This window comes from Microcaecilia unicolor, chromosome 1, assembly GCF_901765095.1.
Source record: "Microcaecilia unicolor chromosome 1, aMicUni1.1, whole genome shotgun sequence".
Taxonomy (NCBI): domain Eukaryota; kingdom Metazoa; phylum Chordata; class Amphibia; order Gymnophiona; family Siphonopidae; genus Microcaecilia; species Microcaecilia unicolor.
In genome coordinates, this window is record NC_044031.1 from 186,807,021 (window position 1) to 187,095,378 (window position 288,358).

Here is a 288,358-nt window from a genome sequence, read left to right on the forward strand (position 1 = left end):
TTAAAAGGCAACAAAAGAGGATGTACTTTGTTATTGTTTTGACAAACAGAGATGGATGCTGCAGGGGGAACCGGCTTCAACTTTATAGTCATACTGTCTCCTGTTATCCAATCTCAGTGGACCGGATAAGCTCATGCCATGTACCCTCATTTAACCTCAAGGAGATAGAGATAAGAGTTTTCAAGTTTTGGCATAGTCATAATAATAATAATAATAACATAGTCATAAGTCATACGTCATCATAAGAACAAAATATAAGAAAACCAATGGACTGCATTAGGGTTTTTTTTTTAGCCCATTTAGTTATGTTTAAACAAAAGAGATCTGCATGAACCAAAATATTCATTTTTATTTTGACTTATAAAACCATTTGCCCCTGAAACATGTCTAAAACAGAACAATCTGTGTATCTAAAATGTAAACTTCTACAAAACAGATGAAGATGTGATTACATGTGCCCCAATGAAAGGAGAGTTTAATTCTACTTCCATTTAATTTCAATATATTCCATCATCTTTATAACATCAGGCTTCCCAAGGCAGATTACAACAACAGTTAAGATGAACCCTTCAGGAAACAGGATATCCTCACTGAAATCTGGCCATCTGTATTGCATAGAAGATGAACAGTGAAGAAAAATGAGCACAAACTAAAGTTTATAATTGCTGTTTCTACCAGCTACAATAATTGTTGAAGCTGTTTTGGTGATATTCAATTGTTATTTCTTTTCTCCTCCAGCTTTAAAGGCACTGCCTGTCCAAAAGAAACAGCATTAGACTTGTTACAGATGGACCAACAATAACGAACGACAACGTGCACGCACGCAGCACCTCATAGGTTTGCTTTCTCTGTTTTGAGTGAATGGCAATGACGGCTGCGCGGGGGAGTGGAAACAGAGATTAACCAAATTGGCTTCCCTGCATACAGTGGACTAGATAGGCTCACTTGCACTCCAGTCTATTAAACCTCCTTGTTTATCATCCTTCAAGATTCGCCACGGTGACGTGCTCGGCCGTCTCTGGCTGTTCACGCCCACAGAGGAAGACAACTGGGCAATGGGCATAGTGCACGACAAAAGGGCCCCCGAGAACCCGGAAACCGCAGCGCTGGGTTACGGCTGGTGATCGCTGCGTAGTGCGTACTGTGTGAGCAGCAGCGGCCGTCAAAACAAACAAGTGCCCCAGTCTACTGTGGGCCAGTCTCACAGGATGAGGGTTCTACGTGCTTTCTTCCAAACTTTGCGTTTCAGTGAAATTTTTATCCAAAGATGAGGAGCTTCACATGCAATAACAAGAAGGTAAACAACAACAAAGGAACCAGCATAGGAGAATTAAAGCACAGCTACAGATTGAAGAATCTAGGTAAATCAAGAGAAAATCAAGAGAACAGCAGCAGTGGGCTAAGAAGGATTGATACATTGGCTGACAGACGCTCATATGGAGAGGGGCAGTTCTGTAAAAGCGATAGAATGCACTCCTGGAGAAAAGAGAATCACAATGGGCAGGCCTTCCGGAGGAGAAAAGAGACCAGTTAGCATAAGTAATTGTGTTCTCAGGAACAGAGAGAGAAAGTGGTTGGAAGCTGAGTGATTCTTTCCTTCAAAGTAGAGAACGAGTGAGTTCAGGATTAGGAATTCCTCTCTTGGAAATTTAGGATGACAGAAATAATTAGTGAAATTCCTTCTCTTGCTAAAGAGAGAGGACAGACAGGTAGACTCCCTTCCCAAACTATCCAGTACAGGAGTTGAGATTTCTTCCAAGACCCCTGAAGTCAGCATTCTTTGATTTTTTTTCTCATTTTTATTAATCACAAATTCACCATTTTCAAGTGGCTGTTTAGGTTTCTTCAGGCTGGCCTACACATATGGTGATGGTATGTTTTGAAAGAGTAAAGGAAGTAGTTTTGCTGAAAATTGAAATATTATTATTGATATCGCTTATGCCACATGGTTCTAAGCAGTTTACAATTAGCAAAGAAAACCAAGATAATCACTTGGGAACTACAGTTACAGTACAAAGTATATAAAAAGGGTCATCACAGTACTAAATACAAAAACAATACACTGAATTTAAAATAAACATTGAAAATATCTTTTAAAATTTTAAATAACAAGGTCTTCCACATTTTTCGTGAAATTTAAATACGAATTTGAATGATCAAAGCATAAGGCAATTTCTTTCCAGATTTTTGGAGTTTGGAAAATTACACGTTTTTCATGAAGTTTAAATCTTTCTTTTTTCCCCCTTTACTGATGGAAAGGAGAAAGGGGAGGCGGGGCTGGTGGTTGGGAGGCGGGGATAGTGCTGGGCCCACTTATACGGTCTGTGCCAGAGCCGGTGGTGGGAGGCGGAGCTGGTGGTTGGGAGGCGGGGATAGTGCTGGGCAGACTTATATGGTCTATGCCAGAGCTGGTGGTTGGGAGGCGGGGATAGTGCTGGGCAGACTTTTACGGTCTGTGCCCTGAAGAACACAGGTACTAATCAAAGTAGGGTACACACAAAATTAGCACATATGAGTTATCTTGTTGGGCAGACTGGATGGACCGTGCAGGTCTTTTTCTGCCGTCATCTACTATGTTACTATTATGCAGTCTCCTACTATTTGTATTAGAAAATTGAAAATGCAAAGACATGTATTCTGGACAATCCCCATTTAAAACTCTACATAAAATAAAAGCGGATTTAAACATAATTCTCAACGCTCTAGGCAGCCAATGGAGATTAACATAATATTGTGAAATCCTATCAAAATTATTTAGGGAGAAAATTAATCAAACTGCAGTATTTTGTGTAGGCTTCAATTTTTGTAAAGCTTGTTTACTGTAATCTTGTATTATCTAATCTAGTTTCGAAAGCAATAAAGATTGCACTAGCAGTCTAAATTGTTCTAATTCAAAGTATTTTCTAATACTCCTTAGGTTTCTCATCAGTAAGAAAGAACTTTTAATTAACGCATTAATTTGTTGTTCAAGAGATAATGTTTGGCCAGTATATAACCCCAGTATACCAATGTAGATCCGATTCACAATATATCCGTACAATACCAATGTGTTTAGTGAATCTGTAATAAACACCTGCTGCAACTGCATGCTGAAGTTTATAGTGAAAAAAGAGAGGAAACCTCATACAACTGTGGCTCTGCCTGGTAAATGTGAGCCCTAATTATTTTTTGGTTTACATTTACCAGTCAGAGCCACAGTTGTATGAGGTTTCCTGTCTCCTCAGCTCGAAACCTTGGGGTCATCTTTGACTCTTCTCTCTCCTTCTCTGCTCATATCCAACAGATTGCCAAGACCTGTCGTTTCTTTCTTTACAACATCCGTAAAATCCGCCCCTTTCTTTCCGAGCACTCTACCAAAACCCTCATCCACACCCTTGTCACCTCTCGTTTAGACTACTGCAATCTGCTTCTTGCTGGCCTTCCACTTAGTCACCTCTCCCCTCTCCAGTCGGTTCAAAACTCTGCTGCCTGTCTCATCTTCCGCCAGGGTCGCTTTACTCATACTACCCCTCTCTTCAAGACCCTTCACTGGCTCCCTATCCGTTTTCGCATCCTGTTCAAACTTCTTCTACTAACCTATAAATGTATTCACTCTGCTGCTCCCCAGTATCTCTCCACACTCGTCCTTCCCTACACCCCTTCCCGTGCACTCCGCTCCATGGATAAATCCTTCTTATCTGTTCCCTTCTCCACTACTGCCAACTCCAGACTTTGCGCCTTCTGTCTCGCTGCACCCTACGCCTGGAATAAACTTCCTGAGCCCCTACGTCTTGCCCCATCCTTGGCCACCTTTAAATCTAGACTGAAAGCCCACCTCTTTAACATTGCTTTTGACTCGTAACCACTTGTAACCACTCGCCTCCACCTACCCTCCTCTCTTCCTTCCCGTTCACATTAATTGATTTGATTTGCTTACTTTATTTATTTTTTGTCTATTAGATTGTAAGCTCTTTGAGCAGGGACTGTCTTTCTTCTATGTTTGTGCAGCGCTGCATATGCCTTGTAGCGCTATAGAAATGCTAAATAGTAGTAGTAGTAGTAGTTTTTTCACTATAAACTTCAGCACGCAGTTGCGGCAGGTGTTTATTACACATCAGTATATAACCCCAACATTTTAATCACTGGAGGTGAAGCATATTTAGAACAAAAAAAGGGATGTGTGCCAGCCATTACGGGGACCAATCTTTCAGTTGGTGATACAGTGTATATGCAGGTTCCTGTAACGTTTGTGAAATATTAACCATCTAAATGATTAACAGTAAGTATAACTTCACAGTTTAATCCTTGAAATGTTAATGCTTTCTGGCAAGATCTGGCGACAAAGCTAATTCCAGGTTCTTTTGTGGCGTGCTGAGTGGCTCTCAGGATGAGCTCATGGAGTGCGCCAGCAGGTGAAGAAGGAGCAAGGAGTGCATGGACACATGGGGGAAAAGGTAATGGGGAGCAGGAGAGCGTGTAGGGGATCCTCCCATTTGATATATCATTTGACTGTTTAAATTTCAGTAGTTAAGAGTAAACTTTTAAAATGATATTTACATCCCTAGTTCTTTTGTCTGTGGTCAGTGCTGGCTACAAGGGAAATCTCTTCGCTGGGTCACAAGAACACTGAGAAAATGAGTGCAGAGTATAGAGATGACTGACCGCATCCTTGATTGGCCTCAGTTTTGATTTTCTGGATCCTTTTTGCCTTCAATTACAAGGAATTTCTTGAGCTAGCTGCAATTTGTAGAAACATTTGAACACGCAAATAAAATGCAATAGACTTAGGGCTCTGTTTACTAAGCTGCGTTAGTGTAGGCGCCCACAATATTCCTGTGGGCGCCTGCACAGTTAGCGCGCGCTGATTTTGTGCACGCGCTAAAAACGCTAGCGCACCTTAGTAAACAGGGCCCTTAGAAACAGAAAAATGTAGGCAGATAAGACCATATGGCCTATCCAGTCTGCCCATCCATGCCGTCTAATCTCCCTATCGCTCCCCTTATAGATCCTATGTACTTGTACCAAGCTCTCTTGAATTCAGATACAGTTTTTGCCTCCACTGTTTCCACTGGGAGGCCATTCCACAAATTTACCACCCTTTCTGTGAAGAGGTATTTCTTCAGGTTACTTCTGAGTCTATCCCCTTTCACCTTCAACCTATGCCCCCTCATTCCAGAGCTTCCTTTCAGTTGAAAGAGACTTGCCTTCTGTGCATTTATGCTGCATAGGTATTTAAATGTGTCTGTTATATCACCCCTCCCCTGCCTTTCTTCCAAAGTATACGTATTGAGATTTTTTAATTCTGTCCACATACGCTTTATGATGAAGACCACTGACCATTTTAGTAGCCGCCCCCTGAACTGATTCCACCCTGTTAATATCTTTTTGAAAGTGCAGTCTCCAGAATTGTACACAATATTCTGAGGTTTCACCCGTATCTTAAACAGGGGCATCATCACCTCCTTTTTTTTCTACTGGCTATTCCTCTCCCTGTGCACACATATCATCCTTCTAGCTTTTGCCGTAACCTTTTCTACCAGTTTGGCCACCTTAAGATCATTACATACGATCACTATGTGCACAAAAGTTCTTCAGTGCCTAAACTGTACCATTCCCTCAGATGTTTCAGCCCAAATGCATGACCCTGCATTTTTTAACAATAAATTTTAGCTGCCAAATTCCAGGCCATTCCTCTAACTTTGCTAAGTCCTTTCTCTTGTTATCCACACCATCAGGGGTGGCCACCTTATTGCAGATTTTGGTATCATCCATAAAGAAGCATACCTTATTAGATAGCCCTTCAGCAATATTGCTTACAAAAATGTTAAAAAGAACCGGCTCAAGAACTGAACCTTGCAGCACACCACTGGCAACATCCTTTTCCTCAGAATGAGCTCCATTTACCACTACCCTCTCTTGCCTTCTACTCAAATCAGTTCCTAACCCATTCAATCACTTTAGGGCCCATACTGAGGGCACTCAGTTTATTTATTAGTCATCTATGTAGAACTGCATAGATGACTATGCTAAAATCTAAATACACCACATCTAGTGCTCTCCCTTGATCCAACTCTCTGGTAACCCAGTCAAAGAAATGAATCAGATTTGTCTGATATGACCTGCAGCTAGTGAAGCCATGTTGCTATAGGTCCTGTAATCTATTGGATTCCAACAACTTTATTATTCTCTTGTTTCAAAGCATTTCTATTAATTTATTTACCACAGAAGTCAGACATACTGGCCTGTAGTTCCCAACCTCTTCTTTCCGCCTTTGTGGAGAGGAATCATGTCTGCTTATCTCCAGTCCTCCGGGACCACTCCCTACTCTAGAGAAGCATTGAAAAGGTCAACCAGCGAAGCCGTTAGAACTTCCTTAAGTTCCTTCAGAACCCTCGGATGTATGCCATCCGACCCCATTGCTTTGTCCACCTTTAGTTTAGCCAGGTCCTCACAAAGACAGTCCTCTAAAAATTATTCAGAGAGAGAGGTAGGATGCATGTTTTTGTGAAACCAGATTTCTATATGAAATACCAATGGAAACAGGCCACTGTGTTGGCACAGAAGTCAAAAATATATCTCCAAACAGAAATTCTTGCTGTCCCTGAATTGGATATGTACTCTTGACAGGATAGGAGGAACATAGAATTTATTAAGTTTTTGTATTTGTGAAGACCATAGCCTGGTGTTTATGGATATCTTGAGTGACTGTGGTTAGGTCTTTACTTTTAATCAATGGAGTTCCTTTTTATTTGAATTTTATGACTTTATTGTTATGTTAACCACCTTGATCTTTATTAGCTAGGCGGTTTACCAAGTTGTTTTAATAAACGTAAACATTATAGTGACTGGGGGGCTTCTGTAGTTTCAAGTCTGACTTACTATATACTAATATAGCACTAATAGATGTATGCAGTGCTGTGCACAAACGCACAAGAGAGAGTTCATGCCTGACAGAGCTTACAGTCTATTCAAGACAAACAAGTAAGACAAGTAACAGATTAGGGAGTATCATTTATGCTGAGAAAGACTTACTTAAGCCAGCCAAGACATTTAGTATTAGATTTCTGTGAAAAATATCTATCTACAGTTAACTTTCTAGTGGTGTCTAGAAAGACAGGTACTCTTCTGATGGAAGGATATCTGGTAACAATCCAGAAATGCGCAGTGCGATAGTAGTTATGGGCTAATTCGGTAAAGGAGACGGCGGATACACAGATAAACCATTAAAATACTGGCATATTACATTCATATGTGTGCACTATTCTATGAATACCGGTGAACCTTACCTAGCACACAATTTCAGGGTGGGTGTATGCATAGGCAGAGTCTGAACAGATCATGGGTGATGCATAATTTATAGAATACTATGAGTTACACATGTATTTCTGGAATTTAGATTCTTGCTGTTTCTTGAACGAATGATTTCTTTCCTTTCAGCAAAATGAAGTTCTTTTCAATGTCTCTTTTTTAGATTGTAAACCATCTCAGAAGCTTAGCCGAAATTGGGTGGCGGAGCAGGTGGGGGGAAGAGGGGTGGGTGGTTGGGAGGTGAGGATAGTGGAGGGCAGACTTATACGGTCTGTACCAGAGCCGGTGATGGGAGGCGGGAGTGGTGGTTGGGAGGCGGGAAGTACTGCTGGGCAGACTTGTACGGTCTGTGCCCTGAATAGGGCAGGTACAAATCAAGGTAAGGTATACACATATGTTTGTCTTGTTGGGCAGACTGGACCATGCAGGTCTTTTTCTGCCGTCATCTACTATGTTACTATGTTACTATCTAGACCTGTATGCCAGACAAGGCAGTATAGAAAATGTAAATAAACCATAAATCACACACTTATGCCAGCCATAAGTGCTTGCACCAAAACTAGGGTTTTTTTAATCAAGCTGCGGTAGAAATGGGCGTCTCGGCGTTTACCGCCATTTGATTTTTACTGTGAGTTAAAAACGCTACTGCGGCTTAGTAAAAGACCCTCTCATACGTGTGTGTCTCTCATTTTATGCTAGTATTCTATAAAGACATTCCTTTATAGAATAGGCTCCTATCAGGCGCCTTCTGGGCACCTAATAATATGCAGCCAGTTATAGAATTGCCCTTTGAGGGAATGATTCTGTAAAGAAGAAATCTACATTTAGGTTCTAGCCCCGTCATTGGCTGTTTTCAAATCCAGGCTAAAAGCCCACCTCTTTGACGCTGCTTTTGTCTCCTAACCACTACTCACTTGCCCTGTACCTTTTATCTCCTCTTTAATTTCCTTGCCTCTTGCTTGTTCTGTCTGTCTGTCCTGTTTAGATTGTAAGCTCTTTGAGCAGGGACTGTCTCTTCATGTATGGTGTACAGCGCTGCGTATGCCTTGTAGCGCTATAGAAATGATAAGTAGTAGTAGAATGCATATAAATCATTAGACTACTGGTATATATGCAGTACATGTGCATATTCACATATATATACCAAATTTCATCATCACCGTCAACTTTGGTATACTGCAAAGTCAAAAAGTAAGCAGTTTACAGAGTCATAAAATATAGAAAGAAGGTACAAGACACAGTCAAGGGACCACAAAAGGTAAAAGTTACAATGAAATACAGTACACTGCTAGATTAACTTTACTTTAAAGAAAAGCGAGGAGACACTTATGAAGGGAGTGAGAATCACAAAGAATCAAGTGACTATGGAGATGTCAAAGGGTAGAAACCACTACAGGACAAACCACAAACAAGGCCTCGGCTCCAATAAATTGCACTGACGAAAAGGCCTGAGAGTAGTCATATGTTTTTAGTGCTGATTTAAATTAGCGAAAAAAGACTTAAGAGCAAATGTAAAAGATTTGGCTAATTTCGTAAAAGAAAAGCCCATAAGCTATTATTAAGATGGACTTGGAAAAATCCACTTCTTATTTTTAGGATAAGCAATGTAAAATCTGTTTTACTGTTCTGGGATCTTGCCAGGTATTTGTGACCTGGATTGGCTACTATTGGAAACAGGATACTGGACTTGAGCCTTCAGTCTGTCCCAGTATGGCAATGCTTATCTTATTTCAATGGCAATTCTCTTAAAGTGCTATTCTGCAAATGTGCATGTATTTTACCTAGGGCCCCCTTTATGAAGCTGCAGCAAAAGGGGGCCTGCACTGGCATCGGCACATGTTTTTGACACGCTCTGAGGCCCCCTTTTACCGCAGTGGGCAAAAGGCAGGTCTTTGTTTTTTTCAGGAAATGGCCCTGCCACGCGTCCATTTTGTGAGGAACACTTGCCACCACCCATTGAGGTGGTGGTAAGGGCTCCTGCGCTAATCTGGCGGTAACCACCGGGTACACACCGGCAGTACGAAAATAAAAATATTTTTGTAGCGCCGGATATGATGCTCGATGAGGGTTGGAACTACCACTGGGCTGCTGCAATAGCTCGGCAGTACTTTTGCGAGTGGTAAGCCTGCGTTGGACTTACCTCCGCTTTGTAAAAGGACCCCCTAGTACTTAATTTGAGGGCAGGCATGCATCTAGGCGGAGTCTGGATAGAGTATGGCCAGGGCGCAAAGTTTTGTGTACATCTTCAGGACTTAGGTGCACGCCCATACACCAGCCCACTTTTAAAATTGCCCCACAGCAGGGTCATGCGGGTTACCTGCATTTTGAGCTATTCTAAGGGGAGTTAGGGAAGAGCAAGCTCATGTTCACAGAAGCATAATCCAGTGGTGAATTCAGAAGGGTGATTGAACGATGCTGCCACTTTCTTGACAAGTTGTGGCTTGGGACTACTAGAGGATTGTTAACAGGGAGAGAGAAAAAATAGGTCTAAAATTTAATCCTAAAATTAAGCAGGTTCAGCATGGATTTTTAAAATGTACTGTATTTACTTAGAAAGGGGAGAGTCATTTGATCTAGCCATCACATGGCATGATTTCAAAACATTGGCATGTATGACATAGCAGTGCAAGGTCACGAGAACTAAAAGTAGACAGTGACCTTCCTCTTACTTTCTGAGCAGCTGCAGTTCATCTGGGAAGACTAAAAATGTTTTAAGAGATTATAGCAGCTGTAATTTAAACAGTAGAGAATCAGTATTGATCTGCCTCTGAGTGTGTCATTCTGAATAAATTCATTTCTTTTTCTCTGTTTTCTTCTCCGAAGGTTTGATGAAAGACGGCATGGATTGATAAGTAACTTCAGTTGTTTTCTTCTGATCTTGCGGAGTGACAAGCTGAACCCCAGGGCCCTCTGATTGTCATGATGGCTGCCAGTCCTGGAGAGAGCCAGTTACAAAGGATCATCAGAGACTTACATGGTATGGTGGATGATGCTACATGCTCATTGTCTCATATAGAAATGTTTGCCTCTGATTATTTTATTGCACTGTGCATGTACTTAAGTACAAGTGAACTCATTCTGTGGCTCCTTATTGCTTCTCCTGTCTTATCTCTCCCTACACCCCTCCTCGGGAGCTTCGCTTGTCAGATAAGTCAGTCTCGTCTGTGTCCTCTGCTGCCTACTGCAAACTCCATCCTTTCCGTTTTGCTGTGCCATATGCCTGGAATAGACTTCACAAGTTGGTATGTCGTGCTCCTCTCTGGTGTTATTGAAATCCAGCCTGAAAACCCAACTTTTGAGGCTGATTTTAAACCTTGATCCTGTTTTCTTCTGTCCAGAGCTATGTTGTGTTTAGCTATTTTCTGATAATAAAGAAAATACCCTAATTTTCTTTGTTTATCCTTTTTGTCTATCTTGAGTGGACTGTAAACACTGTGAAGCAGGGATTGCATCTTAGTGTATAGTGCTATGAGCATCTAGTAGTGCTATAGAAATGTTAAGATGGTACTAGTAATTGTATGGTGCTTTGTAAAGGTCTTCATATCCTTGCACATTTTTTCACATTCTACTGTCTAAAAATACAGTTCAAAATCCATTAAAGTAGAAGTTTGTTTTACCGATACACCCAACATACTTGACCTTTTCAATGTGAAAGATCAAATCTAGAAATATTAAACAAATAATTAAGAAGAAGAAACAAAAAAAAAAAGTCTTGATTGTATAAAGCTTCACAGCCTTTGATATAGCAAGCTAGAATTATCTCGTGCCAAAAATTGCCTCAACAAGGCCCATAGTAAATTATGTGGAGGGGCATTTTTGATATGATGTCCGAGTTCAACATTGGACGTTTTGCAAGAAAGGTCATTTTCGAAAAAGAAAGATGTCTTATCTTTATTTTTTGAAAATGTTGTTTTGAACAAGGTTTTCTGCTTTGGACGCTTTGTTTATTGGTCCATTTTCAAAAAATCCCACAAAAAACGAATAAGTGCAAAATAGAGAGATTTATGCCACTGGAATGTAGGAGGAGCTAGCATTTTTAGTAGACTGGTCCCCCCAGACATACCAGGAGAGCAATGGAACACCATAAAAATGCTCCCAGGTGCATATCTCACCTTTGCTCTCTTATCTTGTCCCCTGAGCCCTCCAAAACCCACTACCACCCACTACACCACTACAGTATCTTTTTGGGTGAAGGGGGCACCTATATGTGGGTAGGGTAGGGTTTTGGTGACTTTGGAAGGAGTCACAGTTTCCACCACAAGTGTGACAGGTAGAGGGCGATAGGGACCTGGGTCCCCCACTCCATAGTGCACCTCACCGACCACTATATTACTCCAGTGACCTGCATACTTCTCTAATAGACCTGACTTTAACATCTGAGGCTGTCATAGAGGCTGGTAAGTCATATTTTACATTTTTGGTCATCTTTGGCTATCACAGAGGTTGGTAAGTCATATCTTTCACATCTTTGGGGGGTGGGGGTGGGAGGGAGTCAGTTTGTGGGTCACCCCTGATTCCCTATAGTGGTCATCTGGTCATTTAGGGCACCTTTTTGTGCCTTATTTATTCTAAAAACAGGTCTAGCTCAAGACATCTTAGTTTTAGTCGTGGACGTTTTTGTTTTGTTCCATCATGGTTGTAAAATATCCAAGTGTTGGGCGTACCCTAATCCCACCTTTGAAACGCTCCCAACGTGCCCCCTTGTGATTTGAATGCACTTCTGACGAACTTCATAGAAAAAGTCTATAAATAGGTTTCAAAAATACTGATTTTGGATGTATTTTGTGTGAAAAACATCCAAATGTTGCTTTATGCCACATTTTAGACATTTTATTTCATTCAAAAATGAACTCCATAGTAACCTATGGAACTTTGTAAGTCTAAATGCTTTGAAAATGAGCCCCTTAGTGTGGTAAAAATACTGTGCAAGCTGCTTTGAATGAGTAGAGGTTGGATCCGGGTTGGTCATAGACAGGGATGGGATGTGGAAAGCACTGACAGGTAGCATATGGCATAGTATCACATGCCAGCTGTTACAACTACTGATAGTGCGGTTGCTGTCCCATAAATGTATAGAAAAAGATCACATGTGGCACTGTTCCTTTCTTAATCATCCTCCTGAAAATTCCACTTCCAAATCTGATCACCCTCTAACCAATCCCCCCTCTAATCAGCACACCCCATGATAACAACCACCACGCAATCAAGCTTTCCCAAAGATCTGATCCCCCATTTCACCCCCCCCCCCAAGCAGAAGCCATCACTCGCCATAACTTGAGCCCCCCCCTAACTTTCCAAGGGCTCACCCAGAGTTTTCCCATATAATTAGTGGAGAAGGGCAGGAGTGGTCACCATATGCTTCCACCTTGTTAGGCAACCAGGGTTTTGTATTCCATCTCTTTGTAGGTAGTGTGGGTACATCTGCACTATCTGCTGAGGCATGGAACACTGGCCCTATGCGATAAATGCAGGGCAGATGGTGGGCAAATTAGTATATAGACTTTGCACTTATCGCACCTTATGATTTGCATTTAAAGTGCAATAAATATAAAAACTTACTGTCGTTTAATAAACAAACCCTAAGTTGTGGGGATGCTTTGCAGCAGCAAGGTCGGAGAGAATGTGAAGATCAAGAGAAAGATGGAGAATGTAAAGTACAGGCAGATCCTAGAAGAAAATCTTTTCCAGTCTACTATTGACCTGGCACTGTGGATAAGATTCACCTTTCAGCAGAACAATGGTCCTAAGCATAAAATGAAAGCAACAATGGAGTTATTAAACAAGAAGAAAGTGAATGTCCTTGAGTAGTTCAGTCAAACCCCTGACATGACTCCAAGAGAAAATCTGTGGCAAGACTTGAAGACTGCAGTGTGCAGGTGCTCCCTTGCCAACCTGAAAGAGTTTGAACTATTTTGACATAGAATGGGTAAAAACTGAATCATCCAGCACAAGAAAGTAGGGATGGACAAGTAGCCTTCCAGAAAAGGACCAAAAGGACATGCCTGGAAGTATAGATATATGATCAACTTTAATGATGTCACCAATTATGTCAGGACTCTTGCATGTCTAGGACTTTGCTGCACTTTACAATCATTTTAACTTAGTACATAATAGCATTTCAAGTAAAGTGGGAGGAATTAAATAGACCTTTCTACACCCTCCTAAAGATGGAGAAGTGCCTAATTTGGAAGTATTGATAAGATAAATGGAGCTTGAACTTGCTCGCCATTGCAATTTTAGCTTTATAAATGGGAGAAAGTAACAACACCACCTTCTTTTGTAAGTGGTCCTTCAGCATTCTGAAACATCACTTTATCAAAACTATGTATAATTTTAGGATCATACAGAGAAAGTTCAGTATGAAACCTGTGGGGGTCAGTATTCAAAGAGGTTACTTGGACAGGAGAGGTTCCTGCCTGGATAAACCCTAAAATTATACATATGCTCCTAAAATTATATATAATTTTATCAAAATTATGTATAATTTTAGGAGCATATGGAGAAAGTTCAGTCTGAAAAACCTGTGGGGATCAGTATTCAAAGAAGTTTAATTGGACTGGAGAGGCTCCTTCCTGGATAAACCCCGCTGAGCTGGCTTGTTGCCCTTAACTGGGTAGTGCAACTGAATATTGGCGCTAACTGGCCGTGCCTAACTAGCTAGGTTAGGGGTGATTTAGGGGCTTAGTTTGGGCAGATCTAGTGCTTAGCTGATTGGTAGCAATATTCAATCCACTAACTGACTAAATAAGCTGATAAAGTTAAGACAGCAAAAAGGCTGACCTAACCTTATCTGCTGAGTTAACGGGCAGTGGTCTGAATATTGGCTGGAATCCCGTTAACTTCTGGGTTGCCGCACCAACCTGGATATTCAGTGCTGCTTACTGCTGTGGGCTGAATATCAGGTTTTAGATTTTTTTTTTAAGTGCTGTTCTCCACATCAAAATTGTTGCACCTATAAAAGCATGATCCTTGACAATATTAGGGGAGACTAGAGTATTGGCAAAGGGGATACACCTCAGTGGTTGGTGGAGTCTTTGCAGTTGTTTGAGGTAGACTCACTGTTCCGTATAATGGAGAAAGGTTAATTCATTTAGGGACTTTAAACAACAACTCCAATAATAGTGTTTAACGTTCAGCAGGCCTAACCCTCCCACAAGTATGGGAATAGTCAAGATGTCAAACCTCACTTTAGCTTTTTGCCATTCAAAGTATAATTTGAGTAAAGCCTATGCAGCTGGCTAGAGAAACGCACTGACACTTTAATTGGTAACTGATTAAACAAGAAGAGCAGCGGGGGAAAAATATATATTGTATTAATCCTGTCTTGCTAGGATATGATCTGCTTGAAAAGAGGATCATAATTATACTAATGTACAGGCCCTTTTACTAAAGGGCATTAAGTCCTTAATGTGCAGTTGTCGCATTAATTTCCCTATTTTTGCACACTATTAACAAACCTTACAAAACTGCCACGTTAAATCTGGCCTTAGTATACTGGAAAATCTCACGTTAAAACATGTTAAGCCCAGATTTTAACATAATTTAGTAAAGGAGCCCCATAGTTTACACACATCATTGGGCATCCAGATCTCCAAGTATTTTACATTCCAAATCAAACTGAATTCCAAAGCTGGAGTCCCACGTTGATACCTAAAAAGGCATTCAGTCTGCAAGACATTGCAACCGATTTGGAATAATTAATGGAAAACCCTGAACGTTTCCCAAAGATGGACAAAACTGCCAAAGCAAAAGAGTGTATGGCATTTGTCTCCAACACGGCCCCCGCAGTCCATTTTTGCACCTCTCATATCCAGCAACCCCCACCGCTACTGCAGGTACAGAAGAGGCCTTGTGAAACTCCGCTGGGTCGTGTGTGCCTTCTTGGTCACACTGTTTTGCATGTGTGGGCTTGTGTGCAAATGCTGGTTGACTCACCTCTCCCCGTGCACATGCGCATAAAGTGTGCCCATGCAGTCATATGCGACCCAGCAGAGATTTGCGGGGCCTTTTCTCTGCAGTAGTAGCAAAATCTTCCAGCGGTGCACCTTTGCTCCAGCTCAACCCCAGACGGCCACATATATCACGTGCGCAAACATTGCCTTCTTTTTTGGTGTGTGAAGTATTAAGCATGAAGATTTGAAAATGCCGTCAGCGGCAAACATAAATGTGGCCCTGGGAGCACTTCCTATCAACTTGACTACAAGTTTTCATGTGATGGTGGCCAACTTTCAGACAATGTTTTACTCACATAATTCACTTTGAAAACAAGTCTCCTAAAGACTGATTAACACCCCAGTCTGCTCTGCTGTACTATCCTCTGATTGTCTACTAGCACTCTGAGGAAACCCAGTGTAAATACGAGCTTACATTTGTAAGACCCACCTCCCCTGGTACATTCTTTTCCTTTTATATCCAGAGGATTATTCAGAATAAAAATAATTTCTTTCCTTTGGGCTTATGTGGGATGGGGAGGATTAATAATAATACTACTACTACAGGAATAGAGTCTCATTTATGGTTTTTGTAACTGTTAACAAGCCAAAATAAAGGGGCCCTTTTACTACGTTGTTCGAGTATCGTGTTTCAAATTGGCCCTATCGCCTGTGTAGTGCAGGAGCCTGGCGGTAGTTCTGAAGCTGGCACATGCCGTTCCCCACAGTAGAAAATTATTTTTGATTTATATGGTGGGGGGTGTTGCTGATGGTAATCGGCAGCGCAGCCACATTGCTGCGACCTGCCCAATTACTGCACGAGTAGCGTGTGAGTCTTTACTGCCTACTAAATAGGTGGCAGCCATTTCTGCCACATTTATAAAAAGGCCTTTTTTCCCTGTGCGGTAAAAAGTGGCCCAGCATGTTCCAATTTCACACGCCAAAACTAGTGCAGGCCACTTTTTAACGCAGCTTAATAAAAGGACCCCAGAGTGACTTAAAAAATATCTTTGTAGAATCAAAATTGGTATTTAAAATTACATTTGCAAGCCTAAAATCTTTTGGTGGCCCCTGAAGCTTTCTCATGTTCACTTTGAGGCCCTTTACTTGGAAAAGCATGGAGATCGCTGATTTATGGGGTCTGTCAAATAAAACAGCATTGTGTACTATAATTCTTAATGTACTACTCCACATTCAGTCACATGAAGGGGGCCAATTGATCACTCACTCATATATGCCCAACTTCTTTAGATACAATTTTACAGGTCTATTCATTAACCGTTAGTAAGATCATGAAAATATTTTTTTTGTATATATATCGGATCATCAGAAACACGTGCATTTGGCTAAAAACTTTGAGCCAGGCATTCAATAGGAGAGGCACGCACTCGTCATTAATCCATTTTTGTACGTTAAACTTTTAGTCCATCCTTTTATACCTCTTAAAAACTTTTTACTGAAAAAATATATAATATTGAGAATAAAGGGGGGACGCACATTAACTGAAGTAAAATGACCTCTAAGGAAGCCAGTTTGATCCAAATGAATCAAATCCAGCATATTCTTCCAACTGCCAAGATAGTATTTTGACAAATATTTTATAGTTAGTGTTCAGTTAGGAGATTTAGAGGCTCATTTTCAAAGCACTTAGCCTCCCAAAGTTCCATAGAAACCTATGGAACTTAGCCTCCCAAAGTGCTTTGAAAATATGCCTCATGGTGTTTATTAGCACAATAGGCAGGGTCTTTCTCTTCCTTAGGTATTATGGTCATGAGCACTTCATAAAAAGAATCCGGTATTTGTCTTCTTTTAACAGCCAGATTGTAAACTTCCGGTAAAACTAAGACAATTGTTCTTGCATAGCCTTGTAAAATTCAGTGGGAATGGAACTGGGGCCTGCTGACTAGTTCAACCTCTGGGTAATAGGCCTGTTCAAGGCAGCACCTGATCATCTCTCAGTTCAGACCAGGGGCGTAGCCAGCCCTCCAATTTTTTTTTTTGGTGGGGGGGCCCAGAGGTGGACTGAGGGGGCAACATATCTTCCCCACCCCTCGCATTAAAAATAATACCTTTGCTGGAAGGGATAACAAAGCCAGCACTGTAAACACTGCAATGGGTATTAAAATATCAGTGCATCTACTATAGATTGATCATACACAGATATTCAGTGCTAAAACAATACCTGATCTCTTTCACACATGCAGAACCTCGTCTAAGTAATCTCAAACTAAACATAGAAATATGTAGTCAAAAATTAAGTTAAACTACTACTACTATTCAACATTTCTATAGCGCTACAAGGCATACGCAGCGCTGTACACCATACACAAAAGAAGACAGTCCCTGCTCAAAGAGCTTACAATCTAGATATGACAGGTAAACAGACAGAACAATTAAGGGTAAGGAAAAATAGGGGAGGATAAAGGACAGGGCAAGTGAGTAGAGGTTAGGAGTCAAAAGCAGTGGTAAAGAGGTGGGCTTTAAGTTTGGACTTGAAAACGGCCAAAGACGGGGCTAGACGCACAGGCTCTGGAAGTCTATTCCAGGCGTGAGTTGCAGCAAGACAAAAGGGACGGAGTCTAGAATTAGCAGTAGAGGAGAAGGGGACGGATAAGAGAGATTTATCTATAGAACGGAGTACCCGAGGGGGGGCATAGGGAGAGACGAGAGTGGAGAGGTACTGGGGAGCAGCAGAGTGAATACACTTATAGGTCAATAAGAGAAGCTTAAACTGAATACGGAAACGGATAGGGAGCCAGTGAAGTGACTTAAGGAGGGGGCTAATGTGTGCATAGCGACTTTGGCGGAAAATGATTTGTGTAGCAGAGTTTTGGACTGATTGAAGAGGAGAGAGATGGCTGAGAGGGAGGCTGGTGAGAAGCAGGTTACAATAAGGCGAGAGGTGATAAGAGTGTGGATAAGGGTTCTGGCAGAATACTCAGAGATGAAGGGATGGATTTTGCTAATATTATAGAGAAAGAAACGACAGGTTTTGGCAATCTGTTGAATATGAGCAGAGAAGGAGAGAGAGGAGTCAAAGATGACCCCAAGGTTTCGAGCTGATGAGACAGGGAGAATAAGAGTGCCATCCTAGAAGCTAGACACTGCACACAATGCAACAGCTAGATAAAGAGAAGCAGTGATGCATGTCCCTCTGTACTGTGCAAAATATAAAGTGAGCAGGTGTCAATTTCAAAAATTGACATATCACATTTCAAATTAAGAAACAGAAACAAAACAAAAAAAAAAAAGGAAAATAAGGTACTACCTTTTTATTGACTTGACTTTTTATTTACTTGACTGACAGTTCACTTGTCCTTTAGATTGTAAGCTCTTTGAGCAGGGACTGTCCTTCTATGTTAAATTGTACAGCGCTGCGTAACCCCTAGTAGCGCTTTAGAAATGTCAAGTAGTAGTAGTATTAAAGGAAGGAGGCTTTGGCTTCTAAAAACTAGTCAGAATGTTTTTTAGTTAGCCCAATAAAAAGGTTTCACTATTTTCCATTATGTTGTTTTATTTCTTTAGGGCCCTGTTTACTAAGGTGCACTAGCATTGTTAGCACATGCTAACCATGTAAGACGCCCATAGGAATATTATGGGTGTCTATACAGTTAGCGCATGCCTGTAGCACGGCTTAGTAAACAAGGCCCTTAATTTATTAACCTCGAGAACAGATTAAAACAAGAAGGGACACTAAGAGGGTATACCACAGCTCCGGCACAGAATACACTTTGTCTAGTAAAGTAGAGCCATGCACTGGAAACTAGTGGGACAGTAAATTGGAAGTCTTGGGATGAGTACAGTAAGTGAACTGGTGTATAGGAAGGCACCGGAATAGGTTTGAGGGGAGGGAGAAGATCGGGGGGGGGGGGAGGGGGGAGTGGGAAGAATAAACAAAGCTGGACAGGGAAGAAGGAGAGAGAGAGGGGGGATGCTGGAATGTGTGTGGGCAGGGGAGGGAGAGAAAGATGGCAGACAGTTTTGTGTTGGAAGAGGAGATATGCTGGACACTGGGAAGAAGGGAATAGGGAGGCAAAGGGAAGGTTTGAGGGGGGGGCAAGAAGGGACACTAGGAGAGTATTCCACAGCTCTGGTACAGAATACACCTTGTCTAGTAGAGTCAAACCATGCGCAGGTAACTGATGGGATAGTAAATTGGAAGTCTTGGGATGAGCGCAGTAAATGGGCTAGTGTATAGGGACTAATTAAAGATAAAGTGAGGTATCGGCGTGCCTTCCCAATCATTTGTGAGTACAGGGCTGTGTATTGTGCACCCTCTCAATATAGCAGGACTTCCCATATGTCTCCCAAGGACCCCACGGTTAAATTGGTTTACAGGAGATCCACAACGACTGAATAATGCAGAGACAAACTGGCATATACTGGGTCTGCAATGTATAGAAACTGATGTCATGCATATTCTTTGTGTATCTCTTGAAAACCCGACGGGGGGGGGGGGGGGGACCTAAAATGAAAGATCAGCGCCAGACAGATGTAGAGAAGGAAAGGAAGAAGACAAAAGGAGGGAGAAGAATTGGAAAAGAATTTAGGAGAAGACTGACACATGGAAAGTGGAAAAGAGACTGGGACCAGCCCAATTAGAAAACTAAAATGCTCAGACAGCAAAGATTATTTAATATGTTTTAAGGACTGAGGGCCCAATGCACAAAACTTACTGGGCCAGCAATATGTATTTCTGACCGGTTCAAGCTCGTTTAGCGAGCAGGGAATCCAGCGCTGAATGTATAAAGGGACTCTGTGGGCTTTTTAACCATGTGCGGCAGCAGACAATGGGAACCCGATGCTAATGAGCTGTTTGGCATTCAAATGTACATTCTGAGGGATGCCTCACAACTGTCACAGACCAAAACAAAACGCATGCATGGGACTGAGCTTAATAACTCTCTGGCCAACCAGGGAGTGCCTTTCAGCGATGGGTGCAGGTTTACCAACTCTGACCAATCAGGAATCTCCTGTCGGCGATGGGGAAGGGATTTTTAACAACTATTGGAGCCACATTCCGGGTATGCGCATAGCAGCCACACTTACCGATTGGCTGCTATGTGCATGCACTGGCCATTCTCTACCCAAACTGCACGGTAAACGTCTGTGCAGCTTATTTGCATGTGATTTATTTTGAGCACCGCCTGTTATTTCTATCACTGTATTTTTAACTGTGGTGGAAATAGTGAACGGTGCTTTCCAGGGACTTCTGTGCATCGGGCCCTGAGATGTACCTGCTTAGTGAAATGTACATTTGTTTCTGTTTTTTGCTGAGTACTACATTTCTGCTTCTCTTTTACCAGTATTTGCACTGCTTTTAGAGTCTGGAGGGGTGGGAGTGTTCTCCATTTCAGTTAAAAACTGAAATGCCCCCCCCCCCCCCGACTATATAAGTGGTTCCCTGTTTTGTATCTCGTGAAGGTCTGTCCATGTTTTGCATGGGCAACTGAGGTGAAGGATTCTGCTAGCATGTAGTGTCTGTGTAGGAATGTGTAACAGTCCAGCTTGTTCTGGTTTCCCAGTAGTAGGTATATTGGTGTTCTAGGGCTTGGTGTAATATTTATAACACTGTCTTTTCGTAGGTGGGTTAGGGCTGTAAAGATGTGTTAAGTTTTCTGTATAGGTTTTGAGTGTCTTTTTGAGGGGTTTGTGTTATTTCATAAAGTGGCTGGCCCGATTTGAAAGGCTCTGGGGTGAGTGGAGGAGTGGCCTAGTGGTTAGGGTGGTGGACTTTGGTCCTGGGGAGCTGAGGAACTAAGTTCGATTCCCGACCCAGGCAGCTCCTTGTGACTCTGGGCAAGTCACTTAACCCTCCATTGCCCCATGTAAGCCGCATTGAGCCTGCCATGAGTGGGATAGCGCGGGGTACAAATGTAAAAAAAAAAAAACAAACAAACAAAAAAAAACTGGTCTGCTTTAAGCATGTGCTGTTCCTGAGTTGATGATCAAAATTTAAATATTTTTATATGGTGAGTTGTAAGGGGTATAAATAACCTATCAGCTAGGATAATCGCATAAATAGGCCCGTATTAAACACAGTACTGTCTTAATGCAGTTCATCCTAGCCAGTTGAGTGCTTAATATCACACAAGCTATGTTTTATCAGGCTGTGCATACCTGTATATTCAATGCCAGTGCCTGAACATCGTCCCGCACGGAATATCCAGGAATAAAACCAGTAGCAGTCAGCAAAACACTGCTGCCAGCTGAATAACAGGCCAATATGCCTGTTACTGGAGAGGGATTATGTTAGTGATACTGAGATGAAAATTGTTGCATGAGGAAGGCTCCTGTGGATGTAGATTATATGCTTGTATTTAACACTGTGACAATGCAGAGTCAGGGGTCAGTATTTTTTTTATATTAGAGATCCCTGCAAAATAATTTATCTCAAATCTTTTTTGTAGAGTATAACCAATGTTGACAGTTTTTTTTAAAGAATTGTTTTGTATAGCTTGGGAATATAAATTTCATTCATTTTTTCCTGGGACAACTGTCTGACTAGTGTTTAGAATGAGGGGATATTAGGAATGCAAACAAACTGGGCAACACAATAATAAAGGGTGATTTCAATTACCCCGATATTGACTGGGTAAATGTAACATCGGGGCACGCTAGGGAGGTAAAATTCCTTGATGAAATCAAGGACTGCTTTATGGAGCAGCTGGTACAGGAGCCAACGAGAGAAGGAAAAATTCTAGACGTAGTCCTTAGTGGAGCGCATGATCTGGTGCTGGGGCCGCTTGATAACAGTGATCATAATATGATCGGATTTGATATTAGCTTTGAAGTAAGTATACAGAGGAAATCAAATACATTAGCGTTTAACTTTTAAAAAGGAGACTATGATAAAAGGAGAAGAACGGTGAAAAAAAACTTAGAGGAGCGGCTGTGAGGGTCAAAGGCCAGGCCAAATATATTCCGTGTATTAAAAAAGGAGGCTGGAAGACCAAACGACAGCTGGCATGGTTAAAAAGTGAGGTGAAAGAAGCTTTTAGAGCTAAAAGAAAATCCTTCAGAAAATGGAAGAAGGAACCGACTGAAAATAATAAGAAACAGCATAAGGAATGTGAAGTCAAATGCAAAGCGCTGATAAGGAAGGCTAAGAGGGACTTAAAAAAAAAGATTGCGTTGGAGGCAAAAACACATGGTGAATTTTTTTTTAGGTATATTAAAAGCAGGAAGCTGGCAAAAGAATCGGTTGGACCGCTAGGTGATTGAGGAGTAAAAGGGGCGATCAGGGAAGACAAAGCTGTAGTGGAGAGATTAAATGAATTCTTTGCTTTGGTCTTCACTGAAGAAGATTTGGGTGGGATACTGGTGCCAGAAATGGTATTCGAAGCTGACGAGTCTGAGAAACTTAATGAATTCTCTGTAAACCTGGAGGGTGTAATGGGGCAGGTCTAAAAACTGAAGAGTAGCAAATCTCCTGGACCATATGGTATTCATCCCAGAATACTGATAGAACTGAAAAATGAACTTGCGGAGTTAATGTTAGTAATATGTAATTTATCCTTAAAATCGAGCGTGGTACCGGAAGATTGGAGGGTGGCCAATGTAACGCCGATTTTTTAAAAAGGTTCCAGAGGAGATCCGGGAAATTATAGACCGGTGAGTCTGACGTTGGTGCCAGGCAAAATGGTAGAGACTATTATAAAGAACAAAATTACAGAGCATATTCAAAAGACCAAGAAATGGATCTAGGTGTTGTCGATGATACGTTGAAACCTTCTGCTCAGTGTGCTTTGGCTAAGAAAGCAAATAGAATGTTAGGTATTATTAGGAAGGGAATGGAAAACAAAAATGAGGATGTTTATAATGCCTTTGTATCGCACCATGGTGCAACCACACTTCGAATATTGTGTTCAATTCAGGTCGCCGCATCTCAAAAAAGATATAGTGGAATTAGAAAAGGCGCAGAGAAGGGCGATGAAAATGATAAAGGGGATGGGACGACTTCCCTTTGAGGAAAGGCTAAAGCAGCTAGGGCTCTTCATCTTGGAGAAAAGGCGGCTGAGGGGATTTATGATAGAGGTCTATAAAATAATGAGTGGAGTTGAACGGGTAGATGTGAAGCATCCAAAAATACTAGGGCTAGGGGGCATGCAATGAAGATACAATGTAGTAAATTTAAAACGAATTGGAGAAACTTTTTCTTCACTCAACGTGTAATTAAACTCTGGAATTTGTTGCCAGAAAATGTGGTAAAGGCGGTTAGCTTAGCGGAGTTTTAAAACGTTTTGGACGGCTTCCTAGAGAAAAGGTCCATAGACCATTATTAAATGGACTTCTGGAAAATCCACTATTTCTGGGATAAGCAGTATAGAATATTTTGTACTTTTTTGGGATCTTGCCAGGTATTTGTGACCTGGATTGGTCACTGTTGGAAACAGGATGCTGTTGCGTTTTATTGCAGCCCACAGAAGTGGAGGACCAGCCTGTCCGGTGTAGATGGCGGTATTACCGCGTGAAGTACGTAAGGATTCAGCTACGTAATGGGTTTTTTAAAATATCTACCGGTATTGTAAGTATAATTGTACATTTTTTGTTTTTCTCCTTATATATGTATATAAATCTGTATGATACCCTTTAGATTTTAGATATTTACTGTATTTGGTATTTCTTTTTGTACTAACTTTTCCATTAGCTGCTATGTTATTACTCCTTGAGAAAGTACATATTATATTTACAGTGTAAATTAGTGTCCGCAATTACTACCCCTTTAGATATTTTATGTCATGACAATCCATTGTTAATTAAAGGTATTCGAAAATTTCAAAATAAATGGATTAAATTAGCCAAGAAAAGTTGTGTTTGGCCAGTAGAGGGATCTCTACAACCAAATATCTTGCTGGGTCTCTTAAACATGATAGAACAAGCAAAGAAAGGGAAGTCTCTGACTAATCATTTGCAATTTTTTGATCTATGAAAAAAAGCTAAAGATTAATAAAAATCTGAAGTCCCTATAGCTCTGGCTACAGAAAAAGACCTACCACCATATGCAGCTGAATGTCACCAAGGTAACGGTGGGATTCGTCCTAGACCTCCCTCTTGTCCTTGCCCTGTAGATAAAGGCAATTTTTGGGACCCCGCAGAACAGTTGAGACAGTTTAGGCAACCTTATGGGCAAAACACTAATAATGATTGACTCCTTGGGGCGGTGCAAGTACATTGTAGCACCGAGGAACTTTTCATAAGCCTGTTAGTCAAATGGTCATCCACTCCCCTTCCTTGTAGATTCCGGTACTTCTAAATCTGTCATAACTAGTATTACCTGGTATGAAATTGTCTAAAGATTCAGTACGGTACGGACTTGAGGGTTTGAGGGTGGAAATAAGACTGTACCCCTTACCCTGCTTTGTACTGTCCCAGTACAAATCTGAAGAAACCTAAATATCACTTTTAAACTTACCCCAGTGCCCAGTTAACTTAATGGGCAGAGATTTGTTACAAGCCTTCCAAGCACAGTTAGTATTCACACCGAGTGCCCCCTCTAATAAGGTGTTGCAATGTTTAATAATGAGAGCCCGTGCCTTTTCTGTTATCGATACATCATCTGGATCATGATACTGTATTGGCCACTGATGAAGATCATTTTGGGTTAGTTAAATCTGTCCAGTATGTTGAAATAATTCCCAAACAGCCTGGGTGTGGTCCAAAGCGTTCCCGGTATACTTTAAGCCGTCAAGCTATTGTAGGCACAGAGCCCAAAATAGATAAATTATTGCGTCATGGGATTATAGAACTTAGTGATTCATCTTTTAACACTCCTTTGTATCCGAAAGGAGAAGTCTCCTGGCATATTGTACATGATCTCAGGGGACTAAATGATACGGTAGTCCCCGAGTTTCCAAACGAAAATCCTGCAGTGTTATAACAATCATTAGATTTGGGAAAATACCATACAGTTTTGGACTTGTCTAATGCTTTTTATTGCATTCCATTACATCCTCAAAGTAGACCTTATACTGCCTTCCAATATAAAGAACAGACTTATCAATGGACTAGGCTCCCTCATGGTTATACTGAAAGCCCCTCTGTATTTTCACTTACTCTTTCACACGATTTACAACCTTTTGAAGCAATTCTGCCTGGCAATGTTCAGCTTGTACATTATGTTGATGACTTATTGCTTTCAGCGCCTGATTCTGATACTTGTTTGTATTATACTAATTTATTACTAAACACCCTTTCAGAGGGAGGATATAAAGTTAATCCTCATAAGGCGCAGATATGTAAAACTGAGGTAAATTTTCTAGGCTATAATATCGGCATCATAGGCGCCCCTATAAGAGGCTTGGCCAGCTGTGACCTGCTTCCCCTGCCTTCTCGAATTCAGCAGGGTAGCCAAGAACAACAAAATTGAACTTTTCTCTCCCTGCTGGCACGCGCCCCCCCCCCCCCCCCCCCCCCCCCCCGGGCTCATTTCTTTTTTTTTACTGGCTCTGGCTGCAGCTGTCTGCCTGACTTGATAGGCTCCTTCCCCAGCGGTTCCGGCTCTGCCGGAAGTTGAACTAACATCTCACCCAGAGGCAGCCGCAGTCAGTCTTGCGTAACGGAGCACAGCGAAGCCTTCTGTCCGGACCGCTGCAAACAGCGAAAATGAATCGCTGCATGCAGCACCTCTGAGGTACATGGAGACGGGGGGGGGGGGGGGGGGCAGATACCAGGCCGCCGGCGGAGGAGAAGAAGAAGAAAGGGAACTTTGGTGCAGACCAATACTTCGGGAAGGGGGGGAGTCAACTTAGGAGAGTGAGCGAGTTGCTGGGCTGGGGGGGGGGGGGGTATTGGGGAAGAAATGGGGATTGGGAGGGAAGGTTTAAAATGTATTTTATATATCTACGGGCAGGGGATTGGGGAGAAAGGGCGAAATGTTGGTGGGGTGAGAGAAGCAGAAGCTGAGTGGAAGGTTAAAAAAATATTTTATGTATCTACGTGCAAGAGATTCTCCTCAGGGAAGGAGAATGTTGGGGGAGGGGAAGGTAAACAATATATTGCATCTACAGGGTGGGGGGTGAAAGGGCCCACCCAAGTTAATTCTGGGCCCACATAATACTACATAGAGAACATCATAGAAATGCAGTCTGTTATTGCTTTGTTGAACAACTGGTGAGGGGACGGGGTGATGATGCTAGATGTTGAAGGGAGGAGAGAGAGAGAGATGGGGAGGCATAGGGGCAATGTTGGATGGTGGTGAGGGGCAAGACAGTGGGGCAATTCTGGATTGGGGCAGAGAGAGAGAGAGAGGTTTTATAAGTTAAAATAAAAATAAATATTTTGTTTCATACAGATCTCTTTTGTTTAAACATAACTAAATGGGCTATAAGCCCCTAATGCAGTCCATTGGTTTTCTTATATTTTGTTGTTGTGATGACTTATACTGTACCAAAGTTGAAAACTCTTATCTCTATCTAGTCGTTAGTAGAAGGAGTTCATTGTGAACACTACCCACCCTAATAGGTTGTTTTGTGGCTGTATATGAGGAATTGTGATATTATGATCCCTTGTTTCATATTGAAATATTGTTTCATATTGTAAGCCACATTGAGCCTACTGCTATGTGGGAAAATGTGGGATTCAAGTGTAATAAATAAAAAATATTGTTGATGGTCTGTGTTTATATGGGTGGTATATTGGTGTATTAGGGTCTGCCTAGTGTAATATTTACAGTGCTGCCTTTTCATGCATAATGTTACTTGACTAATGTGACCATTTCATTTTGGGATTTTCAATGAATGGAAATAGTGTTTAATAATTGATAACATTTTTGAATAGTATACATTAGTTAATATGTGCTTTGAACAACCACTTTATTATTCTTTGACATATGATACATATCTAATATCTAAATTTAATAAAAGGTATTAATTGTGACTATTTTACTTATTTTTTTTTCTGTGTGTTGTCAGACAGTTATGGATATAAGTCCCACCCCTGGCACCACCCCTAACTCCGCCCCCTTTAGCCTCCCCAAACAGTTGTACCACCGACCGCCTATGATCGGCATGAAGGGTAAAACTATTCAATGTAGACTGCATCAGGAAATACAAGAGTTAGCAAACCCAGTCACGATGAAAGAGCTCCAGGGACTTTTAGGAGGTGGAACAATCCAGGTGGTTAGAACGGAACGAGTCGAGTATGCGAAATGACATGTACACATGTTTGTGCAGGGGTTGGGGAGAAAGCAGATGTACAGCAGGTGAGTGGAAAAGCAAGGTTCGTGCAGTGATCATGCTGTGAAGCCAACCAATGACGGTGGAGGAAAACTATAAACAAGAGTCTGGTAGGCTGGTTGGTGGAAGTTATTTTAACTGGAACATGATACCACAGAGTCATGTGATTATAGTAACAAAGTCATGTGATATAGAAGCAAGCAGAACTGACGTAACAATGAATATGACTATATACAGTGGTGGAAATAAGTATTTGATCCCTTGCTGATTTTGTAAGTTTGCCCACTGACAAAGACATGAGCAGCCCATAATTGAAGGGTAGGTTATTGGTAACAGTGAGAGATAGCACATCACAAATTAAATCCGGAAAATCACATTGTGGAAAGTATATGAATTTATTTGCATTCTGCAGAGGGAAATAAGTATTTGATCCCCCACCAACCAGTAAGAGATCTGGCCCCTACAGACCAGGTAGATGCTCCAAATCAACTCGTTACCTGCATGACAGACAGCTGTCGGCAATGGTCACCTGTATGAAAGACACCTGTCCACAGACTCAGTGAATCAGTCAGACTCTAACCTCTACAAAATGGCCAAGAGCAGGGAGCTGTCTAAGGATGTCAGGGACAAGATCATACACCTGCACAAGGCTGGAATGGGCTACAAAACCATCAGTAAGACGCTGGGCGAGAAGGAGACAACTGTTGGTGCCATAGTAAGAAAATGGAAGAAGTACAAAATGACTGTCAATCGACAAAGATCTGGGGCTCCACGCAAAATCTCACCTCATGGGGTATCCTTGATCATGAGGAAGGTTAGAAATCAGCCTACAACTACAAGGGGGGAACTTGTCAATGATCTCAAGGCAGCTGGGACCACTGTCACCACGAAAACCATTGGTAACACATTACGACATAACGGATTGCAATCCTGCAGTGCCCGCAAGGTCCCCCTGCTCCGGAAGGCACATGTGACGACCTGTCTGAAGTTTGCCAGTGAACACCTGGATGATGCCGAGAGTGATTGGGAGAAGGTGCTGTGGTCAGATGAGACAAAAATTGAGCTCTTTGGCATGAACTCAACTCGCCGTGTTTGGAGGAAGAGAAATGCTGCCTATGACCCAAAGAACACCGTCCCCACTGTCAAGCATGGAGGTGGAAATGTTATGTTTTGGGGGTGTTTCTCTGCTAAGGGCACAGGACTACTTCACCGCATCAATGGGAGAATGGATGGGGCCATGTACCGTACAATTCTGAGTGACAACCTCCTTCCCTCCGCCAGGGCCTTAAAAATGGGTCGTGGCTGGGTCTTCCAGCACGACAATGACCCAAAACATACAGCCAAGGCAACAAAGGAGTGGCTCAGGAAGAAGCACATTAGGGTCATGGAGTGGCCTAGCCAGTCACCAGACCTTAATCCCATTGAAAACTTATGGAGGGAGCTGAAGCTGCGAGTTGCCAAGCGACAGCCCAGAACTCTTAATGATTTAGAGATGATCTGCAAAGAGGAGTGGACCAAAATTCCTCCTGACATGTGTGCAAACCTCATCATCAACTACAGAAGACGTCTGACCGCTGTGCTTGCCAACAAGGGTTTTGCCACCAAGTATTAGGTCTTGTTTGCCAGAGGGATTAAATACTTATTTCCCTCTGCAGAATGCAAATAAATTCATATACTTTCCACAATGTGATTTTCCGGATTTAATTTGTGATGTGCTATCTCTCACTGTTACCAATAACCTACCCTTCAATTATGGGCTGCTCATGTCTTTGTCAGTGGGCAAACTTACAAAATCAGCAAGGGATCAAATACTTATTTCCACCACTGTAAGTGAGACATGTACAAAGCTCGGGGTCAGACTCCTTATAGCGGATCATTATGGTTAATGTGACTCTGGCCAGAGGAAAAGATGATTAAATTTTAATTTGCCTTATATATACTACATATAAATGAATTTTTTTGATTGAAGGAAACAATGAAAAGACAATGAATTTTTGAAGTGTTATTGAGTGTAGGGCCTCGTCCTCTTATTTAAATTTCTCAAGTAGCCTGGGGGAGAAGCACTGAAGGTTTATTCTGGAACTGTAAGTTAAAGGAAACCCGGTAATAAGCACATCTCCCACTCACACACATCAGTCTCATTTCCCCTTCTCCCATTGCTTGCCCAACAAATCACACTAAATGAGTAAACATGTTTTGTGGGTCCAGTCTAGTTAGGAGTGTGGGTCACACAGCTGTCCTTGCAGCCAGATCTACTTAGCAAGGCTTGAAAATGGCACACAGAATAATTAGGGAGAGAGGGATGAAATAGATCTTACAGGTAATCCTTTCATTATCCAGAGGGGTGCTCTGAACATACAAACATTAGGGGTCCCGAGCCCCCCCCCCCCCCCCCCGCATGTTCCCTATACCACAAAGTAGGATAAATACACTTTCAGTATAGTAATTTTTCCCATTTTTAGCCCCCCCTCACCCAAAACCTTCCCAATACATCCTGCATGCACCTTTCAACACTGTCAAACGGTGTTGAAAGGTGCATGCAGGCTGTGATTAAACCAACAAGCAGTGATACTACACAGTGATTGTGAGTTGCGAGACACAGTGTTTACTTGAATATAAGCACAGCACAAGACTTGGATGAGACGGTTGATATCCATTTCAAGCATTACATTATTGGATGAGAGTGGCATGTATATGATTGAAGGGCGTCAAAATCATATTGCAAACAAAGACTTTGGATTATCAGATATTGACCTAAGGAGACGATTGATGAACAGAAGTCTCTGAAGATTTAAAGAAAGATAGCACTGGGACTGATAAAGGGACTGTTGTACCTTTAGGGTACACTGAAGAACACTAAAAGTCTGTTATTTCATGCCTTGTTTGTGGTCTTTTTTTTTTTTTTGTTACATTTGTACCCTGCGCTTTCCCACTAATGGCAGGCTCAATGCGGCAGGCAATGGAGGGTTAAGTGACTTGCCCAGAGTCACAAGGAGCTGCCTGTGCCGGGAATCGAACTCAGTTCCTCAGGACCAAAGTCCACCACCCTAACCACTAGGCCACTCCTCCACTCGTTTGTTTAACTGTGTGAATATTTATTGGGCTACAATTAGCAACATTAGGTTAGGTATGGTATGTTATAGTATGATTGAGAAGTATGAATGTAGGTGTGATAAAATAAGAACTGGTAATTCATGGTGAAAATGTATGTAAAGATAGGATTTGCTGTATACATATAATTAAATCATATAAGTTAATTATAATAATTAGAGTGGTTATTTTATGGCAACATAGTTAAGATATTGTGTAACCTCTGAACAAGTGAGAGAGCTCAGTATTAGGTATATTACAATGAATAAGCCTGAGAGAAATTTGCATGCTCTGCCTCCATTGTATGCAAATCTATCCTGTGCATATTCATTGTGGGTATCTTGAAAACCTGACTAGATAGGTGTGTCCAGATGGGCAAGCAGGGTTGTCCCCTGTCTCCTCTCTCTATTTTTTTTTTGCATGGACTTTTTCTATTGAATTCAGTGTTCTATGTTATGCGAATGTTAGCACCTCACACATCTTAGTAAAAGGATCCCAAAATTAGAAGTATAAATAGAAACATATTTATTTATTTATTTGTTACATTTGTATCTCACATTTCCCCACATATTGTAGGCTTAATGTGGCTTACATAGTACTGGAGAGGCATTTGCCGGCTCCGGTGAGAACAAATACAAAGTGATGTTGTGATAGGATAAAGATCATGTGGGACAGCCACAATTAGGGAATCGTACAACGGAAGAGTTGAGTTATGTCCATTACGTACTTTAGTTTTGTTGTGTTGCAGAGATCAGGCATTTAGGTTGGGATGGCAGGGTATGCCTTTTTGAATAGATTAGTTTTTAGTGATTTCCGGAAGTTTAGGTAGTTGTGTGTCATTTTCAAGGCTTTTGGTAGTGTGTTCCACAGTTGTGTGCTTATGTAGGAAAAGCTGGATGCGTAAGTTGATTTGTATTTGAGGCCTTTACAGCTTGGGTAGTGCAGATTTAGATATGTTCATGTTGATTCTGATGTGTTTCTAGTTGGTAAGTCAATCAAGTCTGTCATGTATCCAGGGGCTTCACCGTAGATAATTTTGTGAACCAGGGTGCAGATTTTGAAGGCTATGCGTTCTTTGGGAGCCAGTGTAGTTTTTCGCGGAGGGGCTTTGCACTTTCATATCGTGTTTTTCCAAATATAAGCCTAGCTGCCGTGTTCTGAGCAGTCTGAAGCTTCATTAAGGTCTGTTCCTTGCATCCTGCATAAATTCCATTGCAGTAGTCTAAGTGGCTTAGTACCATTGATTGTATCAGGTTGCAAAATGTTTCCCACGGGAAGAATTGTTTCAAGCGTTTGAGTTTCCACATTGAGTGGAACATTTTCTTTGTTGTGGATGCCACTTGGCTGTCTAGCGTTAGGTTACAGTCTATTGTAACGCTGAGGATTTTCAGGCTGTCTTAGATAGGAAGGGTGTAATCTGGGGTGTTGATAGTTGTGGGGTTGTCGGTGCTGTGTTGGGGTGAGAGGATGAGACAATGTGTTTTTTCTTTATTGAGTTTTAGCTGAAATGCATTTGCCCATGAGTCCATGATGCTTAAGCTGAGTTTGATTTCGTTGATGATTTCAGTCCGTTTGGATTTGTGCGGAATGTATATTATGACATTGTCTGCATATATGAAAGGGTTAAGACCTAGGGTGGATAAGGACTTGGCTATTGGGGCCATCATTAGGTTGAAGAGAATTGGTGATAGCGGTGATCCTTATGGTACTCCACAGTCTGCTTTCTACGGTGATGATATGCTAGAGTTTGATTTTACTTGGTAGGTTCTTGTAGTTAGGAAGTCCTTGATCCAACTGTTTCCACCAATCCCAAACTTATCTAGTAATCTTATTAATATATTGTGATTTACCATGTCGAATGCACTAGACATGTCGAATTGGAGGAAAAGGATGTTTTTGCCTTTTGCTATTTCCTGCTTGAATTTGGCTAGGAGAGTGAGTAATACTGTTTCCATGCTGTGGAGGGGGCGAAAACCTGACTGTGATTCATGTAGTATTGAGAATTTGTTTATATAATCTGTAAGTTGTTTGGTTACCATGCTTTCCATCAGTTTGACTATTAATGGGATCGATGCCACTGGATGGTAGTTAGTGATTTCTTCTGTTTTTTTCTTGGTGTCTTTTGGTATTGGGGTGAGTAGGATATTTTCATTTTCCTTGGGGAAGAGACCTTGCTGAAGCATGTAATTTATGTGGGATGTGAGGTCTTCTATGAAGCGGTCAGGGGTGGATTTCATTAAGTAGCTGCGGCAGGTATCTAGTTTACAGTGAGTGTTGGAGAACCTGCTAATCGCCTGGGTAACTGTTTCGACAGTAAGGAACCTGAAGTTTAGCCAAGTCCGGTCAGCCGGGTGTGCTCCAGTGGTAGGGTCCAACTCATTAAGGAAGTGATCGATGTCAGTGGTGGCTTGAGGTAGCGTGTTGCGTAGGTTTACAATTTTTTCATTGAAATACTTAGCGAGTTTATCTGCCGATAGGACGTCTTTATTCGTTGTAGTGACCGAGTTGGTGTCTAGGAGTTTGTTCACGAGTTGGTATTGTTGCAGGAATGGAGGCATGAATTTGTGATACTTCAGGAGTCAGACAGCACACACCAGTATGAGAGAAAAATCTTCTTTATTTGCCAGCAAACAAAGCAAGACATCAGTTCTAGCTCTCTTCTCTTCTCTTAGCTCTTTGTGTCTTTCTCTCAGCTCTCTGTGTCTTTGTCTCAGCTGCTTCTCTTCTTATGCTGTCTTCTCCTTCTTCTGTCTGTTCCTTCTGTCCTTCTCTTTCTTCTGAGCTCCTTCTGACGTAAACTGCTTCTGCTCCCACTTAAATAGGGTCCTAAGCCCTCCTCCTAGCCTAGCCCCCTTTACTCCCAATTGGTTAAGAAACTGATTGGCTACCTTGCCTCAACCAATCATTACTTTTGAAATATCAGTTACATAGGTTCCAGACATCCTAAACTGACCTGTGACCTGGGGCCCCTCATGCCAGACATTTGGTCTCCAGTCTCTTACATTTCTCATTATGATTGATGTCTCATCTATAGCTTAAACTGGATTCCCTTAGAGACTAAGAGGCCCCATCTAACATTGGTTATTCTCATATTCCTAATCAGCTTCATACTACCTACTAACTAAACTCTGGCATTCATTAAAGAGGTCAAAAGTCAGTCTTACTTAATAGCATACATATCAGGCTATTACTTTCAAGATCATTTCTACATTTTACCTATAATTAATCAAGGAGAAGAGAGCTGACTAATTCTGACCTCGTTCACCTTTCAGCTTCCTTCACAAAACTAGCTAAGACCACAGAAAACTCAAAACATATGTTGGCCTCTCCACAACAGACAAAGAGTAACATTAGATTTAAAAAGGTATTCTACATTTAACTACACAGAGTAAACATATTCTAAAATAAGCATTCTTATAAGACATATCTAAACATCAGGAATATCTAGAATTATTTAGAATCTAACTATTTCCTTATAACAAAATCTACATATCAAGAACTTCTGAAATAGTATTTCAGCCTTTTAAACTTCAGCATGTCTGGCTCATTCCTTTGTTCATTCATAATAGTTTACAGCTGTGTCAGCATTTAGCAATCCATCCCTCACAAGGGTCTTTCTGACCTTTCTGACCCAGCCCGGCAAGACTTTCAAATAATATGAACCATCTGGCATTCCTTCATTCTGCTTGCAAAATAAAAGCTAGAATTCAAACACCACTTTTAAACCCCAGATTTTAACAGAATTAACCCTTAATATGATTTCTTATATATATAATTATGCCATGGCTGCCTCATTCCCCCCTTTGAGACTAAAATCAGCTTATGCAGAGATAAGTCTCACAACTCAAACTCTGGAGATTATAGTGATCCTAACTAGGAATAGACTTGTGAATCACCATTACCCTACTTGTTAAGGTCCGACGGCATACTGCCGAAGCACATGAGGCCAGGAAACAAAACAACAACCCTGCTAAAACTAAGACTATTAGGGAAATGAACAAGGGACGTATCCAGGAGGTCAATGACCACCACCAGGAGGTAAGATCTAATCCTCCTCGGTAATCCTCCACATTAAGGCTGGCCAACTGTAGGACTTTATCCATGGCATGCCTAACTACATGCGTCCTATTTATGACAATAGTACAGCACTCTGAAGAATTTAGCACTGTGCAGAGGCCACCCTGAGCTGCAAAGAGATAGTCAAGGCCCATACGATTATACCTAGAAACTATACTTAATTCATTAATTTGATCCTGCAATGCATTGACTACCACATTCAGCTCATGAACTAAAACATGGAGTAGGGATTGAAGTCTCCGGGTAGCCATACCTAGTTCAGTAATACCCGCTACCGGGCCTCCAATTGGAATCCAGGCTGTGGCAGAAAGGGCTACAAGTCTCTTTTTAGTCAGAGGATAAGTAGAATTGATATACTGGAGGGCTAATTCAATCGCCTCATCCTCTGTGGCAACGGAGGAGGGTAAGGACAAAGCCTCTCGCTTAGAGCGGTGCGGGGATGGTGGCTTAAGAGGAATAACTTTAGGAAAATAATTCAAGGTTACCAATACACAAAAATCATATGTGGGGGGAAGAATCATGTGGAGGACATTATCACAGAGCCAGTAATGACCAAGGAGAGGGCGACGAAAGTTCCCAATAAATGTAGGCACAGGATGGAGATTAGGATGCCCATAATGCGAGCCCCTATCCCAGGGGGAACGAAGAAGAAATGGAGACTTTGTACACCATAGGTGCCAATCCCCAATTGTAACAGACCGCTCATATGATGCAACCCCTTCATACCCCGGGGACTTATGAAAGTAGAAAATGGGATGGGACACTATAGTTTTCTCAGTAGTATAGTTAGGAGCCAGGTAATCACCCTGGTCATAATCTACAGGTATGGTAATAGGGCACATAGGAGTACCTGGAGAAACTACCCACACAGGTTCCTCCTTCTCTGGGAGAACATTAGTATAGTTACAGGGAATGGGAAGAACAGTTGAGATGTCTCTTGTTAAACAAAACACTCCAGAAGCTGGATAGGGAGACGTAAAGACTGGCCTTAGAGAAGAGTCAGAGGGGGAAGTAGCATTATAAAAGGACCACCAAGTATAATCCTGGCTCCAAGGGCCTGAACTCGAAAAGTAGGGAGGTATAAGAGCTGGGAGTTGCACAGGGACAGGTACAGCTGGGACATCTGTGGTATAAGGAGAAAATCGGGAACACACAATACAAGGGGAAGTAATCTTTGCCTGGCTAATTAGTTCCTGGACAGAGTGTAACCAAAGGTTGGAGCGAGTTGGGGTATTAGGAACAAGGAGGCAAGGAGTAGAAACCAACAAAAGCATCCAAACTACTAACATTTTCTTTCTTCCTAATCTAAAACAAATACAGCAAACTAATTAAGCAATAATATTTCAACAGTCTGTGCTAATCACAGATTACTCTCATATAGTGTTCTCAGTCTTTGAGTTCTTATACCAGTTGGGATAGACCCTCAACTGACAAGGATCAAGCTTTCAAATTCCAGGAAAGCCAGAATCAGGCAAGAAAGAGTCTCAGTGTGAAGCCGAAGTTCAGCCGCTCCTGCAGTATGCAGTTGACCCTTCTTTTCAGCTAGTAGATTCTTTGGTTCGGGTCAGGCGCAACTTCAATGGCTCCGCTGGATCACTTTCTGCTCTCCACTGTTTAGGCTCCGTCTGATCCGTGCTGGGCTCAGTCTGGTCAGCAGACTTAATTCGAGACCAATGGACCCATGGAGTAATCCCTGCGACCTTCACAGCTGCAGGGGTAGAAAGCAAAACAGTAAAAGGTCCTTTCCACCGGGGCCCCAAAGGCTGGAGCTTCCAATCTTTCACCCAAACTCTATCCCCTGGCAGGAAGGAATGTACCTGAGCCTGGAAGGGGACAGGGTTTATTTCTCTCACATAAGACTGAAGCTCAGAAATTATCTTTCCCAGGAGGGCTACCTGCTCCTGCACCTGGGTAGACCCTAAAATCCCTATGTCTCCCTTAATTCCCTGCAAAATGGCTGGGGGCTTCCCATACACAATTTCAAAGGGAGAGAGGGCTGTTCCTTTAGTTGGGGTGCATCGGAGGCGAAAGAGGGCTAGTGGCAATGCCTGTGGCCATTTCAATTGGGTTTCCTGACAAATCTTTGCTAGGCTATTTTTCAAGGTTCTGTTTGCCCGCTCAACCTGCCCTGAACTCTGGGGACGATAGGCACAATGCAATTTCCAGGTAATGCGCAATGCGCGGGACAGGGCCTGAAGTGTAGCTTCAACAAAGGCGGGACCATTATCTGAACCTATGGCAAGGGGCAGTCCATACCTGGGGATGACATCCCTAAGGAGGGCTCGAGCTACTTCTGTGGCTTTCTCAGTGACTGTAGGATATGCTTCCACCCACCCAGAAAAGGTACAGACCATAACTAAGAGATATCGGAGCCTACCGCTCCTGGGCATTTCTGTGAAGTCTATAACTAGGGACTCAAAGGGTGTTAGTCCTCTAGATTGAACTCCTGGTGGAATACGGGGTCCCTGACGAGCATTATTCTGGGCACAGAGAGTACATCGGGCAGAGGCAGTGGCAACCAGACTATCCAATCCTTCCAGCACCACTACTCGATTGAGTAGGCGGGCTAGTGCTGTTTTCCCTAAGTGTGATAGGTCATGAGCTTGAGACACTACAGGCCAAGCTAGGTGGCGTGGCACCAGAACTCTGGTATCAGGGAGATGTAACCAGCCATCAGGTCTCCTTACTGCACCTTCTTCTTGAGCCCATTTCTCTTCCATTTGGGTATACATAGGTGTCCATTCTTGCAATCGGATTTGGAACAGGGGAGTCACAGTACTTGCTGGGGGTCCTCGAGCAGCTTCCTTGGCCACCCGATCAGCATGGCGATTCCCTCGGGCCACTGGAGTATCTATTCTTTGGTGTCCCCTGCAATGAATGACAGCTACCTTCTTAGGGGCCCACACAGCCTCTAGCAGCTGAAGTATTTCAGGTCCATACTTAACAGGTTGGCCTGCAGCATTTATGAGTCCCTTTTCCTTATACAAAGCTCCATGAGCATGTAGGGTTGTGAAAGCATACTTGGAATCAGTATAAATGTTAGTCACCAGTCCTGCTGCTAGCTCCAGAGCTCGTATGAGGGCCACAAGTTCTGCTTTCTGGGCTGAAGTTCCTTGGGGCAGGGCTCTTGCTTCTATCACCTTGTCCTCTGTCACCACAGCATAGCCTGCCAATCGCTTAGAGTTCTCCACATAACTGCTTCCATCTGTGAAATAAATTACATCTGGGTCCCTCCACGGAACATCTTTAAGATCTGGTCGACTGGAGTACACTTCATCCATAGTTTGGATACAGTCATGATCCGGTGGTCCCTCAGATGCTGGCAAAAGAGTAGCAGGATTGAATGTAGCCACTGTTTCCAGGTGTATCCGTGGATTCTCACACAAACTGGCTTGGTACTTAACCATACGGTTATTTGTAAACCAGTGGTTGCCCTTATACTCCATGAGGGTGAGAACTGCATGGGGGACTTTAACAACCAGTTCTTGCCCCAAGGTCAACTTATCAGCTTCCTGGACCAGTAAGGCTGTTGCTGCAATGGCCCTCATGCAGGCTGGCCATCCTTTAGCCACTCCATCCAGCTGTTTAGACAGGTAAGCAACAGGCCTCTGCCAGGATCCCATCATCTGGGTCAGCACACCCAGAGCAACCCCCTGTCGCTCGTGGACATACAGTGAGAAAGGTTTCTCCACATCAGGAAGGCCTAACGCAGGGGCTTGGAGTAGGGCTTTCTTTATGGCAATGAAGGATTGTTGAGCAGTAGGTCCCCATTCAAATGGTTCCTTTTCACCCCCCTTTGTGGCTTGGTAAAGGGGTTTCGCCATCAATGCAAAATTTGGAATCCAAATTCTGCAGAATCCAGCTGCTCCCAGGAATTCCCTAACTTCTCTTCTGGACTTGGGTTGGGGAATTGCAGCAACTGCTTGCTTCCTACTAGCATCCAGTCTCCGACTTCCCTGGGAAATACAAAAGCCCAGATACTTCACTTCTGACTGACAAAGTTGGGCCTTTGAGCGTGAGACCTTATAGCCTGCATCCAAGAGTAGCTCCAGCAATTCTCTAGTAGCCTCAAAACACTCTTCCTGAGTCACTGCTGCAATCAGGAGGTCATCTACATACTGGAGTAAAACTCGCCTGGAAGGCTCAGATTTAAAAGTCTTAAGATCTTGTCCTAGGGCAGTCCCAAAAATGGTGGGGGAATTCTTGAACCCCTGTGGCAGGCGGGTCCATGTATACTGAAGCTTCCTTCCTGTTACTGGGTTTTCCCATTGAAAGGCAAAAAGCAATTGACTGGCTGGGGCCACCCGAATACAAAAGAAGGCATCTTTTAGGTCTAGTGTCGTGAAATGGGTAGCTCCAGAAGGTATCAATCCTAGCAGGACATATGGATTAGGCACTACAGGGTGTAATGAGATAGTGGATTTGTTAACCACTCGTAAGTCTTGGACTGGCCGGTAGTCCTCAGTCCCTGGCTTCTGAACTGGCAATAGTGGTGTATTCCATGGAGACTGGCAAGGACGAATAATTCCATGGGATAACAGACGATTCAGATGTGCTTGAATCCCTTCCAGAGCCTTTCGGGGAATTGGGTATTGGCGAAGATGGATTGGCCGGGCACTTGGAAGTAAATCTACATGTACAGGAGGAATATTTCGGGCCAACCCTGGGGGATTATCTTCTGCCCATACCCCACTGACCTGAAAGCTGTCTGCCAGGGGTAGGTCAACTTGGCTATGTGACTGATGCAGCCGCCATTCTTCTTCAAGAGGGCAGCAGAAACTCAATATACCCTTAGGGCTGGATGTCGGGGGCCGAAAGGAGACTGAAGTCTGGCCATCAGAGTCAAAAGAAATTTGGGCCCTAAGCTTGGACAGCAGGTCTCGACCTAACAAAGGGATTGGACAGTCTGGCATATACAGGAATTCATGAGTGACTATGTGTGAGCCTAATTGGCATCTACGGGTTGTCAGAAAGGGCCTCCGGTTCTGCACCCCCGTGGCTCCCACCACTCGGACAGTTTTTCCAGACACAGGCGCTAATCGCTCCGTCACAACAGAATGTTCAGCTCCTGTATCAATCATGAATGGAATTGAGCGGCTCCCTATAGTTAGCTTGACCATAGGTTCCTGGGAGCCCAGTTTGTAGGAACCCGGTCTGTCCTATTCGTCCCATTCTGCCATCTCGGCTATCCCGATGATGTCAGATTCAGGAGGCTCATATCTTCCCTCTCGAACTCGGCCTCGGCTTCCTCGATCTCCTGGTCCCCTTCTCAGTCCCTGGCGCCTCTGGGGGCATTCATCTTTCCAGTGCCCTCTTTCCTTACAATAGGCACACTGGTCCCTCTCCAATCTTGGTCTGGGATTCTCCCCCCTTGGCCGGGATTGATTGAAGGAATCTCGGGGCCTGGCTGGTGGTCCGGGGTCCCACTTTGGCTTCCCATTAGCTAGAGGTCGACCTCGGTTAAGGGTGGAATTAGTAATGGCTGCCGCTAAAAGGTCGGCCTTCTTCTGCATCTTCCGGTCAGCCTCTCGGCGCACCTCCTGATCTCTATTAATGAAAACCTTGGTTGCGATCTCAATTAGCTGGGTGGTATTCATCCCTGCGAATCCCTCCTGACGCTGCAACTTCTTCCGGATATCTGGCATACTCTGGGCCACCAATGCGCTATTCACCATTCTCTGGTTTTCTTGGGCTTCAGGGTCAAATGGGGTGTATGTTCTGTAGGCTTCAATTAGTCGCTCTAGAAAGGCCCCAGGGGATTCAGTTGCCCCTTGGAGAATTTCAGAGACCTTTGCCAGATTAATGGGCCTCTTTATGCCTTTCCTCATACCTTCCAGTAAGTCCCGGCAATAGCCAGACAACAGTTCATAGTGCTGCCCATCATTTGGATCCCAATCTGGAGCTGCGCGAGGAAACCGAGCTCTAACCCATCCCTCTGGGTCCTGTGTTCCCCCGGGGACACGCTCTCGCGTGATGGCCTCAGCATTTTGCAAAATCTTCCGCCTCTCCTCAGTTGTGAAGAGGGTCAAGAGAAGTTGTTGACAATCAGTCCAGGTTGGGTTATGGGTGGCCATAATGCTAGTCACTAGGTCCACCACTGCCTGAGGCTTTTCAGTATAAGAAGGATAATGCGTCTTCCAATTCAGGAGATCGGTGGTTGTGAAGGGTACATACTGATAGGCCTGTGCCTGTATAACCTGACCCTGATTATTAGGATCCGGTCGAGTGGTAGTTACCTGACGAAGGGGCAGAACTCTCGAGGAGGTGGGAATGGAACCTGAGGTAGAGCTAGGAGCTACCCTCCTATCATGCTCAAAGGTGATTGCAGCGGGTCTAACCCATTCAATGGAGGTATGTTGAACCCCTGAGGGATGGGGAGGGGTACTCATAGACTGAGAGGTGGTCACAGGTGATTCAGTCCATTGAAAGGGATGCCGGGCCCCTGATGAGTGGGTAGGGGTATTAGAAGGAGAGGCTGGGCTGTCAGGAGTTGAGGAGTCAGGGAGTGGAGCCCAAAGTGGGTCTTCGGAGGTTAACAGGGGAGGATGTGGCACAGAAGGGTAGAGGCCAGGTGAAAAGTCCAACCTAGGGTGTGGTAGGTTTGGCACAGGAGGGGAGGAACTATCTGGAGAAGCCTGTGCTGGAGAGGCTTGGGCTGGGCGGCGTGGATCTCTAGGGGTGGCACGGAACCCCAACAATGGGCCATAAGGTGGTGGCTCAAGGTCTGAGGGATCATCAGAGAGTATGGGTTTCTCAGACAGGGTAGGGGCGGAAGCCACCGATTGGGTGGTAAGCTTCCTGGGGCTCTTTCCCTCTTCTAGTTTAGATTTTCTAATCTTTCTTTGAACACGGCCTAACATGAATTTTACTGGGGATCCCATATAAGTTTTCAACCAGGAGGGAGGGTCAGTCACAAGGCTGTCCCAGGAATCTATATAAGGGAGTTGTTCAGAATATTCTGGTTCTCCTACAACTATGCTGTAGACCTTCCGGATTACTTCAATATCTAAGCTGCCACTAGGGGGCCACCCCACTCCCATAGATGGCCACTCAACTTCACACAAGGTTCTTAAAGTACTTGAGCTTAAAGTCTGTCCATAGTCATTAATTAAAAATCCTTTTCTAAAGTTCTTAAGCATACAATCTAGGGGGATATCAATTTGTCTAGATGATGTCCCACCCATAATGCTTACAGTTACAACACACAAAAAGGGAGGGAATTTTTGAAAGTGCAGTAAGGGGTCTGCACTCTCGAGACACTAGGTAGACAGACAGCAATCGCTTCCTTCCGTTGCTGACCAATTGAACTCGCGTTAATTGGAAATGCAGCTATAAGAAGTCCGCACTCAGTTAATCATTCACGCATCACACATTCCATACAGAAAATCCCACCCAACAATTTCAAATTTCTCAGATACAGATAAGCTCAAGCGTTTTCGCTTCTAGTCCCCACGACTAGAAGGTACTAGGGCCTTCGCTGAGAATTGATCAGATTCTCCTTCCCTCCTTCTTGAGGGGCTGGTTTACAACTTTCTAGCTAGAATTATAATACAGAATACAGAATACATACCCGGCGAATGTTCTCCAGTCAGTTGGGTGCTGGGATTAATGCAGGATGCATCCCACCGCTGCCACCAAGAATTGTTGCAGGAATGGAGGCATGAATTTGTGATACTTCAGGAGTCAGACAGCACACACCAGTATGAGAGAAAAATCTTCTTTATTTGCCAGCAAACAAAGCAAGACATCAGTTCTAGCTCTCTTCTCTTCTCTTAGCTCTTTGTGTCTTTCTCTCAGCTCTCTGTGTCTTTGTCTCAGCTGCTTCTCTTCTTATGCTGTCTTCTCCTTCTTCTGTCTGTTCCTTCTGTCCTTCTCTTTCTTCTGAGCTCCTTCTGACGTAAACTGCTTCTGCTCCCACTTAAATAGGGTCCTAAGCCCTCCTCCTAGCCTAGCCCCCTTTACTCCCAATTGGTTAAGAAACTGATTGGCTACCTTGCCTCAACCAATCATTACTTTTGAAATATCAGTTACATAGGTTCCAGACATCCTAAACTGACCTGTGACCTGGGGCCCCTCATGCCAGACATTTGGTCTCCAGTCTCTTACATTTCTCATTATGATTGATGTCTCATCTATAGCTTAAACTGGATTCCCTTAGAGACTAAGAGGCCCCATCTAACATTGGTTATTCTCATATTCCTAATCAGCTTCATACTACCTACTAACTAAACTCTGGCATTCATTAAAGAGGTCAAAAGTCAGTCTTACTTAATAGCATACATATCAGGCTATTACTTTCAAGATCATTTCTACATTTTACCTATAATTAATCAAGGAGAAGAGAGCTGACTAATTCTGACCTCGTTCACCTTTCAGCTTCCTTCACAAAACTAGCTAAGACCACAGAAAACTCAAAACATATGTTGGCCTCTCCACAACAGACAAAGAGTAACATTAGATTTAAAAAGGTATTCTACATTTAACTACACAGAGTAAACATATTCTAAAATAAGCATTCTTATAAGACATATCTAAACATCAGGAATATCTAGAATTATTTAGAATCTAACTATTTCCTTATAACAAAATCTACATATCAAGAACTTCTGAAATAGTATTTCAGCCTTTTAAACTTCAGCATGTCTGGCTCATTCCTTTGTTCATTCATAATAGTTTACAGCTGTGTCAGCATTTAGCAATCCATCCCTCACAAGGGTCTTTCTGACCTTTCTGACCCAGCCCGGCAAGACTTTCAAATAATATGAACCATCTGGCATTCCTTCATTCTGCTTGCAAAATAAAAGCTAGAATTCAAACACCACTTTTAAACCCCAGATTTTAACAGAATTAACCCTTAATATGATTTCTTATATATATAATTATGCCATGGCTGCCTCAGTATAATTTCTTTGTGTCTTTGTAATCTGTCCCTATTTTAGTTTTATAGTAAGATCTTTTGGTCTACCTTATTGTGTATTTGTATTTCCTTTGTATTTGTTTCCATGTGTGTTCCATTTGTGTTCATCTTTTGTTTTTCTCCATGCTCGTTCAGGTTTCCTGGAGTGTGTTTTTAGTTTTTTCAACTCATTGAACCATGGCACCGAATTATGCCTGCATGAGGTTCTTGTTCGTAAGGGTGCTATTTTATCTAGTATACTTTTGCATCTTTTGTCCCATTCTGTGAGGTAGTAAATGGAGTCTGTTTGTGCTGACCATTCGTTGTTGTATATCAGTTGCCAGAATGTTTTTGTGTCTACTTGACCTCTTGTGCTGTAGGATGTGTTTTCTTGTATTCGTTGTAAGCCCTTCTTCCTCCAATGTAGGGATAAGTTTAGTTTCTAGTGGTCGGTCCAGGGTGTTTCTGTCCATTTGATATCTGTTATTATGAAGTTCTGGTCTGTTGAAAGCTTGTGTGTGATGAGGTCGAGTGTATGCCCTTTGGCGTGGGTTACTTGCATTTGTGGCCATTTGAGATCCCATAAGTGGAGAAATTCCTTACAGTCTCGTGCATTGATAGTGTTTGGGTTTTCTTAGTGAAGGTTGATGTCTCCTAAAGCTAGTATGTTGGAGTTGGTTACACATGTGTTTGAAATGAAGTTCATGAAGTTAGTGTGGCCTTTGTTCCAGTTACTTGGGGGTCTGTAAAACAAGATACAATTCAAATGGTCACGAAGGGTTTTGTTGTGGATTCTGATTGAGGCGATTTCAAGTTGGGGTGTTATGGACTCGGCAGTGGGTTTGGTGGTAAAATGGGATCGGTAGATTAGTGCCATGCATTCGGCTTTTTTTCTTTTCTGGTCCTTTGCGTGATTTTGTATCCTGGAGGGCACAGGTCTAGGATTATAGATTATAGAAAAATGTAGGCTGATAAAGACCATATGGCCTAGCCAGTCTGTTTGTCCATGCCATCTACTCTCCTATCACTTCCTTGGAGATCCAATGTATTTGTCCCAAGCTGTTAAATTCAGGTACTGTTTTTGTCTCCACCACTTCCGCCGAGAGGCTGTTGCACGAATTCACCATTATTTCGGTGAAGACATATTTCCTTAGGTTACTTCTGAGTCTATCCCTTTCACCTCCATCCTATGACCCTTCGTTCCAGAGCTTCCTTTCAGTTGAAAGAAACTCGTCTCCTGTGCATTTATGCTGTGTAGGTATTTAAATATCTCTATCATATCATTTGCCTATCGGGTCCCTAGCTTTTTCCTTACAAATCTACTACTACTACTACTACTTGACATTTTTAAAGCGCTACTAGGGTTACGCAGCGCTGTACAATTTAACATAGAAGGACAGTCCCTGCTCAAAGGAGCTTACAATCTAAAGGACAAATGTACAGTCAGTCAAATAGGGGCAGTCTAGATTTCCTGAAAGGTATAAAGGTTAGGTGCCGAAAGCAACATTGAAGAGGCGGGCTTTGAGCAAGGATTTGAAGATGGGCAGGGAGGGGGCTTGGCGTAAGGGCTCAGGAAGTTTATTCCAAGCATAGGGTGAGGCGAGGCAGAATGAGCGGAGCCTGGAGTTGGCGGTGGTGGAGAAGGGTACTGAGAGGAGGGATTTGTCCTGTGAGCGGAGGTTACGGGCGGGAACGTAAGGGGAAATGAGGGTAGAGAGGTAATGAGGGGCTGCAGACTGAATGCATTTGTAGCACATCTACAAATGTACAAATCTAGCCAGATTAATGCCTTGGTTAGCCAGCTAAATGCATTTGAAAACTTATCTTTAGTAAATACAGCTCTCATCCACTATTGGTAGAACCCACAAGATTTTATAACCGAGTCAGCATGGTTGCACATCACTATATTTACTGATAGTAACCCCCCCCCCCTATATATATATATATATATATATATATATATCTGTGAAGTCGATAAAAATAATTTGATTTCTGTAAAATTGTCAGCCTGCAGCCCTGTACTATTATTCTATGTTGTGTACCGAGTAAAGAAAACAATTTTCCATTGTGATTTAAAAGAATAGTGGTTTGCAGAGTGTGCCAAGTATTGATTTGCTACCAGTGTGCTGTGCAAAAAAACAGGTCTGTTGTGAGAATATTGGATGTAATAGATCAACTGGAATGTGGAGCCAAGTCAGTTTGTGTGGGGGCAGGATATAAGGGGGGGCACACTTTCACATTATGTAAAACATGGATCTGTAAATGTCAGGTTGTCAGTTAAAATGTTTTCATTAGTAGGCAACCCTGTTTGTCAGTCTTTAGTCATGCACTGTGGCTTTTTCAGGCCTACACCTATATTTCTGTACCAAACTACCTATTTGTACTGCATTTCAGCTTTGTCTGCTTCCTGGCACTACTGCTTCCTCTGTAGCTGCTTTAAAGAAAACAAATAGTAATAATGTGATTTGTGACTCAGTTTGCTGGTAAAGTGCTCGCTGACCCAAGATGATTGCTCAGGCTATACAGGCCACAGCAGATCCTGGGACTGGCCTGACCCACACTGCTGTACACGAACTCACCTATCTTCTATCTACAAGGCTACATTCCTTCGGCAAACTGTTTCACCTCTCTGCCCAGATCAAAGAGATTCTTTCCCCATTTTTAAGCTCAGAGGATATAAATATCAAAATATTTAGAACTACTAGGGAACTATAAGGGAGAGAATGAATTCAGTGGGCAGCAGTGTCTGTTATGGGTTAGAGGGTCATTAGTGCTTACCTATGCAGTTCACAGGGACAGTACACTTTTATGAGGCCAATGAACTCTCCAAGGCCCTTAGCTGGAGGAGGGGGAAGCGACTTACTCGATCTGCAACCCAGGGCTACAACTACAACACTGAGGCCCAGATGCACAAAACCTAACGAGCCCACAACTTGCGTTTTAAACTGGTTCCAGCCAGTTTAAAACGCAAGTAGTTCACCCCGGGCATGCACTAAGGGCATTTTCCCTGCCACGGTAGCAGGCAACGAAAACGGAATGCAAATGATTGAAAAGCTATTATAATGAGCTGCAGTACCGTTGCAGCCCATTATAATCAGATGCACTACCGTTTTTCCGATTCCCTTACCGTAGGAACCCTAACGAGATGTCTGACCTCTTGTTAGGGCTCCTGTGAGGGAATCGGAAAGGAAAAGGGCCCCCAAAAAAGGTAAAAAAAAAAAAAAAAGCAGGGAGCGCATGTGAGGGGCGTCCTTTAAGGACGTACTCTCCCTGCGCTTCTGAGAGACGTTCTTTTTTTCGCAGTTTTTTGCTCTGCCGGCGCTCGTGTTTTTTTCCCCCTTCTATTTAGTCTTCGCCGTGCCACTTACCCCTCCACAGCGAAATTTTTCTATTTTCCTGGTTGCCGGAGAATCGGGACGTCCCTTTAGATTAGGCTCCTCTTCCTGGTCTCTTCAGCCAATCAGAGCGCGTTTCGCTGACAATAGCCAGCTAAGCCCGCTTTGATTGGCTGAAGAGACCAGGAAGAGGAGCCTAATCTAAAGGGACGTCCCGATTCTCCGACTCAGGTACCGAAGGACTAGAGAATGCAAGTGAGCTACAATGAGTAGCTCATTTGCATTCCCTATCATTGATGCATTCCCGTTCCCTACCGATTCGCTATGGAATCGGTAGGGAACGGGAATTACCAATGTCTTTAATGCATCTGGGCCTGAATTCAATAGAAAAAGCCCATGCAAAAAAAAAAAAAAAGAAAGAGAGAAGAGACAGGGGACAACCCTGCTTGCCCCTCTAGCCCAGGTATTCTTAATATGCAAATGTCCCTGAAAGTAGTACAGCAAAGGGAGTTCATTATCTGAATATCACAAATAAAGATAAATGCCAATGAGTCAGTTGTATAGAATGGGAAAATTTCAGATGAATACCTTCCAAAAATATAAATAAGAACAGATTAAAAAGTAGAAATAAACTAAAGAGCAGTAATGAACACATAGTTATAAAAACACAGAGAAGTCAAGAGACCGGAAGTCCATAAGGTTGTACTGTGTTCATTTCAAATGTTATTCTCTGTTCTTGGAGTAATCTTTTGTCGAGATTACCACCACACCATGATACAGCCAAAACTTGTAGAATTCAGACCTTTAATTGTTCAAGTAAATGACCAAAAGATATACAGTGTTCCACCAAAGGTGCCTCTAATCAATTGTTTAAGACAGCTCTTATGATCAGAAAGTCGTGTCCGTAACAAGCGAGGCTGACGCTTGAAGTTTCGTCAGCCATTTTAAAGAAACAGCGGCAGTGAGCAGGAAAAAGGGGGCTCTTTCCTGCTCCTAAGAGGCTACTAGACCACTAGGATGTACTGAGATACATTCTGGGAGGACACCCAGGTCTGGTGGGGAGGGATGACAAGGCTCAACTCACCTACACTTCCGTGGGAACCACAGAATCTGTGTCGAGTCCCATGGGATCCCCGTGGACCTGGATCCCTTCGGTAACTTTGAGATTCTCCTAACCCTGTTCCTGTGCAGCTCCTCTAATGGGGAGCTCTCCAAAACTCACCAAAAACCTTCTGTACCCAACTGTACACTACTACAATATCCCTTATGTCTGCAGGTGTCACCTATATGTGGGTATAGTAGGTTTTGGAGGGCTCACACTTTCTACCACAAGTGTAACAGTTAGAGTGGGTTATGGGCCTGGGTTCCCTTACCTACAGTACACTGCACCAACCACTATGCTACTCCAGGGACCTGTTTGCTGCTCCAGTAGGACTGGCCATAACATCTGAAGCTGTCATAGAGGCTGGTATGTACTGTTTCTTTCGCATCTTTGGAGGTGTGGGAGGGAGCCAGTGACCACTGGGGTAGTATGGGGAGTTCATGTCTTAGGGCTAGATGCACTAAGCTTTCCGAGCCAGCAACGTGGGTTTTAAACTGGTTTTAGCCAGTTTAACGTGCAAGTAGTAAACAGGGACATGCGCAAAAGGGCATTTTCCGATCACAGTAGCAGCTAACGAAAACGGAATGCAAATCATCCAAAGGCTATTATAATGAGCTGCACTACCGTTTTCTGATCCCCTTACCGTGGAAAACCTAACAGGAGGTCTGCACCTCTCGTTGGGGCTGCTGTGAGGGAATCAGAAGGGGGAAAAAAAAGTGCTCTTCAGGGACGTCCTTCTAAAGTACCTAACATGGACGTCCTTCACTCACAAAACCAAAAAAGGACGTCCCTGATGAGCACTTGGATGTTTGCAGCTTTAAGTGCTGCTGCTCTTCACTTGTGTAACATTTCCATTGTTTACTGCTTTGCATGTTAAAGGCAGGCTTACATCAGGCAATTAGGAAGGACTCTCTGAACAACAACAAAAAAAAAGAACGTCCCTGTTTTTCTTACCTGCCTGAACTGACCACAACCACAGTTCTCTCAACAGTCCCATCCAAGGTTGTTTTCAGCTTGCGCCCCCCCCCCCCCCACAGGATCGGGACTTGCAAGGATGTCCAAATCAAAACTTTTTGGACGTCCCTCCCTCCAGGTCTCTCTCAGCCAATCACAGCGCGTTTAGCTAAACGCGCTGTGATTGGCTGAGAGAGACCTGGAGGGAGGGACGTCCAAAAAGTTTTGATTTGGACGTCCTCGCACGTCCCGATCCTGTGGGGAGGGTGGCGCAAGCTGAAAACAACCTTGGAGGGTACTATTGAGAGAACTGTGCTTGTGGTCAGTTCAGGCAGGTAAGAAAAACACGTCCAAGAAGGACGCCCATCACAAAAGCTGCAGGAAGACGTCCAGCTCGTGTTAGGCACTTGGAGGTCCCTGACAAGCACTTGGATGGTTTTTTTTGTTCAGAGAGTCCTTCCTAGTTGCCTGATGTAAGCCTGCCTTTAACATGCAAAGCAGTAAACAATGGAAATGTTACACAAATGAAGAGCAGCAGCACTTAAATTAACTGGGGCTCTTTTCAGCACTCTTTTTCTTCTGAGGTTTCAGGCTGCTGACAGGTTTCCTGTTCATCAGGGACGTCCTTTTTTTTTTTTTTTTGTTGGTTTTTTGAGTGAAGGACGTCCATAAAGGACGTCCTTGGCATGCGCAGAGCAGCCAGCATAACGCTTGGCTGCTCTGCGCATGCTCGACTGGCCGACTGGCTTCCGAGGGAATAGAGAATGCAAGTGAGCTACAACGAGCAGCTCATTTGCATTCCGTTTCATTGATGCATGGCCGTTCCCTACCGATTCGCTATGGAATCGGTAAGGGAAGGGCTCTTCTGAGGACCTTAGTGCATCTGGCCCTTAATCCCTTCAGTGGTCATCTGGTCATATAGGGCACCTTTTTGTGATTTAGTCATGATTGAAACAGGTCCTGACCAAAATGTCTAACTTTTAACCCTGGACATTTTTGCTTTGTTCCAGTATGGCAGGAAATTGTCCAACATGCCCTTGACACGCCTCCTTGTGATTTGGACATACTGCTGACAAACTGTGTAGAAAAAGTCTTAAAAATGGGTTTCAAAAATAATAGTTTGGATTTTTTGGATAAAAAAATGTCCATTTGTCGCTTTGTGCTGGAACTTGGATGTTTTTCTGTTTCGAAAATGAGCCCCTTACTGATGGAAGATTTGGATTTATCTTGTGCTTTGCTGAGGAACTTGTTTCTGTACTAAGATGAAAGTATAAGGATAAGAGAGATCTGTTGTCTTTTTACATGAATTAAGATGTAGTTTTTCTGTGCTTGCGGGCAGACTGACTGCTTGAAGCAGGATCTGAATCACTTAAGCCTATTTTAAGATCTTCACATTACTTCTCCTTTGCTTGTTTGCTGAGCCTGCACTAGGTTTGTGACATCTCATCAGGAAAGCCTCATCCCAGTCAGGCTGGAGAGAGTTGGGTAGAGTGCAGACTCTTTTCAAACCCATGGCTTGTAAGAAATTTATAGTGGCTCTGGGGCCTCTGGGCCTATGCAGTGTCAGAACATCTTGAGGATAAGTTTAAGTAGTGTATCTGTAAAGTTTACAGGTACCTTTTTGCCTGTGGATTTTGCTAATCTCCAAAGTGAAAATCTCTGCATATTTTCACTTTGAAAATTACCCAAGAAGCAGTTACTTTGAGTGGATAGGTTTTGTGATCAAAATATGTGTGTACACTTTTCAAAAATTGAAATGTAGATACTTATTTCCAAACCCCAGAGTGGAGGAATAGCCTAATGGTTAGTGTAGTACCCTGAGAACCTGGGGAGCCAGGTTTGATTCCCACTGAAGCTCCTTGTGATTCTAGGCAAGTCACTTAACCCTCCATTGCCCCAGGTACAAAATAAGTGCCTGTATATAATATGTCAGCCGCTTTGATTGTAACCACAGAAAGGCAGTATATCAAGTCCCATCCCCTTTCCCATCCTGGAACACTTATTGCTACTGTGGATTAAGTTCATGTGTTGAAGAGACGTGCATGAACCTTTACTCAGGTACAAGTTGGGTAGTTTTTAAAATGTCAGTTTCCAGGAGAGAGAGCTAGAGAGCTGGAGATGAACGCTGCTTGAGCTTTGAGTTCTCCCTTTCCAGCGCCAATAAAGCAAAATTTCTCAGATTTTGTAATTGTTTCTTTTAAAACTGAGACTTGCTTTTATGGTTGATTGAGAATGCTGTGGATCTGACTCAATGGAGACAATTCTATAAAATAAGTGCTAATATTCGCATGCACGTTACACCCATATACAGAGACATAGCTAGGTTTTGACATCAGGGGGAGTACACTTTTGTAAAATAGGCGCCAGTGTGAGGCTGAAGGGCCAGGAGAGAGGGAAGGATTAAAAAGAATCCTCAGGCATATGTGTGGTCAGTGACTCAGCTGTTTGGGGAGGCTAAGGTGGGGTGAGGTGGGCCTAGAGTGGGGTTGGGGCAGGGCTAGATAAAATCCTTAGGGTGAGGGCAGCACCTATGTCAGCAGCAAAGGAACAGTGAGGGTACTTTTGAACACAGCAGTGAAGGACCCCTTCACTGTGTCTCAGGTGCAACTGCACCAGCAATTTCCCCCTAGTATCTCTATTACTGATGGTATTTTGTACACTGAATACACTCCAAGGAATTATGAGCCAAAAACATCCATATACTGTACCACAACAATACTAATTATTAAATAGAATAGTATTTGCAGTATTCTGGAAATATATGCAGGTACTTTTAACATTTGGCTCCCAGTCAGTCCTAGCTCTCTAGTTCAGCATCTTCCTGTTAGCCATGTGAACAGTGATGCAGCTACAGTAGATTTCCTTTGTGGGTTCATCCCAGATAGTAGCTCAAACTTGATCATGTTATGATCACTGTTTCCCAAGGGACCCAACACTGCCACCTTTCGCACTATGCCCTGCACGCCACCAAGGACCAGATCCAAAATGACTCTCCCTCTTGTCGGTTCCTGGACCAGCTGTTCCAGAAGCAATGTGCATCACCTTGCATTTGTCCACATTAAATTTCATCTTCCACCCAATCCCCATTAGTACAATTTTATTCCCTTCTCTTTCACCCACTTTCCATTAGTACAGTTCTACCCTCTGTACTTACTAACCTCCTTTCATTCCTCTCCTTGAAATTACCCATGGTCTCTCCCACATGGTTCCACCATGCCAAATATCTCTTCTCCCTTTCCCTCCACCCCTATGGTCCAGTAATTCTCTGTCCCCTCTACACCTATGGTCAAGCAACTTCCTGTCCTCTCTCTCCCCCTCCACCTTCATGGTCCAGCAACTCTCCTTCTTTCTCCTCTCCTTCTTTCCCCATTATGGTCCCAAAATTCCCTGTCCCCTCTTCCTTTCCCTCCACACCTATGTGCCATCAACTCCCTGTCCCCTCTCTCTCTCTCTCCCTTTCCCACCCCTCAAAGTGAAACTTCAGTGTTCAGCAGGGCAGCAGCTCAGAGAGGACAGCCTACTCAGGACTGGTGCCAGGAGAAGTGGCTACACATATCCCAGTGTCATGCACCTTCCCAGGTTGTGTAAGTGGCAAACTGCACAGTAGAAATGAAAGCCTGCTAAGCGTGGTTTACCCCTACACAACCCGGGAAAGACCACTGCATCAGGGTTTGTGCACCTGCATCTCCTATGGGTCCAGCATCTCTCGCCTTCTCTTACTCTCTCCATCCCCCTATGGCCTGCCATATTCCTCCTCTCTCCCTGGTCCCCTCACCCATAGCCTGGCATCTCTCCTATCCCCCTACCCCTGCAGATCTAGTATCTGTCCTCTTCCCTCCCTCTTTCTCCCCCTCCCCATGGTTTCAGCACATCTTCCTTCTCCCCAATGTCCAGGACCTTTTCCTCTTCTTCCCTAAGTCCCCCTAGAGTCCAGAACCTCTCCTTCTGTCCTCATTAGTCCAGCAACTCTTCCTCTCATTCCTTCAGCCCCCCATGATTCCAGCAACTCTTCCTCTCGTTCCCTCAGACCCCCATGGATCCAGCAACTCTTCCTCTCGTTCCCTCAGACCCCCTTTGAGTCCAGCACTGCTCCTTTGTTCTTCCTTTTCTCTCAACCCCTGTCCTGAGTCCAGCATCTCCTTCTTCCCTCAAATCCCCCTCCACTCGCCTTCTTGAGTCCAGAGCCTCTTTCTCGTCTTCCTCCTCCAGGAGGTTAGATTGAGAACAGGAGATAGCATGATATCAAAAGGCTGAAGTCTTTTCCCTCTCCTCCTCACCCAAAACAAAGTAAGCAAAGCTATGAGGTGCTCTATCCACATTGCCATTCTTTATTGTTGGTAGCATTTTTATTTGATCTCACTTATATTTTCAAACATGCTGGCTTGTTACACAGGGGAAGTATTGGTTTCATCAGTTAGAGTTCTACTTAGTTCTAAATTGTAAGTCATTGTGTCATTTGGCGTGGCTGGTTATAGGGACTCCCTGTATTCGTGCAGAGATGTTTTCACCTAGTAAAGGGCCACCAAAACAGACATCATGTTATAAGAATCAGGGACTTTACAATCAGACTTACTATATGAAAAAAACACATTAATTAGGTTGAAACCTGGGAGTATTTAACATTGTTTCTTCCTGTGCCTGCATCAAAAAAACAGGATGGCATGTGGGAAATTGCGCCTTTTGTTTTGTGGAATGCAGTAGTATATTATAAAAATGCACTTGCCTTTTTATTACTACTATTTCAAAGAGTTCTATCCAGAGTCCGTCTAAATGTACCTACATTGTCTAGTTCAGCACACTATTAGCTACCAAGTTCATACAAAGTTCATTATGTTCAGTGGAAAATAAATCTGTTGGCTCAGGCTGCTTGCTATGTGAATATTCCATCACTGTTTTATTACTGCTACCAAGTATTACATATTAAGGGCATGTTCTTTAAACTGTGTTTTAATTCATGTATCTAGTTCTTACATGCACATAGTTTTGCTTTTTTAAACCCAAAGGTGAATCCTAAGGGTGGTAACCCAAGTGGAGTAGAGGAGTGGCCTAGTGGTTAGGGTGGTGGACTTTGGGCCTGGGGAACTGAGGAACTGAGATCGATTCCCACTTCAGGCACAGGCAGCTCCTTGTAACTCTGGGCAAGTCACTTAACCCTCCATTGCCCCATGTAAGCCGCATTGAGCTTGCCATGAGTGGGAAAGCGCGGGGTACAAATGTAACAAAAATAAATAAAAATAAATAATGTGGGATATAAATGTTAAAAAAAAAATCTGTTATCCTCCACCTTTAAAGACACTGCCTATCCAGCAGGATGGTGATGGCACAAGGAAAGCAAGTTTGATCCAGTGAAGACTAACTCAAAATAAGCTGTTCCTTAGCTGGGCTCTAGTAGATAATGAAAATGCGACCTTGCCTCTGTGGTTATATTACATTAATAAGTTAAACGATTAACTGCCTTTCTTGAAAAGAAAAGAACCTTTTAGGGTGGATAGTGTACACAGTGAACTCCTTTTATTATATCGACCAGATAGAAGAGATAAAGTGTTTTCAGTTTTGGTATAGTATAAGTCATCACAAGAACAAAATATAAGACAACCAATGGACTGCATTAGGGGCTTATAGCCCATTTAGTTTAAACAAAACAAATCTGCATGAAACAAAATATTTATTTTTATTTTGACTTATAAAACCATTTGTCTGTGAAACTTTCTCAAAAACAGAATAATCCATTTGTGTATAAAAAATGCAACCTTCTGCAAAACAGATGAAGTGAAGATGTGATTCCATGAGCCCCAGTGAAAGGAGAGTTTAATTTTACTCCCATTTAATTTCAATATATTCCATCTTTATAACACCAGGCTTCCCAAGGCAGATTACAGCAACAGTTAAGATAAACCCATCAGGAAATAGGATATCCTCACTGAAAGTTTTCCATCTGTATTGTATTGAACAGTGTCGAAAAATGAGCACAAAATACAGGTTTATAACTGCTGTTTCTACTAGTTACAATACTTTTTAAAGCTGTTTCAGTGATATTCCATTTTTATTTCATATAATGGGCTAGATAGGCTTATCCTGTCGCCTGTTTTCATCCAACCTCCTTGGCTGATACTGTCTCCTGTTCTCAATCTAATCTCACAAGTACATAAGTATTGCCATACTGGGACAGACTGAAGGTCCATCAAGCCCAGCATCCTTGTTCTCCCCTTCCATCCCTCAAATCTGCTTTTCTTTAGCGGCCCCTGCAGCGATAACAGACTGCCTGAGCCAGCTGAATGCTTCCCTCTGCCGCGTCCCACACTCACATACACAGGAAGTTATGTTAGAGGGGCGGAGCAGAAGGAAGCATCCGGCGCTGGCTCAGGCAGCATGTGATTGCTGCAGGGAGGGGCCACTAAAGAAAGCAGGTTTGAGGGAACAAGGGGAAGGGGGAAGAGAATGCGAAAGCAATGCTAGTCTGCTAGACTTGGGTGGGGGGAGGGTTTGAGGAAAGAAGTGGGACAGTTTTGGTTCCACATGAAGGGGGGGGGGGGGGGAGAGAGAAGGGGGAGAAGTTAGTTATGCAGCAAAGTTTAAAAAAATCCATGCTGCTGTGTGGTGGCCCAGCAGCAGGAGAGGTAGGCGCCGTTTTCATTTGAAATCTGATTTGGGGAGCAGTCCCTCCCCTTACGCCCTCCCTAGGTATGCCTTTGCCCATATATGCTTAGAATATTGCATATATGTTATTTAACTACAGACTTTTTCTTACATTTATGCTAGCTTTTGGAAGTTTTTACTCTGTAGTTTTTCATGGAAGGTGGCGGAGCCTATGATGCTAGCCACCACAGTGGTGTCCTATTTCAAAGGTACCCTGGGCTTTTGAGGCTAATTTTATAAATGATTCTTACATTTATTTCACAATTGATGTAAGTGCCAAATCTATAATTAGTTTATAGAGTATTGATTTTTTAGTTTCTATATATCAGAGATGCCAAGTTACCCAGTTCCAGGCTGGAGATTTTGGGCCAGTCCTGGTTTTGAACTTCCTTTCCCCAAAGTATTGTAGGATTTTTGGTGCCTGATCCTGCCCATTGAAATCAGGGCTGCAAGTTCTATAATGCACCAAGATGGGGTGGTTAGAAATCCAGGACTGGCCCAATATCTCCAGCAGGAACTGGGTAACTTGACATCTCTGCATATATGCACATATGTGTGCACATAATGTGTAGACATGCCAAATTGCTGCCTCAGTGCTGTTCTGTATTTTGCATAGCGCGTATTTGCATGGTGAGCAATACACATGGGTATAGCCAGGGCAGGACCACACTTATGCACACACCTAATAGAATAGTATAAATTACCTGTGTATCTTTGGTAGTTGGGCACCTGCAGTTACACCAGCTCTAGGGCTAGTGTTAGTGCTCATGCCTAAATTAAAAAAAAAAAAAAAAAGAATGGACGAAGCCAAACACCGCAAGTCAGGATGTAAAAAAAAAAGCGCAATTTATTCACAGAGTCTTCAATATCCAATTTGTATATACAGTAATCCATGGAATACATAAACAATAGTGTACATTAGGTACTTCTAAATATAGAAAACCCAACACTGCAGTATTTCGGCAAGAAAATTGCTTTCTTTAGGGGGTCCTAGTAAGAAGTACTCAAGGCGTATGTACTCTACACAAAAAGACTCCAGATGTATCAGTTTAAACTGTGAAGGAACCGATAAGCCTGAACAGTGTCTCTCTCACCAATGGTTAGTATTCTATAACAGAAAGTAGGCGCCTAATTTCCATTATACAATAGGCTTGTACCAGGTGCCTTGTTGTAGAATGCTTCTGCGATATTATGAGCACGAGTTCTTTTATATCATTAACTCCAAACCATGTACATGAAAAGAACAATAGCAGACAGCTCTTTCCATTAAGTTGGCAAATTTTCTGTCCTATAGACACCGATGGGCATAAAGCAGGGGTGTTAAACTGTAATCCTGGAAGATGGCAAGCTAGTTAGGTTCTCAGGATAATTCTAATTAATATGCATAAAAGAGATTAGCGTGAACTTCCCCATTATAAGCAAATATATCCATGCATATTCATTACGGATATGCCGGAAACTTTACTGGTTTGCAGCTCTCCATGTCTGCAGTTTGACACCTCTGGCTTAAAGCATGTATGCCTATTCTGATGGATCAGACAAGTCTATGAGTGTAAAAGATGCCTTTGATGTTGAGTTAAGGTATCTGAATACATTCATTAAATGGAAAGTCTAATTTACCTATTTGGAAGAATGTGCTGCATGTACTGCTTGTGTGGCATATTAGGGCAGAGGAAATGTGCTGCAATCTAGTTGGCTTGGAACCTCATCCAAAGGCCAGGCAGAGAATTGTTTCACTTGTGCATGGGTCCAGTGATGAACTTATCTGACAATCACACTCTCCGTTTCTAAACTTGTTTGCCCATTGCTCATCCAGTAATCTGTTGTTGATAGCAGCATTTCTCTTGAAATGCTATGCAGGTGCCAGGTAATATGGCCTAACGTGAACTGGACACTTAAGCTAGCATGACTAATCTTAAACACCACATGAAAATACATTGCACATAGGCACAGTAGATATACTGACAAGTTCCCATTGTGAATGAATAAAAGAAGTTAGAAGAACCCATATTTCAGATGGGCCCCCCTCCCCCTGCCAAAAAAAAGCAAAGATACAAGAATTGCCCTGTGATTTGTGTACTTGCATGGATACAAAGCCAAATTACCTTTGAAGCGTAAGCAAAATTTATCAGGTCATCTTAAATGTCTAAAGACACAGAAGTGAATATGGCCTACGCCAATTAACTTAAGTGATAATTCTTCTAACACAGCTGTATTAAACTCCCTGGTGACCAAGGTAGATATTATGGAGTTACTGAATCAGACTAAACTGATTTGAGTGGATATTAACAAAGCAGTGACTGAACTAAAATCTGAAATGAAGTTGTTAGGTGATGTGGAGGGGTATTTTCAATATGACGTCCAAATCCGATTTTTTATGTTTTGTAAAAAAATGTCCAAAAATCCAGTGTCAAGCATGGTCATTTTCAAACCAGAAAAGTGATATATTTTTTTGCTTAAAAATTGCTCTGTTTTAGAAGCTTTTGCGCTTTGTGTGTCTTTAAGGGCCATTTTCAAACAAAAAATGTCCAAGGGAAAAATGCACAAAAATAAGTCATTGGGATGTCTGGGAACCAGCAGTCTTACTAGACTGGCCACACAGACATCCCAGCAGAGCAGTGGGGCAATCTAGGGGACACTGCAGTGAACTTCACATAAAAGATCCCAGGTACATATCATATCATAATCCCCTTATATTGTATGGTGAGCCCTCCAGGAATAGCAAAAAAGGTTCTGTACCCTACTGTAAACCACTACAGTAGTGGTTATGCCTGCAGGTGTCACTTGTATGTAGGTTCAGTAGATATTTTGTGGTTTTTTGGGGCGCTCACACTTTCCACCAAAAGTGTACCAATTAGAGTGGGATATAGGCCTGGGTCCCCTTCTCTAGTCCACTGTACCAACCACTAGGCTACTCCAGGAACCTGCTTGCTGCTCTAACAGACATGGCTATAACATCTGAGACTGTCATAGAGGCTCGTAAGTACTATTGGTGTTCACATTTTTTGGGGGTGGGAAGTGGTCAGTGACCACTGGGGGAGTAAGGGGGGGTCATCCTTGATTCCCTCCAGCGGCCATCTGGTCATTATAGCACCTTATGGTGCATTTTTCAGTCTAAAAACAGGTCTAGACCCAAGCATTTAGATTTTCACCTTGGATGTTTTCATTTTCTTCCATTATGGATGTAAAATGTCCAAGTGTTAGGCACGCTCTAAGCCTGCCTTTGAAATACCCCCGACACACTCCTTTGTGGTTTGGTCGCACTGCAGACAAATTGCATACATAGACATTTGCAAAACAGGTTTCGAAAATACCGATTTGAACGTTTTGAGAAGATTTTCAGCCAAATGCTGCTTTATGTCACTTTTTAAATGTTTTTCTATTTTGAAAATAAGCTCCATAGTAAATCAGTAGAGAGGTTGTACCTTGGGCTTACCTGAAAGTGAAGATGAACTCCTATTCAGGATCATGGAAGATAAAAAGAGTATGTTCTTGAAAAAAAGAGCGTGAAGATCCAGCTGGAAAGAGCACACACTGTAGTATCCTTTAATGGACAAGTCCTAGAAAAAGCTCTCTTTGACCAAGACCTGTCGTTTCTTTCTTTACTTAAGTCCAAGCATTCATTTCAATAATTTTTATCTCTTAGTGTCCTTAGTTGTGCACATTACCAAGATTACTAAATGGCAATGGTTCCTGCACACCTCTCTTCATCGGTACACTTTACCCACCCTTTTTACTTATTTAGCACTATTCTTCACTTTTATATTTTTATAATTTTAATTGTCAATACTCATCTTTGGAAAATACATCAAGCTCAGGGGTTGATGTTACTGCCGACATGCATGTTTCGCCCTTAACAGGGCTGCTTCAAGGACTACCCCCTAAAAGAAATTATATACAAAGATTAACTTCAACGATATGGTGACAGAGACATATACTTAACTACTCATATCACCCCACCGTTATAAACCCTCTCACTCACCCTTTGCCGTTTAGCGCCAGCTCTGCTTTAAAGTTAAAGGATCTTCCCCTTGCAAAGATGGCCATGGCGTCTCTCTAACCCCCTATTATAATCTATCAAACCTGACGTCACCTCTTTTCCTCCCGACTCCTAACAGGGTAAAGCTGCTGAAATTTACCACAGACTACCACGCAATATATAAGTGCAAGTTGTTTGAAGCCCCACAGTGACTATACGGAGAAGGAAGCCATTGTGATTGTTTCTTTCTTTACAACATCCGTAAAATCCGCCCCTTTCTTTCTGAGCACTCTACCAAAACCCTCATCCACACCCTTGTCACCTCTCGTTTAGACTACTGCAATCTGCTTCTTGCTGGCCTCCCACTTAGTCACCTCTCCTCTCTCCAGTCGGTTCAAAACTCTGCTGCCCGTCTCGTCTTCCGCCAGGGTCGCTTTACTCATACTACCCCTCTCCTCAAGTCGCTTCACTGCTCCCTATCCATTTTCGCATCCTGTTCAAACTTCTTCTACTAACCTATAAATGTACCCACTCTGCTGCTCCCCAGTATCTCTCCACACTTGTCCTTCCCTGCACCCCTTCCCGTGCACTCCGTTCCATGGATAAATCCTTCTTATCTGTTCCCTTCTCCGCTACTGCCAACTACAGACTTCGCTCCTTCTGTCTTGCTGCGCCCTATGCCTGGAATAGACTTCTTGAGCCCCTATGTCTTGCCCCATCTTTAAATCTAGATTGAAAGCCCAACTCTTTAACATTGCTTTTGGCTCGTAACCACTTGTATCCACTTGCCGCCACCTACCCTCCTCTCCTCTTTCCTCTACACATTAATTGATTTGTTTGCTTTATTTTTTGTCTACTAGATTGTAAGCTCTTTGAGCAGGGACTGTCTTTCTTCTATGTTTGTGCAGCACTGTGTACGCTTTGTAGCACTATAGAAATAGTAGTAGTAGACCTATATGCTTCCATTATTATGAAGAGAAATAGAGGTCAATGCTTTCCATCAGAAACCAGGAGTCTGTAAAGTGAAAAGGAGAACCAATTAAAATATACTCATGGAGTCTTTTACTAAAGCGTAGCTTGAGTTATCTGCAGCAGGGCCTATCTTATTCCTATGGGCCCTGCTGCAGATAACTTGAGCTAAGCTTTAGTAAAAGACCCCCTCAGATTGTCTAGCTTTAACATACAATAAAAAGAGAGTTTCAGTCCTTTGACTTAAGTCATGAGGTCTAAGAACATCAAATATTGTTGGATATTCCTCTTTGGACCATCTTTTATACAGCAAGGCAAGAATGTTTATATAAGAGATTTAGAAGAATGTGTGGACTGGGTGCAAGTATTGGTGATGAACAGGAATCTACTTTCCCCTAAAGTAAAACAGCAAATCAGAATGGTGATTGAACACTCCAAAATGAAGAAAAATTTCCAAAGGCCGTAGATCATCTTGGGATTTATCAAGACCCAGAGATGGATGTGTCTAAGGGGCTCATTTTCAAAACACTTAGGCGTATGTTTACTAAGGTATGTTAGCGTTTTTATCGTGCCTATACGTTTTTATGGACACATTAGTGTTTAACGCGCGTACACTGTTTGCGTGCATTAAAAACGCTAATGCGCCCATAGCGTCGCTTAAGTAAACTTAGCCTTTAGACTTACAAAGTTACATAGGGGCTCATTTTTGAAAGAGAAAAACGTCCAAAAAGTGTCATAGAGCAGCGTTTGGACGTATTTCCTCTCAGAACGTCCAAATCGGTATTTTCGAAACCTATTTTGCAGACATTTATCTATGCAATTCGTCTGCAGTACATCCAAATCACAAAATGGTGTGTCAGGTGCATTGGGGGTGGGATTAGTGTGGACTTGGGGTGTTTCTAACATTTGGGCATCTTATAGCCATAATGGAACAAAATGAATATATCTAGGGCTAAAACTTCAATGTTTTGATCTAGACCTGTTTTTAGAACAAATAAGGCACAAAAAGGTGCCCTAAATGACCACTGGAGGGAATCAGGGATGACCCCCCTTTACTCTTCCAGTGGTCACTAACCCCCCTCCCACCCCCCAAAAATGTGAATAAAAATATCACTTACTAGCCTTTATGACAGCTTCAGATGTTATAGCCAGTTTTATTACAACAGCAAGCAGGTCCTGTAGTGGAAGTGAATGTTTCCTGGTCAAAGAAACTCCTGGCTTTCTCTGTCAACAGGGCCCCCCCAGCTGATGATAAGAGTCTGGATGATGTAAGGACCATTATTGCATCTTTTCCTGGTCTAGGAACTCTTAGCATTGCTTAGATGTAGAGACCAGTGATGTAATGATTATCTATAGATAGGTATTGTTTCTTTTTAGTTATATAGTTAATCATTGTGTGTATATAGCTAATCATTGTAGATTTTAGATAACCTCTTATAAAGGTCTCATTTACCTAATATGAATCCAAAAGAATCCACAGTAATTATTGAGTAGTCTGTGTCAGTGAAGCAGGCTGTAAATCCATAGTAGTACAGGTCCCTAGAGTACTGTAGTGGACTGTAGAAAAGGGGACCCAGGCCCATTTCTCACTCTACTTGTCATACTTATGGAAAGTGCGAGTCCTCCAAAACTGACCAAAAACTTGCTGTACCTACATATACTGTTCTTTAAAACTAGCACTCTCATTTTTAAGTTACTATTCGGCATGTCCCCTGACTACATGCTAGACTTGATTGAAATATCGCTGAGGAACCCAAGCCCAGAGACCAGAAGCTATCAACTACTCCATCTGCCTAACTGTAGAAAACCTATAAATCCATCTACAAGGCTGGATTCAGCTACCTTGGTTCTAAATGGTGGAACTCGATTCCCAAGACAATAGGGAACATCACCGAGTACCTTCAATTCAGAAAAGGCCTGAAACCCTACATCTTCAAAAAATATTATAATTAAAAACTTCTTCAAGAAATATTATGATTAACATCTCACCACACATAATGCACTTTGTTCAGCACTGAATGTAATATGAAGAAGAAAACACAATGACTGTAATGTAATGCTAAATACAAAAGAATGTAACATCTACTAAATTGTAAGCCACATTGAGCTGAAACCTGTTTTTGGATACTTGTGGGATATATGAATATAGGTGACCCCTTCACCCATAAGAGCTATTGTAGTGGTGTACAGTTGGGAGTGGTGGATTTTGGAGGGCTCAGCAGAAAAGATAAGAGGCTAATGTGAGATGTGTACCTGAGACCTTTTATGTGAAGTTCACAGCAGTGCCCCCTAGGGTGCCCCATTGCTTTCCTGGGATGTTTGTGTAGCCAGTCTGCTAAAATGGCTTGATTTTCTGTGATTTACACTTGGCCGTTTTTTTGCCCCAAAAAATGGACCAAAAAGATAAATGCACAGAGCACAAAACCATCTAGCACGTGGCCATTTAAAACAAACACACCAAAAAACTACGTTTTTCTGTTTCGAAAATGGCTATGGGGTTCTTTTACTAAGCTGCGGGAAAAAGAACCCTGCGCTAGCAGTGGGGGCCCTTTTTACCACAGTGGGTAAAAAAGCCCCCAGACACACATATGGCCATGTGGTAAGAGCCCTTACCACCACTCATTGAGGTGGTAATAAGGGCTCCTGCACTAACCCGCTGTAACCGAGCAGCACACGGCGATGCCCAATTACCACCAGGTTATGCCACGCAAGCCATTTCCGGGGGTTTTCTTTTGAAGAAAGAGCATGATCAAGGTACTTATGAAAAAACTAAATAGGGTGATTATAGAAAAACATAAGAAGTACCATGTTGTCAGGTTAGTGGACCATCAAGCCCAGCATGCTGTCTCTGATAGTGACCAATGTTATTTAATTGATAGTAACCAAGAAATCTTAATGGGAAGATCACGTTCTTGTTACATATTCTAGATCTAGGTTAAGGGCCGAATATTGGCACCAACTGCATAAGTGCCAACTCCGCCCCTGGATTGCTCACAAATGAGCTGGTTTTGGCTTAGGCACTAACTACAGATGTTCAGTGAAACTATTCAGTTAAGTACCACTGAATATTCACAGCTAGCCCCGGAGAAGTGATTTAAACAGCCAGAAGCCTCTCTGGCCCATATAAATCGCTTTGAATATCAGGCAGATAGAAGATATTTAGAGTACTAGAAGAGCCTTTTCCTTTGATAGCATGTGGGAAGCAGGAATCATTCAAACTTCTATTTCCCCTTCCACATTTCCACTCTCTGTCTGTTCTCCATACACTGTTTCTCATCTTCTTCATAACCCTCCTTCCCCCTTTCCCAGCATCTTGTCCCTCATATCTTCACCCTGTTTACCTCCTTCTCCAAAATTCATTTACCCTGCCCTTAGCAGCGCAGGTTCCAGTACAGACCTTCGGGGAACTCTTCTGGTTATCCATAAATCTTCTATACATCTCACACCAATCCAATACAGCAAGAGGAAAACAAAACATCTAAAACACAAGGAAGAAAAAGGCTTAGTAGACCCTGACCTATTCAAACAACAATGGTCTTTAAGGGTTCTATTGTCGATCATAGGCATAAAAAAACCTTCAGTGGGTTTTTTTTTTTATTAACAAAAATAAATTAGCGCTCCACTGCAAATCACTTTGAGAAAAAACACTCTGAGAAAAATCACTTTGACTGCTTCAGGGACTTGCGGTATACAGTCAGCGGGAGCAGACTTTCAAAATTTCTGCTCCCCCAGAACAAACTGACTGTATACTGCAAGTCCCTGAAGCAGTCAACAAAATGCTGGCCACCGTCGGACCATTGCAGCAGTCTGAGAACTTAAGTTAAGTACTGTTTTTTTTTCTCAAAGTGATTTGCAGTTGAGTGCTAAAATGTATTTTTGTTAATAAAATAACACTGGAGGTGTTAGTAAAACCAGCCCTTATTGTGAGGTTTGAGACAAGATCCAGGGTCTGCTCAATGCCTCCCTTTTAATGTGCACTCTTGTTTATTTTAAAGATGCAGTGACGGAGTTAAGCAGTGAGTTTAAAGAAACCGGGGAGCCTATCACTGATGACAGCAATGCCCTGCAGAAGTTCTCCTACAAGCTCGAGTACCTCTTGCAAGTAAGCAAATCATTCTGCTGCTTCAACTGGAATTATTTATACAGGGGTTTTTTTTTAAGTCAATTAATAAATCAAAGGTGTTTATGGTTCATTTTGCCCCACTGGGAATCTTTTACATCCACTGCTCTCCCTGTCACAGTTCTCATAATCTATGAGACAGATTTGATGTGGGTAATATTCAGCCTGCACTAGTCAGCATTTTTTAAAATGCCAGCCATATCTGAATAAGAATAGCATTGATTATCCGAGTATGTGCTGGCCAGTGCTACTTATCTGGCTACCATCAGTAATCAGATGGGTACCTGGATAGGTGACTGGATAAAGTTAGGACAGCTGTTTCGTCTGTCTTAAGGTTATCCAGGTAGTGATCTGAATGTTGCTGCTAATCACCTCTGCTCACACTCCACCCCTGGAACTCCCTGGCACCACCCAAATAGTGCTGAGGCAGCCTGACCAGATAATCCTGTTGAGTATTATACCATCAGTTTTTATAAAGATAGATAAATAGGTATACATATACATATTTGAAGGGTCAGCTTTGAGCAGGCAGAAAGCTATGTAACCTGAACGATGTAAGGTACCTGGTTAGAGTTATATCTATATTCATCAATCCGAAATTGCTTGTTCCTTGGCTGAATATCCATGTATAAATTTAGCTGTATGAGTAGAATAAATTGAAAGTCATGCTGGAGAAAGTGTAGGTTATACTGAAAATCAGGTAAGTGCCTTCCCTCCTCCCCCCCCATTGCCCACCTGTATTTAAAATAAAGCCTCCCCTTTCCCCCACCCTTATTAAAATTCTATAATAGCAGTAAAGCCCCTCTTCCCTACCCATTTTTAAAAAAAATACAGTGGCAAATTCTCCCCCTCCCCCGTATTAAATTTTTTTCCTTGAAATTGTATTGAATTTTAAAATTATAGCAGTGGCAGAGCCCTCCTTCTCCATACATATTAAAAAAAACCCCAAACAAAAACAGTGTGCCAGCAAAGCCCTCTTCCTTTCCCACACCTGTACCCCCCTATTCTGTCTTTCTGTGTATACCCTCTAATCAACCCCCCCCCCCCCCCGCCAAACTGTTCAGGAAGCCCCCAGAAGGGGAAGAGGTTCTTACCACATCTTGCAGAATTGAATACTAACTACTAGTACTGCTTTAGCATGTTGCTTCATGTTCCCAAGCAGTCCCTTGTCAGAGAGCTGTCAGTGAAGGAACCAATCCCTGTTCAGTATTCCAAATGAATCAATCCTCATTTAGTGGCACTTCTTGTGACCTTGGTCAAATCTCTTTACCCTCCATTGTCTCAGGTATAAGCTTAGAATGTAAGCCTTCTGAGGGAAGGAAAAAGCTACTGGGGCCAATATACAGCACATGGGAGGGAGGCAGGCCGGCTAAGTCCCATGGTAAGCACTGAGTCCAGATATTCAGTGTCAGGCCGTTTCCAGTGACTGGCAATGAATATCTGTTTCCATATCATCAAGCTGATCAATCCATAGACTGGTGGGTTGTGTCCATCTACCAGCAGGTGGAGATAGAGAGCAAACTTTTGCCTCCCTATATGTGGTCATGTGCTGCCGGAAACTCCCCAGTATGTTCTCTATCTCAGCAGGTGGTGGTCACACACAGCAGCAGCAGCTCTGGCTAGGCCTCCAAGCCTAATTTTTAGGTTTTGTTGAGTGCCTGGGGTTGAGGGCTCTTTTGAGCAAGTGCAAACCTGGTGGTGCCAGGTCCCTCCTTTTCTCCCCCCTCCCGCTGGCTCCGTAAAAAAAAAAAAAAAAAAAAAAAAAAAAAATTTTGAACGGCCTTAAAGGCGTTTATTTCGACGTTTATTTAAGCGTCTATTGCAGCTACTCACTGAGACACCAGGTCGTTACAACTCGGAGCGGACAGCAGGTAATTTTACCTTTTTATAGCGGGCGGGGGTTCCCCGATTCTTCTCCTCGTGGCACATGGCGGCGGAGGGCGAGGGCGCAAAGGGTCGCTCCCCGGGTCGCTTGAGCGCTTCTAGAGGGGATGCGGGGGTCTTAAAGCCTGATTCGCCCTTCTTGGGTGACAGTTTCGTGACCGATGAATGTTCCGGTCCTTCCTCCGGCGTGGCGGTTTTTCCCGCCATAAACGCCCATCCCCCGCTCCTCGCCTCCGCCATCTTGGCCGGCCACGCGGCTCGGCCGGCTTCTTCTTGGGCCGCCCTTGAGGTTGGAGACATTAATGCCATGAACGCCCTTAATTTGGGCGACGGCACAGAAGCGGCTAAAAATAAGAGCCGTTCTTCCCGCGCGGCTCCTTCGCGGAGTTTCGCGCCGGACGCCATTTTGGATGCGCAGCATGTCTCTCCCCCGCTGTTGCGAGCGCCGGTTGAGAGCGCGCCTAGGGCTGTTGCCCAGGCTGCGGAAGTGCACGGTCTGGGGGGTTTCTCCCCCGAGTTTGTTTTGCTGTTGCATCAGGCCTTCCTCATGCACAACGCTGCCCCCGCTCCCTCGTCTGGTAAAGAGGTTGAGGTTCCCAGAGGTAAACGCCCTCGGGTTGATTCTCAGGCCTTGGAGGAATTTGTCTCCTCCGATGTAGATGAGGGCAGCGTGTCTGAGGTCTCCCAACGGTCCTTTGCGGATTCCTTGGAGGAGACGGATCCCCGCTCGGATGGAGCGGATGACCCCTCTGCAGCGCGGCTTTTTCGCCCAGAGGATTTGCCCAACCTGTTGTTACAGGCCATGGACACTTTGAAGATATCCTCTCCGGAGGACGTCTCTCCCTCAGCCCCTGTTGGCTCTGCCATTATGCTGGGGACGAAGCGCCCGCCTAGAACCTTCCACGTGCATGATGCCATGCACACCTTAATTTCGGCTCAATGGGATGTCCCAGAAGCGAGCCTTAAAGTGGCTAGGGCTATGTCCCGCCTCTATCCTTTGGCTGTGAGTGAACGTGAGGCCTATCTGTGGCCTACCGTGGATTCTTTAATCACTGCGGTGACTAAGAAAACGGCTTTGCCGGTGGAAGGTGGCACGGCCCTGAAGGACGCCCAAGACAGGAGATTGGAGGCGGCCTTAAGGTCGTCCTTTGAGGCGGCTGCTTTAAGTTTGCAGGCCTCAGTGTGCGGCTCCTACGTGGCCAGGGCGTGCCTTACTATGGTGCAGCGGGCTTCTCCCTCGGACCATTCCTTGAGGGCTGATTGGCCAGCCCTGGAATCGGGCTTAGCCTATTTGGCAGACTTGCTGTATGATGTCTTGAGAGCCTCAGCTAAAGGCATGGCTCAGACAGTCTCTGCGCGGCGGTGGCTTTGGCTGAAACATTGGTCTGCTGACCATGCCTCTAAATCCCGCCTGGCTAAATTGCCTTTTAAAGGCAAGCTGCTCTTTGGGGTCGAGCTGGACAAAATCGTGGCCGATCTCGGCACGTCTAAGGGCAAGAAGTTACCGGAGGTCAGGGCTAGGGCTAGTGCTCGTCCCGGTACCTCCAGAGGACGGTTTCAGGAAGCCCGTCGGTACCGCCCGGGCAGGTCGGGTGTTTCTGCCCCCTCTTCCTTTAAGAGGAATTTCTCCCCCAAGCAGCATTCCTTTCGCAGAGACCGCCGTCCCGGAGGTGCTCCCTCCGGTCCTCCCCCAGGGTCTCGTACCCAATGACGGGGTCTTGGTCCACGCCCCAGTACAGATTGGAGGACGGCTGTCCTCGTTTCTGGGCGAGTGGACCACAATAACTTCAGACGCTTGGGTGCTGGAAGTCATCAGAGACGGCTACAAGCTAGAGTTCTGCCGACCCTTAAGAGACGGGTTTGTACTCTCTCCCTGCAAGTCTCCGGTCAAAGCTGTGGCAGTGCAACAGACTTTGGACAATCTGATCCGCCTGGGTGCGGTCGTTCCGGTGCCAGAAAGTCAGCTTGGCAAGGGGCGTTACTCCATTTACTTTGTGGTACCAAAGAAAGGAGGTTCTGTTCGGCCTATCCTCGACCTCAAAGGGGTCAATCGGGCCTTGAAAGTGCGGCACTTTCGCATGGAGACTCTCCGCTCTGTTATAGCGGCAGTGAAGGCAGGGGAGTACCTGGCATCCTTGGACATCAAGGAAGCGTACCTGCATATTCCCATCTGGCCTCCTCATCAACGCTTTCTGCGTTTTGCAGTCCTGGGACGACACTTCCAGTTCAGAGCCCTCCCTTTCGGGTTGGCTACTGCTCCGCGGACCTTTTCCAAAGTAATGGTGGTCATAGCGGCCTTCCTGCGAAAGGAAGGAGTACAAGTCCATCCTTATCTGGACGACTGGTTGATCCGAGCCCCCTCTTATGCAGAGTGCGGCAAAGCTGTGGACCGGGTAGTTGCTCTTTTGAGCTCCCTGGGATGGATCATCAACTGGGAGAAGAGCCAGCTGCGCCCGACTCAGTCCCTGGAGTATCTGGGAGTTCGATTCGACACCCAAGTGGGCAGAGTGTTCCTGCCAGACAATCGGATTGTCAAGCTTCAGGCTCAGGTGGACCAGTTCCTAGTAGCCTCTCCTCTTCGGGCTTGGGACTATGTGCAGCTGTTGGGCTCTATGACGGCCACGATGGAAGTAGTGCCCTGGGCCAGGGCTCATATGAGACCACTACAACACTCTCTGCTGCAGCGCTGGACTCCGACGTCGGAGGATTATGCGGTGCGTCTTCCCTTGGATCCAGCAGTGCGCAAGGCGCTGAGCTGGTGGATGCAGACAGACAAGTTGTCTGCGGGAATGCCTCTGGTGACCCCAGAGTGGATTGTCGTCACGACGGACGCCTCGTTGTCGGGCTGGGGAGCCCACTGCTTGGGAAGGACAGCGCAGGGGCTCTGGTCTCCTGCAGAGGCGAAGTGGTCTATCAACCTCCTGGAACTCAGAGCCATTCGGTTGGCGCTTTTGGAGTTCATCCCGGTACTGGTGCTGAAGCCTGTACGGGTACTGTCGGACAATGCCACGGCTGTGGCCTATGTCAACCGCCAGGGAGGTACCAAGAGCGCCCCTCTAGCCAAGGAGGCTATGAGTCTATGCCAGTGGGCGGAAGCGAACCTGGAACAGCTGTCAGCGGCCCACATTGCCGGAGTCATGAATGTCAAGGCGGACTTTCTCAGTCGCCATACCTTGGAGCCCGGAGAGTGGCAGCTATCTGCTCAGGCGTTCTTGGACATCACGAAGCGCTGGGGCCGGCCGAGCCTAGATCTGATGGCGTCATCGGCCAATTGCCAAGTGCCGCGCTTCTTCAGCAGAGGACGGGACCCTCGATCCCTGGGAGTAGATGCTCTTCTCCAACAATGGCCGACACAAGAGCTTCTCTATGTGTTCCCGCCCTGGCCCATGTTGGGCAGGGTGCTAGACCGGGTGGCAAAGCATCCCGGCAGGATAATCCTGGTGGGTCCGGATTGGCCCAGACGTCCCTGGTATGCGGACTTGATCAGGCTCTCAGTCGACGATCCTCTGCGGCTGCCAGTGGAGCAGGGCCTGTTACATCAGGGTCCCGTGGTGATGGAGGATCCCTCCCCCTTTGGTCTTACGGCCTGGCTATTGAGCGGCAGCGTCTGAGGAAGAAGGGCTTCTCAGACAAGGTCATCGCCACTATGCTGAGGGCGAGGAAACGCTCTACTTCTACTGCTTACGCCAGGGTTTGGCGTATCTTTGCAGCGTGGTGTGAAGCAGGCTCTCTTTCTCCTTTCACTGCTCCAATTTCTTCAGTGTTGGCGTTCCTGCAAGAAGGTCTGGACAAAGGCCTGTCGCTCAGTTCCCTTAAGGTCCAGGTAGCGGCTCTGGCTTGCTTCAGGGGCCGCCTGAAGGGTGCTTCCCTGGCTTCGCAGCCAGATGTGGTGCGCTTTCTCAAGGGAGTTAATCCCTGCGCCCTCCTCTGCACTCAGTGGTGCCTGCGTGGAATCTCAACCTGGTGCTAAGAGCATTGCAGAAGCCGCCGTTTGAACCCTTGTCGAGGGCATCTCTGAAAGACCTGACGTTGAAAGCAGTCTTTTTGGTGGCTATCACTTCAGCCAGAAGAGTTTCCGAGCTCCAGGCGCTCTCATGTCGAGAGCCTTTTCTGCAGTTCACTGAGGCAGGAGTGACTATTCGCACAGTGCCTTCCTTTCTGCCCAAGATTGTTTCTCGCTTCCATGTGAATCAGCAGCTCTGTCTCCCTTCCTTTCGTAGGGAGGACTACCCAGAGGAGTACTCTGCTCTTAAATATCTGGATGTGAGACGAGTCATCATCAGATACTTGGAAGTGACCAATGATTTCCGGAAATCGGATCATCTGTTTGTCCTGTTTACAGGTCCTCGTAGGGGTCTGCAGGCTGCTAAGCCTACAGTGGCAAGATGGGTCAAGGAAGCCATTGCAGCGGCTTATGGGGCCGCGGGGAAGGTGCCGCCTATCCAGCTGAAGGCTCACTCCACAAGAGCTCAGGCGGCCTCGATGGCAGAGGCCGGTTCCGTCTCCTTGGAAGAGATATGCAAGGCGGCAACTTGGGCTTCGGCCCATACATTCTCCAAGCATTACCGCTTGACTGTGGCTGCTCGGGCGGAGGCCCGGTTTGGAGCTTCAGTGTTGCGGTCAGGGATTTCTATGTCCCGCCCTGGGTGAGTACTGCTTCGGTACATCCCACCAGTCTATGGATTGATCAGCTTGATGATATGGAAGGTAAAATTATGTATAATCATACCTGATAATTTTCTTTCCATTAATCATAGCTGATCAATCCATAGCCCCTCCCAGATTTCTGTACTGTTTTTGTTCTGGTTGCATTTCAGGTTCAAGTTTAGTCTTCAGTTACTTCAGAAAGACTTCGTGTTCAAGTTTTTTTCACTTGGATTCTTCAAGAGTTAAGACGAGTTTGTGTTACAGTGAGCTGCTGCATTCCTCTCCCCTCCGTTTTACGGGGCTGGATTGAGATTTAAATTCTGCCGGCACTCCCTCCCGCTTCGTGCGGCTGTAGGGCAGCTTTGTACCCCTCCCGCTTCGGCGGTGTTCGGGTCAGTCAGCTCCTCCCGCGGTTGCGGTTGCAGGATAAGCCAGATCCCCCCGCATCGGCGGGTGTGGTGTCCCTCCCCCGCTCCGCGGGGATGAGCTGGACGGATTCCCCTCCCCCACTTGTGTGGGGATGAGCTGGGTTAATTCCCCTCCCCCGTTTCGGCGGTGGTGAGCTGGGCAGAGTGTCCCTTCGTGGGTGTAATTCTCTAAGTGCTGAGTCCTGCGGATGGAGCTTTGATATCGACATACTGAGGAGTTTCCGGCAGCACATGACCACATATAGGGAGGCAAAAGTTTGCTCTCTATCTCCACCTGCTGGTAGATGGACACAACCCACCAGTCTATGGATTGATCAGCTATGATTAATGGAAAGAAAATTATCAGGTATGATTATACATAATTTTACCTTGTTTGGGGTTTTTTTTTTTGGCTGTTATATACTTAACTGGCTAACCCCCCTGTTTACTAAGCTGCGCTAGTTTCTGCCACATGAAAGTCCGTTCAAAGCGAATAGGCTGTGTCGGCATTAGCGCACTGTCAGCCGCTAGTGTGGCTTAGTAAACGGGGGGGGGGGGGGGGGGGGGTAAATTAATATTCAGCGATGGCCGGTTAAGTTTATAGCGGCCAAAGATAGGCCTGCTATTTCGGCGGCCCAATTTGGCTGCTTAACTTGGCTGGCAAAGTGATAAATATTCACAGATAGCTAATTATATTGCGTGATATAACTGGTTAGCCGCTATGGGCTAGATTCTATATATTGCACCTGAAAATCCGTGCAGAATAAATTTTTGCCTAAGCGTATTCTATAAGCGGCGCCTAGATTTAGGTGCAGTATATAGAATATGCTTAGTTGATATTCCAGCGCCAAGCGAAACATGGAGTAAATACTGGTGCATAGATTTGGGCACAGAGGAGCATATTCTATAACAGTGCACGTAAATTTTGGAACCCCCAAGAAACGCCCATAACCTCACCCTTTTTGGCTCTGCGCTTTAGAATTTAGGTGCTGTGTGTCACAGAGTACGCTTAGCGAGTTATGCATGTTAATTCAAATTATTACCAATTAGTGCTTATTATTGCTATTTAAGGGGGTTGTTTACTAAAGCCTAGCTCGTGTTATCTGCAGCAGGGCCCATAGGAATAAAGTGGGCCCTGCTGCAGATAACTCGAGCTAAGCTTTAGTAAACAGGGGGGTAAGTGCTGTTAAAATGGTGATTGGCTTGTTAAGCCAATTAAGTTACGCACGTTGTTATAGAATATGCTTGGATTTCAGCGTGGAATGCTAGGTGTGATATATAGAATCCAGAGGTATGCGCTGACTGTGAATATTTAGCAGGAGATGACTGGCTATCACTTGCTGAATATTCGCAGATAGCCAGTTAAATGCTATTTAACCGGCCAGGAGCTGTTCCTGGCCGGTTAAATAATACTGAATGTCAGCCGGACTGTACCAGAATGTCACTTAGGGGCCATTTTACAAAGGTGCGTTGAAAAAAGGCTTATGGTAGTGTAGATGAATGTTTTGTGTACACAGAATCATTTTTCAGCACACCTGTAAAAAATGCCTTTTTTTCCCAAAAATGGACATGCAGCAAAATGAAAACTACCACGTGCCCATTTTGGGTCTGAGACCTTACCGCCAGCCATTGACCTTGTGGTAAAGTCTCGCGTGGTTACTGGGTGGTAATGACCTACGTGTGTCAAATGCCACTTGGCGCGCATCTGAAAATAAAAATGACTTTTCGGATGCGCGTATCGGACGTGAACCAAAAATGAAATTACCGCAAGAGCCACATGGTAGCTGGGCGGTAACTCCATTTTGGCGCGCGTTGGGTGCACGTAGATTCTTACACGGCTTAGTAAAAGTGCCCCTGAGGTGTGAGATATATCCTAATACATAAATAAATTGTGGAAATAATATGAATTTTCAGCCAGAAATTATAAAATTTTGCATTTGTACTATAATCCTTGCCAAAGCAAATGGATAAATCAAACTGGATCCTTTTCACTGTGTGTATAACACCAGAGCAAGAGAGAGCTTCAGAGGTTCTGCAAAACAGTCATCCCACTATGTCACACTAATTTTTTCAAAAAACTATTTTGAAAGTAGTGTTTTAAACTACAGACTGTATGTTCCTTAAACAAATTGAGAAATTTTAGGAAACAAACCATTATTAAGAATTATTTTAATAAATTGGAATAAAAGGAATCATATTTTAACAGTTGTGACAAAGCTTTCGTACTGATATTTTTCTTTTGTTTTGTGGGGCATTTTCCATGAAGTTTGACCAGAAGGAAAAGTTTACACTTCTGGGAGGCAGGAAAGACTACTGGGATTACTTCTGCGACTGTCTGGCCAAAGTGAAAGGAGCTAATGATGGAATCCGCTTTGTGAAGTCTGTTGCAGAGGTAAGCAACTGAGGGCCAGATGCACTACACTTAATGAGCCAGCAATGTGGTTTTTAAATCGGTTCTAGACAGTTTAACGCGTAAGTAGTAAACCGGGACATGCACAAAAGGGTTCTCTGAGCCATTTTCCTGTCACGGTAGCAGCTAACGAAAACGTTATGCAAATAAACTATTATAATGAGATGCGATGTACTACCGTTTCCGACACCATGCACTGTGGGAAACCTATTGGGAGGTCTGCACCTTTCGTTCGGGCTGCTGTGAGCGGGACCCATGCAGAGGAGGACGCCCATTGCAAAAATCGGAAGAAAAAAAACGTCCAAGTGCTCGTCAGGGACGTCCTTTCAAGTGCCTAACACTTGGACGTCCTTCACTCAAAAAAAAAAAAAAAAAAAAAGGACATCCCTGACGAACGCTTGGACATTTTTTTTCTTCAGATTTTGTGATGAGCGTCCTTCTCTTGGACGTGTTTTTCTTATGTGCCTGAAAACCGCCGGAGAGAATCGGGGATTGGGACGCGGATGATGTCCAAATCAAAACTATTTGGACGTCCCTTTCGATTATGCCCTTCCAGGTCTCTCTCAGCCAATCACTTCGTGGACGCCCATCTTGTTTCGATAATACTGGATGCCCCGCCCCTTCGTAGGGACGTCCTTAGAGATGGTCGTCCCTGTTTGATTATCCCCCTCCATGTATCCTACTCTCCACTCTACCACTTTGCTTAAATTGTAAATCCTTTCAGAGAGCCTGGTACCTTTACTGCTTCTGGTTTGAGTCTTGTGCGTCTTTGTATATTTGTCTGTTTTCTCCTCTCACTGATTGCCCGCTATAAATTTTGCATGGCAGTAATTTCATTCTGGCAGATAGTCTATTACACTTTCTCAGTTGGTTGACTTCAGCAGATCACTAGGAGCTAATTTCTCAGTACAGAAAATATTTATTTGTACAGATTAGAGAGATTAAATAGGATTTACTTGGAGATATGTGCCACTGGTGTGGCTGACATACAGTATCAGAAGAAAATCAAATGATCTCTCCCCCCTCTCAGATGCCAGTGCTAAATGTAACATGTTATTTCTCATTCTGCAGCTGAAGGCCCCACACAGTCCACGTGCACAGTTGGAAAGAGATTAGATAAGGATACTTTTTTTGTTGCTGATGTATAGTAACAGCATTTTCAGAGAATGAACTGAAACATGCTGTCTTCTACTCAGAATATGAAAAACAACGTTAATGAAACAGTTTTCAAAGTCATTTACATGAATCATGATTTACACATGCAAACTGACATCAGTGAACCAAAACCAGCTTTCCAGACTTCTCAAATAATATTCAAGGTGTACTTAAATATTTAGGGCCCTGTTTACTAAGGTGCACTAGCGTTTTTACACAGGAATATATGGGTGTCTCTAGCATTAGCGCATTCTAAAAATGTTAGCTCGCCTACAGCGCTACTTAGTAAACAGGGCCCTTAGTACAAAACCAATTTTTTAAATGGCGACAAAATATATTTTCCAATTCTATTTCCTTGAGGACAGACTCATAGAGGGGCGTTGTAGAAAGAACATCCAGCTCACAATATGGACGTCCAGAATGTCACAAATGGACGTCCATCTCACATGTATTTTAGACAATGGCATACCTAGCATATTTGACACCTGGGGCCGATCATTTTTAACACCCCCTCCTCCTCTATATGAAAAAATTATTTTATTAATAATCCACAAGCCACACATCAAGGATGTACCTAGGAAAAGGCATAATCTTAAACATTGCAGTGAGCACTAGAACATCAATATACCCATTGTAAAACTAACCAAGCCAGATTAGATGATCCTGCCAACAGAAAACCATGTCTTTTTCACAAACACAGAGCAAAGATACACCCTGACCCAGTATAGATTAAGTAACCACAAACTAAAAATATAAATATGTAGACAAAAATTAAACTGAACCCCTAATAAGCCAGACTCAGCATACAATGCAATACCACAGAATCAATGATGCATATCCCTTAGTACTGTGGAAAAACAACCGCAAAAGTGGAGAAACCGGATCCGCTATGAGGGGAAGCACAGAGACAGAGGAGTAGCATGATCAACAAGATGCTTTCAAATAAACCAAGGAGACAAAAAATAAGGAATAAAAATGTTCTTCAGTAGTAGAAGATAACTCGACACAGCACCATGTTTCAGGAGCCTGTATATGGTAAACGCCAGTAAGTGGAGTTGAACCGAATCAAATCTTTAAAAAGACTAATGATTGGTGGATATGCAGGGTACGTTGGTAGAAAACACAAGCCAAACTGAAAGGAGAATCGTGTCCACAAAAATGTTGCTGTGTCATTCCTTGGTTTCTTTGGAAGCGTCCTGTTGATCACGCTACACCTCTGTCTCTGTACTTCCCCTAGTACTGTGCAAAAGATAGTAGATGTAAGTTTGAAAAAATTGACAAATACCAATCAGCACTTTATAAATTAACAAACAGAAATAAAACAAAAAAATGGAAAATAAGATGATAACGGTTTTATTGGACTAATACATTTTTCAATTAGCTTTCAGAAGCCAAAACTTCCTTCCTCAGGCCAGTACAGTATACTACTGTTACCTGAGGATGGGGGTTTTGGTCTCTGAGTCAAAAATGTATTAAAATTAGTCCAATAAAAAGATCACCTTATTTTCATTTTTTAATTAGTCCAATAAAAAGATCACCTTATTTTCATTTCTATTTATTACCACAGCTACAATACAACTTTATCCTGAAGCAAAAAACAAAACAAAACATCTACCTGTGTTGTCTCTGGTTTCTGCTTTCCTCATCTTCTCTTCACTCTCCCCCTCCCACCCAGCATCTGTCTGCCCTCTCTTCCATTCTGCTTCTGCCCTCTCCCCTTTTCCACGTGGTGTCTGCCCACTTTCTCTGCCCCTTCCATCCACTTCCTGCCCTTACTTTCCCTTCCATCCATCCTGTGCCCCCTGTCTTCTTTTTACATCATGCATTCCAGCATATCCCCCTCTCTCCATCTTTATATCTCCTCTCCTCTCCCCATCCCCATCCATATTCTGCTTTCCAGTATCTCCTGTCTATTTTACTTTTTTCTCTCTTCATGTCCACCATCATTTCCCCAGGCTCCCTATCTCTCCTCTCCATAATCTGCCTCCTGTGTCCCTGTTCCCCCCCATGTTTAACATCTGCCTTCTGTGCCTTCTTCTCTCCCCTGTCCCATAGTACTCTGCATCTTGTTCTCTCCCTCCCCAGCTCCAGCTTTTTCCCAGTCTCCCCTCACTCATGTGTCCCACCTTTCTCTCCCCCCTCCCTTCATCCTTGCTCTTGCTTCCTCCTTCCTTTTTGGTCTGGCATTGCTCTCCCTCCTGTCTCCACCATGTTTTCCCCTTCTCCTGATGTCTAACATCGCTCTCACTCCTTTCTACCTGTCCACCCCCTGTTCCCGTTCCCCTTTGGTCTGGCATAGCTTTTCCTCCTCTCTTCACCCTCCTTTCCCCTTCCCCTTCGGTCTGGCATTGCTCTCTCTCCTCTCTCTACCCCCTCTTCCCCTTCCCCTTCGGTCTGGCATCGCAATCTTCTTCCTTTCTCCACCCCCCTTTACCTGTGGTCTGCCCCGCTCTGCAGGCCTCCAAGTTTCCAGGCCCACGGGCAGCATCAACAATGTAAGCACTTGCCTTGGGCCTGCCCCAGAAGCCTTCTCTGTACAGCTTCCCGTGTAGGCAGGACATTGTACAGAGAAGGCTTCCAAGGTTGTCCGTAGGCAGTGCTTACATTACTGACTGACGCTGCTAGAGGTATGGAAGTTTAAAGGCCTGCAGAGCGGGGTGGTGTGGAGGGAGAGCGATACATGATACCGCACCTGTCGAGGGTGGGGGTGGGGGCGGTGGGACACCTATGGCAGCAGCACCAGCACCTCACATCCTGGGGGGGTAGACTTCCTTGGCAGCACTGCATGAATTGGGGGGGGGGGGAGGAAACGACACCCATGGAAGCACCCCTTTAAGACCTGCGTCTGGGATGGGTCGCCACCACCACCCTGCCCTCGGTACACCACTGATTTTAGAACAGGCTATCCAGTTCTAAAATACATTTGAGATGGACTTCCATGTACCAAAATCGTCCAGCGTGAACATCCATTTTTCAAACTGAAACATCCAAATTATGAATGGGAAAAACAAGGCAGCTTAGAAACGTCCTGCTTCCTGCTTTTGTCCTGTGTTAGTTTCAGGCCGATGTCCTAACCATGTGATTACCACAGGTTGTAAGAGAAGATCCGCTGGCAAGCGGAGAACTCAAACGCCCCACGCTGAGGACAACAAAACACAAAAAGTGGGAGAGTGACCAAAGATACCAGAAACTGGAGGATGTTCTTTAATCCAAATTTTATTAGAAGTTTGAAGTCTTCAAACTTCTAATAAAATTTTCTGTTTTGTTTACCACAGGTTGTAACCACACAATACTGGTCAAGCAATGAGCTCATCTATCCATGTTCTGTCTGGACTCCTTTGTTTCAGCTCCCTGTTCTATGTCCCGGTAGTCACTCTGCATGCTGCGCCTGGCAAAAGGAGATTCATAGCTTCCACAGCTTGCTCACCATATCTTACATTGCTGCTTTCCTCTGTCATTTGTGGGAACTGGGAAGTGGTAAGGTGGAAGCTGCTGGCTTTTCTTCTTTCTCTAACCGTCCCACAGGGAAACTCCTGTATCAGTTTCACATTTCCATACAGGAACCTAGGAGAGTAATGAGGGACGTGGCAGTCTGCATCAGTGAGACATGAAAGCAAAAGGGGTATACAACGTCTGCTTTTCTGATTTATGAAATGTTTTTGAAGCAGCCTGGTATCTTGCCGAAAACATTAATACAGTTCTGGATTCTATTGCTTTTACTGTTTGTTTCTGTTTGATCTATTTCATCTTGCAATCTAATCTTAGATTTATATTGTACTCTCCTAATCCCATAGGACTATACTTTTATAAATACAAATTTAAGAAGGCATATGGAACTACAGTTTATTCAAAGCGTTATTAGAGTTATTCAAATACAGTTCATAATTGCATAAAGTATTCAAAATCATTTTGATATTTGCACACCTCTTTACAACAAAATCTTTTTATTTAAGCCAAGCTTCTGCTTAAAAAAAAAAAGACTCTGAGTTCACTTGTCAGATGCTCCTGATAGAGTCTGGATCAGCGTAATATCTGCATGGTACTCTGATAAGGATCTATATAGCACTCCTTCCCTCCACCCCAGATTTATATGAGGTACAGAATGGAGAGAGTGATTGAGAAAAGTCTTCAAATACATCCGCATGTAGTATTATTTTGTTAGCATTGAAACAAAATCCAAAATAGTAAAGACTAGGATTCTTCATAGTATGTTAGCACCATGGCCATAAAGGGCCGTTTGATATATATATACTTCTGATTTTGCTGATTCCTGTGTAATCACTACAGACATTACAACTCCTATCTATTTAGCCCTTGAGCAGAAGATGCCAGGCTTGTATATAGTGAATATATCTTGCTGCTTAGCAGGTAGAAGCTTGTTAAGTAACCATTGGGTTTCCTTGCGTTTGTTTTTGTTTTTTAAACTTTTGTCAAAAGTCAACTTTCTACCATGCCATCCTGCTACAGATGTGTACCTGTTTTGGTAAGGGAAATTATTAGGGGGGTGGTAAACCAGACTGAGATCATTTATGTTCAAAAAAACATGCCCCCCCCCCCTTTTTTTTTTTTTTTTGCTCATAGGAAGCAGTGCACTTACCCTACTCAAGGCTGCTTGTACTCTGTGATGTCACAATGAAAGCCCCTCCTACTCAGCCAGGGCCCCGCCTACACTATGTGCAGTAGTGTTGAAGCTTAATTGAGGATGGCTAAAGATACTGAATCCTAAGAAGATTATGAAATGCACTGGAAGCCTACATTTCTCTGTTTTAGTACTCAATTTGTCATGTATCTCTCTGTTTAGCTGAAAACCTCCCTGGGGAAGGGAAGAGCCTTCCTGCGGTACTCATTGGTACATCAGCGTCTGGCTGATACGCTGCAGCAGTGCTTCATGAACAACAAGGTCACCAGGTACATGGGAAGGGAATCTTTCTGACTGACAGAATATTCGCCAAAGTGAACAATTACTCCCAGAATTTCCATTTCCTGTCATGTCTTGTAATCGTTCTGTAACTTGAATGGAAAAAAAAGATAATGGTATTTCTTTTTAAAAAGATTAAGAAGTTCCACCCTGAAGTAAAGGAGGCTTCTTTCTGAGGTGTGCATGTGATCTGAGTATATGCACAGATCTGAAAATAGCCATCCCCTGTCAGGTGTGGATAGGACACCAAATGGAAAAGTAACTAGGACCCCACACCCACACCCACACCCACACACACACACACACACACAAACACACACACACACACACGCAACCTCCTGTGCATTCTGTCCTATTTTGGGAAGTAGGTTAAAAACCAGATAGATCCAGTTCTTAACACATCATTTTCATGATCTAGAAAACTCTACAAAGTGGAAATCAAGCAGGATGCCACTCAGGTGCTCGCATTTAATGTGGAAGTGGTGCAAGTTCTGTTTCCCTAAGGTCAATCTCATTAAAACACTAGTAGTCATTTATTCTGGTTTACTGACACAGATCTCTGGCTCAGCTGAAATGCACTGTGATCCCTTCAAAGCAGGAAATAACAGGTCGATGCTCAGAAGCTCTTATGCAATCAAGATCAGGTTCTGACCACATCTATGTTTTTTTCTTTAAATGCTGGGTTGCCAAACCAGTCTAAATTTATTATATAGTGGTGGTATTGAACCACTGTCTGAATAAATTTATCTGGTAGGACCATATAAATAAAAGTCCTAATTGTAAACAGATAAACTACCCAGTGTATCGCCCCTCTTAGTTTCCCGTTCTTTCCTTCCAATGTCTCAATGATCTTTTCCATTATTATATTCCTTGTTAAAAAACTTGTCTCATAACACCTCATAATGTAATCCATAACTGAGCTGTAACAAAATGTACTTCCAGTCTTCATAACGTAATGTAAGCCACACTGAACCCGCAAAAAGGTGGGAAAATGTGGGGTACAAATGCAATAAATAAATAAATAAAATAGAACTGCATTTTCTACCAACTTACTTAAACAGGTCGTTTATAATTTATAAAAATAAGCTGATAAATCTACTTGCCTTTATACAGTGGCCAGCCTTCAGGCTATGTCACCAAAGTTCTTTGAAAACCTGTAGTTTCATAACTGATGTTTTGTTTGGAAGACTTCATTCTCTCCTAGATGGTACCTCTACCTTTGACTAACTCTGGCATGCTCCAGGTGAGAGGAAAGAGGATGGTAGGGTGTAGAACTACAGAATCTGTGGCTGGCTTTTCAAATTATGCCCTCCTGAACTGCAAAGCCACAAAAATTGCTATGCATTTGCTGAAGTAAGCAAAGGTGGGCCGGCATTACAGTGCAATGACTGTTTCAAAAGTAGAGAAGTTTAGTTCACTGATGCTAGAATCTATATAGAGTAATTATGAATTATAATGTTCCAAACAAAGAGCACCAAGGTACAGAGGATGTAGGAGGTCCAAGCCACCGTGACATAGGATATAAAAGGACTCTTATATGGGCAATGAGAGGGTAATAGTATAACAGGCTGCCTATGTGTGAAGGCCAAATAGGTGCCTATTTTGAGGCTGCTGTGTTTTATAAAGCCATATAGTTGCTTATGTATCTTTATAAAATACTTGGGGCAAAGCAGCAGAAATCATTCCTGCTCGGGGACTAGGCACTGACGTTATTGGGATTTGATATACAGCAGTTTACATTTATTATATGCAGGTACTTTCTCTGGCCCTAGGGGACAATATTGTACCTGGGGCAATGGAGGGTTAAGTGGCTTGCTCAGAGTCACAAGGAGCTACGATGGGGAATTGAACCCAGTTCCCCAGGTTCTTACCCCACTGCACTAACCATTAGGCTATTCCTCCATTCCATGTGCATGCATAAACCCCTGGATTCTATATAGGTCATCGAAAGTTGGGTGTGGATCCCAGATGTGCACACAAACTAGTCAACTGGGTGCTAACAATCAATTGGCACTAATTTGAATTTGTGCACGTGTCAGCGCGTGGCTATTCTTTAACATCTATATTTAAATTTCATAGAGTGCAACTCAGAAGAGGGCATAGGAGGGGCATGGGTGGGTCAGGGACATTCCCAGAAATTAGGATTTACACCAGGGAATCTGCTCTAAAAGCACCATTTTGTAAAGGTCACTTAGTGGTAAACAAGCTTTATAGAATTGTCGCTTAACGTGGATCTTAATGGCGCCTACCTTTGGGCACCATTTACTGAATCCGGCTCAAAGTTTATGCACAGACACAAATTTGTAAACTCCGTCTGCACTCCTCCCAAAAGCTGCCCTTGAACACACTACTTATGCTTTTGAGCATGTAACCTCTGGGCTAATTTTAAAAAAGCCCTTCTATGTGAGTAAAAGGGTCTTTATAATGAAAAGGCCTATATAAAATGACTGTATTTATTCATGTTTATTGGGGTATATAAAACCATACTGGTCTATATTCAAAACGATCCACTAATTTTCAGTGGCACTTAACCAGTTATCACTGCTGAAAATGAGCAGTTAGCACCTAAGTGAACGCCAACTGTTTTTGGGGGGGTTCCAAACGTGGAGTCAGCACTTGACCGGTTAAGTGACAAAATTCAGTACTCAACTGGACAGGTTAACAACATAAAGGCGACAGCATAAAATACAGTCCTATCTTCATGTGGCAACCTCTGGCTGGTTAAGTTCTGAATATTGACAAGCGGCTATGTATTAGCTGGTGCTGCATAAACCAGATATTCAATGCCGAAGCACAGACATGGCCCAGCACTGAATATCTAGGAATAACACTGGCTGAATATTGTACCTAAGGAATGCAGTGTTTGTGGGGAGGGGCAGTTCTGCTAACATACTTCCAGCAACAGCTAGATAGTGCCTCATAAAGTAGACACCAGTACTCCATTCATTTATTTTCATTTTGCTTTCACCTTTTCAGTAGTAGCTCAAAGTTACATTCAGGTACACTGGGTATTCCCTGTCCCTGCAGGGCTCACACTCTAATTTTATACCTGAGGCAATGGAGGGTTAAGTGCCTTCCTCAAGATCACAAGGAGTACCAGTGGGATTTGAAACATCCACCTTTGGATGTTAAGACCGGTGCTCTAATCACTAAGCCATGCTTCCACACCTTAATACCTTGTTCATCAGTTGGGAGCAGATAGCCCTACACAGTCCACCTGCATACTTTGAAAGAGAGTAGAGTGTTGGCTTACATTTTTTGGTCGCTGAGGTTTAACAACTCTGGGGTCGATATTCAAAAGGGTTTAGCTGGGCAGGAAAGACTCCTGTCCAGTTAAAGGAGTGGCACTTAACCAGGCAGTGATGCTGAATGTCTTCTTTATAGAAACACAGAAACATGACAGCAGATAAGGGCCGAATGGCCCATCCAGTATGCCCATCCTCAGTAACCACTAACTTCTTTTCCTAAGGGATCTCACATGCCAACCCCAGGCTTTCTTAAATTCTGACACAGTCCTCTTCTCCACAACTTCCACTGGGAGGCCATTCCACACATCTACCACCATTTCGGTGAAAGAGTATTTTTTTTAGATTCCTCCTATTTCCTCTTAACTTCGTTTTATGCCCCCTCATTCCAGAGTTTTCCTTGATTTGAAAAAGGCTCATCTCCTGTATATTGATGCCACTGAGGTATTTAAACGTCTCTATCATATCCCTTCTCTCTCGCCTCTCTTCCAGCGTAACATGTTGAGGTTCATAAGCCTGTCCCTATATGTCTATATGTTTTACTAATTTTGTATCCGCCCTCTGGACCGACTGCATCCTGTTTATATCTTTCCGTAGGTGCGGTCTCCAGAATTGCATGCAGTACTCTCAATGGGGCCTCACCAGAGACTTAAACAAGGGCACTATCACCTCTTTTTTTCCTGCTGGTCATACCTCTTCTTATGCACCCAAGCATCTTTCTGGCTTTGGCCATTGCTTTTTTTACCTGTTTGACCACCTTAAGGTCATTAGACACAATCACCCCCAAGTCCCGCTTTTCTTTCTTACACAGAAGCACTTCACCCCCTCCTATAATGTACTGTTCCCTTGGATTATTGTATCCCAAGTGCATGACCCTGCATTTCTTAGCATTAAATCTTAGTTGCCAATTATCAGACCATTCTTCAAGCTTTGCTAGATCCTTCTTCATACCATCCACACCCTCTGGGGTGTCTACCCTATTACAGAGTTTGGTATCATCTGCAAAGAGACAAACTTTACCAGACATCCCTTCTGCAATACCACTCACGAAGTTGTTAAAAAGAGCCGGCCTCAGGACCGACCCCTGCGGTACACCACTGATAACAGCCCTTTCCTCAGAGTAAGCTCCATTTACCACTACCCTCTGTCTCCTTCCACTTAACCAGTCAGTTTATTTATCAGTCGCCTGTGCGGGACCGTGTCAAAGGCTTTGCTAAAATCCAATTGCACCACATCTAGCACCCCTGCCACATCCAACTGTTTGGTCACCCAGTCAAAAAAATCAATCAGATTCGTGACCTTCCTCTAGTGAAGCTATGCTGCCTTGGGTCCTGCAGTCCATTCGATTCGAGAAACCTCACAATCCTCCGCTTTAGAAGCATTTCCATTAGTTTATGCACCACCAAGGTCAGACTGACAGGTCTGTAATTCCCATCCTCCTCCTTCCGCTTTTGTGCAGAGGGACCACATCCGACCTTCTCCGGTACTCCGGGACCACTCCAGCCTCTAAGGAAGCATTGAAGAGGTCAGACAGCGGTGCCGCCAGAACATCTCCAAGTTTCCTGAGTACCCTCGGATGTATCCCATCAGGCCCCATCTCTTTGTCTACTTTGTCCACCATGACACTGTCTGGGCAGTGATGGGGCAGTCCAGGGGTAGAGAGGGTGCAAAGCTGGGATTTACCTGATGACTGTTGATATTCTATCTACTAACTGGGAAAGTATGTTGTAATCTATGTAATATGTTGATAAAGTTAGAACGGCAAAGAAGGCCGTCCTAATTTTATCTGCCAGGCTAACCAGGCACCAGTCTAAACACTGGCCAGTGCATGGTTACCTTCAGTGTGACAGCACTGACCCAGACATTCAATGCCGGAGCCTGACATTGAATATCTGGGCTTAATCTAGCCCACAGCTACCAGCAGCTTAAAATCCGCTGACCACTGAATATTGTACCCTGTGGTTTTAGAGCATGCAAATGAAATATGCTGTTTACTGCTGAAGTGCTGCTAAGAAGAATTTAGAATATGCTAAGAGCATTAAATATTATAGAAACATAACAAAGAGTCACCTTTTTTTAAAGTTCAGATCATTTTTATTTATTTTACACAATGAAGGTACATAAGACCCCTCTCCCCAACAAAGATAGTTTTCAAAGTCATTTACATGTGTAATGATTTACAAGTGTGATTTGACTGAAATTGCCCTCCCTCAGGACCTAATTTGCTAAGAATATTTTCCTCCAGTGAGACTGAACTGTATTCCATTTGAATTTTAATGGCTATGTAAATTTCCCTCACAGGAGCTTGTAGTGCATATCTTTTTACAGTTCATAGGGTTCTGAGGTGAGGTAAAAAATAAATTTCTTTCTCACTGTGAACAAAGAAGCTGGACTAGAAATGAATGGCAAATCTGGAATTAGCAACTCACTCCAGACCAGCCAACCATGCTGTTCCAGCCCTGGGTTTGCCCCATTCCAGGTAGGGAGCTGTGTAGCTTTGCTAATCTAAAGGGAATAACTGGGACACAGAGCTTTAAAACTCTTTGCCTTCAATGGCGCAGAACCAGGAATGGATCAGCCTGTCTGGTCATGTAAAAGCTCAAGCTGAAGTTGCAGCGTTAATGGCAGTTACCATAGACAAGGCCTGCTCTGCAGCACTGAACTGGCATTACAGGCCTTTGGAAGCTCCAGGATGAATCTGTATTTGCAGGAAAATGCTGAGTATAGGTGTAGGCTTTGAGTCTCATTTCCAAAGCACATAGACTTGCAAAGTTACATAGGTTACTATGAGGTTTAAATTCAAAGCACTTAGATTTAGAAAGTTGCACAAATACCTTGGAACTTTGTAAGTCTAAGTGCTTTGACATTTTTGATTAACCCTTTGAGAGTCTAGCACTTGATTGACCTGCCACTGATGACAGAAAGTTCTGTGGAAGTTTGTTAAGGTGAGCACAGCTAATTCTTTCCATCCAGCTCTGGGATTTGACCAATTCCTTGCACATATTGCTGAAGGGACAGCTCATTCCCTCATATACTAGCACCCCTTTATTTTTCTTTATTGAGGCAATTTTGTTTTGTGTGCTTTTTTTAATCTAGTGACTGGTACTATGCAAGAAGTCCCTTTTTGAAGCCCAAGATAAGTTCAGATATTGTTGGTCAACTGTACGAGCTGACTGAGGTTCAATTCGACTTGGCCTCAAGGGGCTATGATTTAGATGCTGCATGGCCAACATTTGCAAGGTAGTGTAACAAATTAATTTCTTTATTTAAGCATGTTTAAAATAATCTGTTGTATTCTGCAGTTGTATTCTTGATTACATTTAAGGGTAAGGGTAATGCATTTGATATACCGCTTTCTGTGATTCAACTAAAGCGGTTAAACAATAAATAGGAACAGCAAGTTTGGATCAGACCAAAGGTCCATGTTGTCTCTGCCCATGGTAAGTAGGGAGTGCTTGAATAAAATATATAAACATAGGGCTTATGCCATACGTACAGCCTGTGGTCTCCTGTGTTTCCTGCTATGACGCGGGCTGAAGAATTTAGCCCCTTGCCACAGGATTTGGCAGGCCTGGTGGAATTAGGTTGAAAAGAAGGGATTTGATTTGGATTGGCAGACAGCTGTGCATAACTGTGGGGAGGTCGAGGCTCTCTGCTTTCCCACCAGCTGTTGGCCATTCACTTTCCTACTTCTGTGATCTTTCTGTTCTTTCCCTCAGCCTCTGATTTGCCAGTTCATGCCCTCTCTACCCCCTTGACTTGCAGGAGGAGGAAGAAGAACATTTCTTCAGAATGCATTCACCTCTGTGGGCTGGGGCCAGACAGCTAGAATTATGAGGGATACTGCTGTTTTTTCTGTGGGGATTGAGAGGTGGTGAGAATAGGGAAGGAGGAAGAAGAGAAGATTTTGGAGAAGGGATAATTGTAGAGTGAAGTACCATCTGGAAGGAAAGGGGAGCAAAATGTGGTGATAAGGTGTCTGAGAATCATGCATAAGAAGACGGAAAGATAAAGGGAGGGGATCATGGGAAGTGAGACAGTGAGAGAGACAGAGAAGGGGATAGGGAGAGGATCATGGGGAAGGAGAGGAAGAGAGGATTCAAGCTGGTGGAAGAGGAGAAGGAAACGAGGAAGGAACAAATATAAGAAATGGAAGGAAAGAAGCAGGGCCGTGCCAATGTGGTAAGCGGGGTAAGCACGGCAGGGGGGCGCTTGCCTTCGAGGGGCGCCGCTGCCCTGCCGTCCCTGTCTTCTGCTCACTTGCAAAATCTTATACCTGAAGTTGTGATTCTCCTATCTCCCCTGCCCTTTTCATGGCAAACCAGAAGTGAAACACGCAACAGTATTCATTGAGGCAGGCAGGCTCTTCAAGTTACTTGAGACAATACAACCAGATTGCTATATATGTCTTTGGTTTGGGGATAACTCCTCACTCAGGGTGAGCTTCAGAGCTTGAACAGCATTCAAATTAAAGAGAACCTGAAATTTTAAAAGTGCTAAAAATAAGTTTTAAAAGTATTTGCATTAAATCTAATTGCAGAATGCCGGTGCTGGGAGTCTGTACTTGGTTGTCATATGCTCAGATTTGTTTAAATCATATGCAAATTAGTCTGTTTTTGGGAGGTTTCATTTGCATATTTATGGATAAAAAAATGATGGAAATGTTTACAGCCTTAATGTTAGGTCATGGCTCTGATCAAAAATGTGAAGTTTGATCCAAAAATGAATGGTTTATCTAGTGTTTTTGGCTAAAAATTCCCATTACAGTGTCTGTATGTTAATCTGCATTCAAATAGAGTTCTCTGATTGGATGATCAGCTTTTGTTAGAAATCTGCCGGGAAGGGAACAGAGTGAGAGAGCAACTGACCGTCGGTTTGGCCAAGAGAGACATGCAGCTGTGAGTTCCTGTGTGTGTTGACTGAAATTATAAGAGTGCCTGATTATGTGGTAAATGAGAAAATATGAGTGAAAAGAGGTTGGTGGAGATTGAAGTTTGAGGTTTCTCTAGTGAGAAAAGGATGTGAATATTTCAGGATTACTTGAAGTTTATGAAGAATAGAAAAGGGTGAATTTCAGTTTAAGAGTGTTTAAATCCTATAAGCTATATAAAGGCTAGGTAGATTTAAGTGACTGTAAGCAAGGAAACCTTAATATTTGATCTGAAATAAATATTTGATCTGAGATAGTTGATCAGAGATAAATGTTTGGTCTGAATTATATCCTTTGGTGCAAAGGAGATTAGAAAAAGAATCTTTGGAAACTAAGAGGACTTTGCTCACATTTTGAAATAGCATTCCTATTTTGAGTTGGAAATCTTTGAAATGTTATGAAAATACATTTTGCTTTAATGAAATTGCTAAACTTTAGAGTCAGAGACTTATCAATGAGGGATACATACAGTGCTATTTTTTCCTGAGGTCCGGCTTTTTTGCCTGCTCCCTTCTGTTCCTGCTCTGCTAGACGGAGGGGGGGGGGGGGGGGGCGCCAACTGATAGTCTGCAGGGGGGCACCAGAGACCCTAGGCACGGCCCTGGAGAGAAGGCGGGAAGCTTACAGAAAGATGGAGGGGGAAAGACTGGACAACAGGAAAGAAGTGGCCAGGGGGCAGGGGCCGGGTGACAATAGCAAGCCTTGACAAATATCGCCTCTTAATTCAATTGATTTCCTCCCTTTGCCCAAAATACAGTGGAGTCTAAGGAGCTTCTTTTCAAAGCATATGGACATCTCAAAATGCCCAAATGGACATCCAAATCCTGATTTTGTAAAGGCAGAAAAGGGACATCCAACACTGTAGGATGTCCAAATAGGAAGGGGGCATGTTTTGGGCAGGACTAGGGAGAAGCCCAAATCAGGACACCCAACAGTGATTACTGAATGGGAAGAAATATCCAAGTCTTAAAAGGAGGACATCCTTTTTCAGTCATGTCCAGGTTACAAAAAAGTGCTTTGGTTGAGCAGCTGACCACTAGAGGGATTAAGAAATGACACCTCCGTAATCCCCAAGTGGTTGCTTTTCCCATCCCTTTTGTAATTGTGAGCCCTCCAGGAACAGAAAAATATATACTGTGCCTAAATATATATAAGCCACCTGCTATTTAAGTGGTGTACATTCAGGTACAGTATGTATTTTTTCTGTTCCTGGACAGCTCACAATTACAAAATAAGAGTTAAAGTGGGATTTGAACCTTGATCCATTGGTTTAAGGTCCACTGCATTAACCATTATGCTGTCCCCCTGCTCTGTCGGGATGCTGTGTGGCCATTCTTCTAATAATGCTGCCAGGCAGTCATCCTTGTCCCTGCTTTTTTGCTGTTCAAGGACGTTCCAAATTGTAAAACGGCTGTTCATGCTGGACGTCCTCAGCACAGGAACGTCCGTGTCACGTATTTTTGAACAGGAAATCCTGACATATTTCGTGTTGGAAAATACACGCATCCTTTTTAGATGTTATGAGCTGGATGTGTTTATTTTGACTTGGATATCCTTTTGAAAATGCCCCTCCACATACCTTGAGCAGCTATATAACCACTCACATGACGTAGATTAGTAAGAAAAGTTGCTTTTTGAATTGGCTTGGTGGTGCTGCAGATTGGGTACCAAACGTGCAGCAAGGCGTGAGGCAGTCTTGTCACTGGGATACTGGAGAAACAGAAAAACCACTGTAAGAAAATAACCATAACTGATAACCTGACTAGGGTCTGTGGGACAAGGATAAAAGAGAGGTACAAAGAAAAGCGGAGAGCTGGGACAGAGAAAAACATGGGTGAGTTGAGAATAGAGAGAGGAGATGCAGCATGATGTACTGAGGAGCGAGGACCCAGGCAGGATCCTGAAGTGCATGTGCAAGGCTGAAGGGGGCAGTGAATACCAAAGTGTGCTCCTTCTTTGTTTTGCAAAAGTACTATCAATTGATCAAGATAACCTTGAAGATGTTATCTAAGTGTGAAATAAAGCCTTTCCTCCTCATGCAGAGAGAAAGAGTAGAGTGGTATATCCTTATATCTGAAGTTAGAACTGCAAGTTTGCTGGTGACAAGAAAGATAAGGCTTAGACAGGAAGCTCTGTGATCTGTTTGGTTTCCTGTGTGTTTGCTGGTTTTTCCTTTCCGCCTCAATTCTAGCAGTACATAGAATGGAGATAGAAATGATAGAGGCGTGAAAGTCAAGGCCGTGCCAACACGGTAAGCGAGGTAAGCATGGCAGGGGGGCGCTTCCCTCTGGGGGGCGCCGCCGCACCATGCTCACCTTGCTCGCCCTCCCGCTCCCATTGTTCAACTTCCCGCCCTCTTCTCCCCCCCCCCCCAACGTCCCTTTTCTTTTTTTTTCCTTTTTAAATTTACCTCCGTGGCGGTTCCGGCAGCGCAGCCTCAGTGAAGGAGGCGGCGCTCCCGACGTCTCTAGCCTTCCCTTCGCTGTGTTCCGCCTTCTTCTGACGTCATTTCCTTGACATCAGAAGAAGGCGGAACACAGCGAAGGGAAGGCTAGAGACGTCGGGAGCGCCGCCTCCTTCACTGACGCTGCGCTGCCGGAACCGCCACGGAGGTAAATTTAAAAAGAAAAAAAAAGAAAAGGGATGTTGGGGGGAGAGAAGAGGGCGGGCAGTTGAACAATGGGAGCGGGAGGGGCAGGGGAGAGACGAGAGCATGGATGCGAAGGGGGAGGGGAGAAGAGGGCGGGCCAGGCCAGGCCAACTGGGACATGATGGGACATGGGAGCGAGAGGAGAGAGAGGAGCATGGATGCGAGGGGGAGTCATGGAAGGGGAGAGAGGGGAATTGCTGGATAGGGATTAATGGAGGGTGACAGAGGAGCATGGATGGGAGGGGCAGGGCTCAGGGAGAGAGGGGAATTGCTGGAAAAGGATGAATGGAGGGGGCAGGGGACAGAGGAGCATGGATTGGGAGGGCAGGGCTCAGGGAGAGAGGGGAATTGCTGGAAAGGGATGAATGGAGGGGGCAGGGGACAGAGGAGCATGGATGGGCATGGATTGGGAGGGCAGGGCTCAGGGAGAGGGGAATTGCTGGATAGGGATGAATGGAGGGGCAGGGGACAGAGGAGCATGGATGGGCATGGATTGGGAGAGCAGGGCTCAGGGAGAGAGGGGAATTGCTGGAAAAGGATGAATGGAGGGGCAGGGGACAGAGGAGCATGGATGGGCATGGATTGGGAGGGCAGGGCTCAGGGAGAGATGGGAATTGCTGGAAAAGGATGAATGGAGGGGGCAGGGGACAGAGGAGCATGGATTGGGAGGGCAGGGCTCAGGGAGAGAGGGGAATTGCTGGAAAAGGATGAATGGAGGGGACAGGGGACAGAGGAGCATGGATGGGAGGGCAGGGCAGGGCTTAGGGAGAGAGGAGAAATTGCTGGACATAGAGGGGAGGGAAGAGAGATGAAGGAGATGAAATGAGGGAAAAGGAAGAGAGGAGAAAAACTGCACATGGATGAAGAAAATAGGCAAAGTGGGACTTGGGTGTGATCATATTCTTATGTGATAATCTTAAGGTGGCCAAACAGGTAGAAAAGACAATGACAAAAGCTAGAAGGATGCTTGGGTGCATAGGGAGAGGATGGCCAGTAGGAGAAAGGAGGTGATGATACCCCTGTATAAGATTCTGTTGAGACCTCGTTTTAGAATATTGTGTACAGTTCTAGAAACTGCACCTTCAAAAAGATATAAACAGGATGGAGTCAGTCCAGAGGATGGCTACTAAAATGGTTAGTGGTCTTCATCATAAAGCATATGGGGACAGACTTAAAGATCTCAATATGTATACTTTGGAAGAAAGGAGGGAGAGAGGAGATATGATAAAGACATTTAAATACCTATGCGACATAAATGCACTGGATGTGTCTTTAAATTGAAAGGAAGCTCTGGAATGAGGGGGCATAGGATGAAAGTGAAAGGGGATAGACTCAGAAGTATTTTATTTTTATTTTTTTTTAATTTTTGTTACATTTGTACCCCACGCTTTCCCACTCATGGCAGGCTCAATGCGGCTTACATGGGGCAATGGAGGGTTAAGTGACTTGCCAGTTCCTCAGTTCCCCAGGACCAAAGTCCACCACCCTAACCACTAGGCCAATACTTCTTCACTGAAAGGGTGGTGAATTCATGGTACAGCCTCCCAGTGGAAGTGGTGGAGATGAAAACAGTATCTGGATTCAAGAGAGCTTGTGACAAGTAGATAGGATCTCTAAGGGAGTGATAGGGAGCACAGATGGATGGCATGGATGGGCAGACTGGATAGGCCATATGGTCTTTATCTTTCTACATTTTTTTTCTATCAGACATAAACATATTTTGAGAGAGACCTGATGAAATTCTTGTATTTTGAAGTGTTTTTTTTTGTTTTGTCAATTTTTTTTAATGATCATAAATATAATTTTAGGCATGTAAATTCATATTTATGCAAATAAAACCAGTTTTCTGCATGTAAAAATGCACACATGCAGAGAAAGAAAGAGAAACTGAAACAAGTGCACAATTTAACTATATAGTACGCTTTTCAGAGAAAAGTTAAGTAGTGGAAAGATATGCTGGGTCCTAAATGTTTCAGGCAACAAAGAGAAGCTTAAATTACCAAGATATATAGCAGGGTTCCCTAAACTTTTCAAGGGAAGGGGCACTTAGATAATTTAAAATGACCCAGAAGGCTGGGCTTTGCCGAGTCAGAGGTGGAGGGAGGAGGGGAAGCATGATCTAGAGGCCAACCAAAACTGTTTTTTTTAAAGCTTCGGCCAAAACCTGAACTGCAGCTGGGTTTCAGCCACAGCTGAAACTGAAACCGAAACTAAAGACTGCTTGTGTGAATGTGAACCTTGCCAAGGTTGCGGTTTTCCAGCCCAATTGGGCGGCTTTCAGCGATCCACTGCGGGAAATTTTTGACCGTTACGGGTTGCGGTGGGCGTGGTTAGTGATGTCGGGGGAGGGGTTAGTGACATGGGTGGGGTTAGTGATGTGGGTGCGGTTAGTGACGGGGGTGGAGCTGATGACGGCGGGGGGCAGGGGATGACGGCGGGGCGGGGTGATGACGGCAGGGGCGGGGTTTTGTGTGGGAAATTTTTTTTCAATTTGGCAAGCCTGATGTGAACCAATGAGGCCCACTGGCGATTGTCAAGAGTTTGCAGTCAGCAGACCACTGCTAAACCCAGGGCCGGGGAGATTATTACCCTCCAGTCTCAGGAACTGAAAGTACAGCCTGACAACTGGGAGAACCATTTTAACAAGGACTTCTGAACAAGTCTGTCACATTTAGGTTCCCAAATCAATGCAGATATAGTTAAATATCCTCTGAGACAGGAATTTTGTGAGAACATATGTAATAAATAAATAATGATTCCCAGCTTTTTATGCTTATCCAAACTGTGCACAAGTAATGAGAGAAAGTAGTATTGAGATGTTTCCTGTTTTGTATTTTAGTTATAAAACTGACTTAAGGAGATATAGATTTACTAAATAGGGTAAAGGAGTCCAGACACTGTTCTACACTGTGGACATTATACTAGCCTGATGCACAATCCAGAATAAAAAAAGCCCATTGATGTTACTGAATGTGAGGAGTATATGCTCTGAAAAATTACAATCAAGAGCACTATATCTCTCAAATTATTTTCTAATATGTAAACTTCATTTCACTGTAATATTTCCCTACTTACACTATAAGCTGACCAGAACTTGTACTTGAAAACAGTCACTGCAGGTTCCTTTCTCATAGAATCTAGCTTCTGCATGCCACAAGTTTGATTAAAATGCTGCATCTTCATCATGCCCAACAGGGCCTGAAATTCTTTAGAATCACCCTGATAGTATCAAAGTCAGAATATATATAATAATTTAAATAACGAAAGGCCATATTTTACCTCCAACCAAAATAGCCTCTGCGCATATGGACCTCAGTTAATGAAAACAGAAACTAAAAGCCACAGTGCTTTTACAGTGGCTGATTTTGCACCACATTTGGAGTGACAGCTGATGTCATATCTTCACAGAGTGGTTAATTCATAGGGAGTTTATTATCCCAAATTTACATACAAATTCTTGCTAAACTTTAATATCAAAATAATTTATTTGGAGCAGGGGCGTATCTGAACTGCGGCGGTAGGGGGGGCCAGGGCCAGAGTGAGGGGGCACATTATAGCCCCCCGCCGCCGCCATTGCCGATCCCCCTCCCCCCAGCCGCAACCATTGCCAATCTCCCCCCGCCGTTGCTGTCGCCTACCTTCGCTGGCGGGGGACCACAACCCCCGCCAGCCGAGGTCCGCGTCCTCCTGCCGCTGCTGGCTGCCTTTAAAAGAATTCCGTCAGCTGGCGGGGGACCCCCAACCCCCGCCAGCCAAGCCGAGGTCCTTTCATTTCTTCCACTAAAGCTGACGCCGAAAGTTTCTTTTGAGTCTGACGTCGCTACACGTTGGAGATCCAAGAATGTGCGTGCTGATCTTTTTGTGTTCCTGGATGGTAAATCTATGAGGTCTAACTAATTATAATATGAAGGAAGTCTCCTCTAATTTCAATTATTACAACAATCTAGAATGATAAGGAGATCAAAAGTAATGTATACTCAATTGATGTGTATTCAAAACACATAATTAGTGTATAGAGGAAAGGCTTCAAGAAGCCCCCGGCTATGTATCTCTATACCTCTCGGGGGCTGGGCTGCTGCATCATCGGCCCAAAAACCTCTGAACTACAATTTTTAAACTACAATTTTTATTTTATTTTCTTCTTTATATAAATGGTCTCACCAAAACTATACAAGCAATTCAAAAGACTCATGAATTTGAAAGCAACTTAGCTTGTTCGAATCTGGACCTCTTTATAACGGAACTTTATCAACGCTGATTGCGACCACGACCAACGGTGTCCAACGTTTCGTCACCTGCTTCAGGGTCCTGTGATCTCCGTTCAAAGCATTTCCGCTGAAGTTGGAAATGCTTTGAACTTGATTGGACCATATAATCCCAAAACCAGAAAGTCTCGATTTTGTATCCACAGCCTAACTAACACATAACTACCCTTTGGATCAGCCTGAATCAGTTCTGACTTGACTGCCAAGCCTTTGCGAATTATGATGGCAACTCTACCCTTGCGGCCCCCTGATGAAGCAGAAAATACTTCTTCCACCCACCGTGTTTTTAATTTCAGGTTCTCCTCTGGGGATAATCTTGTTTCTTGAAGGCACCCTTTGTCTACCTTATGTCTTTTCAAGGATGCAAGAATTTTTTCTTCTTTTCACTGGCATTGCTATACCCCCTACATTCCACATGGCAAATCTTGTATTTCTATTCACCTGCTTGGTATAATAGATCTAATAGCAAAAACATGATAATTGAAAACTTCTCTCAGGTGCCCAGCCTCACTCGAGAGCCCACAGAAAGCATAATGTTCCATTGCTAAGCAGCTATGGTCATAGTTCTGATTTTTGTTATTATTCTCTTTGTGATTATCAATCTCACACGAATGTTTGATCAGATTATGTTTAAGCAGTATATATCCCATTTGTTGTGTCCTCTAATAGTGCTTCTAAGGCGGTAAGTTGGCTGGATAATTGCTGTAGCTGTGGGTCCAAAGCCAATTTCACTGCTTCAGTTAATTGAATAAGCCGCTGCGCAGTAAATGCAGTGGACGGCGGTGTTGATGTGGGACTTGCCGCCATTTTAGGTTCCATCATCCGCGGTTTCTCCAATTCTTTCTTTGCACTTTTTGTCGGCATCACCGCTTCTGTTCATATTACAAAAGGGTTCATAAAACTGCCACAGATCCTTCCCAATTTGACCTCCAATCCACAGCTCTTTTGTGGCGGGGGAGAAGGTAGGGCTCTAGAGACGAGCTACTGCACGCCTGCTCTCCTCCGCTCATCACGTGATCTCCAATAAATAAATCTTAATTATGATTCAGAACATTTATGCTCTGATTGCATCTTTTGGTGTGGTGTCAATTGAGTTGTGTTTAAAATTTTTTTTTTTTTTGAAAATGTAAAATGGGGCCAGTGTTCGAAAGCCCTTTAACTTCATTGCAGGCAGTCAGCACACTTCCCAGTGCTTTTTTCTAAAGTAGCTTGTAATAGTGTAAATGTAAAATCAGTGTACACGAGGTACAAAAGTGTGCAAAATGAGTACATCACAAAGGTACATGTGTTAAAATTAAGGCTGCACATTTAGGCAGGAAGTTATCAATGTAGGTTACTGTTGAGACAGATTATTTTAATGTTAACCTGGGTTATCAGTAACCAGGCCTCATTGTATAAAACGGGACCTGTGCTAGACTAGCACAAGTTAGTGGTAAAATAATCCATCTTAACAGTAGCTCATGTCTATAACTCCCTCCTTAACATGTTATTTAATACAACTAATTGTCACAGTTGTGGCAGTACCTCTGCGTTCTGACTCACCTTTTTCCTGTGATCTGGCTCTGTGGCTTCTCTGGACTGCCTTCATTGATGCATCTGCTGCCTAGTGTAGTGTGCCTTCAATTCAAGCCTCACTCTGATGTGCCTGCAATCCAAGCCTCTTTCCACTTTATTCAAGCCTCATTCCAAGTTGTGACATCAGCAAGTCCTTTATAAGCACCTTAGAACTGTCATGCGGGTAGGGTTACCATTTTTTGTCCCCCCAAAAAGAGGACACTTGCCCCGCCCCTGTCACACCCTCGCTCCGCCCCCTTGTCACGTTTTCCCCGCCCCATCACATACCCTGTCACCCCCCCTCACCTTATTACTGCCCTGGTGGTCTAGTGACCTCTTCAGGACAGGAAAGAGCCCCCTCTTTCTTGCCCGGAGCGCTGCCCTGCATGCATCCTTCCTGTTGGTGATCCTCAGTGCCAATTCAAAATGGCCACCGAGAGTTGAAGTGACCTCGCGAGACTTCAACTCCTGGTGGCCATTTTGAATCGGCGCTGAGGATCACTAACAGGAAGGATGCATGCAGGGCAGCGCTCCGGGCAGGAAAGAGGGGGCTCTTTCATGCCCCGAAGGCGGAAGAGGTCACTAGACCACCAGGGCACTAGTAAGTAAGGGGAGGGGAAGCTAGCAATTTGCCCATTTGTCCGGACAAACTGGCAAAACTCACCCAGTTGCCTGGACATGCCCTCAAAAAGAGGACATGTCCGGGTAAATCCGGACGTATGGTAACCCTATTCCTGTGTGGATAAGCTGATGGGACTAGAGTGAGTAAGTAAGTGAAAAAAACATGCAGTGCTTCTAGATCTCCTTCTAACTCGGGATAGTAGGACTGGGTTACACATGCAAGGAAGGACTTGTAGCCTTGCTTTTCTTAGGTAATCCAATGGGGACATTTCTTAGGGAATCCAGTGGAGAAATCAGAACCACAAGTCTCTTGCTTGCATGCAATGGGGTAAGCCCAGGAGTAGCAAGGGGGTCCAATGGCAGTTAGGAAAGCTGGCGCAGCCAAGTATTTTCAATGACCTGAAACAAGCTCTCATTCACTCTGGCAATATTTATTTAACCTTAAAAGCTCCCTTCCCTCTTCTGTAAGGTTGTTATACAGCGCTCAGACCAAACCACTCAAAAAGCTTCTCAAAAATTCAACTAATGGTTTAACAGCTTTCAGAAAGCTCAGCTGCAGAAATGTTTTATCCTATAGATGTATACTATTTTTTTTTTCTGAACTCAGGTTTGACACAGAACTTTCCTTTCCCTGGCTTCAAAACATTAGATCCTGGAAAGCAATCCTCGAGAAACGAACGCAGACAAGGTTCAACTATTTCACCTCCTCAGTTATCTCCCCCCCCCCCCCCCCCCAAAAAAAAAGACAAAGTAATGGAAATGAAGGTGGACAAACAAATGTACATTATTTATGTCTTACATGTATTTAAGAAATGCATCAAGTTTGCCCGAGGGAATTTATGGCCAGAAATGTTTTCCTATCATTAATTGTAATTCCCTCCCCCTCCCCAGGATACAAATGTACTGAAAGGCACCCAAACCTTTTACCTTTTGGCGGGGGTTTTCCTGCACTAGTCCAGAGGCTCCCAAAGAAGGAGACCAGCTTAAGCCTTTCAGAGAAGACAAGTTTCTTTTCCTTTCCTTTCCATTGCTTAGGGAAGTCAGAAGCAGGAAGACAGCAGCATAAGAGAGGAAGCCATTGACTACTGTCTTGGGATTTATTTATTATTATTTTTTAATAATAATTCCAGAATTTAAAAAAAAATTAGAAAAGCAAAAATCAACCCTGCTTCATGACATCAGCAGTGCAGAAGGCTCTCGCGTGCTCTCTCTCTCTCTCTCTCTCTCTCTCTCTCTCTCTCTCTCTCTCTCTCTCTCTCTCTCTCTCGTCAGTGAATACAGCTTTCGGCTTTTTGTTTATTCTGGTCAGAAATTAGCAGCTGCCTGCTGAGGGGCAAGGATAGCTCATTCATTCAGAGGCCGACTAGTCAATGCTGGAAAGTTTACATTTATCACAGGAGTAAGGGGCCTGCGTGCAGGAGGAAGGACAGAGCATCTCATCAATCAGCAATCAGCTGACTGGGGCTGGCCACAGGTCTCGTGAGTCTGTTTATACCATAGGGCAGGAGGACGGAGGGGAGGAGTCAGGACTCAGAGAAGAAACCCGGACAAACCCAGCAAATTGAGAAATCCGCCCGGACTCCCCACAGTGTCCTCAAAAAGAGGACATGTCCGGGGAAATCCGGACAAATGGTAACCCTACATGCGGGGCCTTTGCAAGAGCTCTCTTAATCTTGTCTTTGTGTCCTGTTTAGCTAAAGCTCTGTACCTGCTTTCAAAGCCAAGCCCTGTACCTGTTTTCTGTTAAAGCCAAGCTCTGTTCCAGCTCCCTGATAAAGCTAAAGCTCTGTACCTGCTTTCTGTTAAGCCAAGCTCTGTTTCAGCTCTGTGTTAAAGCCAAGCTCTGTCTCTGCTCTGTGTTAAAGCCAAGCTCTGTTTCAGCTCTGTGTTATAGCCAAGTTGTGTTCCTGCATTTCTGTTACCAAACTCTGTGTTTTAGCCAAGTTCTGTTTCAGCTCTGTTAAAGCTAAAGCTCTGTTCCCGCTTTCTGCTAATAGCAAGCTCTGTTTCAGCTGTCTGCTAAAAGCTAAAGCTCTGTACCTGCTTTCTGCAAAAAGCTAAAGCTCTGTTCCTGCTTTCTGCTAAAAGCCAAGTCTGTTCCAGAATCCTGTTCCAGCCAACCAAGTCTGTTCCAGAATCTCATTCCAGAATCTTGTTCCAGCCAAGCCAAGTCTGTTCCAGAATCCCATTCCAGAATCCTGTTCCAGAATCCCGTTCCAGCCAAGTCCCTTCCAGAATCCCGTTCCAGCCAAGTCCCTTCCAGAATCCTGTTCCAGTTCCAGAATTCCCATTCCACCCAAGCCAAGTCTGTTCCAGAATTCCTGTTCCAGCCTTGTTTGCCTGTCTAGTTGTGCCTTGCCTTGTCTTGTCTTTCAGTCTAGTCCTGTCTTGATCCAGTCCTTGCCCAGTCCTTGTCTTGCCCTTTTCTGGACTCACTTTTATTCTAGTTACGTGTCTTGCCTTGCCTTGTATTGCCTGGGTCTCAGTCCCAGTTTTAATCCAGTTCTGAGTCTGTCTGTCCTGTCTGGGTTCCAGTTCTGCCCCTTTGCCTTGCTGTCCTTGTCTCGCCTGGATCCGGTCCTTGTCTTGTCCATTGTGCCTTGTTACCTCTGTCTTGCCTTGTTGAGTCTCCTGGTTTATTCTAATCCAAACTGATTCCTGCCTGTGCCAGCCCAGGTGACTTGTCTGCCAAAGCTCTGGCTTTTGTCCAAGGGCTCACCTTACCTGAATCCGTGAGAGATTACAAAGGCCCTTGTGGCCGTGACACTAATGGGTTAAAATTTTAACACACATTTACGTTGGAGAGCGGTTCGCTGGTACAGCCCAGGATTGGAGACCATGAGCTGAACCCAATACCGAAGCGTTACGGGGCAGATTAGGACGGGAAGTAGTTTCAGCTATAGCGGAGAACCAGGGAGGCATTACATCTTTCTCCCTGCCAGCACACATGGCGAAAAAATCGAGGGAAGAGAAACGAGAGACAGTGGAAGGTGAGAAGCATGTTTCACATCAAGAAGGTGAGGATATCTCATTTGCAAAACTTTTTCAAAAACCACAAGAAGTGACACTAGATAATTTATGGCAGTTGATTGCTGAAATGGGGAAAACGTTATGTCCCCGAATGAGGAAAATAAGCAATGAAGTTGTGATATTAGATGGGAAAGTCAAGGAAAATGAAAATGATTTGAAAGCAATTAAAATAGACTTGGCTAAACAAGAGAAAGACTCCTCACAAATGCAGACACTACAAATGACAATGCTTTAAAGATTTGGTTAATTTGAGGAGAAAATCAGAAATGTTGGAGAACAGTTCGAGAAGTAACAATTTGCTTTTTATCAATTTTCCATGACAACCACTAATTTCTCCCAGAGAGATGTTGAAGAATTATTTAAAGGGAGTTTTACAGATAGAAGATAAAGATATACCACCCTTTTCGCAGGTTTTTTATATTCCTGCGAAGGGTATGGAACTTCAACAAAAGAACAATGTACAAAATGCTCAACCACTTGATGTTTCAGCTCTGCTTGAAATGTCAGATACAGAACAAATAACTGCCACTACTGTACTGGTTACTGTAGCGTAACCCTCAGACAAGGTCTGGATTTTAAGGAAGTATTTCCAGAAAAAAGAAAAAGTTTTTCGTGGTTTGCAAACTTGCGTGTTTCCAGACCTAGCGAGGGAAACGCAAAAACGAAGACAAATGTTTTTGCAAATGAAGCAGGAGGTAATCCAATTGGGAGCAACATTCTAACTCAAGTATCCATGCAAATGTTTAATTTCTTATCAAGCAGTGAAATATGTTTATTTTCATCCTGTCCAATTGTCGTCTTTCATAACAGCTAAAAGAGCCCCTATTTAAAGATAGTCAAATAGAAACATGTCTGTAATCTCAATTCGATTTAAAATGATTATTGCTTATTTTTTTCTTATCTCCAATATATGGAATCTTGGATCCTTGTTGTGGACTTATATGAAGCTATAGAATTTTTCTTTGTGTTTTGAGTTTATTTAATTCTTCTGTATAAATTGATTGTAATAGCGGAATTTTTCTTTTGCAAGTGATATGCTTGTGTATATAAAAATGATAAAAATTTTTTTTTTAACACACATTAATAAAAGTTTAGCTTGATTAATGCATTGGGGTCCTTGCTCTTTGTCATCACAATCTGGCATCTTTCTGTCACTTCCCCTCCTCCCTCCACAACCCAGCATCTCTCAATCTCCCTCGTCCCCTCCCCCGGCCTTCAAACTTGCCTATGTAGCCAGCAGTGTAAAGACAGACTGCCTCTGGCCAGCCTGTAGCTTTCCCTCTGCCAAGTCCCGCCTCCTCTGATACAGCTTACTGTTTTGGTGGGCAATCTCCAGTGACTTTGGAAATATCTGATTTGCTTATTTTGGACTGACTACCTCTTTTCTGTAAGACTAGGGTTTCCGTATGTCCGGGATTACCCAGACATGTTCTCTTTTTAAGGACACTGTGGGGTGACCGTGCAGGTTTTGCCAGCCTGCCTGTTTGTCTGGGTTTGCAGGTGGGTGGGCAGGCTATACTCTGGTGGGCTGCCTCAGAAATCATCAAACTCCCCCCTTCCAATCCCTCTCCCAGCTGTGAGAACATCATCAATCCCCTCCTTCTAATCCACCCTCTCACTGGCATATGACTCTGGTGGGCCAGCCTTAGGAAAGAGGCCCCTCTTTCCTGCCTGGGGCTTCTGCAGCCCTTTCATTGCCAGCGCTGCTTCAAAATGGCTGCCGGAAATTCCAGTGGTGATCATTTGGGGGAAGGCAGTGTTGTCAGTTGCAGGCTCTATTGTTTAGTAGTGTTCACTGTTGATCAGTAATGTGCACTATTGAGCAATAGTGAACATTACTGAGTAATGTTGTGCTCTGTTGGCAACATTTCCCATGTTGTTTCAAATTGAGTTCACATCCCAAATAGTCAACTCTGTGGGTAAAAGGCAGTGTTGTCTTGCACAAGCACTCTGTACGTTAATGGCCATTATACATGTGATATATACTGGGAGCAATTTTCAAAGTGCTTTGGAACAAGGTCTAAGAGGGGTAATTTTTACCTACAGACTTTGCAGCAAACTTGCCACAGGTAAAAAGACCCCACAGATTCTTGTATTTCCATTTTGTGAGGAATAGATTTTGTAAGGAAAATAGTGTACTAAAAGGCCAGTCCACTAAAGTGCAATAATCTAAGCTGCTTTTCTTAGTAATTCCTTCTTGCCTCATTATTTTTATTGTGTGTGATTCCCTAAAATCACAAGGTACAGCTCTTGACTGAATCATCCCCTTAGATATAAATATACAATCTATACATTGTTTTCTGTTTATACTCGTAAACCACTTTTTACCTGGGTAAGTGGCTTTGAAAACTCTTCATTGTTATGATGATGAAGATTGTATTTCGTTGTTTCTTGATGGTGATGACCTTGGAATTAAACTCTGGAATTTGTTTATTTTATTTTTTTGTTACATTTGTACCCCGCGCTTTCCCACTCATGGCAGGCTCAATGCAGCTTACATGGGGCAATGGAGGGTTAAGTGACTTGCCCAGAGATACAAGGACCTGCCTGTGCCTGAAGTGGGAATCGAACTCAGTTCCCCAGGACCAAAGTCCACCACCCTAACCACTAGGCCACTCCTCCTCTGTTGCCAGAGAATGTGGTAAAAGCAGTTAGCATAGCAGGGTTTAAAATAAGTTTTGTCTTATTTCTAAAAGAACAATCCATAAGCCATTATTAAGATGGACTTGGGAAAATCCACTGCTTATTTCTAGAATAAACAGCATAAATTCTGTTTACTCTTTTGGAACCTTGCCAGGTACTTGTGACCTGGATTGGCCACTGTTGGAAACAGGATAATGGACTTGTGGACCATTGGTCTGTCCCAGTATGGCAATAGTTATTTTCTTATCTCACTGTTGCTCTGGATGCCAACAGAATTCTGCTTTTGATAAGACTGTTCTTTCATTTGACTTGCAGGAGGACACTGATTGCATCTGGCTCCCCTGCACATATGTGGAAACCACCCAGTCGCAGTTCCAGTATGAATAGTTTGGTGAGCGGATACCTGCAGGTAATTTTAGGCTAAAATAATCTAAGCGAGATGCATATAGTATGTACTCTAATGAATTTCTATGTGAAATGTGTTAGTTTTCCTTCTATTCGGTCCAGTCAATATTCAGCTGATGGCAGTAAGTGTTTTTAAATGCTGAGCGTCCCTGGCTAAATTAGTCCTGGATATTCAGTTTGGGGCCATGTCCAGGCCAGGCACCAGCATTGAATAGATTTGTTCTAGCCGCTTGAACTTATAATGGCCCTGGCTGAATATCAGCTTGAACCTGCATAAGGGGATCAGTCATTTTCCTCAATCCCCCCTTGTGACACCTTCCTAAAATAGCAGATCCCACCTTACTGGACCTCCTCCCCCGGGAATAGACCCCTTCATGTGACACCCGCCTCCTACCCACCGATAGGCCCCCTTGACGACTTACCTTATGCTACCTGGCAGGGGCATAGCTAGGCTTGATATTTTTTTTTTTTGGGGGGGGGGGGGAGGAGGCCCAGAGTTGACATTGGTTGGCACTAGGCATATAGGTGTGACTAGTGTTTAGGAGTATACCAAATAATGCATTAGAATGAACTTTGATGGATGTCTAAGTAAACAGTCTGTTCTGCATCAATATAAACCACATTCACACTTATGGAAACTTTGGAAACACTGACATTTTTAAATCTCTTCATTCACTCACAGAACACAGACCAATCTTCACCAATTACAGAATAAAGGACCAAAAATTTGAAAAGGAAATACTAAGAAATCACATTCTCTATAAGCAGTACAGCACAGGAGAAATAATAATGCATTATCTACTGTAGGAAGCAAAATGCAAGATCACTTTCTACCTCAAAATAAAACCCACAAATAAATTATCTGGATACTCATGAAATGTTTAAAAAATAACTTGTGGGACACAGTGGACCAAATATTCAGGAGGCAGCCCCCATAATTGCTGTGATAGGCACTGACCCTGGATATTCAGTGCCAGGCTGTTTTCGGTGACTGGCACTGAACATCCAGTAGGACCCAAAGCAATGCAAAACAAGTAAATTCATAAACATGGTTTATAGAAAATTGTTTAACCACCCTTAGGTTTTGCCTTTGAGTTTAACAAGCAATACCATCTGCATGTAAGGTCTAGATAAACTGAAGGCATATGCCCTAAATATGTAGTACTTGATGGAATATTCACATAGCAAGCAGACAACACATTTAATTTCCACTGAAAACAATTAACTGTGAATAAGTTATTCAACTCCAACTGTTCTATTGCTGCTTTCCCTTAGCCATCATTATTCCAGGGACTCATGTATATATAAAGATTAACACCCCCCCCCCCAACACACACAAAAAAAAATCACATGCCTTTTGCAACCAAACAAACTTGAAGAAGAAATAAATATATACTACAGTACTGGCACATTTAGACTGACACTTGACTTCTGCATGAAGTTTAGCTCTGCCCTCATTTTTCAGTATCTTTCTTATAAATAGTAATAAACAATATTAAGTGCATTTTATAATATACCACTGCATTCCACAAAACAAAGGAGCAAGTTCCCACAAACCATCTTTCTCTTTTGGTTTAGGCACAGGAAAAAAAGATTTTAAATGTTCCCAGGTTTCAATCTAATTCATGTTTAATGTGGGATATTAATGTCAGAAATAAGTAAAATACATGAATAGATAGAATCTCTGAATGTTAAGCACATGATTCTCATAACATGATGTCTGTTTTAGTGGCCCTTTACCAGGAGAAAAAAATATCTCTGCACGAATACAACACGTGCTAGGGTGTCCCTTTAACCAGCCCCTCCAATTGACACATTTATTACAATTTATAGCAAATTACTACTCTACCTATGAAAAGTTATTCTATTATTATACTTCTTTTGTGTACATCTGTATGATGCACAAGCCGATATGTTTGAAAATATAAGTGGGATCAAATAAAAATGGTACCAACAACAGCGATAATGTGGTTGAAGTAGCTCATAGGTTCGTTTGCTTTGTTTTGAGGGTACAACGAATCGATAGGACGTCTGCATGGGGGAGCAGAAAGAGAGATTAACCTCTGTAGCTTCAGCATTTTCATGTTATGCTCCTGTTCTCAATCAAACCTCCAGGAGTCCTTGAGCAGTGAGCCGAGGTGGGCAGCACTGAAGACGACTGCTTCCGGCTGGCCCAGTCCGTTTCGCTGCTTCGTCCCACTCACAGGAAGTTGAAAAAGCTTGATGAAGCAGGCCAATGGAGTCAGACTGAGGCAGCCAGAAGCAGCTGCCTTCAGCGCTGCCCATGCCATGACTCACTGCTGGAAACAGGGAGGAGAGATGTATCTGGCCAGACCCGAAGGAAGGGAGGGAGAGCTCAGATGCCTGACATGGGAGTAGGGAGCCTGAGGAAGCAACAAACTACCTGGTTGGCCACTATTGTTGGGGGGTGGGCCTGAGACAGAAATGGGGGGGGGGGCTGGGTCCCCCGAGGCCCCCTGTAGCTACACCGCTGCTCCCTGGTGGGGTAGGCCAGGCAGGAGCAAACCCCACTCACTGCTGCCTGTACTGTCTTCATCTATAAAATGGCCATGGTGAGACTGCTCCGTTCATGTGAATGCTTCCTTTGCAATTGAGCACTATGCCACTTAACGCACGCCATTACAGATCAGCACTTAACTGTTTTGCCGCCACTTAAGTGCATAAATGTACACTTAACTCGCGAGTGTGCAGATATTCTATACATTTATGCATGCAAGTAGTGCTGAAATCTGGACACCTAGTTATAGAATTTTTGTTTATTTTATTTTTATTTATTTATTTATTGGAATTTATTAACCACCTTTAAGAAGAGATTCACCCAAGGCGATGTACAGCAGGTACAGTTTAACATATTAATAGCATGACAATGGTAAAATGACCAAATACGAGCATAAATACAATCAATGAGGTAAACTTGGAAACGGCAAATTGAAACCTATTAATAGGACTAACATTTAACAGCACTGTAGAACATATAACAGAAATATGTTCACCATAATGTCTAACAAGTTTTAAAAAATAAATCCATTTAGGGCATGATCTTTCATTTCTTTATTGATTTCTGTTGTAACACAGATACACAGAAAATGACAGAATATAAAGGCCACACGGCCTATCTAGTTTGCTCATCAATATCAACTGCTAAGCTTTATAAGCCTTTCCTCTCTCCACAGATTTTATCTGCTTATCCCATTCTTTCTTGAATTCAGATACAGTCCTTGTCTCTGCCCTCTTCACTGGGAGGCCATTCCATGCATCAGCACCTTTTCCATAAAGAAATATTTGATTAGCGTATTCCTGTGGGTACCCCCTTTCACCCCCATCCTATGACCCCTCATTCCAGGCCTTCCTTTCATTAAAAGAAGCGAGTGAATTACTACTGAGGAAAAGTGGTTCTGTTTGCTTTCCAAATGTTGACTGAAAGCTGTCTTATGTTGTTTGGTGCTCTGATGTGAAGTTGCATAAGCTTGCTAATTTTTTGATCTATCACTTACCACAGTCTCCCACCAAAGGAACTGTGCAATAGTAATCCATATATGTACACTCGTGGGGGGAGGCGCCATCTGCAGCAGAGATGCTGCATTATCCGGTTAAATGCCACTGAAAATGCCTGGTTAGCTTTGGACAGGTGATTTAAACAGCCAGGAGCCTCTCCTGGCCATTTTAATAATTTTGAAAATTGGGCCCCTAGTTTCCATTTTAATGCCAAATTTCAGCTCAAGGATATAATTGCAGTAGAAGTGGTTAATGAAGTAGCAGAATTAGTACTCACCTTATATGTTTTATCAGGATCCTCTGCCATGCTAAACGCACTGACCATGTCTCTCCTCTCTTGAAACATCATCACTGGTTACCTGTTCCCTGTCGGCTAAAATTTAATATACCACTTTTTGTAAGTAACACAGATTGGTGAAAAGCAGAAAACTCTTACTGCTCGAAGACTCCATTATCAGAGACATTAACTTAGGAACACAGTTCAAGGGTTCCAACCTAGTGAAATGCCTTCCAGGATCTTCAGCTACCAGATATACCGACCAAATATTGAAAGTGATCCGAGAAGAGAGCAAGGCTTCAAATACTGATGTTGTAATTCACCTGGGGAGAAATGACCTGGCTAACAGTAGCAAGTTTACAGCACAGAGAGCATTCCAGAAACTTGGGGAGGGACTGAAATCTTTAGTTCGGACCATGGCTTTTTCTGAAGTAATTCCCACGTGGGGGAAGGGAGAGGAAAGACTACGCAAAACAGTGGACTTCAATAAGTGGCTTGCGTCTTGGTGTAAAGAAGAAGGTTTTAGATATATAGGAGCATGGGGTAATACGTGGAAAAATAACAGGCTGTACTGTAATGATGGGCTACATCTTTCTGTGACTGGAAAAAGGATCCTTGGGGAGAAATTCAGACAGTATGTTTCTAGACATTTAAACTAGAAGGCGGGGGTGACAAAAGGAAACAAGGGTATTTGGAAAGCCACCCCCAGAATAAACATGATGACAGAGGGAAAGGTCATCTAAATATAGAAAACCACCTAAACTCACTATGCAGATGGAAAGCAATGAGCACAAATGCTTGTAGTCTAGGTAAAAAGGTTCAAGACTTGCAAGCCCTGATGTTTGAAGAAAACTTGGATATTGTTGCTATTACAGAGATGTGGTTCAATGATTCCCATGAATGGGATGTGACTTTACCGGGCTATAATCTTTTTAGGAAGGGTAGAGAGGGCTGAAGGGGTGGAGGAGTGGCGAGACAATGTGAGACAATATCAGAGCAGCTGAAATGCTGGGGACCTGGGGAGAGGAAGAAGCTTTATGGATCAACCTGGAATGAGAAGATGGAACCTGTATCCTGTGATAAGGAAGAGGCTGTCCTACCCTGGTTAGGCCCCTAGAGGGCGTAGTTCCCCTAAAATGTCCAGGGAAAAGGGCTGGGTGAGTTGCTGAAGGGAGCCAGAAAGGGGAGGTATAGCTGGAGGTCACTAGGACCGGGGCGAGTCCTGGAGGATAGCTGGAGGTCGCTAGGACCGGGGCGAGTCCTGGAGGATAGCTGGAGGTCGTTAGGACCGGGGAGAGTCCTGGGGATAGAAACAGGTGCAGCAGGTTATGGGCTGGGTCCTGTTTGGCTATTAACTACTTATACTCCTCCTGAGTTGTGAAGGGAGGAAGGAGAGCTGGCAGCTGGAAAAGAGAGCTGGTAACTAAAGCAAAGAGGAATCCCCATGAGAAGTACTGGCTGTGCCCTTTGGACTGGTGTCTAGAACAGTGAAGAGGTACTGTGTGTCCCAGAGGAAAAGCCTGTGTGTCTAGAACAGTGAAGAGGGACTGTGTGTCCGGGGACTGTGGGTCCGGGGACTCTGTGTCCGGGGACTGTATGTCCGGGGACTGAGTTAGTACTGAGCCCAAAGGCCTGTGTGAGAGGGCTCAGGGGGAAAAAATCTATGGATATTGAACTGTGCCAGAAGAAATGTTTCAAAGGGAAGATTGCCCTGAGTAGGAAGAAATGAAATGGTTAAGCTGGAAGAACTGTTGAAGCTTAAGCTTGTGAAAGTGTTTTAAGCTAAAAGAAGTGTGCCGCAGAGGCTGGAATAAAGTTGTGTATGAAAATAGCCTGATTGGTGAAACCTGACTATGTTTGCTTTTTGAGAAGCAGGTCACCCTGAGCAGAAAAGGGTGGTAGATTAATTTGCATAAATCTGCATACTGAGAACCAGCTCACCCTGAGTGAAAGAGGGACCTGGGATCCTGAGGTGGGAGCTTCATCATCATCACAGTAGCCTCATCATTTTCACAATCCACATGGGGGTTATCTACAGACCTCTGGCACAAACGGAGAAGCTAGACAAGGATCTGATAGAAGATATTCAAAAGATTGGTATGAAAAGGGAGGTGCTACTGTTGGAGATTTCAACTTGTCTGATGTGGATTGGAGCGTCCCGTCTGCGGAATTGGAAAGAAGTAGGGAGATTGTGGACGACTGTCAAAGTGCCTTGCTCAGACAAATGGTGAGGGAACCTACGAGGGAAGGGTCGATGCTGGATCTAGTGCTCACGAATGGAGGAAGTGTTTCCAATATCCGGGTGGGTGCCCACCTATCTAATAGTGATCATCACAACCTATGGTTTGATATAAGGGCAAAGGCGGAGTGTGGACGCACAAAACTCAAAGTACTGGATTTCAGATGTACTGATTTTGGTAAAATGGGGGAATACCTGAAGAAGGAACTGTTGGAATGGGAAGGCGTAGGAGAAGTGGAAAATCAGTGGTCAAAGCTAAAGGCTGCTATAAGTATGGCAAATGATCTTTATGTGAGGAAAGTAAACAAAAAAACAAGATAAACAGGAAAGCCTATATGGTTCTTCAAACAAGTAGCTGAAAACATAAAAGCAAAAGAGACTTTGTTCAAGTAATACAAAAGAATGCAACAAGAGGATCACGGAGAAGATTATTGGATTAAACTCAAAGAAGCGAAGAGGGAAATACGGCTAGCGAAAGCACAAGTGGAAGAAAAAATGGCTAAAGATGTAAAGAGAGGTGACGATATTTTTCAGATATATTGGAGAAAGGAGAAAAGATAGGAATGGAATTGCGAGACTGAAAGATAATGAGAATGGTAATGTGGAGAGCAGAGGATAAAGTGAACATGCTAAACAATTACTTCTCTTCGGTATTCACGGAGGAAAATCCCGGAGAAGAACTGCAATTGGCTGCAGAGAGAATATCTGGGAATGGAGTGGATATTGCGCCGTTTAAGGAAGAGTTTATAAACAGCTGGAGAATCTGAACGTGGACAAAGCTATGGGGATGGATGGGATGCATACCAGGATACTGAGGGAGCTCAGGGAGGTCCTGGTGGGACCTCTTAAAGATTTATTTAATAGATCTTTAGAGACGGGAGAGGTTCCGTGAGATTGGAGACGAGCGGATGTGGTCCCTCTTCAAAAAAGTGGACCGGGAAAAAGTGGGAAACTACAGACCAGTAAGTCTCATGTCAGTGGTAGGAAAAATAATGGAGTCGCTGCTGAAAGAAAGGATAGTTAACTTTCTAGAAGCCGATGGGTTACAGGACCCGAGGCAGCATTGCTTTAGTAAAGGAAAATCCTTCCAAATGAATCTCATTGACTTTTTTGACTAGGTGACCAAAGAACTGGATGAAGGACGTGTGCTAGATGTAATCTACTTGGATTTCAGCAAAGCCTTTGATACGGTCCCCCACAGAAGACTTGTGAATAAGCTGAAAGGGCTGAACTTAGGACAGAACGTGGTGAACTGTATAAGAAACTGGTTGACTGACAGGTGGCAAAGGGTGGTGGTAAATGGAATCCACTCGAAAGGAAGGTGAGAAATGGAGTTCCTCAGGGTTTGGTGCTGGGGCCTATTCTGTTTAATATATTTGTGAGTGATATTGCTGAAGGGTTGGAAGGAAAGGTTTGCCTTTTTTTATTTTTATTTATTGCATTTGTATCCCACATTTTCCCACCTCTTTGCAGGCTCAATACATCATGGATAGTGGAAATGAGAAGAGAATAGACATTTGGTGTTACAGAAGGATTTTGGGTTGCATGGTAGTGGAATGCTTGATAGTAATATAACAGAAGGCATTATTAACATTTCTGGATATATGTGGGAGTTTCACTTGTTTTGATCTTTGTGGTATATCTTGTCGAAGAGATGGGTCTTTAGTAGTTTACGGAAGTTGGTCAGTTCATAGGTCGCTTTTAGGTTGCATGGCAATGCGTTCCAGAATTGCGTGCTTATATAGGAAAATGTTGATGCGTGCATTAATTTGTATTTTAGACCTTTACAGTTGGGGAAATGAAGATTAAGGAATGTGCGAGATGATTTTTTAGCATAACATGAAGATAGCCAATAGAGTGGATACTCTGGAGGGAGTAGGAACAATGAAAAGGGATCTCCAAAAGTTAGAAGAATGGTCGAGGGTCTGGCAGTTAAAATTTAATTACCAATGAGTCACACCTGGGGTATCTTTCTTCTCCCGGTTTCGTTTACTCAATACTGATACTATACATTAGAAACCTTTGACAATTTTTTTTACTTTTATTTTCTTATGCACTTATATTTACTAAACAGTGCAAGCTAACTAGGCTATCCCTTAATTAGTTTGTAATTAATTTCAGTGAACAGTGCTCAGTCGTGCGTATTATCAATCACCCTGTATGATTGATATATATATATATAATCAATCTTACATCATCGCACTGCGATGCTCCCTGCCTCCATCTTCCACTCTAGTAATTAGTGTAATTATACTTTTATAATTATTTTGTACATAAAGATTGCACTTATCTGGGGTGATTGATAAAATGCACGACTGAGCACTGTTCACTGAAATTAATTACAAGCTAATTAAGGGATAGCCTGGTTAGCTTGCAGTGTTTAGTAAATATAAGCGCATAAGAAAATAAAAGTTAAAATATAATGCCAAGAAGTGCAGAGTGATGCATTTGGGGTGTAGAAACCCAAAAGAGAGATACCGAATAGGAGGGGAGAGATTAGTAAACGCGACTCAGGAGAGAGACCTTGGGGTGTTGGTGTCAGAGGATTTGAAGATGAAGAAATATTGTGACAAGGCGACGGCCAGAAGGATGCTAGGTTGCATAGAGAGGGGTATAACCAGCAGAAGAAATGAGGTGTTGATGCCCTTCTATAAGTCGTTGGTGAGGCCCCACTTGGAGTATTGTGTTCAGTTTTGGAGGCCGTATCTTGCTAAAGATGTTAAAAGACTGGAAGCGGTGCAAAGAAACGCTACAAAAATGGTATGGGATTTGCATTGCAAACCTACGAGGAGAGGCTCACCGACCTGAACATGTATACCTTGGAGGAAAGGAGAAACAGAGGTGACATGATACAGACATTCAAATATTTGAAAGGTATTAATCCGCAAATCTTTTCCGGAGATGAGAATGTGGTAGAACTAGAGGACATGAATTGAGGTTGAAGGGGGGCAAACTCAGGAGTAATCAGGAAGTATTTTTTCATGGAAAGGGTGGTAGATATGTGGAATGCCCTCCCGCGGGAGGTGGTGGAGATGGAAATGGAATTCAAATGTGCATGGGATAAACACAAAGTAATCCTGTTTAGAAGGAATGGATCCACAGAATCTTAGTGGAGATTGGGTGGCAACGCCGGTATTTGGAGAGTAAAACCGGTGCAGGGCGGACTTCTACAGTCTGTGCCCTGATCGTGACTGAATAGATATGGATGGGCTGGAGTGTACATTTTAAGGGACTTCGACATTAGTGCCAGAACTTTTAGTACAGGAACAGTGCTGGGCAGACTTTTACGGTCTGTGCCGTGAAAAAGGCAGGGACAAATCAATCTCGGGTATACATATAAAGTATTACATACCATGAAAAATTATCTTGTTGGGCAGACTGGATGGACCGTTCAGGTCTTTATCTGCCGTCATTTGCTATGTTAATGTAAAGCTGTGTACAATAATAATAGAAAATTTGAAAGGAACTACAATATTGGCTTGTAAAGGAAAGAAAAGTTAGAAGAGTGAGGAAAAAAATGTAGAGGACACAAGTGAGGGGAGGGATAAGTGAGATGTAGATAAAGTGATCAGTGGAATCGTGGGTCAAAAGCAACTGAAAATAGGTGGGTTATTAGGCTGGAATTAAATCACAGGTAACATATTTCTAAGCAGACCTGTTTTGGCAGAGAGTTCCAGAGGGCAAGACCAAGGTAAAACATCACAGAAGAGCCAGTTGACTCAAGGTGGGCAAAAGAAAGAGAGGGAAGATACAGTCTATAATCATCTAATGGAGTGTGCAACTTGGGAGTATGGGGAATAATTAAGAGGTAAGAGGGACAAGTGGAGTATAATGTCTTGTGGGTTAAGGTAAAGAAGACCTTAAATTTTATCCGGTAGGGAACAGGTAACCAGTGATGATGGTCATTGAATTTGACATGGCAGAGGATCCTGATGGCTAGATTGGAGTCTCTGTAGAAAAGCCTGAGGAAGTCGCGCGTAAGCAATGTTGCAATAGTCAAGCTTTGAGATAATTAAAGATAGCAAAACAATAATCTGGTAGGAAGGGCCCAAGAATGAGCATCTTGAATGAAATTGTCTTGAAGCATACACACGAGATGTAACAAGGGCATTTACTTGTGGTTTAAAAGAAAGCTTATTGTTGATGATGATTCCAAGGTATTTAAAAGTATGGGACTAATTGTAAGTTGGTGTCATGGAAAAATGGGGTTATAGTCAGGATGGGGGGGATTCTAGAATGATTTAAGAACAAGAATGCTCTTATCTAACCAGTGGGCAAGCCTTGAATTCAATATTACGGGTTTTTTTGGTACAATTGTTTCTTTATCTTTTTTGATACAATTGTTTCTTTGTCTTTCACTAGGCACAAGAGTTCTCCCCCAGTTTCGATGGCAATAATTCTTTACAAGCTGAACCACTGGAGGGCTTAGATGAAATGCGCTTTAAGCTTGATGAATCAGAAATCAGACAGAAGGAGATGCAGAGCCAAATCGAACTTCTAGAGAAGGCAAACCAAGAGCTACAGAGCACCTTAGAAATTCAAAAACAACAAAGCCAAATTGACAAGCAAACAAGCAATAGCACTATGGAGGAAAACACTAGGTTAACCAAAATGATAGAGGACTTACAGAAGCAATATGAAATCTCTAATTCCACTCACAATACAATTCAGGAGCTGCAGACGTGCTTGCAGGCTCTGGAGCTGAATACTGCCAAAAAGCAAGAGGATTATCAAGCGAGGGTTGATCAATTGGAATCTGAAAATACGAGGTACAAATTACAGCTAAAACCTGTGACTCAGGAACTGGAAACTACCAGGACAGCAATTGCTATAAAAGACCTGGACATTGATGAGCTCAAGGCAAAGCTAGCATCTTCTGAACAAAAGAACCTTGATCTTATTGCAAAAATTGACACCATCTTGAATGAAAAAGGAGAACAAACAGCTACTCGATATGAGTCTGCCCTTAAAGTTCATGAACTTCTAGTAAAGCTGCATGAGGCAGAAGAAGTACAAAAAGAAGTTGAAACAAAATTAAAAGATCTTGGTGTAGCATCTAAAGAGGAAAGTATAAAACTGCAGGAAAGAATTGCAACCTTAGAAGGTGAAATTAGCCAGTTTCAAAAAGATCTTACAGCAGGGAAAAGAGAAGTTGCACATCTTGAAGAACAGCTCAAGGATTTGTCTGCACTTTCTGAATCACTGAACAAAAACCTTCAAGAGGCAAGAAGAGAAAAAGAAAAACTTCAAGAAGAATTCATTGGTCAAAAAAATGCCCATGATCAGCAAATAAGTGCCTTAATGGAACAAGTACAGCTTCAGGAAGAACGTCTGTCACATCAGAATGAGAATGTACAAAATCTTGAAAAACTGAAAAGTCAACTTACCAATGATAGAGAGCACCTCAGCAGTGCTGCAAAAGACTTAGAGGGACGCATTCGTCAGCAAGCACTGGAGTTTAATGAAGTCACTGATAAGATGAAGAAGCTGCAACTGGAGAATGAAGATCTGAGACAAACGAAGAAGAAGCTGGAGGAAAAACATAAAGAACTAGTGGAGTCAAAAGAGAATCTGGAAGGCGAGTTGGCAAAGCTGAGATCATCTGAGAAGCAGCTGCAGAGTCAGATAGAGGATGCCATGGTGTCTGTGGATGAAAAGGAGAAGAACCTTAGGGAAGAGAATAAAAAGTTGGATGAAGATTTGCAAAATGCAGTGAGGCAGATGCAGATGGTAAAAGAAGCACTACGTGCTCTACAGGAGGATTATAAAGACCTTAAGCAGCGGGAAGATGACATGAGATGTTCTTTTGCTACATTAGAAGCAGAGCACAAGAATACAGAACTGCACATTGCTGAGCTGGAGAAAAGTCTATCTTCTATAAATCAGAATGAAGACTCTTTGAGGAGGGAGATGAGTGAAAAGGAAGTTGTGCTGCAAGAGAAGGAGAGCCAGCGTAAACAACTGCTTGAAGAGTTAGAGGAATGCAGAAAACAAATCATAGTTTTAGAAGAAGACAAGGAACATATGGAAAAAACATCACTTAATCAAACCAAAATCATTGAATCCTTGACAAAACAGAAAGATAATCTGGAGAAAATACAGCTGGATCAAACTGAGCTTCAACAGCAGATGGAAGAAATGATTTCCAGGTTGTCTGTTGCAGAGAAACAACGGGAAGCTCATTTGGCTCAAGTATCTACATTAGAATCTGAGGTTATGGAACTGACAGCAAAGCTTCAGCAGGTGACAGAAGAAAAAGATGGAATCAAGGGCAAGCTGGGTTCCACAAAGGTTGTTCTGAGTGAGCACACTTCACTGGTTCAGCAACTGAAAGAACAAATTGAGACACTGAACAGGAGTCATGTGGTAGATCTTGTGCAGTGCAAAGAAAGAGAGGAGGTGCTGAAAAAGGAGAAAGAGGAAGAAATACTTCGGAGAGCAGAGTTGGAAAACAGTAAGTCATGCCTTCGAGAAGAGCTAACGAAGGTAAAGGAGTATGCAGATACGGCTAGATTGGAGAATATGGAATCCAAAGATCTCCTTAATAAGGCAAACACAGACATGGCAGAACTAGGTATTCAGATCTGTGCCATAACAGCTGATAAAAAGGATGCTGAGCAGAAGCTGAGTCAGGTCACTGAACAGCTCCAGAAAGCTAAAAGGCAGTTGGTGAAGGAGAGAGAAGAGCTTCGCGTGGACCTGGCCACTCACAAACATGAGAATGAAAACCTGCAAGAGAAACTGAGAGAGTTGGAGGAAAGTGCTGCGACTATTCCTGCCTTGCAGACCAAACTGAGTGAAGCAGAGAAGCAAGCTAAAAGCTTCCAGGAAGTTAGTGAACAAGAGATCTCTGCCTTGAAGTTCCAGCTGAGCACAAATGTTATAAATTATCAGAATAAACTGAAGGTAATATATAATAAATGGAAACAGAGCATTCTAATGCTAAGTGTTTTGGGGTCAATTGTCAAAGGAAGTTATGTGGCAATTCTATAAATAGATTACTCCATTTAGGTGGCCCAGTGTTACACGGTGATAGCCTATTGTATAACGGTATCTGGATGCCCAAATTCCGTTATAGAATACTTATGTAACCTGGTATAAGTGTGACTTACATTTAGGGGCCTGCAGTTATACCGGCCTTAGACCTGGCCTAACTATGGTCATGGAAATATAACAGGGATGTGCATAACTTACAGCATTCTATAAGTCACACATGTAAGTGGGAGCCTTGTCCATGTCCCCCGTGCTCCACCTATGTGTACACCCCGTTGCATTTACGTGCTATGCCACTTAAGCACGCCATTAAAGAATGGCTCTTAGCTGCCCTCCTGGCACTTTTGTGGGTAAGTGTACATCTACAGGTGTAAGTGCTAGTGTTCTCTACATATACACACATAAATGTGGGCGCCCAGTTATAGAATTGCCCTTCACTTGTTCACAGGCAGCTATAAACGTATAACATCTTTATCGATAGGTATTAGATGATTATGGGGCTAATTTTGTAATACGTGGTAAGAACATGCATAGATGTTTTTATTTGAAGGATGTCAACATGGACTGCCATTAAGACACAAGTTAGTGTCTGTTTTATCACCGGTCCCATTTTATGCAGTGAAACCTAGGGGGGAATTCTATATATACCGTGTTTCCCCGAAAATAAGACACTGTCTTATTTTAATTTTTGCCCCCAAAAATGCGCTAGGTCTTATTTTCAGGGGCTGTCTTATTTTTCGGGAAACATCGGGGTTGGATCGGGGTTGGCCCGCCCGCCCTCCGTCGCTCCCGGAACTAACCTTAAACGCTTCCTTTCACCTTCGCAGCAAGCAGCAGCAGGGCAGGCCATTCCTTCCTTCCATGTCCCGCCCTCGCCTGACGTAACATCCGCGAGGGCAGGGCACGGAAGGAAGGAGAGATCTGCACTGCTGCTGCTTGCTGCGAAGTTGAAAGGAGGCGTTTAAGGTTAGTTCCGGGAGCGACGGAGGGTGGGTGGAGGGGGGGCCCGGCAACCTCGGGTGGGGGGGGCGGCCCGGGGGCGGCCTTGTCCGGCTCTCAGCGGCCCTGCTTTCAAACAAAAATTTGCTAGGTCTTACTTTTGGGGGAGGCTTTATATCTACCAATTCAGGAAAACCTCTACTAGGTCTTATTTTCGGGGGAAGGCTTACTTTCGGGGAAACAGGGTAGTGCTGGAAATTAGGCACAGCAAAGATCCATGCTGATCCCCTTTTCTTCAAAGAGCTCCCGACCTTTACAGAGTACCGGCATTGTGCGCAAGTTGCACCCAACTTTGGGCACTGAACTTATGCCTGATAGAAACAGGTGTAAGTCCGGCATCCAAAATTAGTCGTGAATCGGCCCTATTCTATAACTTAGCACCTAACTCTTGAAACACTCGTGATCCATCTATGCCCTTCCCATGGCCACATCCCCTTTTGGGGGAATAGCGCACAGGGGAGATCCATGTGCAACTTCAATCAAGCACCAATGAAGAGGCCAGCTGGTGCCCATTTCCTCATTAAGTTGCACATGAATCTCTGATACGCATGAAAATTCTGTCCCCAAACTTTTGGCTGACCTATATAGAATCTGGGGGCTAGTTACTAGTAACTGGTGTTAACAGTAAAATAACACATCTTAACAGCAGCCCACATTGATAACTATGCCTTTTAGTCATTTACTTGTGCAAGTGGCCACTTCCTGTTATAAAATATTGATTAGTGTAAAAGTATATGCGTAGAGTTCATGACATGTACTTTTCACTGTGGGCACGCACAGGATGGAGCCCACACAACGCACAAAGATTATAAAGTTTCTTCATTTATACATGTATGTGCAGAAAGTACATGCTAAGGTTTACACCAGCCATAGAGCTGGTGTTAGCGCCAGCACTTATGTACATGCATTCTTTCACACCTACGCTAGTATTTTACAAAGCCAAGTAGGCACTCACTTGAGTTTATAGAATAGGCACAAAAAATACATTCTAACTAGGCTTGACTTTATAAAATTACCCTCCATATGGATAGTGCTGGGCTAAAAATATGTCTAACTGCCCCAGGACCATCCAAATAATGAATGGGCAGGGGAAGACCAGAGCGAGGGTGGCACAAAAATGGTGATATTCAGCTGCAATGGGGATAATTTATAAGTTATTTTTAGGACTGCTAATAGCAATAATCAACCTAAACTACATAGATAGCACATAACTGGTTATCTTTTTGACTTTAGAAACATAACTGGTTATTATCCTGATGCTGTCACAGTGACTGGTTTCCCGTGCCAGTTTGGAAAAAAAAATTTTTTTGGGGGGGGGGGGGGGCAAAAACACTGGGGGATTAAGGGGGCAGCTCACTTAATCTTTCCATTGCAGTGCTTCTCAGTAGAGCTGTTTACCAAATTGTAACCGTGCTTGGTAGCAGGTGTAACTCCCCCAATCGATCTTTTGGGGAATAAATATCTTGCCACCCCCTTGCCTTGCCCAAAGCACATCCAGATTACGCCACCTTGCTATTTGTACACACTTGGGTTTGATACCTGCATATCCTGGCTTTGTAAAATGGGGATTTAGATGGTTATGCAAGATAAACATTTAAGTGCCAGTTTATGCAAACAGGGCTTGTAAAATAAGGGCCATAGTGTCTAAGATGTAATGACAGTCACCATAATATAAGATGTCTTCTTCAATGTAGTGAATTTTCAACAGACATTTTTTATCATTTGCATTAGGCTGTCACTGAAGAATCTGAGCGGGCTTCACAGAAACTTGAAGATGAAAGGCAAAAACGGACCGTTGTAGAGGAAGAAGTTGTGGAGCTGAAGGTAAAATAGTTATGTAGTTAAAGTAATTGAATCATTTTTGTTTACAACATGGGGCATCTCTGTAGAACTTTTCTGTAGTCTGTTCTTGCATCAGTGGTTCACAAGGGACTTCTTGAATTGACCTGGAATGAGTTACCAGCCTCTCTTTAGAGGAACAGAATTATCTCCAATTCTGGAAGGGACTAAAGGCATGTATGTCTACATGTGCTTCTGGGGATTGAGTAGGGAAGTACGAATGAAGAGCAAACTTTATGTGTCTGTAGCCGATGTTAAATGTCAACTATATTGTGTATTTATTTGTTAGCTACTCAGATAAGTTTTGCTAGATATGCATCCTATAAATAAACTCAGAGATATGTGATCTAGATCTTGGCTCCTAATCCCACTAAGCTTTTTCATATAGGAGGTCCTTTCAGTATAGTGACACCTTACTCTGATTCCCAATTGTGCCATAAATGGTGTCAGGAGGCTCCCAGGTTCAGCAATTTTGAAGTAAGCATATTACTATTGTAGTCATCATTATATGCTAGCTTGCATAAAGTCACAAATTTCATTGTTTTGACCAAGAAAGACCTACAAGATATTGGAGAAAGCCTCACCCCTAAAGAAAAATATGACGCAGCAGCTTACAATCAGTTTGCTAGGAGGATGCAGAGTGATACTTACGCAAGATACATTTCTATTAGAAGACAGAGGGAGAGGCAAATTTTGAGTTTTGTGCATGCTGTTTCCTGTTTGCCTATTCCAGTGGAGTCAAACTGCAATCATGGAATGCTGCAAACCCATAAGATATTCACTTAATGAGTATATATGAGATCTGTTTACGTACAGTGGAAGCAGTGCATGCACATCTATTTCATGAATATTCATTAGTATTATCCTGAAAACTGGACTGATTTGTGGCTATGTAGTTTGACACATTTAATCTGTTTTTTTTTTTTTTAGTTTTACCCTTTGTTTTGTCTTTGTATACTGGAGTGCTTGAGTAATGAAAGTCTGTTGGTTTGTCTTCATTTGCCCGATTACTGTTTTTTGTCTTTGGAATGTGCAAGTAAAGTGTATGTATGTGACAGTTGTAAGGATTGTGCATGAAAGGGGCTAAGTGCCTTTCTGAGAGTGTGCATAAAAGGAGTATGAGTAGCAAGGCAGAGAAGAAGAAAGGACCAGGAGAGGAGAAGACAGGGGATATGTGAGAGAGAGAGAGAGAGAGAGAGAGAGGAAGAGCTATAGGAGAGAAGGGGGATAGAGCCAAAGAGAAGAGGATGAGTGTAAGGGAGAGAGCAGAATAAAGGATGAAATGGCAGAAAGAGAGGGAGGCCCTTTAGCAACCTGAACTGAGGGATTTGAGCATATCATCATAGGTACCAAAAAACACAGGTACACTCCAACTCAGAACCAGGATCCATACTATCAAAGCCAGCACAGAAGATTCTTTTTGAGGTCCTGGAACATTACTTAATTCTCGTTGGCAAAGAAATTAACCAGGAGTTCCATAGCAGCTAAGGATAAGCTGTGGAAGATGATCATAAAAACCATCAGCAGTTTGTAGATGGACATCTTGGTTCACTTCAAAATAAGGTATATGGAATGCAAGAGTCAATTCTAGGAGAAAGTAGGAAAGATATGGACTTCTTAACCAAGACCAGAGCAGAGAGACCATATGTTATCATTCTCAGCACACTGGAGGAAAGATTTATGTGGAGGAGGGTCATTTTCGAAAGGTCCAAGTCAGAACAGAGACATCCAAGTCAGAACGTCCCAAACAGATGTCTGTCTCACAGGTATTTTTGAACTGGAAATATGTTAATCTTTCCTGTTTTACAATATGTGAGATGGACATCTTTGTGCTGGAGATCTTCAACATGAACAGCTATTTTACAAACTAGAGCATCCAAATTATGAATGGCGGAAAAATAAGGGACATGAATGTCTGTATTGCATCATTCCTAGAAAATGGCCACACAGATGTCCGTGCAGAGGAGCAGCCTAGTGGTTAGTTCAGTGGACTGTAAACCAAGGGACCCAGGTTCTAATTCCATTTTAATTCTCATTTTTTTTAATTTTGAGCCCTTCAGGAACAGAAAAATACCTACTGTACCTGAATGTACACCATTTCAATAGCCTTCAAGCTTGCGGGTATCTTATATATTCAGGTACAGTAGGTATTTCTCTGTCCCTGGTGGGCATACAATTTTAAAAAATAAAACAGAGCTGGGATTACGCCTGCATTTCAGTTGCTTAATATTGTTTTTGACAGAGAGCTATTCCTCCCCTTTTTGCCTTCTCTATCCTAAATAGATTATAGCCAGGTTTGGTGATAAAGAACCATGATTAGGATCCAGGTTTATCATTTGACTGTAGTGCTAAACCACCGAGAAGAATTTAACTTAGTTACTGATTGTTATACAGTGATCATAGAAAACTATTAATAACTATATATGCCTTCCAAATTTTAATTTACCAATTGAGTTGCCCTGAAGTATTTTGATAGCTTACTACTACTATTTTTCAACCCTGTCTAATTTCTTATGGTGGACTGGCATGTACACCACAAGTCAGACTTTTCAGACGTCTACTGCCATGAACCAGCAGTTTCATCTTTTATTACATTTTATCTTTGAAAGAAGTGTTCTTTCCAAAGGGATCAGAATGTTTCAGGAAAACTTGACAGAGGTAGAATAATGTGGCAATATTCATTTGGTAAAAAAAAAAAAAACTACTATTTTCCAGTAAGGCTGTGTGTTCTTACCGTCTCCTGCTATATCTGATGGAGCGCACATATACTGAAAAATTACACCTGGTCTGAATCAGATATAAAGTGTTTGGCTACAGCAGGCCTATAGGAAATATTAGATGGAAGAAAGCACACCATACATTATTTACTGTGCAGACAGTTCTGTAAGTGCGCACCCTAATTCCGCACAATGACAATTTATTCTGTACTGCTGTGCAGTGGCAGAAGGAAGTAAATCCGTTCTGGCTGGTTCGTGAGAAAATGGGAAAAAAACATATTTTGCATGGTTTATCTGCAATGATCTTACTGCCTTTTGCCTCTGAAATATTGGGGATCCTGAAGGGATTATGCAAAAGTCCAATATACATTATGGTGGGACATACTTCCTAGATTATAGATAGGCCTTAACTTATTTTTGAGCATAAGTGGATTTACTTCCTTCTGCCAGTGCAGGGCTATACAGCATCTGGCGCCCAGATTCCATTACTACTACTACTACTACTACTTAACATTTCTAGAGCGCTACTAGGGTTACGCAGCGCTGTACAAATTAACAAAGAAGGACGGTCCCTGCTCAAAGGAGCTTACAAGCTAAAGGACCTTTGAGCAATGATTTGAAGATGGGCAGGGAGGGGGCCTGGCGTATGGGCTCAGGGAGTTTGTTCCACGCATGGGGTGAGGCGAGGCAGAAAGGGCGGAACCTGGAGTTGGCGGTGGTGGAGAAGGGTACTGAAAGGAGGGATTTGTCTTGAGAGCGGAGGTTACGGGTAGGAGCGTAAGGGGAGATGAGGGTAGAGAGGTAAGGAGGGGCTGCAGATCGAGTGCATTTGTAGGTTAGTAGGAGAAGCTTGAACTGTATGCGGTACCTGATCGGAAGCCAGTGAAGTGACTTGAGGAGAGGGGTGATATGAGTATATCGGTCCAGGCGGAAGATAAGACGTGCAGCAGAGTTTTGAACGGACTGAAGGGGGGATAGATGGCTAAGTGGGAGACCAGTGAGGAGTAGGTTGCAGTAGTCAAGGCGAGAGGTAATGAGAGAGTGGATGAGAGTTCGGGTGGTGTGCTCAGAGAGGAAAGGGCAAATTTTGCTAATGTTATAAAGGAAGAAGCGACAGATCTTGGCTATCTGCTGGATATGCGCAGAGAAGGAGAGGGATGAGTCAAGGATGACACCGAGGTTGCGGGCAGATGAGATGGGGAGGATGAGGGTGTTATCAACTGAGATAGAGAGTGGAGGGAGAGGAGAGGTGGGTTTGGGTGGGAAGACAAGTAGTACGGTCTTGGCCATGTTCAGTTTCAGGTGGCGGCTGGACATCCAGGCAGCAATGTCGGACAAGCAGGCTGATACTTTGGCCTGGGTTTCCGCAGTGATGTCTGGTGTGGAGAGATAAAGCTGGGTGTCATCAGCTTAAAGATGATAGTGGAAGCCATGAGATGAGATCAGGGAGCCCAGGGAAGAGGTGTAGATTGAAAAAAGAAGGGGTCCAAGGACAGATCCCTGAGGGACTCCAACAGAGAGCGGGATAGGGGTGGAGGACGAACCATGAGAGTGTACTCTGAAGGTACGATGGGAGAGATAAGAGGAGAACCAGGAGAGGATAGAGCCCTGGAACCCAAAAGAAGGAAGTGTGTCAAGAAGTAAGTTGTGATTGACAGTGTCAAAAGCGGCGGATAGGTCGAGGAAGATGAGGATGGAGTAGTGACCTTTGGATTTGTCGAGGAACAGGTCATTGCAGACTTTAGATAGTGCCGTTTCTGTCGAGTGTAGGGGGCGAAAGCCGGATTGAAGCGGATCGAGGATGGCATGAGAGGAGAGAAAATCAAGGCAACGGCTGTGAACGGGTGCGTTCAAGTATCTTGGAGAGGAAGGGTAGGAGGGAAATGGGGCGGTAGTTGGAGGGACAGGTAGGGTCAAGTGATGGTTTTTTTGAGGAGTGGTGTGACTACAGCATGCTTGAAGGTGTCTGGGACAGTTGCAGTGGAGAGAGAGAGGTTGAGGATATGACAGATTGGGGGGGGGGTGATAGTAGGAGAGATGGTGTTAAGTAAGTTGGTGGGGATGGGGTCTGAGGAACAGGTGGTGCATTTCGAGGAGGAGAGAAGATGGGCGGTTTCCTCTTTGGTGATATCAGGAAAAGAAGAGAAGGAGGCCTGGGTTGGTTGGTTGAGGGAGAGGGTTATAGGATGAAGAGGAGGAGAAGGTTTAGTGGTGAATTCGAGGTTGATCTTCTGGACCTTGTCGCGGAAGTAGTCAGCCAGTGATTGAGGAGAGAGTGAGGGGGGGTGGGAGCGGAGGGCACTTTGAGGAGGGAGTTGAGGGTGGCGAAGAGACGACGAGGGTTAGAGCTGAGGGAATTAGTCAATTGGGTGTAATAGTCCTGTTTGGCAAGGAATAGGGAGGACTGGAAGGAGGATAGCATGAATTTGTAGTGAATGAAATCAGTATGGGTGCGAGATTTCCTCCATAGGCGTTCAGCCGATCGGGTGCAGGAGCGAAGGTATCGGGTGCAAGGGGTCAGCCAGGGCTGGGGATTAGTATGCCTTGTGGGGCGGGAGACTGACGGTGCAAGGGTGTCTAGAGCAGAGGAGAGAGTGGCATTGTAAGTGGAGACAGCCTTGTCGACAGACATAGAGGACATGATGGAAGGGAGGAGATCAGAGATACTAGAGGATAAGGTGGGGGGGGGGGGGTCAACAGCCTGGAGATTCCTGGAAGTAGTGGTTAGTGTTGGGCGGGGACTGAGGAGGAGGGTGATGAAGCGTGAATGTGATCAGTTGATGGCCAGAGAGAGGAAGAGCTGATGCGTAGAAATTGGAGGGTGAGCATGTAGAAGAGAGGACGAGGTCAAGACAGTGACCAGATTTGTGAGTAGGGGTGGTAGAGCTCAGTTGGAGGTTGAAGGAGGAGGTTAGAGTGAGGAATTGAGAAGCGTATGAGTCGGATGGGTTATCAGTGTGTATGTTGAAGTCCCCAAGAATGAGGGATGGGGATGAGGGCTCAAGAAAAACGGAGAGCCAGGCATCGAAGTCGGTAAGCAAGGGAGGGACTTATCAGGGGGGCGGTAAATGACTGCAACTCTGAGTGGCAGCGGGTAGAATAGATGGATGAAGTGGACTTCAAAGGATGAGAAGCAATGAGACTGTGGTAGGAGGAGAGGTTGAAAACTGCAGGAGGACGAAAGTAGTAGACCAACGCCGCCACCGCGGCCAACTGGGCGGGGCGAATGGGAGAAAAGATAACCTCTGTGGCATAGGGCCGCGACTGAGGCAGAGTCATCAGGGGTGAGCCAGGTTTCGTAGGGCAAGCAATTGAAGGGAGTGGGAGATGAAGAGATCGTGGGTGAAGGAAAGTTTGTTGCAGACTGAGCGGGGATTCCACAGGGCATACGAGAAGGGGAGGGAGGAGGGGGGGAGGAAGGGAATGGAGATGAGATTAGAAAAATCGCGGAAACGTTTGCATAGATGAGATGAGGATGAGGACAGGTGTGGAGGACCTGGTTGGGATTGATGTCTCCTGCGGATAGCAGGAGAAGGAGCAAGAGAGAGCGGAGAAGGGTGGGGGAGGTAGGGCGATGAAGGCAACGAAGACGAGATGCGCTTAGGAGGAACGGGGAAGGGTTCATGGCAGGAAGGAGGTGTTGAGAGCTAGGAAGGAGGAGGAGGACAGTAGGGATGGTGAGGTGGTGGGGGACAGGGGTAGGTAGGATATTGCAGTAATGAGCAGGATGGGAGAGGACATGGATGGGCAGTGAGTTCGTGTGGTATACAGCGGTGGGAGGGGGAAAAGATTAGGGAGGGATAGGGCAAATAATAGAATGTGAATGGGGGCCATAAGAAGTAACTGAGGTGGTTACGGGAGCAGGTGGCTGGGCTGGGAGACAGGCAGGTTGAGGTGAGCAGTCGGGCAGGAGAGTGATGAGCTGGCAGGAAGATGGACTGGGAGGCAGGCAGGTTACAGGGTGAGCAGTCAGATAGGAGGGTGAAGGGCTGGCAAAGTGGCAGGTTGTTGATGGGCAGCCAAGTAGGCAAGTTGAAGGGGTGATAAGCGGCAGGCTGATCGATTGGCTAGCAGGCAGGCGGGCAGGAACAGGTTGACTACAGAAAACCTCTCTTGTGGCACAACCAGACATCATTTGATTCTTGCGGGGAGTGGGTCGTGTCCAGAGTGGAACCTTATTTTAGTCTTTTAGGCTCTTCAGAAGCATCCCTTTGAGCCTCTCCGGAAAGCCTCCTCCAAAGATCGTACACTAAAGACAGGTTTCATGGTGGCTGTTGCATCGGCACATAGGGTTTCGGAGCTTCAGTCTCTCTCTTGTCAGGATCTGTTATTTTGCTTTTCAGAGGTGGGGGTTTCTCTGTGCATGGTTCCTTCCTTTCTTCCAAAAGTGGTATCAGCATTTCATCTCAATCATTCTGTGGAGCTTCCGTCCTTTCTCAGATATTTGCAAGGTGCTGACATGGTTGATGTTACATACCTTTGCCAGGCACTACAGGGTGGACATTGTGAAAAAGGTGTGAGCAAAAATCTAAATAAAATAAATTGTGGCACGCTCGGAAGCCAGTTATGGGGCTTCGGTCCTCAGGGTGGCGGCGCCAGGATTCCATCTAGTCTAAGGATTGCTTTTGAACATTCTACAAGTTCTGGAATAGTGGGAAGCTATGTAATTGAAGGAGAAATTAGGTCTTATCTGATAATTTTCTTTCTATTATTCCTTCCCACTATTCCAGAGGCCCACCTAAGGTTTCTGAGATGTTTAGTCAGTGCGAAGTAATGGCTCAAATAACAATATCTTGCATATCTCTTGTTCTCTTCATGTTGTCCACATGTTTGCTTGTCTGGTCATTGTTAGGTTAGTGAGTTGTTTAAGGTTGTTGTGTTTATTCTGCGTTTCTCCTTACTGCTTGTCTACATAAATACTAAGAAGCTAGACTGGATGCCAAGAGAGATATGTCTCAGCTGAGTTTTCAGTTCTCTATCTTCACTTCCTGTTTGATCGACACTAGGGTTACCATTCGTCCGGATTTCCCCGGACATGTCCTCTTTTTGAGGGCATGTCCGGGGCGTCCGGCGGATTTTGCCTGCACCCACGTTTGTCCGGATTTCTGGACAAACGCGGGTGCGGGCAGGCGCGTGCGTGTGGGCGGGCGATCGGCGCCGTGGTAACCCTACTCCCGTCCCCTCCCCTTCCTTACCATGTTCCCTGGTGGTCTAGTGACGTCTTCGAGGCAGGAAAGAGCCCCCTCTTTCCTGCCTGGAACGCTGCCTCCCCTGTCTATCATCCTCCTCGGTCTGGCTGGGGATTCAAAATGGCCGCCGAGAGTTGAACTCTCGCGAGGCCACTTCAACTCTCGGTGGCCATTTTGAATCTCCAGCCAGACCGAGGAGGATGCAGCAGGCAAGGACAGGCAGCGCTCCGGGCAGGAAAGAGGGGGCTCTTTCCTGCCCCGAAGAGAAGACCCTACTAGACCACCAGGGCTAGATAGTAAGTGAGGGGGGGAATATGTGAGGGGGGGGAACCATGTGACGGGGGGCGGGGAATAGAGGGGCGGAACGAGGACCCGAAGGGGGCGTGGCAGGGGCGGGGTATGAGGCGGGGCGGGGCGGGGTAGGGGGCGTGACATGTGTCCTCTTTTTCAGAGGACACAAAATGGTAACCCTAATCGACACAACTATCCCCACAGGTTCTGGAATAGTGGGAAGGACTGATGGAAAGAAAATTATCAAGTAAGACCTAATTTCTCCATTAAAAGTATTAACTTTTAGCTTGTTTGCAGATCTCAGTTTCCACATTTCTAAGGGGATCTTTTTACTTAGGTGCAGTAGAGTTTTTAGCTCGCGCTAAAAATATGCTGGCACTAAATACTGAGATTCCCATTATATTTCTATGAGCATCTCAGCATTTAGCACCAGCTGATTTTTAGGGCAAGCTAAAAATGCTAGTTTACCTTAGTAAAATACCCCTAAATGCAGTAACTTGGCAATCATATTACTCAATTACAATGGATTAAATTATATTACAGCTATCCATGTATTTAAATATGTTTTAAAAAATATATTTTTCAGATTTCACATTCTGATCTGCTGGAACAACTGAGCAAAACCACGAACCAACTGGCAAACTGTGAATCAACCCTGCTTAAGCGTGAAGAGGAGAACGTGTCACTAAGAGGGAACCTAGAGAGGTCAGTCTGATAGAAGTACAGTACATGATGGCCCGTCCATCATGGCTATTTATCCATTTTGATCATATGCATAATCAAATTTCCCTCCTGGAGGTAATTTTATAAAGTCATTCTCCAAATATGGGCCTCATACATGAATACTTCAACAAGGACATTAAGATATTTGCAGAATTATAGGATGCTGATACCACATATTTCTAAAGCCTGTTGGGAGTCTACTGTTCAAGCACTTTCTTTTGACTTTCTCCTGTGTTGGGCAATAATCTTCCTAAATTAATTTTAAAAAAATTCAAGATTTTATTTAAAACTCAATTTTGGTACCATAAGGTTTGATATTTCTTCCTGAGATGAGAAAACAATATATTAATGAGTCTAAGACATAAGTACATAAGTACATAAGTAGTGCCATACTGGGAAAGACCAAAGGTCCATCTAGCCCAGCATCCTGTCACCGACAGTGGCCAATCCAGGTCAAGGGCACCTGGCACGCTCCCCAAACGTAAAAACATTCCAGACAAGTTATACCTAAAAATGAGGAATTTTTCCAGTCCATTTAATAGCGGTCTATGGACTTGTCCTTTAGGAATCTATCTAACCCCTTTTTAAACTCCGTCAAGCTAACCGCCCGTACCACGTTCTCCGGCAATGAATTCCAGAGTCTAATTACACGTTGGGTGAAGAAAAAATTTCTCCGATTCGTTTTAAATTTACCACACTGTAGCTTCAACTCATGCCCTCTAGTCCTAGTATTTTTGGATAGCGTAAACAGTCGCTTCACATCCACCCGATCCATTCCACTCATTATTTTATACACTTCTATCATATCTCCCCTCAGCCGTCTCTTCTCCAAGCTGAAAAGCCCTAGCCTTCTCAGCCTCTCTTCATAGGAAAGTCGTCCCATCCCCACTATCATTTTCGTCGCCCTTCGCTGTACCTTTTCCAATTCTACTATATCTTTTTTGAGATACGGAGACCAGTACTGAACACAATACTCCAGGTGCGGTCGCACCATGGAGCGATACAACGGCATTATAACATCCGCACACCTGGACTCCATACCCTTCTTAATAACACCCAACATTCTATTCGCTTTCCTAGCCGCAGCAGCACACTGAGCAGAAGGTTTCAGCGTATCATCGACGACGACACCCAGATCCCTTTCTTGATCCGTAACTCCTAACGCGGAACCTTGCAAGACGTAGCTATAATTCGGGTTCCTCTTACCCACATGCATCACTTTGCACTTGTCAACATTGAACTTCATCTGCCACTTGCACGCCCATTCTCCCAGTCTCGCAAGGTCCTCCTGTAATCGTTCACATTCCTCCTGCGACTTGACGACCCTGAATAATTTTGTGTCATCGGCGAATTTAATTACCTCACTAGTTATTCCCATCTCTAGGTCATTTATAAATACATTAAAAAGCAACGGACCCAGCACAGACCCCTGCGGGACCCCACTAACTACCCTCCTCCACTGAGAATACTGGCCACGCAATCCTACTCTCTGCTTCCTATCTTTCAACCAGTTCTTAATCCATAATAATACCCTACCTCCGATTCCATGACTCTGCAATTTCTTCAGGAGTCTTTCGTGCGGCACTTTGTCAAACGCCTTCTGAAAATCCAGATATACAATATCAACCGGCTCCCCATTGTCCACATGTTTGCTTACCCCCTCAAAAAAATGCATTACAAGCAATTAATTTTTTTTTTCTTTTAAGTAGGATGAATGATTCTTCAGGATGGATGAGTTAGGTTTTTTCTTTGTGATATATGGAGTTCTTTTCTATTTATATTTTATTGTAAATTGCCATGATCTGTTAAGGCTGGGCAGTGTATCACATTTGAATAAACTATAAAGGATCTCTTTTGAAATCCTGACTGGCATGAAAGTCTGCGCCATGACATGACGATGTGTGCTTTGCTTGAGGGTGGAGCATGGGTGGAGTTAGCATGCACACATGTAGATTATGGCCAGGTTGCTATTAAAAGTGATTTAACTGGCCAGAAACGACTCCTGGCTGGTTAAATTGTCTGTTCGAGACTAACTGCTAATTTTCTGGTTAACTAGTTAGTGCTGCTGAAAATAACTGGTTACTACTTCTACGGCTACTAATAATTTCTATAGGGCTACTAGACATACACAACGCTGTACACATTATATGCAGGTACTTTGCCCCTAGAGGGCTCACAATCTAAGGGCCCTGTTTACTAAGCTGCGCTACAGGTGCGTTAGTGTTTTTAGTGCACACTAAGCATTAGTGAGCGCTAACCATGTAGATACCCATAATATTTCTATGAGTGTCTACATGGTTAGCATGCACTAATTTTTAGCACGCATTTAAAACGCTAACACACCTTAATAAACTGGGTCCGAAGTTTTGTACCTGGGGCAAGTAGGTTAAGTGACTTGCCCAAGGTCACAAGAAGCTGCAGTGGGAACCTAGGTCACCAGGATCAAAGCCCAGTGCGCTAACCATTAGGTTACTCCTCCAAGCAGTAGCCTAATGGTTAGCGCTGAACTGCAAAACGGCTATTTCAGGGGTGTTCCAGGGGCAGAATCCGCACATGGCTGGTTAAGTGCCAGTATGCAGTATTTAACCAGCCAGGTTGGCCACATTAATGGGACCACATAAAAGGCTGTTCTATCTTTATATGGGAACCCTCAGCTGGTTAAGTACTGAATATTAGACATATTCATGGATTCAGTGGTTTGAAGGGGTTTATTTTTTTGTAGATTTAACTTGCACCCTTTCATTAGTAGTTCAAGGCAAGTTACATTCAGGCACATTAGTTATTTCCCTGTCTTCACAGGGCTTACAAAATTAAGGTTGCATTGTAACACAAGTCCCATTATCTTCAATGAACTTTATTTACATAAGTGGAGGAGTGGCCTAGTGGTTAGAGTGGTGGACTTTAGTCCTGGGTAACTGGGTTCAATTCCCACTGCAGGCACAGGCAGCTCCTTGTGACTCTGGGCAAGTCACTTAACCCTCCATTGCCCCAGGTACAAATAAGTACCTGTATATAATATGTAAGCCGCATTGAACCTGCTATGAGTGGGAAAGCGCGGGGTACAAATATGAAAAAAAAATCTCTTAATTCTATATAGAGCGCTCAAAATTGGATGCACAAATTTGGGCATGCTTGCAATTGCTTAATGAACCATTTAGCTAAGCCTCCTTTGTATGTAAATCTGTTTTATGCATATTCATTGATGATTTCCTGAAAACCTGACTGGCTTGGTGTGCTCCAAGGACTGGGTTGCGAACCACTGCACCAAGCTACTCCTCTACTCTGTGCAATGAGAAGGCATTCTAGGCAGCTACTACCTTTTTCATGAAATACTGTTTTCTGACAATGAGGGCTAGATGCATCAACCAAATGTTAAAAAATCTAAATCGTAAAAGTGCTTAACGAATTTGAAACAATGAAGAATGCACAAAAAAAACAGCTCAGAAATGTTCGGTGCTGTATTGAAAAGTACAATGTATCAAGCGTACGTTATCCCCGTCGTTAATTTGCTCCTTTAGCATGCGCAGAGCAGCCACAAACGTATTAAACCTACGTAGGTTGCTTACGTCAGACTGGGGCGTGTGAGGGGGGGATCCCGACCTGCAAGCCTTTTAGCGGTCTGATCTAGCAGAAGAGTGCAGTTGAAGATAACTCTGAAAAGAACAACCGACCCTTGTAAATCCCCTTTTGAAACAAAAGACCTCTTTGCAGTTTGTTTACAGTACTGGGAAAATTGGCTTTAGGGTGTTAATTTTCAAAGCTGTTGGAGCTATAGAAATGCTAAGTAGAAGTAGTAGTAGGATTTTTAAGCTGCAGGGAGAAGCAGTATATTTTGTTTTGTTATGATGCAGGGGAAAGCGGAGAGCCACGTGTTTTTGTTTGTATCTCACTTTTCTTTTTAAACATGCTGGCTTGGATTTTTATGGTGCAGGGGGCCTTAACGACAGGTCTGAGCACACGTTAAATTTCTGACAGTAAATGATTCGTTGCAATCATTGGTATGGTTAGTGCATTCCGAATTGTCCACATTTCAATGGTAGTTTCTCCTTTGCATTCTGTTTTCGTTAGCTGCTTGCTTCGTAGGAAAAAGGCCTTTAATGCATGCAATGGTTAGGAATTTCCTTCCTTAAAGGGTTGTTAGAGGGTCGTTAAGGTTTAGTGCTTCTAGCCCTGAGTCCTTTCCCTTAGAGTTTATAGTGAGATGCCTAGTTGTAGAACTTTTTTTCCATTGAAAAAAGTTTGCTTCATGAAAATTATTAATACCTTTAAATGTCTCTATCATATCCCCTCTGTCTTTCCTCACCTCTAGCATGTACATGTACTTATTTAAATCCCTGAGTCTCATCTCTTGACTGCTATAAATTCTGTACACCATTTGGTTATCTTTCTCTGGATTGTCTCTAGTCATTCTGTATCCTTTTAAGATGTGGCTTCTAGAATGGAACACAGTTCAGCAGATGAGGGCTTACCAGAGGCACAATCTCTTCCTTTTACCTGTTGGTTACGCCTCTCCTAGTGCATCTCAGTTTTCCTCTGACTCTAGCCACTACATTTGCACACTTCTTTCCTATGTAGAGTCATCTGACACTGTCATCTCAGTGTCTTGGGTCCTGAGTCCTATGGTGGACCCTAGCATCAGGTAACTATAATGTAGATTATTCCTCCCAATGTGCATCACTTTGCATTTGTCCACATAAAATTCCATCTGCTATTTGGATGCTCAATCTACCAGTTTCCTAACGTCTTGCTGCAATTTTTCACAGTCCGCATGTGTTTTGACAGCTTTGAATAGTTTTGTGTCATCTGCAAATTTGATTAACTCACTCGTCGTTCCAATTTCCATATCCTTTATAAATATGTTAAATAGTACCAGCCCCAGTACAGATCCCTGCAGCACTCCACTGTTCACCCTCCTCCATTGAGAGAAATGACGTTTAACCCTACCCTCTGTTTTCTGTCCAATAACCAATTCCTAATCCACAGCAGCACCTTGCCTCCTATCCCATGACTCTTTAATTTTCTCAGGAGTCTCTCTTGAGGAACTTTATCAGAATCTTTCTGAAAATCTAGATACACTATATCAACTGGCTTGCCTTTATCCACATGTTTATTCACACCTTCAAAGAATGAAGCAAACTGGTGAGGCATGACTTCCCTTGGCTGAACCCTTGCTGACTCTGTCCCATTAAACAATGTTTGTTTATGTGTTCTGTAATTTTATTCTTTATAATAGTTTCAACTATTCTCCGAGGACAAGCAGGCTGGACATCATCACGCATGGGTCGTCGTCCAGGAGATCGGAAGTCAAGCAAAAAACTTTGGAAAGCTCCAGAAAGCGGCGTGGCACGCATGGGGACAACGCACCGTGCATGCGTGAGTGACTTCCCGCTGACGACGCCCATGCACTTCCCTCAGTTCTTTTTTTTCCGCTTCGCGAAGGAGTAGTGTTTTTACGCTGCTCCTTGTGTGTTTCGGCCCAGGAGAATTTTTTCGCGTTTAGCGCGCCGCTTTTTCTTCTTTTTCTTTGTGTATTTCTTCAAGTAATTAAAAAAAAAAGTTTTCCTCTTATTTTCTTAATTTTTCTCATCTTTTCTAAGGTTCCTTTCCTTTCGTCGCAGCCGCGTTCCTTTTTCCCTTTTCATGCCTTATTTATTGGCACAAACGAGTCGTTTAATTTCGCGGACACTATTTTCCTGCCCATGTCATCGAAGACTTCCAGCGGCTTCAAACACTGTACTCGCTGCAACCGGACCATCTACTGACCCTCACGCGTGGTGTCTCCAGTGCCTCGGGCCCGATCATCTTCCAGCTGCTTGTAAGCTGTGTAAGTTAATGAAGAAGAAGACCTAGGTGGCTCGAGAGGCTCAGCGCAAGAGGCTTTTTTCGGTTCGGTCCGGTCCTTCGATGTCGGCATCGACATTGGTACCGAGGTCGGCGGCGTCGACATCGAGGGAAGCAGCACTGAGAGTCCAGGTAATGGCCGAGAGACCACTTCAAGCTGGGAGCAGCGAGGCATTGACTGGGTCCCCACCTGTCTCAAGGCCTACTGCTATGCAGGCCCCCGGGACCGACCTGAGTGTGACCCGTCCCCGAGGAGGCGTGAGGATTCCACGTCCTCATCGGTACCGAGGAGTGTCGATGACGGGCGTTGGGCGAAGGCTAAGAAGCACCGCCATCGATTTCCTTCCAGACACAGTACCGAGAGCTCCGGGGAGCCGAGGGAGTCGGCACCCGAGAAGCGTTGGCGCCGGGAGGACCGCTCACCCTCCATTCAGGAGGTGTCGGTCGTCCGGCAGCCTGGTACCGGCTCTCGAGCCCCTCAGATTCTGGCACCGACTCCTGCACCAGCCCCACAGCCTTTTCCGATGGCAGCTCTCGATGAGTGTCTCCGGGCCATTCTTCAGAACTTCTGGAAGGACTGCTTCATCAATCTGCTTCGGTACTGGAGGTGCCTGCGTCTCCCGTACCAACTGCTGAGACGGTGTCTGGTCCATCCCCTGTGAGGAGGTCCCTGCCCTCGGTGCTGCTTGCGGTACCGGAGCTGGCTACCACCCGGGTTGACTCTTCCTCCACCGAAGCTTCCTCCACCGAAGTCCAGGCAGGGATCGACTTCTCGACATCCCCCATGAGGACGTCGATCCTCGAAGTCGAGACAGGCTCAGGTTTGGGCTGCTCTTCGAGAGCTTCTGTCCGATACCTAAGAGGAGCATTCATGTTCATGGGAAGAAGAGGAAGACCCCAGGTATTTTTCGGAGGAAGATTCCTGTGGGCTTCCTTCTGATCCTGCTCCACCTATTGAGGTCAGACAGTCTCCACCTGAGAGTCTTACTTTTTCATCTTTTGTGAGGGAAATGTCTAAGGACATTCCATTTCCCATGGAGCCTGTGGATGAACCCAGGGCTGAGATGTTCGAGGTCCTGGATTATCCTTCTCCACCTGCAGAGGTTGCAACGGCCCCCCTCCACAATGCGCTCAGGGAAGTGTTGTTGCAGAATTGGTCTTGCCCTCTCTTTAATTCAGTTGTCAACAAGAAGTCCGAATCCCAGTATAGAGTCCATGGTGAGTCTGTGATGGTGAAGGTCCAACTGCCTCACGGTTCTATGGTGGTGGACTCTGCTCTCAGAAGAGCCAAGAGTACTAGAGACTGTGCCTCGGCATCCCCGGGCAGAGAGTCTAGGACCTTGGATTCTTTTGGGAGGCGTACATATCAGGCTGGAATGCTTGCTGCCAAAATCCAAACATACTAGCTGTACACCAGCATACACTTACGGAACTCGGTGAGACAACTGTCCAGTTTAGTTGAAGCTCTCCCTCCGGAGCTTGCTGAACCTTTTCACCAGGTGGTCAGGCAGCAGAAGACGTGTCGCAAATTCCTGGCTAAGGGGGCTTATGACACTTTTGATGCCGCATTCCGAGTAGCTGCTCAGGGTATCGAGATGCGCAGACTCTCATGGCTGCGTGTCTCGGACCTGGATCAGAAGACCCAGCAGCGAAAGGCGGATGTTCCTTGCTGGGGGGATAACCTTTTTGGAGAGAAGGTTGAGGATGTGGTCGATACCCTCAAGAAGCATCATGATGCGATGGATTCTCTCTCCCGCCGGATGCCTTCTGTTACTACCTCCTCCACTAGGAGGTTTTTTGGTGGGAGGAGGAGTGCTCCCTATTCCTATAATAGGTGTAGGTACACTCCTGCCTCTCGAAAGCCTGTTCAGGCTCGCTCTCGTCAGCGGCGTGCGCCTAAGGCCCCTTCTGCTCCCCAGCAAAAACAAGGGACAGGCTTTTGTCTGGCTCCAGAGCAGCATAGCCGCAGTCAAAGTATCCGTGCCGGACGATCTGCCTGTTGGGGGGAGGTTGATATTTTTTCACCAAAGGTGGCCTCTTGTAACCTCCAATAGGTGGGTTCTTCAAATAGTCCAGTTAGGATACGCTCTCAATCTGGAATCCAAACCTCCAAATTGTCCACCGGGAGCTCAGTCCTTCAGCTCCCAGCACAAGCAGGTACTTGCAAAGGAACTCTCCGCTCTTCTAAAGGCCAACTCGGTCAAACCCGTACCACCAGGGGAAGAAGGGCTGGGATTCTATTCCAGGTACTTCCTTGTGCAAAAGAAAACAGGGGGGATGTGTCCCATCCTAGACCTAAGGGCCCTGAACAAATTCCTAGTCAGAGAAAAGTTCAGGATGCTTTCCCTGGGCACCCTTCTTCCAATGATTCAGGAAAACAATTGGCTATGCTCTCTGGACTTAAAGGATGCCTATACTCACATCTTGGTGCTCCCAACTCACAGGAAGTACCTCCAATTTCGACTGGTAGCTCAGCAGTTTCAGTACTGTGTACTACCCTTTGGTCTAGCATCTGCGCCCAGGGTCTTTACAAAGTGTTTGGCAGTTGTTGCAGCATCGTTACGCAGACTGGGAGTGCATGTGTTCCCTTATCTCGACGATTGGCTGGTGAAGAACACCTCGGAGGCAGGAGCTCTACGATCCATGCAGATCACTATTCAACTGCTCGAGCTGCTGGGGTTTGTCATAAATTATCCCAAGTCTCACCTGGTTCCAGTACAGAAGTTGGAATTCATAGGAGCTCTGTTGAACACAAGGACGTCTCGAGCTTATCTTCCCCAGGCAAGGGCAGACAATCTTCTGGCCTTAGTGTTTAGCTAACTTCCATATGTAGCCAAACTAATTTTTTCATATAGATCTCATAAGCATTAGTGGGATAACATTCAGTAGGTGCTTGTACATAGGTACATAAGCACCACCCTACTGGGAAAAGACCAAGGGTCCATCAAGCCCAGCATCCTGTCTCCGACAGCGGCCAATCCAGGCTTCAAGAACCTGGAAACACCCCCCCCCCCCCCCCCCCCAAAAAAAAAAAAAATTAATAATGTTCAATGGACTTTTCCCTCAGGAATCTGTCCAAACCCCCTTTAAATTCCGTAAGGCCAGCTGCTGTCACTAAATTTTCCGGCAACGAGTTCCAGAGTCTAACTACACGCTGAGTAAAAACTTTCTCCTATTTGTTTTAAAGCTACCATATTCTAGCTTCATCTTGTGTCCCCTGGTTTGTTGTTGTTTGAAAGTGTAAACAAACGCTTCACATCTGTCCGCTGTAATCCGCTCATTATCTTGTAGACTTCTATCATATCACCCCTCAGCTGCCTTTTCTCCAAGCTGAAGAGCCCTAACCTTCTCAGCCTTTCCTCATAGGGAAGTCGTTCCATTCCCTTTATCATTTTCGTTGCCATTCTCTGCACCTTTTCTAATTCCTTTATATCTTTTTTTGAGATGCGGCAACCAGAATTGGACACAATACTCAAGGTGCGGTCGCACCATGGAGCGATATAACGGCATTATAACATCCTCGTGTTTGTTTTCCATCCCTTTCCTAATAATACTCAACATTCTGTGCGCTTTCTTAGCCGCCGCAGCACACTGAGCAGATGTTTTTAACGTCTTATCCACGATGACTCCCAGATCCCTTTCTAGGGATCCTAACGCGGAAACCTTGCATGTCCTAGCTGTAATTCGGTTTCCTCCTACCCACATGCATCACTTTGCACTTGTCAACATTGAACTTCATCTGCCACTTGCACGCCCATTCCCCCAGTCTCGCGAGGTCCTCCTGTAATCTTTCACACGCCTCCTGTGACTTGACGACCCTGAATAATTTTGTGTCATCTGCGAATTTAATTACCTCACTAGTTACTCCAATCTCTAGGTCGCTGGCTCTGTAACAGTGAAGGACTCAGAGGGGGGAGGGGAGAGAGGCCAGAGGGCAGGGACACACACACTCCCACATGCACACAGAAGAAAACCTTGCTAGCCCCCGTTTCATTTGCATCAGAAACGGGGCTTTTTGAAGTCAACATAACTATACCATTAAGGGAGCTAATCTATCATATATTTTTAGACTAAAAATCATCCTGGCTGCTGTACTCTGCAAAAGCAGAAGTTTGTCTTGCAGAAATGCCACTATATAGCTCATTACAATAATATACTCCCTATGCAGCACTGGGGCACCCTATTATAACATTTCCCCAACAGCCTTCTAGATATTGTATCTTCCACCTCTCCCTAGTTTTCCATATTTTCATGCCTTGCCTCTTTATCCTCCCTGTTGTTAACAAGTAACTCTGTGAAATCATAGCTATATGCTTGTGGTTCTGCACCTACCTCGTCAATTAACACATTCTCAACAGAAAGTTTTGTAGTTATTGGAGGTTGGATAGCTATCAAGAAAGAGTCTGGTTTGTGTTGAAAACCACACATAGAAATCTTTTCTCTTTTAAACAGGACCCAAACAGAACTCACCAAAGCAAATGAGCAAGTCAGAGAATACCAAGACAAGCTGACCAAGGCAGAGATAGACAGGGAGAACAACGAGCAGAAGCTGATGGCCAACGTGGATGATTTAACGCGAACCAAGCAGTTCCTTGAGGAGCGTTTGATAGAACTAATCAGGTCTGTAGAAAGATTGTCAAGCTATTAAACTGTACTTCATTGCATCCTGCATATTTTTTTGGTGTTTTCAGTGAAATTTAAATACTTAAATATCGCAATATATCTGTGGGCCAAGCTGGGTTTTCTAGAGCTAGTGTTCTTCATTGCCAGTACTGCAGTGCTGTCGAGATCTCCTGTTTTGAGCTGTGAAAGAAACTGGGAGAGGAGGGAAGGTTTACAAAGGTATTGTGCTCTGTTGGAGGGAACAAAGGACATCTGAATTACCAGCATCACCAGGTGACAACCAGGAGCACAGATTTTATCTGTACTATGTGTGATGATAAAACATAAAAGGTAAAGAAGATGTGCAACTTTTAAGTTCTGGGGAAAAGCCAAGAGTTCCTCAGGAGAGCATGGTATTAAGCTGGGCACTGGAAAAAGGTACCATTATAAAAGGAAATTCTTGTGTCCTGATAGTGAGGATCTGAAAAGGCTTGAATGAACTGCTAATAAACAGGTAATGAAATAAACAAAAAAAAGAAAAAAAAATTAAGCATATGCTTAAATGAGGGGATAACTTGTAGCATTTTTTAAAAAAATCAGGCATCAAAGAAATCAAAGTAAATAAATAGTAAATGCCCAGTATACAAAACAACATTAACTTTCTTATGGCCACATCATTGTGAGAGAATTAGCAAGAGAGGCAGGGACATTGGAAGTGGCAATGAAAAAAGCTAGTATATTAGACTCTTTAGCAATCTGTACCCCCCTCCTGTGCAATACAACAAGCCCACCTGGATGATGAATTCCCACCATTACAAAAGAATATGCAGCATGCCTGGATCGCCCAGCCTGTCCCCTGACAGCAACAAAGCTGCTTAGAAACCCCAGAATTCCAGGCCTTCCTTCCTCATATCCCTTTCTAGGCAACTGCTGCTGTCTTCCTCAACACTCTCAACATCACCATAACTCAGCACCTGCTCACACTTTTTTTTTTAAATCATATGTGGGTGAAAGTGTGAAGTTAGAGAGAAATGGGCAAGACAGCATCTCTGCTTCATCTAGAGCAGACTTGACCAGGTTCAATCATTGAGGGCAGCAAGCAGACCAGATTTTCAGGATATGCTTGAGAGAGGTTTGCATACAATGGATTATAGCGGGATGCAAATTTTTCTCATGCATATTTATTAAGGATATCCTGAAAACCTGGGCTATTACAGTGCTCGAGGACTGACATTGTACAAACCTGTTCTCGAGAGAAAGAGAGGGAAGAGGGAGGTTGAGCCTTGACATTGACAGGGTCTGGGTGGCCTTGTTTCAGAAAGCCTAAGTTAAATGATGAACTTCAGGGAGGTTGTGGTGGTGGTGGATTTGGATTTTATTACTCACATTTACAAACCACAGCTGAAGGCAAGTTACATTTCAGTTACAGTAGGAATTCCCTTCTCCAGAGGATTTACAGTCTATGGAGCCTGTTTACTAAGCTAGATTAGAGAAATAACATGGTTTTGTCCAGTTAATATGTGATCTTTGCCAAAACTGCATGGTAATTGTAGTAAATATACAGTGGTTGCTGATAATGCAGCAAAAATCTGACACAAGACATTAAAATATAATGGGTTGCATTGCATAGAGATGTGTGCGACACTGCAACATGGCTTATATAAAGCTTTTCAAGTTGCATTATTCCCAGAATGTTAACTATACTTCAACAGATGGAGGCATTGATCTGCTAACACACAAGCTGATACTTCCAGGGATCAACTTAAAGGGGCCAGCATGCTAAACTAAAAATCCTCCTTCCCTGCAGCAGATATCACTAGCTGGGTAGTAATAAGGTTTTTTCCCCCCACACCCTGTCCCCAGCATGTTCATAAAAAAATGAAATAATGTATCTCTAAGCCTTACACCCTTGTACTAAAAACTGAAGTACCCCTGGTCTCCCCAGCACCTATTCCAGCACCCATGGGGGTCTAGAGGGAGCAGGAGCTAGGATCAGATAGTGCCATTGTGGGAGACAGTTTATAAGGGAGGAGTGATTGGGACTCATTCTAACTCATTCTGGACTACAGAGGTGTCTTATGTTATGTTATGCTAGTGTTTATGTTGTGTTATGTTTTATGTTAAACATTGCTTCTATTCCGCAAGACACCTCTAAAAGTTCTATATGAATTGCATTCCAAAGAGACCGGACCAATATACTGCCAGGAATTACCATTTACAAAACTGATTACTGTACATAATTCAGTTATCATTCATGTGAAGGAAACATCTAATCAGATGACAAAAAGTTATTAAATAACTATGTTTTAAAGTTCTTATAGAATATTAAATAGTCCGCAGTAAATCTTATAAAAATTGGCAAAGAATTCCAGATCAAAGAAGCCTGATAACATAACGAAGAACTAAAAATTTTCTATATTTAATCTTGTTTTACTGATTGAAAGCATAAAAGCATATATAAGAGACTTACCTGCTCATCTAAATAACAAGATGCCAAACCACATAATATTTTAAAAATCATGGTGCAAAGTTTAAATTGAACTCGAGCCTCGACTGAGAGCCAGTGCAGCTTTGACAATAGCGGAGAAACTTACATAACAAAAAGATCAACCTTGCTGCTGCGTTTTGCAGTAGTTGAACCCTACTAATCGGATTCTTCGGCCATCCAATATAGACAAGATTGGATAGGACTAGAGCCTGAACTAGTAGACAAAAATGGTGTGAGTCAAAATACTTGCGAATAGCCCTTAGCTGTTTCAACATATAGAAAGATTTCTGAATTATGATTTTAACATGATTAGAAAAAGTCAGCAAACTATCAGCGTCTACGCCCAAAATACTAGAAGAAGATTGAATTTAAATACATCAGAAGTGATAAAAAAAACTCTGAGGAGATTTTGTGTTTTCATGGTTCAGCTTAGTAGATACTGAGGGGGCAGTGGGCTCAGATGTTGGAAAGATTGGAGGGGGCTTAGGGACACATTCAAATACTTTTTCACCCATTTAGAAGATGAGATGCAGACAAAGGGCCTTCACCACTATCTCATCAGAGATTTCTACCAAGAGGAGGACTTTTATTTTTAGCACACCATAGAAACATAGGAAAATGAAGGCAGATAAAGACTATATGGCCTATCCAAGCTGCCCATCTATGCTATCTACTATTCCTTCCTCTCGTTTATAGATCTTGTGTACCTGTCCCAAGCTTAAATTCAGATGCAGTTTTTGTCTACCACCTCCTCCAGGAGGCCTTTTTCATGAATTCACCACTCTTTCTGTGAAGAAGTATTTCCTCAGGTTACTCTTGAGTCTGTCCCTTTTCATCTTCATTCTATGCCTCCTCGCTTCAGAGCTTCCTTTCAATTGAAAGAGATTCTCCTCCCATGCATCTATCCCATGGAAGTATTTAAACATCTGTATCATAGCTCCACTCTTCTGCCTTTCTTCCAAAGTTTACATATTGAGATTTTAAGACTGTCCCCATAAATTTTAAGACAAGGACCACTGACTATTTTAGTAGCTGCTCTCTGGACCTTTTTGCTACTCTAGTCGAAATCCCTTTACAAATCGCCAAAATAATCGCCGTCACAAATTTCCAAAAATAAACTTTCCTCGCATGGCTTTCTCAGAAAATGACGACATGCTTTTTCAGAAATGCCTGCATTATATAGTGACGTGATGACATCAACTCTGTCCTCTCTGACTGACGTCAGCTCATAGAAAAGCCTTCCATTCGCCATTTTGTGAGAAAGCCATGCGAGGAAAGTTTGTTTTTGGAAATTTGTGACAGCGATTATTTTGTTAATTATCTTGGAAAGGATGAATATTTTGAGAAAATAAGCATTTCCCCTGAGGCAACCCATGGTGGTGAAACAGGGAACCCCTGTCGGGATTGGAGAAAGTTCCTAAGATAAGTATTGCTTATTTAATGAGAAGTTATTTTGAAGCTTTCACAGTTAATATATACTTTCCAAGTAAATATTCTGTATCTTGAAAAGTTTTTCTGGTCATTTTTGTCACAGATTGAAAATTAGGTGGAGTTTTTTTTTTTAATGACTTATGATTGGGGAGAGCCACCCACGGATATGAAGGTTTACCTTACAAGTGGATGTGAATCTCAAGGATTTTTTTTTTAAATTTCTGTTTATTGTTGTCAGCAAAAGATCTTCATATGCAAATTACTACATAGCATATCACCAAGCAAATTATCAATTTACATGGTACCATCTTAATTCTAGAAGACTTATAAACTGAACATAGTCCACGTCATCGCTAACATAATCCATCTGACCTTTTTTAAAGAAATACCCTCCACTCATCTCCCTCACACACTGCACTCAAACAACCACATATGCCATCCTCCTATCTTACCTCCCTAATCCCCCCGTCCCCTTCCCTCCCCCCGCCCCCCCTTTAAGGATTCTGTACGTCTTGAGACAAGCTCTCCTTCAAAAACCTGTGCCATATACCGGCATATTGAGTTCCTCATTATGAGACCTCCTGTACCTCATATTTTCATATTTAGCTAAATCTGACATTTTAATCATCCAGCATGCTACTGGCACTGATTCTTCACTCATCCAGTACTGTAAAATTGTTTTTTTCACTGCCAAAATTGACATATAAAGGAATCTCCTTTGAGGCAGTGAAAACCTCTGTGTGATTAAATCCGACTGCTCCCCCAGCAGCAACGCTGGATAAGTCCATTCCACTGTTGACAGCAATACCCTATTTATAACATTGAAGGCTCTGTTCCAGATGGACAATTTTGGACATTCCAAAAAAGCATGTAAAAAATTCTCTCTCCCCGTCAGGCATTTGCGACAGAGATCTGTCTCCCACAACTTCATTTGCATTCCCCTCTCCCTAGTGATATATCCTCTGTGTAGAATTTTAAATTGAGTTCCCTGCATGTCTGCCGCTTTAACCAACTCGCATATATTGTCTTAAACAGATTGTAAAAAGTGGATCTACAGCCGGCGTGGTTGAAAAGTGAGGTGAAGGAAGCTATTAGGGCTAAAAGAAACGCCTTCAGAAAATGGAAGAAAGAACCGTCTGAAAATAACAAGAAGCAGCATAAGGAGTGTCAAAGCAAATGCAAGGCGCAGATAAAGAAGGCCAAGAGGGATTACAAAATAAAGATAGCATTAGAGGCAAAAAAACATAGTAAAATTTTTTTTTCGGTATATTAAAAGTAGGAAGCCGGCAAAAGAATCGGTTGGGCCGTTGGATGACCAAAGGGTAAAAGGAGCGATCAAGGAAGACAAAGACGTAGCAGAGAGATTGAATTAATTATTTGCTTCAGTCTTCACCGAGGAAGATTTGGGTGGGATACCGGTGTCAGAAATGGTATTTCAAGCAGACTAGTTGGAGAAACTTACTGACTTCATGGTAAACCTGGAGGACGTAATGGGGCAGTTCAGCAAACTGAAGAGTAGCAAATCTCCTGGACCGGATGGTATTCATCCTAGAGTACTGATAAAACTGAAAAATGAGCTACTGTTAGTGATATGCAATTTATCCTTAAAATCGAGTGTGGTACCGGAAGATTGGAGGGTGGCCAATGTTCGCCGATTTTTTAAAAAGGTTCCAGGGGAGATCCGGGAAATTATAGACCGGTGAGTCTGACGTCAGTGCCGGGGAAAATGGTAGAGGCTATTTTTAAAAACAAAATTACAGAGCACATCCAAGGACATGGATTACTGAGACCAAGTCAGCACGGCTTTTGTGTGGGGAAATCTTGCCTGACCAATTTACTTCAATTCTTGGAAGGAGTAAACAAACATGTGGACAAAGGGGAGCCGGTTGATATTGTGTATCTGGATTTTCAAAAGGCGTTTGACAAGGTGCCTCATGAAAGGCTACAGAGGAAATTGGAGGGTCATGGGATAGGAGGAAATGTCCTATTGTGGATTAAAAACTGGTTGAAGGATAGGAAACAGAGAGTGGGGTTAAATGAGCAGCATTCACAATGGAGAAGGGTAGTTAGTGGGGTTCCTCAGGGGTCTGTGCTAGGACCGCTGCTTTTTAATATATTTATAAATGATTTAGAGATGGGAGTAACTAGCGAGATAATTAAATTTGCTGATGACACAAAGTTATTCAAAGTTGTTAACTCGCGAGAGGATTGTGAAAAATTACAGAAGGACCTTACGAGACTGGGCGGCTAAATGGCAGATGACGTTTAATGTGAGCAAGTGCAAGGTGATACATGTGGGAAAAAAGAACGTCATGCAAGGTTCCATGTTAGGAGTTACGGACCAAGAAAGGGATCTGGGTATCGTCGTCGATAATACACTGAAACCTTCTGCTCAGTGTGCTGCTGCAGCTAGGAAAGCAAATAGAATGTTGGGTATTATTAGGAAAGGTATGGAAAACAGGTGTGAGGATGTTATAATGCCGTTGTATCGCTCCATGGTGTGACCGCACCTTGAGTATTGTGTTCAATTGTGGTTGCTGCATCTCAAGAAACATATAGTAGAATTGGAAAAGTTGCAGCGTAGGGCGACTAAAATGATAGCGGGAATGGGATGACTTCCCTATGTAGAAAGACGAAGGAGGCTAGAACTTTTCAGCTTGGAGAAGAGACGGCTGAGGGGAGACATGATAGAGGTATATAAAATAATGAGTGGAGTGGAGCAGGTGGATGTGAAGCGTCTGTTCATGCTTTCCAAAAATACTAGGACTAGGGGGCATGCGATGAAACTACAGTGTAGTAAATTTAAAACAAATCAGAGAAAATGTTTCTTCACCCAATGCATAATTAAACTCTGGAATTCGTTGCCGGAGAACGTGGTGAAGGCGGTTAGCTTGGCAGAGTTTAAAAAGGGATTAGACGGTTTCCTAAAGGACAAGTCCATAAACCACTACTAAATGGACTTGGGAAAATCCGCAATTCCAGGAATAACATGTATAGAATGTTTGTACGTTTGGAAAGCTGTCGTGGACAGGATACTGGGCTTGATGGACCCTTGGTCTTTTCCCAGTGTGGCATTACTTATGTACTTATGTGTACCTAACTCCTCATTCCATTTGTGAATTATACGTTCCACTCCATCTTCCACACTAGTCATCTTCACCATCCTATACCAAGTGGACAGTCTACTTCCACCTACAGGCATACCTAGAGCCATCTTAACCAAGGAGCCATATGTTGCCTAACCTCCATGCCTCTCCTAGATTTGCTGCCAGTAGTGCCTTGCCTGCATGTACTGCAAGAATTACGCATTCTGCAACTGCCATTGATCCTTCACCTGCGCAAAAGACAGAAAACTATCTTCATTCTGGGAGAGCATGTGGCCCCAAAGTATTACATTCCTCCCTTTCCCACTGCTGAAATCTCGACAGTCCCATACCTGCTGAAAAATCTGAATTTCCCACAAATCGCAAGAAAGGAGACACATTAGGGCTTCGTGCCTGGCGCTGGCACCACCACTTCCAAGCCATTCGCAAAGGTTTAAGAAAGCTGAATTGCCTATTAAACTGTGTACCCAGTCCAGGTGGAGTATGAACTAAATTAATAAGTTTGTAAGGGGAGCACCAACTCTCCCACCAAGCCTTAGGGGTGAACTTTGACTGCCCACTAAAATCCCTTCATATACTAACCTCATCAGTGCTGCCACATTATACATGCATATATCTGGTAAATTAAGGCCCCCCTGCTCCTTGTTTAATATTAGCGTGTTATATCCAACCCTAGACCCTTTGTGCCTCCAAATGAAAGCTCTTAGTACCGAAAAGAACACCCGTTCCTCTTTTCTTTTAATCCAGATAGGCATAACCTGCAACGGGTATAATAATTTAGAGAGCAATATCGTTTTAGCCGCCACCCACCCTAGCAACGAAATTGGAAGGTCCTTCCACGTAAGCACAATTGTTTGATCTTATCTATTTGTGCCAAAACATTTCTCTTATACACCTCTTCCGGGTTTGTACTGAGGTATACACCTAAATATCTCATGTAACTCTGCACTGGAGGATTAACCAAATTCATAGAACCAGATTTATAAAGATCACCTGACAGAGGAAGGAGTTCAGATTTATCACAATTAACTCCAAGTCCTGAGATGCCCCCCAAATCCCTTACCAAGAGCAATGCTGCTTCTAAATGTGTTGGAGCATCCGCAAGGTAGAGAAGTATATCATCTGCAAATAAATTAATGCAAACCTCACGTCCGCCTATCTGGATTCCTCTGAACCCCATACTCTGACGCATTTTAAGCGTTAGCGGTTCCATGGCCAATAAAAATAGCAGTGGGGACATTGGACCCCCTGTCTTGTACCTCTTTGCAATTTAAAACTTTCCGTTAGATTATTGTTTACCAATATAAAGCCTTGATCCAGTCAAAAAACCTTCCCTGTACCCCAAACTGCTCCAGAACCTAGAAAAGGTACTGCCATGAAATGCTGTCAAATGCCTTCTCCATATCCAAACCTACAATAGCCTCTGTTTTCCCTCTCCCCCGATACATGTGCATTGCTGCTAAGCCTCGGGTAATATTCATAGAATTGTATCTGCCTGGAACAAAGCCTACCTGGTCCTCATGGATTATGCTGGGCAGGAAAGTATTCATCCGCCTTGCCAGAATGGCGGCCAATATCTTAATATCCTGATTAAGTAGGGAGGTTGGACGATACGACCCCACCTGTTCCGGGTCCTTCCCCGGCTTGGCCAACAATATTATATGCACAAGATTCTGGTGAAGTTTTCACACTCCTCCTGTCAGGCTGTTATACATATCTGCCAGCGGTTTTGCCACCTCCTCTATCAAAATTTTATAGCACTCATGACCGAACCCATCCGGGCCCGGTGCTTTTGTCAACTTTAATGCTTTTATGCCCAAGCAAACTCTTACTCTTGGGCCATAGTAAACTTTGGCAGCTTCAAATCTCGAAAAAGGGCCTCTCTCTTTTCTAGATCCCACTCCCTCTGCTTATATAGGGATTGGTAATGTGCAGCAAATTGGGATTGCATTTGTTGCTCCTCAGTATAGCGTTTCCCAGACCCATCCTTAATGTGAGTAACGATTTGCCTTTTCCTATATGGGTGCACTAAATTAGCCAAATGTTTGCCTGCTTTACTCCCCCATTTGAACAACTTGAACCTCTGATAGTATTTATCTCTTTCAGTCCTGCTAGTCAACAACTGATCAAGCCTCCGCCTCAGCTCCATCATAGCATCTTCAGAGGACTTATCCAACCGACACAAATGTTGCCTATGCATATATTGGTACTCCTGTGAAAGGTGTAACAATTCCGCCTCTAATTTTGTCTTCTTACGAGACGTATAAGCCAGTATGTGACCCCTTAACACTGCCTTAGAGGCCTCCCAAAAAAGAGCAGAACCCACTTCCGGGATTTCATTATTCACCTGATATTCCCCCCATTTCTCCCTCAAAAATGCATGAAAAGCTGCGTCTTCCTACAAAGAGGGCAAGATCTTCCACACTCTCTCTACCTGATCTGCTGCGTATGATATAGCAAATGATACTGCTGAGTGATCTGACACAGTGTTATCAATAATCCGGATTTCCCTAGCTTTTGAAATTAGAAGTTGTGAGGTAAGAAAATAGTTCAATCTGGAATAAGTGTTATGCGGATGTGAATAGAATGTAAATTCTACTTCCTTAGCGTCCCTCCGGACCGGACCAGGATTGGACTGATGGGTTGTGCTCGCCTACCAGCAGGTGGAGACTGAGAAAAACTCTGACTCTAGAGAGCCAATAGGAGCCCTGGCCATGTGACCTTAGCCTCAGTATTTTCTCAGTTTCCCAGCAGGTAGGAAGCGAGCCCTTTAGTCTCTTTCTTTCTCTTTTAGAGGCTAATAATAAAAACAATATTGCTACTTCTCCTTCTGTGCCTAGGAATTCTCTATTAGACGCTGGACAGATAAGCTTTTCTTTTCTTTCTTTTACAGCCTCTGGGGGTGTTACACTCGGGTGCCCCGAGTCACTCCCCCCTATCCTCCCCATCTCCCATACTTAGCTGGGAAGGACTACCCTTTGGTTAGCAAGGTGTATGGTCTTTGGGAGAGGCAGCCATTTTAGGAGATTTAAAGTATTTTCTTTCCCCAGCTTTTAACGAGCAGGCTTAGCTATTTAAAAAAAAAAAAAAAAAAAAAAAAGACAATCCCCAGTTTTCTACCAGGCAGACAGCTCTGGGTTATTCTTTTGTTCTTGAGTGTTTTTTGTTTGCTAATTTAGCTGTGTAAAAAAAAAAAACAACCAGAGGGGGAGGAAATGGAAGAAAATAATGTTGATGGGGCCTTTAACGAGCCACTTTCTTTCTCAGAATTTCTTACTCCGTTCCCTCGCGTTTGGACAGCGGGCGCAGGCTTATAAAAAAAAAATCGGGGCGCGACAAGTTGTTTTTTTCCAGGTGGCGAGAGTATTGCCAGTCAGGGGAGGCTGCAGCCAGTTTTTCGCAGCGCCGGACTGTAAGCGCTCTCGGCTCCTTCAAGTTTTCTGTGGATACCTGTGTCTTTCGAGTTTCTTCATTTGGCACTGTCAGCAATTTCGTTCTTTTAGTTTTGGCGTGGAAGGCCGCCTTTTTAGGCTGCAGCTGCAGTTTCTCTATTACGGAATTCAGTTTTGTTCGGATTCTCTATTTTCTCCGGTTTTTCGCGGCATAGTTCGCTGGCTGTTATTTATTTTTCCTTTCTTGACGTTCCGCCCTACTCCGCTTGTTGCGGAGGTGTCAGGCGCGCTTTCGGGAACCGCCACTGTGTAAGTGGCACGAATGGCGCCCATTTTTATTCACCCTCCATTTTTTTCTCAGTCCAGAACTTTGATCTCTGTTGCAGGCTAGGCGGCACATCAAAGTGTAGCTCACCTTCAAACTGCTTTTTCCTAATCATCTGTCTCCACACATGTGTGAGGTAAACAGGACTCTAACACCCACATTATATATAGATATCTCTCATGGTTTTCTGGCTTTAGGTTTTAGATTTATAACTTGGCTATTAGCTCTGGTATTCTTAGTACACAATTTTATGGTTGTTTTGTTTTTTGTGTCCTTTTCATTTCCTGGTGCAAAGTGCAGCATTGTCTTTAATAGTCAATTGACTGGAATTCTACAAATCTTGCCATAATAACTTCATTCCTTTCAAGAATCACTCTCAATGGCAGAGAAAAGCTTGTGACTGTATATATTTGGGCCATATATGTTACACAAGCCTAGTTTATGACCCCATAACTCGCATAAGATTATGATAAATCTCCCATTTTTATCTTGGATTATTTTGTGAATATTAATTGGTAATTGTTTGTGTATTAATATGGCCACCCCCCTCTGTCTGTCATTGTAAGAAGAACTAATCACTTCCCCCACCCATCCTCTCTTCAGCTTTGCATGTTCCACATTAGACAAGTGTGTTTCTTGCAGGAATGCGATGTCAACTTTTTCAGCCTTCAACCATGCCAATACTTTAGTGCGTTTAACAGGTGAATGAATACCATCCACATTCAAGGAGATAAATTTTAAATTAACCATAGTCCCACATCACACCTTTGTTACACAACACTTGTTTCCTATCCGTTCCACAGGCTTCCCAGCTGAGCCTGCAGAACCCTAGCATCTCTAGTATAGCAACAAACCCATGTGTCTCATAGCCTTCAGTTGTACCCCTTGCCTCCCCCCTTCCCTCTGCAACCCCACCCCTTCCCCCCCAAACACTCACTGTCACTCACAAACATACACTCACTCCCCTGCGTACCACCCCAAATTCCCCCTTCACCCCCCACCCCTTCCCCGCTTCCAACTCTTAGCCCTCCCTTCCCCCCTCCCCGTCATAAAGACCTCCCATTCTTCTCCTACCCCACGCCTAACGAGAGGCATCTTCCCATAATCCACCCACCCTCCCAAAAATATACGATGAGATTTACCACAAAAGATCCTAACAAGAACACAATAACAGCTACCACAGAGCTTGCATTAAACTAACATTCTACTTACCACATTATTAAACATTTATGTTGCTCAAAACAATACTATATGCCCCCTTTATCTTCCTTAGCATATTCCCCTCCATAACCCGCTGATACCCCTCCACCTACTTTTAACCCCCAGTTCCTCATTTTAACATAAAGGTCCATTGTCTCCACTGCTGATACAAACTTCCATTACTGAAGTGGATAATCTTCTCCTTCCACTCTCCGTTTTGATCACCCGTAATCAGCTTCATATGCCATTCCGATTCTCTCTCTCCCCATTTGTATTAATTTTGTCCAGGAAGGCTTTCGCCTCTGCTGCTTCATGGAAAAGACACCCGGTTTTCATGCCACATTCTCAGCTTGGTGGGGTAAAGCAAAGCAAACTTGATTCCCTTCTTGTACAACACCGTGCACGTGGGCGCCATGGCCTTGCGGAGCGCTGCTACTCTCGCCGAATAATCGTTAAATAATAATACCCGGTGCTCTTCATATTCCAGCGGAGCCTTGGAACGGGAAGCTTTGAGTAATAGTTCCTTCACGTGCCAGTTAGTATAATGGGCTATCGCTGTTCTCGGCTTAGAACTCTGCTCTCCTCGTGCGCCAATCCTATGAGCTCGATCACAGCACACTCCATTTTTTCCCCCTTTAGTATTCAAGTGCTCAGGCAGCCAAGAGTCAAAAAAGGAATACAAGTTCTTATCTGCCACAGCCTCAGGTAATCCAACAACTCGGAGATTGTTCCTTCTTGCCTGATTTTCTTGCTGTTCCAATCTGTCTCGCAGATCTCCCGTTTCTTTCTGCAGCAGCACTACCTGTGCCGCCAACTTCCTCGCTTCCTCCTCTCCTGCTGCAACTCGCTGTTCCACTTCTGTTATTCGATTGACATGCAGATCAAACTTGCCATTTATTTCATCCACCGCCGACTGCAACTTGACAAGTCTGTCCTCCAACGCCTCCGAAACGGAGCGGGAGATCTCCATCGCCCAGTCAGTAGCACCTCCTGAAGTCACACTCCACACTGATGGAGGCTGTGGCTCCGCCATCTTGTTAGGTCCCGCTCTCTGCAACTTCTTCACTCCTCGTTGCATTTTTGTGGGCATTCCACAGCTACCTCCTCAGGTACGCCACCCAAATCGGGACCCCAACAGCCACACCGATCATACAATTCTTTCGGGAGCGCATAAAATCTGGTAAATCTCGATTTTAAGCAGATACCAGCAGATCCTCTGAGGAGCTACTCTCTCGTGGTGCTTTCTAGGTAGCAGGCATCACGTGACCCCCTCCCCCCCCGAATCTCAAGGTTTCTGAAGTCTTTTTTTTTCTCCACCTTGTGGATAAGTTACTAACATTATTTTATATGACTCTTCTGGAGATATAGAATAAAAAGTGGAGATTAGTTTGTGAATTGTGATTATTGACTCAATGGATTCTTGGAGTGTGGTGTGATTACCGGTAATTTAAATCACCCATTATTTTAGTGTTGTCCAATTTGCCCGCTTTCCTAATCTCTGTAAACATTTCTTCATCTGTCTGTTCGTTCTGTCCCAGCAGATGGAAGTATAGCCCTACAAAAATACTCCTTTTCTTTACACATATAGGAGCAGTAAGGAAGAAGGGAGGGGTAATTGGATGTTGTAATGGGGGTATACCAGAAGGAGTGGCTGCAACCTTGATATTTCAGTGGCAAAGCCAGTTTGTATCACTTGCTGTTGTAAGGATGGAGAGTAGATATTTTATGCATTTACCTCTTCTTCCCTTACATATACGGGCCTGAATGGTGCCCACAAGGCTGCTGGTCCTGCAGGCATTAAATAAAGTGCATTATTTGCTCCAGTACAATCACAAGATGCTTATCTGGCCAAACATGGCTAAGCATGAGGAGTAGACTCGTTGAAGAATTATTCAGGCAGTAAGCCCAATAAGGCAAAACTCTATATTACTATATTTTAGAAGATCTACTTGCTAGAGACTTAGCCATCTCCTTATAGTAGGTTTCACCCCCACTACCACCAAAATAGGTTAGGATGCTTCAGAGGCGCACATTAAACAGCTGAATAAAGTGGAAAGAGCATGCAGTGATGATAGCAGCAAAATGTACAGAGGGCTATATGCGTTCTTGTTTCCCTTTGTAAGTGTGACCTGTTATTTCTCTCGATCTGATATCCTCTCTGAGGGCATCTTACGCATTTGTGGCATTTCAGCATTGAAGCAGTGTATGTTTTAGTGGTTAGGAAAAGAATCTTAAACATTTGCAAGTGTTTTTCATTTCTTATCGGTTTCCTCTGTTTCTCCATTCCACTTCTTGGTTTAGTTGACATGGGCAATGTAAAACAAGTCAGTCACCCTTTGCTGCTCCATATTCTCACTGTGGCAGCCTTGGGAGCTTTAAAATGCCACATGTAAACAGCCGGGCCTCCAGCTGGAAATCTGCATATATTTGCATATATAGGAAGAAGTCATTAAAATTGCAGATCAGTGTACAGTTAGATTTTTGAGTTCTTGGTTTTCAGGGTTTCTGCTTTATAAATTCAGGTGTTCTGTAATTGCATGTGTATTCAATAAGTTGAAAGGGATTTTAAATGTAAAGATTCAAATATTTTTTGTAAGTCTTTAGTGAAATTTGTTAGAGAAGAAACTTCAGGCAGTAGGAAGTGTTAAAATGCCAAGACAAGTTTATTTGAAAATTAAAGATAGTAGCTCAAATCAACTGTAAGGTCTTAATTGCTTTTTAAATACAATCCTAATATAGGGGCTGAACTATTAGCTGATAGTGACTCCTTCATGGTGTTTAGGCTAGGATTAGAAGTTATAACCCTGCCTCCTGACCCTGTTGGGGCCATGAAAATATTATAACCAATGTCAAAGCAGAAGGATTAAATTGACTGCTTAAAAAATAAGGTCTAAGTATTTGTCCATTGCCTTGCTTTTTTGCTAAGATTGTAAATGTGCAAAATGGGGGTCTGATGCCTTGGTACCTGATTCCACTGGACTAATTAAACAGTTTGGACCCCCTTCTTCCTCAAACTGAGAAGATTGAAAAGAAAAAGAGAATGAAGATTTGGATTTAAAAATAGATCCTTGAGCTACATAAGGTTAGCAAATAACAGATACTCTGTTTAAAAATCCCTGATAAACTCTATTGTCTCTGTTAAATATATTTATGGGGGAAGTTCTCTGAAGAAGATCCAATAGTAGTATAACACAGTGGGTGGTTGAACAAGAGACGATTTGCTTACATCTAATGACATCAATTGAAAGAATATGTTTATTGAAGCTGATAGACTGCAGAAGTTAACTGGGCTAATTTCCTTGGCCGGCGCTAAAACCGGATATTCAATGCTGAGCCATTTCCAGTGACTGGCACTGAATATCTGGTTTACTTTTGGCCAGTCTGATATTCAGCGATGGCCAGGCAAAGTCAAACCAGCCAAAGACAGGACTACCTTGCACATAGCCAAATATGACCACTAAAGTTAAGCAGCGATGCACCGAAAATCGTCATCTAGCTGGTTATATCACCTGATATAACCAGCTAGTTGCTAATCAGCAATATTCAGCAGGACATGGCATGCCATGTCCCGCTGAATATTATCAACCACTAAATTCCTTTGAATATCAGGAGGATTGTGTATTTTATTTTTTCTCATGCAGTTTTTCAGTTTTTTTTAACTATTTGTTTATAGATCTTTTCAGGACCTTCACTAGTCCTGTATGCTTCTGGATTTAGGGCCATACCAACTTGGTGCCGACAGGCGGTCTATACCATTCTGCTATATCACCCCCTGCTGGGATGGCTGTAATGGTTCTGCTATGCCCTTATATAATAAGTAATATAAAACATATTTTTCTCTGAAAGATTGAAAAAGGCAGCCCTGTCTGTTAATAATTATATTTTAAGCCTCAACTACCTTGGGAAAAGTCATAGACTTTTACAATATCCAGCCCAACAGGGCTCTCTGTCATCAGCTTAAAAGAGAACTGCAAAAACTGCAGTGCAAAACAACTGTAAAAAACAATCTCAATAGCAAAAAAAAAATATAAACTCACAGTGTTACCTTTTCTCAACTTTCCTTAGTAGTTTTAGAATACAGTTGCAAGGGATAGAGCGTAGCATATCACAAATTGGTACCACTTATCTTTATATCACATTATCCATATCACATTCACTTTAGAAAATCCTAAATTGAAATATTGCAAACTACAGACTGCCATCCGCTTGTATCCCAAACCACAACAAGGACCACCTTGTTTTGTGGAGATGTGTCTGGAGGAGGAACTTTTGATAGATTAACCTGATTCAAGATGGCGACGAGTTATAAACAGGACGCCAAGATCAACTGCTCCAATCAGAAAGGCAGAAAAATTTAAAGGGCTAGGCCAACCAGTTAGTAAAATGCATCCTATTCAGTTGGACCCTTCAGGCCCCGAGGGGCCACCGTATCCAAACGATATATCATCCCCATTGCTCCTGATGACTTAAAGCTTTGGTAATATCATCTCTGTGACTGTTATTGGGCATAAAAATCAATGCCCATACATTTTAAATCTGTGAATTGATGACCTGTTTCCACACAATGTCTCGATATAGGTGCTTCCATTTTTTAAACTTTCAAACAATTCTTGTGTTCAAGCAGTTTCACTCGTAATTGCCTTTTGGTTTGACCCACATATAAGAGGTCACAAGGGCAACAGATAATGTAAATGACACTGCTGACGTTACAAAATGTAATACTATGGAGTTGAATCATTTTCTGGCCCAATGGCCACCAAAATTCCTTGTCTTCTTTCATAATGTCACATACGGAACTTTTCCACATTTATGGTGTCCCTCTTTATCCAATCCACGTTTTGACCACACATCAGAGCAAGATAATATATTTGCTAAGTTCTTGTTTCTTGCAAAAGATACCATGCATCTGGAATCACGGAACACTTCATGAATGCCAAGGGTTCCCCAATGTCATTTCATTACCTTAGCTACTCTAGTTGAAAAATGAGTATATTTTAACTGTATTTTCCTTCTCAGTTTCCCATTGTGTAGATTGTAACAATAGTCTCTGTTATTAAATAATGCTCTTTTGTATGCATTCTTCACTGTTTTCTATGGGTAACCCTTAGTAATGAATTTATATTTCAAGCTTTCCACTTTCTCTTTGTATGTCACTGTCGAATCACAGATGCATCGATAGAGAAAAAATTGAGAAATAGGCAGACTATTTTTAATGTGTACTAGATGCATGCTGTTAAACATTAACAAGGAACTGCGGTCTGTGGGTTTAAAATATACGGTGGTGGCCAATATCCCATTCTCCAACTTAACATGTATATTAAGAAATGTTCAGTCAGAGGAATGACACTCGTAATGAAATCAAACTGTAGGATGAGCTGCATTTAGATCCATTACGAAGGATTTCAAAGATTCTTCATTATTGTCCCATATAAGAAAAATATCATCTATATAGTGCCACCAATGATGCACAGGCTTGAAGGTTGTGAGTATATAGATCTTAGTTTTTTCCAGCATGGCAATAAATTGGCCACCGAGGGGGCAAAAGATGCCCCCATGGCCACTCTTCTCAATTTTTGATATATTTTGCCATCAAACATGATGTAATTATGTTGGATAGCTACCACTGCCAATTGTACAAGAAATTCAGAAGGAACAGTCCACGGGCAGATGAGAATCAAAGACCACTCGTAACACCTCCAAGGCTTCATGCTTTGGAATAACTGTGTACAACGATTGTACATCTAGATTACTCAAAGAATGGGCTGAGACATCCGATCTGTTGCTGCCAATTTGTTCAACAAATGAGTAGTGTCACGTAAGTTGGAAGGAACTTCATCTATCAGAGGAATCAAAAAGCTGTCAATGTACTTACTGGCACATTCTAGCAGTGAGTTCTAAGCTTATACAATGAGGTGCCCAGGAGGTTGTACCGATGTCTTATGAATTTTTGGGACAAGGTAGAAAATAGGCACCAGAGCTTTTGTATGATTTAAAAAGTGAAACTCATTTTTTTGTCAAGAAGCCTTCTGCCAGGCCCTCCTTACTAATATTCGCAATGAGTTTCAATAACAATTCTATCAGGACAGTGCTAAGAACTGCATATACCATGGTGTCAGATAATTGATCCATCGTTTCTCGCATGTACACTTGTTTTGCCCACACCACTATTGCGTCCCCCCCCCTTTGTCTGCCCATCGTATGACAATCTCATCCTTATTTTTCAAACTCTGTAGTGCTGCTTGTTTATCTTGTGACATATTTTTAGGATGAAAAAAGGTTCTTGCTCCAGCTTGTGTCTTATAAGATCAGCTTTTTATATGTGTCAATAGCTGGATCCAGGGGACCAGGGGGAGACCACATACTCTTGTTCCAAACCCCAGAATAAGCACTCCTTGTTTTGACTTGATCAGAAAAATAAACCTTCAATTGTAAAGACCGGAAAAATTTGGCCAAATCTGTTCACAATTGAAAGGGATCATGTTTAGATGAAGGCATATTTTTCTTATATGGGACATTGATGAAGAATCTTTGAAATCCTTTGTAATGGATCTAAATGCAGTTCATCCTACAGTTTGATTTCTGTATGAGTGCCATTCCTATGAATGCACATTTCTTGATGTACATGTGAAGCTGGAGAATGGGCTACCCACAGAAGATAGTGAAGAATGCACAAACTTCTTACAGCATAATACAATCTCTAAAGGTAGTTATTTCAGAGTTAGAAATAAAGACACACTAAATGTAGCTGGTACACAGGAACCATGCTGTATTACAACTGAAGGCTAAAGGTGACAACCATCAGGATGGAAAACAGATAACAATGAGTCTAGGTGACATGAATTAACATCTGTAAAATCTCACCTTTTACTCCTTTGAGCTATACACAATTTTTTATTCTAAATGTCCTATAGATCAAGTCACAGAGGTGGCTTTGAGTGCCATCCACTGCGAGCCTAGACAGAACTTTTCTGTGCATGCAGATACTGATCCTTATCTGGCACCTGTGCGCTGTCATCAAGCATGGGAGACATACTTGGTATGGTATTCCTGGCAGATGTGCCAATTGGTTCAGGATTCTCACTGCTGCTGTTCCTTGCAGCTCCTGTTCTCTCTGTTCTTGGAATATATTGGAGCAGGAGAGCATGCTTGGCCTTTCTATTGAGCTGTGTGTGTGCTGTCCTTGTGAAGATGGCTGCTCAGTCACTCAGAGGTCCACATGATTGTCTCTGTAGAGAGTTCCTTCTGCATCCACTAGATATTTTATTTATTTATGCATTTGTATCCCACATTTTCCCACCTATTGGTAGGTTCAATGTGGCTTACATGATTTATATAATGAATTGGTTACAGGTAGTACAGAATGGACTGGAGTTTTGGGGCACAGAGAGTTGAAAATGAAGTTCTTCCCTGTTACGAAAAGAACCTGTTTGCTTTAGTTCAGCACTTGAGCATGGTGCCACCTTTTGCACACTGGTACCCAACCAACAACAGTTCTTATGGTCTGCCAGCAAAGGATTCATGTAGTCTGAGTCTCTAATATTCAGATCAGACAAATCTTGTGCGTATGTGTCCTATGTTTATTTTAAAACTTACCTCTTATATTGAAGTTTTCCTGAAATACCTTGTGTCATATAGGGTTTAAGTAGCTTGCTGGTTATTGTTAGAAATGTTTTCACTTTTCTTGACATCAGAAGCTGTGCTGGGCTGCTATCTATAGTAATAAACAGTTATTTCACCCGTATGTGATCAATAATTTTTATGTGTAGAGTACCCTCAGATATAAACCACCGTGACTGCAGTCAATAATGCTGCTACAGCGTGGCATAGCACTTCTTTCATTGGGTAACTCCTACTATATTTTTTTGGGTAAAGAGCAACCTCTGCTCATATTTTTTTGCATCCCAATCACCACAGTGCTATAAAATCACTTATTCATTTGTTTAAAAGATTACATATACTAGGTGAAAAAAACTGTACACTTATCTCGTGAGTTCTTGCCTCTCTGGCAGAACTGTGTTGCCTTGCTGAAACAATTAGCAATTGCCTTCCCCTGGATCCGCCCGACTCCGCTGGGTTTCTAAACAATTTCCTCAGGGACAAAGGGTTAAGGCTACATAAATCGCTTCTTCTTCTTTATTCTGTCTCAAGCAATCCACAAAACAAGGATGCAAAAAAAAAATATGAGCAGAGGTTGCTCTTTACCCAAAAAAATATAGTAGGAGTTACCCAATGAAAGAAGTGCTATGCCACGCTGTAGCAGCATTATTGACTGCAGTCACGGTGGTTTATATCTGAGGGTACTCTACACATAAAAATTATTGATCACATACGGGTGAAATAACTGTTTATTACTACACTTACTCGCAGTAGGTGGCTTTTGAGTCCTGGTTTGTGGTTATTAGCAGTTGAATGTTACCAGAGACATTGATATTGTGAACTCGTTTTCTGTTGGAGGGCTGCTATCTATGCCATTTGTTAATTTTGTCCGCTAATACAGTGTAACCCAGGAGCCCACTCTATCCACCCTGCAGCAGCAGCTGAGGACAAGAGGGAGTAGGTCCTGGCATGGGCAAGTGAAAGGAAGAGATAAAAGAAATACTAGACGTAGAGAAGGGAAAGTGAGCAAAATAAAAAAAAAAAAAATATATATATATATTGGACACAGGGGGAAGAGGAGAAATGCTAGAAATCTTGGGGAGGGAGGGTGGGCTTGGTCCATTTGGTCTAATGACAGTTCGTCTAATGACAGTTGGTCTAAAGATACAATTCATCTAAAGTACAATTCACCCAAAGAGGCAATTTGTCTAAAAGTTAGTTCGTCTAATGGACAATTGGTCTAATGATACAATTTGTCTAAAGTACAATTCATCCAAAGAGGCAATTCGTCTAAAAGTTCATTTGTCTAATGTACAATTGGTCTAAATATTAAATAATCAAGATAAAGATGTCATACATTTGCCATGTAGCAGATCATGTACTTATGGTTAGCTTGACGGAGTTTAAAAAGGGGTTAGATAGATTCCTAAAGGACAAGTCCATAGACCGCTATTAAATGGACTGGAAAAATTCCTCATTTTTAGGTATAACTTGTCTGGAATGTTTTTACGTTTGGGGAGCGTGCCAGGTGCCCTTGACCTGGATTGGCCACTGTCGGTGACAGGATGCTGGGCTAGATGGACCTTTGGTCTTTCCCAGTATGGCACTACTTATGTACTTATGTATCACTTTTTTAAAGTCAATAATGAGGATACACCACATGCTTTAATCTAATCAAGGCATTAACCCTGGAATCCACTTGATGTTGTAATACAATAGGTAAAAATTTAACTAAAATAGAGGTGCAAAGTCACAAATGTTTGATGTGGAAGAGTAAAGACTTCAATCACGAATGAATGTATTCATTTACTAAAAAAATGTGTTTAGGAAGCCAATTATTAAATATGATTGCGGCTTTGAAGTAGGCCTGTTTGTGAATGAAATGAAAACAGCTGTGAACGGAAATCATATGTTACAATTCTATAAAAGGTACAAACTTTTATGAACGTTTATGCTTCAAGTATAAAATACAGAACTGCAGTTGATATTCAGTTAGTGCAAGAAGTGGTGTTTGAAGTAAAATATTTCAGTTAAATCGTAACTGTTGTAGCGGATATATTAAAGAATGGAGTTCTGTGACTTAGTAGATTCAGAAAAGGGGAAAGAGAAGTTGACCAATTATGTTCTGGGTCTGCAATGTACTATTATCCCCCGTAACGTTAACACATTTAAACCTTAATTTTACAGGTAAAAAAAATATTAAGCCCGAACGTTCTCTTGCTAATGTTCTGTTGCCCTATCAGTATCCGTTGTTCTTCTATTGTTCAGTCATTCTTCTCCATTGTTTTATTCCCCTTAACAATACCTGGACCTTGTTTTAACTTAACTCCTCACAATGTAACCATAATTGTGTTGTAACAAATTGTACTTCCATCATTACAATGTATTGTAAACCACACTGAGCCCGCAAATAGGTGGGAAAATGTGGGATACAAATGCAATAAAATAAAAATAAAATGTAAGCATGTCAGAAAGATGATGGGAGAAACTGCTACTACTGAAGACGCAAAGATAGAGACTATAATGGGTCAGAAGTCACAATAATCATTAACGGCCAGCATCAACTACATATGTTTGGAGAACATCACATGCACGATGCTGCTGCACACCGAGCTGATGTCGCCCGTGTGAAGACCGCCATGAAAGAAGCTGCAGCAAACAGTAATGAGTGGACTTTGCCAGGGGCATAGCCATGGGTAGTCCTGGGCTGACCCAATTTGGGCTCAGGCCCACCCAGCGGCTCTGCACTCTTGCAAGCACTGGCATAAGGGGAGCAGGCTGGGCTCCAGAGGCTCCTGTAGTCAAGTGGTCCTGAATCTCCCTCCCTCCCTTCCTTCTCAAACATTTCTGTGACAGGATTACCGCTGGCAGTGACAGCAATTCCCACATGCTGCCCATGGCTAACCCGGAAGCCTTCCTTCTGCTGCTTATTGCCCCCATGCAATACAACTTCCTGGGGTTTTTTTTTGCTTGGGTGGAATACGGCAGAGGGGAGGCTTCTGGGTAAGCCATGGTCAATGTGTGGAAATCGCTTTTGGTGGTAACCCTTTGACAGAAACATTTGTGAAGTTAGGTGGGGACAGGGAAGAGATTCACACTGGTAGAGAAATGCATGGAACTGGAGAGGAGGGAAGGAAAGAGGTGCTGCACATGGGGGAGGGAAGAGAGGGTTAATTGTTGTATATGGAGGGAAGGAAAGATGCTGCATGGGGTGTGAGTTAGAGAGAGGGAGAATTTCTGGGGGTGGGGTGGGAGGGAGAGATGCTGCATAGGGGGGGAGGGGCTAGAGAGGGAGACATGTTGGACATGGGGGTGGAGGGGAGGGAGAGATGCATAGGGAGAGAGAGGGAATAGTATTGGATATGGAGGGAGGGAGAGATGCTATATGGGGAGGGGGGAGGAAGAAAAAGATGTTGGACCTGGTGCACAAGGAGGAGAGAGAGAGAGATGTGGACAGTGGAAGAAAGGGAGAAGGGAAGAGAAGTTGGACATGGGGGTGAAGAAGAAGGGAGAGATGCACAGGGGAGGAGAAAGAGGAAGATGTTGGATTCAGGGAAAGAAAGGAATGAAGGAAGGAAAGATGCTGGACAATTGGAGGGAGGGAAGAGTGAGAGAGAAATGCTGGATCATGGGGAAGAGAGAAGCTGCACAGGTGGGGAGGGGAGAAAGAGGGAGCAGGTGCTGGGCTAAAGGGAGGAAGATGCTGGAAATGGTGAAACTATGTGGGAGAGACCAAACCAGGGATGGGTGGGGCAAGCAACCAAATAAGAGGAAGGTAGTGATTACAAGAGGCATAAATATGGTATGGGGAGTTGATTAAAGTTGAAAGGGAATGGAAGGCTGGAAGGAGGAGTCAGATGGTAAATGGGAGAGCTAGTGGGTGAGAGAAGGTGATAGAATTTGATGGATAGCTGAAAAGTAAAAAGGAGAAGGATGAGAAAGAGGGTGAAATTTGAGAGAACAGAGAGGCAGTAAAGAGAGCAGAGAAGAAAGAGCTAAAAAAGAAAGATCAATATGTCAAAGATAGGTGTAGTGAGGGAATGGAATAAGACAGGAGAGAACAGAAAAGACATGGACAGCTGCCGCTTGAAGGAGAATTAGCAGAAGACAGACAGGAAAGCAGAAAAGATAAATTAGAACCAACTTGATGAAAACATAAAATGTCCAGACAACAAAGGCAGAAAAAAAAGCATTTTTATTTTGTTTGTATTAAATGGAATATGTTAGCTTTGGGAAATGTGTATAGCAAAGGTCTTTGTTTTTTTTTCTCTAGTGTTTCATTACATGCCAAGTTTAACTTCTTTGGGTTCTGAGTTCAATTTTTGTGATCCCTTGTTCTTTATTTGGTGAGGGTCTGTTCGTATGATAGTAATGGCAGCTGGGAGATTGTAGGGGAGGCAAGGAAAAGAGGGGGATCAGGAGGGCCCCCCTCTTTTATTTTCTGACCTGGGCCCCAGCATATTTAAAACCAGCCCTGACTCTTGCTGAAGCTGTTGGGGATTTCCAAGCATCACCAGCTGAGGACCTCCTCCAAAGGCGGCCAAACTTCCCTTCTGCCAAGTTCTGCAGTGTACAGCACCATCCTTGAATCACTGACAACTACACATGCATGGGGTGCCAACATCGGTGGTTCAGAGACATTGCTACTGCCTGCTAAACTTGGTAAATGGGAGTTCTAGCCATCTTCAGAGGAAGTCTTCAGCTGACAGAGCTTGGGGATCCATATTAGCTATAGTATTTATACTTTGAGTTGTGAGGTGCCGGGGAAGAGGTGAAGAATAGGGGTAGGCAGGAGCAGAGAAAATGTTGTGCCCACTGAATTTGGGCTTAGGTCCACCCAAAATTGGCAGTCTGGATACGCCATTGGACTTTGCAGCTGACAACAATGTCTCCCTGAAAACTCCTGTTGTTATTTCTGACTTTGAACAGGCAGCCATAAGAGTCTCTGCAGAAGGATTTCCTGATTCCATTCATAATGCTTGCTTTTTCCATTGTGGGCAAAGTACATATAGGAAGATACAGGGCCTAGGACTCTCAAATCAATACGCAGCAGATGAGGACTTCAGTATAAAGGTTCGCCAAATTGTAGCACTAGCATTTCTTCCTCCTAAGGAAATTCACCTGGCATGGCTTGAATTGATATGAGCTCTTCCTGACGAAGCAGTCGACCTCGCCCAGTAGTTTGATGAAAATTATGTTCGTGGATGGGTTCACAGGACTCTTCTCCACCAGTAAATCAGATCACCTCCATTGTTTCCACCATCTCTGTGGTCGGTCAATGCTCATGTTGATCTGGGCATACCAAGAACATAGTGAAATCATGGCATAGAAGACTGGAAGTGTTAGTTGGAAGAGCACATCTTGGAGTTTATAAATTGATCGCCAAAATGCAGATTGAAGGTCAGATGGAATGCATAAGGCAAGGTGAGCAACGAAAGAAACAAAAATAATGAAAGAAGCTATGAAGATTGTACAGTGGAGGTAGTGCATGCACATTTGTCATACATATTCACTGTGGGTATCCTGAATACCTGTCTGGCTGGGTATGCCCCAAGGACTGGGTTGACAACCCCTGTTTTAGACCAACTGACCCCTTAGCTATTATATATTTTAGACCAATTGTCCATTAGACTAACATTAGACCAGTTGTCGGGGAGGGAGGGAAGGGAACGGAAGGAGAGATGCTGGACTTCTGAGTGGGGATAGGGTAGAAAAGGAGAGATGCTATACATTTTGGAGGTGGTAGGGAAGAGAAGATGAGAGGTTGGATACAGATGGGAGGAAAAGAGGAAATGCTAGAAATGGGGGAATAAGAAAAAGAGAAGCTGGCCACCTGCGGGTGGGGAGGTGGGAAAATGAAAGGGAAATGTTTGCCACTGGTAATAGGGGTTGTGAAGGGAGGGGAAATGCTGGCCACCTAGGGATGGAGGAGGGAAGGGAAGGGAAGGGGAGAATCCAGCTACATGGGGAGCTAGGAAAAGAAGGAGAAATGATGCAGTAAAGGGAAAATGCTGGACTATGGGAAGGGAAATGGGACTTGATATGCCTCCTTTCTGAGGTTTCTGCAACTACATTCAAAGCGGTTTACATATATTCAGGTATTTATTTTGTAGCAGGGGCAATGGAGGGTTAAGTGACTTGCCCAGAGTCACAAGGAGCTGCAGTGGGAATCGAACTTTGTTCCCCAGGATCAAAGTCCACTGCACTAACCATTAGTCTACTCCTCCACTCCTATGGGGAGGGGTAGGTCCTTAATCAGTCCCCAGAGTGGGGCGACAGGAGCCTCTCCTGCACATTTAAATAACTTTGAATATCGGGTAGGGTGTCTCAGTTGCAGTCAGGACGATACAGCATCCTGTTGCTGATAGTGGCCAATCCAGTTCTAGTACTATTTGAAATGGTAAATAGCTAATCATTATATACACGAGCCACCCAACTCATGATTTTGTAGATCTCTACCAGGTCTTCTCTCAATCATATTTCTCCATGCTGAGGAACCCCAACTTTTCTTCATAGATTATCTGTTCCATTCATTAAGGGGCCCTTTTACAAAAGCATGATGGGCCTACCGCCAGCTTGCTGCCCAGTGATTCGGCTCTACTGCTGGGCTCCCAAGGGAGCCTGGTGGTAGTTTCAGCTCCCTCTGTGTGCCATTTCTGGCACTAGAAAATAGTTTCGTATTTTCTAGTGCTGAGGTTGTGCCCGGTGGTAATCACTACCCGGTTACTGTCGGGCTACCACCGGAGCCCTTACTACTTCCTGAATAAGAGGCGGTAAGGGCTGCCCTAGTAAATGGCTGCATGCCAATGCATTTGCTTAGTGCATGGCCGTTTCAAGGAAAAAGGCCTTTTACTTCCGGTGGTAAAAGGTGGCTTTGACACACGGCAAACCCACTCCCCGGTGCCAGTGCAGGGCCCCTTTCACCGCTGCTTGGTAAAGGAAGCCCTAAAACTGGTATACCATTTTCCATAAACATATATCAAAGTGATATACAAAAAAATAAAACGTTTGGACACATATCTAGGTAGGAGCCACAATTACTCATATAAGTGCTGCTCTCTGAGGCTATAATCAGCTTGTCATTGGCATTGTTCAATAATGCCACTGAAAAGCTTCTCTGACTGCCCCAGCACCCTCTGGGTAGTCCAGGGGTGTAGCCTTGAATGGGCCAGATTTTATCTAGGTTTTGGTGATATTTAGTACAAAGGTGTCATAACTATCCACCAGATAGTTATTGAGCTATCAGCACATAATACCTGGATAATGGCCGTGGGCACATCTATTCCTGGATTTTCAGTGCCAATACCAGATAGCAATTGGTGGCAAAAATCTGAATACAGCTTTAAACACTTACTGGAGAGTTTAAATGACCCTATTTCCCTATCAAATTGTAATAAAACCCACCAACTCCATATATCAGATCTTCATCTTCCAGATATGTCACCCTGCTACATCCTTCACCATTTTACAGACTTCTCAATCTCACTGCTTTACCTCCATACCCAGTTCTAAATCGATACAGGGATGGAAAATATTTTTGAAAATCAAGGTACCTGTTTCTAAAGTTTAGCATAGCAAGGTTCAAAAGGGAAGCAAGTCCACAAATGTGTCCAGATGACTCTGAATACCTGAAAGCCATCTTCCTTTTTCTCATTCCCTTTATCATTTATAGTATGACACCCTTCTGTGAAAATGTTATAGTATGTGAGATTGAATGACCAGAACATTACATAGTGCGCCATGGATTGATAGGCATTATTCTTTGTTTTATTTATCATACCTTTCCAAATAATACCTAGCATTCGACATGGTTTTTTGACCACTGTGGCAGACTGAGCGTAGGATTCTAATGTACTGTCCATGGTGACCCCAAGATATTTTTTTGGGTGGTAATGTCTATTGTGGAACCTAGCATCATGTAGATTTGATTCTCTGCAGAACATGGGGGTTGTTTTTATTTTTAATTTAACTTTTATTTTTATTGACTTTTTCAAGAATAAAAATAAGCAAAGTTTTGTTATCTTTTACAATACATGGGTGTTGGTTTTGATGCACTAGATACAACTTGATCATGTTTATTTAAGGAGTCACTGCAACCTAGAGCTTCCCAAACTGTGACTTGAGACCCCATGGGGGTCACGATCTAGGTGAGCTCTCTATATAGGTACCTCAGTCTATACAAGATGTGGCTGTAATCATGAGGTCACAGCAACAAAAAGATTGGGAAGCACTGCTGTAATCGCAAGCCAATTTCTATAAGACTACAGACAAACTCTAGATTCTATTCTTTCAAATGTAAGCTGTATGTTAGTATCTGCTCTGCTGTTGAAAACCAGCTAACCCCCCCCCCCTCCAAAATGTGTAAAATAAACATGAATCCCAAATAATAGGCTAAGAGGTTTTGGTCTAGACCTGTTTTGATAGCAATGAAGTCATAAAACGGTGCCCTAAGTGACAAGATAACCTCTGGAGGGATTAAGGCATGACTCCCCCCCTTACTCCCCCAGTGGTCAGTGACCCTCCCACCCCTGAGAAGAATTGGTACATACCATCCTCTATGACAGCATCAGATGTTATGGCCAGTTGTATTAGAGCAGCAAGCAGGTCCCTGGAGTAACCTAGTGGTCAATGCAGTGCACTGTAGAGAAGGGAACCCAGGCCCATATCCCATTCTAAGTGGTACACTTGTGGTGGAAAGTGTGAGCCCTCCAAAACCCACCACAAACCTACTGTACCCACATATAGGTGATACCTGCAGCCATACGGGCTATTGTAGAGATGCACAATTGGGTGCAGTAGGTTTGTGGTGGATTTGGAGGGCTCACCATACATAAGGGGGTAACACTGAAATGTGTTCCTGGGACCTTTTATGTGAAGTCCACTGCAGCATCCCCTAGGATGCCCCACTGCTCTGCTGGGATGTAGGTCTACTAAGAATGCTGCCCCCCCCCCCCCACCTAGACATCCCTTTTTCCCCTGGACTTTTTTTTTTTAATTGTCACAAAATAAAAACGCACTGAGCACAAAATGTCTAAAAATGTCTAGGAAATGGCCATTTTCAAAACAAAAAGATAAAACATTTTTCAGGTTGGAAAATGGTCATATTGACCACTTAATTTTTGGACATTTTCAGCAAAACGTCCAAAATTGGATTTTGACGTCATATTGAAAATGCCCCTCCAAGATTGTTAAACAATGTGTGCTGTTATTGCATGAGTGTGATAACTGTTTCTGTACTGGTATGACAGTGTGTGCTAATTTGTATGTTAACTGCATGCTGTATTGGGTGGTGGGTTATGGGTGAAGAATGGGTATCAATTACACCATGCAGTTATCGCATGGTGTGTTATGTGTGCTGTCACTTGTGCCGTTAGCACAGGTGTGGTAAAATACTTTTCTGTGTGTAAATTGCAGTGGACATGGTCCCAATAAGCAGGTGGAGGAAGAGGGGTTGGTGGTTGGGAGGCGAGGATAGTGGAGGGCAGACTTATACGGTCTGTGCCAGAGCCAGTGATGGGAGGCGGGACTGGTGGTTGGGAGGCGGGAAATACTGCTGGGCAGACTTGTACGGTCTGTGCCCTGAAAAAGGCAGGTACAAATCAAGGTAAGGTATACACATATGAGTTTATCTTGTTGGGCAGACTGGATGGACCATGCAGGTCTTTTTTTGCCGTCATCTACTATGTTACTTTGTTACTATGTTACCACACAGTTGTTGCATTTACTGTACGTTGTTACTATGTTAATATTTACTACTACTACTACTTATTTCTATAACGCTACAAGACATACGCAGCACTGTACACTTGAACATGAAGAGACAGTCCCTGCTCGACAGAGCTTACAATCTAATTAGGACAAACAAACAGGACAAATAAGAGATAAGGGAATTACTAAGATGGAAATGATAAAATAAAGGTACTGAACAAGTGAGTAAGGGATTACGAGTTAAAAGCAGCTATTGAAGCACAGTAACAGCAAAAATATACCACACTTTAGTAAGAGGAGGAGGAGAAGAGCAGAAAGAGCAATATAAGGGGGAAAGGAAGAGGAGATAGGGATGTGTGGGTGAGAATGGAGGAGGAGAGGACTATGCCTGGATAGAGTGGGAAAGGGAGGAAATGGGGAGTAGAGAAACAGACTGAGAGGGCTAGCAGGCTGGGGGGGGGGGAGGGGGAGAGAGAGAATACACACTGATTAGGAAGAAAAACGATGAACATGTACTCTCACTGCATCTTCCTCTAAACAAATTATTTGAGAAGGAGGAGGTGGAAGTAAATAGCAAGTGCATTTGATCCCTGGCAAGCAAATCCTGGAGAAATTTTGAATCTGTATGTTAACAGTTTAACGCAAAGTTTGAATGCAAAGAAATGCAGTCATGCTGGTGTACAGAAATGCAGAAGAGTAGTACATAACAGAGACTAAAGTACTAATTTTCACCAAGGAGAAAGGGAATGTGTGAATGATTATGTCTGATGCACTCAAGGTTGCCAAACAGCTGATCAGGTGGTATCAAGAGCCAGATGGATGCCTAGGAAGAGGTATAAGCAGTAGAAAAAAAAATCATAATACACCTATTCAAATCATTGCTGAGTACTGTGTCCATTTCTGGAGACCGCCAATCTCCTAAAACCTATGAGTGAGGATTAAAGACCTAATCGAGCCATGCAGGAGAGTAGGGGGATACGATTAAGGCAAGTAAGTTCTGGAGGAATTTTATGTATTTATTAATTGAAAATTCAGGTGTTTAATTTCCAGCTAATTAGGAGTCCTTTATAGTTACAGAAAATCAGTTTTTTTTAATTGTTTTCACAAAGCAGGTGCTGTTCATTGGCATCTTGATGGTTGAATTAAATACATACATTTGCACAGCTGAGGAGTTGTTAGCATGGGAAAAGATAAAAAGAGAGTGGAAGATCCAAGGCAGGCAGGGATAAGAAGAAAAAGTACGGTGTTTATCCAGTAAATACTTACTGAATATTTATGCATCAGGGGAAAGGAATATTTTATTGTTTAAAAAACTTAAATCTGAAGCCCTAGTTATGATAGCTCCATTCAGGTACTTGACTTTATACAAAATACACAAAAAGCAAACAACTAAATAGGAAGGAAGTTCTAGGAGTCATATGATGGTAAAAGAGAAAGACTCAGAAATCCTCACAGGAAAAGCGAGGGATGAATGTTACACTCTCCACATGAAGGTGTTAGAAGCGAAGCTGTCCTGGTGTTCAAGTACAGAGGCTGGGGAATTTGGTACCTTGTATGCATATTAATGTGAAAGGGCATAAAGATTATTGAGCCAATTCTGTAAACAGGTGCCTAGAATTACATGCCACTTGTGCACGTCTTTGGCACCAGTAATCATGGTGACGTATCTTATATACACTAGGTGCTATTGTATAAGGTAGCACCTAAATGCTATAGTGCCTAATTGCAAGGGGGTGTACGTGTGGGGTGTGACACCAAACAACACGCACAGCGTATAGAATTCTATTGATTGCGCGTGTTGATTGGCTCATTTAGGCATATCCACTTACACCGGCCATTGATGTGTAAGTGATCGCACGTAACGTTTGGCGTGCCAAAGTGGGTTTGTGCTAGTATTATATAACAACGTTGGGTAAGTGCCATTTTAGGATTGGTGCTAAGCATGCCCCATTGTGGCACCTGCTTCTTGGTGCCAAAATATAGAATTGCCCCCTTTGAAATAATTTTTAGGCCAAGAAAAGGTAAAAAAATAGTAAGTTGAACATTAACTTGGGCTGAAACAGCGGGGAGGAAGCTACAGATGTAGTACAGGTACGGGTTCTTGGAAGAAGTCTAAGCAGATAAAGATCATGCAAAAGATGCATGTAATAAGTTCTTTAAAATATCCACCCTGGACCACCAATACTTGTAAACACCTAAAATACTACCGGTATATTGATGACATTTTTATAATTTGGACTGAGGGAGAAGAGACTCCAACAACTTTTCAGTTCTTTCAATATATACCATTGTACAATCAAATTCAAAATTGACTACTCCCCAGAAAAGTCAACTTTCTAGACACCACAGTTTCTGCAATGGCTATACACAAACATCAATATACAGGAAACCTATGGACAGATGCAGTTACCTCCAGCTTCCACCTTTCACATACAAAAAAATCCATTATACACAGCCAAGCCACACAATCCCATCGTATCTGCTCTGGCTCAAGAGATGGAAATAAACACCTCAAAATCTTGACTGAATCCTTCAAACAAAAAAGCTACAACCCCAAAATAATCTCCAAGAATGTTGCCACTTCCCTTGAAATACCCAGAAAAAACCTATTGCAGTACAAGGAAAAGAAAGCCACAGAGAACCTCCCCCCTTGTAGTGACATACAATCCTGAGCTGGAAAATTTGAGAAAAGATCTACAGCCACTATTCCAGGAGAATGAACTACTGAAAGAGATATTCCCAGCCCTACCAGTGCTGGCCTTCCAACAGCCACCTAACTTGGAACACAAATTAGTGAAAAGCAAGCTCCCAATACAAGCTCAAAAAGACTCAAAAAGAAGAGAATGGCACATGTTCCTGCAATATACCTAGTTGTAAACTGTGCCCACACATTTCACTGGATTCCGACAGAGGGGCATAATTGAAAGGGGTGCCCAAGTTTTCCTGAGGATGTCCTCACAGGACGTCACGGCAAAGGGGCGTGGAAACACGTATTATCGAAACAAGATGGGCGCCCATCTTTCGTTTCGATAATACGGTCGGGGACGCCTAAATTTCGCGATTTGTACCGCTATATGTTATATTTAATTACCCACTGACTTATGGGATGATATTATAAGCCTGTGATATAGATATATTACTTTTTGAAATATGTTTCTATAATGCTAACTAAATTATATATTATTTATTTACCATTTGATCTCTATGATGTTTGTCTGATGATATAGTAATAGTACTTGTATTGATTTAGTTAATATATTAAATTCTAAGTCAGAGGATTTGATTTATATTAAGAATGTTTTATATTAGGAATTTTTTATATTACGTGTTTTTATATTAAGTTTTTATATTTGGTGTTATATATTTGATTTGATTTGATTTTAATTTAATTATATATGTGTTATGTTATTTTATAGACCCCTGATGAAGGCTTTTTTAAAAGCCGAAACACGGACCGTGTAGGGTCCCTAATAAAGCTTTCCTGGAGCATCTCACCCCTTGTCTCGGATTGATCTCTTGAAGTTGTGTTTTTCCACTTTTTTCTTTTTTGGCTCCCATTTACCACCACAAGTGTAACAGGTTGGGGGGATTGGCCTGGGTCCACCTGCCTGAAGTGCACTGCACCCACTAAAACTGCTCCAGGGACTATGAAGGAAGAGTGCTAATTGGAGAAACAAGCCAGATACTAAAGATGAGGATCAATTTACTTAGACATAATATTAAACATCACAATTCTAACCAGGATATCACTTCTGTGGGACGATACTTTACAAAACCAGAAAACATCAATTATTTTATGGTGAGAATACTAAAAGAGAAACAAAAAAGCAACACTGGGTCCTCAGGATTGAGATGATCAAAGCTTCTTGTTTATTAATTGACGGATAGACCCGACACGGGCCGTGTTTCGGCGCACTGGCGCCTGCCTCAGGGATCTAGACATAAAATAACAACAAACCAATATATATCATCATACAAATCATACATTCGTATGTAGTGCACATATAAAATGAACTTATTACATATAGATACTTCACTTTAGACTTGCGTGTGACATATGTATAACAAATAAATTAAAATTATACACCTAATAAGAAACATATGCATCCTAAAACATGTATATCTAAAAACATTGATAAGAATGTCTATTTGGTTTGAAACCAAATGTGCACATAGCAAAGTAATAATAAATCAATTAGTTTAAACAACACAATATATTTCAAAGACCGGTCAATATCCTAAAAAAATATATAATTAAAAATCAATATCATTAAAGAATACACATTATTAAAAAATATATTTAAAAATTGCATATTATTAAAATAGCCCTCTATATTTCAACAGGAAACAAAATTGGCATTTCATAATTCAGTATATCACTATAATATACTACTGAGTAAGGCATGGCTGAAATATTTACGAAAATTGATTAATTAGAAAAAGATTTTATTTTATATTCTTCGAATTCCAAAGTTCTTACCAGCTAATCCTGATCAAAAAATTGCAGGTGGTACTGTCACAGTGTAGCACCTAACACACGAAACACACACGATACCCAATGAAGCTGATTTTTTAACAACGAGATTTTTTTGACAGTAAAACATCCGATTATACTGACAATTTAGGTACTTCTGAAGATCCATAAATCCTTAACTAACCCACCTGGTTGGCCCAGGAATAGGATTGCTCTTTGAACCCTTGTCTACTTTCATAGACCTTCAGCTAATGCTTTGAGGTAGATATTAAGCAAAATATTTGACAATATTGATCCTTTTGGTACTTTGCAAGATATTGCCCTAGGTTTGATCAGGCATGTGTGTGTGTGTTTATATATACATACATACATACATATATATATATATATATATATATATATAATTAATGTATGCTTTATTGGTATATATCTATAGAAATAAGTAAAACAAATATCTGCAATATTGTTTTAATATAAGTTGTTTTAAAAAAATATAGAGATAAGGATGCACTTTGGCAGAAATCCGATGCGTTGGAATTTGAACAGAAGGTCCGAGCAGAAGAGCGATGGCTGGGTGACTTAGAAGTTAATCATTGCCTGGATTGCCAGAAGCCATTTAGCTGGATGGTGCGGAAACACCATTGCCGGTTAGTGCAAAAAACAGTTTTGCTCTGGTTTTGGGAGGGTCAATGTACCATAATGGACAGAGAACGTTTTAGGAATGTGAAACTGCACACAGAGTAACAAAGTAATTGGAGGGGAAAGACCAAAATTAACAACCATCTACTTCCTCTGGGAGTTTTTCTTTACTCTTTCTTTACTATATAGATGCTGTTGGTTCAGCAGTCTTCTGCATTCACAACCTTGTATGCCTGTACATTGTTTTGCATTCCCCTTTTGATGTATACACCAAAATTCACATGATCCATGAGTGACTTTATTTAGATACTATAGTCTGAGAAAAAGCATTATATTGTCTAATTTCTGTGCCTTGCCATGACAGAGTTTATGGTAGTCTTTTCTATTTTGTGTGATATAAGACTGCAGTTCCCAAACTAGGGGACAAATCCCAAACTCCTTCATTGAGCATGGAAGAGATAGTAGTCATTCTGAATTTCTCATAAGTACATGAGTGTTGCCATACTGGGACAGACCGAAGGTCCATCAAGCCCAGTATCCTGTTTCCAACAGTGGCCAACTCAGGTCACAAGTACCTGACAAGATCCCAAAACAGTACAATATATTTTATGCTCTTACCCAGAAATAAGCAGTGGATTTTCCTAAGTCTATTTTAATAATAGAAGATTGGCCTGTATGGGGGTTGAACCCATGACCTTGGCATTATTAGCACCATGCTCTAACCAGCTGAGCTAACCAGCCTTGAAAAGGAAACAGTTGATATCCCCCAGATCAAGTTTAGGGCACAAGCCTAATTTCTGTATGGAGTAAGAAAGTATCATGAATAGAAAAATCAATTCTTCTCTTGTGATGGAACAGGTTCTAATGCTTTGGCCTAGAGAAGAAGGTCTGCAACTAAGGCTCTCATTTTCAAAGCAGATGGACATCTCAAAATGGCGCAAAGATATCCATCTGCCCAAAACATCCAAATCACGATTTTTTGAAGACAGAATTTGGATGTCCTACCTACACTACAGCTTGTCCAAATAGCAAGGGGCCATGTTTTGGGTGGGACTAGGGACATCCAAGAACGATAATCAAATGGGAGGAAACATCCAAGTCTAAAAAGAAGGATATTTTTATTTAGACCAGTTTCAATCACATCCAAGGTACAAAAAAGGACTCTGACTGAATAGCTGACCACTGGAGGGATTAAAGCATGACCCCTCATGAATCCCCCTCCCTCACCCCTGAAAGTTACACCAGAAACAGAAACTAGACTCCCAGATAACATCAGGCATTATGGTCATTCTGAACCAGCAGCAAGCAGGTCTGAAGGGTAGCCTAGTGGTCAGAGCAGTGGGCTGTAAACCAGGGGACCCAGGATCAAATCCCATGTGAACTCACTCTCTCTTTTTTTTTTTTTTACCTTTAAATTGTGAGCCCTCCAGAACCAGAGATATACTTACTGTACCTAAATATTAAAGACACTTTCAAGCCTGAGGGCTATTGAGGTGGTGCACAGTTAGGTACAGTAGTAGGTATCTCTGGAGGGCTCACTATTTAAAATAACAGAGTTGCAGTGGAATATGAACTGGGGTGCCCTAGATTAAAGCCCACTACATTGACCACTAGGCTGCCTCTATGCACTGCAGGGATGTCTATGTAGCTATTTTCACAAATGCTGCCAGACAGATGTCCTTGTCCCTGTTTTTTTGGCATTCATAATTTTGAAGTTTTATTTTGGAAAATAGCTGTTCATTTTGGACATTCTCACATATTTTCAAACAGGAAACCCCAATGCTTTTCTAATTCAAAAATGACTGTGAGATGGATGGGTTTTTTTTTTTGGATGCTATGAACGGGATATCCCAATTCTGACTTGGACCTTCTTTCGAAAATGCCCCTCCATGTGTCATAATCTCTTGCCAAGCCGGTAGGAAAAAGGAACTCCATTTGCAACCAGGATTGAAGTGGATGCCAAAACTGAAAATTATATTCAGGTAATACCTTGAAAACAGCATAACAAATTTCCAATTAGTTTTCCAAACTAATTTAAGTACCTATTGACCAGGAAGATCAATAAAGTTTTCCTAGAAACTGTGGGGAAGAGATTAAAGTAAAGTCAAGAACCAATAGGCTCAGTATCGAAAGCTATAATAAAATGCACTAGAGTGGAAGATGGTTTTAGAGTAGAATATGGTTTCAAAAGAAATACCCAGCTGGAAAAAAAAAACCTTGTTGATGACCAAGACATTTGAGATGTGGAGATGGAAAAAGTTCTGTCTCATTCCCGTTGTCAGATTGCTAATCTCATTCTTTTTCCCCTTTTTCTGTTTATGGTCCCTGACTACTACAAGTCAACAATATGGTAGAAGACGTGGCAGAACAGAGGCTCTTTCCAAACAGTGGAGAAGACGTATGATTATAAATAAAAAGTAATATTTATTGCAACAACTTGACTCAACACAGCCGTGTTTCGGCGCCGTAGCACCTTCTTCAGGAGTCTTCCACAGGTTTTAACCGGTGCTTAAATAGTTAACACACCTAAGGTATAAACAGTGCTTGAACAGTTAACACTTCAAAAAAAAGTGAACAATGACCTGAAGAGTACACAGTTCCTTCTCTCCAAGGACTATAGCAGTATAAGATATGAGCGAACAGAGTCTTAGGTGTGTTAACTGTTTAAGCACCGGTTAAAACCTGTGGAAGACTCCTGAAGAAGGTGCTACGGCGCCGAAACACGGCTGTGTTGAGTCAAGTTGTTGCAATAAATATTACTTTTTATTTACAATCATACGTCTTCTCCATTGTTTGGAAAGAGCCTATCTTCCCCAACCCCCCTCTATTCTCCCTTACTTTGTTTTGTAGGGATTAAGTGCACCTCCACACGCTGTGTGGTACCTCCACACCTAGTGCGGTATCTTTTTAGAAGACATGGCGGGGCATTTTTAATATGACATCTAAATCTGAGTTTGGACATTTTGATCATAACATTCAGAATCCAAATAGCAAATATAGCCATTTTTGAAGCAGCAAAACATCTATCTTTTTTTTTTGAAAATGGCCACATGCTAGATGTTTTTATGCTCTGTGCATTTATCTTTTTGGTCTATTTTCGAAAAGAAATACGCCAAAGTGCAAAATGCACAAAATCAAGGCATTGGGATGTAGGAGGAACAAGCATTCTTAATAGACTGGCCACACAGACATCACAGGAGAGCAGTGGGCACCCTAGGGAGGACTGCTGTGACTTCATATAAAACCTCCTAGGTACACCTCGCCGTTGCTCTCTTATCTTGCTTCTGAGCCCTCTAAAACCCACCCAAAACCCACCACCCCCAACTGTACACCTCTCAATAGCCCTTATGGGTGAAAGGGTCACCTATATGTGGGTACAGTAGATTTTTGGTGAGTTTTGGAGGGCTGACACATTCCACCACAAGTGTAACAGTTAGAATGGGATATGGGCCTGGGTCCCTTTCTTCACGGTGCACTACACTGACACTAGGCTACTCCAGGGACCTGCTTGATGCTCTGATAGGACTGGCTATAATATCTAAGGTTGTCATAGAGGCTGGTATGTATATCTCTGGAGGGTGGTCATCTGGTCATTTAGGGCACGTTTTGTGGCTTAGTTGTTATTAAAACAGGTGTAGCTCAAAATGTCTTAGTTTTCGTCCTTGTTTTGTTCCATTATGGCTGAAAAATGTCCAGGTCTTAGGAATGCCCAAATCTTGCTCTTAACATGCCCCCTTGAGATTTGGACATACTGCAGATGAACAGCATAGAAAAATGTCTCAAAAATGGGTTTTGAAAATGCCAATTTGGATGTTTTGGTGAGAAAAACGTTAGACGTTTTTCTCTTTCGAAAATGAGCCCCATGGTGTTCTAGATGAATACTCCATACTTAGAACTTTGCATGAAAAATGCATAGATATGAAGCAAATGAATAATGAAGAAGTAAACTGTGCAATGTGCAGAGGTGAAGGAGAACATTACTTCAGCTTTATTTTTCTTTTTTTACATATCATAATTGTACTTACCCACTAGTGATATTCAATCAGGGGTATTGGTATTGATGGAAAACCCAGCAATCCATTGGAAGTGAAACAAAGATAAGACAAGAGAAGCAGCCAAGCTTAGTTGCAAGATTTTACTCAGTTCACACAATTTGGTTGTGCCTGACAGACATTAACACTTCAAAAGAAAAACTGAACTTAGATGGCCCATCAGTATCATGGGACTCCTCAGTGACCATTAAAAGACAGAAGGCACAATTTGAACCAAGAGTGCTAATTAACTAGTAAAAGAAGTTCTTATATCAAGTTAAGATCATATCAAGCATAATATATATAAGATTATTACCTAGGACTCTTAAAGCAACAAGTTATCCTACAGCTGTTCAAGTAGTCCTGATCTGTTTCACAAATGGAAAGGAGGCTGTATGTCTTGCCAAAAACAGATAAGCTGGTAGCATCTCAGCAGAATGGATTTAGCATCAAAACTGCTGATACTGAATAGAAAAGGAAGGAAAGATTTTGTCCTGCTGCTGTACAGTGGAAGACTGTGAGACTCGGCACAGGACTGGACCTCTGCACAGTGGGTTGTTGATATGCAGTCATGGCGAGAGTTAGACTGTGAGTATGTGGTTAGGAGCTGACGAAATGGAAAGCTGGACTGTCCTGGTGCAAGATCATCGCACCATGATGGAGCTGATTGCACAGAAGTAACCTGTTGAAGCTCATGCCATCATGATTAAGGGAAACATTGATATAATGTTCACATTGAAAACCACCAAATAAATAGAGCAAGAAGGAGATGATGCCATATAATGTTCCTCTGTGTTCATCATCTTGAGCCTCTGCGCATGTAAGAGCTTTTCAAGCTGAGTGAAAGATGGAAGCGATTCACTCATGACTCAGGTGGTCTCGTTTGCCACAACTACAGACAATAAGTCACTAAGATGGTCTCGATGATGACAGAGATGCTGAAGACTGTTCTTTAGATGGGCTATTGACATGACCATACAGAATATGCAGTTTTCCAGGTCATGACTGTATCTCTAGCAGCTAAAGCAGAGCAGGTATAGATCTTCTAGGTGGAAGTTTCTCACATAGAGAGAGCACAATTAAAGTTGATAGTTCAGGAAAGAAGTTGGTTGCAGTACCCAAAAGAACTTTAGCAATACACTGAATACAGTTAATAAAAACAACAAAAGAAGGTGAAATTATGTTTTACCTGATAATTTCCTTTCTTTTAGTCAGCTGTACCATTTTGAACAAGTGAGTGTTATCTCCTCCTACCAGCAGATGGAGGTAGAGAAAAAAAACTGATCTTTTCCAGTGAACACACCAGTATAACCTGCTGGTGCTAAGTGGAAATCTCCATTATGCATCTGCCAAAGCAGCAGAAAGTCCCTTTGTAATTTACAACCATGGCCCATCAACTTACTGCAGCTGCAATGATCATCAAGCGAACATAACATCACAGAGTGACAGTCTTTACCTTGTATATACAAGGATGGATTTCTTTCTTTCTTTCTTGCTCCTCGATTGACTCTTCCTTGAGGGCCAATTTTATAAAATCCAACACTTAAGTAGGTGGTAAAGTCAAGACTTCCATGTTCAAATCCTTGTTCTTTTGTTGAATGCATTAATTTCTAAATAAGATGTACCCAATCCGTACTTGTACCTGAATATAATACATAAATTGTTTTGGTTGTACCACAGAAAGGCAGTATATCAAATACATTACTCTTACCCCTTACCCTCACATGTATTTTACAAAAGGCTCCTCATTCAGCATTGTAGAATATATGATAAATTACATACTCGCCAACCCAGGCATCCCACTTTCCACATAGATGTCCTATGCAAAATGTTTGTAAATGGAATCTATCTTCTAGTGAAACCTTTAGCAAGCATAAGTCATGTTTTTAAACCTTGATAAGTTGTTTTTTTTTTTTAATTATCAAAATTTAGTTTATGTGGTCGCATTTTCTGCTACTACTGCTGCAACAACTATGTGATGACGAAACACAGCAGCAAGAAGGAGCGTTGCTGCCAGGCATGCTTTAACAAGGCCACAAGTATGGTGGATTCTGAGACTGAAACCGAAGCAGGAAAACAACCAGCTCAGCAATCCTCAGATACCCCACATACCTGCGATGTTACTGGTTAGTCTCAAACTTCTCATCCATTCTGTTATACTGTATCAGATATGAAGAACAAGAAAAGTGGCTGCTTATATTACCTAGCAAACAAGCAACTAGGCAGGGAGCTCTTGATAATTTTTTAGTTTATATATATATATATATATACATATATATATATATATATATATATATATATATATATATATAAACATAACTTGCACAATCTACCATTCTCGATGAGATACATACATAATAAACTATGTTAAATAAATAAAAATAAACATACTAACAATATATAACATAATCTAAGTTACAGAGCCTGATCTGTCTCAACACATCAGCACTAGGCAATCATGGCATATTAATCAATTCAGTACATCACCACAAGTTTGTTGGAACTAAAAGGTTTTCAAATATGTTTTTAAAAGTTCAAGGTTTTTGGCTGCTTTTAGAGGAGATGGCAATTAATTCAATAATTTTTGACCAGCAATATAAAAAATAGAGGACCTGTATTCCTCAAGCTTCATAGTATGAAATGATGGAATGTCTATTAGGTCTTTAGTGGCAGATTTTAATGCCCTTGATGGTATATATACATCCATAAACGTGTAGCAATTCCAACAGACACATTGTTATTCAACACCTTTAAAAATCAACAATAGCTTATATTGCATTCTCTGTTGCCAATGAATTTGAATCAACATAAGAAATATGTGATCAACTCTAGGTATTCCCCCAGTGATTTGAACAGTGGCATACTGCGCCACTTGTAGTGATCTCAAATTCATTTAGGTAGTCAAAGAAGCAAACCATTGCACAGTAATCAAAATGGAGGGCAATTAAACTCTGAACTATTGTCCTAAAGTTAGACGGATTCAGATAGTTAGACATCTAAGGGCTTCTTTTACAAAGCCGCACTAGCGATTCCCGCCCATTGGAATTGAATGGGCTTCTTCTCATATACCGCACTGTGAATCAGTAACGTGGCTTTGTAAAAGAGACCCTAAGAGACTATCTTCAATTTTTGAAAAACCACCTGAATAATTTTCCATATTTGAGATTTCATAGTCAAAGAAGATTGGGTAAAAACAAACAAACCCTAAACATCTGATTTCTTGTGCAGTAGGGATAAGATAAGTTGCCATTTCAGGGAAAGTGGCTGTTCGGTGAGGACCTCAGCAATTTGTTTAAGGAACTGGGGGAGGTGAAGCTACAGAGTTTGCCAGAAGATAAGTCTTGAGCAGGGGGACGCATTCTGGGTTTAGCTTGTGAGACGTTCAGGGGCAGCTGGAAATACAGGCCAAGGAGGTCGCAGTTCAGTCAGTGGGTGTGCTTTTCATCTCGTCAGCCTTCCTGTCAATGTGACAGGAAATCTGGTGGCTAGGCAGGGCGCTCCTTGGATGCCTCCTGGCCGTCACAATGATACCAGGCTGGCCTTCTCTCCTGTTCCGATTGGAGGTCGTCTTCTGGTGTTTCGGGGACAGTGGGCCAAGATTACGTCAGACCAATGTGACATCAACATACTGCAAAATGGTTACAAGTTGGTGTTCTCCCATCCAGTTGCTCCTCTCTTCTTACAGTCCCCTTATGGGGGTGGGGGCTGTCAAAGCGGCTCAGATTCAGGATACCATAGACAAATTATTGGCCTTTCGGGCCATCATGCCTGTTCCTTCTGCTGAAAAAGGTCTAGGTTGGTATTCCATCTATTTTGTGGTCTCGAAAAAGGAGGCTCGGTGCAATGGCATTGGATCTCAAAGGGCTCAATCGCTGCTTCAAGTTCTCTCATTTTCGGATGAAGACTCTGTGATTTGTAATCACCTCTGTTCAGGTGGGGGAGTTTTTCACTGCTCTTGATCTCAAGGAAGTGTACCTGCATATTTCCATATGGCCCCCACATTGGCAGTTCCTCTGCTTTGCGGTGTTGGGTCATCACTTTCAGTTCTGGGCCATGCTGTTCAGCCTGGCCACGGTGCTGCAAACCTTTTCCCAGCTGTCGGCAGGTGGTCAGGTTCACCCGAATCTGGATGACTGGTTGATCAGAGTGTTGTCCTACCAAGACAATATGGAGGCTACAGCTGGGGTCATCTCCCTTCTTCAGTCATTGGGGTGAGTGAAAAGAGTCAGCTGGTCCCGTCCCTACGGTTGGAGTACCTGGGGGTGCTGTTCAATACACAGAGGGAGAGAGTATTCCTGACGGATGCCAGGCATCAGAAGCTGGTGAGCCAGATACGGTCTCTTCTCAGATGAGGTTGTCCGTGAACCTGGGACTGTGTTCAGATGCTGGGCTCCATGACAGCAGCTATGGAGGTGGTGCCCTGGGTGCGATCACAGATGCGCCTACTTCAGCTGTCTTTGCTTAGTCGGTGGTCCCTAGTGTCTGAGGATTATGCAGTGTGACTGTCTTGGATGGCGATGGTCCAGAAGAGAAGAGCATAGCCTGGTGACTGGTTCTTCTGAATCTTGTTCGGGGAGTTCCGTTTCTGATTTCCCATTGGGAAGTGGTGACAATGGATGTCAGCCCGTTGAGTTGGGAGGGGGGGCATTTCAGGCCGCAGTTTGCCCAGGGGACCTGGTCCTTGGAGGAGGCCAGGTGGCTGATCAATCATTTGGAGGTCCAAGCAGTATGCAAGTCATGGGTCAAGTTTGCACCTCTGTTGACTGGGTTGCCGGTACGAGTGTTCTCGGACAGTGCCACGGCAGTGGCATACACTAAAAAGCAAGGAGTCACTTGCAGCAAGCAACTGGCTTTGGAGGCCGGTTGGTTGATGGCCTGGGTGGAGAGGCATCTCCTTTGCATGTTGGTGGTGTACATTACGGGGTCGCTGAATGTGGAAGCCGATTTCCTCATCTGGAATTCCCTCGATCCAGAGGAGTGGTAATTGTATGATGAGGCATTTCTCCTGGTCTGGCGACACTGGGAGATACTAGTTCTGGACCTTATGGCTACGAGGTCGAATTCCAAGGTCCCTTGCTTTTTCAGTTGTTATTGGGAGCTGGGGGGGGGGGGGGGCTGGGTGCACTGCTTCAGGTTTGGTTGGAGGGCTTGCTGTATGCTTTCCCACTGTGGCCGATGATCGGCAGGCTGTTGTAGTGGGTGGTGGAGCACTGAGGCTGAGTGGTCTTGGTGGCTCCAGACTGGCCGCTAGGGCCGTGGTACACCAACCTCATTTGTCTGCTCGACAGGGATCCTCTGTGGATCCAGCAGGAGCAGGGACTTCTTCGTCAGGGACCAGTCCTCATAGAGGATCCCTCCTCTTTTGGTCTTACAGCTTGGCCACTGAAAGGGCTAGGCTGAGGAGGAAAGGATTCTCGGATTCCATCATTGTGGTGGTATGTCAAGCTCGGAAGTGGTCGACGTGCGCGATGTATGCACACATTTGAGAGTTGGTGTGTGGAGCAGGGCGTGGACCCTTTTTCGGCTTTGGTTGGACATATTTTAGCCTTCCTTCAGGCAGGTATACACCAGGCATTGGCTTTGAGCTCATTGAAGGTACAGGTGGCGGCTCTGGCCTGTTTTCGGGGCTGTTTGCAGCATTTGTGTTTTGCAGCACATCCAGATGTGGTGCGCTTCCTGAAGGGGGTAGAGTGGCTTCGTCCTTCCATTAGGGCCACCTTTCTGGATTGGAATCTGAACCTCGTCCTTAGGGCATTGCAGAACCTGCTCTTTGAGCTGCTCCATAGCTGTCATTAAAAGATATCACTTTGAAGGCGGTGTTTCTGGTGGCGATTGCTTTGATGTGGAGAGTGTCGGAGCTCCAGGTGCTGTCATGCCTTTTCTCCGTTTCACAGAATCAGAAGTGTCAATCAGGACAGTGTCTTCGTTTTTACCAAAGGTAGTGTCACTTTAACATGTGAATCAGTCGCTGGAGATTCTATCCTTCCGAAAGAAGGAGGAGGGAGTACAGAGGAAGGGAGTATAGTTCGCAGCCTTGGGGCTTTTAGATGTTTGCAGGGTTCTCCTACGGTATTTGGAGGTGACGAATTCAGGAAGTCAGACAGGTAGTTTGTACTGTTTGGCAAGCAGAAACTGGAGCTTATGGCAGGCCTCATTTGCACATTGGATTAAGGAAACTGTGGAAACTGCATATTTGCTGGCGTGCAAGCAGCTTCTGCGAGTGTTGCAGACTCATTCAACACACCAGACAGCTTTGTGGGCCGAGGCTTTGTCTATCGCGCCATCAGATATTTGCAAAGCGGAGATGTGGACTATGTTGTCTACTTTCACAAAACACTATCAACTGGAAGTGGCAGAGTGGGAGGAAGCCGCTTTTGGTGCAGCGGTTCTGTGAGTGGCAGGGCTGGAGTCCCACCTGGGTTAGGGATTGCTTTGGGACATTCCACACATCCAGGAATAGTAGGAAGATACATAATGGAAGGAGAAATTAGGTCTTTTCTGATCATTTTCTTTCCATTAGTTCTTCACACTATTCCAGGAGCCCACCACTATTTCTACAGGGCGGCCGCACTGCAATGCTGATATGCCATGAGGGATGGTTGCTGTGCAGCTTGGTCTGTTTGCAGTGTACTTGCTTCTGGACTACCTTCCAGAGGGCAGTGCTGTTCGCTGGCTTTCTGGTTTTTTGCTAGTGTTTTGGTCTGCCTAGGGTGTCTTTCTAGGAGGTTTCGGTTGTTCAATAGGCTCCCTGTTTGGGGTTCTACTGCTTATGTAGTAATGACTGAGGAGCTGAACTAGGGGTCTGGGTATATAGGCTATAGCTCAGCTCTGAGTTTTCTATCTCCACCTGCTGGTTGACGGTCATGACTAATCTCACATGTCCTGGAATAATGTGAAGAATTAATGGAAAGAAATCGATCAGGTAAGACCTAATTTCTCTTTATAATCTCATATACCTTTGTTATATTGGAAGGGGCCCTTTGCCTCCACTCCCTTTTCCCCATGAGGTAAGGCAGTTTTCAAAGGGGTTTTCTCCATGGATAAGTACCTAGGGGAGGCTTCTGTATACTGTATCATGAGATACAGTTTACTGTCTTTGTACTATTAGGCCTGGATTGATAAGGAAAATATATGAAATGCAGTGGTCTTCGCTAATGTTCAACCTGGGGCCACTTTGGATCCAATTGAGCTGAAGGAGAGATGCCAAATATTTTCTTGCATGGGGTTCGCAACACTGCATAGCAGCGTGTGTCAGTGACATCCATTCTCAGTTGTCTGCGTAGCTCTCATAAGCTCACCATTACTTATGCAATATTAAAACTGCTTTCAAATAAATTTGCCCAGATAACTAAATAGTATGCACACAGATTTTTTTGTTACAACCACTGAACATCTACTTGATGCCATAGATGCATGCAGTTCAACACTGGAGACATGAAAAGAGAAACACATTTCCTCTTGTACTGATCAAATTATACACATTTCAGAGATGAACATTTGCCAAAGCAACTTTTTCCATCAATCCTTTCTGCTCTCTCCATCAGTCTTCCAATCCTCATGTACCTCCTTCACCCAGTCTCCAAATTCATGCTTTTTTCCTCAGTCCCTAGCATTCCATCCCCAGTCCAAGTCCTGTTCTCCATATGTACCTACAGACATACACCCTGCCAAGTTTGGCACATCTCTCTGAGTATATGCCTCCTGTGCTGCAAGAAAGAGGCCTCATGAGTAAACTGATGGGTGGATCTGGACAGATCCCATCACTTTTGAAATAACTCCAGGCCTGGTGCAGTTGGTCTATGTCAAGACCAACCCTAAGCTCACACCAAGGTCTCTTTTTTGCTGTATAACCATGACAGTGACAACTGCAGAAAGATGGATAAGATTATTAGTTACAGGCCAGCAACAATATACAAGGGGAAAAATAAAGTATAAGGCAAGGCCTAGATAACCACAAACCATTGATGTTTTCATATCAATGCAGACCAAATGCATTACTTCCACCAGATCCCAGATACGCCAAGGGTGGCTGATCCAAAAGAGTGAGATTTCCACCTCAGTGAGTGAAACTGAAGGCCAATTAGTGAGGATTTTTTCTCACAGAAAGGGCAGAGAAGGCATTCAGGGTATAAATTTAGCATGGCAATGGAGGGTGTGAGGGCCGAGGAAGGGCTGGTGGCTACACTTATTGATAGCTAATGCCTACACATTACTAGAAATTACTAGCAGAATATCACACCTTAGTCACAGACAGACCCTCAACAAATATGAAACAAGGTAGCACAAAGCAGTAATAGGAATATGAAGGCAAAAAATTAAATGAAAATGGATTCCGCACGAACAGCAATACTAAAGACATAAGAAATAAAATAAATGCAAGATATCAGAAATGTGCACATCCCAAAGCTGAATAAAAAAACTTTTTTCTACCTTTGTTGTCTGAGCATTTTATTTTTCCATTTACTTTGGTCCCATGGGCTGTTTTCTGCTTTTCTGTTTTTGTTTTTTTAACTGTCTTTCCAGGATCTCCTGTGCATTTGACTTTTCTTCTCTTTCTATGTCCACCATTCATCTTCTCTCTGTGCCCCCATCTATGCAGTCCAGCAACCCCTCTCTGTGCCCCCATCTCTATCCTCATCCCCCCATGTAAAGCATCTCCCCTCTATGTTCCTATCCACCCCCCTGCAATTTGCATCGTTCTTCTGTGTTAAGCATCACTCATTTTCCAGCATTGCCCCTGTATCCAGCATTATTTCTCTGTGTCTTTGTCTCTGTGCTCCATCCTCATCCATCATCTCTTCTCCATCCCTCCGATATTCAGCACTATTTAACTGACCAAGAATGACTCCTGACCAGTTAAATATAATTTAGCTGGCTAATGGCTAATATTCAGCGGGAGATAGCCGGTTACCTCCACTGAATATTCACAGTGCATAGCAGCTAACCGGCTATATCACAAGATATAGCTTCTTAGCGCTGATATTCAGTGCTGGATAAAGCAGTTAAATAGGACCGCATAAATAACAGTCCTACCTTTAACAGTTAGGAACTTAGTGGTTAGCACTGAATATCGGCTTAACTGGTGGCCAAAAATGAAATTGGATATTTAATGCTGGTCACCGGAAATGGCCCAGCATTGAATATCCAGAGTCAGCGCCGACCACTACACTTACGCTGGCTGCATAGGCGGTTGGTGACCCAACTGTTTGGGGAGGCTAAAGGGGTGGGGTTAGGAGTGGGGTTAGGGGTGGAGCTTAAATCCATAATTGTCTGATAACACACAGAAAAAAAAAATAAAAGTCACAATTAATAGCTTTAATTAAATTTAGATATTAGCTATGTATCATATGTCAAAGAATAAAGTGGTTGCTCAAAGCATATACTAACCACAATCGCTCAACTGCAAAACACTATGCACAACTTTGTGCAAAAAGACACTCAGAACCAGGGCCGTGCCAATGCGGTAAGCGGGGTAAGCAAGGCAGGGGGGCGCCTGCCTTCAAGGGGCGCCGCTGCCCTGCCGTCCCTGCCTTCTGCTCACTTGCAAAATCTTTAACTTGAAGTTGGGATAAGTGAGTGAGCAAGGCAGCAGTATTCACTGAGGCAGGCAGGCTCTTCAAGTTATTTGAGAGAATGCAACCAGATTGCTATATATGCATTGGTTTGGAGATAACTCCTCACTCAGGGTGAGCTTCAGAGCTTGAACAGCATTCAAATTAAAGAGAACCTGAAATTTTAAAAGTGCTAAAAATAAGTTTTAAAAGTATTTGCATTAAATCTAATTGCAGAATTCAGGTGCTGGGAGTCTGTACTTGGTTGTCATATGCTCAGATTTGTTTAAATCATATGCAAATTAGTCCGTTTTTGGGAGGTTCTCATTTGCATATTTATGAATAAAAAATGATGGAAATATTTACAGCCTTAATGGCTCTGATCAAAAGTGTCAAGTTTGATCCAAAAACGAAGGGTTTATCTAGTGTTTTTCACTAAAAAAATTCCCATGAGTGTCTGTATGTTAATCTGCATTCAAATAGAGCTCTCTGATTGGATGATCAACTTCTGTTAGAAATCTGCCGGGAAGGGAACAGAGTGAGACAGCAACTGACTGGTTTGGCCAAGAGAGACATGCAGCTGTGAGTTCCTGTGTGTGTTGACTGAAATTATAAAAGAGTGCCTGATTATGTGGTAAATGAGAAAATATGAATGAAAAGAGATTGGTGAAGATTGAAGTTTGAGGTTTCTCTAGTGAGAAAAGGATCTGAATATTTCAGGATTACTTGAAGTTTATGAAGAATAGAAAAGGGTGAATTTCAGTTTAAGAGTGTTTAAATCCTATAAGCTATATAAAGGCTAGGTAGATTTAAGTGACTGTAAGCAAGGAAACCTTAATATTTGATCTGAAATAAATATTTGATCTGAGATAGTTGATCAGAGATAAATGTTTGATCTGAATTATATCCTTTGGTGCAAAGGAGATTAGAAAAATAATCTTTGGAAACTAAGAGGACTTTGCTCACATTTTGAATTAGCATTCCTATTTTGAGTTGGAAATCTTTGAAGTGTTATGAAAATACATTTTGCTTAATGAAATTGCTAAACTTTAGAGTCAGAGACTTATCAATGAGGGATACATACAGTGCTATTTTTTCCCGAAGTCCGGCTTACTTGCCTGCTCCCTTCTGTTCCTGCTCTGCTAGACGGAGGGGGGGGGGGGGGGGGCGCCAACTGATAGTCTGCAGGGGGGCACCAGAGACCCTAGGCACGGCCCTGCTCAGAACCTTACTGTACCATAAATATTACACTGGGCAGAACCTAATACACCAATATACCACCCATACAGAAAATGTAGACCGTCAACAATATGAAACAAGGGATCATAATATTATGATACGTGTAGAGCCACAAAACACCCTAATTCATATTTAATGTGGGATAAAATGCCATAAATAATTAAATAAATAAATAAATATAAACTTTTAATGTTGAGCACCTAATTCTCAAAGTGGACATATTCCAAACACTATAATGAAAATAAAATTATCTTTTCTACCTTTGTTGTCTGGTGACTTTGTTTTTCTGATCATGTTGGCCTAGTATCCGATTCTGCTGCTATCTGTCCTCTTAACTCCGTTTCCAGGGCTTCCTTTCCATTTATTTCTTTACTTTCCGCCTTTCTTCTTCCGTAAGTAAAAGCTGGGTCCTCTACAGACTTGACTGTCCAGTGGATCCAGCTTCTGCCTATTTTCTTCTTCCTTGTTCAGTTTTTCTCTCTTTCTTTTCCCTCATCTCATCTCCTTCCTCACTCTTCCCTCCCATCCATCCATGTCCAGCAACCCTCCTCTCCCCTCCATCCACCCATGTCCAGCAACCTTCCTTATGTACAGTGCAAAATATACAGATAGCAGATTTTAATTCCCAATTTTCTTCCTCCATGTGCAGTTTTTCTCCCTTTTCCCTCATCTCATCTCCTTCCTCACTCTTTCCTCCCCTCCATCCATGTCCAGCAACCCTCCTCTCCCCTCCATCCACCCATGTCCAGCAACCTTCCTTATGTACACTGCAAAATATACAGATAGCAGATTTTAATTCCCAAAGCTGACAAATTTCAATCAATAAATGGAAAATAAAATTATTATTCTACCTTTATGCCTGGTAATGCTATTTTTCTAAGCATAGTAGTCTCATTCTCTCTCTGTATCCCTTAGATCACTGTCCAGGGCCTCCTGTTCATTTGCCATGTTATATTTTCTCAATTTCTTCCACTCAGACATTGATTTTTTTTCATGCTCATCTTCCCCCAATACATTTTTTGCCTCTCAAACTTTATCCCTCTTTCTCATCCTCCAGTCTTCCAGCTCCCTCTTTTTACTGCTTCTATCTAGCTCTGCATCTCTTTCCCCACCCATTTCTAACATCTCCCCTCTCTCCTCTTTCCTTTCCATTGATGCCAAGCATCTCTCCTTTCTTCCCTTCCTTCTTGCCCAGCATCTCTTCCTGGTTTTCTCTTCCACCTTCCTTCCTAACCAGCATCTCCCTGATTTCTCTTTCCACCTTCCCTCCTCTCCAGCACCACCCCATGATATTTCCTCCCACCTTCACTCCTCTGTGCCCAGCATGTCACCCTAATCGCCCTTTCTACCCTCCTCCATGCCCAGCATGAACCCCCCATTTCCTTTCTCACATTTCTCCATGCCCAGCATTTCCCACAATCTCCCCTTCCACCATGTTCTCCGATCTTCCTTTTCACCGTCCATGCCCAGAATGTACCCCAATCTCTCCTCCCCCATTCCTCTGTGCACAGCATGCCCTCAAACTCCCCTTCCACAATATCCAGCTTGCTCCTCCAATCTCCATTTCCATCTTCCTTTTTCCCAATCTTTCCTCCCACCTTCCTCTGTATTCAGAATGTCTCACTCTGATCTCTCATTTCCACTTTCCTCCTTGCCCAGTATGTTCCTCTACCTCTAATCGCCCTTTCCACCTTTCTCCATGCCTAGCATGTCCCTCGATCTCGCTTCTACTCTCCTCCCAGCTCTGAGCTGGACTGCCACCTTTTTTTTGCCACACTTTTCTTTTCACAGACCTCCCTCCTCCCAACTTAACGCCACCTTTTTTTTTCTAAAGCTTAGGTTTTGTTTTTTTTTCTCACAGCTCTCCTGCTTCTCAGTCTGTTAGGCTTTGAGTCGGAGGGAGATTTTTCAGGGGAGGGAATCTCTCAGTTAATTGTCTGAGACTGAAAGGAGGGTGTCTTGAAACTCCACACCACAAAGGTTTGTCAGCATTCTGTTGGGGCGGGGATGGTAGATTTGAGAAGGGAAATTATCTGGCTACTAGTTTGTCATCTGGTAGCCAGCTCCTTCTCCTCAGTGCTGGGAGGTTCCCATGCCTCCTTACTATCAGCGAGGCAGCTAAGAAAAACTCCTCTAGTTCTTCTCCACCTCCGATGACTCACTGCACCCTCATGCTCATAGACGCCCCGTAAAAGAAGCTATGACCTTTTCCGCCGCCGCCCACCCCCCACTGAGCCTGCCCTCTCAGGTCCCCGACCTTCCTGCAGTGGCCGCCTGGCATTTAAACCTTTTTAAGTTGCAGCGACGGCTCACCTCCGCTCCAGCCTTTCCCTTCTCGCTCAGTGTCCTGCCCTCGCGGAAACAGGAAATACCTCATCAGAGGAAGGCGGGACACTGAGCGAGAAGCGAGAAGGAAAAGGCTGGAGCGGAGGTAAGCTGTCGCTGCAACTTAAAAAGGTTTAAACGCCGGGCGGCCACTGCAGGAAGGTTGGGGAGCTGAGGGCGGGCTCAGCGGGGGGTGGGCGGCGGCGCAAAAGGCGAGGAAAGGTCACAGCTTGACTGGGGAGGCTTAGCCTCCGCAAGCCTCTTATACGGGGCGCCTATGGCTGGCTGCATCCCGCTGACTGAATATCGGCACCCATGGCTCTGTCCCTTCTCCGTATACAGCATTGCTTCTATGTCCCTGTCTCTGTGCTTCTTCCCCATCTCTGTGCTCTGTCCCCATCCAGGATTTTTTTTCCATGTTTCTGTCCCTCACAGTGTCCAGGATCCCCCACCCCAGAGCCAACATCTCTTACTTTCTCCCATATTCCCTCCTCCCTGAGCAGTATATCTCATTCTGTCTCCCCTATACCTCCTTGCTGAGTCAGCTTCTCTTACTCTCCTTCCCCTCCTTCAAGCCAGCATCTCTCATTCTCTGTCATGTCCCCTACCTCAATGCAAGCAGCGTCCTCGGGCTGCGCGGGGTCCTGTCGACACGCACACTTGACTGGCACAGCCCTGAGCCATGTGTGTGTAGTTCTTCTCTGACTGCAGGCTCCTTGATTGCTTTGCTTCCACACACCTGAGTCTGCTCTCTCTGCCTGGCTTCCCTTGCTTCTCTCCTTTTGGTCTTCTGGTTCCTCCTTCCCCTGCTCTTGTCCTATGGCTGTGCTCCTTTTCCATGCTGGTCCCTTCTGATGTCAGACACCAGCACTTTATCAGCTGAGCTCTTCCTGGACTCCATGCTTCGGCTTCTACTTTGGTAGGTGTTACTTGCTCAGTAGCGTGCTTCTTCTGTACTTTGTCCCTCGTTGCTGACTTTGCCTGTGCCTAGATTACTCTCTTGCCTGGTGCCTGCCTACTGACTTTGCCTGTACCTGGATTACTCTCTTGACCTGCTCACCTCCAACATGAGGAGGAGGGAAGCATGGAGCTTCAGTAGAAAGGCACTTCTTCAATGGCCACATGCAACTCTGGGCAGTAATATTCAGGGAGTCAGCTCCAGCCTGGGCTCACTTTCTACTGCTTAGACTCCACATGCTCCAACCAAGAAGAAGGCTGCGCCTGCACAGTATGCAACCTGTGCACACATGACCCTTTTTTACAGAGGGAACAGAGGAGGATCCTGGCCTACAGCCCCACCTGGTACTCCTGTGGCATCAAGTCGTAATGCAATGTAAGTTCCACAGCCTGCATCCAGCCATAAACTAAATCCAAAAAAGCAGAATGATGATGGGGGCTGCCATTGACCCAAGAGCCTTGCATTGAAGAACAGTGGTCTAGTGCTTACACTAGAAGTCACGGCACATGCATTCAAGGCTGCCCTTTTTGTGATGTTGGGCAAATAGTTTTCTCTCTCAGTATCTCAATTCTTCTGAGACTTTTAAAAGTTTGTCCAAACCTGATTTTTCCTATTCTTTTGTCAATGACTTCAACAAACAACCTTTGTTCTCCTTGATTTGTCTTTTGATATTGATGAGTGGCAAGTTGACCCCCTTTCTGTGTAACTACAGTGGGACAGTGAATGTGTTTGCTAGAGATGTTCAGGTTCATATTTAAATTCCACGATGGGCATGGTGTTTAACTGTAAACCCAGATATTCTTTACTGGCTGCTCTCCTGATATTGGTGCTGGATATTAAGGTGGCCTGTCAGTTGCCACCACTATCTGAATAATGATGATATTCAGCTCCGATATCTGGATAACTCTCCGGATAATTTAGGACAGCAAAATAGTGGTGATAATATTTTACAGGTTCCAGTGGCCTTAAAAAAATGTACACTTACTGGATGTACAAAATAGTAACAGACACCTTCATTCTGATTTGTATGGTAGTTACAGATGAGGTCTCCAAAACCCTTGAAGATACAGTGTATCATATTATCACAGATGAAGAACTTAATGAAGTGCAAGATTCTGACTCCATCCAAACGGAAAGTCACACTGACGACTCGCCAGAACACAGCACTGCAGAACTGTGAGTATAAGTTAACTTAAAACTGGATTCACTTGTTTCTGTTTTTTTTTTAAAATTGGAGAACAGAACACAAGTTTATACTTGTCTTAAAAGCGAACTTTTGTCCTGAAAATTTATGACACCATCTCATCTTGGCACATACTTATGGTATACCGCTTAGATGAGAATTGTTCATCTACATGCAATGTACTCACATACATGTGTAAATGATTAGAATACCCATGTTCTTGTTGCTTAAAACTAGGTGATTCCTTAAAGAATTACCTCCAAATTGGATTGTGATCTGCTACTGGAAATGTCCATTGCGTTCAAGCAGCAGCAACAACAACAACAACCCAATGATTTCTAGAGGTGTACCAGAAAATCACAATCTGGGATAGGTGTGGGCAGCTCTGGTCCTTGAGTATTGCAGATCAGACAGGTTTTCAGGATATTCATAATGAATATGCATGTAATGCTTTTGCATACAGTAGAATCCCCTGACTGGTAGGAAAGAACTCTAGGAAATCAGCCTCAATATTTGTAACAATTTTTGAGAACAACAACGTAATTTAAAGAATGGAAACTGCCACATGCCATAGTGTGGTTTAGGTAATTGATTAGCCCCCTCCATGTGCTATACTTATGGGTTCTTAAATCAGCAACTTCTTAGGAAACAGAATGTGGAGTAAAATGCCACATGGTGTATTGTTTCCTGGACAGTGAAAGAATGCCATGGGGTTCCTTTGCATTGCTAGATGGTATTCCATCTGTTCATCTCAAAACATCTTATTGTGTTGGGTTGTGGATGGATGACATCTTCTGCAAACTGCAATGGTATGGAGTAGTGCAATGGTTAGAGCAACAGACTGAGGCCCAGGCCCAGTGTTAAGTGCTACTGGTGCCCATTATAGGTGGCCCAACTGTTTGTGGAGGCTAAAGGGGGCGGGATGGGGTTGGGCTTACATCCATAATTGTCTGACAACACACAGAAAAAAAATAAGTAAAAATAAAAGTCACAATTAATACCTTTTATTAAATTTAGATATTAGATATGTATATATGTATGTAACAAGGAATCATAGTAACACAGTTCTCATGTACAGCCACAAAAAATCCTTTTAGGGTGGATAGTGTTCACAATGAGCTACTTTTACTAACGACCAGATAGAGAACTAGCAGGCAGGAACAACAGAAGTCAGGATACAGAAGTGCCCCCAGGCACCTAGGCGAAAGCAAGGCAGACAGGCAGGGAATGTCCGGTTCCAGCAGTAGGCAGGTTCAAAGCAAGTCTCAGGGCAGGCGGCTAGCAAAGCAGTAGTCAGGGTCACAGCAAAGTCTCTGGGCAGGCGGCTAGCAAAGCAGTAGTCAGGTTTAAAGCAATGGTCAGGTCAAGGAGCAAGACTATAGCTGGAGCTGCAGTATCAAGGAGTACTGGCAACAGACAGAACAAGGACTGAAGCTCCAGAAGCAAAAGAAAACACACACAGGAAAACCAGAAAGCTAAACACAAGAAGACTAGAAAACTGTACACAAACTAACAGGAAGCAATGCCCAAGCTAACCAGTCAAACACTAGAAACACACACTAAGCAAACACAGGAGATCTAGTAAAGCTGTACACAGGCTAACAAGCAAAGCTGTGCCCAAGCTAAGTAGTCATTCGCTAGGAACTCACACTGAGCAAACACAGGAGAACTAGGAAAGCTGTACACAGGCTAACAAGCAAAGCTGTGCCCAAGCTAACTAGTCATACACTAGGAACTCACACAAAGCAAACACAGGAGAACTAGTAAAGCTGTACACAGGCTAACAAGCAAAGCTGTGCCCAAGCTAACTAGTAACAAGCTAGAACACACACTGAACTGGACAATGTAGCAGTGCACAGAGCACTCTAACATACCAGGGACCTTAGACGATGCAAAGGCTGCAGTCTCTAAGTGCTTAATAAAGCCCTTCAACACCAGAGGCACAGCTGCAACAATCTCTAAGCAACTACGGAGGCTGTTCAGGCAGAAAGCACAGTGAAACACAGAGAGGCTTCCCACACCCAGGTGTAGTGTAGTGAAGCAATTAGAGTCATGCTGGAAGCAGCCAGCACACAGAGAGAGAGAGAGAGCTAACCCAGGCAACATCCACAGGTGCAGTATAGTGAGGCAATTAGTGTCATGCTGCTAGATGCAGCCAGCACAGAGAGCCAGAGCTAGCTCAGAAAGGACAGACAGAAGAAACAGGAGTCAGCTAGGAAGCTGACCCCCAGGAACAAGGTAAGTCTGAGGGTGGTCACGGCCACAGACGTGACACATTATAAACCATAAAATTGTAATGCTTTGACACCCTCCTGTCTCCATGCATATCTCCCTGTCTCTCACCTACCCACCCCCATCCTGTTCGACTGTCACTGAAATGCTTTGATGTTTCACTTATATATACTGTCATCTACCAACATTTGCTTATTTCCAATCTGACGAAGAAGGGCAACCTTAGAAAGCTAATCAAGAAATGTATTAAGTTATGTCCAATAAAAAAGGTATCATCTTATTTTATTTTCCATGTTTTAATTTGTTTTATTTCTATTGATTATCTTTCCCCCTAAGCCCACCTCTTCTCTTCCCCCTTCCTCTATCTCTGTGGATAATACTTTCATCCTCCCTGTCTCATCAGCTTAGAACCTTGGGATCATCTTTGACTCCTCTCTCTCTTTCTCTGCACATATCCAACAGACTGCTAACACCTGTTGTTTATTTCTCTATAATATTACCAAAATTTGTCCCTTCCTTTCTGAGTACACTACCAAAACTCTTATCCACACTCTCATCACCTCATGCTTAGACTACTGCAACTTACTTCTCACAGGTCTCCTAATAAGCCAACTCTCTCCCCTTCAATCAGTTCAAAATGCTGCAGCATGACTTATATTCCACCAGAGTTGCTATGCTCATATTAGCCTTCTCCTCATGTCACTTCATTGGCTCCCTATCTGTTTCTGTATACAGTTCAAACTTCTCTTGTTGACTTACAAGTGCCTTCATTCTGCAGCTCCTCAGTAACTTTGAATTTTATCTCTCCCTACACTTCTCTCCGGGGCTCAGTTCATTTGTATCCTTCTCCTCCACTTCCAACTCCGGACTCCATTCCTTTTCTCTTGCTGCACCATACGCCTGGAATAAACTTTGTGAGTCAGTATGTCAAGCTCCATCCCTGGCAATCTTTCAATCTAGGGAAAAAGCCCACCTTTTTGAGGCTGCTTTTAACTCCTAGCTCATATTCACTTGTGCAGTACGTCTCTCATTTTCACCTTAAGTAATTCCTTATGTTTTTAGTGGTGAAACCCCCCCAGAAATTCAGTGCCATTCTCTAGATATGGCCCCGATATTGAATTTCTGAGTTCACCACTGACAGTGGGAGATAGTCAGGCTCCCTCCTGTGGTCAGAATATATTGGCCCCTGTATGTCTTCAACTTGGGAATCCAAGAGACTTTTCCCTATATCTGAATGTATAATTCCCTGCAATTTGAGCTTTGACAATAATATTCTATTTGCCTTGTTATCTTTGTCATAAAACTACATAGTGCTAAAAAGACTGTTGTAACTCTGCCATTTGTGATTGAATTAAACATATCAAGGAAGTAGTACAGCACAGGGTGTAAAGTTTTTCTTTGCATGAAAGAGCCTAGGGATGTTTGTATTTGATTATCTTGTAGCCAAACAGGAGAAAGGGCAACAGAAAAAAGGAAGAAGGCTACTTGTGTGCATAGAGAGAGGAATAGCCAGCAGGGAAAAGGACGTGATAATGCATATATATAAGTCTCTGGTCAGACCTAATGTGGTATACTATGAACATTTTGGAGACCACCTCAAAACGATAAAAGCAGGTTAGAGTCAATACAAAGGGTGGCTACTAAAATCGTCAGTGTTCTTCCTCATGAAGCATATGGGGACAGGCTTAAAAATCTTTATATGTGTAGTTTGGAAGAAAGGAGGGAGTGATATGATGGAAACATTTAAATATCTCATTGGTATAAATGCACATGAGGCAGACTTCTTTCAGTTGAAAGGAAGCTCTAGAGTGGAGGGTCATAGGATAAAGGTGAAAAGGGATAAGCTCAGTGGTAATCTAAGGAAATATTTCTTTACTGAAAGGATGATGGATGCACAGAACTTCTTCCTAGTGGAGGTGGTGGAGATGAGGACTGTATCTGAATTCAAGAAAGCATAGGACAAGCTAAGAGGGAGAAGGAAGGATAGTAGGGCTTAGTAATTGATGATTGGGTAGACTGGGTAGACCATTTGGTCTCTATCTGCTGTCATTTTTCATGTTTCTCTGCAACTGATTTGGCCTTTTATGTGGACTGTACTTATTGATATTCTTCAACTCCAGTGTCAAATTTTATCACTTGGAAAAAGTACTCTGGCAACCATGTTGAACTAATTTAATGCATTTTTAGACTCGTTTTTGCAGGCCAAAACCTCCTTCCTTCAAAAGTCTTATGTTCATGGATTGCTTTAAAGTTTCCTCTGGTATTCTGACCATAATGTCATTGGTATACTGCTCTGGTCCTGAAGTATGCATAGCACATGAAAAAGAAGTCCAAATTTCCCGTGAAAACAGAACAAAACACAAAAAAGGGTCCTATTAAACTTTTCTGGCGCTCTTACTCCCTTGTTTTTGGTCTGTTTTGGTTTATCTTCCGCCTTTTTTGTGTTTTGTCCTGAAGTATGCATAACATTACAAGCATTACAAGCATTACTCGGAGACATGCCCATGACCTGCCCATACTCCACCCATGTATATGCCCCCTCACACTTACATGCTAAGTGATTTTGGTGCTTCTGTATAGAACAGCATCTAGCACTTCGTGTGTAACTGCCAATTAGTGGGGTCAGTTCGCACAGGCACTATTATTTTATAACATATGCACACAGTTAAGTGATTTGCCCAAGATCACAAGGAGCAGTGGTGGGATTTGAATCTATCTTTCCTACTTTTAGCCTACTGGCTTTTAACCATTAGGCTAGATAAGCAGGGGAAAAGGGCACAGGGGGAGACAGCAGGGAAGAAGGAGGCTCAATATCACTGATCAGCCATGCAAAAACAAGATGAAGAACTGGGAAAGCAAGCCCAAGTGCCAGTGATGGTAAAGCAACAGCAGTTTTGCAAATGCTGAACTATATCAAAGAGAACAGCAAGATGCTGGATGTATTCTAGACAAATTACAGCATCCTCTTCAGTGTTGATTCAACACAAAGTCCCTGGCTGAGAAGAGGCTTATCTAGAAAGAGGTAGCATTAGAATAGTAATACCAGGACTGCAAGTGCACCCTCCAGAAGAAGGTAGCTGCATAAGCAAGATGGGAAGCAGTGGGCCTTGGCCTTATTGTATGACCAGCCAGGAGGAAAGAACAGGAAGTTTGGAGAGGGTGGGACCCATTGGGCTTTGAGCATGCTCAGATGCTCAAGGCCCTGCACCCAGAGCTTCCAAGGGGGCCCAATGTTTGAGAGGGAGATTTCAAGGCATGCCCCTCTGTCCCACCCCACTATTCTCAGCCTCTGCACTGCCTTACCACTTTCCATCCTGACTCTGCCACTGGCTCACCAAAATTCTGCGGGCCACAGTACCACTGCCAACTCCCCCTCTGGAAGCAGGAGATGCCTTAATAAAACATCATGTCCTGCTGCTGCAGGACCAGTCTTATGATAAGAGTTGTGAGATTTTGCAGCTCTTATTGCAAGACTCGTCCTATGGCAGCAGGACATGAACTCTTATTAATGCATCTCCTGCTGCCAGTGGATAGGGTTGTCAACTTTTTGCCAGAGAAACATCTGACTTGCCCTTTTCCATGCTCCTCCTTTGCTTTACCCATACCCTTCCCTTCTATCACTCTATGCCCCACCCCGTGTCCTTTGCTACATCTACTGTTGCACCCTTCCCCCATCCCACCCCTCCATAACCTACTGTCCATACTAGGATTGCCATATCAGAAGGAAAATATGCCACATGTTCCAGCTATGATTTTACAAACACTGATGTTATAAATATGTTATAACAAATTATATTAAAGTTTTCATATCCCCTCAGTAAGGCCAACACTTAGTCCCTCCACTGGAAAACACTATGCACAAAGTTGTGCAAAAACACACTCAGAATCATACCATACTATAACAGCACTAACCCCTAGGACTCAAAGAGCCAAAAACTTTATCCATGAAAAGGAAGTACTATAAATATTATACTGGACCCTAAAACACCAATATACCACCTGGTGAAAAAACCCCAGAACAAACTGGACTGCAACAAGATCTCTACACAGACAGTACATGCTAGCAGAATACCGCACAGATCCTCGGCAAATATGAAACAAGGGACCGCAGTTCATAATAGAGATATGAAGGAAAAAAAACTGTAAACTTCAAGAAGGCAGACTTGCATATACAGCAATACTAGAGAAATGGAAACTTAAATGCAAGATATCAGAGATGCTCCTTTCCCAAAGATGACATGTTCCAATTAACACATTCAAAATAAAATAATTTTTCCTACATACTTTTTCCTACCTTTGTAGTCTGAGCATTTTAATTGTCCATTTAATTTGGTCCAAATGTATCTTCTGCTTTTCTCTGTTCTTTCTGTTTTTCCAGGGTCTCCTGTACATTTCACATTTCTTCTCTCTCCAGGTCCACTCTCCATCATCTCTCTGCAGCCCTATCTTTGTTGTTCAGCATCTCTCCTCTATGTCCCTGTTCCTATCCTCCCCACATATTAAGCATCTGACCTTTTAGTTCCCTATTCTCAACTTATGTTCAGCATAACCTCTCTCTGCCCCTATCCCACCCCTTTTCCATCACTGCCCCTCTGTATCCTTGTCTCTATGCTTACTCTATGCTCAGCTACTCTTCTCTCTGCCCTGCTCTACCTTTTGTCTTACCTTCCTCCTGTACTCCTAAACCTGGGTACAACATTTCTTCTCTCTCTCTCCCTCCACCCCCCACCACAGTCTGGCATATCTCCCTTTCTCCCTCCATTGGTCCTGTGTCTCTTCTCTGTTCTAAACCTCCCCCCAAGCCGGTCTCTGTCTCTTCCCTCTTGTCCTCCTCCCTGGATCCAGCATTTCTCCATCTTTCTTCCCCTCCGCCAGTCCAGTCTCTCCCTCCCCACATCCTGGCAGGTCCTTCATATCTCTCTCTCTCCCTCTCCTCCTCTGTTCCAACTCCCCCAGCCGGTCTCTGTCTCTTCCCTCTTTCCCCTCTCCCTGAATTAAGCATCTCTCCCCCTTTCTCCCCCTCTTCCAGTCCCCTCTCTCTCTCTCTCTCCCTCCCTCCCTCCTCCCTTTCCTGGCAGGTCCTGCATTTCTCTATCTCCCTCATTTCCTCCATGTTCAGCACATCTCCATCTCCCTCCCACACCCCCAATCTACTGCATCTCTCTCCCACTCCCAAAGGTTCAGCACATCTCCAACTCACTACTGTCCCCGAGGAACAGCACATCTCCATGTCACTACGTCTTTCCCAGGTCCAGCACATCTCTATCTCTAATCCCCCCCCAGGTTCAGCACACCTCCATCTTTCTCTCCTACCCCTGGGTTTAACATATCTCCCTCCCACTCACCTACCCCCTCAACGATTCCAGCATCACTCCCTCTCCTTAACCTCAGAAATGGGTCCAGCATCTCCCCCCACCAGTCCTCCCACCTTGCTTGATCACTGGCAGCAGCTGTAATTAAGGCAGACTGTCTCTGCCGATGTCGGGGTTTTCTCTATAGGGTGTCCCACCCATACAGAAACAGAAAGTTGTGTCATAGGAGTCAGGACACCGCACAGGGAAAGCTCCAACGTCAGCAGAGGCAGTTTGACTTAATCACAGTCTCTGCCAGTGATTAAGCCAGGTGGAAGGACCCCGGGGGGGGGGGGGGGGGGGGGGGGGGAGTGACAGACAAACTAGACTCACTGAGGAGGGGAGGGGAGGGAACAGTTAGGGGAAGAGAGACACCGTACTTGGGAACAGAGTGTGGGGAGGAAAAAAGAGAAATATGCTGGCTGCACCTGGGGATAGGAGAGTGTGCTGGCCATTATAAGACCAACCAGTTGTGAGACTGCTGAGTGGAAGCTCATCATTCCAGAGCAGGAGTGTGGTGTATGACCCAAAAAAGTGGGAGTCTCCCACTGAATGCAGAAGACTTGGCAGATCTGTGTGCTAGGTGCAATGAATGTTGTGTTGGCAAGCTGACTAACATGTCAGTGCTGCTATGGAGATGGGACCTTGGTAGGATGGGGAAATGATGAACATAAACAGGTTGATTTACTGCTATTGTGCTGCCTAGGCGAATGCCTAATTCTCCTAGAGGTCTGGCCTAGCCCTGGTTGTCCCATTCTGCCAGTTACAGTGGGTTGTAAAGGTTCGGAGACTCCTCCCTCTCCTTCTCTACGCATATCCAGCAGATAGCCAAGACCTGTCGCTTCTTCCTCTATAACATTAGCAAAATTCGCCCTTTCCTCTCTGAGCACACCACCCGAACTCTCATCCACTCTCTCATTACCTCTCGCCTTGACTACTGCAACCTACTCCTCACCGGCCTCCCACTTTGCCATCTATCCCCCCTTCAGTCCGTTCAGAACTCTGCCGCACGCCTTATCTTCCGCCTGGACCGATATACTCATATCACCCCTCTCCTCAATTCACTTCACTGGCTTCCATTCAGGTACTGCATACAGTTCAAGCTTCTCCTATTAACCTACAAATGCACTCGATCTGCAGCCCCTCGTTACCTCTCTGCCCTCATCTACCCTTACGTTCCTACCCGTAACCTCCGCTCTCAAGACAAATTCCTCCTTTCAGTACCCTTCTCCACCACCGCCAACTCCAGGCTCCGCCCGTTCTGCCTCGCCTCACCCCATGCCTGGAATAAACTCCCTGAGCCCATACGCCAGGCCCCCTCCCTACCCATCTTCAAAGCCTTGCTCAAAGCCCACCTCTTCAATGTCGCCTTTGGCACTTAACCACCATACCTCTATTCATGAAATCTAGACTGCTCCAACTTGACATTTCGCCCATTAGATTGTAAGCTCTTTTGAACAGGGACTGTCCTTTTTGTTAAAATGTACAGTGCTGCGTAACCCTAGTAGCGCTCTAGAAATGTTAAGTAGTAGTAGTAGTAAAATGTAATAAATACAGAAGCTTGATAGGTCCAGCTATGATACATGACCCGGCTCTTAAGAGGATCAAGGTCATTTTTTAAAATCCTTATTTAAGTCCGTAATTGTCTCTGAGGTCGTGCAGTATCTGTGAATTACTGCAGGCTAGAGATGGGGGATGCATCTGCCTCCTTGTTGTATGCAACTGACTCTTTCTCCTCCTCCACTCTCTCTCTCTCTCTCACAAATCTTCTCATCTCTCTCCTCTTTATTCCCCCTTTCTATACCCTCTGCCCTCTTTCTCACCACTCCTTTCTTCTCCTTCCTTTTTTCCCTTTCTCTCCTCCTCCCTTTTCTCTCTGTCTCTCTCTCCTTTCTTCTCCTCTCCCCTTTCTCCCCTCTTTCCTTTTTCCTCCCTCCTCCTCCCCTTCTTTCCTCCTCCTCTCTCTCTCCCCCCTTCTCTCTCTCTCTCTCTCCTGTTTTCTGTGCTTTGCTGGAACATTTTCTGTTGCAGCAGCTAAAACACCTCCATTTCCCAAACAAGTTGTCCCTATCCAGCTAGTGGCATTTACATTATTAGGATCATAGCCAAATGAGTAATTGAATGATGAATTTTTAGCTATAGGGTGAAGTTCAGAGTACAATGCTTAAGATTGCCATTTTGGATTGAGCCAGTGAGGCAGCAGGATGGAGTTTAAACCACTCTTTTCCTGCTGCCTTGCCAGTGGCGAGGTCTTCTAGATTGATGGAGATTTCATTCTATGCGGAATGTAGGGCAGTTTCCTTTAAGGGCAATGTCTTCTGGGAAATGAGTTTTAATTTTGGATAGGGAGAGAAATCCATTTGAGAGGAATTATTTCCCCAAGCTAACTAGCCTCTGCACATCTGAGTTGGTTAGCACAGGGTAATACTAAAGAAGTTAGGGCTTTTCAGCTTAAGAAATGGCTGAGGGGAGATATGATAGAGATCTATAAAATAATGAGTGGAATGGACTGGGTAGATGTGAATCACTTGTTTACTCTTTACAAAAGTACAAGGTCTAGGAGGCATGCAATGATGTTACTCAGTAGTACATTTAAAACAATAAGAAAATGTTTCTTCACTCAATATATAATTAAATTCTGGAATTTGTTTTTAGAGAATGTAGTAAAGGCATTTAGTGTAGTAGGGTTTAAAAAATGTTTGGATAGGTTTGTAAAAGAAAAGTCCATAAACCATTATTAAGGTGGACTTGGGGAAAATCTATAGCTTATTCCTGGGATAAGCAGTATAGAATCTATTACTCTGTTGGAATACTGCCAGGTATTTGTGACATGGATTGGCCACTGTTGGACACAGTGTTGTCCCAGTACAACAGTGCTTATGAATGTTTACAGATGCAGAACCCACAGGGAAAGAACATTTACTCTTTAACATTGGATTTCTAATTCAAACTTTTTCTGTATTTTTATGCATCAGACCTTACAGGCAAATCTGAATTATTACAAACCATGACACTATCAAGCTCTCTTCTTGTCTTTCCTACATTTTCCTGCCAGTAATCTTAAGAATATGTATTCTTTAGAATTTACATGTAAAATCATGCAGCACTTACCCACAGTTGAAGTCTTGAAGGTTAGATGTTCACATCTGTTGCTTGTAAAGCTTTTTTCTTTGTCCTATAAGAAATATAAAGGCTCATTCAGCTTCTCTGGAATGTTACCAACAAAGCTTTCTATGGCAGTTCATGGGTGGCATGGGTTAGAGTTCTGAGTTCTAGTGCTGTCCTTGAGTGTTATCTTGGAGTGAGTAATTTCCAGTTCGTATTCTTACTGGATTGAGCATACAGGTTAGAATCTGTGGAATCCACCCAGCTTAAAGTGTGTTCTTGAGCCATGACCCCCTTATTCTTTATATAATGGATACTGTTTCAGTGGCTGTATTCACTCTTGCCCCTGTGCCTTTGCCATCAAGATCTCCTCTTTCATTGCTTTTGTGCCATGTGATGCATAAACTGGGGTCAATGTGAATATCCCCCCCTTTATTTAATATGGTGTAAAGAGACCTCAGGCTTTAAATATCAGATTCTATGATCTTCTTCCTTTTGTTGGGAATTGCAATGCCTAAGTACAACATTGCCTTGTCCTCTCAGTACGGAGGCAAGGTCTAGTGGTTAGGGCATTAGAGAAGCTGGGATTCAAAACCAACTTCTCCTATTGATGTTCTTTGTAACATTAAAAAAACTGCAGTTAAACGGAGAACTCGAACGCCCCACAGGAAAAACGCAGATATAGGTAAAAAGTGGGATGTCTGACCATGAAAATATCTATCCTGGAAACGATATCTTAAAAACGTCTTTATTGATGGAAAGACTCGACACAACTGTTGTGTTTCGGCCAACAGGCCTGCATCAGGAGTCTATAAAAACATATACATAATCCAATAAATGAACAAATAAACCATTCAGACAAAAAATGAATGTACAATGAAAGGTCAACATGTATTATAGGACAATAAAGAAGTTTTTAAGATATCGTTTCCAGGATTGGTATTTTTGTGGTCAGACATCCCACTTTTTACCTATATCTTTGTAACATTAAGCAAACATTATCTTTCTCTGTTACAAAGGTTCCCAAACCTGTCCTGGGAGACCCCCAAGCCAGCCCAGTTTTCAGAATATCCACATTGAACCTCTGTCAATTGCTTCAGTTATCAGCTTAGATTTGTGAGCCCTGTGGGGCACAGATCTACCTATTGTAATTCACCTTCAGTATGGATTTGGAAATGCAAATGGTTAGAGCCAATTTTGCCATGGCAGTAAAAGCAGCCTTTTAAGACTTTTTTGAGACTCACTGAGATACTTCAGGAAGCAGCACCAGCAATGAAACGTTAGTATCCTAATCATGCAAAATACCACTTATATATTAAGTAAAAGGACTGGAATGAATTTCAACATATGCAATGGATTTTGCTACAGTCCTGTTCAAGCCTTCACTGTTGAATGAATGTTTTCGCAGCATAAAAGGATGCTTTGTTAAACTGCATCTGATTTCAGAAGGCTATAAATTATGTACTTACTTAATTAGGTCACTTGTGCCAGCTTTACATTTTTATATTGCTTTCTGACATTGCAGAACAGAGATGCTAATTTCAGCAACAGGACTTGCTCATCTGAAACACTGTTAAGTCTTCAGTGATGCAAATGTAATCTGACATTTGTAGTTTGTCATTCCAAAACTAAGACCTGCAAATTGTAGAAGAAATGACAGCAAAGATTTAAAATAAAAATAATAATAATAATAATAATAATAATAATAACAATTTCAGTAATAATTCTGAGTCCTTTTTTCAAAGTTATATATTTCACATGGAACGTATACTGACAGTAATTCTTTCATTTTTAATCAAGATAACCTTTGTGTGACAATGTAAAATGTTGGCAAAGAGTTCAGAATTGTTTTTTTTTTAACTTGTCGTTAGATTCTCTTTTTCTGCCTACAACCAGCAGACTGTACCACTATGATCAAAGTCTCCCTCTCTCTGCTTTGCACTGTTTAGATTCATATCATTCACTTAATAATAAAATGTAAATACTGTGTCACATGAAGAACAGTGAGCTAAAACAGGTTTCCTGTTCTGAGAGACATCAAATATCTTGTTCAGTAACAGAGAAACTCACCAAGAGGCTGTGCTGTGGTCGCTTGGAATATTCTTGCCCAAGTCAGACAGACATGTAAGTGAGCCTTTATATGTAAATGATCTGTTTCCGGCTTAGTTCAGACACTAGCATCATTATTGCTGAGAATGCCTTTAATTTCTACTAGTAAGAGAATTTCTTGAGATACTAGATGCTCTATTATTTTGCATTTCCTTCACATCTTTTTTTCAGTAGTAGCTCAAGGTGAATTACATACAGGTGCAGTAGGTATTTCTCTGTCCCAGGAGGGCTACCTGAGGCAATGGATGGTTAAGTGATTTGCTCAAGATCACAAGCTGCAGCAGTGTGATTTGAACTAGGCTTCCATGGTTGTCAGGTCAGTATTCTAACTACTAGGCTTCTCCTTCATTAAAACATAGTCTGCTAACATAATTGTTTTAGTAAAATATTATGTAATACAGTTATATGCTTTAGGGCACCTTTTACAAAACTGTGGTACCGATTAACAGCACGCTGAACGTAAAGAAGCCCAGTCTATTCCTATGGGCTTCTGCGCATTCAGTGCACCGCTAATCAGCAGCGCAGCTTTGTAAAACGAGCCCTTAATTTGTAATATAAAATGTGGTGCCAAACAAGACAATGTTGACACATAGAGGGGCATAATTGAATGGCGCCGGCCAAATAGATGGCCGGCCATCTATTTTGGTGGCGCCGCAAAGAGCTGTCTGGAACCGTATTAGCGAAAAAGATGGCCAGCCATCTTTTGTTTCAATAATACGGTTGGGGCCGGCCAAATACCATAGATCACCGGGTTTGAGATGGCCGACTTCGTTTTTCAGCAATAATGGAACCGGCCATCTCAAACCCGGTCAAATCCAAGGCATTTGGCCGTGGGAGGAGGCCAGCATTCATAGTGCATTGGTACTTCTGGATGTTTAGATCTTGCTGATCAGTTATCCTATGACTTACTTGTTCTGGAGGGCTGTATTTTGTGATACTGTTTTGAGAAATGTTCAATAAAGACTTCATACAAATTAAAAAAGTCCCTGACATGCACTTTCCCTTAATGGCTGTCCTTCTCCCCAAACGGGGAAATCAAAACTGTTTTTGCTCACAGCTTTTTTAGTAGTAACAGTGGGATGTGAACCAGCCACCTCTGCATTACAAGACCAGTGATGTAACCACTTGGCCACAGCTCCACTTACTTGGATGTCCCTCCCTTTTGATTATGCCCCTCCAGGTCTCTCTCAGCCACTCACAGACAGCTAAACGCGCTGTGATTGGCTGAGAGAGACCTGAAGGGGTATAATCAAAAGGGAGGGACATCCAAGTAAGTGGAGCTGTGGCCAAGTAGTAACAGCACTGGTGGCCAGTTCAAATCCCACTGTTACTACTAAAAAAACTGTGAGCAAAAGCAGTTTTGATTTCCCTGTTCGGGGAGAAAGACGGCCATCAAGAGAACAACAGCCTTTAAGGGAAAGTGCTGAAAGACAGCCATCAAGAGAACAATTGACCAAGGACTCGGAGCCAAAATCTTAGCCACCTTATATTGAGGTACAGTGACCAGGGATCTAGAGCCAAAGACAGGGCTTGGGCTAGGTTTTTATACCAGCCCAGATATTTCCTCCAAGAGATGTATCCTCCCACTTGTCAGTCAGGAATGAAGATCCAACCCCTCTTCTAAACATTGTGCAGTGAGAAAAAGATCAGAATTTCTTTACCCTAGTAGAGCAACTAACGTGGTATAACTTGTGACAAAGAGAAACTTTAGAGTTTTTTTTTCTCATTGACTCACATTTATAATATCATTTCCTGGTAGAGCCAATTCCCAAAAATTGTTCTAATAACTTACTTTGTGTAACTTTTGTTTAGAAGAGAAGGGGGTGAATTTTCAAAGGAATTTATACAGGTAAATAAGACATTATGTAGGTAAATTCCTGGTTCTGAAAATTGATATTCTTCTCACCCAAATAGCTACATTTATCTGCTGAGTTTCAGAAGGTTATGAAAGTTAACAGCATGAGAAAGGAACTGGGACAGGTGAAGGACAGGGAGAGTAGTATATGTGGGGAATTGAACTCTGCCCACAGGGTCAAAACCTGAGGCTATTTTTCTACCTGAGAATTAAGCAGAAGATTATTTCCTAAAAGAAAACAATGCGGGAAATTTTCCTTAAAAAATTCAGCTTGAAGGCACACAGGAACGAAATTATTCATGGACCTTCAGACTAGCCGGGGTTTTGAGAATTACCCTTAAAGTAAATATGTCAAGGGGTACTTTGAAAAAAAGATTGCATTGGAGGCAAAAACACATAGTAAAAACTTTTTTAGGTCAAGAAGCAAGAAGCTGGCAAAAGAATCAGTTGGACCACTAGATGACAGCGGAGTAAAAGGGGCACTCAGGGAAGTCAAAGCCATAGCAGAGAGATTAAATGAATTCTTTGCTTTGGTCTTTACCGAGGAAGATTTGGGAGAGATACCAGTGCCAAAAATGGTATTCAAAGCTGACGAGTCAGAGAAACTGAATGAAATCTCTATAAACCTGGAAGATGTAATGGCGCAATTTGACAAATTGAAGAGTAGTAAATCGCCTCGACCAGATGGTATTCATCCCAGAGTACTGATAGAATTGAAAAATTAACTTGCAGAACTATTGTTAGTAATATGTAATTTATCTTTAAAATCAAGCATGGTACCAGAAGATGGCGATTTTTTTTTAAAGGCTCCTGACGTCGGTGCCAGGCAAAATGGTAGAGACTATTATAAAGAACAAAATTACAGAGCATATTCAAGAGCATGGATTAATGAGACAAAGCCAACATTGATTTAGTGAAGGGAAATTTTGCCTCACCAATCTACTACATTTCTTTGAAGGGTGAACAGATGTGGATAAAGGTGAGCCGGTAGATATTGTATATCTGGATTTTCAAAACGCATTTGACAAAGTACCTCATGAAAGACTCCATAGGAAACTGGAGAGTCATGGGATAGGACTGGTAGTGTAAGATAACACAATCATACTTTTGTTTTACAGGAATAGCTCATTTAACTCATTGTTCCCTGATGACTCAGAGGATTTCCAGGCCACACAAGAGAGTGAAATATGCCTTCTGAAGTCCGGAGAACTGACGTGAGTACACATCGAACAGAGAACTCTTTCAGGCTCTGTTAGGTAAAAGGGATATGTTGTAGTTTATGTACGGAATAACATATAACAGGGTGTGTACCTATAAGCTATGTATGCAAGGATCTATGGCAGATGGAGGCACCGGGTGGTGACTGCATCCAGGAATCGCCTGTTCTTCCCTATGAGCACACATTTAGAAAATTTCCAGGAATATTCCTGAGCCCTTTCAACAAACAGCAGCACGGAAGGCTGCATTCCTGGGCATAACTTCTGTCTGTTCCCACTTTTCCCCTTTCTGTTTTTTCGCTGCAGTCTTTCTCTCCACTCTCTCTCTCGCTATTTGCCTCTTCAACCTGAAATAATCTTTCTCCTGTTCTTTTTTTTCTCTGTTGGTTCATCATTGATTGTATTTTTACCTATACAAAATTTGTTCTGTTATAGTTATAAATTGCTGCTCCATGTTCTGTACAGGTTAAGATTGCCCCTCACTCTGGAGGAGATTTTAAATTTTGGGGATAGCAACAGAGAGCTGTTCATCAGGTCTGGCAGCTACAGCACTATCTGCCTAACTGTGGCTGAGGTGGGCATTACAATTAGCTGGATGTTCTCTTCTGACACAAAGAGCATATCTTTTGGTGTGGTCTACCAGGAATCTGAAGATGCCCTTCTAGATCAGTGTAAGGTAAGGCTAGTATAGACCCTACTGTTTCTTGGGGTCAAACACAGTAACTTGCCTACCCTAAAACCTAAGGGGTCTTTTTACTAAAGTGTGCTGGAAAATGGCTTGCGGTAGTGTAGGCACAGGTTTTGGGCGTGTGCTGGTCTATTTTTCAGCGTGCCTTTAAAAAAGGCCTTCGTTTTATTTTTGCTGAAAATGGACGTGTGGCAAAATGAAAATTGACCTTACCACCAGCCATTGACCTACTCACGTGGTAACTGGACGGTAATAACCTACGCGAGTACAAAAATAAAAAATTATTTTTTTGGACTCGGGTATCAGAAGCGCGCCAAAAATGAAATTACCGCAAGATTCACGCAGTAGCTGTGCGGTAACTCCATTTTGGTGCAAGTTTGTCGTGCATAGATGCTTACACGGCTTAGTAAAAGGGCCCCTAAGTCTCCCCAAGCCATGGGCAGGGACATCTCACTATATGGCATTTCTGTTTTCCCAATATAGAGGTCATTATCCAAGGCACTATCACTTTAAGAATGTCTGCCCTGAGAGAAAATTATGCATGCAAACCCTCTAAAACATGACATATGAGTGCCTTTTATCAGAGCTACCAATCAACCTGCTTACCTAAGGTGGTGTGTGGAAATTATTTATCCAATGACACTGACCACAATGATGAGTTGCTGAGTGTTCCCATTTTAAATACAAAACATTAATAACTTGCATTGGTCTGTAAAGTAGCAATAATGTGTCCTGTGCCACAGATCTTGAATTGGCTGCTTTTGAAACACAGAACTATAGGAATGAGAGTCAGAGGATTATTCTGTGTCACTTCTGTACTCTAACTGTATTAACCATGTGAAAGAAAACTGTGCCGAGAAAGCAATGGATCAGTGGTTCATGGGTCACTGGGATGAACGAATTGCAAATAATTGGCGGGTCAGATGGGCCATGCGTCAGAATGCAACTCATCTTTGTAAAGTAGGGGCCTAGACCTATTCAAGCTCAATTTCAAATATTACTTCACAGTTATCTGTTACAGTGGTCATTTCGAGGAGGAATGCATGGGAATGGCAATCTCATGGTTAGTAAGGTGGCAGAATGCTTCGGAACAGCGTTCTCCTTGTTAAACTGTTGCAGAATTAATTGTCGTTGTTTATATTCATTATATTTTGAGTGGGTCTTGGATAATGGGTCACGTAATCAGTGGGTGGACAGCATGCTTGAAAATAAAATACATCAGAATCTTTCCCACATATTTCAGTAATATATAAAGTATCTAACTGATAACCTATTGACAAATCATATATCTGCAAGGTTTTATTTATTTATTATTTATTATTTTATTTGTTGCATTTGTATCCCACATTTTCCCACCTCTTTGCAGGCTCAATGTGGCTTACAATACATCATGGATAGTGGAAATAAGAAGAGAATAGACATTTGGTATTACAGAAGGATTTTGGGTTACATGATAATGATAAAGCATAATAGTGATATAACAAGAAAACATTATAAGACAGTTCTGGATACATGTGGGGGATTTCACATGTGTTGATCTTTGTGATATGTCTTGTTGAAGAGATCGGTCTTCAGTAGTTTGTAGTTCATAGATCGTTTTTAGGTTGCGCGGCAGCGCGTTCCAGAATTGTGTGCTCATATAGGAAAAGGTTGATGCGTGCGTTAGTTTGTATTTTAGACCTTTACAGTTGGGGAAATGAAGATTAAGGAATGTGCGAGATGATTTTTTAGCATTCCTGGGTGGTAAGTCTATCAGGTCTGACATGTAGGCTGGGGCATCGCCATGGATGATTTTGTGAACTAGGGTACACACCTTGAACGCGATGCGTTCTTTGAGTGGGAGCCAGTGTAGCTTCTCTCGTAGGGGTTTAGCGTTTTCATATTTTGGTTTTCCGAATATGAGTCTAGCTGCAGTGTTCTGGGCTGTCTGAAGTTTTTTGAGTATTTGCTCTTTGCAGCCAGCGTAAAGTGCATTACAATAGTCTAGATGACTGAGTACCAATGATTGTACCAGATTATGGAAGACCGTCCTTGGGAAGAATGGTCTTACTCTTTTTAATTTCCACATAGTAACATACGTAACATAGTAGATGACGGCAGAAAAAGACCTGATATGTAGACTTTGGTTAATGTTGTTGGAAATTTCCTTTAAGTCTTGTTTAAATGGAACGTAGATAGTTACGCCATCAGCTTATATGTATGGGTTGAGGTTTTGGTTTGATAATAGTTTGGCCAAGGGTATCATCATTAGATCATCATTAGGTTGAATAATGTCGGTGAAATTGATTCCTAATTGATCTAGTGTTCACAAGATAAACATTGTAAATGGAAGGGCAAGACTTATTAAAACATAGTAACATAGTAGCATAGTAGATGATGGCAGAAAAAGACCTGCACGGTCCATCTAGTCTGCCCAACAGTGAAAAACCTGAGTACCCTCTACCACCAGCGACAAATCATCCAGCAAGCAAATCTGGGGAGTGGTACCCAATTTCTATTATAAAACATGCTCCAGAAGGTTGACAAGAAACTCTTTTAAGAACTGAAGGCCCCCTTTGACCCTATCGTGCAACAGAACAGAGGGTACATATCACCCTTGACCTGATACCACAGGAATAGAAAAGACTGCCATTTCTAAACACAAATGTAACCCCTATTAAACAGTTACTAAGTCTAGCAAACCAAAGTCCGTTGAAAGTCTGCACGAAGGAGCGCACTAAGGAGCTCCTTAGTTGAGCTCCTTTGTTGGTGTGAGAAAGTCAGCTCACTTTCCTGCAGTGCACAACATCTCCAGTGTTGGGTCTGGCTTTTTCAAACTTAACCCTTTATCAGCGTTAAGTTTATGCTGCACTAGAAAACAAAGCATGGTAAATCCAAAGCCACCTGTTAATAAACAATTTAGGGTGGAATATTTTTATTCACTGATATTTTAAAGACGTTAAAACCAACAATGAAAACCTCATCCTTACAGTGTGCCACTGAAAACTATTTTTTTCTCATCTCTACAGGTTCTTATTCCTATGACACGGTGTAATTCCCACAAGGAAAACATCAGAGGGCAGCTGAAAGTCAGGAATGTTGGCATTTACACTCTGATATTCGACAATACTTTCTCCAGGTAAGTGCATATCAGGTGGCCCAGGGCAGGTGAGATATGCTGCCGGGGGTGGGTGGGGGGGGGGGGGGGGGGTGGAAAATGGTGCCTGCCTGCAGAAGGTTGGAAGATTCTGTTGTACCTAGAAATTGTCTGAAATTGAATAATTTAGCACCAGGAAATTTTAACCAGGTGAGTCGGTTAGGTAAGTAATTAATGTAGTTTTTTTTTTTATTTAACAAGGTCTTTTATTGAAACAAATGCAACAAGAATATTACAATACTAGGAACCAGCAAACAAATAAGCAATCATTAACATATCTCTTACGGCCACACAGTGTAATTTTACAAAAATAAAGCTCAGTTTAATTCACTTTCTGTAAGTTTTATGTTAAATCTCCTCTCCTCCCCCCCTCCAAGTTCTCCATCCATCAACACAGCCAAACTCCAGAATGTACAGACTTGCCCCTGTAACTGCCCCACCTTCTCACAAATGGCTCCCACCTTCAAAAGCACCCATCTTTAACTCTCCCACTACCCTGCAATCTGCCCCCCCCCCAAAATTACCTTCCTCCCACAACTTTCTCTACTTCATATACTAGCCTATCCCAAAAATATACTCCTACAACTGTCCCACCATCCCACAATCAAAAAACTGCCCCCTACAGTTCTTCCACTAATCCTGTTACTCCACATCTGCAGATGATCTACAGCTGTTCACAATATCAAAAATGTTAGAATCACAGAAGGCTCATTAATCTTCTTAAATTGAAGGACTCTTTTTTTCTAGTAAGATTTTCTGATGTTGCCTATTAATTTATTGTTTACCATTTACCAGTTCTAAGATTGAGAATATTTCACAACCTCTTTAAGGATATAATTACCTGATGTGGGAATTAAAGTTTTCTGTGCAGCTAATGATGGTCATGTCTATTTTACTAGTCCTTTTTGTATAAGATCCAGATTATAACTGGATTTGGAAACTTATTTTGTGAGAACATGTTGTTTTGAGATCACGGGTAGGGTAATGTTCATAACTCCTTTTAACCCTAGAAAGGACCACTGAAAATTGCCCCCACCCCTTACTGAGGGTAAAAGTACCTTCACTATTTGGAGTGCAAAGAATTCTTCCACAACAAAAAGCAAAAGGGATTTGATCAGGGTAGGGGAACTGTTTTTATTTTGAATATCCAGTGTGTACTTTTACCTCCTAATGCTATAAAAAATCAGCATCCAACTTAGGCACTGATTGGCAATTTCGACACCAAAGAGAGGGAAACGCGCTAAACTTTCTTCCCTTAATTAATCTCTTAATTAATCTCTGCACAATATTCTTAATTAATTAATCTTAATTCATCTCTGCACAATAATAACTGTACCTGACATCCAGGATTAACTGTGTTAAGAAAACTATGTAAGCCACATTGAGCCTGCAAATAGGTGGGATAATGTGGGATACAAATGCAATAAATAAATAATAATAATAATAATAAACGCGATTCTCTAAAAGCCCAAGTTGGGTGTTCAACCTGCCCATCATGCCTGTTTTTCGAACCAAAAAAAAAAAAAGAGGCGGGAATGGGGCAGAGAATGGGTGGAACAGGTGGAAATCAGCATGGAAAATGTATTCTGCAAATGGCACAGATCCTGATGCCTTCAAAATCTGTGCCAGTTTTTGCGCTTGCTATAGACAGTGCCGGTTGCATTTGTATTTGTTGGCATTCTCTACTATGTTTCTAGCAATATTTTGCGATTTGGTTGAGTGCGTAGACCCTACCTTAAACCCAATTCACCTGCATTCTGTCCTTACTACTCCTGTCTGCTCTCTTGCCCATTCCCTCTCCACCTGTATCCCTTCCCATTGACTTGCTGTCTCTTACCCCCATCTTTGGCACTGCTGTCCCTTTCCCTCATCTCTGGGCCCGACTCTAAGCTGAGCATTTCCATGCTGAATGAATATTTTATAAGATTGTGTTTAACTGGAGGGTGGCCAGGCATGGAAATATTGTCTAATCACATGCCCAACTTTTCGGTACCAAAAATATCAGAATAGGGTGCGTATTTGCACACTCAAGTATGTTCCGTGCCCATAATTTGGTGTGGAATATGATTCGCTGTAGTGTATCTTGTACAATGTTTAAAATTACATTGTACAGACACTGGTGTTTCTTACCCTGTTTCTGTAGGATACTTCACCCTTTCTTAGAGCACCTTTAACTGCAGCTGTTCCATGTAATGAGAGTAAATTTCCTGTCTTACCTGTGCTGGCATTTTCAGTTGAGCTGGCAGGTTAAGAATCTCAAGTTTATATGTGCACCAGACTTCCTGTTCCTGTATAGCTGAAGGTGGACTGAGGACATTGTGGGTTTTGATGCATTATTGGATCAGCTGTGCTGATGGAGGGGATGGTATAAAAATGTACTGGAGCCTGTAGAGCCCTTCACATCCCATACCAAGATGGTCTCTGTTGGGGGAGATGGGGAAAGATGCAAGAGGCCATTGTCCTCTCCCTTTAAGATCTTCTGAGACTGGTCTGTTTCTCCTGGGGTGACACATGGGGTCTGGGGAGGGCAGGTTGGGGGATGGTACATGGTGCTTTGGGGGCTGCTGCTGTCTGCAGCTCCTCCTCCTCATCGCCTCCTCCACCTCCTCTTCTTCCTTTTCTTCTTCTTCCTTTTCTCCCTCTTCTTCTTCCTCCCTCCTAGGGGACGCTGGGACCAGGGCTGCAGCAGAAGGCGTATATGTGTGTATGTTTGGGGGGGGGGGGGGGGTGATGTTGCAGCTGGTGGTTGAGACATAAAAGTAGGAAACAGAGATATTGGTTACAGTCATTCTCTGTCAGCTGCACATTCCACCATTATATATTCTAAAATGGGCATTTATTTTGCCATCTATACTTTTTGGCACTATAGATGGTTACCTGCATGCAAGTGGCTGCCATGGAGATGAGCAAGAAGTGGAGATGGGCATTTGACACTGCAGTGTTACTTACCTGCTTGTGCCTGCAGGTGCCTTGTGCCTTGGAAATAATTTGCCCTATACTGCCGCAGGTACCATTGTGTTTTCTCAGATCCTTAGTCTGTTTAGAGACAAGGGGTGGGAAGGGAGAGGGAGGTTGAGTGGCAGGTACAGATGTTTCACATTGCTTCCTTGCTATTCACAGTGGGGATTGGCATTACTGTGTGACATGACAACTCCTGCCTCCACTTCCACATGCAAAATTGTAGATGTCTATACATGCCTCATGCCATAGAGGGAGAGACTGTTGTAGTGGCTTCAGTGATCTTATTTCTAGGTCAGGGCATATATGGCAATGGCAATATTACACTCTGGCATAAACATGCTGCCCTCCTAATGGGTCTGTACAGGTGCCTGGCAGGTTGTGCTGTGGAGTGGAGGAGGTAGCTTAGTGATTAGAACATTAGGCCTGGTTTTCAGGAACAGCTGGTTCAAATCCTACCACTGCTACCTGTCACCTTGAGCTCTTCACTTCACCTTCCGTTGCTGTAGATATCCAACTTAACTGCACATATGCTGCTAGCCATCTATTATTGGGATTCTAAATGTCAGTGCCTATTTCCTTTCCAGTAGGGAAATATCTAGGATCTGAGCACCTACTGAATATTATCCCCCTAATGCCTATGAGATCTATATGAAAAAAATTAGTTTGGCTACATATGGAAGTTAGCTAAACAAATCCTTCTGTGGATTGGTTATTGGACAGAAAACAGAGAGTAGGGTTAAATGGCCATTTCTCTCAATGGAGGAGGGTGAACAGTGGAGTGCCACAGGGATCTGTACTGGGACCGGTGCTATTTAACATACATAAATGATCTAGAAATCGGAACAGTGAGTGAGGTGATTAAATTTGCAGATGAGACAAAACTATTTAAAGTTGTCAAAACGCATGCGGATTGTGAAAAATTGCAGGAAGACCTTAGGAAGTTGGGAGACTGGGTGTCCAAATGGCAGATGAAATTTAATGTGAACAAGTACCTAGTGATGCACATTGGGAAGAATAATCCAAATCATAATTACCTGATGCTAGGGTCCACCTTGGGAGTCAGCGCTCAAGAAAAAGATCTAGTTGTCATTGTAGACAATATGCTGAAATCTTTTGCCCAGTGTATGGTGGCAGCCAAAAAAGCAAACAGGATGCTAGGAATTATTAGGAAAAGGATGCAAAATAAGACCAAGAATATTATAATGCCTCTGTAATGCTGCGCACTTACGTATCCATCAGTAGGCTTCCTAAACATTTTCTGCAAATACTTGCTCAACTTACATACCACATATTTGCAAGGGGGGGGGGCATGTATATAAGGGCAGAGTGTGGGCAGGGCAGAGGTGGGGCTGCAAGTTATCTTGTAACTTACAGAATACTGCAAGTTACACATATCCCTGCCACATTTAGACATCTGTATCTCTTCCATCCCCATGAGGATCTGCTGAGTCAGGGGTGGGTGACCACGGTTAGTGCATAAGTATATAAGTTGTCATACTGGGACAGACTGAAGGTCCATCAAGCCCAGTATCCTGTTTCCAACAGTGGCCAAGCAAGGTCACAAGAACCTGGCAAGATCTCAAAACAGTACAATACATTTTATGCTGCTTATCCTATAAATAAGCAGTGGATTTTCTCCAAGTCCACCTTAACAATGGCTTATGGACTTTTAGGAAGCTATCCAAACCTTTTTTTAAACCCTGCTAAGCTAACTGCTTTTACCACATTCTCTGGCAACAAATTCCAGAGTTTAATTACACGTTGAGTGAAGACATTTTCTCCGATTTGTTTTAAATTTACTACTTTGTAGCTTCATTGCGTACCCCCTAATCCTAGTATTTTTGGAAAGATTAAACAATTCATGTCTACCCGTTCTACTTCACTCATTATTTTATAGATCTCTGTCATATTTCCCCTCAGCTGTCTTTTCTTCACGTTGAAAAGCCCTAGCCACTTTAGCTTTTTCTCATAGGGAAGTCGTCCCATCCCCGTTATCATTTTTGTCACCCTTCTCTGTACCTTTTCTAATTCCACTGTGTCTTTTTTGAGATGAGATGACCAGAATTGCACACAGTATTTGAGGTGCAGTCGCTCCATGGAGCAATACAAGGGCATTATAACATCCTTATTTTGGTTTTCCATTCCTTTCCTAATATTACCTAACATTCTGTTTGCTTTCTTAGCTGCTGCCACACACAGAGCAAAGGGTTTCAACATATCATCAATAATGACACCTAGATCCCTTTCCTGGTCGGTGACTCCTAATGTGGAATCTTGCATCACGTAACTATAGTCCGGGTTCCTCTTTCCCACATGCATCACTTTGCACTTGCTCACATGAAATGTCATCTGCCATTTGGATGCCCAGTCTTCCAGTCTTGTAAGGTCCTCTTGTAATTTTTCACATTCCTCTTGTGTTTTAATAACTTTGAATGACTTTGTGTCATCGGCAAATGTAATTACCTCACTAGTTATTCGCATATCCACATCATTTATAAATATGTTAAAAAGTGGCAGTCCCAACACAGACCCCTGTGGAACCCCACTATCTACCATTCTCCATTGAGAATACTGACTACTTAATCCTACTCTCTGTTTCTATCTTTTAACCAGTTTTTAATCCACAACAGGACACTACCTCCTATCCCATGACTCTCAAATTTCCTCTGGAGTCTTTCATGAGGTACTTTGTCAAATGCTTTTTGAAAATTCAGATACACAAACCTGCTTATAATCGAACGAGAAAAACGCCCAAGTTCCGACCTAAATCGGGAGATGGACGTTTATCTCACAAAAACGAATAAAGCGGTATAATCGAAAGCCGATTTTGGACGTTTTCAACTGCACTCCATCGCGGATGCGGACAAAGTTGATGGGGGCGTGTCAGAGGTGTGGCGAAGGCGGAACTGGGGCGTGGTTATCTGCCGAACAGAGATGGGCGCATTTCACCGATAATGGGAAAAAAGTATGCATTTTTAGCTAGAATTTAGGACACTTTTCCTGGACCCTGTTTTTTCACGAATAAGGCCCCAAAAAGTGCCCTAAATGACCAGATGACCACTGGAGGGAATCGGGGATGACCTCCCCTGACTCCCCCAGTGGTCACTAACCCCCTCCCACCACAAAAAATGAAGTTTCACAACTTTTTATTTTCACCCTCAAATGTCATACCCAGATCCCTGACAGCAGTATGCAGGTCACTGGAGCAGTTGTTAGGGGGTGCAGTGGACTTCAGGCAGGTGGACCCAGGCCCATCCCCCCTACCTGTTACAATTGTGCTGCTTAATGCTTATTAGTCGTCCAACCCCCCCAAACCCACTGTACCCACATGTAGGTGCCCCCCTTCACCCCTTAGGGCTATAGTAATGGTGTAGACTTGTGGGCGGTGAGTTTTGAGGGGGATTTGGGGGGCTCAACACACAAGGGAAGGGTGCTATGCACCTGGGAGCTCTTTTACCTTTTTTTTTTGTTTTTGTAAAAGTGCCCCCTAGGGTGCCCGGTTGGTGTCCTGGCATGTGAGGGGGACCAGTGCACTACGAATCCTGGCCCCTCCCACGAACAAATGCCTTGGATTTATTCGTTTTTGAGCTGGGCGCTTTCATTTTCCATTATCGCTGAAAAACAAAAACGCCCAGCTCACACATTGTTGAATAAAACATGGACGTCTATTTTTTTCGAAAATACAGTTCGGTCCGCCCCTTCACGGACCCGTTCTCGGAGATAAACGCCCATGGAGATAGGCGTTTCTGTTCGATTATGCCCCTCAATATCAACCAGCTCACCTTTACCCATTGCCGAGGGCCATGGCCCAGTCGAGTTTTTGTGATCGCCACAATGAATGTGCATGAGATTTTAGATTGTGAGCCCACTATGGACAGAAAAAGTACATGTATATAATATGTAAACCACTTTGGTTATACCACAGATAGATCATGTATCAAATGCATTACCCTTACCCTTACCTTTGTGGCTAGTACAGATACATAAATGTTAGGCATGCTAATACCAGGTTAAGGTACTTTTTTCTTATGGAGCCTAGGCACCTAGTTTCTATTATCACCTACCACCCCCCACCCTTGGGACACTTAAATGAAGTCACCCAGTTATAGAATTGTCCCCTAACTTATGGCAGATAATGTGATACATTTAGCTGCACCAGTTGAGGTAGTGTTAACTGCTTCATGTTATTGTCTCCATTAACATTTAAGCAGCAGTAGTAGTTAGGCAGCAAATGTGGAAATTCACACACAGTCAACCCACTGCACTGTTAGCATATGCTAATTTACGTTACCTGCTTAGTGCAGCATAGTAGATAGGCATCTCTGTGTCTGGGTTAATTAAACCCTAATTCAAATAATAATATCTGTAAATTAACAGAGGGAGGATTGATGAATTGTCCAATTTAACTTTCTAGTTATTAATGCTTGGCATCTGTGTTACTTGTCAGGCAAAAATCAATGGTGCTAATTTAGCCATAAATCTGTTGTTCTCAGTTTTGATATTAACCCACTGTTTCTTTCTGCTTTCTTTTGTGTAGGTTCATCTCGAAAAAGGTGTTTTATCATCTGACTGTTGAATGGCCTGTGGTGTATGATGGGAGTGATCTTCTTTAGTCTGAAGATATATTTTTCTATTTTGCTATTCAGAAAACACTATAATATGCATGCACTAAAAATGACAAGAATGCAATTGGAAAACTATGCAATATTTACAACAGCCATATCTTATTTATCTGCACTGATGGACTTTCAGGTTATAGGAACACTAACCGTTCTGTACCATGTACAGACTTTTTAAAGCCATGCTTCCATCCGCCACTGATGCAACGCCCCAGCCTTTTGGACTTTTGCTGGAAATTGTCACAGCTTTTCAAACCAAATATAGAGGCACTTCTTGCGTTAACGTTGCTTTATGTTCAAAGCTATGTAGAAAAGGAATGTCTGTACTCTATTATAATTATTATTTTTATTATTATTAATCATTTGTAGGTTATGCAAGATGTAACTCGCACACTATAGACACATACATAGGGGCAATGCTAGAAAGATTGCCAAAAGTTGGGTGCCAACATACAGTGTGCTAAGTGCTAATTCTATAATGGCATCTAAGCACCCAGATTTCATTACCGCATACTAGCATAAATCAGCATTTGTGCACCAATCTTTAGGCACGCCCTCATATGCATGTCACTAGCAGGCTAAATGCGCACACCTAAATGTGACACTTTAGCACATAACTTACAGAATTCTGTAAATAACATGTGTAAATGTGGGACCTATCCATACTCCACCCATGCAGCTCCTCCTTTCCCTTTATGCGTTAACCCCCTAATTCTCTAAAAGTTGTCAAAAATTACATGTGCACAATTTAATTGAATAACGAGCCAGTTTGTGCCAGTAATTGACTTTTCAACAAGCAATTATTGGCACTAATTAGATTTAATTAGCATTTACACATGTAAATTTAGGCGCAGGATCCGTGCCTAAAATTTATGCACAATCTGAAAAAGGTGGCACAGAAATGGGAGGGTCATGGGTATAGCAGTGCATTCCTAAAATTAACACATGTTCTTGTAGAGTAATACAGATACATGCCTAATATAGGCACATACATTTGCACCAAGTTGGTGCAAATGACCACACCTAAAGTTAGACGCTATTCTATAAACTGCACCTAACTTTAAGCAAGGATTATAGAATAGCACTTTTTTGGTACCATATATAGAATCTAGCCTTAAACGAGTTAACATGCTAAAATTATAGAATACCACTTAGCACCTAGCTAGCACTTACACATATAAATGTAACAATCTCACGTATAAGTAACAATATTTTATAACTTACACATGCAATTGGTACCTAACTTTAATCAACCTGTTATAGAACGAGGGGGACCCCGTGACGCTTACAGCCTAATCAAGATTGACAAGACAATCATAAAAAAGAAAACAACATGAAAAGATATGAGTTAGGTCTGCAGAGGTGCAGGAACAGCGATAGGGCAATGTAGGGCTACAGAGGATGGGAAGTGGATAAATGTATGAATGATTTAGCAGTAGATCATATAGGAAGTTGCCAGTGAAGCAGATTGGGAGGATAATGTGCAAATACCAGTAAACACTTGGATATCAAACTGGATAATGCTATAAGGGATTATGTTGATGCTCAGGAAACAGTCTACATGAGGGTGGGTGCATAAGGTTTGTCCAGAATCTTGAATGCCTATGAGGCTCATTTTCAAAGCACTTAGCCTCCCAAAGTTCCATAGAAACCTATGGAACTTAGCCTCCCAAAGTGCTTTGAAAATATGCCTCTATATGAGTTAAGTAGGCCTCAGAGGCGCCCTTTATGTTGTAGAGAAGTAAACACGCTCACCTCTGATAAGTAAAAAGGTTGCTAATTTCTGATATTACAGTCAAATGCATTAAGCATCTGGAGAACAATTTTCAAACAAAAGTTAGAGGCACGATACAACAAACAAAACACAGGGTATGAAAAAGAGTTAGATAAAACAAAACGTCAATGCAGTATGGTAAAAGTCACTTTTATTCAAACTAGCCCGACGCAGCCAGTTTCAGCTTGCGCCTGCATCAGGGGCATAAACAATTATCCTGTAGCCTTATTCAATCTCCAAGTAGTAAAGTTATATCCAACAGATGTAGCCCAATAATAATCCACTTTTGTAAACTAGTCTCAGGCAACAGGATAATAACTTCAGAGACAGGAATCCCACCTTTCCTTTCTATTCTTAACCCCTACTCCCTCTTCTAACCCCCCCCCCCAGCCCATTTCTTTTCCTCCCAACCATTCTTTAAATAAAGCCATTACAACAGTGTGAAGTGAACACAGTGGCCGCAGCTTCTTTATTGTGCACAGTTTAGAATGCAAGAAACAATAACTGTATAACTTAGCCCAAGCTACATCATAGCCACCAAACTTCATTAGCACCCATAACCACTTGCTCTTACAGCAAAGTGGCGTAACCTGACCCTGGCCCCGCCTCAAAAATCAAAGGCCTATGTAGCTGGCATGTCCCTTCATGCCTGCTTATTCAACCAGGTCACCTGACTCTTTGAGTACCCTCTGGCTCAACCCCTTGAACCTGAGACCCTGTAGCTTGGGCTCCTGCCACAGGGACCAGCAGCCCCAGCTGCTGTCCCCTCCCCCCCAACAACCAGAGGCTGCAGTTGGTTACACAACCACACCTGTAGGCAATGCTCGATGGCCTCCTGAAAATCGTTCAGGAGCAGATCAAGGCCAGTGCCCAAGAAATGAACTTGATTGCCCCGATACAAGACAGTTCCACCTAATGTTGCAGCAGCTGATGCCTGCCTTGTGCAGTCAACCAACTCCCTCTGTCGATTGACCTCATCCAGTCCCCTCGTCCATATTTTGATCCCAGCTCTTCATGGTCTGGCAATAATATTGGACCAGATGATCCTGGTCACTGGGAACCAAGCACCAACAAACCTCAAGTCCTCCTGCACTCTGCCCACTAACTGCCTGCCAGACTAGTCATCAACGTCATTTCCTCCCAGATGAATGAGAAGAATGTCCATCTGCTGCGGCTTGGCTCTCAGACTGTAAAGGAATTATGCTCAGGCCGAAGCCTTGCTCGATGATCGGCCCAGTGTATGAATGAATGTCTGATGATCCAAACAATGTGAGTCCAGAAGCATACCTGAAAAATAGCAACAGAAGAACAACACCAAGCCCCCCATGCTGAAAAGAGACATGCTAGAACTGGGAAATGAGCAACTGGCTCACAGGGCAAGGGAGAGAGAGAGGATTCCACCACCAACAGGCTTGCTCAGCAACAACAGCGTGACCCCCCCCCCAAATAATCGAATCCGGAAGCGTACCCCAATCTCGGCACATAGCATAAATGGATGTTTCATTTTTTTTGTGTGTGTACGTTAGTTTTTTTTTGGGGGGGGGGGGGGGCTTCACCATCATGGGACCGCATCCCTGCGGACATAACTCTTGAACGCCCCAGAAGACCATCTGCCAATAGTCTTAATTGTGTCCTCACCCAAGCCCGTCTTATCTGCACTCATCACTGCACCAATGCGGAAGGAATGTGTGCCAAACTTCCAAGATAAAGCCTCAACTGCCTCCAGTAATTTGCTCAACATGGCTGCAAATTGGTATTTGAAAAGAGCTCGACCATCTTCAGGAACATATTCCACCCCCCCACCCCCCGGAGGCCTGATTTCTATACATTGTGCCGACAATGACACAGGACAAGAGGGGACACCCAATATCCTCTTCTACACCACTATCTGGCCCTTACCCACCTGGTCAGTTTTTTAATGTAGCAAAGGAAACAGTGGATCCAAAAAAGTCCTCTCACAAGTGGTGTCTCCTTAAACAAGTTCTTTATTTCAAATCAATAAAACAACAACCCGACACGAATCGTGTTTTGGCCGTAAAGGCCTGCGTCAGGGGTCTATTCACTTCCAATATAGAAAATAATCATGTGGATAAAATTAACAACCAGTTAACTTTCTGCAAACTGAAATAATCTGGCCGTCACAGTTGCAGTTCACAGACACGAGATGGAAGCATACACAGTAACCCTTTGCAGCTTCCCTTAAAACAACAACCCCACTGTAAATCTAAGGTCGGCACACTGGTATACTAGTACAGTGTTACACTGATTTGATGGAAATATGGGAGGAGAAACCTCATACTACTGTGGCTAAACACGGTTCCTCAAACCGGATTGCAAAATCAGCAAAATGAAAGCACACAGTTCAAAAAGTAATCGTGGGTTAAAAAACCTCCCATCAAGCACTCAATTTATAAGAGGAAATTAATAATGTGAATTAGTGGAAAGCAGTAATCTTAAACCGTGCTCAGAATCCGTTCTGGCAAAGTCAGTCTCCAAGTAGTGAGGTCCTGACGGACTCGTTTCACTAAGGCTTTTTCTTTTTTTTTTTTTTGAAATATTTTTTATTAGCAAGAGAAACGTACAAACATCCGAAAGTTCTCCATATAGCAATGACACATATTATCACTCGAGTGCTTTACATTTAAAAATAATAATAATAGTGATATGTTACATCGCAAACCAATAGTGGCACAAACAATCAAATGACATGTTCTATCTCATCGCTGTGTGCACATCCCTCTCTAATTTTCATCTTTTCTCCCCCCCCCTTCCACCCATGCCCCCCCTCCCTCCCCTACAGAACCAAGACCTGAGTGTCTAAGGTACAGAACGTTCCTGTCACCATGATTGGTTGTACCGAATGAGTTATGTTGTTGTGCAGTGGTTCCCTTGAACCTTTATTCCTTTGAATATCAATCATTAAACATTAACCCCTAGAGGCTTTCCCAGGGGGCAGCTGTGTCAGTTTCGCAAAGCTGTTTCTCCAAAGAGAGCGGCCCTGTGGAGGCCTATCCCATGGGAATTCAAACTGGCCTCCCCCTTCCCAGCCTGCCATTTGCTTCATGCTGCGGTGCCACTGCGTAAGAGGAGGAGGGATTTCGTTCGCCCAATACTGTAGGATGATTTTTTTTCGCTAGGATCAGTGCCAGTAAAACAAAACGGCATTGATACAGGTTCAGTCCCTGTGTGACCAAATCTGAATCCAAGCCCATTAATAGGACTCTATAATTCCATTCTATAGGTTGTGCTAGCACATCGTCCAGATGCCCCAACACACCGTTCCAGAACGTCCGCAATGCCGAACACTCTAGAAATTGGTGCGTCAGGGTACCTTTGTGGTTTACACATCTATTACAGTCGTCTGATGCCCATAGTCCCATGGCCTTTCCCCTACTCCTAGTAAGATACACCCGGTGCAGGATCTTCAACTGAGTTTCGTGACAGCTCACATTGGGGGTTACTTTGTAGGCCAATTCAAAGCATCTCTTAATCTCCCTTGCCGACACCGCGCTGCCCACCCCTGAGCTCCACCTGGCGGCCAACGTGTCCACATAATTGGTTGGCCTCCATGTTTTACCCACTTGGTACCAGACTGAAAGCTTATTGCGTTCCGGGGGCAGTTGCTTGAACACTACATCTAGTGCGGTAAAGGATGGGAGTTTATTACTCTTCTTTTCAAGGATGACACATAGTGCCTGATTTGTAAATAAGAAAAAAATAAATGTTGTGGGATATTCCATTTAGCCTGACACTCTGCGAAAGATAGAATGTGGGATCCCCCTTCTTCTAGCACCTGCCCTACATATCTACAACCTTTCTGCTCCCATTCCTTAAAATATCGAGATCCCCTCCCTGCGGGAAAGTCAGGATTATCTAGAAATTCTATGAATGGAGAGGGACCTACTGCTTCCCCCACCCTCTGTCGCCACCAATCCCATGCCATGCGTAATGGCAATAAAAGAGGAGAGATCTGTACCTGTGATCTCCTACCATGTAAGGTGTTAAATACCGACCAAGGGTGGGCTGCGAATTTCCACACCCGTGGCGGTGCATATTTGAAGCAACCCGTGTGTATTTCGTGAATCCATCTAAGGAGCGCTGCAACATTGTAAAGACGGAGATCCGGTAAGTTGACTCCCCCTTCCTTTCTGTCCCGGACCAGCTTGCCATAACCTATCCTAGCCCTTCGCCCCCCCCAAATGAAGGAGGTTATAGCTCCCCGGTATACCCTCTCATCCTTACTGTGAACCCATATTGGCAGCATCTGTAAGCAGTACAGTATCTTAGGGATAAGTACCATTTTGACAAGTGCCACTCGTCCCAAGAATGATACTGGTAGGTCTTTCCATTGATGGCACAATTTTCTTATCCCGTCCACCTTCTCGGCTACATTCTTTTTATACATGACCTTGTGATCTACGTGAAGGAAGACTCCCAAGTACTTCATCGGCCCCTTTGCCCAAGTTAACGGAAAGTCTGGACAGCATTGGCACTTACAGTTTTTGGATAGCGCCATAGCCTCTGATTTGTCAAAATTGATCCTGAGGCCGGAGAAGGAGCCAAACCGTTGGATCATGTCTATGAGGGTGGGGATACCACAAGTCGCCTCCCCTAAAAAGATTAACATATCGTCCGCAAAAAGATTTATTTTATATTCCTCCTTCCCTATCCGAATTCCTGTTAGTTCTTGGGACTGCCGAATCTTACTCGCCAGGGGTTCCAAGGCCAGTACAAATAGCATTGGAGATAAAGGGCATCCCTGGCGCGTGCCCCGGAGCAGTGGGAACGACTGCGACAAGGCGTTGTTTATCAAGATCTGTGCCGTCGGATTCCTGTATAGCGCTCTCGTCCCCCGCAGAAATTCCCCGTAGATGCCGAATTGGGGAAGCACCCAGAAAAGATATTCCCACAGTATCTTGTCAAAAGCTTTTTCTGCGTCTAGGCTGACAATAATATTATCTCCCGTTTTGCCTCCCTTATCCTGCAAGGCACTAATCGCTCTGAGGATGTTTGTGGACGCATATCTCCCCGGCACAAATCCCGTTTGGTCTCCATGTACCAAATGGGGAAGCACCTTCCCTAGCCTGGCGGCCATGATGCTGGCAAACAGCTTAATGTCTTGGTTTAGTAAAGATATAGGACGATAAGATCCCAGCACTTCTTTATCGCGCCCCGGCTTCGGCAGCACTATGATGGTGGCATGTGTCAAAGTCCCCGTGGGTTGCCCTTCCGTGCACAATGCCTCACATAGATCACCAAACGGCCCTGCTATCTTTCCTCCTAAAATCTTGTAAAATTCTGGCCCTATCCCATCAGGACCCGGCGCTTTGGCTAGTTTTAGCTTTTTGATGGCTGCTTGAATTTCCTCACCCGAGACTCTCTCATTCAACGCTTCTCTTTGGTCTTGAGAAAGTGTCGGGAGCTGAAGATTCTGGAAAAAGGCCTCCCTTTTACCCTCATCACAAGTCCCCTTATCATACAATGATTTGTAAAAATCCACAAACGCTGCCTGTATTTCTTCCTCCCTTTCTAGTTTTTGTCCCCCTCTATTTTTAATTTTAGTGATAAAATGTTTTGCAGATCTACTGCGTACCATGGATGCTAATAGACTCCCCGTTTTATTCCCCCACCTATGTAATTTATATTTGTATATTTGTATATCCCGCATTGCCCTTTTGTTCAACGTCTCGTTGATCTGGACTTTTGTTTCCTTAAAAGTGTCCTTTGCCCTCTCATCTCCTCTCATCATCGCTGCCATAGCGTTCTGCAGTTTTGTGAGCTGGTCAAGGAGCACCCCCTCTCTTATCTTCCTAGTCCTAGCAGTATATTCAATGATTTTGCCCCTCAATACAGCCTTCCCTGCCTCCCATAGTACGACCGGATCATTTACAGAGTTTTTGTTATCCTCTAGAAAAAACTGCCATTCCTGTTGCAGATAGTCTCTAAATTCTTGCTCCTGGTACAGTGTTGGGTTCATTCGCCATCCCGCTTTACTCCTAGCCCCACCCAAGGTCACATCCACCCATACCAGGCTGTGATCTGATACCACGGCTATTTCAATCCCCGCCGCCTTGCTCACAGAAAAAAGGCCCTGTGTTAATAGGATACAATCCAGCCTTGCCTGACACCCGTGGACAGTGGAAAGGAAAGTATATTCTCTCTCGTCCGGGTGCAATACCCTCCACACATCCACAAGTCCCAGGTCCCTCTGTAGCAACCCTACGCCTCTGTCTTCTGCATCCTTAGGCCTCATCTTTGATGGATTACAGTCAACTAGGGGATCTGCTGTGATGTTAAAGTCCCCTCCCACGATCAGTTTATATTCTTGTAGTGGAACCAGGGCTGCTATAAGTTTGAGAAAAAATTTTTGGGAGTATACGTTAGGGGCGTACACCGAACATAAAGCCACCTTTGACCCACTCAGGATGCCCATCCATATCACAAAGCGGCCCTCAGAATCTTGGACCGTCCTGTGGCACGTATAATCTAAGCTTTTACTTAAGAGGATGGCCACTCCCCTCTGTCGATTGTTAAAGGACGAGTAGGCTAGTTCTCCCACCCAGCTTTGTTTCAATTTCAGATGTTCTGTGGCTGACAAGTGGGTTTCCTGTACCAATAGAACCCCTACTTTTAGTTGTTTGCTATATTGCAAGATCTTTTTGCGTTTAATGGGTGAGTGTATTCCATCTGCATTTAAAGAAGCTATACGAATGCTACCCATTTCTCCACACTAGTGTTTTGTTACTGTGTGTTCTGCCTTTGAAACCCTTCCGGAGCGGCATCCCAGCTATGCCTCCCCTCACAGTCATTCTCCGGTGTGCGTCTTGTGCCACCCTTGGCCTCTGAGCACCACAGTGAGAGCCCTGATTCCACTGCCGCATTTCCCTCCCCTTTCTCCCAGGTCCCGGTCCTATATGCCTAATTCCCCTCTCCCCGTCCCCTCGTCCCTCCCAGCCCGCCCCCCCATCCCCTCTCCTCTCCCCCCCTACCCTGAGATCCCAAACAGCCTCCTTTCTCATCCCCAGACTCACAAATGCATCCATTCTTCGTGACATCTCATCCTTTTCCCATCCATCTTCCATCCACTCCCTCACATCCTCACTCACCTTCCTTTTGTATCCTATGATTGAGGTTTGAACCCCCTCAACCAACCCCGACTAAGATCTGCCTCAACTCCCCGCCCCCACCCGCTCCCCCCATATCAACATTGTTGATTCAGAAAAATAATTTGCATTCCAACATATCAACATTCCAACTTTAGGACCATAGCCCATTCCCACTTATCTGAACTGCAAACGAAACCCAAAAACATAACATTGAATAGTAAATGGTAAATAGTATGGTACCTAGATCAGTTTTAACATTGCAGCAATTTAAGCCTCATTTTAAGCTTACTGTCTGTCTCGGATGGACTTTATATCGTTCATATATTTCGCCCATACATTTCGCCTAGCCGCTCTAAGACCACCGTGTTAGTGGCTCCCGGCGGCCAGGCCAAACATACGGTCCCCTTCAAGACTCTATCGTTGGTCGAGTGACCAGCGGTGACGGTGATCCCTGGCTCCTGTGCCGCTGAAGCTCCGCTCCACGTGCGCAAAGTTTATTCACCAGGCGTCTCAGGCCAGTCATATCTTTCATTGATCTCCGATCCGCTAAAGCACTGATCCATTTATCTGCCAAAACTTTTTTTGCACACATGCCTCCACATCAGATCGACCACACTTAGGCCGCTGCTCCATTCAAGGCTTTCCAAGTCCATTGTCTGCTCTGTTACTCCTCTAGTGAGGTACCTGTTCGAGACAGTTCCTGACTCACTGCTCTCCCTCTGCGATCGCCTCCATGTCTTGCCGCGGCGCTTTCGCCACTCTCTCCAGAAACGCTTGGATTTCCTCCACCTTTGTGTAGGTGGCGGTGCGGTTGTCGTGAGTAACTCGCACTTTGGCCGGGTATTGGAATGCAAACTTGATGCCTTGCTCAAATAGTTTCGTGCAATATGGCGCCATCAGCTTCCTCTGCTCCATGACCCGGAATGAAAAATCTTGGAATAATAAAATCTTTTTCCCTTTGTATTCCAGATTGCGTTGTCTCTTGTATTGCTCCAGAATTTTAGCTTTATCTGCATAGTTTAAATATCTGGCAATGACTACCCTCGGGCGATCCGTTCCCTCTCTTCGCGTTCCTATGCGATGGATCCTCTCCACCTTGCCCGATTCCAGTGCAAGTCCCATCTGTTGGGGCAGCCATTTTTCTGCCAGTTCCTTTAGGTCCGAGTCCAGAGCTGTTTCGGGGATGCCAACAAATCTAACATTGTTGCGTCTTCCCCTATTCTCTTGGTCTTCCACACGGTCGAGCAGTGTGCGCATCTGGGATTCCAGGGTGCCGAGACGCCCCTCTGCCGCCACTGCTTGGTCTTCTTGTGCAGAGATGCGCTCCTCTGCTTGCTGTAGCCTGGCTGCGTGCCCTGCTAGGCACTCCTTAATTTCGTCCATGCCGGTATGCAGTTTAGCTAGTTTGTCATCCAGCAGCTGAGACATATTTTTCAGGGACATTTGGACTATGTCCTCATGCTGCGGAGTGAGGCTCTGACCGCATCCCGGCGATATCGATGAGGCAAATGGGGATTGCGCCGCCATTTTGTTTTTCGCCACGTTGCTCTTCTCCTTCCCCGATCGCAGCGTCTTTACTGGCATGCCGCTTCGCTCTAGCCTTCTTCTAACCTCACGTCCCGCGGCTCAGCTGATTCTGTGTGCGCGCTGGTCTGTTTTAGAAGTGATTAGTCAACTAACTCTTGTTCCATGGGGGAAAAATTAGGTGAGGAGCGGGGAGCCGAGCCACCAGGCGTCCGCTCAGGTCTCTTGCATCACGTGACCCCCCCACTAAGGCTTTTTCTAGAGACCCTCACTGTGTTTTAATATGATAATCATGATTTCTCTACGAGACAGCTAGTGAGCAACCCTTAGCCTTACAGAAGAAAGAGAAACCTGCCAGCTGCTTGTACACCGCCCCTTTTCAATACCCCTTAAACTGGCCCTGTGCTACATTGTCAGCCAATAATGCATCATCTACTCGCCCTCCAGACCACCCCCTTCCTTGCAAAATCTTAGCATAGCTAAAAATATAAGCAACCCACAGAGAAGGTGCCACAGAATTCTTTAGCAGGGCTCCCACCCTGTCCGACCAAGGTCCCAGAGGTGATCTGGCATCCGAATACCCTCCACTTCAACATGGGGTGCCAGAGCCCAAAATCTGGCCCACTACATATGAGAAAAAGCATTGCTACAGCATTATCTGCTCCCGGTACATGCCTCACCCTGATGAATAGGTTCAAGTTTAAGCAACGTAGCACAAACTCCCGTACTAGAGAACTGACTGTTTGGCAATGAGCTGCCTGTCGCTTCACCACCTCAACAACCCCGCATATTGTCAAACCAGAACACAGTCTTCCTGTTCCGAAGCTTGTGGAGCCAGAGCTTACACGTCATCACAAACGGGAAGAGTTCTAGATATGTGATGTTCCAAGTTAAACCTGAATCCACCCACTCATCTGGCCATGATGCTGCACTCCAAGCTCCCTGGCAGTATACCCCCAATCCAAAACCTCCTGCTGCATCAGAATAAAGCTCCAGGTCGATGTTAGATATTTCCTTGTCCTGAATGGCCAGCACACCATTAAAGTTCTGCAAGAAACACCGCTTTATCCCCAGGTACTTCACACCGGCTGACAAACAAAATGATGCAGTTTCCACAGCTAAATGCCTGCAGAAAGCCCTACTTATGGGAATTACCCTACAAGCGAAGTTGAGGCTACCTAATAAAGACTGAACCAGTCTCAAAATGGGCTTCCTACCTGCAATAACTCGGGCTATCATGTCCTTCAGATTCCACACTTTCTCCTCAGACATGCGGGTGACCATCTGGATCAGTCGGACCCTCCATCTTATCTGATACGAGTGGTATTCCAAATGATTCCACCACCTCCTGGAAAGTGCCAGCAATAAAGCATAGTCATCTTGATCTACTGTACCAATGAACAAAAAAATCGACCAGGTAATGCACTATCCCGTCAAGGGCAGCCTTCTGGGCCGTGACACAATGCACAAAGGAACTGAACAGCTCAAAGTATGCACAAGACATGGCACAACCCATCAGGAGACACTTGTCGAAACAGTACATCTGCTCAAATGTGAAGCCCAGTAGAGGGAAAGAGTCGGGATGAATGGGTAGCAATCTAAATGATGCTTCTTTATCCATCTTCACTAAGGGGGTCTCCCACCAAACGCAAAACATGGTACACAGTTCAGTTGGGATCACATAATTCACAGATGGCATTGTCCAATTTCTCCCAAGGAGGGAAGTGAATGTTAGTGTTTTAAAAACTCTATTTGTATGTTCTTCCTCCCCAACTGCATGTAAGTAAGCCTTGGTGACTTCTGTATTGATCTTCATCAGAGAACCGTGACTGTGCTTGGCCAATTTCTAGTGAGAGAGAACTGAAGGGCCCTTTTACTAAGCAGTGGTAGGGCTAACGCACTGGTAGCACACGCTAAATCGACACTACTGCCCGGGTAGCATGGGCACCCACTGGTAATTCTGAAGTTGATGCATGCTGTTTCCAACGGTAGAAAATGTTTTTCTATGGGGAGCTTTCCCGGCGGTAATCGGCAGTGACCACATTGGCACGCGCTCTGCATGATTACCGTGCAAGTAGCATGTGAGCCCTTACTGCTAGGTCAATGGGTGGCAGTAAGGGCTCAGGCAGTAAATAATTGCGCACTACTTCTAATTTTAGTAAATGCCTATTTACTGCCCCAATAAAAAAGCCTTTTTTCCCCCAGCCGCAGTAAAAAAAATGTCCCAGCGTGCGCCAATTTCACATGTCCAAACTACTGCAGGCCACTTTTTACCACAGCTTAGTAAAAGGGCCCCTAAGATACAAATGTCTCAAGGAAAGTGGTTTTCCAGAGATATGATGAAAGATTAACTCCTTTTAAAATCTGAGAATATGGAAATGTATTTAAAAAAATACTTTGAAGGAAATGGAAGAGAGAGCAAGGGATGAGACACAGGAGGGAGCCTGGAACCATCCTGACATTTTGAAGACACAGCTTTGATGTTAGAGCACAATCCAACTCATCGTCTGATCAGGATGAACAGCAGACCTATAATAGATTGAGCCTCTAAGGACTGGGACTCAGGTGCTGCTGCCTCTGAAACAGGAAATACTGAGAGAAACTGTCCGCTAATGAATCTGCACATTTAAATTCCAGATCACGTTTCTGCAGAGCCAGGCTCACTGATTAGTGCACTCGTGTTTTTTTTTAAGTTACTGGTATTGTAGATTGCAGCAGAAAGATGCACAATTTTATAGGCAAAAATTAGATGTTACAAAAAGGTAATATTTAAAAGTGCTGTATTTCTAATATTTTATATATTTTTTTTAGATAACTATATACACTGCCAGTTTCTCATATGATAGAGTTAAGGATTCAGCACATGGATTGTTTATATTATACCCTGAGAAGCCATTCTGTAATTTATTTTAGCTCTGTGGAGTTAGACAATAGACAGTCAGTTATGGCAAACATGTTGAGTGTTGTGGATGTAGAAGTTCTTTCTGTGGCCTGTGATTTTTGGGATCCCAGGAGGTTGTGGAGGATGTAACTTTCGCTAATGATTTTTATTTTTTCTAATAGGATGTAACCCTTCATAAATACCCCTAAAAGTGCAGTGCACTAGAACTGACAACAATCAAAGATCTCATCAATATAAATAAAACACAAGAAACAACTTTTGTCATTAGAGATGGTATTTTAGAAAGAGAGTACATGTTACAAAGGTTGGCGTGGGTAGACTCAGGTGTCACACGAAAAAATGAAGAGTGGTTGAAATCCCTTGAGTCTTTTACACGTTTGCTTTTTTTGCTGGTTTTGTGAAGATTTATTTTAGCCATTATCAAAAGTTTAAGCAGGAATTCATCAGATACGAAAATGGTAGTTAACTTGCTGTGAATTTTATTAAAAATAACTCAGATAACAATGAGATACACTGTATTACTCACAAATCCCCTGTTTACTAAGCCACACTAATAGCTGTCTTGTGCTAATGCCGACACAGCCCGTTCACGTTGAATGAGCTGTGTTGGCTTAGTAAACAGGGGAGAAGTGTTGGGGCCACAATTAAGCCACTTGCTCTGCTGGTTGAGTTTAAATCAAATTACTTAGCCTCTGGGGCATACAATCACTGAATCTATGTATTTGTCAACTGTCTTTTTATGTGGGCTAAAAGCAGGGCTTTTTTGAGGGGGTACTTGGGGGTACTGAGTACCAGCACCTTTCCCATTGTCTGCTAAAATTGATCTATGGACCCCAAGTTGTAATGAAAGATCTCAGGTTCTACACACCAATTCTGCCTTATCATGGATTCTGTGACTGGTTACAGGAGGCCTGGTTATTGTGGGGTGGGTCTCAGTGATCACTTCACCCCTAAAGGGTGGCCTGGAATTTGAGCACCAGCACCTTTTTCGCTAGAAAAAAACGCACTGGCTAAAAGACTTTGGAACAAATCAATTAATGCTTTTTGTGTAGTAGAAGCAGAGCATATACAAAAACATGGACTGATGAGACAAAGTCAGCACGGATTTAGTGAAGGGAAGTCTTGCCTCACCAATCTAATGCATTTTTTTGAGGGGGTAAGCAAACATGTGGACAATGGGGAGCCGGTTGATATTGTATATCTGGATTTTCAGAAGGCGTTTGACAAAGTGCCGCACGAAAGACTCCTGAAGAAATTGCAGAGTCATGGAATCGGAGGTAGGGTATTATTATGGATTAAGAACTGGTTGAAAGATAGGAAGCAGAGAGTAGGATTGCGTGGCCAGTATTCTCAGTGGAGGAGGGTAGTTAGTGGGGTCCCGCAGGGGTCTGTGCTGGGTCCGTTGCTTTTTAATGTATTTATAAATGACCTAGAGATGGGAATAACTAGTGAGGTAATTAAATTCGCCGATGACACAAAATTATTCAGGGTCGTCAAGTCGCAGGAGGAATGTGAACGATTACAGGAGGACCTTGCGAGACTGGGAGAATGGGCGTGCAAGTGGCAGATGAAGTTCAATGTTGACAAGTGCAAAGTGATGCATGTGGGTAAGAGGAACCCGAATTATAGCTACGTCTTGCAAGGTTCCGCGTTAGGAGTTACGGATCAAGAAAGGGATCTGGGTGTCGTCGTCGATGATACGCTGAAACCTTCTGCTCAGTGTGCTGCTGCGGCTAGGAAAGCGAATAGAATGTTGGGTGTTATTAGGAAGGGTATGGAGTCCAGGTGTGCGGATGTTATAATGCCGTTGTATCGCTCCATGGTGCGACCGCACCTGGAGTATTGTGTTCAGTACTGGTCTCCGTATCTCAAAAAAGATATAGTAGAATTGGAAAAGGTACAGCGAAGGGCGACGAAAATGATAGTGGGGATGGGACGACTTTCCTATGAAGAGAGGCTGAGAAGGCTAGGGCTTTTCAGCTTGGAGAAGAGACGGCTGAGGGGAGATATGATAGAAGTGTATAAAATAATGAGTGGAATGGATCGGGTGGATGTGAAGCGACTGTTCACGCTATCCAAAAATACTAGGACTAGAGGGCATGAGTTGAAGCTACAGTGTGGTAAATTTAAAACGAATCGGAGAAAATGTTTCTTCACCCAACGTGTAATTAGACTCTGGAATTCATTGCCGGAGAACGTGGTACGGGCGGTTAGCTTGACGGAGTTTAAAAAGGGGTTAGATAGATTCCTAAAGGACAAGTCCATAGACCGCTATTAAATGGACTTGGAAAAATTCCGCATTTTTAGGTATAACTTGTCTGGAATGTTTTTACGTTTGGGGAGCGTGCCAGGTGCCCTTGACCTGGATTGGCCACTGTCGGTGACAGGATGCTGGGCTAGATGGACCTTTGGTCTTTCCCAGTATGGCACTACTTATGTACTTATGTACTTATTATCACAGCCTTTTAGTATGGATCAATCAGGATTGCAGTTATAGAATTTATACAGAAATTTTCAGATCTCGTCATCCAGAATATTGAATGACAAATCAATCCAAAATTTTGATATCACCTTCAGAGTGTAAAATATTTTTCTACGTTTAAATAATGTAAATTGATGTCACTGCTTTGGCACTGAAAGTTTATGCTATGTCAATGTATTCTTTCCTCCCCCTTCTCCTTTATCTTTCCTTTTCCTTTTATTTTTTCGGGATTTTAATTAAACAGTTTCAGCATGGTTTACATTGATTGTGCTTGTTTTTTCTTTCTCACATCTAGCTACACCTTGGGAATGAGTAACATTAAAAAGTTGGGAGTTGGTTATTTATCAAAGAAAAGCATTTTCATTTGCAATTTTAAACAAATGAACAACTGGAACCATTAGAATGCTACTTGCTGCCCTGTTCCAACAGTGTCAGGATAATGCTGAAAATTTTCCAGTTGGTTCATTGGGTTATTTAGGGGGAAGTTATAGCCTTTTACTGCACCTTGATTTCCCACGGAATTCACCAACTTGTGGTATCACGGTTCTTCAAGTTGCTGAATGCCATTTTAAAGGTATAATGCTGCTTATGAACCAGCTTGGAAGCAGCGTTATTCCAGCTGCCCAGGAGCATCAGGCTGGCAGAACAGAGTCCTCAGTTTCTGACCCCCCCCCCAGCTCAGTTCCACCCACCCCCAAAAGATTAAAGCCTCCCCTCCCTCTCCTCCCACTGCATGAGTAGCTACCTTGGCTTTCTCAAGGTTTTGAAAATTTGGATTTTTGAAACTTGCTACTGTTAGGGTATGGAATCTATTGTTAATTTTAATACTGTAATTTTATTCTCATTGCATGATGATGATAGCACTTTTTGTATTTGAAGTATTTTATTGTACACCACTTTAACGCAATTGTATTAAGCGATATATCAAATTAATAAATCCAATCCACAGGTAGCCCTTGCTCCCTCAAATGGTTACCTTTTGAACATTGGTATTCTGGGTGGGGGTCTTTATGCAAGAGTGAAGCCCAGTTGCTCCTGCCACAAAATGGCACCCTTAGTGGTAGTCTCGTACAACTACCGCTAGGGTCATGTTTCCTTATATGGAACTATGACCCCTAGTGGTAGACACTTGAGTCTTGAGGAGTCTGCTCTGTTGGCCTGGGAGCATGAGGCTGTGGCTTTGCAGCCCAGTGCTCCTGAGCGGTGAAATAACTCCAGCAAAAAGCCTATCATACAGTGTGCTATCTGTTAGTTAACAGTTACATTAACATCCTCTTTTGCTAACAAAACTTCCTCTAACTGTTTAGGATCAAAGAATTGAAATTGCTTAGATTGAAACAATATTCGACAAATATAGAGAAATTTTAGTACAAAATTAGCCCCAAGAGCTAAAGTCCTTCTGGCGCATGGCCAAATAAGCCCTGCGCCTTTTCTGAGTTTCTCTAGAAACAGGGTAAATTCTTATTTTAGATCCTAAAAACATGGAGTACAAATGTCTAAAGGAAAGTTTCAGGATAGCATCTCGGTCCATCTCCAGGGCAAAAGAGACCACCACAGTACAGTGCACTCCCTTTCCTCTCTGAACACACCACCCGAACTCTCGTCCACGCTCTCATTACCTCTCGCCTGGACTACTGCAACTTATTCCTCACTGGCCTCCCACTTAGCCATCTATCCCCCCTTCAATCTGTTCAGAACTCTGCTGCACGTCTCATATTCCGCCAGAATCGATATACTCATATCACCCCTCTCCTCAGGTCACTTCACTGACTTCCGATCAGATACCGCATTCAATTCAAGCGTCTCCTTCTTACCTACAAATGCACTCAGTCTGCTGCCCCTCACTATCTTTCTACCCTCATCTCCCCTTACGTTCCCGCCCGTAACCTTCATTCACAGGATAAATCCCTCCTCTCAGTACCCTTCTCCACCACCGCCAACTCCAGACTCTGCTCATTCTGCCTCGCCTCACCCTATGCTTGGAACAACCTTCCTGAGCCCTTACGCCAAGCCCCCTCCTTGCCCGTCTTCAAGTCTTTGCTTAAAGCCCACCTCTTCAATGCTGCGTTCGGCACCTAACCCTTACCGTTCAGTGAATTCAGACTGCCCCAATTTGACTGCCCCTATCGGACCGACCGTTCACTTGTCTATTAGATTGTAAGCTCTTTGAGCAGGGACTGTCTCTCTTTGTTAAATTGTACAGCGCTGCGTAACCCTAGTAGCACTCTAGAAATGTTAAGTAGTAGTAGTAGTAAGTGCACGTCGGATAAGCACATGCTCTGTTTAACTGCATGCCGTACTTCTGTCCCGTTTTTGGCACCATCAATTTCTATAGGGATAAGAGCAAGATTCGCTTATATGCATGGTTTAAGTCCGCTCCTCTGCAGGAAAGACTCCGCATAAGTGCACGCACGGAATATGGAAGCCGATTGGCATGTGACAAAGGGGTGATAAATTTGAAATCTCATTGGTTAACTGCCACAGGCAGAATAAGTGAAAGAAAGTTGTAAGAGTGTACACTGGAGTCGACATCATCGCACAACTGTAAGACTTTAACACTGGCTGAACGAATAGAAAACAAACAAAGTCAAGAACTATTGCTAAAGAATATGGTGTCAATCCCAGTCTAATTTCACGTATCTTGAAGCAGAAAGACCAGCTTCTGGAAGACTGGCAAAACAATACAAATCCACAACAGAAACGAAAACGGGCAGGAAAAGCTGAGGAGGTAGAGGATACTTTTCTTCGGTGGTTTTCTAAAGTCAGGAGCAGACAGTTTCCTGTCAGTGGTCCATTGCTTATGGAAAAAGCTAATCAGCTAGCTGGAAGTCTTGGACTAACTGAATTCAAAGCCACTGTTGGATGGTTGGAAAAACGGAAGGAGAGGAACAACATAAAATTCAAGAAACAGTATGGTGAAAAACAAGACGCTGATGACTGGTGCTGAAAATTGGGTTGTTTCAGTTCTTCCTACCATCTTGAACGAGTTTGCACCTCGTGACATTTTCACTACTGACGAAAACGGTCTCTACTGGCGAGCGATTCCTGATGGAACACTTGCATTCAAACAAGCCGAAACTACAGGAGGTAAAACATCGAAGGACCGATTGACGATCCTCCTTTGCTGCAATATGGATGGGAATGAGAAGTTAGAGCCACTCGTCATTGGAAAGAGCAAACAGCCCCCTTGCTTCAAGAATGTTAAGCGACTTCCTGTGTCATACGAGGCTAATGCAAATTCATGGATGATGGGGGAAATTTGGAAGCAGTGGCTAAAGAAGTTACGACACTAGAATGCGGGCACAAAAGCGTGATATTTTTTTGCTTTGTGATAATTGTGCTGCACACAGTGATGATGTCAGGCTGTCTAACGTTAAGGTGGTCTTCCTGCCACCAAACACTACCTCTCTGATCCAACCTATAGATAAGGGCATAATAGCCAATTTCAAACAACATTATTGGGCTCTTGTGCTACGTCGTCTGATGAGCATTATGGATGACCAGACTGGCAAGGATAAACGTGCTGTTGAACTGGCTCGTAATCTATCACTGTTGGATTCCCTACATATGCAGAAAGAAGCCTGGAATGATGTTACATAGGCAACCATTGTGAACTGCTACAAGCGGGCAAGCTTTCTTAGGGATGTGGAGAGGGACGAAACAGATGCAGCTGTTGCAAACGCGTCAGATGAACAGGCTATTGACATCCTGGCCGGTGTTACTGAAGAGGAGTTTCATTACTACGTAGCTGTTGATTACAATCTACAAACAGATGACAACAGCACTAATGTCCAGATATGCACCTACACGCAGGCAACGGCTGATGATGAATCAGATGATGAAATGAGCAGCGAGGCACATGCTGATGAAATTCAACAACCTGTCACTTTTGCAAGAGCGCTGGAGAGTCTCAACACCATGTGGGCCTATCTGGAGGCCACTGGATGTCAGTGCTATGACAGTTTTTACCGTCTGGCAGACGTAGTCTATGGAACTCACAGACACAAGAGTGTACAGAGGACTATGACTGATTACTTCAAGTAAGCCAAACGTCAGTTAACGGAGACTGTGGACTGTAATTATAATAATAAGTACTGTACATATGTTTATCAGATGTCAAGCTTCTTTGTGTCACAACGGTTATGTGCATGCTCTGGTTAACTGCATGTATTTCTTTGGTCCCAGACCCTTGCACTTAAGCGGATTGCACTGTAGTTCTCTGAGTGATAATTTCCAATGAAGATTCTAAGAATGATGTTAGAATCATACCGTTTCCTATTTGTGGTTGAAAAGTTACACCATCCAATTTTGTGTTACTTTGTAGATATTGTGCCCGAACTATAGGAGGCAGTGAGTCACTTGGCATCCCTAATATTTCAACCAAATATTTCTTTACCATATCAATTGGTGATATTAAGGGGCATCTAGGAAAATTAGTCTCAAATTAAGATTTCTAGATTGATTCTCCAGATATTCTAAACGATATAAGGTAAATTTTCTATCCCTAATTGAGACTTGTCCCAAAGTTTCCAATGTTTGTAATTTTTTCCCTAATTGTTTTACCTCAGAGATTTGTTGGGCAGTTATCTGCCTGCAAAAGGACTGCTTCAGACAATATTTTAATTTCAGCAGTATTTTAAACTGTTATATGTTGCAAGGAGGAATGCAATGTAAAAGTCAAATCCCAGAGTGACTCCATTGTCACTACGGCAGGTTTAACCAAGGACCCCAAAGGAGAAGCAGGAGGGGGAGAGTTTAGAATCTGGTTCAGCGTACTCACAATCTGTGGAGGTATAGTTTGTGAGACGATTCGTTCTTCCACTGAGCCAGTCCTCAGCGTTTCTGTCGGCTTGGGCAAGTTCCCTGCCTGCACGTTTGTATCCCCATCTGGAGTCCGAGTTGCAGGACCTGCCTCCGCTTCTTCTCCTCTTGGCTGTGGGGGAGCCGCATGCTGGATGGGGCTCAGAGAAACTCCGTCTTCACTGCTGGCCAACTCAGGAGAGTCAGCACCAATAGCAGGGGAGGAGGCATGTCTGGGACCAGTCATCATCCCAAATTGCTCCAATGTTGGTTGCTGCAAGATGTAGGTCTTGGGGTAGAGGGAATATCCCGCACTTTGCCTCGCCTTTTCCCCATATCGCAGGGACTTTGGAGCTCCTTCACAGCGTTTGGAGAGAGTGTGGGCATGTCTGAAGCAGTGACTCACTATGTGGCCATCTTGGATCCTAAGCCCCATTTCCTTATTAAGAGGTGAACAGATCTCTGATCCACAGCAAATTCCAGCACCCAATTTTGGTGATCTATACAGAATCCAGGGGATTATATATATTCAACATTGACTGCAAATGTCAATTTTAGTATGTGCACTAAAATCTGAGTGCCATTCGGTTGCTCATCCCATTATTAAGACAGAAACATAGAAATATGACGGCAGATAAAGGCCAAGTGGCCCATCCAGTCTGCCCATCCTCAGTAACCACTAACTCTTCCTTTCCTAAGGGATCCCACATGCCTGTCCCATGCTTTCTTAAATTATGACACAGTCCTCATCTCCATGACCTCCACTGGGAGGCCATTCCATGCATCCACCACCCTTTCCATGAAAGATTATTTTCTTAGATTCCTCCTAAGCCTATTTCCTCTTAACTTCATCGTATGCCCCCTCATACCTGAGTTTTCCTTCATTTGAAAAAGGCTCACTTCCTGCACATTAATGCCACTAAGGTAGTTAAACGTCTCAGGCATATCCCCTCTCTCCATCGTCTCTTCCAGCGTATACTTGTTGAGGTTCCTAAGCCTGTCCCTATATGTTTTATGATTGACAGTGCTTACCAATTTTGTAGCTGCCCTCTGGACCGACTCCATTCTGTTTATATCTTTCTGTAGGTGCGGTCTCCAGAATTGCACACAGTACTCTAAATGGGGCCTCGCCAGAGACTTATACAAGGGCCCTATCACCTCTTTGTTTCCTGCTGGTCATCCCTCTCCATATGCAGCCAAGCATCCTTCTGGCTTTCACCCCAAATCCTGCTCTTCTTTCGTACACTGAAACAGTTCACCCCCTATATTGTACCGCTCCCCTGGATTCTTGTAACCCAAGTGCATGACCCTGCATGTCTTAGCATAAAATCTTAGTTGCCAATCATCGGACCATTCTTCAAGCTTTGCCAGATCCTTCCTCATGTCATCCACACCTTCCGGCTACATCCCCATTTCCACTTTAAAAAAAAAGAAAACATTGTTCAACATTTAAAAGTGTTTAATTTCTGACCTGATTCATTAGAATGCAGTAACCCTATTGTTAACATGGGTTAACATATGTAGGTTAGTGAATCGACTCCATACAAATGAATGGGGCTGAGTTAATTAACACACACTATAGCCTGTGTTAACAATTGCATGGGTCACTGTGTTTTAGTGACTTGTCAGTCATATCTAGACACCTTAAGGAATTAATACCAGGATTACAAAATATAAATCTTTCACGTTCCAGAGCTTGTCACCTTAAATACATTGAAACCTTCTGCTCAGTGTGCTGCGACGGCTAAGAAAGCAAATAGAATGTTAGGTATTATTCGGAAAGGAGTGGAAAACAAAAATGAGGACATTATAATGCCTTTGTATCACTCCATGGTGCGACAGCACCTCAAATATTATGTTCAATTCTGGTCGCCGCATCTCAAAAAAGATATAGTGGAATTAGAAAAGGTGCGACGAAAATGATAAAGAGGATGGGATTACTTCCCTATGAGGAAAGGCTAAAGCAGCTGGGGCTCCAGCTTGGAGAAAACAAGGCTGAGGGGAGATATGATAGAGGTTTATAAAATAATGAGTGTAGTGGAATGGGTAGAAGTGACGCGTCTGTTTACGCTTTCCAAAAATACTAGGACTAGGGGGCATGCGATGAAGCTACAAAGTAGTAAATTTAAAACAAATTAGGGAAATTTTTTCTTCACTCAATGTGTAATTAAACTCTGGAATTCGTTGCCAGAGAATGTGGTAAAGGCGGTTAGCTTAGCGGGGTTTAAAAGGGTCTGGACGGCTTCCTAAATGAAAAGTCCATAGACCATTATTAAATTGGACTTGGGGAAAATCCACTATTTCTGGGATAAGCAGCATAAAATGTTTTGTTCTTTTTTGGGATCTTGTCAGGTATTTGTGACCTGGTTTGGCCACTGTTGGAAACAGGATGCTGGGCTTCAGTGTTGTAGCCACAGGTGGGCCAGGGCCCATCCACTTAGGGCTCAGGCACACCCAACAGCAGCACACTTTTAGCGGTAGCTGGTGGAAATCCCAAGCTCTACCAGCTGAAGACTTCCCCCTGATGGTAATGAAAACCCTACTCTCCACCAGGGGCGTAGCTACGGGTGGGCCTGGCTGGGCCCAGGCCCACCCAATTTCAGCCCAGGCCCGCCCAGCGCCAGCCCCAGCTCCCATTGCCGGCCACTGCTGCTTTTCCTGTTGAGCAGCAGGGCCGGTGCTACAAAAAGAAGAAGCGCTAACGGCGCTAAGGATGAAAAATGTTTAAAAAAAAAGCGCGGCACCGGCAGGCACTGTCTAGGCAGCCTTGAGGCATTGGCTGCTGGCTCGCAGGCTCCTCCCGTCTCTTACGTTACTGCCCCTGCGTCGCTCCAGGGGCAGTGACGTAGGAGACGGGAGGAGCCTGTGAGCCAGCAGCCAATGCCTCAAGGCTGCCTAGACAGTGCCTGCCGGTGCCGCACTTTTTTTTAAAAACATTTTTCGTCCTTAGCGCCGTTAGCGCTTCTTCTTTTGTAGCGCCGGCCCTGCTGCTCAACAGGAAAAGCAGCAGTGGCCGGCAATGGGAGCTGGGGCTGGTGCTGGCATGCAGGGCGGGGCTCGTCGAGGAAAAGAGAAAAGAGATAAAACATGGAAGGATGGGGAGAAAAAGAGGGAAAACAGATGGAAGGATGGGGAGAAAAAGAGGGAAAACAGATGGAAGGATGGCAGAGAATGAGGGAAAACATGGAAGGATGGGGAGAAAGAGGGAAAACATGGAAGGATGGGGAGAAAAAGAGGGAAAACAGATGGAAGGATGGCAGAGAATGAGGGAAACATGGAAGGATGGGGAGAAAGAGGGAAACATGGAAGGATGGGGAGAAAGAGGGAAAACAGATGGAAGGATGGGGAGAAAGAGGGAAAACAGATGGAAGGATGGGGAGAGAAAGAGGGAAAAAGGGATGGATGGGGAGAGAGACTCTGGATGGAAGGATGGGGAGAGACTGGAAGGATGCAGAGAGAAAGGGGAGAGACTGGAAGGATGTGGAGAGAGAAGGGACACTGAACAGAAAAGGGTAGAGTGATACAGAGACACTGGTTAGAAAGAGGGAGAGAGAGACAGATTGAAGGATCGGGAGAGAGGGTAAATGGATGGAAGGATGGGGAGAGAGAGAGGGAAGACGTTGGATGGAAGGGTAGGGAGAAAGAGGTGACACTGGACGGAAGGATGCAGAAAGAAAGAGGGGAGACTACTGGAAGGATGGGGAGAGAAAGAAGAGAGCTGCTAGATGGAAAAGGAGAGTAGTGAAAGACTGGAGAATAAGAGGAAGGGGCATGGGGAGAACAAGGGTGAGAAAAAGATGAAAAGCCATAAGTAGATGAAGGAAATTAAAGAATGGATAGTAAGAATGAATTAAATCTGGACAGAGAGAGAGAGAGGCAGAAAAATATTGAAGAAAGCAAAGAAAAAGGAGAGAAAAATGAGAAATGGCCAGGAAACCATGGCAGAAGAGTTAAGCGAAAACGAAGGAAAGCAGAATCTAGAGACTGGGAGCGACACAATGAGAAAAAGTAAATGGCCATACAAGAACGGTAAAGAAAATAATTTTATTTTTAATTTAGGATAAAGTAATATGGTACCTGTGTTAATAAAGTTTCAGAGACCAATACTTCCTTCCTTAGGTCAGGAGAGGATACCGTAACAGCATTATACTGACCTGAGGCAGGAGGTTTTGGCCTCTGAAAGCTCACTGAAAAGGGTGTTAGGCTATTAAATAAATTTTCTGAAATCTGATGCACTGAAAAGCAGCACTTTACCCTGTGTGACAAATGCATCTGATTAGCGTGACTAAATTTTGCTGGGGGAGGGGGATAGAGAGAAAATTTTGTGCCCACCCACTTTGGGTACAGGCCCATCCAAAATTGGCAGTCTGGCTACGCCACTGCTCTCCACGATACTGGCACCTGCGCATGTTCAGTTTTCAGCGCATGCCTGCTGCAGACTGCCAATGTGGAAAGATGCATTTTCCTGCCAGCTGAGATGTCTTTTGGTAGTGGTGGGGGAGAACATTTGTTGCCCACCCACTTCTTGCCTAGGCCCACCCAAAATCTGTTGTCTGGATATGCCCCTGCTGGGCTTGATGGACCTTTGGTTTGTGCCAGTATGACAATACTTTACTTATGTACTAATTGCACGTTGAAATGATATGGAATCATGCCTCTTAAAAAAATCCAAAATGTTAATGAGTTCATGTATGCATATTCTGTGCAATTATGATTTTTTTTGGCCTCCACATTATTTGAACAATGAGGACATAGTGGATGGTGCACATGGGCAGACTGGAAAGGCCATTTGGCCCTTATCTCTTTCTGTTTCATCTATGTAGTTTTTCATATGGCCACAAGATGGTGCCAACTTGTTACAATTGATAATCATTAATGTTCTAGGCGAGCCAGATGTGCTCCAAGGACATAGCACTAGAAAATACCACAAAATGCTTGCATGAATAGGCAGGAATAATTGACTTTGTAAAATAAAATTAAAATATGCTTTGAGAAAACTTGACAAGTAAGTGTATTACAGATAGTAAACAATCCACAGATCTCAGAGAGTGAAACAAATAAGCTTAATTATACGATTTAAAAGCAACACTTTGAATATTTTAGAGCGTGCATAATTTCTTGCAGAAAGCATATGGCTGACTCTGCTTTAGTAACCAGAAAGTTGAATTGGTAGAAATGCGAACTGAAGCAATTATTTTGTCTGGTTGGTACAGGATTCTTTCTGTTCCTAAAATGAAAAGCCGATCACACAAAATCCTGTGACATAACAGGGCATGTTGACTGCACTGGAGTGTGAAGAACTTGAAGAAGTGTCTGAGCCCTGACAAGCCAGGGGTTCTGGATGGTTGCAAATAGTTCACAATAAGGGAAGGGGGAGGGAAAAGGAATTGATAGGTTTCTTGATCCTATTTGTTCATTCTATACCTCTCTGCCTCTCTCGCTGATTCTTTCTGTCTCCCTTTCTCTGTCTGACTTTTTCCCTCCTCCCACCCACCATCAGTTGGGATGTTTGAGCTCAACACCACAAAATGGATTTGCCCAGATATAATTCATACATCTCATCTGAAGTGCACCGTAGTTTGTTTTTCTACATTAGTTTTCATATACTCAGAAGGAACTATGATAATATTGTGACAGTGTTCTCTCAGTACAACTATTATAATTCTTCAAATTAATAAAGAACCAAAGCGTGGATTTCAAAGCTTTATTTTTAAGACCATAAGGAACAGAACCACACAAGCTTATTTAGGCAAAATGCAACTATAATTTAGAAGGCAGAGAGGGGCATATTCGAAAGGGGCGCCCATGTATTCCTGAGGCCGTCCTCGCAGGACGTCCCAGCGAAGGGACGTGGAAACCCGTATTATTGAAACAAGATGGGCGTCCATCTTTTTTTTCGATAATACGTTCGGGGATGCCCAAATCAAATTAGGTCGACCTTAGAGATGGTCGTCCCCAATTTTCGGTGATAATGGAAACCGAGGACACCCATCTCAGAAACTACCAAATCCAAGCCCTTTGATTGTGGGAGGAGCCAGCATTCGTAGTGCACTGGTCCCCCTGACGTGCCAGACACCAACTGGGCACCCGAGGGGGCACTGCAGTGGACTTCACAAATTGTTCCCAGGTGCATAGCTCCCTTACCTTGTGTGCTGAGCCCCCAAACCCCCACCAAACCCAGTCCCCACAACTGTACACCACTACCATAGCCCTTATGGGTAAAGAGGGGCACCTACATGTGGGTACAGTGGGTTTGTGGTGGGTTTTGAAGGGCTCATATTTACCACCGCAAGTGTAACAGGTAGAGGGGGGGGGGGTATGGGCCTGGATCCGCCTGCCTGAAGTGCACTGCACCCACTAAAACTGCTCCAGGGACCTGCATACTGCTGTCATGGAGCTAGGTATGATATTAGAGGCTGGAAAAAAAATATTTTTAAAAATTTTTTCGAGAGTGGGAGGGGGTTAGTGACCACTGGGGGAGTAAGGGGAGGTCATCTCCGATTCCCTCTGGTGGTCATCTGGTCATTTAGGCACCTTTTTATGGCTTGGTTGTAAGAAAAAAAGGACCAGGTAAAGTCGTCTAAGTGTTCATCAGGGACGCCCTTCTTTTTTCCATTATCGGTTGAGGACGCCCATGTGTTAGGCACGCCCTAGTCCCGCCTTCGCTATGCCTCTGACGCCCCCGTGAACCTTGGTCATCCCCGCGACGGAAAGCAGTTGAGGATGCCCAAAATCGGCTTTAGATTATGCTGATTTGGGCGACCCTGGGAGAAGGACGCCCATCTCCCGATTTGTGTCAAAAGATGGGCACCCTTCTCTTTTGAAAATAAGCCTGAGAGAGGGGCATTTTCAATAAAATGTCGAAGTCTGATTTTGGATGTTTTGCTAAGCCTGGTAGTACTTCCTTTTTAGCGGGCAGTACATCCCGCATTGGGTTTACCGCTGCTTTGTAAAAGGGGCCCAAGGTATTTTATTTGTATTATGATGACATTACAAGTATCATATCAATGTTAAATGAATATTTTCCAGGCTGGCATTATAGCAGTTTTCGTATTTTCCTGACATTTTCCTATATTTCTGTTACATGATTGTTTTACAGTGTTGTTAAATGTTTACATTTGTGATAACATTTCATGCTAGTCTTATGACTAGGATTCAATTTGCCATCTTCAAATCTACCTCATTGATTGTATTTATGAATCTATATGGCCATTTTACTATTGTCATGCTGTTAACAAAATTGTAAGTTTTATGTCAAGCTGTACAATAACTCAATAAATAAAAGGTATCTAATGTGAAAGGTTTATAGGTCTGTGTGTTTGTGTCTGTACTGTGGCCAATGAGAAATCCTTTATGGCATTTCTTTCTACGAAATGCAGTGCCTGTGAAAACCATCTCCCATACAAGTTACTTGACTCACAAATTTCTTTATTAATCACAGAGCTACTGGCTCTTGGCCCATTAATCAGATTCTGTTGGTTGAATACCTCAGCTGAAAGGATGACAGGTAAACACCAAGAGTTGCATTATTGATCGACTTGAATTTATTAGTAACCTTTCTTCATGCACCAGTTTTCATTCTATTTTGAGCCATAGAACATGTGGTTCTGAAGACGAGGCAGCGATAGCAGAGGACAGGACCAGACACTGTGCTGGTAAGTATTTTGCAGATTCTCCTTCCTTGCTTTAGGAGCATTTGTTTTGTTGTTGAAGAATGTCTACCGACCACACCTCTTTTTGAAAATGTTACTGTAAAATGAATGCTATAATTACTTACTGTAGGAGGCTGCAATTTTAGAAGAAACATCTGTTCAAAGAATAGCTCTTCACTTTTAAATGTGTAATGTTAGAATTTGATGTTTAAGAGTCTTATTCAGCTTTTACATTTCTCTTGAGCTCCCTCTGGCTGTGAACACCAGTATAACCAGTGACAAGCTGTTTTGTGCATAAATATGGGGGTCAATATTCAGCAGGTGGCAGTGAACATTTTGCTGACCGTTGCTGGCATTATTCCCGGATATTCAATGCTGGGCCATGTCCAGGCTTCCGCACTGAATATCCAGTTTATAGGGCGCCGACTAATGCGTTGTCTGTTAAGTCAATATTCAGAATTTAAGTGATTATGGGTTACCACATAAAGATAGGACTGTGTTTTATGCGGTCCCATTTATGCGGTTACTCTAGCCAGTTAAGTGCTGAATATCGGCATTTAACTGGCCAGCTGCTGACTCTGAAATCTCGGAATGCCCCCCAAAAAGCTGGTTTTCACCTAGGCATTAACCACTAATTTTCAGCAGTGGTAACCGGTTAAGTGCTGCTGAAAATTAGCAGATAGCCCTGAACAAGCAATTTAATCAGTCAGCAGCCCTTTCTGGCTGGTTAAATCATTTTGAATGTTGACCAGAGTGTGTCCAAATAAAATAAAGAGTAAAAGAAAACAAGAAAGGGTGAAAAAACTGAAGCAAGGAAAGGAAAAAAAATTCTTACAAAATACTCAGTTGCATAGATTTGAAAACCAATTTTTTTATTTCACTAAATGCGGTTTGTTTTGCATGCGTATATATATTTATATGCAAATTCATGCAGATATGAAACAGGATCATTGCAGAACAAGAGAGAAGCGCAATATAGTTTTCTAACTTGCTGTAGAACAGTGGCGTTCCTAGGGGGTGCACGCCACTGGGGGGGGGGGGCGTGCGAGCCTGTTCGTCGTTCGTTCCATGCTCCCTCTGCCCCGGAACAGGTTACTTCCTGTTCCGGGGCAGAGGGAGCATGGGACGAACGACGGACAGGCATGCGCGGCACCCCCCCCAGCGGCGTGCACCCGGGCAGGGGGTTTTTTCGTGGGGGGTGTCCTTTCGCCGAGGGGGGGGTCGCACTGCATCTGGGGGGGCGGGGCGCATCGGCAATCCGCCCTGGGTGTCAGCCCCCCTAGTAATGCCACTGCTGTAGAATCTATTCCCAACCATCACACGCAACTGGGGGGCCTTTGATATTGAGTACTATATATTCGTTGGTGTAAAAGAAAGAAAATTAAATGAATTCAAAAACAAGTAGGCTCAGAACTTGTTTTCTGTCAGGTCACAAGGGAGAAAAACTTTCCTGGCAGCACTCTGTAGGAGACCACAACACTCTGCAAAATCATTCTTCAAACAAAGAGCATGAATGTGTTGCCATTACTATAATCAAAATTATGAATTCCAAGCCAAAAAATGAGGCCCTGAAGGATATATGCTGTAGTTTAACCTTCTCATCTGACAGATTAAGCTCAAATTTATTGTCTTATGCGTTGGAAGTGGCAAATGCAATGCACTTTTGATTATGTTTTATAACCTTACATGCTTTTAGTTAATGAAGCAATATTGGCTATACTTCAATCCTGCCCTTGTATTGTATCTATTTCCTGCTTCTTATGAGTTACAAGTTACTACTGGGCCTTACGTTTTATCTAAAGCAAATATATTCATTTATCCAAACAGATGCCAACATTGGATAGATGCCTACATTGGAAAATAAATTGGAAGTGCTAAACACAATACAAATCATGCCTTCTTGGACACATTGAAGGAACTTGTTCAATATTGGAGGTGCTCAGCACCCACTGGCATCCACAGAGCTGGCTCCTATGAACACCCATGCAGTTGCTTTGGAGTCAGATGAGGCCTGGCCAGAGGAGAAGAGGCTGAAAGAAGATTTATTAGAAAATGAGGATGAACTGAGCAGGAGGGGGCGGTCTTCCAAAGCAGCTAAAGTAACTACACCAAAGGAAGACACAGCTGTAAAACCTGCTAATAGAGGCAGAAAAAAAAAGCTCAGCAATTAGCAGCAGATGAAGAGGAAGAAATGGAGGAAGAACAGGCCAGTGAAAACCTGGCGCAAAAATGAACAGGCAGGCAACCTAAAATGCCTAGAAAAGCACAGCAGAGGTTGGAGGCATGTGAATGTCTTGTGGATGAGTCATCACAATCCACATCACAGAAAAAATGAGGGAGGCCTCCAAAAACACTTCCATCACAAAACAAAAAGAATGTCCACTCTGGACATTACAAACAAGCAGCAAGTAAAGAAAATTAATCTAATGAAGACATGAGTCCTTCTCTTACGGATCATTTTACTATGGTGCGCTGAAAAATGACCTGCGGTAGTGTAGGCGCATGTTATGGGCGCGCGCAGATCCACTTTTCAGCACGCCTGCAAAAAACGCCTTTTAAAAATTTTTGCCGAAAATGGATGTGCGGCAAAATTAAAATTGGCACACGTCCATTTTGGGTCTGAGACCTTACCGCCAGCCATTGACCTAGTGGTAAAGTCTCATGCGGTAATGACCTTCAAGCGTCAGATGCGCACCAAAAATTAAATTACCGTAAGAGCCACAGGGTAAAAGGGTGGTAACTCCAAATTGGCACACATTGGGCGCACGTAGATACTTACGCAGCTTAGAAAAGGGCCCCTTAATGATGACATTCTTCAGGAAGAAGATGATCAATAAAGCACTCTATGTACAGTGCAAAATCTCAAAAAGAGACAGGCCATGAGCAATCCTAGCAGTGTCATCCTACCATATGAAGACATAGAGATCACTTTTATTGGAACGCTTGAGGCAGAATGAAGCTGTGGTTGCAGAAGATAAAAACAAACCAAAAAAGCAAATCCTTTGCATTTACTACCCCTATGTTACAAGCTTTAGCCACACAAATTGATTTAATTAGCTGTTGTTTTTTTCAAGTTGTAAATTGTAATTGTCCACTGGTTGTGTAGACATATAAACTAAAGAGACCAGTAAATAGTACTTTTTTAATGTTTCAGAAGTGCTTGTTCTGGTCTCTTAAAGCATAATTTCTTTTTAAAGCAGACATGTGCTAAAATAATCAGAGAGTATAACCTTGGCATGGCAGCAAACACCAGAAGTCTCTTATCTTTTTCTGAAATTTACTTTTATTGAATAAATGTAATTTACTCACAGTTTGTAGATTCTCAGAAGTTACTGCCCCAATGCAAGAGACTTCCTAATTCTGAGAGCTGTATCGGTGGGTGGAGGTGGAATTTTGAAGAAAAGAAGCTTTATGGTAGAGGTGAGAGAGTGGTCAGGTAGATGAAGGTGGTTCAGAGATGGGGTGCTGAGTTGTGCAATATTGTGAGAGAAACAATGAACAAGGTAAAAAGACAAGTTCTCTGCAGGGGAACAGGAACATGTGCATCCAGAGACAAGATGGAGACTGCTCTCGTGGGAACAGAGAGGTCAAGAAAAACACCCACAAGCCCAAGGAAGGTGAGATAAAGGGAATAGGGACAGAACCTGAGACCAGGTAGCAGAGGTGGTCACCAAGGGCAGTCCTTGATTGGAGAGAAAGGCCATACCCTGCTGACCCATCGGAACAAAGATAGTAGGAATAATCAGGAAATGACAGCAAGTAGACAAACTTGGCTGAGAAAGGAAGGAGGCCTTTGCTGGAGAGCAGAGCTGCCAAGGGGTCCCGATTTTTAAGAAGGAGATTTCAGTATACTCTCCTAGCTCCATCTCACTCTGCCTTGACTCCGCCTACTCTACCTCATGGCTCTGCCCCCTGGCAGAACTCAATCCCATGGCCATTCCAGAAAATATTTTATTTACACCAGTGACAGTAAGGATGGGTAAGAGGGAGTGTTTCATTCACTCTATTACACCCCCTGTCCAGCATATATTCCCCCCAGGCACATAACCACAAGGGAGACTCGGCCTCCCCACTTTGAGCTTAAGCCTACTCCAAAATTGTGGCATGGTTAAATCACTGGTGGAGCTGCCCAAGCCCCACTAGTTGAAGAGGCCCACTGCATGAGCCCCCTACAGTGCTGTTTGAGCAGTGCAGCAGTTGGCAGTGTTCTTCAGCCGCTGATGCCGGCCCTCCCGCATATGCTCAGTTCAGGCACTTGAAAATGGAAAATTAGATGATACCTTTTTATTGAACTAGCCTAATACCAATACTAATCATTTCTATAGTGCTACTAGATGTACGCAGCACTGTACACATTATATGCAGGTACTTTCTTTTTCCCTAGAGGACTCACAGTCTAAGTTTTGGTACCTGGGGCAATGGAGGGTTAAGTGACTTGCCCAATATCACAAGGAGCTACAGTGGGAGTTGAACGTAGGTTGCCAGGATCAAAGCCCGCTGCACTAACCACTAGGCCACTCCTCCACTCTAGACATACACACGTTCTGTAAATATGAACATAAGTTACATAGTGCCTGTTTTATACATGGGTGGAGTCTGGGTGGCATATGGGTGGGAGTCACGCTTACATCATAACTTATAGAATATAGATGGGAAAGGGGGCGTTAAAGTTGTCTTATTTTAAAACCCTTTAGTGTCCAATGTTCCCATCAATCTGTTCCCATATGGCTTATTACGGGAACACTGGACACTAAAGGGTTAAAGAAAAAAAATTTTTTTTTTGGTTTACTAAAGGATTTATATGAGTCTCTATAGTAAGTATGGGGTCTAGGGTAACCTCTAGTTCCATCAATGATGATTCAAAGAAAAAAAGTGTTACCACATATAGTAAGTCTATCACTTGAAGGAGTCTTCTCAGATAGAGGGTCCATCCAGAAAATCTTAATTTTTTTCTATATTTAATTTCATGTAATTTCAGCTGATCCAGTTTTTGACCTCCTCAAAGCACTTTTAACAATAATTAATGTGTCATTCCAATTTATAAGCACAAAACAAGTTAATTACATGGGCTAAAATATAAATATTGCTACTGGGAAAGATATAAATACACTAATTATATGTTGCAATAATATAACCCTTTTGAAATATCTTAGAAACTCAATATAAATATCCTTTATTAAGATAATCTTAGAAAATCTCCAATTACATCAAAATTCTCTTCTTAAAATCTCACATTCATTCATACACACAATTATACTCATAAACCTATTGTTGATACACAATAACATTTGAAATAACATTCACCAGAAGAAGGGATTTGGAGTCATTAGTTACAAGTCCTATCAAGTAGGACTGTTCCATCAAAATAATTTTAAACCCTTGATTGTGCGATCATCAGGAAAAGTTCAGTGTGCTGTTCAAATTTCACTCAAAGTGTATATTCAATCAAATGCACCCAGGGACCTTTTTACTAAGACACACTGAAAAGTGGCCTGCACTGGTGTAGGCACATGTTTTGGACATGCGAAGGTCAATTTTCAGTGCGCCTTGAAAAAAGGCATTTTTTGTGGCCAAAAATGGACATGCGGCAAAATTAAAACCAGCATGCATCCATTTTTGACCTGAGACCTTACCGCCACCCATTGACTTAGTTAACTGCCAATTACCACCGGTTAAGCAACACACGGTAGAAAATATTTTCTACTGCGTGTTTTGGGTGCACGTCAAAAATGGAATTACCACCCGGGTCATGTAGTAGTCGGGTGGTAGTTCCAATTTAGCGCATGTTGGATGCGCATAGGCATCTGCACGCCTTAATAAAAGCCCCCCCCCAATAAACTGCACTGAAAATGTGCAAAAATGATTCTTCTTCCAAGATGTTATATAACTCTTCTTACTAAAAGATGATCCTCTCAGTGTTCAATTTTAAGGGTCCAAATCTCCAAAACTGTTTCCCTCATAGACTAGATCAGGGGTAGGCAACTCCAGTCCTCGAGAGCCGCAGGCAGGTCAGGTTTTCAGGATATCCATAATGAATATGCAGGAGATAGATTTGCATACCATGGAGGCAGTGCTTGCAAATCTATCTCCTGCATATTCATTGTGGATATCCTGAAAACCTGATACAAAAGACTTTTTTAATTGACATATTCTCCCATTCATTCAAACTGATACTCATGGTATCAACACAGATCCATGTTTCACTGCTGCATCATCAGGAGTCCAAAATATTTGGCTGCTAATCTAATCTCCGATGAGACTCCCACTTCTCCCGCATGGCGTCCATTTCACAATGAGGAGAATCTGTTTGATGAATATCTGCTAACTGAAAGGAGGAAATTCTTAGTCACTTAGAGACAAAGTCAGTCCAATATCATAATGGAACCTTTGTAGTTGAGAGTGAATTTGGTATCTGAGGTTTATAATGTTTTCCTTAAAATACTGTAGATTGTCAGCCCCCTCAGTAGTTGGTTTAGACATAGTAGAAGGAGTCAAGGAAACCAAATTGCTTGTCTGGCAAATATTTTTTACTATTTTAAACAGTGGCATAGCTAGGACTGAATGGGTCCCCGGTGGAAAACTTAAGATGGGCCCCCCTATAACAATATCTCCCCCAAGGTAGTGGAGGTGGGGAGAGGGACCCCTTCAGAACTCCAATATACAAACCCTGCAAAAATCAAACACATTCCATACCTATATAGAAAACCTGTCACAGTGACATAAATAGAAACTGAAATACAAGTTATCAAAGATACACATTTACCAAAGTTCACATATTACAATTAAGAAGTTTAGAAAAAAAAATACTTGTTGCTACCTTTGTTAGCTCTTTTCTTCTTTTCTCTGTTTCCACATCCATCTTTCCTCTGCACCCCCTTTCCAGCCTGTCTTGTGTCTCTCCTCTTTGTCCCTGTCCCTATCCTGCCCCCATGTCCAGTATCTGCCCTCTCAGTGTCCCTGTCATCCCTCCACATTGAGCAGCTCTCCTCTGTGACCCTATCTTACTCTGTCCAACATCCTTCTTCTCTGTGTCCCTATCCCTCCACATGTCCAGCTTATCCTTTCTCTCTTCTCTTCTCTTCTCTTCCTCCTGCACACTCCCACCCTTGGTCTGGCTTCTATCTCCCTCCCTCCATTGGTCTAGCATCTCTCCCTACTCTCCCCCTATTCCAGTCTCTCTCTTCCCTCTGCTCCCCCCCCCCCCCATTTGAGTCATTCACCTCATTCTATCTCCCCTCCCCCTATCAGTCTGGCATCTCTGCAGCCCCCCCCCCCTCACCATGGCCTTCAAATCAACACAGAATTGAAAAGCATCAGGTCCAACATGTAATGATTATGAGTATATATCTACAGTAATTTAAATAGTTCACATGAAAATATTACACACATCTGCTATCATGGGTTATTTGCAGAGCTGCCTTTGTTTACTGTTGTAATTCTGCACCCCCTCCCCCATCACACTGCAACCCACTGTTTCTATTATCTACCCTAGTTACATTGTTGGGTATCAAGAACCAATAAATGAATACAATAGGTTTTTTTTGTTACATTTGTACCCCGCGCTTTCCCACTCATGGCAGGCTCAATGCGGCTTACATGGGGCAATGGAGGGTTAAGTGACTTGCCCAGAGTCACAAGGAGCTGCCTGTTGGCAATCATATTCCTGATATATTCAAACCTTATACTATAAACTCATGATAGAAAACAGAAAATGTGAAGAATAAATTGTTAAATTACAGAAGGAGGCTGGGTTTGTTGAGCAAGTTTTAAAAAGAAATGATGGGGTCCTTTACCAAGCTGTGGTAAAAGGGGGCCTGCGCTGGTATCAGTGCATCTTTTGATGTGCACTGAAGGCCCCTTTTACTGCAGTGGGTGAAAAGCTGTCTTTTTTTTTTTTAAGAAATGGCTGTGTGGCAAGTGAAACACTTGCTGCGTGGCTATTTGGGGTGGGGAGCACTTACCACCACCCACTGAGGTGGTGGTAACAGCTCCCGCGCTAACCCGATAGTAACCGGGCAATGCGTGGCACTGCTCAATTACCACTGGGTAAACACCGGCACTACAAAAAATAAAAATATTTTTGTAGCACCGGAAGTGGTACATGCTGGAGGTGGTAACTACTGCCGGGCTGCTGCGGTAGCCCGGCGGTAATTGTAATTCAGGATTAGCGAGTGGTAAGCCCATGTTGGACTTACCTCCACTTTGTAAAAGACCCCCTTTATTTTTATCCCTAGATGAGAATTAGATCTAGTAAGTCTGAGGACAAGAAGAAGTGGTCTTTCATTTATCTTCTGACAGCTCCAGCAGTGGAGAAGAACTCTTTTGATGAAGGACGTAACCCTAGTAGCGCTCTAGAAATGTTAAGTAGTAGTAGTAGTGAATTAACTGATGGTGAGTAATGATCATTTGAATGGGCATATTTTACATTTAAAATAGTTTTCGGCCATGTGTCTTTCCATTTAACTAAACTGATTACAGCTCCTTCTTATAGAAGAAATTCTTGTACAACAGGTTAGTTCTTATTGGATTTTGATACTTTTAAAGGAGTATGTTTCACAAAACATTTTAGAAGGTTCCTTTCTTTTTCAGCCTGTTTCAATTTTGTAATTGTTTTCCACTCTGGGCTTATTCTATAAGTAGCTCCTAAAAATTAGTGCCAAAAATTTAACACGCCAGTGCGATTCTATACAGAGTATGCAACCTTTATAGAAGCACTCTTCAGCAGAAACTGTGCCTAACTGTAGGTGCTTGCAATTAGGCCTGCTATGTGTAGTCTTAAATGCAGGCGCCTACAGTTAAGTGCAATTTGGTCATATTCTATATCAATGTGTATAACATTTGGGAATGCCCCTAGCAACACCCCTATCCATGTCCCCAAATATGTACATGTTAGGATTTACGTGCACATTATTATAGAATATAATAACTGCCTGATCTCAGTGACACAACAACGCTAAAGTTCATAATGGCCATCACCGAAACCCCCCCGTCGAATGTTTCCTCTATGTGGTCCTACCACATGAACCTTATCCAATCACAACTTCACCTTTGTATTTGTATACACCGGAGCCTGCAACTGCTCTCCGGCACTATGTAAGCCACATTGAACCTGCAAAGAGGTGGGAAAATGTGGGGTACAAATGTAACAAATAAATAAATATGATATGTGTGTAAATTCTAATTATTGCCAATTAGTGCTAATTATCACCCAATTATCAGTGCTGATTGGCTCATTACTCAAGTTACACATATTAAATTGGGCGCATGCCCAATTTAATGTATGTAACTCTTAGCACCATATATAGAATTTGGCCCAATTTGTTTAAAAACAACAATCTTACCTACTGTTTTCCAAGCATTTGAAAACATATCTATTTTGGAAGCATTTGGTTCAACATAGGAATTAGGTTTACTTAACTACCTGTATGCAATCTTTAACGGGATATTGTTGTCTATGTGAACATATTGGTGCTCATTTTCAAAGCAGAGGGACATCTTAAAATGCCTAAAAAAAATGTCCATTTACTAAAAATGTGTAAATCCTGATTTTGGAAAGTCAAAATTTAGACATTTCACACTGTGGTTTATCCAAATAGCAAGGATGCATTTGTTGGCATGTTTTGGGGGGGACTGTAGAGGGCCAAAAAATAGGATGTCCAACAAGGATTTTCTAATGGGATGAAATGTCCATGTCTAAAAAGAAAGATGTTTCTATCTAGACCTGTTTCAGTCTCATCCAAGTTACAAAAAGTTGCTTTAATTGAGCAGCTGACCACTGGAGGGATTAAGATATGACCGCCTCTTTATTCACTAGTGGTTGCTCTCCCTTTCCCTCTCCCTTGAAAGTGAAACTGGTAAGAAAAATCAGGCCGTATGTCAGTTACAGGTATTATGGCCATTCTGAAGAAAGCAATAAACAGATCAGAGAAGTAGCCTAGTGGTTAGTGTAGTGGACTAGGAATCAAGTGACTCCAGTTCAAGTCCTACTTTAAAAAAAAAAAAATTAGAGCCTTCCAGAAACAGAAAAATACTACTGTACCTAAATATATAAACAAATCAAAAGCTTTCTCTGTGCCAAAAAAGAAACAACAGTGACTGCATGAAACGATATGTGGAAGGGCAGTTTTGATATGACGTCTAAGTCGGGCTTTGGACTTTTTGCGCTAAACGTCCCAAATCTGAATAGGAAATATGGCCATTTTCAAAACCACAAAATGTCTTTTTTTTTTTTTTTTGAAAATACCATTTGTAACAAGGTTTTGTGCTCTTTGCATTTATTTTTTCAGGTCATTTTTGAAAAGAACCCCAAAACCTGTGCAAGTGAAAAACATAGGAAATCAAAACATTGGGATGTAAGAGGGGACAGCATTTTTAGCAGACTGGTCCCCCAGACATTCCAGGACACTGCTGTGGGCTTCATATAAATGCTCCCAGGTACACCCTTTCACCATTGCTCTCTTATCTTGTTTGCTGAGTCCTCCAAAACACACCCAAAACCCACTACCTCCAACTGTACACCACTACAATAGCTCTTATGGGTGAAGGGAGTACCTATATGTGGGTACATTGGGTTTCTGGTGAGTTTGGAGAGCTCACAGTTTCCAGCATAAGTGTAACAGGTAGGGGGAAGTATGGGCCTGGGTCCACCTGTCTACAGTGCACTTCACCCACCACTACGCTACTCCAGGGACCTGCATGCTGCTCTAATGGACCTGGCTATAACATCTGAGGCTGTCATAGAGGCTGGTGAGTACTAATTTTATCCACATTATTTGGGGAGTGGGATGGGGTCAGTGACTACTGGGGGAGTCATCACCTTTTTGTGCCTTATTCATTATAAAAACAGGTCTAGAACAAAACGTTGAAGTTTTTGCCCTAGACAGTTTTGTTTTGTTCCATTATGGTTCTAAAACATCCAAGTGTTAGGCACGCCTTAAGCCCACCTTTGAAACGCCCCCGACACAGCCCCTTGTGATATGGATGTATTGGAGATGAAATGCATAGATAAATGTCTGCAAAATAGGTTTTGAAAATAGCAAATTTGATTTTTTTTTAGAAGAAATCTGTCCGAATGGTGCTTTATGACACTTTTAGGAAGTTTTTCTCTATCAAAAATGAGCCCCATATTGTTATATTAATGAAACAAATGGTTTCTCTCAGTTATCCGAGCTATGGTGAACCACATCCTCAGCTTGGTGGGCATATAGGTTACAATGAAGAAGCCAAGAAGACTCTCATTAGACACCTGGATACAGCCTTGAGTAAACCATACATGCAAAGTGCCAAAATAGAAATAAATGTGCAATCTAAAATCTTCAAATACATTGAATGTACTCAATGCTGTCTAATACAAAATGTAAACAGTGTCCCCAAAATAACAATGTCCAGAAAATAGGCAAAAAATGTTGGCATCACTTCTTCTCAAAAAGTCATAAAATAAATAACTTATCTGTAAATCCAATCTAAGTGAACCCCGGGTTCTACAGAGCTCCGTTTTGGATAAATATCCTTCTTTAGTAACCCAAATGTCCAAATTCTGGCTCAAGAGTTGCAATTCAATTGGCTGTTGCCTTCTAAAGTGATGCCAATTCGACTTCCTGCACTCACTGTTGTCTTTTTTGCACGGAGAAAGTTTTTGATTTGTTAGCATTTGTATGTTTTCTTTTTTCTTTTTTTTTTTTAAATTCTTATTTATTGGTTTCATTTATATTAATAACAACATAAATGTGTGGAAATATCAGCAATATAATACGGCATTACAATATACCTCAAATAACAAAAAAAGAAGAAAAAGAAAACATTCATTTTGTCCACAATAAATTGAATCGCATTTGTATGTTTTCTTGTTTGTGGTTAATATTTGTGAGACCTAAATATATAAGGACACCTGCAAGCCTGAAGACTATTTAAGTGGTGTACATTCAGGTACATTAGGTATTTTTCGGGTCTTCGAGTGATCACATTGACAAACAATGAGTTGTATTAAGGCTTAAAACTATGTCTCTTGGTTTACAGTCCACTGCACTAACCACTAGGCTACTCCTCTATTCTTCAGGGACCTCTCTGTGGCCATATTTTTGTTGTTCAAAAGTTGGACATTTCACTTTGGAAAATGGCTATTCATTTTGGACATTTCCAGTGCAAAAATGTCCATTTCACGGCCATAATTGAATAAGAAATCAAGACGTTTTTCCTGTTTGATTATGCTGTGAGATGGACGCTTGTTTTTGATGTTATGAACAGGATGGGTTTTTTTGGACTTAGTTTTTTTTTTTTTGTTTTTGTTTGAATGTCCCTCATTATATACCGTTTGAACTAGTTGGGATTTATCAGTTTATAAATACTGGAGAATAGAATAAAATAGAATATTGGATGTGAACATCATTGGGAAAGGGAAGAGGTTTAAGAGGTCAAGGGGGAGTTGATACTGTTTCATTTGGGAATTTTTAATGAACATTAACGAAAATAAATTAGTCTAAACTGAATGGGCTGTCCTGTTTTTCTGTTAATTTTACTATGTTACAAATCTGAAATTCACGGTCCTAAAAACTATTTCATTTGAATCAAAGCTCAAATAGCAGCTTATATTTCATTTCTATTGAACATCCTTGGCTTCAGAGTCTAGTAGTGGAACCTACTGTTGCAACCATTACATTGGGATATTATAGGCTATCTGACAAACTTGGACAGCCAAATGTAGGCTTTGCAATAACAGGCCTAAATCTACATTCGAATCACATATTCTCCTTGCTGAACAGGAAGGCTTGATTTGGAATGCATTCCTGTCAGTGATTTTGGAATAAACTGAGGTATTAAAATGGCCTTGAGAGTGTGCCATTTGAAAAAGATAACTGAGAATCATGTAATTCAAAAACAAATTTAATAGTAGAATGGCAAGAGTTCAAATAATCTATAAATTCCAGAAGTTGTTTACTAGTATGTTTCCAATTCAAAAAAACATCATCTATAAAGCATCAGCAAGATATCAGAAACTGAAAAATGAAGATGAATAAACCCAGCCCTCTTCAAATGCCTCCATAAATAAATTGGCAACTAAAGGAGCAAAGGCAGCAGCCATTGCCACCTCAGAGACCTGTTGATAAAATTTATAATCAAATGTAATATAATTTTATTCCATTCTCATCGACATAAGTAATAACAAAAAAGAAGTAGGTACCAAATAAGGCTGTGGGTTTTTTTTTTTCTAAAGCATCTTCAATTACTGTAACATGTCTCCCTTCTGGTATATTAGTATATAAAGGATGTGCATCTAGAGGATGCTTCACCATCAAGGTTATATCAATTTTTGTCTGCCATATATGGGCCACTTAGCCTCAGTATCTCATGGTTTCTCCTTGTCATGTGATTTACAAGAAGTGCATACCAATATTTGCTATTTACTGATCATGCACTTTGTACACAAGCAGCTTTAGGGAGAAACAAAACTTATGCTGATGTCAGCAGATCTGAGTGCTTACAGGCCTAGCTTGCAGACCAAGTACAGGGAGGAATATACAGGAGGGACAGGCAGTTTACTTATCTCTTGGTATTGAAAATGTGACAGTGAAATAGCATCTTCCACTGGCAGGACTGAAGGTGGAGGACTCCCACTCAACTTAGAGGGAATAGTGCTGACTGCTGCTGGTGTTATGCCCAGAAATTCAATACTGGGTCATGTCCGGGCTCCACATTGAATTTCTGGGTTTCCGGAGCTGGCTACACATTAGCGCTTAACTGGCTATGGGGCACTGAAAAAAGATAGGACTGACTTTTATGCAGTCTAATTTATGTGGTCACCTTGGCCAGTTAAATGCTGAATACCGGTCACTTAGCTGGCCAAATGCTGACTCTGTCCCCTGAATGTCCAGTCATTTTCAATGGCACTAACTGGTTACGTGCTGTTGAAAATGACTGGATAGCCCCAAACAGGCGAATTAACCAGCCATGAGTCATTTAAATCACTTTGATTATCAACCTCTTTGTTTCCCCAAGCTGTCATAGAGCCTGATACCATTTGCCAGTATTGCTTTTGGTGGTGGGGGGGGAGGGGAGAAAACACAATAGGAGAATACGGGGGCAACTTCCTCTAAGTCCTTCTGTATAGCACTGCACAAAATGAGCACCTTTATATAATGTAGAGATCCCAGGGAGAAAGCATAGTTGCTTACCTGTAATGTGTGTTCTACATGGGCATCAGGATAATGCATACACACTTGGTATCCTTTCTCCTGGAGTTGCCAGCTTGGACACTCACTCCCTAGTTTGATTGTTTGAATTGTACATCTAATCAGGTATGGAGGAGTCATTCCCACTCAAAGGCAAGTCACTGTTCATATCAGCTCTTTGAATAGCCAGAGAGGACGATATTAAAAATTGAGAAGGTATCAATGAAATGGATGAGAAGTGCAGGAACGATGAAGTCTGTGTTTGTTCCTTGATGCTATTGGGTGCTATAGGTTGTGCTGCCAGTTATCTTTCCTTCTTCCTCTTTTTTTGAGGGAATGGAGGGCATGATGGTGTGTATACATTATCCTGATGAACACGGAGAACACTCATTACAGGTAAGCAACTACGCTTTCTCCTTGGTATAGGATAATGCATACACACTTGATGATTCTCTAGCTCAGGGATGTTACTTTCTTCATGGCAACGAAACAACTCGGCATGAAAAAACTGGGAGGAGGAATATGAAAATAAGCTTTGGAGTATGGTTTGTAAAAAATTGGCATCTGTTCGAGATGCATTGTCCAGACAATAATGTTGAGCAAAAGTGTGTGGAGTAGACCACGTAGCTGCTTTACATATATCCAGAAATGGAGTTCACCTTAAATGGGAAGTGGCAGTGGCCATCGCTCGAACTGAGTGAGGTCCAATTCTATCTGGTGGAGGAAGTTATCTTGATTGTAACAAAAAAAAAAAAATACAGTCTGCTATCCAAAGTGAAAGAGTGGACTTTGATACTGGTTGACCAAGAGGGGCAAAATCGGAAGGGGTGCCCAAGTTTTCCTGAGGACGTCCTCACAGGACGTCCCGGTGAGGGGGCGTGGAAACCCGTATTATCGAAATAAGATGGGCATCCATCTTTCATTTCGACAATATGATTGGAGATGCCGAAATCACAAAATTTAGGTTGACCTTAGAGATGGTCGTCCCTGATTTTCAGCCATAATGGAAACCAAGGACACCCATCTCAGAAATGACCAAATGCAAGCCCTTTGGTCATGGGAGGAGCCAGCATTCATAGTGCACTGGTCCCCCTCACATGCCAGGACACCAACTGGACACCCTAGGGGGCACTGTAATGGACTTCAGAAATTGCTCCCAGGTACATAGCTCCCTTACCTTGGGTGCTGAGCCCCCCACCCCCCCAAAAAAAACCCCACTCCCCACAACTGTACACCACTACCATAGCCCTAAGGGGTGAAAGGGGGCACCTACATGTGGGTACAGTGGGTTTCTGGTGGGTTTTGAAGGGCTCACATTTACCAACACAAGTGTAACAGGTGGGGGTGGGGGTGGGGGTGGGATGGGCCTGGGTCCACCTGCCTGAAGTGCACTGCACCCACTGGCTCACATTTACCAACACAAGTGTAACAGGTAGGGGGGGATGGGCCTGGGTCCGCCTGCCTGAAGTGCACTGCACCCACTAAATCTGCTCCATGGACCTGCATACTGCTGTCAGGGAGCTGAGTATGACATTTGAGGCTGGCAAAAAATATTTAAAAAGTTTTTTTTAGGGTGGAAAGGGGTTAGTGACCACTGGGGGAGTAAGGGGAGGTCATCCCCGATTCCCTCTGGTAGTCATCTGATCAGTTCAGGCACCTTTTTGAGGCTTGGTCGTAAGAAAAAATGGACCAAGTAAAGTCGCCCAAGTGCTCGTCAGGGACGACCTTCTTTTTTCCATTATCGGTCGAGGACGCCCATGTGTTAGGCACGCCCCAGTCCTGCCTTCGCTGCACTTCCAACACGCCTCCGTGAACTTTAGTCGTCCCCGCGACGGAGAGCAGTTGAGGACGCCCAAAATTGACTTTCGATTATGCTGATTTGGGCGACCCTGGGAGAAGGACGCCCATCTCCCAATTTGTGTTGAAAGATGGCGCCCTTCTCTTTCAAAAATAAGCCTGCAAGTGTTTTGGTATGAAAGGAAAGGAACAGCTGAAAGGAGTGCCTGTGAGGTTGTGTGTGACTGAGATAACAAAGTAAAGCTCTGCAACAGTCCAATGTGTGAAGAGTTTGATCTGCAGGAGAGGAATGTGGTGTTGAAAAAAAATGGGTAATATTATATCCTGTTTGAGATGAAAAGTGGAGACCACCATGGGTAAAAATTTTGGATGTATGGAGGATAATAAACCAAAGCTTGTATGGTGATGGTGATGAGGAAAAGTGCTTTCCAAGAGAGGTGCTATAAAGAGGCAAATGCTAGATGCTCAAAAGGAAGCTGCAGCAGCTGAGTAAGAACTAAATTGAGGTCCCACATAGGTGGAGGAGGTGGAACAGGAGGATGTAGATGAAAAAGTCCTTTGAAAAAACGCTTGATCAATGGATGAAATGAAAAAGATGACTAATGAGCATCTGTGTGATATGAAGAAATGGCTGCTAGATGAACTCTAATGGACGAAGGCTTTAATCCTGAGTTGGAGAGGTGTAATAAATACTGGAGAAGATTTTGTACTGAGCAAATAAGGGAATCAAAGTCATGATCTGTGCACTGTGTCATGAATCTCTGCCATTTATAGAAATAAGATTTTTGAGTAGGTTGCTTAGTAGCTGCAGACAGAGCATCTTGCTAAAGATGAAGAGAGCCTGTGAGTCTCCAAGCTGTGAGGGCTAGTTTTTGCAGGTTGGGATGAAGAAGCTGACCATTCTAGAGACATGGGGGTGGTCCACTGAAAACTTGAGAAGCCAAGGGCACCATGATTGTCTTGGCCACCTGGGAGCTATGAGAATAATGTCTGTTGTATCGTGGAGTATTTTCCTGATCACTTTGTACAACAAGGGGATTGGGAGGCAAGTGTAACAGAGGCCCCCAATCCAAGGAAATGCAAACGTGTCCTAAGGAAGACTGTGTTGGTGAAGAATCCTTGAGCAAAAGGTCTTGTATTTGGTGTTGTAGTCCGAAGCAAATAGGTCAACTAACGGTGTGCCCCAGTGAAGGAAGATGGAGTGGCCTACTTGAGGTGAGAGGGACCACTCTTGAGGAATAAGCACTCTGCTGAGCTTGACTACCAAGCTTTTGGGGAGTCCTGGAATATAAGTGGCCTGCAGAAATGCTTGAAGGCTCAGAACCTTTGTCCAAATTCGATGAGCTTCCTGGCACAAGGTTGAAAAGCCCATACCTCCTTGTTTGTTTAGGTAAAACATTGTCACTTCATTGTTTGTCTGTAAAAGCAACATCTTTCCCTTGATGAGATGAGAAAAGATTAGTAGTGCATAATAGACTGCTCACTGCTCTAGGAGATTGATGTGATAAGACATCTATGTTGCAGACCTGAGTCCCTGAGTGTGATTTTGCTGTACGTGAACTCCCCAACCTTGTGGAGATGCATCTGTGGCCAGAATGAGATCTGCTGCAGATAGATTGAAAGACACTCCAGTCTGTAGGTTGGAAGAGTCTAGCCACCATGACAGACTCTTCTTGATCTCGGGGACCACTGAGATTTTGTGATGTAAACTCTGTCCATGTTGGTTCCATCGCGTCTTGTGGAAGACATGTGACCCAAAAGTTTGAGAAGGGATCTGGCAGTGCAGGTTTTCTTCTTCAAAAGTTGAGCCATGAGCATATGAATGGTTTGTATGCAATCCTTAAGAAGATAGACTCTGATTTGAGTGGTGTTGAGAAGTGCACCTATGAACTGAAGTGACTGAGTGGGAATTTTTGCCTACTGAGAATGAATACCAAAGATTCTAGTGTGGAGATAGTCACTTGCAGGGCTTGGATGAGTGCTGGTCTGGAATGCACAACAACAAGCCAGTCCTCTAAGTAAAGAAAGACAAAAATTTGTTTCAGCCTGAGTCTTCGTAAATACCCTGGGGCAGAGGATAGACCAAATGGAAGAACTTTGTATTGGAACAGTTGTTTTTGGAAGGAAACGCGGAGATATTTCCAGTCGTTGGGGTGGATTAGAATGTGGGCATACTCGTCTTTCATATCCAGAGTTGCTAACCAAGAATTCTGAGAGATGAGGGGAAGAACTGATTGGAGAGACTGCATTCTGAATTTTTCCTTCTCTGTAAACATACTTAAGTCTCTGAGGTCAAGGATGGGCTGTAGGCCCCCCAACCTCTTTGGAATTAGGAAATAACAAGAGTAAGAACCCCGATCTGTGCATAAATGGTTTACTGGTTCTAGTGCTTGAATTGTGAGCAGACATTGAATTTTTTGGAAGAGGATGGAAATCTGGTGTATTGAGAGTAGCCTTTGTGAGCACAGAAGAAGCATGGGTTTGCAGTCCCGTGGACATGACCTTTGAAATGAAGAGCGTTGGAGAGGCCTCATATGCTGAGGTTTTGAATAGGGTTAATATTGTTTCTTGCAAGAAGGTTAGTAAGGATAAGGCTTCCTGTAGGAAGAAGGCGACCATCGTTTGTACAAAGTAGCAGTGTCAGAGTTGGGGTTAGAGAGTTCCTTAAATGTGAAGAGGTTCTCCTTAACCTAAGTTACTGCAATCTTAATTTTATCTTCAAAGAGATTACACCCTAAACATGAGGCATCTGCCAGTCTATCATGGAGGTCATCCCTGACACCTGAAGCACAGAGCCAGGCCATTTCATCTTGCTGCTATAGAAATAGCACCCAGGCGGGAAGTTGTATCAGATAGATCATAAGTATTTGTTATCAAATGAAAAGTGAGTTCTTCCATTGTTTGGAGGAAATGAGTGACAGGCACTAGTTAAGCTGTAGAGGGAGAATCCAGTGCAGGATAGAGCTTAGAATATTGGTAATGCAAGATCTGAAGTTGATGAGCAGCTATTCTGAAGGATAGTGTAGCAGCTGTAAATTTTTTCCTGCCTACGGCATCCAGAGTCTTAGATTCTTTCCCCAGAAGGTGAGGAGTGGCCTAGTGGTTAGGGTGGTGGACTTTGGTCCTGAGGAACTGAGTTTGATTCCCACTTCAGGCACAGGCAGCTCCTTGTGACTCTGGGCAAGTCACTTAACCCTCCATTGCCGCATTGAGCCTGCCATGAATGGGAAAGCACGGGGTACAAATGTAACAAAAAAAAAGGAAGATGTGATTTTAAAGATTTAGAATTGTTAATCTTTGCTTCAAATACCACTGAGTAATGTGGAAGCTGAGGTTCCTAATGTCCTTGTGCGGACTGAACCTTGCACTTTGAATCCAGGTGTTTGAATATGGGTTGCTGAGGGTAAGGATTTTGCTAGATTTTAGCCTGTAAGCCTTGTAGCACAGAGTGAACAGGAACCGCATTTGGTCCTAAGGGAATGTCTATGGCTTTCAAAATACTTTGAAAATCTTTTTTTATTCATGGCTGTTATTTCTGACCCCAGCACCAGCTCCTTTAAAATCTTCTGAATAAATATAGCATAATTAATGTCCTCAGGAGAAGGATCTTGCATAGGTGGATCTGATTGATAAACTGTGTCAGCAGAAGTGGATGGCTGAGGTGGAGGAGGGAAGAGCTGAATATAAGAATTATCCTCTGAAGAAAAGTCTTCATCGTGTTCTGGAGAAGACTGAGGCCATTGCTGAGACTGTGGAGAGGGACTTTGCAGCCGGACAGAGGGAACTGGAGGAAGAGTGTGTGACAGCGGGAAGGGTGGAGGGTGAAACAACAGAGGTGAAGAGACTGCTGAAGACGGTTGTTGTAAAACTTTTGGGTGGAGGCTGAAGTGGGCATGTGATTTGTACCTTAGAAGGCAATGGAGTAGCCTCTTGAGACCTCTTAGCTGAAGCTACGGGTATGAGAGAGGTATGTTCTGTCAATGTTGACTTTGCGACTGAGGGAGAAGTAAACCGTTTTTGTTTGAGTTTTGGCACTTCCCTATTTGTGGCTTGAAAGCACCGCCCGGCTGTGTTTCAACTTGTATGAAAGTCCCCTGAGGGGCCAGGTTGAAAGTGCCTGAAACCTGAGGAACTGTCTGAGAGCCCGTAGGTTTCAAGAGAGTCTGAGTATCTCCGGTTTGTGAACCTGTAGGTACCATAATATGGCCCCTTGGTCATGCTTTATGAATTAGCTTTGCTGTTGCGGTTTTCCTGTCAGCTGTTCTTCCCTGTAGGAGAGAAACACCCGACGCGGTCAATGGAAGAAAAAAAACTGACATGAACACTGATGTGCCTTTGAGCGAGATGGACTCCTTAGTACCTGATTTGATGTACAATTCAAACAGTCAAACTATGGAGAGAAAGTCTGAGATGGCAGCCCAAGGAGAAAGGCTACCAAGTGTGTATGCATTATCCTATACTATAGAGAAGCTGTAAGTCCTGATGTTGATCTTAGTGGACACAAACATACATTCCTCTGAAATGGGGAATACACATTTATATTTTAGCTCCACCCTAGTCTCATCCAAAACACACCCAAATCATACCTTTGCCATAGATTTCAATGTCTATATACACATATAGGGTTTCTAAAATAACCACCATTATATATTAATGTTTATCTGTATTATCTATTCTAATAATTTTCTTAGAATTCTGTGCAACACTCAAGATTTCTTTTACTAAGCTGTGGTAAAAAGTGGCCTGCAGCAGTGTGTATTGGGCGTGTACTGCGTCTGCAAAAAAGGGCTTTTTTTAATGAGACGGGAAAAGGGCATGCGGTAAAACTGAACCTGGCACGTGTCCAAAATCGGCCTGAGCCCTTAACACCACCCACTGATCGAGCGGTAGGGGCTCATGTGCTACATGCACTGTGACCGGTCGGCGCATGCCAGCTGCCGATTACCGCTGGAAATGACGCACGTGGTAGGAAATAAATAAATAAATCATCCAGGCGTTATGGGTGCGCGTCAAATCTAAAATTACCACCAGTGAGTGTGGTAGCCTGGCGGTAGTCTCATTTAGGTGCATGCTGCACGTGCGTAGCGCCCAAAGTGCCTTTCTAAAAGGGCCCCTAGTCATTTCTGAATTAGCCATTAGTTGTCTTTTGCAATGCATTTATTTTTCTGCCACTGTTTGCTCTCTCAGCTAAGGGATAAACCTGTCCCTTTGCCTGCAAGTGTTCTACAACTTCTCGATGCCTGACTTGCAACAGTAAAACTATACTGGCAATAACTGATGAAGATTATTTCCAGTTATTAATAAGCTAGCTCATGTGCTATCAGGGCCTTAAAAAAGAGGGTGAAGAAACTATAAAAGCTCACAAAACAGTTTCAGTTCTTCCCTGCCCTGTATTTAGTAGCTCTTGGTGTGAGATACATTTATCATCTCATAATCCTCTTAATGCTGAGGTTGTCCTCTCCCTGTTCCAGGAGGTGGTCTTCTTGGAGGTCCAGGTAATGGTGTTCTTGGTCCAGGTGGTTGAGTCACTGCTATGCGTGGAGGTGCTTGTGCCAGTGCTGGTCCTTTTCCAGATGCAGTGGTGACAATATTTTTATCATCCTTTTTTTCACTACCTAAGAGCACAAAATTATGCATAAAAGTAAGATAAGAAGCAGAAATGATGTATTGGACAAAATAATGACATTGAAGGGACAATTTGCAGACTGTCTTCTTTGGGAGAAGTCCTTAATTATATGTTTACTCTCTTTTTGAAATTTGCCAGAGACAGTTGTAACTGATTATTTTAAAAATTGGCTCCATGCTTTACTTTCATATTCTGCCCCAAACTTGCACCAGGAAATGTGTTTGGTCAACATAACTAAAATTACACACTTCCCCCTAATTCTATAAAAGTTGTAAAAAAACTGTGTGACCAAATTTGGGCATGTGCCCAATTTTCGTGTGCAATTTAATTAAATAGCCAATCGGTGCCAATTGAAATGGCTGAACATACCATCTTCATTTTCTTCCTCAGATCCAAATTTGCTTGTTCAAATGCTTTTGAAACAGCATTCAAATAGTAGGATGCTGGGCTTGATGGACCTTTGGTCTGTCCCAGTGTGGCAATACTTATGTACTTATGATTTTTTTAGGCACCATATATAGAATTCCCCCCTTTATGGAATAACAGCTATAGTGATGGATGACAGTTTTCAAAAAGACAATTTAATTTAGGTATCCAAACAAAAGGAAGAGGATTCTTATCACATATATAAATACATAAAACAGCAAAGACCAACAGGGAGGTGGTGGTGGTGGTATATCAGACAGTCAAAAAAATATCAACTAAATAAAACAAATCAATAAAACATACATTAATAAACAGATAAACACACAATAAGTAAGACATAAAGAGGCCTTTTATTAAGCTGCAGTAAGCACTAACGCATGCTTAGCACAGGGAAAAAGGCACTACTGTGGGGCACGCTCAAGCCTTCTTTTAGAGCACAAATAATATGGTATCTTACAGAGACAATAATAAAATACACACACCAGGTTGTCTCAACACAGAATTAGTATAGATAACAGAATATAAATGGTGTAATAAATAAATAAATTAATGGAATATAGAGCTGCAATCATTGCCCCACCAAAACAGAAAAGCCATATGAACACTCATTTTTTTACAGTAATCATACATTTTCACATTACTGTACAGCCCTAATTTAATTTTAGAAAGTTTTCTAAATGGAACACATTACAAACTGATTTGACTCTGGCTTTGTGTGAAAGTGAAATACAGCCTGTACGATATTATTTATTTCATCCGTAATTCTCCAGAGGAGGATGCTCTTGTCCCTAGACTATATCTTACCTCTTTCAGGTGGTTTGAGATTGTTGCCATTTCTCGCCTTTAATGGAAGTAAGTCTTCTAAGTCTTTCATGACAGAACTAACTTCCCCAGTGTTGTTCCTTTTGTTTTTCTCTTCTTCTCGTTGCTGCACAAAATAAATTTATATTATTGAGTCAAAAGAAGGCTTCAACACCAAATAAAAAATTCTAGGACTCTCCTTGTAACCAATTCTAATTTAGCAAACACCAGTTACAGTAAATGAGGCAGAGGAGTCACATAATGGTTAGAACAACAGGCTGGAAACCAGACAGCTCAGGTTCAAATCCCACAGCAGCTCCCTTTGGCCCCAGATAAGCCACATAACCCTCCAGTTGGATAGCCAGGAGTGGCACTAGCAACCTCACCCCACCTAGGGCCTTCCATCAAACCCATCACACCTGTGGTGACTCCCATAAGCTGTTCACAAGTTGATGCATGTGCACAGGAGGGAGAGTTATGGCAAATGGAATTCTCCACTAAATAAATAATGTGCAAAATTCATTACTGCAGTAAAACAGTTCAATAAATCATTTTCTCTGTAAACATTGCACTTTATTGATTCTCAGACCATTAGTCAGGAACAAGCACCGTTGTAAAAGGATGATTTAGAACTTTTTCAGTGTGGTGCAAAGATGTTAAGTGATTGTAAAGAAGGACCTTTGATGCCAAGATTGATTCAAAAGGACACTAACAGCACCTAAAAATATACTTCTGGCATAGTACAACTGGTGAAAGGTTAACACTTTGCACTATAATGAATGACAAGTTACGAGTTGTTGCTATTGTTTCGTTAATCTCAAATTTTACTCAGCTTTCTTCCCCTCCAATAATTTTGTTCTCCATATGCAAAGGGCCTGAATAAAAATACTGTGAGGGCAAATTGATTCTTTTCACCACAAATCACCAAAGCTGTTTCTGGTCTATGGACATCTTTTAAAGTGCCTGGGTTTGCATAGCACACAACAAATAAATGGGCAAAGTTATCAACATGGGCTACCATTAAGAAGTCTTATGTTACTGTTAATCCCATATATTAGTAATTAAGGGGTTAATATTCAGCTGATGGCAGTTAATATTTTTCTAAATTATCCCTGGATATTCCGTGCTAGGCCATGTCGGTACTGACAAACTTCTGGGTATGTGTGGATGGCTGGCATTTAACTGGAAAAATGCCAATATTCAGCCCTTAACTAAGTTAAACTGGCCAAAGATAGGACAGCTACTGTATTTATATGATCCTATTTGGTCAAGTTAACCAGTTAAGGACTGAATATTGGCGTTTATCTGGTTAAGCCCCAACTCCGCCCCTGGACTGCCCAAATAATAACCGGTTTCAGTTTTAACAGTTAGAAGGGATATTTAGCAGCACTATCTGGTTAAGAGGGAGGTAAAAAAAAATTGTAAAAGAATCCCAGAAAATACAGGATAAGCACAAAGGGAGCTTAGGCATGAAGAGATGATGGTGGACCATGACACTGGGTAGGCTCTAGGGATGTGAATTCATTTTAAATGATAGAGGAAATGTCCAATGACATCCATGTTGCTTTTAGCCCAGTGACAGGAAAAGTTGTTTTTTTCTTGTGTTGAAACAGTGCAAACTCTTTCCAAAGCATGCACTATTTATGACATCGCCCCCAAAATGAAAAGAGATTTTATAAAACAAAGTGAAAAATTCTAATATAATGACATCGGAAGCTAAACAAAATGAAAAATATTGGGCTGCACACCCTAGTAAGTTCTGCAGTATTCTCACTTTACCGGTCACCTTAGAAAACAATTGACATGGCTGAACATACCATCTTCATTTTCTTCCTCAGATCCAAATTTGCTTGTTCAAATGCTTTTGAAACAGCATTCAAATAGTAGATTGCCAGCCTGCAAAATATGATAATGTATCATCAGGGCAAAAAAACACATATGTGGAATAGTATTTAGCTCACCTAAATAAGAACATAAGAATTGCCATACTGGGTCAAATTAAAGCTGTATCTAGTCAGGTATCCTGTTTCTAAAAGTGGTCAATCCAGGTCAGAAAAGTACCTGACAGAATCCTCCAGCGTAGCAAGATTCCAGGCTACCCACCCCCAGGATAAGCCAGAGGTGTAGCTAGCCCTCAAATTTTTCTAGATAAAAAGAAAGTAGGAGTAGGCAAACAAATGGAAGCTGAACACACTATATAGGCCTAATGGTTGCAGATCTTGTCAAGACCACTTAAACACACTGCATAAAATTCCAACAGTTAAGTATACAGAAACAAATACCAGTGCCACAGTCATCAAAATATCATTCACGCAGAGCTGAAAGAAAGGGCTAGATCTCAAACATGAGAAAGCCCAAGGGAATTCACTTGATGGTACATTGATCTTTGCCTGCCCCTGCCAGATGGGGCTCTTTGCCATACAGGTGGTATGGACGCTTTGGTTGGCTGATCAAATTCCCACCAGCCCAGAGATCTTAAAAACCTGCTGGGTGGACTCCTTTGTACTTACCCTTTAGGACTTCATGCTCGCTGTAAATTGTAATCCAAAGAGAAAACATAAGAACATAAAAATAGCCATACTGGGTCAGACCAATGGTCCATTTAGCCCAGTATCCAACAGTGGCCAATCCAGGTCACAAATACTGGCAGTTTCTCCAATTAGTAGCAACATTCCATGGTACCAATTCTGGGGCAAGCAGTGGCTTCCCCCATGTCCATCTCAATAACAGACCACGTACCTTTCCTCCCAGAACATGTCCAAAGCTTTTTAAACTCAGATACACTAACTGCTGTTACCACATCCTCTGGCAGCTAGTTTAAGAAATTAAGTATTCTTTGAGTGAAAAAATATTTCTTCCTATATGTTTTAAAAGTATTTCCATGTAATTTCATTGAATGTCCCCTAGTCTTTGTACGTTTTGAAAAAGTGAAAAAATTGATTCACTTTTACCCACTCCACACCACTCAGGATTTTATAGACCTCAATCATATCTCCCCTCAGTCATCTCTTTTCCAAACTGAACAGCCCTAACCTCTTTAGCCTTTCCTTGTATGGGAGAAGTTCCATCCTCTTTATCATTTTAGTCGCTCTTCTATGAGCCTTTTCTAATTCTGCTATATCTTTTTTTAAGATACGGCAACCAGAATTGAATGCAATACTCAAGGTAAGGTCGCACCATGGAGTGATCCATTGCATTATAATGTCCTTGGTCTTATTTTGCATCCCTTTCCTAATAATTCCTGGCATCCTGTTTGATTTTTTGGGCTGCCACCAGTGGTGTGCTGGAGCCGGCTCGCACCGGCTCGCAAGAGCCGATTGTTAAATTTTCTTCCGGCTTGCGAGCCGGTTGTTGAAAATAGCGAGCCGGCTCTGGCTCTCCACCCTCCCTCCTCCCTCCCTCCGGATCCGCCTCACCGCTCGCTTGTTTTTTCAATTCTTCGCTTCCAGCGCCGAGTCCTGGACTGTCCTGAGTCCTCCCTTGCCGATTTGCACTTAAAAAATGGCCGCCGAGACTTCCAGAGGCGGCCTCGCGAGACTTCGGCTGAAGTCTCGGCGGCCATTTTGAAGCACGAATCGGCAAGGGAGGACTCAGGACAGTCGGCGACTTGGCACTGGAAGCGAAGAATTTAAAAAAACAAGTGGGCGGGCGGTGAGGGACCGGATCGGGAGGGAGGGAGGAGAAGAAGAATTCACAAAACAACTCGGGGGGGGGTGGCAGGGGGGAAAAGAGAGTCGCTGCTGGGCATGGGTGGATGGAGGGGGTCACTGGACATGGGTGCATGCAGGGCAGGGGAGAGGAGGGTACACTGCTGGACATGGGTGCATGCAGGGCAGGGGAAAAGAGGGTACACTGCTGGACATGGGTGCATGCAGGGCAGGGGAGAGGAGGGTCACTGCTGGACATGGGTGCATGCAGGGCAGGGGAGAGGAGGGTCACTGCTGGACATCTGGGTGCATGCAGGGCAGGGCAGAGGAGGGTCGCTGGGTATGGGTGCATGCAGGGCAGGGGAGAGGAGGGTCACTGCTGGACATGGGTGCATGCAGGGCAGGGGAGAGGAGGGGAGAGAGAAGAAATGCTGGACATGGATGGAGGGGAGAGAAGAGTGAGGAAGGAGATGAGCTGAGGGAAAAGGAAGAGAGGAGAAAAACTGCACAAGGATGAAGAAAATAGGCAGAAGCTGAGGACCAGAAATGAAGAAGAAAGGAGGAAAGAAATAAATGGAAAGGAAGCCCTGGAAACGGAGTTAAGAGGACAGATAGCAGCAGAATCGGATACTGGGCCAGCATGATCAGAAAAACAGTCACCAGACAACAAATGTAGAAAAAAATCATTTTATTTTCATTATAGTGTTTGGAATATGTTCACTTTGAGAATCAGGTGCTCAACATTAAAAGTTTATATTTATTTACTTATTTATGGCATTTTATCCCACATTAAACATGAATTAGATTGGAACCTGGGATCATTTAATTTTTTTTCCTGGAGAGAGTAATGCATTGCCCTTCCCCCGCTATAGCCAGCTCTGCAATTTTGGGGGGGCGCAGAAGTGGATGGGGGGGGGGGGGGGGGCGCAGTGGTGGATGGGGGGGGGGGGGGGCGCTGAGGTGGACCGGGGAGAGAGCCTGTTGTTAAAAATTTACCAGCACACCACTGGCTGCCACCGCACACTGGGCAGAAGATTTCAGCACATTGTTTACAATGACACCTAGATCTTTTCTTGAGTGCTGATTCCTAAGGTGGACCCTAGCATCAGACAACTATGATTTGGATTATTCTTCCCAATGTGCATCAGTTTGCATTTGTCCACATTAAATTTCACCAGCCATTTGGATGCCCAATCTTCCAGTTTCCTAAGGTCTTCCTGCAATTTTTCACAATCTGCATGTGTTTTGACAACTTTGAAAAGTTGAAAAGTCCAATGATATCTCTCACTTGCTCTGCCCGAAGTTTCTCTGTAACGGTTCTCAGATCCCAGCACCAATGCAATGTAGCTGGAGAGATATTGGCAAAGATTGCTATGTCATATATCGTCCAGATAAGTTTGTCTTATTTCCAGGCAGCTATGAGGATTGATTCTTTCATTGCATAGTTATGATAGCAAACAATGATATCTTTAGAGAGATTATTGTGTGGGTTCCTCAGAGATCTATGAGCTCTGTGTCGATTTTAATGTCCTCTGGTGTCAATACAATGCCCACTTAAGCTTGGATGTGTGTGCAGAGAGCTTTTGTATAACATCCTTGCAGTCCTGAAATTCGGGGCCTTCAGGAATACCCCTAAAACATAAATTGCTCCTCCTGCTTCTATTCTCCAAGAATTCCATTTTATCAAGGAGTTCACCCTGTTGCCTTGTGTACTTCATTTGCTGCTTTTTGAAATCAGTGAATTGGTCTGCTTGTTCCTTGGCCCATTGCTCTACCTCCTCCAATTGGTGACCTAGCTCTCACCTCAAGTCTGTGCCTAAAGATGCCATATCAGAATGAGATGCCGCAATCTTGACTTTAATTTCTTTCAACCAGCTTCTAATCTTCTCCATGTAAGGCAGAGCATCATCTTCTGTGCAACTGAAACCAAAATAGACAATCCCAGTGCCAACTGAGAAGCAAAAGCCGCCATGTTGTTTGCTTCATGGTAGACATAATCTTGCAGGTCCATAGCCTTCTTCTTACTCATCTCTCCAGAGATTTCCCTTCAGATGCAAGAACTAAGCAAGATGATCCTAAAATTGTAAGTTAAATTGACCGAAGGATTATGATTTCCGTGGGTCTGTGAGGAGCTGTGGGCTTAAGCTGCTGTTCAGGCTGGTGATGTCATTTCCTCTTCCAGGTTAGCTATGTTTTAATGTGAAGCAACCTGATGAGTAATTTGGGAAGCAAGTTAGTGCCGATAGCCCAAAAGTCTTCTAGAAGATAAAGATGACATTGGCTGTCTGCTTTTGAGCATATTATGGCTAGCTCATAGCCTGGTACAGAAAGAAGTTAAATATGAAAGCTTGAGATTCAGTACGTACTGATCCTATAATGACATTCTTTGGTTATCCAATGCATATCACTCCAAGTATGATATATATTCATGGAGCTGCATTGCCCTTTCAGCCACAGCTTGACCTTTGCAATGAAAGAAAACTTGAAAAATATAGGAGTTTGATCTTGATGGCTCTTTGCTGATAGCCAATGGAACTAATAGAGGAAGAGCCCTTTGCAGTAGTGAATGAATGATTCCTGCATGGCAAATGAGAGGAAGCCCATAAGAATTGAATGGGCTTCCTCTCATTTGCCGTACTGAGAATCAGTAGCCCAGCTTTGTAAAAGAGTCCCTGAAAATGTTATGTTAGTAGAAATGTTATAGAAATTATGGACAGTAGCAGTTGAAAAGAGGAATATTTATCTTTAAAACAGATTTTTTAATGGACATTGGGCTACTTACACCATGAGAAGAATTGCAGATATGATCAGTCCTGGATTTGCCACAGATACAAGAATTGAACCTATGAAAGGTGGGAAATCGTTCTGGATCGTTTCCTGAAGGACATCAAACATTCTATTCTTTCCACTATAAAGCCAAAAATATTCAAGAATAGTCTTATTCTCAATGGACCAAATATTCAAAGAACCAGAGATGAATTTCTAAATCTGGCATGAATCATGTAACATTAGGCATCTAATATTTTGAGAGAAGTAGGCATTTGAAAAATTTGTGGTTCATTTTGGACTCTTGTTCTCAATTTTCAGACAGCTTTCAGTTGACTTCAAACTCTTTTATTAATTAAAATTTTTTAATGCATGGAAACTGATGTGTGTGATGACTGGTAGCTTAACGCATATTAATCAATTGTGCCCACACTATTCGCATGAGTTATTAATGTGCACTATCTTGTTATCATGTGTTATGTTACCACAGGTGCACTTTAGGTAATGAGATCTAGCTCCTAATAGTGTGTTGAGCATACATTAATAACTGTATTATTTTAAGACAGCTAAACAAAACTGATTGAGCACTAATGTTTGCATATCCCTATCCACTGGTGTTAAAATTCCAGCACTTAGATGAATGACATTTAGGTACATAAAACAGAAGTTCATATTCAAAGTCTTAGGGGTGTAGTTAGTAATGTGTGCTACCCTTATGACTTGCTATTTTGCTGCCTGTTTACATTTTCCAGGGGGCATGTCATGGGTGGAGAATGGGTATGGATTACTGTGCACTAACTGTTAACATTGGGGGGTCCTTTTACTAAGGTGAGCTGAAAAATGACTTGTGGTAGTGTAGGCGCGGGTTTTGGGCATGCGCCGATCCATTTTTCAGTGTGCCTGTAAAAAAGGCCTTTTAAAAATTTTTGTCGAACACGGACGTGCAGCAAAATCAAAATTGTCACATGTCTATTATGGGTCTGTGACCTTACCGCCAGCCATTGACCTAGCGGTAAATTCTCACATGGTAACCAGGTAGTAATGACCTATGCGTGTCCGATACGTGCGTCTGAAAATAAAAATTATTTTTCGGCCACACATATCGGACACATGCCAAAAATGAAATTACCACAAGAGCCACATGGTAGTTGGGCGGTAACTCTATTTCGGCGCACATTGGGCTCATAGACACTTACGCGCCTTAGTAAAACTACTACTACTACTACTTAACATTTCTAAAGCGCTACTAGGGTTATGCAGCGCTGTACAATTCAACATGGAAGGACAGTCCCTGCTCAAGGAGCTTACAATCTAAAAGACAGGTGTACAATCTAGAGACAAGTGTACAATCTAAAAGACACGTCCACGCTCTCATTACCTCTTGCCATGACTACTGCAACTTACTCCTCACCGGCTTCCCACTTAGACATCTATCCCCTCTTCAATCCGTTCAGAACGCTGCCGCACGTCTTATATTCCGCCAGAACCGATATACTCATATCACCCCTCTTCTCAAGTCACTTCACTGGCTTCTGATCAGATACCGCATACAATTCAAGCTTCTACTCCTTACCTACAAATGCACCCGGTCTGCGGCTCCTCACTACCTCTCTACCCTCATCTCCCCCTATGTTCCCGCCCGTAACCTCCGCTCGCAGGACAAATCCCTCCTTTCAGTACCCTTCTCCACCACTGCCAACTCCAGGCTCCGCTCATTCTGCCTTGCCTCACCCTATGCCTGGAACAATCTTCCTCAACCCCTACGCCAAGCCCCCTCCCTACCCATCTTCAAATCTCTGCTTAAAGCTCACCTCTTCAATGCTGCCTTCGGCACCTAACCTTTCGAGAAATATAGTATGCCCTATCAGATTGACTCCTAGTAAAAGGACCCCTGGGTTAGCACAGAGCATTTAGTGCCGCCTAAATCGGATGTGGTAAGTGCTCGTGCATGAACCTTTTGAAGGTACCGTGCAGTAATGGTGAAAAAAAAAAGAAATGAAAAAGGAAACATTTTTAAAAAGACACATAAAATCTGGGATTAGCATGTGAGAAAGTCCTGCGTTAGGATGCTCAATGCCCAGATTTTAATACACATTATTAACAGTGCCCCTGGGTCTCATTGCATAAAACGGGCCTGTAGAAAATTTGCATGAATTAGTGGTAAAATAACATATATTAATAGTAGCATATGTTAGTAACTACACCCCTTAAATGCTTATTTGTTAGGTGTTCGGTGGAAGGAACTTGTTTGGTATAACCATTTACTTAGCTTAACTGCAGTATTTATAAATGTTTAAATTTCTTCCTTCCCTCCCCCCCTTAATCACTCTCTCCTGACAGGTGACAAATAGAGTAATCATTTACCTTTTATAACGATTTTTTACAAAGAGGCTGATACAAGGGGACCAATGTTCAAGCAAAGCTGAGTGTGGTAACGTGAATGAGGGTGGGCCCTAGAGCCAGAATACGCTGAAACCACATAGTGGGTTAAGGTGAACAAAATAATATTTATTACAGATGTCAATTCACAGGTGAGGAAAGAAAAGTAAATATAAAATTAGTCCTTAGATATAAGAATTTCCTCTTGTGGCCTGCTACTGCAAGGCCACGGTGTACACTATGGTCTCTCAGCAAGGTAGCATACTCTGCTTGGCTCTGGTCTGGCTCCCTAGAGCACCAATACAATTGTTAGCCATCAACATAGGCTGGCCTGTTCCCTGCTGGGTCAAAGATATTATTTTGAAAAGTTCCAAATTGAACTTGGCCTACCTGACTGTCGCATTTGCAGTTCACAGGGATGTGAGTGGAGGCATATGCAGTCTAGCTGTACCCTGAGCTTTTATACTTCCTGGACCATGTCCTCCTGGCTCTGCCCCTCCTGTGTCACGTCCCCCTTCTGTGGCACTGTGAGGCTTAAGATGGTTTTAACCAAGGAGGTTAGAGTGAGAACAGGAGACGGTATGAGGCTATCTAGCAAGTATATGGGTTGAAGCCAGTAGGTGTAGCTTGCTGGCAGTAGGCGGAGTGACAAGTACACCCAAAACAATAGCAAATGCTATTGAAAGCAATAGTAAAAGAAATAATGGACTGCCTATGTGTGGTTCATCTGTAAAAAGTCAAAAGCTGTTCCAGTTGGACAAGCAGTACCTTAAAAGGTGGAGGACAAAAGTTTTTTTTATTTTTTATTTTACTTATTTGACAGCTTTTTAATTTATTGGAAAGCATCCCATATGTAGATATAAATATCATGAAATAAAAATGAATATCACTAAAACAGTTCCAAAAATTATTGTAACTGGTGGAAACAGCACTAATAATGGCTGTATTTTATGCTCATTTTTCTACACTGTTCTATACAATACAGTAATACATGGCCAAATTTCAGTGAGGATATCCTCCTTACTGATGGGGTCATCTTAACTGCTGTTGTAATCTGCCTTGGGAAGCCTGGTGTTATAAAGATTGAAAGTAAAATTAAACTCTCCTTTCACTGGGGCACATGAAATCACATCTTCAAATCATCTGTTTTGTACAAATGGATTATTCTGTTTTGAGCATGTTTCAAGGACAAGTAGGAGCATATTTCAAGGACAAGTGGTTCTCATAAGTCAAAATAATAAAAATATATATTTTCTTTCATGCAGATCTCTCATTTGTTTATAAGTCCATTGGTTTTCTTATATTTTGTCCTTGTGATGACTTATACTGTGCTAAAACTGGAAATACAGTGAGACAGAATAATAGAATTCAGTAATATCCAAAACTTATTAATTAACATTATATTTGTGCTCGCATTTGGGTAATAACTGAGAAAATGCTGTTGAAAACTGACTTGAAGAAGAAATAAATATATATATCACAGAACTGGAAAATGTTGGCACATTTAGACTGACTTTGGACTTCTGCAAGAAGGTAGCTCTGCCCTCAATATTTAATATCTTTCTTTTAAATAGTAGTAATAAACAGTATTAAGTGTATTTTTATAATATACCACTGCATTCCACAAAAGAAGCAAGTTCCCACAAACCATCTTCCTCCTTGATCTAGGCACTGGATATTACTTCCATAAATAGGTAAATAAATAGATAGATAGAAACTCTGAATATTGAGCACCTGATTCTCATAACATGATGTCTGTTTTAGTGGCCATTTACCAGGAGAAAAAAAAAATCTCTGCACGAATATAACACATGCTAGGGTGTCCCCTCCAATGACTCACTGATTACGATTTATAACAAATCACTACTCTACCTGTGAAAAGTTATTCCGTTATATTTCCTCTGTGTACACCTGTATGCTGCACAAGCGGGCATGTTTGAAAATATAAGTGACATTAATTAAAAATGTTACCAACAATAAAGAACGACTACGTGGATGCAGTAGCAGCTCATGGGTTTGTTTGTTTTGAGTGTACACAGAACGACAGCTGCGTGGGGAAGGGGAAACATAGACTAACCTTAGTAGCTTCAATTTTTTGACGTCATGCTGTTGCCTGTTCTCAATCAAACCTCCTTGGTTTTAACACTATGAGAGAGTGTCCTTAAGTGGAAGTGGCAGCATCCAATAGACTCCCTCACACTGAGTTCCTAAATTTAGGCTTCCTAGTTAGTTTGTCTTCTGTTCTCTGCAAACATAGGATCCTAAGGGCCCTGTTTACTAAGCCGCGTTAATGTTTTTAATGCTCATTAACAAAGTATGCACGTTAACCATATACACGCCTACAATATCCCTATAGGCTCCTACACGGTTAGCTCGCATGATAATTGTAGGTGCACTAAAAACGCTCAAACACCTTAGTAAACAGGGCCCTAAGTTTTCTAATTGTTTCTAGTTTTCTTTTAAATTTAGGAGGCCAGATACTCGAAAGCACTTATCCGCATAACTCTGCCACTATCCCCCAGATTCTATATAGCACGCCTAGAGATCTGTGCCAAAATCCAAGTGGATTCTATAACAATGCGTGTAACTTAAGCTTAATAAGCTAATGAGCGCTCATAACGAAGTGCGTTGAACTTCTAACTTAAAACCTGCTGGGTGGACTCCCTCGTATTTACCCCTTAGGAATTCCCGCTCGCTGTAAATTGTAATCCAAAGAGAAAACATAAGAACTTAAGAATAGCCATACTGGGTCAGACCAATGGTCCATTTAGCCCAGTATCCTGCTTCTCAACAGTGGCCAATCCAGGTCACAAGTATCTGGCAGAAACCCAATTAGTAGTAACATTCCATGCTAGCAATCCTGGGGCAAGCAGTGGCTTCCCCCATGCCCATCTCAATAACAGACCACATACCTTTCCTCCCAGAACATGTCCAAACCTTTTTAGGGGAACTTTGGAGTATACCAACTATGTGGGTTTAATTTACCTATCCCTGGAAGCCTCCCACTGACCTGAAGCATTCTTTGGCTGCCTTTAATTTAAAGGTTTGACTGTGTGCAGGAGGATCACAGAAGATTTGTGTGACTCTGCAATACCCAGTGTTTCCCTGTGGTTTTTTTTTAATCACACGGATAAGAACAGTGGCTTTATATTGCTGTGGAGTTTTTTCTTCACTTGAGAACTTGTTGGATACAAAGATCAGTAACGTTCAATATCTGCTGTGATTATTAAGAACTGGGTTTTGTGTGCCCTTGTGTTTTCTTAGGGCTCACTGACTGATCTTTTTTGAGATTGTGCTCTGGTGATACACAGAGGCTGAAGAAACTGCAATTTAGGGGTTTTTGTTCAATGTTCTGTGTGGGATTTACATATGTGATCAGGGTATAAGTCTGGTGTGGATGGCAGTGTGAGTGAGTTGCAGGGATACTATTTGGTAATTCTTTTAATGCACTGGTTTGTTTTCACTAATAAAGATTTTGTAATTTATAGAACAGGAGTACTGTTTGTTGTTAATGTTTTAGGTACCTCCTATTATATATATATATATATATCCCCTATTAGGATTAAGATCAAACCTTTTTAGACCCAGATATGCTAACTGCTGTTACCACATCCTCCGGCAGTGACTTCCAGAGATTAAATATTCTCTGAATGAAAAAAATATTTCCTCCTAATTGCTTTAAAAGTATTTCCATGCAATTTTATTGAGTGTCCTCTGGTCTTTGTACTTTTTGAAAGAGTGAACAATCGATTCACTTCTACCTGTTCTACACAACTCAAGATTTTATAGACCTCAATCATATCCCCCCTCAGCCATCTCTTTTCCAAGCTGAAGAGCCCTAACCTCTTTAGCCTTTCCTCATATGGGAGGAGTTCCATCCTCTTTATCATTCTGCTCGCTCTTCTTTGAACCTTTTCTAATTCTGCTATATCTTTTTAGATACGGCAACTGGAATTGAATGCAATATTCAAGGTGAGGTCGCACCATTGAGTGATACAGAGGCATTATAATTTCTAGCATCCTCTTTGCTCTTTTGGTCACCGCCGCACACTGGGCAGAAGATTTCACTAGATCTTTTTCTTGAGTGCTGATTCCTAAAGTAGACCCTAGCACCAGGTAACTATGGTTTGGATTATTCTTCCCAATGTGCATCACTTTGCATTTGTCCATATTAAATTTCATTTGCCTTTTGGATGCGCAGTCTTCCAGTTTTCTAAGGTCTTCCTGTAATTTTTCACAATCTGCATGTGTCATCTGCAAATTTAATCACCTCACTCGTCGTATCATTTATAAATATGTTAAATAACAGCGGTCCCAGTACAGATCCCTGTGGTTTACCACTTTCTCAGATAGTACAAAACACTACAATTAAACTGTTATTAGGTAAAAGAAGGTACAATCATGTAACTCCTCTTTTTATTTTAGAACACTGGCTCCCAGTCTCCTCTCGGATCCCCTTGAAATACTTGATGATTGTTCCATCAGATATTGTACTCCAGTCTTCCATCTTTTTTGTCAAAATTTCTTGTCCCTTACACACCTTAGTGAGGCCTTCGTTCTTCCCAACAGCACTTACTCACTGTCTCCTCCTTTCCTCATATGTGGCTTGGTTCTGTACAAATACTTGTTTCAGTGCTGTTGCACCTACTCTGTGGAATGTCCTTCCTCTTTTGGTCAAGACCAAACCATCTCATAAAATATTTAAGGACCACCTTAAGGCACACTTATTCTCTCAAGCTTTTCCACAATCTTGATCTTCTCATTACAGGATGCATTTTCCTTTCACAGTGCTTTCTCCTACTGTCCTACTCATACCCTCTTTCCCTGATTTCCCTTAAGAGATTATAAAACGTCATTCTTTTTGTATTTACTCTCATGTTTCTCCCTCTTTCTTTCTTTTCCTCTGAGTTTTTGTTTGCTTTTTAAATTTATTTCCCCCATGTGATTACCTCTTTTAGAAATTGCAAATTGCTTTGATGTCTTTGTATTTGCAGTACATCAAATAAAGTTGAGCATGAACTTTAACTTAAGGTAGGCCCAGGGAGAGCTCCTCTAACTATGGGGGGAAGGAGGTTGGTCCATGCGTCAGGATGTTGGGAGGGGGATTGCAGCTTATGTTAGGGGGGTAGAAGAGAGAGAGGGGTAGAAGGGATGGAGGGCAGAACACTGTACTTTGCAGGCCAGTACCCACATAACCAATTGAACAGAGTTAGGACTGCTTTTTATGGGTTAGCTATGTGGGTGCTCACACTGAATACTGCCAGCACTCAGAGTTCCCAGCTTCTCCTTGGCTCTGCCTCCCGTAAGACCTTTGACCTGACCATTTGGGACATGGCTGGTGAGTACTCATATTCAGAGTCACTATCTGGTTAAGTGCCGCTGCATATTAGTGGGTGAAAGGCACAAGCAATTTAAATGGAAGTAGGCTCTCCTGTACATATAAATGGCTTTGAATGTCAACCCTTTAGTAAAACTTTGAGCATAAATCTAGGCACACAGCTTTTGTAAGTTTCCAAAGAAATCAATTTAGGATCCTAACTTCCAAACTTAGGAGCACAAATGATTTGAATATCAGCATCTTAGTCTCCTATTTTTGTCCGAAAATAGGTGACTGAGTGCATCTAAATTAGGCATTTAAATTAGGCTCCTATTTTTAGTATATAGCTTAGTTTCCTAAGTTGAACTAAGAATAAGCATCTATTTTCATATTTGTTTTATTCCTTGTAGCTTACTACTTTCTAGGTTAAGAACATTAAAAGGTAGTCTGTCTGTGATTTCTGTATAAACAGTATTGCTCAGTCACTGAATTAAAGGTATTAGAAAGAGCATAAACACAGGGGTTTCCTCCCGAGATCTGCTGAGAATTCTTCCATAAGCAGGAGCAAATAAACCATAGAATGCCTTCACGGTATTATGTAAGCCACATTGAGCCTGCAAATATGTGGGAAAATGTGGGCTACAAATGTAACACATAATAATAATAATAGAATGAAGGAAGTTCTAAAGAGAAACATGCTTGCTACTGTACCTGAATGGTCCACAGTCAAAAGAAGGTGGGAGGGACATTATGGTGTATACCACTGGCAACAGACTTAAAAAGAGAATCAGCAATAGTAGCCCCATATAAAAATTGTTTGATTTTGATGCTTTAAAGACGCGCTCATGGGGAACATTGGTGCACATAACGGCCCAGCACTGAAAGTACATGGATGTCAGCAAACGCAGCACATTGATACCAATTAACCCTGGTGCGTAGAAAGATCCCATCCTAAAAGCAAGGAGAAATAATAAAATCTAATCATAAAGCAGAAGGTATATAAAAATGTTCTACAAGAAACTATTTCACTAAGCAATACACAATGTGCAATTGTGCAAAACTGGCAGTATTTCATGTGCAGCTCAAGGCAATCTGAAGATGGCTTTGTTAAAAGTAAATGAGTTGCTCTTAGACATCCATGATTGCCAGGAGGGATCTGAACTTACAAACATCTTCTACTTAACTGATGATAATAGACTGTGCTTTAACACCCTCTATTAGAACCATCCTGTTAAAAGTGGTAAATCATGGATCACCATGCTCATTAGGGATGGAGAGCCAGCTATTTTCATTTGGATTCATTTCCCATGTCATTTCCAGGAATGTTCGTTTTGATTGTTTTTGATGGCTATTTTGTTTTGTCTAGGGAGCAAAGTCATTGAGTGTGTACTCTTTGCTCACTATTTGGAAAAAGGGTGCATTCTTTCTGAAACAATGAACACTCCTTTTCTGATAGCATGTTCATGTGCAGTGTTCACATGTCAGTGATGGCTTGTGCACAAGCAATGAGGCACTTTTTCAAGAGAGTGTGCACTATCATTGGCAAATGAAAAACAGAAATTTTTGTGTTTTTTTTCTGCAAATATTCAGATTTTAACAACATGCAGTGGCAGCCCATCCCTAATGCTTACATACAGGCAAAATATGTTTTAAGACAGAAGGAAGTTAAGGGGTTCTTTTACTAATGGTTAGCGTGGGTTATCTACAGCAGGTCCCATTTTATTCCTATGGGCCCTACTGCAGATAACGAGCTAATCTTTAGTATAAGACCCCCTTAGTCTGCTCTAGACCAGCCATTCATCCCTATAGAAAGTTTGTGCTGGATAAGTCAGCAAGATTGAACTAAAGAATCAATCTCTGTATTTTATGCCATTTTAGGAGAGTCAGTGAATACAGACACAATTACACAGGAGTACATAAGTACATAAGTATTGCCACACTGGGACAGACCAAAGGTCCATCAAGCCCAGCATCCTGTTTCCAACAGTGGCAATCCAAGTTATCAATACCTGGCAAGATCCCGAAAAAGTTCAATACATTTTATGCTGCTTATCCCAGAAATAAGCAGTGGATTTTCCCCAAGTCAATTTAATAATGGTCTATGGACTTTTCCTTTAGGAAGCCGTCCAGACCTTTTTTAAACTCCTCTAAGCTAACCACCTTTACCATATTCTCTGGCAATGATTTCTAGCGTTTAATTACACGTTGAGTGAAGAAACATTTTCTCAGATTCGTATTAAATTTACTACTTTGTAGCTTCATCGCATGCCCCCTAGTCCTAGTATTTTGGAAAGAGTAAACAAATGATTCACGTCTACCCGTTCCACTCCACTCATTATTTTATAGACCTCTATCATATCTCCCCTCAGTCTTGGAGAGAGAGCTGCACACTACAAGCATGATTCTATAAATAGATGCTAATTTTTAGGTGCTAAGAACCCACATATTTGGAGCCTATTCTGTAAAGGAAAGTAGGCACCAGCAGCAAATATCATGAGTAGGAATGGATCAAGGGCTTTCCACAGAAGAAGAGAAAGAGGAACCAGAGGATAAAAGTTCAATATTCCTTTAATAAAGTCAATCACTGTAAAAGGGCCAGAGGTCTAACAATTTCCATATAACTATGTCCATCAGAGGATAGCACAATTACAGATGGACCTATGTCATAATGTCCACCAGAAGATAGCATAAATATACAGGTGAACTCAACACAGATCTGTGTTTCAGCATGAATGCCTGCTTCAGGGGTCAAAGTGTCTGGACTATGCAATATGAATCTAATGTGCTATGAAGCACCTCAGTGATGGCATCAATTAACTGATTCGTCCTTTCTGTCTTCTGGCTTCTATAGTTAAGGGTCCATACACTGGGACTTTCAGTCTGTTCTGCTCTGGGGTTAACAGTAAAAGAACCGATCTCAACAGCAGCCCAGGTTGATAACCTCCCCGCCCCCCATAGTTATCTATACATGACTGTCCTGTTAATCATATCTGAAAAATAAATATAAAAAGTTTTTAAAAAATGGTAAATCTATCACACAGAATCTACTGCCCTCTTTGGGGATCATAATTGCTATGAAAGGAATCACTGGTTCTGTGCACTGCTAATAGTAACAAATATTGGAGGTGACACGAATGTTTCCGAAAGGAAATGCATACCTATATAACAGCCATATTATAAATCCCAAAGGCACAATCTATATGGCATTCTGACAACCACTGCTGATAATTTACTGCTCTCTTGATAGCAGAGGTAATAAGCATTCTGCAGTATCCCTCAGATCATGTGTTTTTCCTCTTTGCTTCCATTGCTTGGGTGGCTGGAAAGGCTTGCTTGAGGCGCACATACCTTACTATGAGCTATTACCTTGTTATCTTAGTTCATTGCTTGCTAACATAAATGCCTGCACTGCTCACATTCAACAGTTTACCAAGCTATACCTCAAAACACGAGATGCAGGCAATAGAGCCACTCCTGCACTTACAGCATTGTTCTGATATTTTTATATACGACTGAATGGCCAGTCCATGAGACATCTGTTCCATAAAGCAGTTATTGTTCAGCATGCAATAAACTAAAGCTGTTGATCTAGAGGAGATATTTATGTGGAAGAATCATTTATACTGTGAGAATCTGGAAATTAAAAATGTTAGATTATTCTTTGCTTTGCTCTGCTCTGCTAATAGGCAGATTCATTTCCATCTCACAATCTCATATTCTCCCTTTGTCTGATGA

The 288,358-nt window shown here is 43.0% G+C and overlaps 2 protein-coding genes and 1 non-coding gene across 4 annotated transcripts in view; 1 reads left to right on the forward strand and 2 right to left on the reverse strand.

Annotated features, from left to right (window-relative positions):
• Nucleotides 1-1,051: 1,051 nt before the first annotated feature.
• On the forward strand, nucleotides 1,052-220,315 carry FYCO1 (FYVE and coiled-coil domain containing 1). Of its 2 annotated transcripts, none has more exons than XM_030203275.1 (18): nucleotides 1,052-1,361; nucleotides 10,111-10,264; nucleotides 64,428-64,534; nucleotides 73,757-73,882; nucleotides 79,857-79,963; nucleotides 86,315-86,458; nucleotides 103,227-103,320; nucleotides 113,711-116,254; nucleotides 119,072-119,164; nucleotides 127,963-128,081; nucleotides 138,393-138,560; nucleotides 172,758-172,907; nucleotides 178,863-179,056; nucleotides 192,038-192,179; nucleotides 207,957-208,052; nucleotides 208,521-208,731; nucleotides 211,752-211,861; nucleotides 219,378-220,315. In XM_030203275.1, the coding sequence occupies exons 2-18, from the start codon at nucleotides 10,207-10,209 to the stop codon at nucleotides 219,451-219,453; spliced, it is 4,539 nt and encodes a 1,512-aa protein (XP_030059135.1). In that variant the 5' UTR covers nucleotides 1,052-1,361; nucleotides 10,111-10,206; the 3' UTR covers nucleotides 219,454-220,315. The 2 variants fall into 2 exon arrangements, with proteins under 2 accessions (XP_030059135.1, XP_030059142.1); XM_030203282.1 differs by having other exon boundaries at nucleotides 1,052-1,297.
• On the reverse strand, nucleotides 173,567-173,640 carry TRNAI-AAU. The gene has a single exon. It is a non-coding gene; the product is annotated as a tRNA-Ile (tRNA).
• A 48,785-nt stretch (nucleotides 220,316-269,100) lies between the features above and the next one.
• LOC115472349 (transmembrane channel-like protein 2) overlaps nucleotides 269,101-288,358 on the reverse strand; it is a 47,888-nt gene continuing 28,630 nt past the window's right edge. The window contains exons 7-11 of the mRNA XM_030206628.1: nucleotides 285,335-285,574; nucleotides 276,944-277,069; nucleotides 272,332-272,410; nucleotides 270,518-270,641; nucleotides 269,101-269,276 (exon numbers count right to left, since the gene is read on the reverse strand). Coding sequence (XP_030062488.1) covers nucleotides 269,101-269,276; nucleotides 270,518-270,641; nucleotides 272,332-272,410; nucleotides 276,944-277,069; nucleotides 285,335-285,574 — 745 coding nt within the window. The remainder of the gene's footprint in view (nucleotides 269,277-270,517; nucleotides 270,642-272,331; nucleotides 272,411-276,943; nucleotides 277,070-285,334; nucleotides 285,575-288,358) is intronic.

Coding starts and splice junctions, on each gene's coding strand:
- FYCO1 (XM_030203275.1), top strand. CDS start 10,207: ATGATGGCTGCCAGTCCTGGAGAGAGCCAGTTACAAAGGATCATCAGA. Junction 86,459..103,226: donor GCATGGCCAACATTTGCAAG/GTAGTGTAACAA, acceptor TTTGACTTGCAG/GAGGACACTGATTGCATCTG. Junction 208,053..208,520: donor CTGAAGTCCGGAGAACTGAC/GTGAGTACACAT, acceptor TGTTCTGTACAG/GTTAAGATTGCCCCTCACTC.